At 51.6% G+C, this 205,994-nt stretch overlaps 40 protein-coding genes and 1 pseudogene across 41 annotated transcripts; 23 read left to right on the top strand and 18 right to left on the bottom strand.

The window, feature by feature from the left end:
• Positions 1-11,689: 11,689 nt before the first annotated feature.
• CTHT_0059330 (uncharacterized protein) lies at positions 11,690-14,963 on the top strand (the record flags this gene model as incomplete). Its single annotated transcript, XM_006696189.1, has 4 exons — positions 11,690-12,361; positions 12,425-13,777; positions 13,880-14,095; positions 14,178-14,963. The coding sequence occupies 4 exons, from the start codon at positions 11,690-11,692 to the stop codon at positions 14,961-14,963; spliced, it is 3,027 nt and encodes a 1,008-aa protein (XP_006696252.1).
• Positions 14,964-17,372: 2,409 nt separating this feature from the next.
• Positions 17,373-19,918, top strand: CTHT_0059340 (uncharacterized protein; the record flags this gene model as incomplete). Its single annotated transcript, XM_006696190.1, has 5 exons — positions 17,373-17,972; positions 18,035-18,053; positions 18,837-18,930; positions 19,217-19,469; positions 19,547-19,918. The coding sequence occupies 5 exons, from the start codon at positions 17,373-17,375 to the stop codon at positions 19,916-19,918; spliced, it is 1,338 nt and encodes a 445-aa protein (XP_006696253.1).
• Positions 19,919-20,117: 199 nt separating this feature from the next.
• CTHT_0059350 (V-ATPase C subunit (vacuolar proton pump C subunit)-like protein) lies at positions 20,118-21,478 on the bottom strand (the record flags this gene model as incomplete). Its single annotated transcript, XM_006696191.1, has 4 exons — positions 20,118-20,306; positions 20,379-20,871; positions 20,936-21,122; positions 21,193-21,478. 4 exons carry the CDS (start codon positions 21,476-21,478, stop codon positions 20,118-20,120), a joined length of 1,155 nt encoding a protein of 384 aa, XP_006696254.1.
• Positions 21,479-23,180: 1,702 nt separating this feature from the next.
• Positions 23,181-26,435, top strand: CTHT_0059360 (DNA binding domain with preference for A/T rich regions-like protein; the record flags this gene model as incomplete). The annotated part of the gene is made up of 1 exon (XM_006696192.1): positions 23,181-26,435. One exon carries the CDS (start codon positions 23,181-23,183, stop codon positions 26,433-26,435), a length of 3,255 nt encoding a protein of 1,084 aa, XP_006696255.1.
• Positions 26,436-27,851: 1,416 nt separating this feature from the next.
• On the bottom strand, positions 27,852-29,502 carry CTHT_0059370 (uncharacterized protein; the record flags this gene model as incomplete). The annotated part of the gene is made up of 2 exons (XM_006696193.1): positions 27,852-29,106; positions 29,171-29,502. 2 exons carry the CDS (start codon positions 29,500-29,502, stop codon positions 27,852-27,854), a joined length of 1,587 nt encoding a protein of 528 aa, XP_006696256.1.
• An 8,546-nt stretch (positions 29,503-38,048) lies between these two features.
• Positions 38,049-39,541, top strand: CTHT_0059380 (uncharacterized protein; the record flags this gene model as incomplete). Its single annotated transcript, XM_006696194.1, has 3 exons — positions 38,049-38,841; positions 39,042-39,309; positions 39,514-39,541. 3 exons carry the CDS (start codon positions 38,049-38,051, stop codon positions 39,539-39,541), a joined length of 1,089 nt encoding a protein of 362 aa, XP_006696257.1.
• Positions 39,542-39,744: 203 nt separating this feature from the next.
• CTHT_0059390 (uncharacterized protein) lies at positions 39,745-40,654 on the bottom strand (the record flags this gene model as incomplete). The annotated part of the gene is made up of 2 exons (XM_006696195.1): positions 39,745-40,270; positions 40,365-40,654. The coding sequence occupies 2 exons, from the start codon at positions 40,652-40,654 to the stop codon at positions 39,745-39,747; spliced, it is 816 nt and encodes a 271-aa protein (XP_006696258.1).
• Positions 40,655-41,392: 738 nt separating this feature from the next.
• Positions 41,393-43,943, bottom strand: CTHT_0059400 (putative actin binding protein; the record flags this gene model as incomplete). The annotated part of the gene is made up of 3 exons (XM_006696196.1): positions 41,393-41,517; positions 41,590-43,638; positions 43,748-43,943. 3 exons carry the CDS (start codon positions 43,941-43,943, stop codon positions 41,393-41,395), a joined length of 2,370 nt encoding a protein of 789 aa, XP_006696259.1.
• Positions 43,944-46,082: 2,139 nt separating this feature from the next.
• On the top strand, positions 46,083-54,941 carry CTHT_0059410 (annotated as a pseudogene; the record flags this gene model as incomplete). The annotated part of the gene is made up of 22 exons: positions 46,083-46,772; positions 46,846-46,911; positions 48,227-48,454; positions 48,522-48,532; positions 48,735-49,704; positions 49,784-51,001; positions 51,063-51,165; positions 52,145-52,300; positions 52,421-52,496; positions 52,554-52,662; positions 52,730-52,819; positions 52,878-52,936; positions 52,996-53,022; positions 53,087-53,110; positions 53,167-53,226; positions 53,287-53,448; positions 53,509-53,677; positions 53,755-53,769; positions 53,836-53,863; positions 53,974-54,462; positions 54,525-54,606; positions 54,698-54,941. Coding segments are annotated over 22 exons (5,076 nt in total).
• A 245-nt stretch (positions 54,942-55,186) lies between these two features.
• Positions 55,187-55,763, bottom strand: CTHT_0059420 (uncharacterized protein; the record flags this gene model as incomplete). The annotated part of the gene is made up of 2 exons (XM_006696197.1): positions 55,187-55,459; positions 55,542-55,763. 2 exons carry the CDS (start codon positions 55,761-55,763, stop codon positions 55,187-55,189), a joined length of 495 nt encoding a protein of 164 aa, XP_006696260.1.
• Positions 55,764-57,010: 1,247 nt separating this feature from the next.
• CTHT_0059430 (uncharacterized protein) lies at positions 57,011-60,454 on the bottom strand (the record flags this gene model as incomplete). Its single annotated transcript, XM_006696198.1, has 4 exons — positions 57,011-57,791; positions 58,092-60,103; positions 60,161-60,267; positions 60,322-60,454. 4 exons carry the CDS (start codon positions 60,452-60,454, stop codon positions 57,011-57,013), a joined length of 3,033 nt encoding a protein of 1,010 aa, XP_006696261.1.
• Positions 60,455-62,465: 2,011 nt separating this feature from the next.
• CTHT_0059440 (uncharacterized protein) lies at positions 62,466-65,076 on the bottom strand (the record flags this gene model as incomplete). Its single annotated transcript, XM_006696199.1, has 4 exons — positions 62,466-62,777; positions 62,834-64,447; positions 64,554-64,895; positions 64,978-65,076. 4 exons carry the CDS (start codon positions 65,074-65,076, stop codon positions 62,466-62,468), a joined length of 2,367 nt encoding a protein of 788 aa, XP_006696262.1.
• A 3,351-nt stretch (positions 65,077-68,427) lies between these two features.
• Positions 68,428-70,319, bottom strand: CTHT_0059450 (putative monocarboxylic acid transmembrane transporter protein; the record flags this gene model as incomplete). The annotated part of the gene is made up of 7 exons (XM_006696200.1): positions 68,428-68,465; positions 68,531-68,631; positions 68,730-69,054; positions 69,134-69,633; positions 69,718-69,802; positions 69,900-70,054; positions 70,150-70,319. The coding sequence occupies 7 exons, from the start codon at positions 70,317-70,319 to the stop codon at positions 68,428-68,430; spliced, it is 1,374 nt and encodes a 457-aa protein (XP_006696263.1).
• A 3,298-nt stretch (positions 70,320-73,617) lies between these two features.
• On the top strand, positions 73,618-76,317 carry CTHT_0059460 (uncharacterized protein; the record flags this gene model as incomplete). The annotated part of the gene is made up of 1 exon (XM_006696201.1): positions 73,618-76,317. The coding sequence occupies one exon, from the start codon at positions 73,618-73,620 to the stop codon at positions 76,315-76,317; it is 2,700 nt and encodes an 899-aa protein (XP_006696264.1).
• A 790-nt stretch (positions 76,318-77,107) lies between these two features.
• CTHT_0059470 (ubiquitin-like protein) lies at positions 77,108-78,087 on the bottom strand (the record flags this gene model as incomplete). The annotated part of the gene is made up of 3 exons (XM_006696202.1): positions 77,108-77,170; positions 77,290-77,612; positions 77,865-78,087. 3 exons carry the CDS (start codon positions 78,085-78,087, stop codon positions 77,108-77,110), a joined length of 609 nt encoding a protein of 202 aa, XP_006696265.1.
• Positions 78,088-80,117: 2,030 nt separating this feature from the next.
• Positions 80,118-83,326, top strand: CTHT_0059480 (uncharacterized protein; the record flags this gene model as incomplete). The annotated part of the gene is made up of 7 exons (XM_006696203.1): positions 80,118-80,132; positions 80,204-80,258; positions 80,323-82,365; positions 82,419-82,704; positions 82,769-82,884; positions 82,943-83,243; positions 83,296-83,326. 7 exons carry the CDS (start codon positions 80,118-80,120, stop codon positions 83,324-83,326), a joined length of 2,847 nt encoding a protein of 948 aa, XP_006696266.1.
• A 2,103-nt stretch (positions 83,327-85,429) lies between these two features.
• On the bottom strand, positions 85,430-87,450 carry CTHT_0059490 (peptidyl-prolyl cis-trans isomerase-like protein; the record flags this gene model as incomplete). The annotated part of the gene is made up of 3 exons (XM_006696204.1): positions 85,430-85,570; positions 85,632-87,292; positions 87,360-87,450. 3 exons carry the CDS (start codon positions 87,448-87,450, stop codon positions 85,430-85,432), a joined length of 1,893 nt encoding a protein of 630 aa, XP_006696267.1.
• Positions 87,451-88,627: 1,177 nt separating this feature from the next.
• Positions 88,628-89,972, top strand: CTHT_0059500 (uncharacterized protein; the record flags this gene model as incomplete). Its single annotated transcript, XM_006696205.1, has 4 exons — positions 88,628-88,633; positions 88,710-88,767; positions 88,840-89,742; positions 89,809-89,972. 4 exons carry the CDS (start codon positions 88,628-88,630, stop codon positions 89,970-89,972), a joined length of 1,131 nt encoding a protein of 376 aa, XP_006696268.1.
• Positions 89,973-90,574: 602 nt separating this feature from the next.
• Positions 90,575-91,999, top strand: CTHT_0059510 (putative cytochrome c protein; the record flags this gene model as incomplete). The annotated part of the gene is made up of 4 exons (XM_006696206.1): positions 90,575-90,649; positions 90,868-91,025; positions 91,175-91,237; positions 91,321-91,999. The coding sequence occupies 4 exons, from the start codon at positions 90,575-90,577 to the stop codon at positions 91,997-91,999; spliced, it is 975 nt and encodes a 324-aa protein (XP_006696269.1).
• Positions 92,000-92,504: 505 nt separating this feature from the next.
• CTHT_0059520 (uncharacterized protein) lies at positions 92,505-94,203 on the top strand (the record flags this gene model as incomplete). Its single annotated transcript, XM_006696207.1, has 3 exons — positions 92,505-92,736; positions 92,803-94,000; positions 94,053-94,203. The coding sequence occupies 3 exons, from the start codon at positions 92,505-92,507 to the stop codon at positions 94,201-94,203; spliced, it is 1,581 nt and encodes a 526-aa protein (XP_006696270.1).
• A 585-nt stretch (positions 94,204-94,788) lies between these two features.
• Positions 94,789-95,423, top strand: CTHT_0059530 (uncharacterized protein; the record flags this gene model as incomplete). The annotated part of the gene is made up of 4 exons (XM_006696208.1): positions 94,789-94,985; positions 95,043-95,099; positions 95,158-95,273; positions 95,332-95,423. 4 exons carry the CDS (start codon positions 94,789-94,791, stop codon positions 95,421-95,423), a joined length of 462 nt encoding a protein of 153 aa, XP_006696271.1.
• Positions 95,424-95,915: 492 nt separating this feature from the next.
• On the top strand, positions 95,916-96,844 carry CTHT_0059540 (oxidoreductase-like protein; the record flags this gene model as incomplete). The annotated part of the gene is made up of 3 exons (XM_006696209.1): positions 95,916-95,943; positions 95,992-96,430; positions 96,484-96,844. The coding sequence occupies 3 exons, from the start codon at positions 95,916-95,918 to the stop codon at positions 96,842-96,844; spliced, it is 828 nt and encodes a 275-aa protein (XP_006696272.1).
• An 853-nt stretch (positions 96,845-97,697) lies between these two features.
• CTHT_0059550 (putative ATP-binding cassette (ABC) transporter protein) lies at positions 97,698-103,015 on the top strand (the record flags this gene model as incomplete). The annotated part of the gene is made up of 6 exons (XM_006696210.1): positions 97,698-98,051; positions 98,195-99,069; positions 99,126-100,912; positions 100,960-101,239; positions 101,298-102,101; positions 102,166-103,015. The coding sequence occupies 6 exons, from the start codon at positions 97,698-97,700 to the stop codon at positions 103,013-103,015; spliced, it is 4,950 nt and encodes a 1,649-aa protein (XP_006696273.1).
• Positions 103,016-104,633: 1,618 nt separating this feature from the next.
• Positions 104,634-107,295, bottom strand: CTHT_0059560 (uncharacterized protein; the record flags this gene model as incomplete). Its single annotated transcript, XM_006696211.1, has 2 exons — positions 104,634-105,635; positions 106,195-107,295. 2 exons carry the CDS (start codon positions 107,293-107,295, stop codon positions 104,634-104,636), a joined length of 2,103 nt encoding a protein of 700 aa, XP_006696274.1.
• A 5,052-nt stretch (positions 107,296-112,347) lies between these two features.
• On the top strand, positions 112,348-113,337 carry CTHT_0059570 (uncharacterized protein; the record flags this gene model as incomplete). The annotated part of the gene is made up of 1 exon (XM_006696212.1): positions 112,348-113,337. One exon carries the CDS (start codon positions 112,348-112,350, stop codon positions 113,335-113,337), a length of 990 nt encoding a protein of 329 aa, XP_006696275.1.
• A 2,509-nt stretch (positions 113,338-115,846) lies between these two features.
• On the bottom strand, positions 115,847-117,419 carry CTHT_0059580 (uncharacterized protein; the record flags this gene model as incomplete). The annotated part of the gene is made up of 3 exons (XM_006696213.1): positions 115,847-116,020; positions 116,078-117,293; positions 117,394-117,419. 3 exons carry the CDS (start codon positions 117,417-117,419, stop codon positions 115,847-115,849), a joined length of 1,416 nt encoding a protein of 471 aa, XP_006696276.1.
• A 2,275-nt stretch (positions 117,420-119,694) lies between these two features.
• On the bottom strand, positions 119,695-121,495 carry CTHT_0059590 (uncharacterized protein; the record flags this gene model as incomplete). The annotated part of the gene is made up of 5 exons (XM_006696214.1): positions 119,695-120,150; positions 120,924-121,004; positions 121,067-121,270; positions 121,343-121,356; positions 121,456-121,495. The coding sequence occupies 5 exons, from the start codon at positions 121,493-121,495 to the stop codon at positions 119,695-119,697; spliced, it is 795 nt and encodes a 264-aa protein (XP_006696277.1).
• A 1,401-nt stretch (positions 121,496-122,896) lies between these two features.
• Positions 122,897-125,360, top strand: CTHT_0059600 (uncharacterized protein; the record flags this gene model as incomplete). Its single annotated transcript, XM_006696215.1, has 3 exons — positions 122,897-123,166; positions 123,219-124,860; positions 124,918-125,360. 3 exons carry the CDS (start codon positions 122,897-122,899, stop codon positions 125,358-125,360), a joined length of 2,355 nt encoding a protein of 784 aa, XP_006696278.1.
• Positions 125,361-129,724: 4,364 nt separating this feature from the next.
• CTHT_0059610 (uncharacterized protein) lies at positions 129,725-132,126 on the bottom strand (the record flags this gene model as incomplete). Its single annotated transcript, XM_006696216.1, has 3 exons — positions 129,725-131,066; positions 131,121-131,344; positions 131,407-132,126. 3 exons carry the CDS (start codon positions 132,124-132,126, stop codon positions 129,725-129,727), a joined length of 2,286 nt encoding a protein of 761 aa, XP_006696279.1.
• Positions 132,127-137,723: 5,597 nt separating this feature from the next.
• On the bottom strand, positions 137,724-141,326 carry CTHT_0059620 (ATP-dependent DNA helicase-like protein; the record flags this gene model as incomplete). Its single annotated transcript, XM_006696217.1, has 1 exon — positions 137,724-141,326. One exon carries the CDS (start codon positions 141,324-141,326, stop codon positions 137,724-137,726), a length of 3,603 nt encoding a protein of 1,200 aa, XP_006696280.1.
• A 4,514-nt stretch (positions 141,327-145,840) lies between these two features.
• CTHT_0059630 (putative mRNA export protein) lies at positions 145,841-147,870 on the top strand (the record flags this gene model as incomplete). Its single annotated transcript, XM_006696218.1, has 2 exons — positions 145,841-146,254; positions 146,311-147,870. 2 exons carry the CDS (start codon positions 145,841-145,843, stop codon positions 147,868-147,870), a joined length of 1,974 nt encoding a protein of 657 aa, XP_006696281.1.
• A 4,867-nt stretch (positions 147,871-152,737) lies between these two features.
• Positions 152,738-155,188, top strand: CTHT_0059640 (uncharacterized protein; the record flags this gene model as incomplete). The annotated part of the gene is made up of 1 exon (XM_006696219.1): positions 152,738-155,188. One exon carries the CDS (start codon positions 152,738-152,740, stop codon positions 155,186-155,188), a length of 2,451 nt encoding a protein of 816 aa, XP_006696282.1.
• Positions 155,189-157,135: 1,947 nt separating this feature from the next.
• On the top strand, positions 157,136-159,607 carry CTHT_0059650 (uncharacterized protein; the record flags this gene model as incomplete). The annotated part of the gene is made up of 1 exon (XM_006696220.1): positions 157,136-159,607. The coding sequence occupies one exon, from the start codon at positions 157,136-157,138 to the stop codon at positions 159,605-159,607; it is 2,472 nt and encodes an 823-aa protein (XP_006696283.1).
• A 585-nt stretch (positions 159,608-160,192) lies between these two features.
• Positions 160,193-160,471, top strand: CTHT_0059660 (uncharacterized protein; the record flags this gene model as incomplete). Its single annotated transcript, XM_006696221.1, has 1 exon — positions 160,193-160,471. One exon carries the CDS (start codon positions 160,193-160,195, stop codon positions 160,469-160,471), a length of 279 nt encoding a protein of 92 aa, XP_006696284.1.
• Positions 160,472-161,399: 928 nt separating this feature from the next.
• On the top strand, positions 161,400-163,838 carry CTHT_0059670 (uncharacterized protein; the record flags this gene model as incomplete). Its single annotated transcript, XM_006696222.1, has 2 exons — positions 161,400-163,045; positions 163,184-163,838. The coding sequence occupies 2 exons, from the start codon at positions 161,400-161,402 to the stop codon at positions 163,836-163,838; spliced, it is 2,301 nt and encodes a 766-aa protein (XP_006696285.1).
• A 998-nt stretch (positions 163,839-164,836) lies between these two features.
• On the bottom strand, positions 164,837-165,986 carry CTHT_0059680 (uncharacterized protein; the record flags this gene model as incomplete). Its single annotated transcript, XM_006696223.1, has 3 exons — positions 164,837-165,207; positions 165,283-165,858; positions 165,923-165,986. 3 exons carry the CDS (start codon positions 165,984-165,986, stop codon positions 164,837-164,839), a joined length of 1,011 nt encoding a protein of 336 aa, XP_006696286.1.
• Positions 165,987-168,059: 2,073 nt separating this feature from the next.
• CTHT_0059690 (uncharacterized protein) lies at positions 168,060-170,048 on the top strand (the record flags this gene model as incomplete). The annotated part of the gene is made up of 5 exons (XM_006696224.1): positions 168,060-168,148; positions 168,214-168,239; positions 168,299-168,610; positions 168,668-168,739; positions 168,802-170,048. 5 exons carry the CDS (start codon positions 168,060-168,062, stop codon positions 170,046-170,048), a joined length of 1,746 nt encoding a protein of 581 aa, XP_006696287.1.
• Positions 170,049-172,266: 2,218 nt separating this feature from the next.
• CTHT_0059700 (putative chitin synthase regulatory factor) lies at positions 172,267-174,674 on the bottom strand (the record flags this gene model as incomplete). Its single annotated transcript, XM_006696225.1, has 2 exons — positions 172,267-172,517; positions 172,598-174,674. 2 exons carry the CDS (start codon positions 174,672-174,674, stop codon positions 172,267-172,269), a joined length of 2,328 nt encoding a protein of 775 aa, XP_006696288.1.
• A 6,634-nt stretch (positions 174,675-181,308) lies between these two features.
• CTHT_0059710 (chitin synthase-like protein) lies at positions 181,309-185,046 on the top strand (the record flags this gene model as incomplete). Its single annotated transcript, XM_006696226.1, has 1 exon — positions 181,309-185,046. One exon carries the CDS (start codon positions 181,309-181,311, stop codon positions 185,044-185,046), a length of 3,738 nt encoding a protein of 1,245 aa, XP_006696289.1.
• A 3,747-nt stretch (positions 185,047-188,793) lies between these two features.
• On the top strand, positions 188,794-191,018 carry CTHT_0059720 (putative WD repeat protein; the record flags this gene model as incomplete). The annotated part of the gene is made up of 2 exons (XM_006696227.1): positions 188,794-189,762; positions 189,813-191,018. The coding sequence occupies 2 exons, from the start codon at positions 188,794-188,796 to the stop codon at positions 191,016-191,018; spliced, it is 2,175 nt and encodes a 724-aa protein (XP_006696290.1).
• A 10,400-nt stretch (positions 191,019-201,418) lies between these two features.
• CTHT_0059730 (hydrolase-like protein) lies at positions 201,419-203,198 on the bottom strand (the record flags this gene model as incomplete). Its single annotated transcript, XM_006696228.1, has 2 exons — positions 201,419-202,890; positions 203,012-203,198. The coding sequence occupies 2 exons, from the start codon at positions 203,196-203,198 to the stop codon at positions 201,419-201,421; spliced, it is 1,659 nt and encodes a 552-aa protein (XP_006696291.1).
• Positions 203,199-205,994: the final 2,796 nt, after the last annotated feature.

Below are 205,994 nucleotides of genomic sequence, written 5' to 3' on the forward strand. Positions count from 1 at the left end.
GCCCGGCTCGATGCGCGCGCTTTTTACAAAACCTTTAATTTATACCTAAGACGGCTAAACGAGTTCCGTCAATATCGAGGGATCCTCGACCCACTGACCCTCGAACCCATTCCCATCCAACCAGTTTCTCCTCGTTTTTCCTCACCTGCCGCCAGAGAAGACGTAGATGAGGAGGTAGACCTACCTGAGATTGTTTTTTCACAGGCGTTCCCCAATGGGTGGCTTCTCCTTCTCTCTTCATACTTTGTAAAGAATGTGCCTTTTTCTTTCCTTTAAACCACGCGCAGGTTTCTGCCATTAGGCTTTCCCTGGCGCAGGACTTTATAGGTTGTAAGTAGCTATAGATAGTATAACCATGCCCGCCGACGTTGTGGGCACGGCTCAGTACCCCAGTAGGGTAGAACGTGGCCGAAAAATAGAATCATCATCATCGTCATCATCATCATCCCTACTGTGTAAGAACTTTGGTCCTTCGGATTTTGCAACCTTGCAACTACCTTCGAACCCTTCTCAGGAGGTTGTGAAATTATCAGACTTCTCAAATAACATTACTGCAAGGATAGGTAATATATGAGGAAAAGTATATCAAGCGCTCTTATGGTTAAGTAACATCACACTGAAGTGTTCACTGTTAATTCCAAATATGACTAACTGCATAGTACCTGTGACAATTTCACAACTTCCTGAGATTGGTTCAAAGGTAGTAACCGGGTTGTAGAACCAGAAGGATTAGGATCCTTACACTATATTGTATGTGGCTTATTGCGTTCACCAGTTGTGGGTTAACAACTGTTTCTATTGCTGACTGAGGAAGTTCTCATCGGGGTTCTGAAGATGGGAGATTATGTTATCATATTTGTGCTCGAGGATCGTTGATATGCATTCCCTGCTATTCAGATTATCATCGACCATCCCACGATTATCGTCGAGGGCCGAGATCGATTATCGGTGGTTCTTGGCGTCGATAATAACCCCTGCCGATGATTGGTCCGTCTGCCTGTCCGACTGAGTACTCCCCTATTCGTTCTTCTTCTACTGTTGCGGAGCGGCTGCTAGTCCGCATCTGGGTTGTAACAGTACCAAATGTCTCCAATGTGAAGCTCGGACTGTTGGATTGACTTCTACCAGGTATCATAGTAAGTTGATAGAATGTATTAGGGAAGAATACCATGGAGTCTCTTGCTGGTGCTTACATATATGGAGAGCTAAAACAACTTTGAACTGCTTTGCTTTGCTTTGAAGTAGGGTTTTAGCTAAAGTGTTTATCTTGCCTGTAGCATTATCGGAATATAGCATTATTTTCACGTACACTTTACCTGTCAGTTGAGGCACAATTATTATTGCTTAAATTATTACCTAAGCATAGGTGCTGCCTCGAGGGCTATTTTTTCGTATCTTTTATAATTAAATGTTACAGAACTACTTTTTTAGTCACATTAGAGTATAGCTAGTCGACTGAAACGTATATTCTTATTCTTAGTTGGGGTAGCTCAATTTTGCACGCAAGTTTCTGTTACGGTCAGAAATCAGGATTGGCAGCTGTCTCTCAGTATTTTATGTATGTATATGTATTGTGATGGGGAGCGAATGGAGAGCCACACTGGGCAACAAGGAAATGGCCAGTGTTCAAATCATCGTGTGATTCAACGCGGTGACTAAGCAGAAGAACTATATCATTGTCGCCAAGTGGCAATGGTCACGAAGTTGGTGGGCAAGACTTCAGCACTATGGTAGGCGTACGCAAAGCTTTGAGTATAAATATGTATATAGAAACAGCCCATCCCGGGAACCCTGATGGCGTCTCTTCGGTTAGCGAAAGAAACAATAGTCCACCAGCGACGGGTGGCAGCAGCAAACTAGATACAATAATGGGTAAGAATTTCAGCCCCTGAGGTTCTGCAACCCGGTAACTACCTTCACACCTAAGCTATACACTTGAGGTGATGGTAATGATAATTCTATTTTTTCGGCCACGTGCTACCCTACTGGGGTACTGGGCCGTGCCCACAACGCCGGCCGGCATAGTTATGCTATCTATAGCTACTTACAACTTATAAAGTCCTGCGCAAGGGAAAGTCTAATGGCAGAAACCTACGCGTGGTTTAAAGGAAAGAAAAAGGCATATCCTTCACAAAGTATAAAGAGAGAAGTAGAAGCTACGCATTGGGGAAAGCCTGTGGGAGAACAATCTCAAGTAGGTCTACCTCCTCATCTACGTCTTCTCTGGCGGCATGTGAGGAAAAGCGAGGCGGAACTGGATGGATGATGTTTTGGAGGGAGCTCCATGAGTTGAAGGGACGGTACTATATACTCGCGATCTCCCATCGATGGTCGGCCGGGAGGTTCGAATGCGGAGCAACTGTTATTCATTGGACTTAGTCAAATGAGCTTATCACGTGTAGTGATGATGGCAAAAATGTCACAACCAACAGAATGCATCAAGTGGAAATGAAATAATAGGTTCTGATGATGGGTTGCCGGAGCTAAGAATCAACAACAAAATATCATCTGAACTTTAAGCATTAGTAGTGACAAACTGTCAGAGGTAAGAATCTCCAACGAGAGACTAAAAGTCGTTGGTGGAAGAGACAAAGGATTCTGTATATAAGGTAGATAGATTGCTCGCAGCAAGAAGGGGGGTTGAAAAAAGAATTCTCCAGTCAGCACAATACACATAATTGTGTAAACCAACTGGTGTCCGCACTAATTTTGCATCTTTTTGGAAACTCCTGTCAGTCAGATCCATCAGCCTTGAACCAAGCTCAAACCCATTTCAGGGAGGCTAGTTGGATCGTCCTAAATAACCAAGTATGGGTATAGGTATGGCAATAGCGATGCCCATGATCGTTTGGTTCTGGATTTAAATGCAGAATACAGCAGGGTGGCTACTTACCAATGCAGGACCGCTAGCGGGACTTATATCTGTTTGATAGATCTGTGAAGGGCTAAGGGTTAAGCGAAAAAGTAGTACGCTGCTAGAATGAATTTTTCATGTACGTTGTGAGTATACGGTTATGTCTATAGCTCCTAAGTATTAGGGATTGATGGAAGGTTCAACTTAAAAAGCACTGCTTGTCATTATAATGAAGGAATAGACTCCATAAGTACAGTCTAGCTGCTAGTAACTTGCACTTGCTAAATAAGTAATCAGAGGGCCTTAGATATACTAGTTCACTCGGATTGAGTTTCGCCAGTATGGTGAGATCCTCAACCCGCTGACACTAGAATCAATTCCCATCTATCTAGTTCTCCTTGTTCTTCCTCGCCTTGTTGCCAGAGCAGACGAAGATGAGGAGGTAGATCTACTTGAGTTTGTTTTTCCACAGGCTCTCCCCAATGGGTAACTCTCCTTTTCTCTCACTGGTTTGTAAAGAATGTGTTTTTCCTTTAAACCACGCACAGGTTTTTGCTATTAGGCTTTCCCTTGCGCAAGACTTTATAATTTGTAAGTCGCTATAGATAGTATAACTATGCCCGCCGGCGTTGTGGGCACGGCCCAGTACCGCAGCAGGGCAGCACGTGGCCGAAATATAGAATCATCATCAATATCATCACTCAGATTAAGGTAGATACATTCTTGTCCTATTTGGCGTAGAAACGATGACATTAGATTTTGAAATACTGCCATTGGTTTTACTCATTGTCACGAAGTGCTACGTCCAGTAGTAGTCAATATAGTAGTGGTATGCACTATTTATAGCTCTCTATACTAGCGGCTAACAAACGTAAGGGTGTCATTTCAACTGTGTCTTTAAATCTTCTAGCGGAGGAGAAATCAAGGATTATGTCGTCTTTCGTTTTGTTCTCAGACCTTCAATGTATATCGATTGTTTGATTGACTCAATTTTTCGGCCACGTTCTACCCTACTGGGTACCGCGCCGTGCCCAGACGCAGTTGGGCTTAGTTATACCACCTCAAGTGTTAGGGAGATACTCGACCCGCTGACACTTGAACCAATTCCCATCCACCAGTTCCGCCTCGCTTTTCCTCACCTGCCGCCAGAGAAGACGTAGATGAGGAGGTAGACCCACTCGAGATTGTTCTCCCACAGGCTTTCCCCAATGCGTAGCTTCTCTTTCTCTCTTTTTACTTTTGTAAAAAAATATGCCTTTTTCTTTTCTTTAAACCACGCGTAGGTTTCTGCCATTAGGCTTTCCCTTGCGCAGGACTTTATAAGTTGTAAGTAGCTATAGATAGCATAACTATGCCCGCCGGCGTCGTGGGCACAGCCCAGTACCCCAGCAGGGTAGAACGTGGCCAAAAAATAGAATCGACAAATTAACCCCTCCAAAACAAGCTTAGAAGTGACGATCCAGACAGCCCCTCACGAGATGTGTTCGATATGTGCCAGGTCACTGAACCTGAGAGACAGGAACTCTCACACAGTCAGATTGGTTCCATGATTACCAGTCAAACAGACATTGCGTATATTACTAGAGCTTCTTTATCCCGATGGCCCTACCTGGGATCTATATACATCTCACACATACCCTTGTGGCCATGTAGTCCGCTGCGGACACTCCGGTGTGTGTCCTATTGCTACCTGGGGCAATCCAGATGCAGCCCGGCTCGATGGGTGCGCTTTATACAAAACCTTTAATTTAGTTAGACCTAAGACGGATCAATGAGTTTTGTCAATATGGTAAGATCTCGACCCGCCGACAATAGAACCAATTCCCATCTATGCAGTTCCTCCTTGTTTTTTCCTCACTGGCCTCCAGAGCAGACGAAGATGAGGGTTTAGGCCCATCTGAGATTGTTTCCCACACAGGCTTTCCCCAATGGGTAACTTCTCCCCAATGCGCGGGGTTCTCGAGGCGAGTATCTGGGTTTGATGGGTCACAACCCTATTCCTCTGATCAGTTGGTTGCGGGGAACGAACTCTTTCAGATAGAGCTCTTGTGTGTAGTAACATTAGAGTCATTGACCTGTTTTTACATGCTCAAGATATATATCTCTGCGCAGAGGATGTAGCGGACATGGGCATGCGCCAAGCGGTTGGGTGATCATTGTTATTGATTTAAGCACCCAAGCTCTGCTACATCTTAAGTGATTTGGTAACTTTGCACCTTGTTTCAACATGGGGATATTGACCTATGGCGAAGTGTGAGACAAAGTTACGAGTATTCCTGTCAGCGAGCCTTGTATCAAGTTTGACAAAGTTGGATATGGCTATAGTATCAAAGAAAAGAGGCGCATTGTGACGATTCCATACCCTCTTGTGATCAGTTTGAAGGTGATGGCCGGTTCATAGACCTTAAGGAACTGGCGTCCTCAACAGAATGGAGCATTGGTTAACTGCAGTCATCACTTGTGTCAACGTTTTCCATTGCAGACTAAGGAGTTCTCATCATGGCTTGGGATGAACATTTCTATATGCATCTTTATATCAACAACCGTCAGTCTTCCTGTTCCACTTACCTGTTTGATGTTGGTGATATGTTTCAGGAAGTTATCGCAGTGCATCGCAGTGCATCGCCGGGAGAGAACTGCAATAATTGCGCTTCTCCACCTGATTGGTCCGCCTCTTAACCCCACCAGGACCTTCCCGGCTACGCCGTCTACTGGCAGCTCTTAGCCCTTGGTTCCATCATTCAAGCGATGCCAAAGACACTTATGTATGCATATATGAAGCTGGATTCCTTACAATGTTAAAGAGTCATTCACATACTGATTCAAGCCTAAGGGCTTTTGTCAATGTCAGGCATGCTAGGCTTATCATTACGTTAATATCATTATATTGGCAACTATTATAACCAATATGGTTGAGGTTAGTTAAGATGGATTTTGAAAGTATTATTAGCCACACACCTAATAATATCGGTCTCGATGAGAAGAGGCCTACCTAGTATCACCATAGCCCTGGCTTTGATATCATCATACTAAAGTTTTAATATCAGCTATCTCCAATATTGATACCAAGTAACGTTTCGACTAAAGTATACTCTTGATAATCTCTTTACAAACTATAAAACGTGGATTTTAGTTATTTGCCGATACTATGTTTCATGGCTTTTCGTGGAGTACATACGGAAATAGCACGATTTTCTTTAATGGTTTTCGCCTCAGAGAGATCAAATACTAATATCAAGATTCTAGTAGTACCTAAATATAGTTCTATCACTGAAATTTATCCTAGGATAGACAGTAGCTAATATAATTATTAGTGGCCAGATGGTCCGCGGCGGTCATCTCGGAGAGTGTCCTACTGCCACCTGGGACAATCCAGATGCAGCCCGGTTAGATGCCCTTGTCTTTGCCAAACCTTTACTCTATATTCGAGACGTGTCAACGAGCTCTGCCAATGTGGAGAGTTCCTAGATCCGCTGACACTAGAACCGCTTCCTATAGGACTTGCGCCACTCCCCACCCTCCTGCACCTACAGCAAGAGCAGACAAAGATGACTAGCTAAAATTACACGAGATTGATATACCACAAGATCTTTCTGACTGTTAAATCGTCTTTTCGTTTACCGACTACGTAGAATACTCTCCTAGTTTCTTGAACTACGCGCAGTTTTCTGCCAGTTGGCTTTCCCTTGCGCAAGATAATGAGGTGTAGCTAGAGATGATGATAATTCTATATTTTCGGCCGCGTTCTATCCAGACGGGGTACTGGGCCGTGCCCACGCCGACGGCGGGCATAGCTATACTAATGATAACTACTTACAACTGAACCCTTGTGCGCGAGGGAAAGCCTCCTGGCAGAAACCTGCGCGTAGATTACTAGAAGAGAGGAGAGACATTCTTTGCAATCAACAAAAGAAAAGGAGAATCAACCATTGGGGAGAGCTTGTGGAACAACAATCTCGAGTGGTTCTGTCGCCTCCTCTTCGTCTGCTCTGATTGTAGGCGAGGGAAGACGAGGAAGAAGATTTAGAGGAATAGGGAGTGGCTCTAGTGCCGATGGGTCAAGGATCTCACCATATTAGCGAAGCTCGTTGACACGGCTCAGGTATAAATTAAAGGTTTTGTGAAAAGCTCGAGCATCGAGCCGAGTTGCGTCCGGGTTGCCCCAGGTAGCGATGGGACACACACCAAGATGTCCGCGGCGGACCATCTAGCCGTACATGCACGTCTTAATGGCCTCCGGAGGATGGCCGAAACGTTAGTGATGTTCGGCGAAATCTCCATGGCCAGAAACCTCCTGAATCCAGCGGCCTAGAACTTGTCTAGGAAGTTCTGGGAACCTCTTGGATGACCAGCCATCCCAAAGACAGGAAGCTGGTTTGTTCGCCGCCCACCAGCGTTGCATGTCAAATGAGGACGCTCGAGGAGGTTTGGGTTACGAGGCTGGTTGGAGGCCGAGCCAAGTTCGTATGCCAGGCAGTTTTGGTTCCCAATGTCCCGATCTGGGGTTAGCGCCTTGAGCAAGTTGATGTAACCGAGACCATCCTTTCTATGGCCTTGTGGCAAGTCTAATAGAGATCGGATGGCCAGCGGGGAGACGTTCAGCCCGAGATCGCCACCTGTAGCGCTTGAGACTGCAGATGTGCTCTGGCGGAGAGCCCACTAACCAGTACAGCATCTGAGTCTGAATAGTGCGCCACACCGGAAAGAGAGCGCGAAGGGTCTGGTTCATCCTCTGTACCGCGATTCCTAGGGTCGACTTGATGTGAATAGGGACGAGTCTGCCGCTATCGCTTGCTCGCATGGAACCAGAATAAGGAGATGATTAGGGGACAAGGTAGAACCAAGACCGTGGCAGTGACCGATCCTAAGGATGAAAGGATTATAACCATCGTTGCCCACGGTCGCGAATGCTGGGCAAGAAATTCAACACCATAGTAGACATATCAACGACTTTGAATATAAATAAGCAAATATTTTGACACATTCCCCAGAGCCATGACAAGGACTTCTCAAGTCAGCACAAAAGAGTTATCAACCAACCGCTCCGTAGTAACTTACGTCCACTACCGTGTAAGGACCTCAGGTCCTACAACGTGGCCACTACTTTCGAATTCATTTCGGGTGGTTTTAGGATCGTCGCTTTGTTATCTTAGTTCCCCTTGCCTTATAATATTGGAAGTATTTCGCGCTTGGAAGGCTATATATTGAGACTTTAAGCTTAATACGATCGCTAAAGCGTACCGTATAGTAAAAGTATATTTAGGGATGATAAAACTTCTGGATTACAACTTACCAGAAATCCTTCCCCTTCACTGCAAAAGCACCAATACGTCTTTTAGATGTAAAGATTGAATGACTCAAATTAAATTCATGAGGATTAGTATTATGAAATGATCTTTTTACATACAAATCGTACATTTAGAAAAAAACGCTGATAAAATAGGAATAATCTAACGTTCAACTATGCTCTGACCGCTGTTGGCTACGATTATCGGGGTCCTCCCTTGTATTTTCTTTGATAGCATAAACCCTTAAATTGCTATAACATAACCTTATCCTTTGAAATTTCTTCGAGTATTGATGATTACGATGATGATGATTCTATTTTTCGGCCACGTTCTGCCCTACTGGGGTACTGGGCCGTGCCCACGACGCCAGCGGGCATAGTTATACTATCAATAGCTACTAACAACTTATAAAGTCCTGTTCAAAGGAAAGCCTAATGGCAGAAACCTGCGCGTGGTTTAGAAGAAAAGAAAAAGGCGTATTCTTTACAAAGCATAAGGAGAGAAGTTACCCAGTAAGGAGGGGGAGTAAGGGAAACCATAAGAGTGCATGATATGTAAATAGATTCCAGGTAGGGCCATCTGGTCGAAAGTCTCCAGTCAGCAATACAGACAATCACCCAAACCAACTGCTGACCGCAGCGGTTCCAAATCTGTGTGAGAGCTCCTATCTCTCAGTTCCAGAAGCCTTGAAGCAACCCCGAATGTCACGGTTAACCGGAACGAGGGAGGCCCTGCCAAGAACAACAGGATGGGAGATGCCAAAAGAACAGACCAATCAAGACATTATCGCCAAGACCAAATTATCACGGTATTATACTCCAGTATCACCGCAGACATTCGTGATAGCAAAAGTGATACTGGAGATCCTCATGTGTATAGGATTTAGCTAGCCACTTGTTAGGAGTTAGTCAGCAATAGGAAAGTTGTCAACCAAAAAATAGTGACCCCAGTCCCTCAGGTTATACAACCTGGCTACTACCTTCAAACCCATCTTAGGAGGTTGTGGAGTCGTCGCACCGAACCAACCAGGAAAGCTAGCTGGATCATCACACCTATAATATGTTTAAGGATAGCATAGGGTAAGGATCAATGCTTCTTTGAAGGTAAGAAAGCAAAGATAATCTATTTGTGGATAATCTACAAGTTATTATACAGATTGCTAATAATGTTTGAGAGATCAGCCAGTGCAACGATGCGTTTTGTACTTAGCTGTCTGCACTGAACTTCAACATGTTTTGTTTCTTTCCAGTCTCTCCCTATGATAATTATTATTGGGAACCCAATTAGATCAGCATCTGTAAGCTTCCATGGTAGAGGCCGTGGCCTGTCATCAATAGCGATGTCTAGTGACAGAGTTTCCGGACACGAAGCATGGATGATGCGCTCAAGAACTTCCGCTGTATCCTGGTCGTTTGCATCCCTCCCCGGAATGATAACACAAGAGAACGGTGCAATGGCAACGGGCCAGTTAAGGCCGATTTCATCTGCTAAATGTTCGGCAACAGCACCAACAACACGGGAAATGCCGATCCCGTGACAACCCATCTGCAAGGGCGATGGCTGTTCAGCTGGAGGGATTGTAACCATAGCTCCCAGAGGCAGCGAGTATCTTGTGCCAAGGAAAAAAGTGTGTCCAAGCTCCATAGCCCTTTGTACCTTAAGCAGTCCCGTTGGACACTGGGGACATTTATCTCCCGAATGTACCCGTAGCACATTGAGAGGTTTCGTTGAAGACGGATGGCGATGGTAACAGGACATGGACAGTGTCGGTGGCCGAGATAGTCCTTCTGGCCAAATTGCACCCGCCGAGTCAAGGCTGTCCAGGTTGTGTACTAGAGATTGTGGCAGTCTCGAGTCAAAAATGTTAACCAACTTAGCCGCTGTGCCCGTTCCAGGAGCAGTGGCTGTCAACCAGAACGGAGCAGCATCATCAATCGAGGTGTCAAGATCTGGAATGATCGACTTGATTGCAGACAGGTTGATATCATTCCCAGTATATTCCCGTGTTGCACCGCCGTCCCGTTCCTGCATCCGCTTGGGATACCATACATTGACTAGCGTAGAACGGTCCTTTGTGATGCCTCGCCATACCTGAGGGGAAGATTCGCTGGGAGAGTTCTTGGGTAGAACGGTGTCTGCTATCTCCTCATTGACCACATAGTCGCAGCTGTCGCAGCTAACAACCCGATCCTCGCCGATTGACAGAGGCAGGTGATACTCGTGACTTAGGTCACCTCCCATATCCCCTGAACTCGCTTTTGCAGAAAGTACTGGCAACCTCAAGGCGGAGAATATCCTGGAGTAAACGGCGCGTGCTTCATGATAAGATTCCAGGGCAGAGTCGACGTTGGTGTCGAACGTATACAGGTCTTTCATGATGAACTCCCTGCCACGTAATAAACCGTGCCGTGGACGGAATTCATCTCGGTACTTGCGAGTTATCTGATATAGTCGAAGAGGGAGTTCCTTATAGGATCTTATCGACTTTGCAACCAGTGAAGTGATCTCCTCTTCATGAGTAGGGGCGAGAAGATATGCAACGTCTTTACGGTCAGAGAAGCGAAATAACTATTCATGTGCACAGAATGTCAGTTATTTGAGTCACTTCAATAGCAAAGAACCGTTCCATGCTCGACAAAGATCAAACAAACCTCAGATGCGACATTTTGAAGACGGCCACTTTTCTCCCAAAGAGTTTCAGCTGAGATGGATGACAATGAGACTCTGGATGCAGCTGTTCATAAGGTAGCACAAACTAGTGGTGAGAACTAAGTGTTCATTTGGGTGAATACAGGTCACTTACCCAAGTGATCCTCCATGAATCGGGCGACAAGGGATTCAACTTTGTCCTGAACCCGACGTCCTAAGGGAAGCATGTGGAAGATGCCTGAATGCGACTGACGCAAAAAGCCCGCACGAATCAACTTCGAGTGAGCATCTTCAATGCCAGGCACGGCAATTCCACCACTTGGAAACCAGACTCGGGAAAGACGAGTTACAGACGGCGGCGCCATATTTGCTGCTTCTTTTCGTTTATTCCTTTTCCAACGATAGCTTGAAAAGCCAGTGACGCGGGGAATGAGAGTGCCTCACTGGCGAATCTTATCATCTGTACCAGCAAACAAGAATTGCTTCTGCCACATTTACAACAGGGTTAAGCAGGTACAATTGACCTCAAGCTCAAGCCTCATGACTGGGTATCAACTCACCAACGTAACATTCACTGAGCCAAAGTTTCCTGGTGGGTGGGTCGATGTTGGTGGGGCTTTGCTTCAACATTGGCCCCGTTCAGTCGGGTCGCGTCGCGTTCAGTTGCAACCACATGAGAAGTTTCTCAAAAAGGCAGGTGGGGCCTGACCTGTGCCAAGGATTGCTGAATCTGGATCTTGGAAACTTTTTTTTTCCCATCTTCGAGTTCGCAGCAGCCCGTTAGATGGCGGCAACGTATCCATTGCTTTTACGTCTACCAAGTTCTTACACTCATTTACCCACGGTTTATCCTCATTCCCCAAGCGATTTACTTCAGTACAGCAAGAGAGGAGTCGCAATGGGTTTAAAGCGTGCCGCCAGGCAACAGAGAGACATTGGCAAGCCTGCGTTTGACGAGGAGGCTCTCGTGGAGCTGACTGGCAAGATTGACAAAACCCTTCCAGCCGTCGAGCAAAAGATAGCGGGCAAGCGAAAAAGACAAAATGCTAGCGACGATGGGCGGGGCTCCAAGAGGCGTCAAACCCATCCAACCGAGGCTGAAGAACATAGAGACTCCCATGCTGCTGCAAAGGACAAAGCGAACAGGATTCTCCTTGAAGAGATTATCGCTCTTGGGGGAGACGAAAAAGATTTAGAGCTGGTCGCTGATGTGGACTCTGGCAACGAGGGCGGTGGCGGCCCTTCGCAACCAAAGATATCTTCGGAGCAGTCTCTTGACCAGTCTTTCAAGGACGAACTTGCGAAATTCGCGGCAAGTCTGGGTTTTCATCAATTTCACAACCGAGAGGACCTTAATACAGAGGATGAAGCTTCTCCGGATGAAGATGCAGTCGGTTCTACTACTGATGTGAGTAGCGACAGTGACGAGGGGGGGGGACAAGAAGAAATGGAGAAAGAGGACGTCGACAGCTTCAGTGACAATGAGGAAAAAGTCACTGAGAAAGTGGACAGCGGGGAAGCCAAAATCATTCCTCAAGATACAAAAAAGGGGAAACAGTTCAGAAATTTGGTCAGTAAGAGATTTGAGCAGTTGTTATATCATATGGTTATATGTGTCGCTGACAGCCGGTAGATAATTGACCCACGCCCCGACTGGCATGCTTTTCCCCTGGACGAGTTACCAGCCTCTCGCCCCGATCATCCTGGGAAGTACTCTGCTTCTATTGCAAATCTCAAGTCATATGCAGAGAGTTTGTTAGAAGAAGATACCGCCAATTATCAATCGGCCCAAGCACATAGCTCGACCCGAAAGTTCATGTCAACCATCATGTCCTCCGGTACTCTTTCAGATAAAATCTCGGCATTAACGCTCTCCATCCAGGAGTCACCTCTTCATAACCGGAAAGCCTTCGAAAGTCTGATAACACTGGCCGGGAAAAAGAACCGTGGTCAAGCTATTGCTGCATTAGGCGCTCTTGTCGATCTCTTGGGCAATGGTGCAGTGCTTCCCGATGACCGCCGCCTTCGTCCTTTCGGCGGCCAGCCCGCTCTTTTCGGGGCGTTGCAAGGTTCTGCGTCACAGACCTGGGTGGCAGGCCAGACTCTTCCCGGGAAATTGACCAAAGCCCATTTAGTGATGTGGGCGTATGAAGACTGGCTCAAGGCAGCTTATTTTCGCATTATCCAGCTGCTTGAGGTCTGGTGCTCCGATGAGATTGAGTATTCGAGATCTCGCGCCCTGGATTTCGTCTTTGGGTTACTCAAAAACAAGCCCGAGCAAGAGGCCAATCTGTTGAGGCTTCTTGTTAACAAGCTTGGCGACCGTGAGCGCAAAATTGCCTCACGTGCCTCCTATCTTCTCTTACAACTCTTGAACGTCCACCCGGGCATGAAGGGCATTGTTATCGGCACCGTCGAGCAGGAGGTCCTGCTAAAACCTGGGCAGAGTTTGCGCACAAAGTATACTGCAATCAACACACTCAACCAGACAATATTGAGCACCAGAGAACCATCAATCGCGGACAAGTTGCTTCGCATCTATTTCGATATGTTCCTTGCCCTCCTGAAGAGCGGTGTCCTGGGGAATGTCGGCGCCTTAAATGGAGACAAAAGAGATGGTGGCACTCCACGGAAGAAGTCGAACCCGTCAGGTTCGCTTACGGTTGGGAACGAGCAAGATGTAGCCCAAAAGCTCGTCTCGGCACTGCTAACGGGTGTCAACCGCGCCATTCCGTTTGCAACTACCGAAGACTCGACGCTCGAAAAGCACCTGGACACATTATTCAGAATAACGCACTCTTCCAATTTCAACACCAGCATCCAAGCCTTGATGCTTATTCAACAACTCGCTACATCGAAGCAGCTTGCCGTTGATCGATTCTATCGGACGCTCTATGAATCACTCTTGGACCCTCGGCTCGTCACATCGTCAAAGCATGCGCTTTACCTTAACCTCATCTTCCGGGCCATGAAAAACGACGCTGATGTTCGCCGGGTTAAGGCATTTGTAAAAAGGTTAATTCAGATATTAACCCTGCACCAGCCATCGTTTACATGCGGCGTCCTTTTCTTGATTTCTGAATTGCAGAAAACATTCCCTGACTTGCGCACTCTTCTGGATGATCCTGAAGAGGCTGATGATGATGGCGAAGAAGTCTATAAAGATGTTTGCGAGGACGGCACACTCGATAATGTTGAAACCCAGGGTGTTACTAGCTCTTTCGTCAGCCCTGCCACAGCTTATGATGGTCGGAAACGCGATCCAGAGCACAGCAATGCTCATCGAAGTTGCTTGTGGGAGCTGGTAAGTTGCCCACACCCCCCTCATCAAGGGTTGATCCAAATGACATGAACCACGACTCGGCTGACCTCTATGTCGGTTCTAGACACCTCTTCTTTCCCACTACCATCCTTCTGTAGGCATCTTTGCGAGAAACTTGCTCTCCCCCCAGCAGTCACTGCCGAAACCAGATTTGGCGCATCACACTTTGATGCACTTCCTCGACAAGTTTGTATATCGTAATCCAAAGGCCGAAGAAACCAAGCGTGGCGGTTCCATCATGCAACCAGTTCTCGCATCTGGCGGCACATCACGCATTGTTGTTTCCAGCAAAGCAGCAGCGAAGCAGCAACAAAGTGTCAACTCGGCCTCATTCTGGAACCTCAAGCCGGAGCAGGTGTTAGCCGAAGATGTGTTCTTCCATGAGTACTTCACTCGCATTGGAAAGCCTGGTAAGATGACGAGGAAGCGTGACGAAACCAAGCGAGAGTTTGGTTCTGGGGATGAGACGGGTGATGAAGATGAGATCTGGGATGCGCTGGTCAAATCAAAGCCCGACGTCGAAGGGCCAAACGTTGATGATGACTCAGACGCAGATCTTGGGGATTTCGATTACTCTGATGACGAAGAAGATGGTTCCAGAACTGACGGGAGCATGTCTGACATCGGTATGGACAGTGATGGGTTTGAGGGTATCTTTGACGATGCTGGGGAAAGTGATGAGCAGAGTTCCGGCGAGGACGAAGCCCCGACCAAAGCCAAGAAAGGAACAGCTACATCAGGCCAAAAGGGTAGGCTCAGTAAAAAGGAGCTCAAGACCCTCCCTACTTTTGCGTCAGCCGAAGATTACGCCGATATATTGGCTGCTGAGGATGATGGCTTGGATGATTGAACTTTTTTTTTTCGCTGGTCATCCAACACTTGCAATGTGGGCCGAGAACAGAAGTGTTGGTAGTGCATTATTACAGTTTTGAATGGAAATTGAATATGGCTTTCGCGGTGAACTGCCCGCTCTCGGCTGAGATCGTCTGTTGAAACTATCGACGTGACCCTCATAATCAGGTGTCAAACCACTCTAGAAGATCATCCCTGGAGAAAATTGCTCGAAAGCTATGTGTCCTATCATTCAAGGGTTTCTCTTCAATATCTGGAGATTGATGTCAGTTCGTTTTGGTATCCCGAGAGTGCTAGAGTGAGGGTTAAAGGCAGCCCATACGGATGCTGTGGAGAGAACATTTGCCTTCCGGTCCTCCTTTGAATGCTCGAAAATGGATGTATGCTGGACCGTCCTCTGGCAATGACGGGATCCTGACTTTGCCAAACAGATGTAGACCATATGCTGAATGGGCCACACGAACTTGACACAAGTCCTTTGAGCTGAATCCTGCTAGTTTGGCATCACTCAGGTGTTCGGCTGCAGCAAAGTATCTCGGTTCATGCTCTGTCATATGAGGCTATCAGCTTCCTTGCCTCCGCCAGGGATTATCTTTTATTTCTGATAGCGATCTGGTAATGACAACCAATCAATATTACTAAGGGGTCCTGAGTGGCTTACTGTTAAGCTGATGGCGAAGATGTACAAGAGCCTTCTTGAGATCATGTTCTATCTGTTCAAACACACTGATGGACTCATTCTTCGGATCATGAGGCTCCCCAAGGTGTACAGTCTCTGCAGTTGCCTACTCGATGTCTTGTAAGTTCAATACATATCAATCTTGAGGGAATTGGGGATTTTTGGTGATTCTCCTCTGCCTACCATATTGCTGTCCTTGGTGTGCAGTCTAACGCCTGTTCAAGACTCAGGATTCAACAGGCAGATAGTATAAGCAACCCACAAGATGGGTGTGGATGCAAAGTTCAGAGAACCACAGTTTTCCTTTGCTGTGTGCCATCGATGATAGACTGACATCAACCAGCCCGTGTCGCCACGTGGATACAAGCCATGCCTAAGCCATACAGGGCATACACTCTACTCTCTATTCCACAAGAAATGAAAAACCTGCACATGATGTAATGCTTGAGTGTTTCAGCACAAATGCTCACTCAGTGAAAGACGTCATAGGAGCCGGCAAGGAGTTTAGCTAGTGTCGGAAGAATCTATGCACCGCAAGAACCTTGTCTATTATTTAAGGAGATACAAGGGACTGGTAAGGGGACAGAGACAGTCCCGCATGCACCCTGCAGAGTCAGGTATTTTTACATGAATAATCAGGGTCACAAGTATGGGGCGTCAGCAAGTTTGCCATTTACCAGATTCCCAATGACCTGAGTGCATAGGTAGTCTAAATCCTCGAGCTTGCATGCACTTGGACATCTAGCACATGCGCATAGTTTTATCCACCGTGAAGGGACTATTATTTATGTAGCTGAAAAATACTCTGACTTTTGTGAGTATATACGGCAGCCTACCTTTTCAAGCAGCATGTTCCCACCTTTGCAATAGGCCAGGCCACTAGGGGGAGGGTTCGGGCCGTTAGCCACCTCTAGCCCGATGATATTTAGCACACATTCTAGAATTTCTCCCTGGCGCTAACCGGTGCACCTCGGCATTTTCCTTTGCTACCAGGATGTCCTTTATTTTACTGGTTAGTAATCCACTCCGGGAAAGCATCCGGAGGGCATATAACTTTCAACATTGAAACTTGTTATTGCACAACTTTTGATTCATTGCTAGTAAGCATGCAGACAAGTGCTCTTCATCAACAAGCACTTAATTTTCCTCGTTGTGTATCATCGGGAGTCATCTTCCTTAAATATCAAATCCAGTCAATGCATATCCCTCCCTGACTTTACCACTTACCCCACCATGCTTCTTGCTGGACCGACTCTCAGCACCCGGAGTGGGTCAGAACGGCGTTATCGGCAATCTTGTCCCATCCACGCCCTTCTCCCCGATTGATGAGACTGATCATGTAGCCGGAGCACCCTACCGTTTAAGAACCCGAACTCCTGTTCATCAGTACTTGGTCTTTATAAACCATGTCTCGTCGCTTATCTTCTGTTGTCCTTTGCCGCGCACATTCTCTGTCTCCGGAAGCTTTCACTCGCTCTTCCTCTCTTCCAGCAGGATTCCGGACCGTTGCACATTCTGCAGGTATGACGCAGTATTAGCTTGCCATAATAAGCTGGCTAACTCTTCATTGATATCATAGTCGGGGCGTATAGTGGCCAAGTGGTTGAAAGAGTGTCACTCTTCCGCAGAGCTGTTCGGTTTACAGGGAGGACTATTTCATTCACAACCGCAGCTTTATTCTTCTCACTAGTAGGCTCTCTGCTGGTGACTGCAACAGAAACCGACACAATGGCCGAAAATCTTCACCGCACCTCTGCTGCTGAGAGCCTCGCACTCTTTGTGCCCCAGACCGATGAAGAAAGGACCAAGGAGGAGTACATCAACTCCCATCCACTTACTGCTTCACTCCGTGCCGACCCCAATCTTGTTGAATCCCGCCCGCACATGCAACTTCCACCCGCATGGCGCAAAATCAACCTTACTGCTGGTACTCTCATGGGTCCTGGCAAGGTGACCGTCCCTCCCTTCAGCTGGGCAGCTCGAGATGGGTCCAATTATGTACAAATTAGTCATGTTGGAACTGACTTGTGCGGCCATGTCGGTATTGTCCATGGTGGCTTCCTAGCGACAATGTTGGATGAAGGATTGGCAAGATGTTGTTTTCCCGTCCTGCCTCATCAAGTCGGCGTGACAGCCAAGCTGGAGATCAACTATAAAGCGCCGGCTATGGCTGATCAGTTTTTGGTGCTGCGGGCGAGGACGACAAAAGTGGAAGGCCGGAAAGCTTGGGTTGAAGGGCATATTGAGACACTTCCAGGGGAGGAGGGGAAAGAGCCAACAATTCTGGCAACAGCGAGCGCACTTTATGTCTCGCCCAAGAACGCTGAGGTCAGTGGAAATGATAACTGCATAATGAATATAAATGAATGAACTAACAAACATGTTTTTAGACAATGGCAAAGTTGGTCCGTATGTCAGATGAATGAAAATGGCACTCCAGTCCCAGATGTTCGACTTGTTATCCCTTTTCCATGCTTTGGCCATTGTTTCCTCCGTCTGTGGTATTGGGCAAATCTTGCCATACAACTAATGAGTGCTTGTCTAAGACTACGCTGTTGACATTGCGAACAAGTTATAGACGGCATGGCGTTGTGTGGCTCTGGTAGGGATAGAGGATGCTGGAGTATTATCAATGACGGCATTTACGGCACTGAACTCTACAGCTAAGGCAATTACAGAGTAACATGACTTATTGTACATAGCGGACCTAAAACTGATGGCCCAAATAGTTATCGTTGGCTATGTTATTACTATTACATTTCACACTCTCTTTTCCCAAGTTGAGTACCCGCAAGCACGAACCTTTGCTTAATGGGACTATCCAACCAATCGACCCTTGTTTATGCTGTTCTACATCATAGTGTCCAAGCAATTGAACTTGTAGTAAATTGATCAGGTGCCTTGCTGGTAATTTATCATTAACGTGACCGTACCTTACACTCTTTGATCTTTATTTGGGCTCTGTACTTACTCCGCAGCATGCATGAACGGGAAATCCCATGTGGGATCTCGGTTGGACTTGAGACCGAGGGAGAGGCCTATTGGTGGGGCACGTACCAGGGGTTAAAATGACGCCATCCATGAAACAGTCTGCGCAAGATGGGGGGTTCCTGAGTCCATTGCCTTGGAACCATATCCGCGGCGCATCGGAGATGAGACAGCATTTTTGTTCCCTTGTTGCGGGAGCTGCAGGCACTGGGTTTGTGATTTGCGACCGTAATCGGACACTGCCCCACCCTCTGTTCACTGGCGGCTACTTTAACGAAGAGTTGCTTCTCAATCCCAGGTTGGTAGGTTGCAAGCACTTGGTTTCTAAAGTCCTTCAACGGCCGGAGTCTTGTTCTCTGCAGCTTCTTACTGCCTTACTGATTAGTTGGACGAGAAGAATATTCAAAACCAAAAAGAATAGAAGTGACAAGAAACACTATGGCAACGTAAGGAACCCTTTTTGCCAAGTTTTCCAAGCGCATCGTCACGGGGCATCGCCGGCCGAGTAATGCCCCACCGTCATCTGCTGTATAGCTGGCTTTTCTAGAGGTTAAAAGACAACAAGCTAATTTTGGGCCATACAGCAATATCACATGGCATCCTTCGCTCAGCCGCCGTGAGCGCTTTCAGCTACGCGGTCAGCGAGGCTTCACGGTCTGGTTCACGGGACTGTCGGCTTCGGGCAAGTCGACTGTAGCAACTGCCCTCGAACAGCACCTCCTCCATCTCGGGCTGGCAGCATACCGCCTCGATGGCGATAATATCCGATTTGGGTTGAACAAGGACTTGGGGTTCTCCGAGAAAGACCGTAATGAGAATATCCGCCGCATTGCTGAGGTGAGAACCTTCCGTGGACCCAACTCTTGTTCTCGATGAAAGGCCATCTGCTGACTTAATTATTCTCTTTCATGTAGGTTGCGAAGCTCTTTGCTGACTCAGCTACCATTGCCATCACCTCTTTCATCTCCCCCTACCGTGCCGACCGCCAGATGGCACGAGAGTTACATGCTTCCTCGCAGGCTGGCGATGATCCTCTCCCTTTCATCGAAGTCTTTGTTGATGTCCCTTTGGAGGAGGCCGAGAAACGTGACCCTAAAGGGCTGTATAAGAAGGCTCGCGCTGGAGAGATCAAAGAGTTTACCGGGATATCGGCGCCATATGAGGCCCCTGAGAACCCCGAAATCACCATCCGAACTCATGAATTAAGTGTCGAAGAATGTGTTCAAAAAATCGTGGACTACCTCAAGGAACAGGGACTGATCACACAGACCGAAGAAACCAGGTGACAAGTGGACGTTAATAGCAATAACACAATTCCAGACAATTTTCTGCCATTTTCTTATCAGACATAATACTGGGGGAAAATCGCAACCTGTCGTTGGCATCAACTCATACCTGGCCATTCAAATGAGACCAGAGGATGCTAGGTTCGCCGACTTGCGAAGACAAAGACCATTATGTAGTAGCACAGCCTTCAGGATGTTATTAAGGGAAGATCATCTCGTAATACACGTACGCGGTGTACTCTGTTCCTTCACTTCCAAAACCCGCGGCCGCTATTTCTGATGCGAGGGACATGTCGTCCTTGGTGATTCGACCGCGTTTATCCCTCCCAAAGGCATTCCCTCCAAGGTACGAGTATGCCGCATCCAAGGCTGCCTTGACTTTCTTAACCTGTTTCGCTGTCGTCTATGCCTTGGTCAGCGAGCAGACAGGATACAGAGCGAAACGCTGAATCTTTCTTACCTTGACAAGCGCACATACGAATTCCAGGGGCAGTCCATATCTTAGGACAGTCTCAACAAATATGCGTAATGTTACAACATGCGCCCAGATCATGACAGTCTCGCTCCAGCCTGTCTGGGCCAGTCTGACCGCCTCGTTCCACACCTTCTGTTCCTCCTTGGTGACACGATCGAGCTCACGTTTCTCCTCTTCTTTACCCCCTTCGACATACTTGTACTGTCGTGGTGTCCACTTCTGTTCTCTACACTTTTGTAGAAACTCAGCACTGGTTTTTTTAAAAGTAGTTACGGCGTACAGCGTGAAATCGTCGTCTTGGGCAACTTGGATGGCCGATCGCGGAACCACCATTGGGGCGATTGTTTCATAGCTGCGAATGAAGTCTTTGCGGGCATTTGTTGGAACAACAATGAGATGCGTTTCCAGGTACTCAGAATCCTGGACAAGCAGGCTGGGATCAACGATAGGAGTAAGGGATTTAGTCGACAGATTACCCCTATAACGGCACCGTTAGTCCCCCATGTAGAGGAGTGAAAATGGAGATAACGAATCAGGCTCACGTTTGTTTCCGCTGCAAAGCTGTGAGCGTCGTCTTAATGCTGTTGTATTGGTTGAATTTGGCTTTGACGTCGTTCTCAATATTGTGCAGCTCCTTTTGAAGATTATCGATCAACTCCCCAAGTGGACGATCGACTCGGTATCGGACTTTGTTCCATTGGAAGTTGCGCAGGTAGTGGTCTATGGGTTCTGGAAACAACTATGTCAGTCAGGCGGACACGGGTTCCGACAAGGGAAACTCCTCCATCAGAGAGCATACTGTCATTGACCGTTTTCTGGTCCGCAAGTTGTTTCTCGTTGCCATGTAAGACGCTCCTGAGCGAGTCTGAAACTTTTGCAGCGGCGGCTTCACATGCGGCATTGAGTTTGGCGAGGTCATCGGCATGCTGGACGAGAGAGTCCAGTGTGCCGATTTTGAATGCGGGTATGGAAAACGGCAATATCTCGCCGTTATCCCGGCCGATTGTGGCGGCAAGTGCCGTTAATGGTTCATCGTCGAAGATTCTGAGGGGTAGAGAGACGAAGACGTATTGGCTAGCTTGCATTGTTGGCTATTTGAGCATGCCTAGAGACATCAACAATGCTGTAAGTGGCCAAAAGAGAGGGGATAGTGGAGGGGCTGTACGACGGTAACTGCTGGCTACGTCGGTCGCCGCTTGGGCAGAGAGCATTCGCTCGATATGTCACAGTTTGTATTGTTGGCGAGATGCAAGATCCCAGAGAAGAAGGGGTGAAGAGACTCACAAGGACCAGGCACGAAGGTAAGGGGGTATGTGGTGGATGGAAGCAAGTCTTGTGGTGTTGGTCTGGCTGGGGTGTTGGAGGAGTTGGAAGTGGGGAGCGTGCGTAACGGGAATGTTTGGGGGACGGGTACCTACTGACCGCCGCGGAAACCTCTTTGCTTTGTGCACACAGTTTGGCTGCCAGAGTACTTCCCTGACAATCGGAAATCATGATAGCTCATGCAGTTCGTATAGATAAGCCCTATCAAAGAACCATATTCCAAGTGTGATACCAAATTTGGATCCATTGCTCATTAAGGCCAGGCTCGAGGAACAAGGTGAACCGTATCCGTACCTTGAAAGGGCAGTGGAAACACAAAATGGTTTTCTGCAGTTCCCATGTTCCGTAGGTACCTTACCTACACTGGGTACAAGCGATGGTGGTACGAAAACTAGGTAGGTGATTTGTAAACAGCTAGATCGTTACTTACCTCCTGTAATCCATACACATGGCATGAAAATGGAATGTGCAGGGCCGCAGCTGTACGCACCCTTCGGCCATGTTTACACAGCAGCAGAGGCTCGAAGCTCCGACCCAGTCTTTGCGCTTCTTCAAGTTTTCCGGGCTTCCTCTAGAACCCAAACATTGGCGACTCGTGTTGCTTGGCTAGACAATCGTCGACCAACCAGCGCAGTACCATAATCGTCCTTTGAGAAAGTACTACTGCAATCTGAATGCGTCCGGGATGGCATCGCTCTCGCTCTTCTGCTAATCAACAGCGCAGCTTGAACTTGACGAAGCCATTCACTGTGCTCCTGATCCCTCTACACAGATGTGCCACCGCCTTCTCAGTCTCGTAACGCATCCAGTTTCGTCTCGCTCTGCTATCCGTGGCACGAAGCAACCTCCTCCCGTTCGCCAGCAGCCGGCTGCACATAACTCGACCTCGACGTCGCCCGCACGGGTTTCGCGCTTTTCTTTTCGCACTGGTAGTTCCTGAGCGTATTCCGGCTGGCCAGCTCCTGTCGTGCTGCTTCGTAGGGTAGGCCGAATTCGAGCAAAGTCACGCCCCCTACGAATACCCACGCAACCCGCGTCGCGTGGTATCGCGAACGTTACGGCGTGCTCGACCTGGCTGCCTGTCTTTTTCTTCACCATTGCTGTTAAATTTTCCGCTTATCGGCTGAACCGACTCAATCGGCTCCTGTACTTTCTTTTATGATCTTCCTCGATCATGCGTGTTGCTCCCTGATCAAATCCGGCCGCGCCGCTGTCTAGCTTAGCCCATAAGCTGGTTCACTGTTGGGCAAAGTACCCGACTATTCATTAGACGCCATCGTTCTCACGAGCACAAGTCAAGCGATCCTGCTTCCGTGTCGCATCATACATGGCGCCGCCTTTGGGTACGTCCAAGCGCGCTCTCTGGCGATTTCGAAAAATCAGTTGCTAATTGTTATTTTTCATTCCGCTCGTCCAGTCGCCACATCCGAACCAGAAATCGGTTCGTTTTCACGACTTGCTCCAATGCCCGGCTCTTCTTCCACCGACCCGGTCTCAGCCCCGGCTCCGGCGTCGTCTCGAGCGGCTAGCACAGGCACATCAACGACGGCATCTGCACCTGTATCTTCCGGCTTTTCTATCCTTGCCACAACCAATGCAAGCTTTCAAGGGGTTTCAGCAGGTGTCCACCGGGACGGCCGGATCCGCGATCCTGTGCCCAGTAAGCTTAAAGGAAAGACTGATGGGTCAAAGGGTAACTTCAGCGTTATTCACATGGATGTTGGGAGGGGAGATAACGTGGACCGCGATGCTGAAGCAAAACGGACGAGCGAGAGCACAGAATTGGCTGCCAAACGAGCCTTTGAGAACGGCTATGTCTCGCTTCGGAGAAGCCGATTTGTCCATGTTCCCGACGAGCCGACGAAGCCTGTGGCGGCCACTCCCCTACCTGCTACTGCACCGGTGTCAACTCGACGCTTCCCTCTGACACCTGCTGAGACCAAAGCCGAACAGGCTCGTCTTCTTACGTTACTACGAAGTTTGCATCCTGTGTTAGTTGTGGACCAGATCTGCAAAGCGCTGGCATTTTTCGGTGGGATCCCCGGTGCTCCTCCCCCTGCCGACGGCAGCTTTCCAGAAAGCGCGGAAGCAAATGGCTCTGGGAAGTTTTTTGTTGGATGGATTGCGGAGATCTTCCCTAAACTCGGAGGAAATAATCCCCAACAAACCTCTGACCCTACACGGCAGCTGAACGCTACACAACCGGTCAAGCGCAAGCGCGGGCGACCTAAAGGCAGCAAGGGCACCAAGGCCCGGAAAGACAAGGGCATTAAAAAGGGGCCTATGAAAAAGTCGTCGAATAATGTGGCGGCAAATGTCGCCCAAGAAGGAAGCCAGGCCCAGTCTTCGACGACACAAGATGGAGGCTGGATGAACGGGAATAATCAGAATGCAGACGGTTCCGATCAGGTTGATGCAAATGTCCTGCTTCTGGCCCAAGCTACGGGCCAGCAAGAACAAGGGGAGCCCTCTCATTCTACTTCGACTGCCGGAACAGCTGGTCAAGCTCCCATGCCCTCCTCTGGGTCCGGGCTGCCAGCACTCGCTCCCCCTGCTGGTGGAACAGCTGAAGAAACCCCGACACCAAGGAAGAGAGGCCGTCCCAAGGGCTCCAAAAACCGGCCCAAGGACCCGAATGCTCTAGTGGTTGGGGGAAAAGGACCACAAGCAACTGCGCAGTCTTCCCAATCCTCCCATGTTCCTTCTTCGCAGCTCTCACAGACGGCCGAAGTCACGTTGTCAAGCGGAGGAACAGGAACCTTTACAGCAGTGAACTCGGTGAAACAGTCACCTCTCAGCAGAATTCCGTTGACTTCAGCACCCTCTCTGTCTGATCAGCCAGTTCAACCATGCCACACACCCTCTATCCGCCGGCAGACGGGATTGGCCGAGCAGCCGAGCTCGAGCATCATGTCGACCAGTCCGACCCAAGTTCCTGTTTCCACTCAAACACAGGCGATAACTATGGCGACGCTAGCGGCTCCGCAAAATCAACCCAGTATCGCCGGAACTGCAGGCCAGAAGCGCAAGAGAAAAGGCGAAAGAGGCGGAACGGGTGCGCAATTGAACGGCCAAGGAGTTGATCCAGCGCCTGTTGCAGATGCCAATAGCGTCACATTAATTACAGCTTCACCTAATACAACTCTACAACTGGCGTTGTCTACCCAACCTGCTCCTAAACGTCAACGCAGGACTAAAGACGCTAGACTGTTGGCAAGCAGCGGGAATGAAGGTGTTGCAGACTCGACTTTCAATGAGACCACTGCTGCTGCAACAGGATCGTTGTCCCCTATTCCTGCACCAAGTACTACCCTTGGGACCGATTCAACTTCGGATTCAACAGCATCCACCAAACCTGAGTCGACGATTGTTTCTACTTCCACTATTGGCCAGACGATTCAGTCTCTTGCCTCACCACAACAAGACCAGTTTGAAGTTCAGTCTCCCACGATGGAAGGCTACCAAATTCAACTTCAAGCACAGCTTGGGCCACAAAGTGAAATAGACCAGCAACCGCTACCTTTGCTGTCTCGCTCCGATTCAACTGCACTTTCTTCTCACCGTCTTCAATCACAGCAGGATTATGCACAGCGATCCGGTCAGGAATCTCAGCAACAGGTACAAAGACAACATCAAGGTCATCAACAGCACCGCCACCAGCAGCAACAACAACAACAGCAGCAGCAGCAGCAGCAGCAACAGCAACAACAACATGTTCCTACTAGGCTCGGTCGTTCGCCCAGAACTCAACCGCAGCAAATTCCACCTCAGAATCACCCTCAAACGCATCCCCAGCAGGCTGGGCAAGCGAGGTCACAGAATCAGTATAGCCAGTATCGTGTTTCCCAGTATCAACAGCAAAATTACATGTCGCTGAAAGCAGAGCAGCCGCATTCTCAGCCACAAACGCAACAGCAGCAGCAGCAGCAGCAGCAGCAACACCATCACCAACAACAGCAACAACACATGGCAGGCATACAACAGCATTCTAGGACTAGCCAACCTTCCCAAGTTTCCGCTGCCCAGTTTTCCACGAGTGTATCTCAGTCACAACAATATGCTTCTACCCAACAGGCATACGGGTCCGGTCAGCAATACTCAACCGGGCAGCAGCAAGTTGCGCAGCAACAGCGGTATCAGCACCAGTTGGCTACAGCATCGACTCCGTCATCATGCGCAACACACCAACAGTCTCCACCCTTTGGTGCATCCGCAACCAACTTCAGCGGAGCAGACGACAGTTATCGAAACTCTGCCGTTACCTCTTCTCTTGATTCCTCATTTGGGCAACGGAGCCAATCTCTGTCTTCAACTGCGGCTACCTCGTTTCGGAGCAGCAGCGCTCATCATGGCCTGACCACGCACAACTTAGCAGCTCAACACTCACCACAGTTCAGTGCGGGAGCTGCTGCCCTACAGCAACGGTCTGGCAGCACAAGCCAGCCAACAACACAAAGCATGCAGAGTTTAGCGGCCAGTGTACAGCCATTCACTGGAGGAACCGGGACTGACTGGGGTCTGTTTGACCCGAGTCCTTTAGATACATCAGCTGCACAGCAGGCCACAATTGGTCTTGCTAGCGCGGCTTACAATCTTAACACTGCTGGAGTGCGAGCATCGTCTAACTCTGGATCTGCGTTTGCCACCACTAGTTTAGCTAATTTTGATACCTCGAGTTTGGGCACAAGTGATCGTTACTATGGTATCGGAAGGAGATAGTACAGCCCGTTGAGCGGAATGCAAAAGGAAGCAGGCATGATATGATAGCTCCGAGATGTTTCATAGATTTCTGGCATGTCAGCCGTATTTTTAAAAAAGGGTAAAGAGGTTTGGAAATGGTATATTTGACTGTCCATGGAATTAGTGGTTGGATGGCAATGTGTTAAGATCATTTGATCAACGGATGGATATTCTCCCTCCTAATGTTTTGTTCGTTCGTTATCCACTCTCGACTGTTGATAAATGGAAGTGACTGCATCCAGGGGCTTATCATACGGTAACCTTTTTTCTACCCTGCATGACTATCTATATGGGAGTGAATGTAAGTATGGGTGCAGATTCTGGGTGCAGATTCTGATTTCAGGTTCTAAGTCATTTGCTTTGTATATTTTAAGCGGGGTGAGATGTGTCGATTTGATTGGTAACTGTCTCAAGTTCAGTTTGTTTCCAATAAAATTACACCCTAACTAAGAATAGAGACTCGTCTTCCGGCTCTGGAATAGAGTTAGAAATTTGCCAAGTCATTCGTTAGCTGGAGGGGGAAAGTAGGAGGCCAGAGTCTTGACAAAAAAAGGGAGAGGGGGTTTGGTTCACACAACTTGACACTAAGAGCTGATTTAAGCATAGTCTTACCAACCCACCCCTAGATAAACAGTGAACACATGGCATCTTTGTTGTGAGACTCACTTCATTCCTTACCTATATATGTGATCAGCAATTGAAAGGGTATGGTAATGATCACTCCATGAGAAAGATAATCATAGTTGAATAACAGGCAACACAAGGACCGAGATGACGGGCGCTATAATCCAGTTTGATACAAGACTATGCATATAACGCAGTTTAGCTACCTATTGCACAGAATACATCTGCTGCTGTCTCCAATAACAGCGCTATACCCATCCAAGCCTGACACTATGTTGAGAAGCGGGATAGAAAGGAAAGCGACGAAAGAGAGAGGAAGTGAAGAGCTATGAATACAAAAAAAGGAAAAAAGACCGGTAACTTTCATGGTTACCGAAGGGGATAAAGTAGATACATTGAAAGAAAAGCCCATGACAGATGAAGATCTGCAGATATATACCCTTACGCCAGATTTGCCATGCTAACCCCTTCCCTGGGGTCACCCAGACACATTGCAGAGGAAGTTCCAGAACGCCTATACATGCTCTTGTTTCCGTGGAAAGTTAAAAGAACTGTAAGATAAGAGAACACATAATGAAAGAAAAAAAACGGCGGTAATGTGGTAGCGTGCCAGCTAGGAGACAAAAATGGAAAGGATTGTCGGTATGTCGGAGAACCAGGATATGGGTATCCTCATGTTTCATACCCCGCCTCTGCTCCCCTTTGTTTCAAACCTTCATAACGAGAAAAGAAATGAAGCTGATAGGGCACAAAGAGAGACTACCAACTGCGTCACTCCAAAGGATCTTCTTCGATGGCGTCGAGGTTGGGACGAACCGAGTCCGACGCGGCGTTGCCATACAACCACTCGTCTTCGTCGTCGCAGGCATCTTCACGAATCAACTCGGTAAATATCTGAGCGTTGCGCCGAATATCGGAGGGTCTTTCAACGATCCTGCGTTCCAGAATCAGGGCTTCGGCAGTCTTGGCCCATATGTCTTGAAGATTGGGAAGATCGGGGAGCAATAGCCTCGCCTCATCAGGGCTTAACGGCGGCATAGGCATACCAGCGGCCAGACTGGTACAGTAGACCAGACTTTCTGGAGCCTTTCCGTTACTGGATCTCCGGGATCCCGGTGCTGAATCACTTGCGCCCGTGCTGATACCGCTACAGCTGCTGTTTTTTCCCAGCACAAGCGAGGATTTCTTGCGTTTCAGTCCCCCAAGCACGCCACGGCGCTTCTTGGTCTCCTGTTCAGTGGTGTCTTGAGTGAGAGAAGCGTACCAATTGTCCACAGCTGCGCGGCGGGCGTTATATCCTTTGATTTCCCATATCCTTTCGACTTGACGCAAGCCACCCAGACAGAGGATTGCCACATGGACCTCGTCAGGAGGCTTTTCCCTAAGATAACCTCTCAACGAGCGCTCAACAAGACCAACATACGTGGGGGGTCGTAGCCGTCGACAGAACGAGGAGATGACGAGAGGGAATGTTTCATGGACAAGCAGGAGCGTGCGGTCGTCGTACATACTCATGATCTGGGCTTCGATGGGATTGAGGGTGTGTGGAGTATTGCGCAATCCGTGTCCGTCGTGTTCAATGAGATACTGGAGATGAAGTCGACGGTAAGTTTCGAAAAAGTGAAAGAGGGTAAAGAGTCTTGGTATAAGGCGGCGTCGCATTCGCTCGCGCTGTGGCGCAAATTCTCTTCTCTTTTCCTCCGTGTTTCTGAAGAACAACTCCTTGGAAACCCATTCGCATATGAGATAGGATAATTTAGCAGCGACATGAAGGCGATGCCAGATGCCGCAAAGATAGTGGAAGTTGAGAGGAACACCGGGAGGGGGAGGGTAAAGGCGCTTCGCGTAAGCAGGAACGTGGTGGTCAAGATGGTATCGGGTGATTGGGGCCTCGTTCAAAGAGACCAGGGCGTGGAGAGACCGTGATGCCCCGCGCAGGTTTAGAATATCGGATAATGGGAGCGATGCAATGATTTCGATTTGAAGCTCGTTTGGGAGGGAGGCAAAGAGTTGGTCAAACGGTATGCTGGACAAGCTGAGCGTTAGCTTCAATAGCAAGATGAAGGCCCCAGTGGAAACAGCCAACCAACAGAAAAGCGAGAAAGTTAGGGACCTGCCTTTGTTTACTCGTGGCTGGTGTCGGGTCGGGTTTAACAGGGTTGACAACAAGCGCGTGTCTTTGGTGCAACTTGTGCCTGAGGAAGCCAAAGTGCTTCTTTTCAGAACGTTTCTGGTCCTGGGACCTTGGAGCAGGCTCATCCGTAGTGGACAAGCCGGAACCCCGAATGGGAAGAATGAATTTGGATTGTGGAAGCCCTGCGACGGGCGGCGGGGGCGCAGAATTAGCATTTGCTTGCGCTTGCTGGTTGATCTTCTCTAAGTATCGGTCAGAACCGAATTCGGTCATATGTAGGGGCTCCATGGCGCTGGATTGTGTAGGCCGGGACGCCCGGCCAGAAAAGGGCTTAAGAAGATCTGGGAGCTACGGTGGAGGAGAATGGACAAGGCAGCAGCCGTGTGACAAGTTTTTCCCGCTCTACCGCCAAAAAGAACTCGTGCTGAACGATGTGACCGAAATATCAGCAGCACAAGGCAATCGCGATCTGATCATGGTGGGAGCATCCGTGCTCGGTAAATTGGCAGCGGAGACGACGAAAGGGCTCGTTGAGAAGGTGAGAGCGCGGCAGCAAGTCGAAGAGTACTTCGCGGGCCTGTGTAGTGAAGACGTGGCGTCCTCCAAGCAAGGATTCCGGCAAGAATACCGGGCCAGGAGGAAGCGCAAAGAGAGGGATGGAGAGGGAAGATGACGAGAGAACGGGCGACCTATGCCGTCAGGCTCTCTATCAGCTGTTTGCAAGCACCTGCTGGAAGACAGCGCCCAAGCCCAAGCCCAAGCCCAAGCCGAAAGCAAAGTCGCTGGGCGGCAAAGGGTATCGAGCGAGCGAACGACAAGGGGACGGTGTACGGTAACGGTGTTGGGTGTTGCGCAGCGGGAAAGACGGCACGCCGAGCAGGTTTGGCTGTGGGGACTCGTCCGATCAGCAACAGTTGAGGAACAAGAGGCTGCCGAGAGCTGCAGATGGGACGTGCTCAAAACAACAGCGAAGAGGTATCGACGGATGGATAGGTGGAACGACGATGTGCTGCAGACTCAGGGCCGAGAAGGCTGCCCAAGGCTTGAAAGGTGACGCGCGATGCGGACGGCACCGTCAAGGCTGGAGCAGCGGAGCACGGATTGCCCGGGAGAAAAAAAGAGGACGGCAGCCGGATCGAGCTTTGGGGATCGGGGACAACAGAGCAGGAGGAGAAGAACCGGAGCAAGAGAATGGCTGGGCGAGACGGGAGCGGGATGGAAAAGGAGCCGTCTTGTTGGTTGGTACTGGGCAGGTGGTAGGTAAGGTAGCTCGGTAGGTAAGTAGGCTGGCAGTCTGGCAGGTTGGCAGACTGGAGGGAGTGGGGTGCCAGAGCCACCACGGCAAGGAGCCAGGAAACAGGAAGCCGAGCAAGTGTTGCAGGTTACGCGGACAAAGCGTAAGTTGTGAGGTGCGAGGTGGGAGCGAAACGGACGCAGAGGACGGGATGGAGGTACGGATGCAGTTGTAGGGTCGCAGGTAGGTTGCACGCTTGTAGGTGACCTCGCCCGAAATGGAGATGCAACCGCCAAGAGCTAAGGGCCAAGGACCGAATAGAATGGAAAGTGAACTGCGGAGACCCAATTGCTGTTCGGGATAAAAGATGGAGAAGACCCCAGAGTTACGCCGGGTGATGTCGCGGGCGATGCTTCTGCAGGCTGCGGGTTGCAAACCTTTGAAGCGTGCGCCTGCTAGCCAAGTAGATAGAGGAATCCGTATGTATGCACGGCAAACCCCACGCTACTTTCTCCGGGCTGGTGCTTGAGCGGTGGTCGTAAGAGTCAATGGATATGGATACGGATGCGGATGCTGATATGGATGTAGGAGTAGGACAGCGTGTAGTGAAGGGCGCGTGCTGGACGAGGGCTGAGCAAAAGCGTAACGTATAGTCGTAGCGGTTGGACTGACGTTGCCAATGTGCTGAGCACGCTGAGCCGGACGATCGTTTCTGGATACACCGTAGGCGCTGTATGGATAGGTAAAGTTTGAATGATAGAGAGCGGGACAGTCGCTCATAGGGTGTCAGATGCCCGGTCGTCTGGCGGATACCGTGGTCGTGGTTGTGGCTCAGGGTTCGCAAGACCCATGATGGGCCACCCGGCGTTTTGGCCGGCGTAATAGTGGAGAGCCGCTGGACCTGGGCCTGCGCCCGCAGCTAGGAGCGCTGGGCCCTGGCCAGCAGATCCACAGTGTTGCGAGCTTGGTACTCTGCCACACATATAACTTCCGCCTATTGACCTTGTACCCTACTAACTCCGGCCGTCTGCGTGCGGCGTACAGCATTCAGGATCAGGAGCCCTGCCGATTGCTTGCGTTTCATTAGGGTGCTCCCCAATCGGGCCTGTTCAGCCCCTGCTTTCCGGCCCCAAAAAGCACCGAATGTTCAATGTACGTAACGGCGCCCCACTTCTGATAGCGATCTCCTCCCACACGCTCCTATCCCGCCCGCTTCCCCGCCTTTTCTGCGTCTAGGGTTCCGCAGAGGCCTAAAAAGCCCCTAACACGTCCCATGCGCGCCACCGTACCGCAACCTGCCCGCTCTCCCTGTCCGGGCTACAGCGTCGCCCGCAGCGTCGCAATTTAGCCGTGGCCAATCAGCGTCGCCCAAAAACGACCGAGCCTGGGGAAAGAGCATCCCAACATGCACGCCCATCCAACCTCAAACGGGAGCAGAGATCCGTTCCTCACTTGTGCGCTCTTCCAGCTTTCCCAAGTTCCCGCCATTTGAGCATCTGCTCTCCCCGGCTCCTGTGGGCAGCGGCCAGCTGAGCCACCGGGACACTGAGGCGCACTGAGGCGCTGACACCGAGAGGCTGCGAGGAAGCACTAAGTTGTCTATGTAACTGCCGAACTTACACTTTCCACGTGGGCATCAAGAAGCAGGAGCAAGCAGTTTTCCGGTACCCGTCATTAGCAGTCCGTCATCCTTCCCATTTCTCACCTCCCTAATTACCAGCGTTTAAACCTGATCCTGCGCGAGACACACGGCATCACATATTACACGGCATTACCTTGGGTACACGTCTCGAGTAGAGTAAAGAGGGCGCACCAGAAGAACAAAGCGCAAGTATTGTAGTTTTCACACTACGACAAACTGTAATAACTGTGAGAAAGCTTTCATTAAGGCCTAAAGCGGCAGTAGTAATGAGCGAGGCATACTATAGCTTCGAATATGAATATAGAATCACCTATCCCTTAAAAGCTATGACGAAGAGTCCTTAGTAATGCAAATAGTTGTCAACTGACAGGGAGTGACTTCGATAAGCTACATACACTGCTGTATGAGCATTTCTATCCCTCAGGTTCTGCAACCTAGCTATTATGTAACGATTCCACAACCTCCTGAGATGGATTCGAAGGTAGTGACCAGGTTGTAGAACCTGAGGGACTGGGGTCCTCTCACAGTAGTGTAGGTAATTTACTACGGTCAACAGTTGTTGGTTGACAACTGTTTCTATTGCTGACTGAGGAGTCCTCATCATGGCTCGGGGGGATGGGCGATTCTGTATACATATTCATATTCGAAGTCGTTCGAAGTCGTTGGGGTGTGTGCCACAGTGTTAAAGTCCTTGGCAAGCATCTTCGTCACCGTCGTTGCTGGTGACACCGATGATAACCCATTTTTTTCAACTGGTCACTGCCCTAGACTCATTCTTACCTGTCTGTTGGCCATTTCCTTAATGCCAAGTGGGCTCTTTATCGGCTTCCTGCCGCACCGATGAGGGACAGCTGCTGACTCACGCTTATAACCGTAACACATCACCTTGTAACTTATCTCAGGAAATCGTAGAATCATTACAATAATCGATTTTTCGAGCTCAAGTGTTTTTATAAGCAAGCTCATAGCATAAAACTCAAAGAAAGCGCAATTCAAAGTAGCTCTAGTTTTTAGAAGGTGAGTCTAATTTCTAGAATCGATTTCATCAAGTTAGTAGCTAAAATACCAAAAAGAACTTAGCTTCCCTGTTATGAACAAGGGCTCGATCTGGAAGAGTGGGCCCCGCGCAGCCAGCCAATTAGAGCAAAGGGTGTCGTGACCAATCTAACCCAGGAAGCGTTCCTCAATGCCATTGAGGAGGGGAGAGCAAAGGAAGCCACAAAGGTATATAATATGCAGATAGATTCCAGGTAGGGTCATCTGGCTGAAGAAGTTTTCCGGTCAGCAATACAAACAGTTGTCTACTCAACTGGTGACCACAGCTATCATTCCAACTGTGTGAGAACCCCTGTCGCTCAGGTTCAGCGGCCTGGTACCTCCTGAACCCATCTCAGGAGGCCTCTCTGGATCATCGCATTCCGAAACGTTCGTCAATAAAACCATGTTGCTAGTATTATTTTCGAGTTGTAAATGAATTTATAGCGGATAAATATATATTCAATTTTTCAATACCCTGTTGGTCATACAAAACCTTCGCTGAGGTCATTCTGAAAATCCCCTTTAACGCGCTATGTAATGTATGGATTACTTACCTAACCTGCTCGACGAAGCATCGAATACGTAGCGTAAAGAGTTGGTTAATTAGGTGGATAGTGTACTTAAGCTGGATGTTGTTGGATAAGGCGAACAACTCCATCGATGATCTTGCCTGTTTTTGTCGGTCGCCCCTGGCCAGCACAAGACGGAATAGCCGAGGTGCTTCTAAGTCTTGCCAGGAACGTTTGGTGCAATATCCAGATCGCCGTTTCGGTTGGTCCGTTGGCTTTGTTTCGGACCTTCAAATTCCCATCTGCTTTATTACCGGGCTATATGTACAGCATATACTGTCTTAAAGTCCGCATAACAGTGTGGTTTGTATCCTCATGGAATGTAATGCATACATACTTTCCTAGGTAGGTATGTAAGAAGAGCTGGGAACACTGCCTACTACCTCATTTCTCTTCGGTCATTCGTCTCTCTTTCACCCCGAGAACTGCGCCGAACGTCGTGGTGATCATTTACCTTACTGCAGTTCGCAGCCTATATGCGAGCCCTGAGCCATGGCCGAGGATGACCTTGCTCCGTACACAGTACTTGCAGTAGCCATCTATACATTCAACTACTTATCCAGGTGTTTAAGACAGGCCTCCCTCTCATCTGCGGCGATCTTCTCGCTCCTGCTCCCCCCTACGCAGTCATTCTTGTTGCAGGGCGGAACGTCTTTCACCGGCTATTGATGATCTTTAGGGGTTATGCTTCGGTACACCATCAAAACCCAGAAGAAAGTGGCGATAACCTAGCTCGACTCGACTGTCCCATGTTGTGCGTATTCGAGAGGACCCGTGGTTGGTGCTCTCCATCCTGTGCCAGTCAAGAAGGGCTCTGAAACAACCATGCGCAGCCAGCCTGGTTTAAACCTGACACCAGTGTTCCTACACTGCGCTAACGGTTATAGCTCCCCTGCTTTGTTCTCTAGAGAGGCCCACCTACATAGCATGGACTTCTATTTCGATAGTTTTTGTCTGCCTTTTACAGGCAGCCAATTCCACTCTCATCAACAAACGGAATCTGCGGATGATGTAAGGGATGATCAGAATGTCATACTCTGAACCGAGCATCTCAATAATAAGTCTATTATCTAGAGTAGATTGGAAGGCATCAACAACGAAACGGATATCCAAGGATGACATCCCCATAGTTGGTTTGGTCGACAAAAAACGCGGCGACTATATCAGCAGCTACCTCAAGTATCTGGGAAGCGTGACAGTATGCTGATCTTTGTGCGTACGCGCCGTCTGGTCTCCAGTTCCTTTGTAAGGCGAAATGCCATTGTCTGCTCATCCTGTACAGCGACCTGTGGACTATGTTCTTCTACCGATGTTCCTGAGGTTTGACTGCATGTGCACTCCTCTCTTTCATGGCATGCTTTGATGAATCATGAAGATCTTCGACTTCACCGTTCAGGATAAAGCGCCACTTGAGCTGGATCAACCCGCCACAACGGGTTTACCTGCCGAACAGGGGCATTAGAAGCGAGGGAACAATCCATAGTCTCGGGACGGCTGTTTTGCCTTGAGTGTGGACTTTGGAGAATGGCAATCAGCATTTGCAGTGCACCCGGCAATAACTTCAACCTGCTACCAGTGTGCCAGTTTGTCAGCACTCCTGCATAGGACTAGTATCAACTGCTTGTAAATTGGCATTGTATTTATAGGCATTTGGATAGTCATAATATCATCTCCATTCCAACACGGGATATGCACAGAATGAAGAGCACAAGTGCCTCACCAGTACTTGGATGTATGAAACCACAGGTCCTTGTCATTCTGTTTGTGCGTGTCGGGTGCATGCTCTGCGGATCGTAAAGCATTGATAACATCATGAGATGTGTATATGATTAAGATATTGGCCTGTATATCAGGATTCTGAGAGACGCCTTCGGCGGATTGTCTGCTGGATAACGGAGTTGTGCATGCAAAATAACAGGGGGCGCTTTCCATATATGGGTCCGGGGGATACAGACGCTTCGCAACAGCGGCGCATAGAGGCCAGGGACATAACGAAAAAAAAAAAACCTCACAGGAAAACACTCCGAAACGGGTTGTTGTACCTCTTGCTTGTTTGCTTGTTTGATATGCCAGAAGCCCAGCAAGTGAACTCGGGCATTTACTCGGCAAAGGTTGTGTTTATCGAGAGCTGCAATAAAACAAGGACAACAAAGGCATGACATGAATCCGAGCTCTGCGACGGTCGGGGAGATTGACGCACCAAGTAATCTGAATTAACGGCATTCTCAGAAGTCAAGATAGGCAAGTAAGTGGATAGATAAGTACTTGCAAGTTAACCGGGCCTGGACGCCCGCGGCGGCGGCGGCGATGGTGGACGCGCTGTCTTGTCGAGATGTTGGAGAGCAAAGGGCCAAGAGGGTGGCTCGCAGCGGGGTCGAATGGGATGCCAAGCAGCTGGTGTGCTATTTTTGGCAACATTCATGTGCGTTAGACCTTTACTGCCGATCGTTTCTCCGCACCCCACCAAAGGCTTTCGCCTCGTCCTCATCTACATGGACTCTCATATATTCGGCTCAGAGACACCTGCTCTCGAATCTTGGAAGCAGTTGAGGGCATAATTAGATGGTTGGAAGAAAGGCGGTGTTGGAAAGCCGCGGAGCAACACCAGTTCGACTGGTTCGGTCCTCCCTTGGTGGCAGGTTATAGATAGACTATGGTGCGAACGTTGTGAGAACACTGCTTTTTTGTATTTTTATGCGGACTAGGCAGATATTGCAGACATGGATCTACACAGTATCCAGCAATGGATCGGAAAGCATAAGATGTCGTTTTACCACCTACTGCTTGTTTATGGCTGCCCATGGCTAACCGACCTTGCGCGTAAGGCTGGCTCAGCTGCCGACCACAGTGCTGCAGCTCTCTATTTGTACGGACCCGTACTTGTAGTCAGTGAGGCCAGACAAGTCCGTTGGCTGGTTTTTATGCCGTCCTTAAGTGCCTAAGTAATGAGTAAACCATAGCCATCCCGCTATAGATGTATGCACGGCGAACAACGGAAGTGCCCCTCACAATGCTTGCTTGGCTTTGCAAGCTGCTTCCTAGTGTGTGGGGAAGCTGTCCAATGACCAGCGAGCGGGCTGTTCTTGGTTCGTCTGTCCAAGACCTAGGCCCGGTAGCTACCGTAGGTACCTACCTGCTTAGGTTCCATATTCATGTCGAATCCACGCATCTACCACATTTACCACACACGCACACCTTCGGGTAGTGTGCAGTCCATTCTGCGCTCTCTCGTGGACTTTGTTTTGCTCCTGCTTCTCCTCTTTTGATCCTGCCCAGCCCCCCATTTCGTGCACAATAGTCAGGCAGCGGCTTTGTCAAGTTCCGACCATAACAGGACCCTCATCTAGGTTACAAGTCTTACGGGCATTTCTCTCGTCCTTCTTCCTTCCTGTAATTTACTTGTCTGCTTCTCTACCAATCTAGCCGCCTAAGGTAGTTTGCTTAACCTACCATACCGGGTGGCCTTGTTCCCCTGACGGCTTCTCAATACCCGCATTCTGCTATCTGCTGTTCTGTCTGATACATCCAGGATACAGCCTGGAATCATTGCCGTTTCGGTAGGTAATTTTTTCCCCGGTATCCCTCTTCAATCACCACTTGATCAGTCATCACCATCACCATCACCACCGTCGGCAAGCGCAAGGGTCGTCCATCTCTCACTCACCAACCACTTCTCCTGTGTTCTTTCATCATTGCTCTGCTTCTCTACAGGATACCGCGGGAGCCATCCGTTTGGGGGCGAATGTGGATTGTGAAAAGGAATCCCGGGCGTGGCCTGCAGATTCAATTAGCCTTGGTCTATGTGATCTCGGCCATCGTTCGCTTGGCTGCTGCCATGTCCCATCCACTGTTACATGCCGGCCTACCTGCAAACCTACCTTCTCAAGTTACTTGTCTGCCATTTATCTACTGCCCATGAGCTGACCATTTCAGACGCATCCGTATTTCCCGGCGGTTTACTGCCATTGGCAACCCAGCTGAAGTGTGCGAAGTGTAAAGGTCGGAACACGTCGAGGGGATCCGGCTTGTCGCCAGTGATCACTGCTGCGAGTGAAACTCTAAAGCTCGGCATTTTGCCAACCCAAGCCCCTAGCAGCACATCTGCCCGCGCTGCAGCCCCCGGTGTCATCCGGCGTCCGTTTCTCCCATCAGCCTCGGCGCTTTCTTCGGACCCGTCGCATCTTCTCAGCTTTTAGCCCGTGCCTTGGTGATCCAGCCTTGCTCCAGCGTGGCCGGTACGGCCGAGCCAAGTCCGCTGCCGCAATCCACACCCCCCACAAAACCATCGCAACTATCGCGCCGCTCTTCTCAATTCTCATCGTCAGCCCCGTGCGTCGTTGATCTGCCCACAATGACGTCTTCCGACCAGCCAGGTCCTCTGTCGGAACCCCCTGAACCCTTAGACGTGGTCGAGACACCCACGTCACCTTCTTCAGGCCTTGCCCTATCCCGATTCGAGTTTGAGACGGGCAAGGCAAATGACGGGACCAAGGTCCTCATGGTAGAATGGGATTCGTCCGCATGGGACAAAGGGCAGCAGCGATACGCTGACAGAGACGGGAAACAAGGCGACGAGTGGGATGTTTCCTGGGAGGGAAAGGAGAAGACGAAGGTGCTCATGGTCCGCGACGCAGATGTTGAAACCGAGAGCAGCACCCGCCGTGTGTACTTTCTCCTCCCCCCCGGCGCATCCATTCCGACGCTTGTCACCATCAGGCGTCAAGACAAAGGTAGTTGCAGAAGCAATGACAACGACGACGTGGTTCTGCGTACCAAGCCGATGCCCGCCATCTTTCCAGCCGAGCTGACAGGTTATCAAGCTGCCGGTCGACGCGGCGTGCTTCATACAATTTGGGCTAAAAAGCGTCTTGTTGATCTAAAGGCCGAGATTGAGGCCGAGGCGAGAGTGAATGGAGAAAGTGTTGGGCTCGAGATGGCCCTGCAAGAGCAACGGTGGATCATTGACAACTTTGGTTTGGACCCGGACCCCGACACCGGCCTTCCTCAGCCAACAAGACTGTATATCCCACAAACTTCGGTGACCGTGTCAAGTCCTAGGAGCCCGGTAGGCGGCCGGCTGGGCGAGAAGCTCAAAGGTCTCAAGCTTGCCACTAGCCCCACAGAGCTCGCTGCTGCAAGTCAAGGTAAGTTACATCAAGCTTTGTCCCATAGAGAAGGGACTTGCCGTGCACTTCTTTGGGTATACATACCTAAACCATCTTGTGGGCAGCCGGAGGAGTGACAGGAGTATTATTCTAAGTACTCGATGCCATATGAAGGCGAGCTTCGATGGTGGCGTGACTCTACCAGGCGGTGGACACTTCTGCTGACGTTTGTGTAACAGAAGCAAAGAAGGCTCAGATGCAACGCTCACAGGCCTCAATCACTTCGGTGCTCCCCCCCTCCTTGAGCAATCGGGAGCCGGGTTCTGAGGGCATTGCTTCCATTGATGCTCTTGTGGGTGGTGGCGGTCCAACGCCAACAGCGGCAAACGATCAAAACAGCGATGATACTGCAGCTGAGGATGACTTGTTCGCCCTCCCCATGAGCCCCCGAAGCCCAGAAATGAAGCGGAGCCCATTCAGCATTCTTCACCACGACAAAGCAGAACAGTAAGTTCGCCCTCGTGGGATGATGGTTCGAAAAGCCAATCGTGTCTATACTTGTTTCTGTCCTCTGAGAGGACAGACAGATGTTGCATGATAGAGAGGGTTCGGATGATAGTCTTGTCCATGGGATCAGTTCCTAGTGACGAGCGCCTGGGAATGGGGACTTAGCCTCAAGGGATGACAAACTCGAGAGACCATCTATCACAGATACGATGCCCTCAATGAGCCTACATGAAATCCAGTCAACATCTAAACATGGCGTCCACTTCAGTGTCTCTTCTTGCCATTCGGACCAACATATACATATGAACATGTTTCATGGATGGATTGCCGAACTATCTGGTAGTGCACTCCACATTTGTTTTCGATGCGGAAGCGCGTAGCTCTTTACCAATGGCCTTTGTGTATATATGATGGGGCTGGCCGTGCTGTCAGTGATCACCTCCAGCCACCGACTCGCCCTTCGTCCCATCTTTCTTTCCTCTCCTGCCTAAGGTAGTACAATTTTTTTGCTTCCCTATACCGCTTAACCCAGTCCATCACCTCCTTCTCGGTCGCAACGCCGCTTTCATCCCCGTTACCGCTGCCGCTGCCGGGCTCCCCTTCCAGAAAGCTCTCCTCCAGCGCCTTGCACACGGCTTCCTGTTCCAGCACGCTCTGTGCTAGCCGCTGGTACAGGCTTGCGGGAGCGAAAGGGGCCAGGGCGTGGTCCATCGCGGACTGCTTGGCGCGCCATTGCCTCTCGAGTGCATGCGTCGCGAGGAGCTGTGCTTGCGTAGTCGATCGCTGCTGGGTTACACGCGCCTCGAGCTCGAGCAGCTGCGAAGCGAGCGCGACGTTCTCCGCAAGAGCCGTCTGCAAGGCCGAATGGGAGGCTTGGAGGGACGGATGGATGGTAGAGGGAGAGTGGGTAAGGGCTGAAAGGAGCGACGGGTTGGAGAGGATGGCAGCCAGGTCTTGCTTACTGCAGTTGAATCTCTTGTGTTAGTCAAACGCTGCCTAGACGTTCACACCACGAGAAAATGTCAGCTAGTGACCAGGGAGGTTTTCTGTATTACGATTTGTCCTGCAGGAACTTGGGCAGCCACTGTTCCCCGGGATCCTCGAGCTCGTCGGGGGAATGACCGATGTGCTGCTGCTGCTGCTGCTGCTGCTGCTGGGAGGCGACACTAGCGACAGCAGTAGCGATACCGTTGCCGGAATCGGTGGAGTTGAGTGACTCCGCGATCACGTCCGGCGGCGGCGGGGGTGGCCGTGGCAGCAGTGGTCCGGCCGGCGTGCTTATCCAGCTGGCTTCATGGCTTCCCGGAGGTTTTGGTGGCGGCGCGGGCGGGGCATGTGCATCCATGATCTCGTAAATGTCCTAAGGAGGTGCTTTCTTGTCTGAGGTCACGGGCATAACGACACAAGCCAAGGAATGTGACAGATAACCGGATGAAATAAAAAGGCATGTATTGGTTGGCAATACGAGTTCTAGTCCCCGCGCTCGGGTTGGAGCCCTAGCTACCTGCCTCGACTTATAGATCGGGGTGTCTCATCAATCGTAGCGGAAAACTTTTAGTCGCTCTGACCACAGCACCTTTAACTCGAACGGAGCGGTCACTGGCACACCACACACATGTCATGTCCACTTTCAAAATACACTGTGCTCAATTTGCCAGTCTGTACCTCTTAGCTTATTTCGAGTGCGCCTTAATTCCAAGCCGCACGTGGCTACTGCTATCGCAATGTTACACATCATTCCTATCAAGTCAAGAATACTGTGGAATTGTTCTGGCACATCGAAGCCAGAGAAAGAAATGGGATAAACATACAGGACGCAGGTGCATACTACCGATCTAGGTAGGTAACCACGGCAAATACAACCGTGAATGGCTTCAGCAAGAACCTCGTGCTTCCTTCCTGCGCCTCTATACATAAAGTGTGTCTGAAGAGTTGTCCAACTGTTTTTCTGACGGCTGTTATTTTCATTTACGATTCAATGAATAGTGCGCATATTGCCACTGTACCCTCGCACTATCTTTGCAGTCTGAACCCATGAGCCATCCTATGCAGCGCATTGACCACACTTCCCCGGCTTTCCTAACTACGAGTCGAGCTGGACGTAGTTGGCAGGGAACAAGCCGGATGCGCCGTTATAGTGACCGAACCACCAGTCTTCATCAGGAAACTCCAGGTTGGTGATCTTGGCCCCTTCCGGGAAGCTCAGTTCTACAGACATAGTCAGTCATGTCCAATGCCCAAAAACAGAAAGTTATATAGCGTTGTCTTGGGTATCCTTACCATTGTCTTCGGCGGCCTCGTAATCAAACAGGGCCGTTGCCGTTGGTCCGGTAGAAGCGGCAGGGACAGCAGGGGCGGGAGGAGGCTGCGTCGCTGCAGGAGGAGCAGGCGATGGTGGTGCGGCGGTAGAGGCTTCGGCAGCCCCCGTCTCGTCATCATTCACCAATTCTACGTAGTTGCTCGGGAACAGGCCAGTCTCGCCCTTGGAGTTGGTACCCATCCACCAGTCATCATCGACCATTTCGATATTAGTCACGTATTCGCCTTCCCTGAGATCGATCTCGTTGTCCTCCGCCTTATCATAATCATACTGAATCAGAGCCTTCCTGCCGCTCCGACCTGCAGTGTCAGCGCCGCTGCTTGCAGAACGACTCAGCGCTTCACTGGCAACTGTGGCAGCCACCGCTGCCGTGGTTCTCGGGTTCTGGATCTCCTGGTCCACGGGCAGCTCCTCCTCCTTGGGCACCTCTTCAGGAGCTGGGATAGGACGAGGGGGTAGCCGCTCGGCCGGGGGCTCAATCTCCGGAACGGCACTACGAGGGACAGGCATTGCGACCCTGACTGGTGACGGCTCACGCTCTTCATAGTTCCTGGAGGGTACGGCGGGGGGTTCTTCCTCCTTCTTCTCCTCTTCCTGGTTTGCGGCTGTGGGTCTGGAAGGCAGACCGGGCAATGCAACACCGCCCACAGGCCTGCTGCCCATTGGCGGCGGCGGAGGGATCGGCTCATCTTCACTACGAGTAGCAACGCTCGAGGGAGAGCGCGGCGTTGTCCCGAGGGGAGCAGCATCCTTGAACTTTTCGCGCAGAGCAGAAACGCTCCCTCCAGTCAGCACGGGCTGCTGTGGCTCGGGCTCAGGCTCGGACCGCTCCGTCCCGCCTGTCTTTTGTTTCTCCACACCGCCTCGACCGAAGTTGGTAGTTTGGACAGGGGCCCAAGTCCTGCCCGTGTACCCGCTCTTCCACTCGGTGCCGCTCTTTTGTGCCGTGATGGTGGTCGCTGCAGGGGGAGGAGAGACCGCGCTGGGCGTAGCGCCTCCTTGCTTGGCCTTTCTTTCTGCCCACAATTGAGCCGGCGTCTTGCCGCCTTGATCAGCAAACGTCCTGCTAGCGCTGCCTACAGTTGGTGGCGGAGGGACCGAAGGAGCTCCAAAGCCCATTCCAATAGGAGTTGGAGCCTTTGTTCCCGTAAAGGGGGTGCTGCCGAACTTTTTGGCAACCTTCGGCTTAGGAAGCTCGGTCAGACGTTCGGCTTGGGTGAAGGCAGCGCTACGTTCGGCGACAGATTTTAGAGGGGCAGGCTCGTCTTCTTTTTGCTGTGCCCGGGCACGAATAGCTGCGATGTCGACCTTGCCAACAGGCTCATAGGAACCCTTTACAGGAGTCGGCCGGTCTTCCTGCTTCGCCTGTGCTCTCAAGGCAGCAATATCAACCTTCCCGACGGGCTGGTAGCCGCCTTTGATGATATCGCTAGGCCTATCATCTCTCGATGGTTCGCTGGACCTCGAGTCGTCCTTGTTCTTCCTTAATTCCGCAATGTCCACTTTGGTTGGCTTGTAGGCCGGCTCCACCTTCTCGAGCTCGGTTCTCGTAACGGGTGGTGCGTCACCCCAGCCGTCATCGTCGTCATCGCGCCTACGGGAACGAACAGCGAGGTTGAAAGAGCTTGTCGTCACTGAGGTTGTTGGGGTGAAGACGGGCTTCTTAGCAACGGGGGGAGGAACAGCGGCAGGGGCGGGGGAATGCGCGGGAGCCGAAGATGCGACCGAGTATTTGGCGCCGGAAGCATCGGCGACCTTCTGAATGATGTCCTCGGGGAGAAGGTCGGTCTCTGAGCGGGCTGTGATCTGCACGTGGTAGCCATGGAGGAGTTTGGTGACGGCAGCAGCATGACTGGTGAAGTAGCCCTTGGTGCGCTCGGGAACACCACCGCCACACCAGGCGATCAAAACATGCTTGGGAAGACCAGTATTGGGGTCCTTGACTTTGACAAAGGCAAACTGGATGCGGCCTTCGTTGAATTCCTCGACGAGTTCACTGAGCTCACCGTCTATGCAGACGAGTCGGCCTGGTTAGCTGATGGTCGAACGAGTGGACGGGTCACCAGGAAAGCAAAAGCAAAGGTGTGTTATTGTCCTGTGCGCTGTCTGGACACTCACCTCCGGTGCTCTCAACCTTGAGTATGCTCTCCTTTGCAACAGTATTCTGAAAAGCGCTCACCAGGGGTGCTTGGACCGTGAACAGCGCCCAGCGGGCAGCAGTCGGCGATGTCGACGAGACGGCGGGGCCATTAATGACGGCCTGATAGCTGCTCCGGATGGAGGGGCCGTTTATCGAACAATTCAGTGACGCCATGGCTGCGGCGAGTCCCGGATTTCCTGCGGGATGGCGGACGGCAGAAAACTGGAGGAGAGAAAAGCAATTGAGAGGGAGAAAGCAGGCTCCAGAGGGCCTGACGTGTGTTCTTGCGAGAGGCGTTCAGTGTTTGAGTGCGCTTCCGGATGGCCTGGGCCTGGGCGGTGACCTCCTGTGGCTCAGTGAACCGAGTTTGGATATGGGGCTCCAGATCCACCACCCAACAGCCAGCAGCCAGTAGTCGCGGGCCATGGAAGCTCCCAGCGGCAAACCGGTGGGAAGCCTTTGCGTCAACCTGGAAAGGGGCTGTGCTGGGGTCCACGCGGCAAGCCGCAAAGCGGGATTCACATTGGCTTGGCAGACCGCCCTGGCGTCTGCTGGGCCCTTCTCTCCTTTCAGCTGGATTTACTGCCGGTTGGGACCTGGCCCGATGCTACGGAGCGCGAAATAATAACTATTGCAACCACGCCCTTCCTGTATGTAATTTCGCGTAAGCGTCACTATTGTAAGTTTCAGCACTGTAAAGTTCTTAATACGCCGCCAGATGTCCCCACGATGGCCTCCTCAGGTACAAGGATACCGTGCAAGCGAGGGAGAAGCGCATGAGGGGACACCGCCCCAGAGCCTCCCAGACACAAACAGGTCTTGGCATCTGTACTCGTGAACTCGCGGCTGGCGCACAACTTTCACCTATTCTTCCTCGTCAAACCCTCACAATCTTAGAGCATCACTGAAATAAAGCCCCCAATAATGTCAGCTGCCGAGTATTATCAAAATCATCCATTGCAAGGTCAGAGCGGGAGCGCTCCGCCGCTGGACACTCCCGCGCCCGCTACTCCTCAAGCATACACATACAATGCTCCGCCGCCTCAGCAACCCTACTATCCACAGCATCCTCAGCCTGTAAGCAATAACAGCTCCCCATTGATGCTGGCAACCTCATGGCCCATTGAATCCGTGAATAAGAACAAATACACTGACAATTGGTCCTTACGCCATGTGGCTTGCACAGTCATATGGTGGCCCTCCCCCGCAAAACTATGGTTACTATCCGCCTCAACCACAAATGCAGTATCAGCAACATCCTCCTCATACTCAGAAGAAGAACAGCGATGGCTGCCTCAAAGGTTGTCTGGCAGCACTTTGCTGTTGTTTCCTGTGCGAACAGGGATGCGAATGCTGCGCCGAATGCTGTGAGTGCTTAGTCGACATGTAAAAGCGGGAGACGAAATGAAAACATCCTGCCATCATCTAAAGGCATACCTATCCCCATATGGTTTGATGTGTAGAATACCAACGGGTGCTTCAAAGACAGCGGAGGAATAATGGATAAGGTATGACTTTCGTCCTGTCATTATCTATCCCTTACACATGACTGTCTGCCGATTTTTGACCTGTTGCTAATACAAAGATCCTTGCCTGTTTTCACGGCGAGCAGCAATGATAAAGAATGAATGAGCAACCTTGATATGAAAGGCATCAATATCGAATTCCATTGACTCTGAAGACCAGGATATCTGCTAAGCATAAGATATCATTCTTTACTCACATGATTTTTATGTTTGAGGAATGGTTCAAGCAGCACAGCATGCTTTTTAAAATGGAGAAGGCAAAGCGGGAACGAAGAGAATCGAGCGCATCCAGTATTGATAGACATATATACCGAGTCTAATCCAAAGCTATGGTCATGCAGTTTGCAAAGATACAGGTATCTTACCTTGAAAATACTCAAATACTGTTCAATCTGTATCTGTGCATGCCTCTGTTTGACGGTATCGGCGGACCTGATGACGCAACATGCACTTAACCAATCAGAGAATGATCTGCCGATAACGTTAGTTGCGGGATATCCATCACCGGTTGGGGTTCATCATTTGATGGAGGGGCTGTTATTTCAGTGGCGAGGGGTTCGGATGCTATTCTCGAGCAACGACAGTTCAAAAAAATTACCCCAACAGCCTTGCAGCTCCCCAACTTTCTGGTCGCCTCTAACAGTCACTACACACCAGCAACGCACAACTTTCCAGCTGAACGACTCCAACCCAACCTACTCACGCTTATACAGGGCAATCACGCAGATCTTGAGACTTCCTGGCTCATTCACTCGCGTATCCATTCGCCTGCCAATTGCATCACATTATGTCCACTGTCAAAGAGATCACCAGCGTCGAGGAGTGGGAGGCGCACGTCTCCTCCCTGCCGCCTTCAGCGCTTCTGGTTGTTTCGTTCCATGCCCCGTGGGCAGCCCCCTGTGCGCAAATGGCGACTGTGCTGTCGACTCTCGCTAGCGAGTACCCAGTAACCGAGCCCTTGTCCACTTCGTGGGTTTCTATCAACGCGGAGGAGTTGTCTGATATTAGTGAGGCCTACAACGTCACGGCCGTCCCATTTCTTGTTCTTATTCGGAATGGCCAGGTGTTGGAGACCGTGAGCGGGAGCAGTGCGGTGAAGGTGCGGAATGCAATCGAGACTCATGCCAGCAAGACCAGAACGCCAACCCAAAGCAGCAGTGCAGACACTGCTGCCAACGCGACAGCTGAAGTGTCAACAGAAGAGGACCCGGAGAAGAAGAAGCAGGAGCTGTTCAAGCGCCTTGCGGATTTGGTGAAGGCAGCACCGGTCATGCTTTTCATGAAGGGTACACCCAGTGAACCCAAATGCGGCTTTTCGCGCCAGATCGTGAATATCCTACGAGAGCACTCTGTCAAGTACGGGTTTTTCAACATCTTAGCTGATGAAGAAGTGCGCCAAGGGCTAAAGGAGTTTGCCGACTGGCCAACTTATCCGCAGCTTTGGATCAATGGTGAGCTGGTTGGTGGCCTTGACATTGTAAGTTCCTCTCCGGACCTCCACATGAGTGTTACAAGGTCTGAGGGGCAGGTTGCTGACAAATGCCCAACAGGTCAAAGAGGAGTTGGCCAATAACCCCGACTTCTTGGCACCCTACAGCGTGAAGTCGAACAGTGAGGTCTCTGCAACATCAAGTACATGACGGTAACTTCACATGTCTCGGTTCCCTCGGTCACGGCACATCCCATCTGGAAACTGGCCGTCTGAGTAAAAGAAGGTCATCTGGTCGTTGACATAGCTTTGCGCACCGTTGACAAGCTGCTGTCGTGATATTCAGCAAGTCCTGCAAAGCTTACGTCTTCCTTCTCTCCTTGCATGAAGTTTATGCTTCTAGTCCATTCCTTCGATAGGCCACTTTACACGAGAATGCTCATTGGAGCGTTCTGCAAGAACGCCACCAGGGTTCATGAAGCATAAGTTTCAGTTGCTGCATGTCACGCAGGACAGCTGTGAAAGGTGCATGTACATAATCGCCGAATGACTCACTGGCTCTTTGTTTGACTACGTGAATAGATCCCAGGTCAATAATCTAACAACATGGTGAATGTTTCTCTGCCTTCCATATCCTACTCCAGTCTTTGCAGGTTTGTAAAGCAGACTTGGCTAGGTAATGTGAATGCGAGCTGATATATTGGTTACTACTATATTATTTTAAGCCAGGAACAATTTGACAGGAGGGCTCTAGCTATGTATATTACTCAGGACATGAACCAAGCAACATCATGCAACCCATAGGTGGATACCTATGTACTATAAGAAGAATTAGTCTCATTACTGAGCCTTTTTCCTCTGGGCTATGGTTAATGGTTCCCAAATCAGTTGTATGGTAAATTTACATTCTACATATCTTACAGGAAGATAGTTACAATGTCCCGCATGTTCCGGGCCGTCGCTTGTGGGACACCCCACCCTTGCCCCACGAATGCCTTGCTGGCCCCACCACCGGCGACCCTGCTGCTACGACAACTGGAAGGTTCAGCCAGTCGCATTGCATCACGACATCCGTCCTCTTTGCGCAAAACAACCTGGAAGGGGGTACTTGGTGCAGAGATCGTTCTCGTCCCCAGTCTCAAACTTCAACCTTATTTTCTCTCCTTCTATTCTCCTGCTGCAATATCTGACATGTCCTGTGTGATTCTAGGTCTAAAAACACCGTTGCGGACTGTTCAACACCATTCAGATCCAGCTCCACAACTAAAGAACGATCATACCTACGGATTACTTATTAGTCTCTGGTTCTGGTGATTTATGTCCTCGGATCTCAGAGCACTGCATTGGACTACGCTTGGTCGTGCTCTAGCGTGAGCATGGAGTAGCGGCACGGTAGGAAGAGCCCTTAATATCGCCTTTCAATTCATGATCAGGAGTCCTATTGGTTTCCAAACGGATCTCTGTACGAATCTGCGTACCGATTATTGTTTTGACCCTTCAAGACCTTCATCCTCCACAGTTCTTATCTGGTTTCGTTTGTGCTCTGCTTCAAGCCGGTCCTTGTAATCTTCAATTATCGGTCCTTAACCATCGCCCTCAACCATGCCGTCGACACCCCCCTCGGTCACGACGTCAGCTTCTTCCGCTACTCGGTCACCGGAACCCCGGTTTCGGGTGGTCCGCAAGAGAAACAGGGTGCCCCTGAGTTGTCATCCTTGCCGGACAAGAAAGTGAGAATTTCCATGCATGTCCCCCTTGCGCTGCGAGATGTGCAGTTGACTAACGCTGTGATGTCAGATTGTAAGTTGGTATGCCCTTTGATTTGAGATGGGTAGACCCCTCAGGGGTTGAGATATCAGTCCGGGTCTTTGATCTTCTCCTACTATCTGTTTTACTCAAGCTCACACACGGTAATAGGAAGTGCGACAGGTCTCACCCATGTAGCAACTGTGTTAAGCGCGAGGGCCCGGATACGGCATCATGCTCTTATGCCACACCTGTAACTCGCAGAAAAAACTTGGGCCAGGGGGAGCCTAGTCCAGATGAAATGCAATCCCGCATCGACAGGTTGGAGGGCTTGGTGCTCTCCCTCATGCATGGAGGAGCAAACATTGATCTTGCAGCTAGCAGTCATATCTTGTCTGTCGCTGGTGGCAGCAGACTTGACGCAGTGTCTGGAACAGACACCAACCCCTTCACAAAGAGGGTTGAGTCCTTGGATAACAACATACAGGAGGATGAAGAAAGCGATATTGACGACTCGCTCGCTCACTCCCTTGGTTGTCTGAAGGTAGATCCAATTCGCTCCAAGCACGTCTACCTTGGGGAGGAGCACTGGCACACCATATTACTTGACATTGCTGAAGTCAAAAACTACTTTGCCAATCACAAGAGGGATTTAGAGAGAAGTTATGAGAGAATCAAGCTCAGCAAGCCCCCCACGGCAAAACAGCCACCCACGTTGTTGATGGGTGCCATCCCTGCGACTGAAGATGAGCTTCGCGCAGAACTGCCACCAAAATCCACAGTGTTAGCCTTGTGCTCGAGGTATTTCAGCTCGATGGACAGCTCCATCAACATAGTCCATGCACCTACCTTCTACCGTCAACTTCAAGGTCACTGGAATGACCCCTCGAAGACCCCAATCATGTGGATGGCTCTTCTCTATGCAATCTTATGCTTGGCGATGCTGAGTTACATCAAGGTTGGGGATGAGCCTCCTGAGTGGAAGGGTCGTGCGCTCGAGCTGGCCGATGAATACAGGCTGCGAACAGTGCAATGTTTGATTGCCGGAGACTACACAAAACCGACAGCTTACACAGTTGAATCCATGCTGCTTTATACCTTTTGCGAGTATTTCTCGCGCTGGGATGCTGACCTTGGCCTTTGGCATATCATAGCCATGACCGTCAGGACAGCTCTTCGAATGGGCTATCACCGAGATGGCAAGTGGTTTCCCACTCTGTCTCCTTTTGAGGCTGTACGTCTTAATCAATCTCCCAACACACATTCCATGATCTGTTTAGAATCCAATACTCACTCGTTTTCGTTGGCAACAGGAGATGAGGCGGAGGACCTGGGCCCTTGTCAGGATGATTGATGTCTGTTTCTCGCACAGAATATCGCTTCCTAACATGCTCTCTGACAATGACTATGACACGGAGTTGCCACATAACCTCTATGACGAGGATTTTGGTCCGGACACAAAAGCCTTGCCTCCATCTAGACCCCTTTCTGATCCCACACGGATCAGCTTCATGATTTATAAAGTCAAGCTCTGCCTTCAGCTTGGCACGATCTTGCAGATTACCAGCCGTGTCAAAAACCAAGTCCACTACGACGAGATTTTGCGTCTGGATGCTAGATTGAGAGAGACCCGCGCGGAGATCCCTCCTCACTTGAAGCTTCAGCCACTCGATGGATCCAAAGATCCGCTTCCACTGATAATGGCGCGCTTCAACATCGACATACTGTACCTCAAGATTATGTGTCTACTCCACCGAAAGTACGTTCCCCGAGCAAGAAACAATCCAAAGTATGCACACTCGCGACGCAGTGCCATCCAGGCTTCGCTGGATACCTTGCGCCATCTTGCCACCATCTACAGGGAATCTCAACCAGGAGGGGTTTTGAGTTCGGCCCGATGGTATTTTGCAACGGTAGCCACAAAGGACTTTCTCCTCCCAGCTATGTTAATTGCATTAGATCTACACTTTGACAATGTCGCTCAGAAGACCGACGGGAAGAGGGGCTCAAGTCACGTGCATTTCTGGACACGAGAACAGCGTGAAGAGATGATAAAGCACCTTGAGCTCACTAAAGACATTGAAAAGGGGCTAGCGGACACCTCCATGGAGGCTCTAAAGGCAGCTAACACTCTAGAGATCATGCTGGATAAAATCAAGAACGCAGAAAAAGAAACCAACACTGGGCCTCTTCCAGAGAGCGATGTGAAGATAGAACAACAGCCAGGACACATGACAGTCACGGCACTCAGCATGCCTATAGATGAGGTGGTGCATACTCAGACGTCCGGTTTTGATTCCCTGCAAAATTCTCTTGGCATCACTTATGGGGGGCCTGATCCAGGGTTCAGCATAACAAACGCAGGGTTGCATGCTAGCACAAGCTTCAACTACGACTCTAACACGGGCGGTCTTCCTTTGCCTGATTATTCAACGACCGCGCTAGGAGTTGACACAACTCGCTCGCCACTGACTGCCGTCTTGGACAACATGGCAGGCGGTGCCATGGATTTTTCGGGTAACCTCGACTGGGTATGAGACCAACACTATCTCTCTGGATCTTTCAGCCATGACTAACATTTTTTCGACGTAGGACTCCTTTGAGAACTACACCCAAACAGCACACTGGGGCACAGAGTCCCTGCAATTCTTCTCTGGAAATCCCGACCAAGCTCTCCAGGAGACGGTTCCCAGTAGTACTATGTTCTCTTGTAGTTTGGACCTGATGGGACCAAGCTGAAGCATTTTAAAGCTCTTTGTCGTCATTTTAGCAGGCAAATTAGAGGATTCAACAGGCAGGGAAAGGGGGGGTAATGAGGAGGCTCAACTACTGGATAAGGAAGTCTCAAATGGCTGTCTGGTTTATTGCGGAATGTCTTTCGAGGTCTATCTGGGTTTACACCTCCTACAACATTTCAATTTTGTCGGGTTTGTGGAACAAAGAATAACATATATGGCGATTTTCATTCATTTGTTTTGCTATGCTGACTTTCTGCCTACCTCTAGCCTCACATAACGCGTCATTCCTTGGTTCAACTATCACAACCATCTCCTCCTAGCTGAAGCATCTCAGTCAGCCATTCGGTCCTTTTGAATGAGAATATCACCTCGTTCCGCTTTCTGGGGCCCTGGGCCGGCACTTTCAAACCCCAGATTGTGGGGAACAAGGTCGGGCTCCGTGGTGCAGCATTGAGCGGCTTGCCTGTTTTGGTGCATCTCCGTCCGCGCCTCTGGAAATGGGTGCAACCTCACTGACACCAAGAGTGTATTCCACGTGGAAGAACGGCCGACAGCTTTCTAGGACGGCCCGATTGAAGTGCGGACTTTTTTTTTTTCGGATTTTCATCTTTTTGCAACTGGCATTTCCTCAACTGTCCAAGGCTCTCTCTTCTGCCCCTTGGTAACCATGGGCCCTCCTCACTCTGTAAGCATGAGACGCAAACCTCCAAAGGACAGCAATTATAAATAATGGAAATGGCCTACACATTCCCTAGCAATTATCTAGTAATGATCTCTGGCGTCAGCAGTTATCATTGTCGTTGATCAAGCTGTCCTCGAGGGGTATTTGGGAAGAACAAATCAACAGCTGTTAGTCAGCCTCTCCCAACAGTATGGGCTCATTAAGCCGATCACTACTTCTTTTTCTAGGTATACTTCCACACAAGGCCAACATAGGTGCGCTGTCGGCAGCCGAGTGGCGGAAGCAGTCCATTTATCAAGTTGTAACGGATAGGTTTGCTCGGACCGATCTCTCGACAACAGCTCCCTGCGACCCGGACCAACAGGCGTACTGCGGAGGAACGTGGCAAGGGCTTAGATCAAAGCTGGACTGTATGTGTTGCCCGATTCCCCGCAAGTGTCCACTCGTACATGGAGCTTTCGAACTATAGAATAGTGATATACCTACAGCTCTCGGCAAAGAGCAAGGCTGTGACTGACACCTCGGAGAAGATATCCAGGGGATGGGGTTCACAGCTGTTTGGATTTCTCCCATTGTCAAGCAGGTTGACGGTACCTCTTCTGATGGGTAGGAGGTTTGCTCTCGTCCATGCCCGACAATTGCTGACCAATTGTGCTATATTAGATCTGGCTACCATGGCTATTGGGCTGAAGATATTTGGACATTGAACCCAGCATTTGGGACAGAAGATGACTTGCGTGAACTAGCCGCAGAGCTTCATGCCCGTGGCATGGTATGCGTAGTTTCAGTGACTTGAACATCATCAGATGAGTCAAATGCTGACAAGTCTTCTTTCTTAGTACCTCATGGTTGACGTTGTCACAAACCATATGGGCTACATGGGGTGCAGATCTTGTGTCGACTATTCGCGCTTAAAGCCCTTTTCGTCGGTACATAGCATATTATGCTTTTGAGGCCATTTCTTCGAGAGACTGACCAAGATCACAGTCATCGTACTATCATGCGCCATGTGCCATTGATTACAATAACCAAACATCTGTTGAGGTGTAAGCATTTGACTTTACTCTCGAGCTTTCGACCTGGCCGTTTCGCTGATGTGCCACAGGTGTTGGCAAGGAAGCCACGTCGTCAGGTATGGCAAAGCCTTTCGATTGTCGAGATGACTGAGAGGGCCGAGTCTGACTTATGGTTTGTAGCTTGCCAGATCTTCGTACGGAAGAGTAAGTGATTCTCGATCTCTGGCGCTCTGCAGCCCTGCTAACTTCACAAATTATAGCGAAGGAGTGCGCCGTATCTGGAATGATTGGATTAAAATCATTGTCTCCAACTATTCCATGTAAGAAACGTGATTTTTTCACAGCACTCGCGCCAGCGCTTAACCTTGGTCCTCCTCAAGTGACGGTTTACGGATCGATAGTGCGAAGCATGTCGAAAAGTCTTTTTGGCCGGAGTTCTCGTCTGCGGCTGGAGTATTTCTGCTTGGCGAAGTATACCACGGTGACCCTGCATATGTTGCGCCTTATCAGCAATATCTCGATGGTGTTTTGGACTATCCAAGGTGAGCTCTTCCGAAGCCGAGAGGCTCCTGGGTTCTCTTCACATTGGTTCTAGCATTCAGGCACAGCTACTACTGGATTTTACGAGCTTTCCAGTCCTCAAATGGACGTATCAGCGAGCTTGTTTCTGGGTTGAACACCCTACGTAGTAAGGCAACCGACCTCAGCTTGTACGGATCATTTTTAGAGAACCATGACGTTGCCCGCTTCCCATCCTTCACCAGTGACATGGTATGTCCGATTCCAACTGCTTTAAGCTTGCTGTCTTCTAGATCTTCCTTTGACCACTAACCGGCATGTTTTCGCAGGCGAGGGTAAAGAATGTAAGGAGCCCCAACCTAACGTACGCTTCTGACACCAAGACTCGCAAGTTAACACTTGTTTTCTAGGCAATTGCCTTCACTATGCTCAAGGATGGTTGGTGACTAGTATTTATGTCCAAGTATTCATTTTGTATGGTCCACTTACCGGAGTGATAGGAATCCCAATCATATACCAGGGACAAGAGCACCATTATGCTGGGGCAGATACCCCCAGAAACCGCGAAGCGCTCTGGTCTTCCAGTTATTCAACCTCATCTGAGCTTTACCAGTGGATTGCAAAACTGAACCAGATCAGGACTTGGGCCATTGCACAGAGTTCTGATTTCTTGACATACAACAGCCACCCGATTTACTATGACAGTCACACCATTGCTATGCGCAAGGGATCATCCGGATCTCAGATCATCGGAATCTTTACAAACCTTGGATCATCACCATCATCGGTCAATGTTACTCTGAGATCGTCAGCTGCTGGCTTTTCAGCCGGGCAGACGTTGGTGGATGTAATGGTTTGTACCGCCCATACAGCTGACTCTACCGGAAACCTTGCCGTAACGATTTGGAACGGCCTTCCCAAAGTCTTGTATCCCCTGAATCGTCTTATTGGAAGCGGCATTTGCCCTTCTTTGATCGATCTTAGACCAACTGCCACAGACATAACGTCGACAGCCATCGAAACATCCACACCAACCAGTGAGCGCTCACCGGACGGTATTACTTTTGGTTGATTGAATTTGCTAACACGGTCCTGAAAGGCACCTCCGGCTGTTCTCTGATATCGGTCTATATCACATTCAATGTCTCGGTAACAACTGACTGGGGGGAGACAGTCAAGATGTCAGTAATGAGAGATGCTCCCCCATTTTGTTCAGTTACGGAAAGGGTGCTCCCTTGGGTAACAGCTAACTGACGTGATTACAATCCTTAGCACTGGCAATGTTCCTGCTCTCGGTAACTGGAATACGGCCGACGCAGTGGCTCTTAGCGCAGAAGGGTATACGTCAAGTTACCCCATTTGGTCGGGTACTGTCAGCTTGACACCTGGAACTGTGATTGAGTACAAATTTATCAGAGTGGGCAGCTTAGGGACTATAAGCTGGGAACGTGACCCGAACCATATCTACACTGTGCCCTGTGCAACGGCAACTGTCAGCAGCTCGTGGCAAGGTTGACTCGTGGAGTTCCTGCGTGCCACAACATAGTCTAGCCTGCGAGAGCACCGAAGAGGGGTTAATGGAATTTTATGATACTATTTATTTTTTTCTCTTTGCCTTTAACCATTCATGTTCGATATTATTTATGAAAGTTCTACAGCGAGTGTACTAAGGGTGTTCAGAGCACTATTTGACTTAGTGTCTCAGTTGATTCTCGAGGACTCATGGTACAGTATCCCAAATGCTTGTTGCTTGTGTGATCTTTAGAAGCCGAATGCCTGCTTTGCTCGGATCCAGTATGCCATACGCCCTTGATCAGAGCCATTAACGCCGACACAGGACATGTAAGCATTCCAGCCGGCGTCAGTGCCGGTTTTAAGTACGTCGCGGACACTATGGTCACAATGCTTCACCAAGAACCACCCAGCGGATCCAAAGTTATAGTCATCCAGCGTGACCATGGCTAAAATTTGGCTGAGACTCTTCCCTGATATCTCATCATCCCCAAAGAGATCGGATGCATACTCGGTGACGAACTGCGGCACTTGTTAGTGAGGTTACTTACATTATACCAGATAGATATGATAATTTGGAGAAATAGAAACAGATTTAGCATACTTTTGGCATCATCATATTCGCTGTCCCCTGGCCCTCGACACCAGGAAACACGTTATGCTTGTATCTAAAATCGACGCTCTCGAAACCCATCAAGGCAAGCAAGGCAGCCTTCTCCTCGTTACTGAAAGGGATGAGAGCTTTGGCGACAAATGGAGCAGCTTGTTCGGCTGTGCGGCACTCGTTAGGAAACTCTGCGCCCTCACATGAGGTGGATTTTGGCATGATGGCTTCAATAACCGTCACAATGTTGATATTTTCAGAGGCTTGAGAATCCCCAAGAACATATGTAGTATTAGATGCTTGCCGGGTCAACAGGGGCGATGCAACGGTGCAGGTGCCAAATAAGAAGGAAGAAATGACTTGGGTCTGCATCGTGTACAAGGTGCACGACCGATCCTGTAATGTTGGTCTTTAACCGCAGCAATATTGTGTCAAGCGCAAGAGGTATTGATGTTCTTGGGAGCGCAAATAAAATACATAAATGCCGCAAAGCAAGAAATACAAACTTCATCAGGGGCCAGAGGTGGCCTGTTACCCAAGATGGGGAAGAACAAAGCACGCATTGTCAACGTAACAAGGAGTATGTTCATCCTTTTGCTGTCGGCCCCTGACTCGCCTCTTGCAACAAAGCAACCCGGAATCCCTGCATGGGATGACGGAAGAACGTATCCGCTTTTACATCCACCACCACATTAAACTTATGCACCTAGGTACGAAGTAAGGCCACAGGATTGAAAGCGGTCTTGCAGAGGTCACGGTACTCCGTTTTATTGTGGTAAGATGAACGTTTATCTAACATCCTGCAGCAATCCTTGGGCATGCGAAGCATTTGCCAGGCCCGGTTGACTGACCAGCTGTTTCTCACTCTCAGACACGGGGCCTGTTGTGCAGGTCAATGTGGCTAGTCACTTCTTCCACGATCTGCGGTCAGCAAGGTAGAAAAAGCGACAGCCAAATCATGAGCCTGCAACAATAAACAGCGCCTACTTTGAAAGTCCTCTACTCGGACTCTAACTCAGCCTTTCAACTTGATTGGATGCTTCAGGTTTCACATTACTGCCCCAAAGTCCTTTTCGGGATTCTAGAAAGGATGCGAAGAGTGTACAAGGGCTTACACCACAACTCTAGAGTGTTCAGGAGTCAGAGACAACGTTTACATAACGATCTTGCAAACTTCTAAAGCATTAGGCGCAAGTGTGCACACAGTGGCTAGTTATTCAATGCTAGAAAAAGGGGAGAATTATGAGCATATAACAAGGCATTGATGTAACTACACTCTGCGAACATCTAAACCATGCAGCCGAGAAGGATTATAGTTCGAGTCCGTAAAGATAACAGTACGCGTGTCATTGAACAGCAAACCAGTATACGTCATTGAAGACCACATCCAGTCTGCGCTGAGACTTAATGCAGGACTGACATGCGCAAGACATTTTCGAAGAGAGCCCGGTAATGCAGTAGGTTGCTTATTACCCAATATGAGTGAAAAGCCTTGCATCATACTCCCCATAATAAGCTGATCCGGACCGACGGTCAACAGGCCAGGTCTCGGGCGCACTACTGCCCCTGGGCCCATCTCTGGGGACAACTGGCTGACCGCCGTAGAGGAGGCGCGATTCGTGACTGGGATGAGGGCCCGCATCGCCACGGTATACTCTCCGCTCTTCATACGCATACCTGGGATCTGGTTCGCGTCGCACTGGGCGCCGGATATAGTATTCACCATTCTCGTCTATTACGTGGACGATTTCATATGCCTCAATTGGAGCCCATGATCTGGTCCGTGACTCATCTGGATAGCGGCGATATTCAGCATCTGGTGGGAATGCATCATAGCCACGATCGTTCGGTCGTCGTGCGTGATACCTGAAGTAGTCCTCCTCGGCATGCCGTGAGCCGGGATAAGCGGGCCGAGAGCGCCCCGCACCATTCGGGTTACTCTCGAAAGGTTCCATGACAGAGTGTGGTACGTGTCCGAGAGGTCTTCCTGGTGAGCTGGGCTCCCTGTGAGAAGGCGAATCATGCCGCCGGTCTCTAATGGGAGACTTCGTATGACTACCGTGGTCTACATGTGGAGGGGGTGAATGTGCTGTCAAACCAGAAACGGATTCACGGCCTCCGATGGTGGAACTGCCCTCTGCAAACCGGCCAGTATTCGACTCGCGGCCATAAGATTGAGAGTGCGAAGGGTATCTTTGCACAAGGCGTGACTCCAACGCATCAAGCAAATTAGGGGTTTCTTCTTTGATCCTGGAGGAAGCTGTATAGCGATGCACAGGACTAGGGTTTTGGTTGAGCTGGGATGACTGAGTCACCAATCGGGATGTTTCCTGATTGTACACAGCAGCTCGTGACCCTGGGGATCTGTGCCTCTCAACAGCTGAATGTGCCGATGGAGTCCCAGAATGCTCAGTGTACCGTTTCCCGCGTATGTCGAAATCCTTCCGTGATGACTCCCTATCATTTATGTTGGCTCCCGCACAATGCGCATGGCTAGATGAAATGCTTCTCCCTTTCCCGCTTCCTGTCCGATCCCTCCCAGTCACTGACAGTGCTTCGGATCTAAGGAGGAATGGTAGCGCGGCTGCTATTAATTCTTTTTCATACTCATTCAGGTCAAGGTATGAAAGGTCTTTGATGTCCCCTAGGAATACCATGTCTTCCACCCAGTCGAGCCGAGGCGGGCTATGATGAGCGGGCTGCTGCTCCATTGGTGCCACATGCTTGATTTGGAAATGGTTTGCCAGCTGTGGGAGAGAAAAGGACTTTCGATCTCGTTCCACAGTCAATTGGTTGTCCAAGTGTAGATGACAAGCCTTGCAAATGAGTCCATTGACATTGCGGACCGGGCGCATATCCTTATGGTTGGACAGGCCATCGATAAACAACGAAAGCGGAGGGTTTTCATGAAACCTAGATCGAAACCTTTTGGCTGTGTGATGGATTGTGACGTAAACCTTCACGTTACCAGGAAGATTGCTGATCGCTCCGAGCAAACGCCAAAGTTCGCGTGAGTTTCGGGCAATATCATCCAGCCTTAGCTGATACAGGTCGGGGAAGGCTGGGGGTTGAGCAGGCACATGCGAAGAATTTGCGTTGCTAGAATATGATCCATAAGGTCGTTCGTAGTGCCCAGGTTGAGAGGGTGCATAACCGTGCGCCGGCTCGGGGTTAGGCACAGGCAGCTGTGAAGGAATGGGGACTTGACGGGGCGGCGGATAGGGAGCAGGTGGAACTGGATAAGATGAGGTAGTCTCGTACGTGGGTGGCGGCACAACTGGAGGAACTACAGGCACTGGATGGTACTGTTGCGAAGGAGGAAGAGGTTGTGGTGGTGGTGGTTGGCAATAATCTCCATACACTGGGGGATTGTATCCGTATCCTGTTGGTGGTGGATAAATTGGAAGCTGAGAAGGCGCGGCGGGGGCTGGTGGGTAGGGGTAACTTGCCGGCGCGGGCGTGTGGGCTGCAAGTTGATATCCCCCGGAGCCGTGTTTGTATACCGGAGGGAAAGACGGAGCGGACTGCCTGGCAGGCCTAGGCTCTGCCCTAAACGGAGGATGTTTCGGCCACTCGGCTCTCCAGTATACAACAGCATTTCCGCGGCTAAGTGCCGTTGTGTGCTTCGCTGCATAATGCTGAATGACTCCTTCGAATCCGTAAGCCCTGCAGTTCCCTTCGCAGTCATTGCAGTAGAAGATCTCCTTGCGAAAACGGTCGGTAAGGGGCCTTATTTTGGTGTCAAAGATCCATTTCATGTTTTCCAGGGTCAGCTTCTGCGTGAAGGGCCCGTCAGGCGGATCGACAGGGAGCTTCTTGTTTGCTGCCCTGGCAGCAGCATGCTCCTTCTCGACTTCAGTGTAGAACCGCTTGCGGACATAGAGCAGGACTTCTACGGCAAACCGCGAGCAGTTGTCTTTCGTCACCTTTTCTTTCGCCAAGAGCTCCCGTATGATTTTGTCGGTGTAGCCAGATATCTTGGCACGAAGAGGGGCTTGGACTTCTTCCCATTCCTTGTCAATACGGTCTCGGGCCTCTTTGGAAAGGGCCATGGTTAACTCCAGGCCTTGGAGATGCTGTTGTCCCGGGGTATTTGCTGCATTACCCTCGCCGTCCCCGACATCTCGAAGCTTCTCTGCATTCGGGCGCGCCGAAGTGGAAGATGATGTCTCAGTCAGGGAAGGTTTGCGGATGGCGGAAGCAGCAGGGAGCTTTTTCGCGTAGTCTGGATATAGAAGCGAGCGCATCTTAACAACCCCTCCAGAAGACTCCCATTTCTCCCACTTCGCGGACTCCTGCCGCAGGTCGCTGCCGCGATCTGGCAAGCCCTTTAGCCACTCGCCCATGGTCCCTTGACCCATGTCCTTGACTTGGAGGAATTCTTCAATCAAGGCTTGGTAGTCGGACGAAAGATACAGCTTCCTAAGCTTTGTATCGGAAGGCAAGGAAGCCTGCTTTAGGGTAGTGCTCGAAAACACATGCTGATCTTTTGTAACAAGCACAAAAGGGAGAGCCGGCAGGATAGCGACTGGGGTTAGCGAAGATACCAACAAGTCTTGCTCCTGTAAAACCGTTAGACAGGACGGACAGATAGAGCAGTTAGGTGGCCGGTTGCCTACCTCCAAGGTGTTTTCCAGCAGACAGGAACCGCAGAAGCGAGCACCAAATGCCCAAATAGCCGCCACACCATCTCGTCCAGGCCCCGGAGATCGGCTCCCAGGGGCCCCTGTTGCGGACGACCGTTCATCAAGCTTGCCACAATGTTGACATCTGTGCGAACATGCAAGCCGCCACATCTCCAGCTCAGTCTTGGAGCGAAGAGGGGTCGGCATTTGCGGCCAGAAAAGACGTCTTGAAGCCTGCCAGATAGCGTTGGGCTTCAGGACGCGCTCGGGTTTGACAGAGGCAGGCATGTCTCTGTTGACAGATGAAGCAGGATCAAGATAGAGATTGAACAGTTTGTTGACAGTCAACAACCTGCCCAAGGTCTTGGGGGGACAAAAAGTAAAAACACGATGCCAGATTTCAGGGCAGACAAGGGACTTGTCTGAGCACAACGAAGTCCCTGGAAGCAACCTGGCCCGCTTGAGAGCCCCCTGGCTATTGTCGATGCTGATGTCAAGCGACCGGCGTCGCTTAAAAGAAGTTGGGCGTTCTGACTGAACTGTTCTTCCATCGCCATGCCCATGGCGGGACAAAGCTGTGGCCGTGTCATGAAGACCGACACTCATCTTACAAGTGTCGGCGTCCTTGTTGAGTCTTGAAGTCATAAGGGCTGATGTCTCCTTTAAATCAAACGAACCAATGTTGCGGTCCGAGGGCTCATTTGAGGAGCTAGAAACAGGGCCAACTTGGCCTTTATGCTCACCATTTGGCGGTGCTGCACTTGTAGACATTAGGGAAATGGAAAGAGAAGAGACGAGTCCGGAAGGGAATTCAACTGGATAGTGCAATGGGGCTGCCACATCAGAAGATGGTCAGATTGATGGTGATATAAGAGGGGAAACAGGCATATGGCAAGCGGGTTAACACTTGTCAGAGGCGATGAAGAGAAACGCAGGGCAACGACCATCAGATAGATCGTTGTCCACGGCGGAGAGCTAACAGCGCGATGCGCAGTGCTGAGGCGTATTCGACGTGAGACGTCTTTTTGAATCAGTGGGAGCTGGCCGCGAGTTAGAGATGCATCTGGTGTTCAACCTTCAATCCGGAGCTACCAAGGGCAAGTTCTGGAATCTGGGTGCAGCAGTTGTCCACCAAGCACTGGCGATTTAAGCTGCAAAGCCCTCGAGCCCGAGTAATATGCGGTCCGCAAGTTCACGTACTCGAAACTGTGTAAGAGTGGGAGAAAGAGCCCCGCGACTAGGGAGACTGATAGGGAGCTCTCGGCCACCCTTTTGCGGGAGTGATTCGGAATACCTTAATTGGGCTAATGGTGGATGTTTGATGTGAGAGAGACGAGGTGCACACAGACTCTGTGTGCGTGGTGCACGGTGACGGCCTTGACGTGAGGGTGTTGTTGCAAGAATGCTTTTGGTGGATGTACAAAAAATGGTGGGATTGAAGTCGCGACGGAGATCTTTAGAGCGGTTGTGCTGCTCGGACTATTCGGGCTTGGAAAAGACCACTGTTCCAAAAAAAGGAATAGTCCGATCTACCTAGTAGGGTGACTCTCACGTGCAATTAGGGCCCCGCGAGGCTGAACGGCAGATCCGTACCCACAATAGCCCCGCTGGGCCTTCTCAGCAGCGAGTCCCATTAACCGTAAGGCACCAACGATGACACCCTTTGCCCTCCGTCAAGGACTCCCTAGGGTGTTTCTCACAAGGCACGATCAGTGAGCAACAGATAAGCGCTCAACGTATTTTGCTCTGTAAACCGTGGAATGATGCTGTTTTGTTTTAGAACCAGATTATTTTGTATATTCAAGGATATGTACTACATTATCCGTACACGGGGACAACTCTGCTGCATGGGGGACACCTCGACTGTCCACCTCTGCGTACGGTCTTACATCCATATAGACAGTTCACTCTTCCAATGATCGAACAGACAGTCTGCCAGTACATTCCTGGAGTGTTTGATCGGGAGACGAAGATTTGAGAAGACTCAGGCCGTCTGAACTCATCCAGGGATTTCTCAATCCTGCTTAGTCCTCATCTTATGTCGGAACCTTTCAGACTTCACTTTGCTGGCCTCAAAAACAAAGAGTGCTTGCTTCGTCCAAGAATAAAGTCTTCGTATGGATAAAGGAACCATCCGCCCGCAACACCAGTCAACATACAACATACACTGCCGCCCAGTCCGCCCAGTCCAACGCCCCCGCTCGTTACCCATCTCTTAAGTTCAACGCAATATACAGAACGACTATCGTGGCAGCAATGGGCTGGCATCTCGATCAGAAGTCATGCAGGCCATCGCCTTCTAGACAACCTCGCCAATGATCTTGGCAGCCTCCCGATACGTCTGGAGCAGCTTCTCGCATTTCTCGCGCTCCTTCTTGACGGCATCATCCTCATAGAGGAGCTCCTCGAAGAGCGACTCCTTGTACAGCTCGCTGACAAGACGATTTTGAACAGTCTCCTTGCAGTAGTTAACAAGAAGATGCATGATAGCCTTGGGAACTTGATCAGCGATCATCTCCCGCACAATGTTGAAGTATGAGGTGATCAAGGCCCGGATCAGCTCGGTCTCCATCGCTTCCCTTTCAGTCATGGCAAGCTCGTCACTATTGGCCTAATGTAACTGTCAGCTTCCAGAAGGAGCTAAGTGCACGGAACAAGACTTCTTACCGGATCATTGGCTTTTGCGCCCTGCGTGTAATCCAGGTTGTCATCTGCCCGCATGGACCGGATAGGGGACCGCAGCGTCCCTTTCTCTTCTGGCCGTCTGAAGCTTTGGCTGAATGTCGGCTCAACCGACTGGCTGACGTGGCGCCCAATATTGGCATTGGGCAGAGGGGCTGGAGTCGTCGCGGCACCATCCTTTCCGAAAAAGTAATTGAGGAAGGAGTCCTTGGCATTGCCCAAGGACTGCCCGTTGAACCGAGAGGGCGACTGAGAGCGGGCGCCGTTGAGCGCAGCCGAGATGCCGCCAGGAGTGCCGACATCACGAACAGCCGGTGAGAGGCTCCGCGATGCCTTTCCAGGGGCTTTTCGGATCACAACAGTATCTGGCCTGTCTACCGAGGCATTGTCATCTTCCTCATTCGCTGGGGTCTCAGTTCCGTTGGCACCAAGCTCCTTCATCCTCCTGCGCTCACGCCTCTCGCGTTCTTCCTGAATCAACCGCTTCCTCTCCCTTTCTTGTCTCTGGCTGACAATCTGGCTCATGGCTGCGGCAGCACCCACGAAATTGGGATGGTTGGTGTTAATGTAGGCTCTTTGAATAGCAATCAGAGACTCGACGTAAGCAGATGCAGGCCCTAGCCGCTCACGGAGAAGGTCTGAGACGACTTCAATAAGCTTCGCCTGCAGCCGAGGGAACCGAGACAGCTCAGTAGATCCACAGGTATGGCAGATCTTGATTAGCTCCTCATAGACAAGCTCGACACAGCGTTGGCTTGGGGGCTCGAGAAGCTTGATCTGGGGCTTGACAAGCAGGTCAAAGGCCATCTCGGGCACAAAGAGGCTCGGCCTCGGGCCAGTAGAGTTGCGGATCGCAGTGCGGATATCGGCAGCCGACAGATTTTGAGTAGGATCGATGGATTCCAAAGAGCTGCCAAAAACAGAGTTGAATATATAGTAGATTCGGGCACCACCGCAAAGCTCCTTGGTTGAGATCTCAGTCGAAGTACCGTCGATCGAGGAGATGAAGGATGTCGCGAAACGGGTCATGAGCTGGAGGATCAGAGAACCGCGATGCTCCTTGCCGCTGAAGTGCATATCACCATAGCTGGCAAGTTCCTGCTGGGTCTGGCCCATGAGAGTATTCAGACGAGCCTTAATATCCGGTAGGCGGTCTCGGATATGAGCCATCAAGGTCTGGTTAAGGGTTTTGGCCAGGAATTGGGTACCGCAGCGGTTTGCAATGTTCCTGTACGCAGGGTGGTGTCTGAAAAACTCAGCCTCGGCCTTAAGGGCCTCAGACATGGGCTTGTTGCCCTGAATATCCTGCTGTGACCGGTTCACGACACCAATCCAGCCTAGCTTCAGGGGGTAGACCCTCCCAGTCAGGATATCGAGTGCGTTGGTGCCGTGGTCCATCAAGTCGACCTTGGTCAGTACACCAATTGTCCTCCGTCCCAGGGGGTCGACGTGCCTGGCAAGTTTGAGGGCTTCCGAGTTGACAATGTCGACATTTGCCGGGGACACAGCAAGAATGATGCTGTTTGGCTTGGCGATATACTCAGAAATAAGGTTTCGCGTCTGCTTTTCAATGTCGGTTGGTTGGTCGCCGATAGGAACCTAAAGCAACGATGGTCAGATCGTGGCCGGACAGGGCTGAGCGTGGGGAAATGTGGGTTCTTGCCTTTGTAAGACCGGGGAGGTCAACCAGGGTCAGGTTCAAGACGTGGGGCGAAAAAATCTTGAGGTTGATGGGTTGGCGGTTTATGCCCTTATTGGTGCCTGCCACTCTTGCGGTCTCATTCTCGATCTCGCGCTTGACGTCTTCAAAATTTGTGAAGCGCCGGTTTGGGATGTGATGGAACTCGGCCCATTCATTCCGAGCAGCCTGGCCAGGGACGCCATAGCTGGGCGTCGGGTCATCTTCAGCGTCGTCCTTCGGGACATTGATGAGCTGCAAGATAAGGGGTCTGCGAGTGACGATGCCGGCGCCACGGGGCAGGAAGTCTCGCCCAACGATGTTCTCCAACACCGAGGACTTGCCGGCGGACTGGGAACCGACAACAACCTGCAGGGCGTATACAACATTAGCATCGACTGGAGGAAGGATGTCTTTGTAAGGAGCGCAAGTTGGCGGGAGCCGGGCATACAATCTGCGGGAGATCTAATGAGTCATTTCCGATAGTGTTAAAGACAAGATCCTGCAGCTTGTTAACAGTCCTCAGCAGGTCGTCGCCGAGGGCAGCCATGGCGGCAGTCGTGCAGCCGGGACTGGCGGCTGGGGTTCTAAACGATGTTTGATAGCAAAGTGGAGGGACCCGAGCAAAGGCACGCAGGCAAACGGTAGCGTTTGCGGCTCTTGAAGGCTCAAAAATGCTGCTAGCAGAAACGCACGAGAAGATGCAGCGCCGTCGAAGATCGCAGCGATGCCGCTACGAGCCTGAGGTCGCGGGGACACAATTTGGAGAAAGGAAGAAAGCTGGAGGCTGGCGGGGTGATGGGTCTTTAGTGCTGGCGGTTGGGTAGACGTCGTCAGGCCCGAACAAAATCTACACAGTAGAGATTTAAAACTGGGGCGATCCGGGACTTGGCCGCCATGGGTATGGGTACCCGCGAAAAAACAGTGGAAGAATGCAACGGGGCGCAACCATCACTTGGCCAAAGCTTATGCGAGCCCGGCTAGCGGGGCCCAGCTGGTTCCACTATGGGTCAGTGAGGTGCCTAGGGCATCAATCTCGATGGCTTCCAAGTTCCCTGCGACCAGCTCGCTGATTCGGCGATCGCTTCCTTGATAATCGGCGATTCAAGCCGATTGGCTCCAGATCAGCTCACGAAACGCAGGCAGTATTGCGATCTCTCCCGGAAGTTTATACGCGTTGCTCCTCAGTTCGTTGAGGTTTCCAACTGTTCCCTTCTCCTTCATTTGTAAGGTTATTGACGTTTTGTGCTCTCTTTGGCTCTGCAGTTGCTTGGGTTGCTGTTATTTGACGTTGGTATGCTCAAGCCCTTCCAAGTCGCAGCAGTTTCCCAGCCCAACTGCATCTTTTGACCTCCTTGCCCTCCATCGGCCAACCCGATGTCGACAAGTAACCTTGACAGCTGACTTTCTGATACAACAGTTAGTAGCTGTTGTCTCAGAGACCCGCCTTGTTTGGCTAGGTGCACATCGTCTCAACAGCCCCGCAGCTACTTTACTTAGTGACCCGGGCAGTTTTTTACAAAGAGATGAGTACCTTTGGCAGTCCAGGTGGGCAGTTGCCCTTGACGAAGCCGACTCCGTATGTGATTCGTCAGGAAGTATTGGATGTAAAGTGAGGATTAACCATACTTTTCCTCTTTCTATCTGCAGACCGCAGAGAGGAAGCTTTCCCCTCGACCACGACGGCAAGTATGCCTGAACCAGGTTGCTCTGATCACTATTTACTCATATGACACGGCAGGAGAGTGCAAAAGCTCCATGATGGAGTACCTGAGCTGCCTCAAGAAAGTGAAGGGGGTCAACGAGGAAGAATGTCGTCAACTCGCCAAGAACTACCTAGCTTGCCGCATGGACCGGTTTGTTCTACCCAATGTTTTCTTTTGCTCAACGGACAAGCTGATATGTGAATTGTAGGAATCTAATGGCAAAAGATGACTTCAAGAACTTGGGGTTCAAGGACGACAGCACGAAAGCTTCTGAGAGCAATGAGAAAGGAGTCAAAGGGGAGCTTCTTTGGTAACCCGTCTATACGATGATACAACCAATGGCCAAAACGGCTACCATTAATGACCTCACAATTCTCAGAAAGGCAGCAGGAGGTAGGAACTCCACCGAGAGTGTTTTTGCATGGCCATGGCAAGAAACAAGTGTGGTCTGCTCACTCACTGTATGTGGGGTTGCTCTGCTGACAGCCACATGCTTGGGTCGTCTCTTAAAGTAACTCCCCAAGTTCTGTTACCACACTACCTCGGCTTCGGTTTCTGCCGGAGCTTATGCCAAACTATTTATGTCTGCACATATAATGTCTGAGGGAGCAATCCATCTGTGTATATCGATGATAGAAATTTCATTACCTGTCTCAAGTTATAGGTTTTGTTGTAATACATTTAGTTTTCAGCTGTCTTTTCAAGCCTGATGAAGGCCTCATCATGCTTTACCTCCCGTAGCCAGATGCTATGGGCAGCCTCCAAGGCGCACCACAAAGCTCCTTTCATCTCTTACAACATTGTCGGGAAGCAGGTTTGAGCTTCAATACCTTTGTCTAATATAGTCTTTGTGTTGCATGCTGACTTGAGGTCAAGTTGATGGAACATGCCACCAGTGGCGAGCAGTTCGATCAATGCAGACAGATTTATGATGCTTTACGCCGACCTCAACAGAACCGAAGGGAACATCTCCCACTCAGTCTACAGCAGAAGAGGCACACTTTTCTCTCTGAAGATGTGTGCATGAATCTGCTTCGTGAAGTGGGTGGAATAAATTGTGGCGTTGATTCAGGCCCTGGCGTCCGAAGATATCTGGCCATTGGCATGGACAAGTCTGCGCGTTCACCATGCATACTAGCATCGCCAACAACTGACGAGTGCCAACTGAAGAGCACACTGAAGCAATATCCTTTTGATTACGAGACCGGGCCAAACGAGCTTGCGATTGAACGCATCGCACATTACTTGCAGCTGAGTCAGAAGGAAAGCACAGTCAACTCATTGCGCCGCCTTGTGAAGAGCCTGGCCTCACTATTCTATGACAAGAGAGCAACCTTTCTGTCAACCTCCATTGTTGAGCGCCTCGGCGAAGTGAAGGTTGTCAACGCACACTTCAGCCTTGATAAGGACAATGATTCTTTCCTAATCCATGATGGGCAAGAATCTCACTGAACCAGCGCGAAATCCTTCACGTCCAAAAAGCGACTGAAGTGTGTTGATGGTTGTGAAACAGAACCTCGGCATGGTTCCATATACTTTAACAGAGGTTTTTTAACATAAACATCATAGATACAATTGCGGCCTTTGCCGCTTGTCTTTGGAACGGACTGAGTAGCCAACAATTTAACGGCACCTGGATCTATTTAAGATTTGCAAATGTGAGTCCCGTTTCAAATAACGTCAGCTTAATGGTGCGAGCAGTGACGAGTTGCCAATTGGTGCTGGAGTGCTATGGATGGTAACAGATGTTGCTAGAGCAACTACGTGGAGAAAGGGATCATTGCAGGGACTGAATCACCGGTCTACCACTCATGATGTTGGGGAATTTATAGACCAGGTTGGAGGACCAGCTGGAACTGACTTGACTGTTGACTCGTGTGACCTATTTGACATGCATAACTCTTACTTTGTATTTATATTCACAATCCCTCTGAGTTTTCAGTTCATAGTTTAACCTAACTCATTGCAAAATTTAAAAAAAATGAAACAATGAGGACAGGACAATCATGTGCTGTTTGTGATTTAACACATCCTCTAATTGAACGACATGTAACTAAGTTCTCATGGCAATATCTGCTATACTTTCTTCACAGCAATAATACAGTGGAGATGCGAGCCAAACCATTGCCATCTGTTTTTGGGCTGTTGAACCTCAGTCCCACAATTAGCTTGTGCATCTTCGCACTTTTGTCTATCTAGACCCAGTAGATCCAGTTGTTGGATTTTCCGGCATCTTAAAACCCATACTAGAGTCATCAATCAGAAACTGTACCTAACCACGGGCAGAGCATCACTTACAGAACAAGAACGAGACCACAAACATTGTTCCTGTGAAGGCTTGAACATTAAGGTATGCATAAATGCCCGATGTCCGGAGGCTTAGGCCGATAACTTCAGCACTGCAAATCAGAAGTTAGCAGGCGCCGTATTAATGAACCAAAGCCAGAAAATTAGAACTCTAGTCACATACAAGGTTGAAGGCAAAACCAATACCAACCAGTATAGAGATAACGCTGCAGGGAATATTAGCGCCAGCCATTTCTCGAGGATAATCTCGGGGGGATGCATTTGAGTGACAGTACCAGCTGGCAACAATTGTAAGCCAACAACCTCGACTCCAACTGGCGCAACACAGGGCCAGATGTTGCCAGCAAACATGCCAAACAAGGCATAGACGATCAAGCCACCAAAGTATTTACCAGCAAAGATCCAAAGGAAGTAAGCGGCAAGGCCTGCAATCAGATTTCCAAGTGCGCCGACATTGATTCTCCCGAGCCGATCACTAGCGAGACCAATCAACGGCCTTCCAAGGCCCTGGGACACTGTTGTCATACACAAGTCGTTAGTTGCCATCCGGATTTCTCTGTGGGGTGTCAAGGATGATGATTGATAGGTTCTCACAGTTGAATATAGCAGCAGCGAGTGATCCTTGACTCGCTGTAAATCCTACAGATTGAGAATAATCCGTGAGAGAAAAGACGACAATTACGTAGGCAATGAGAGAGAAGAAGCCCCAGCCCAGGTATAACCAGTAGTCGAGGTTCTTGAGTAAGCCCTTATGGAAGGGCACAACAATCGCTCCGACAGCCTTATTCCTGTCTTTGACAAGGATGCTGCACACACCATTCACTACAAATGAGACGATAGCCAAGATGCGAAATGCCCAGGCCAGGCCAAGGTTGGAAATCATGGAGTTTGTGGCCAGTGAATAAGTGAGCCCGCCAAAGCCAGAACCACAAGTGGCGACGGCGTTGGCAAAGGAGCGTTTTTTAACGAACCACTGCGGAACAACACCACCTGTGGAGATGAAGCAAAACCCAAGGCCTATTCCAAAACAGAGGCCTTGGCTGAGGAGGAGGTGCCAAACATGGGTAGAAAAGGAAGCACAGATGAAAGAGACCCTAGGGAACGTATATGGCCAGTTAGCTATATGTTCACAGAAGCTAAGATGTGTAAGGAAAGTAGTGGCCGGCCAAATAACTTACGCCTCAAGGACAACGCCACACCGGAGGGTTAGGGAGGTCCCAAACTTGCCAATAGACCAGGTGACAATGGGAGATACCAGCATGGCTGTAGATCAAAGCTATGATGTCAGTCACATTAACGTTCATATCCCTACAAGCACTCATGACCCGAGACGTTGGAAGGTAAACATTGGGGACCATACATGTTGAGATAGAGAGACCGCCCACAAAGGCGAAAGCAAGCGGTGAAGCGCCGGTAATCGTCCCTGACCGTAGATAGTAGGCAAGGAAAACTGCATAAGATGAGTTCAGTCCCCAGGTATGGGCATTAATGAGGAGAACCGCTATGGTCACAACCCTGTTTGGACTGTTAGTTCTCGGTATGGAGCAAAGGAATGTGATATATTTCAAGTTGATTGACATGAGAAAGGCGTAGGTTCAAGGAGAACTGACCAGCCATAACCGCCCTCTTTGAACTCTGTCGTTTCAGGAGACCCAGTCTCTACTTGTGTCTCATCTGATCCAGAGCTCTTCTCTCTCGGGGGCACAACAGCTTCAGCTTGGGCTACTTCCTGCGAGCACACGGGTGCCTCAGGAGCCTGGGTCACGACGCTGGTGGTCATGTTCTGAGCTGTGGTTGAATATAGAGAGGAAGAAGAGTCAATTGAGACAGCCAGGAGTGAATACACTTTGGGGTTGACCCCTATCGAGCCACCATTTGTCGGTTTTCCTTTTCCGATCCTTTTTTACCCCGATACCCTCTGATGGGAGGGGGTGAAGGCTACAAAAAAGGGGAAAGTTAAATAAAAAGGCGGGCGGGGAGACTGGCAGAGGGCTTCTGGGACTGGATCTGGGACGCAAGCTCCTCATTCGCCCTAGTTAGCTAGTATATCTTCGCACATAGGGACGTATCTCGTAGCTGTGTAAGTGCAGCATGTATGTGTTCCAGCGCCATGCTAGTTTTTTTTCTGTTCCCGTGGGCTTCAGGCTTGTTGTTACCCTGTTCCTCTCCACACCCGCCGGGGGCCGGAGCCGGGCCCAGCTGGGTTTAGCGGAGCCGCTTTTGCAGCAGCCATTCCCAAGAGGAGCCACTCCCAGCGTTCCTCCAATCCTCGGCCCGTGTTCTCGAAACGTGCGTGCCCAGTCCCGACTGGCTGGTCCAAGATGCGACGGAAGAGAAGTCGGGGATGTTGTAGCGGTAAGCAACACAGCAACCCAAGAGAAAACAGGAGCCAAGGTTGTTCAACGTTACTTGCGGAACTGTTTCCCGTCTCTACTTGTAAGTGGCTACGTGTGTGCAGTAGACAGCAGTTTGATGGCGCATGTGAACAAGTGGGCGCGCAAAGCAAAACCGGGATTCCGGTACTGTCGGCTCTCGGGACCTCTGCATCGCTGACAAGCAAGCCCAGGCGACAACAGATCCAATAGGCTTCAAAGGCGGCACAAAGCTAGGCGGAACGGAAAACACCACGAATCGTCATTCGCTCAACGGAAGCCAAAGCCTTCTTGACGAGCAGCGAAACGTTGCTTACCTACAGAATTGTAGAGTGGGGGGATAGGAATTTTACAAATAAAAGCTTGAAGTCCTCGACCTGAATGGCCATTACTGAATTAATATTTGCATTAATATTTGCGCCTGCAAATCGGGATGAGGGCGTCATGCGTGGCGTTGTATTAGGCATCATTTAATTTGTATGTTACCCAGCGGTAGGAGCCAAACATGGTCTTGGTTGGCTCCTTCTCAGTGCTCCACAGAAGGCTGCCACACAGTACATAGAATCCCATACATTATCCCACTGAACATATGTCACTTGGGACCTATTGAGCTTATCATCACAAAGCAAACAACACAACTCACTCTACTAAACCTAAAATTAACCAGGCAATATAAAATTCTTTAGAGTTAAGAAATACAATTTTTCAATTGCATCGAGTTAGTATTGATTTTATATCAAGAAATTTTACTAGAATGCAGGTGCTAGCACAATGTCCCAAGCTTAGACCGTGACTTAGATATGTGGGAAAAACGCAAAATCACTCTACCGTTGACCATACAGGAAGAAAGAAGCGCATTATATTTCCAAGTTCATTGAGACATTATCTTTGATTTGGCCGATCTTTAATTTTTTTTAGTTGGAACTATTGCTATTGAGTTTTCGTCGTTGCTGACTTCTGTTTCCTAAATGTATGGGATTCTATGTGACTTGCTCCGTTCAGTAATGATTGCTCCCCCTCCGTGGAACACAGAGAAGAAGACAGCCAAGACCACGTTCGGCCCCTGGACACGTGCCTCATTGGCACTGCAAGCGGGGTACATGTTCACCAAGATGTTGTAGGTGAGCACCCATCGCCTAATCTGTGGCCTGGACTGTATATTGCAAGCCCAGTTTCGTAGCGAAGTGGTAGACGCCAACCGCACAGTCGCAGACCTGTCTGGCCAGACCCTTTGTGTCTGCTTGAAGCAGCCTTCAGATGTATTTGGCATTCGGAGCGTGTTGAGTGGTCAACTGCTGGAGAGGATGGAGCATGTGGAAAACCCGGTGCATTCACCGCTTCGTAGAGTCCACCAGAGAGATGGGATATAAATCGGTCTGCGTATTCCAGGTGAGTACTTGTACCGTCCCATGCGGTGCTCAGCTGGCTCTGGGACTGGCATCCATGAAAGTAAAAGATTGAGAAGACGGGCAAATTTATTGAATGGAGAAAGTGCTCACACCATACGGATTCGCTAACCTGACTCAGGGTCTGGCATGATAAACTGAGAGCGTTTGGAAGGGTAGGCTAGGTATCAGATACGGCACGACTGACGACGACAGGCCTGATTGCCGATGGACAGGACTTCGAGCAAAGAAATGGGAACTCTGCAGTTTCAAGCAGAAACAGCTCAAAGAAACAGCTGGAACGCAGGATCCACTCCCAGCCCCATGCAATTGAGAATCATCAACTCCACAAGATATTCGGATCTGTCTCAACTGGTACTGTGTCGCCCTACCTTCCTGTTAGTGGGAAATTGAGAACTGTGCTGCCCCGACTACTGAAAGCGCCATGGTGGCCACAAGGAGACAAGAGGATTGCAAATAAAAGTCAGGGGACGTCTCACAATGCAAATCACACAGGGCTGCTAACTTTTAGAACCCACGCTGCTGTTAGTCTTTTTATAGGCTGCAGACATCAAGCCAGACTAGATCACTGTGGCATGCCCGACGCTAGCAGGCTTCTGGGGAGCTGGGGTAGCTGCGTGACCTGCTAACAGCTGCGGGCGCTTCCGCCTTCCTTGTTGACCCCTGCCTGGCGGCCCTAGCACAGGGCACAGCACCATCTGTTTGGTCACTGTGGGAACGACCGTGAGTGTTTGCACTGTTTGCCTTGGACGGTCCTGGACCCAATGGCAGGCTGGCAGCCGGCCAATAAACTATGGGGTTATGGTCGACCTTCGTCAGATGAGCTCGCAGGTGCAGACCGGACCCAAACATCTCGACCTCCTTGACTCACCTCGTCCCTTCTGTCCTTCCTCTTGTGCCGTGGCCCAGGGTTGCTGATTGTTTCTGTTGTGTCCCCCAATCCCACAAGGGCAACGTCTCCGTACTGCTGACACCGGAACAGGTTAACAATCGCTTCCCTGGCCTTCGCCGCCTTCCTTCCATGAAGGAGGTGGGTGCATAAATTCCCGACGACGTTATCTTGCGCCGGGACTTGCACCCCGGCCTTTTGGCTTCCTGGCTGTCTGAGGCTTTCGCTTGATGACTTGAGCCTGAGCCTGAGCCTGAGACTGCCAGTGCCTGCCTGGCCGTCCTTGTATCCACCGCCGGACCTCTCTTTGTTTCCCGTCTCATCGCCCTCGAGCCCGATTGCCGTCGCCGACCGAGACTGGGACCGAGACGAGCGACTCGTTCGACCACGACTGACGCATCAGCAGCCGCCATGTTCGCCCGAGGGAAGTCGAAGGAGCGCTCTTCGACCAGGAAGGTCACGCCACCAGGGCCAACATACATGACCAGCGAACAATTCGGTATGTCCTCGCTCGCAGAGGACAGGCATGGCTTTCGCTGCTATGTACAGGCTGCTAACGGTTCGTCTGCAGCGGCATACCTTGCGGACCTGCGCAATAACCGTGTGAACCGCCCGGCCGGTGCTCGCCCCTTGCCAAATCCCCCCAAGCACGATTCCACTGGCGTGTCTGGGAGCGCCAGGGCATCTGTTGATGCTCCTACTAACTCGGAGATTGTCCCTTCGCCGCAGAGCCACCATCAGCGCAGCCAGTTGGATGTCAACAGCCAGTCGCCATCAATCATCCGCCATGCCGTCTCACCTAGCATGTCGTCAAGGTACCCGACTCTGTCTGGTGGCCGGGACTACTATCCAGACAAGCCCGTTCAGCCCCTGAAGCCTTCCGAGGTGGTGCCTAGTGCGACTTACATCGAGCGTGGTCAGCGATGGATGGAGAAGGAAGAGGCTCACTCCCTGCGTCGCGCCATGGAGGATATGGATTTGAGGGATCGCCTGCGCAAACAAAAGGTGTCTGATGACGAGCTCAGCGAGGAGGAGCGTATCTATCAGGCCGCTCTCAACGAGGCCGCTGAGCTCGTGTGGCAGCATCAAAATCCAGGAAAGGTTCCCCCGCCCGGTGCTCCGTACCGTTACAGGCCACATCTGCGGAAGAATAGTTATGCACATGCCCGCACGGCCAGTACCGGCTTGTATGGAAAAGATGTTGCTCCCACTGGCCTGGCTCGGAATTCCCACCACACCCGCTCTATGTCCGGTAGTTCCACAGAAGGCGACTCTCCAAGGCTCGCGACCAGCCGGACTTCGTTTTCATCTAGTCGCCAAGGGCAAGGGAGCGAGACGCCTCGGCAGACTTTTGGAAGCGGCCATGAGACCAATAAGCCGTATGGAGATGTCGCATCTGGCACACCTTCCGCCTGTGTTCCCGGAGCGCGTGCTAGGGGCAGGCAAAGGAGAAACATCAGCGGGGAGGTTGGCAAGCCTTTTTCGCCAGATCAGATCTGGGAAGAGCCGGATGCCGAGACGTCAAGCCAAGCTCAACATCCGATACGGGATGAGGAGACGCCGCTTCGGCCGAAGCCAAGTGATCCTCTCAACAGGGCCCCCGTTCTCCCCAGCGGATCGACGAGCAACACCGCATCTCGATCGTCAGTCCAAAAGCTGATCTCGAAGTACGAGATTCACCGGAACCCTCCAAGCCAGTCCCGGAATCCCGAGTACACCATCAATGCTCATCTTCCTACTGCTACTTCCCGCGATGATGTTCCTCGCAAGCATGGCATGGAGATTCGCAGCGAGGATATAAGACAAGCTACGAGCAAGAAGCTGAAGGACCGCAGCCCAAAGCTGCCCACGCCTTCTGCCGTCAGCGATAGTCCTGGTCGACCTATCGTAAGCTTCGATAAGAATTGGAAGCCCCCAGAGGAGGCTACTGACGAAAGGTCAGAAGAGTCAAGATCCGGCCGCAGAATCGGCCCTGCGACGGTCCTCGTCCCGGGCAGACTTGATCAACAGCAAACACAGCGGCAAGCGCAACAAGCGATCCCTGCTATCTCTGTTGCGAGTGATTCTGCGGCCTCGTCAAAGCCTGCGTTGCGGTCACCGTCGCGGCAGCGCACCGCCCACCCCCCTCGCCCGCCTTCTCTTCAGGTAGATGCGCCTACTCCCTCTTCCATCCCCACCATCGCTGTCTCAGACTCTTCCTCCTCTTCTCCAACTCCCCCCTCCATCGTCATCGAGCCAGATGGAGGGGCGAGGGATGGCCCTAGCAACCCCGTCATTGTAACCCCTGACGACAACAACATCAACAACTCATGTAATGGTTCCTCTCGACCGCTTCCTACTCCCCAACCCGGAGCCCCGCGTGTTCGACATCAGCCTCGCCCACGCGACCCCTGGCCCTTAGACAATCATTCCTTCTCCACGCGTTCTGCTGCGCGCTGTCATGAATGCAACGGGCCTATTCAAGGTCGTTTCATCTCTCTTGCTGGCAGCACAGAGCGGTTTCACCCAGAGTGCTTTACGTGTTACGCCTGTGGCACTTCTCTCGAGGCTCTCGAAATTTCACCTGAACCAGAAGAGCACCGCGCGGCCCGTTTGGACCGCATTCGTCGCCGGCGAGCTGGAGAGATCCTTCCCGAAGAGCCCGGCAAGACCATGGCCGAAGACGGCGACGAGCGCCTGCGTTTCTACTGTCACCTTGACTGGCACGAGCTCTTCGCCCCGCGCTGCAAACATTGCAAAACTCCCATCATGGGCGAGCACGTGGTGGCATTGGGCGCCCACTGGCACATCGGCCACTTCTTCTGCGCCGAGTGTGGTGAGCCGTTCGGCAAGGGCCAGACGCATATCGAAAAGGACGGCTATGCGTGGTGTGTCAGCTGCCAGACGAAGCGCACCGAGCGGCGTGCGCCGAAGTGTCGTAAGTGCAGGAAGGCTGTCATTGGTCAGTACATTAAAGCGCTTGGCGGCGAGTGGCATGATGAATGCTTCCGTTGCGGGAGTTGCGGCGGCGGATTCGACGATGGGCAGATCTTCCCTCTTGAGGGGAGAGCACCGCCGGGGGAAACGTTTGTCCTGTGTACCAGGTGCATGGAGATGGAGTTGAAGGCATGATACAGAATGATCTCTTTTTTCTTGGTTTGGGTCCTGATAGATGGCAAGGTGGGTTGATGGTAAAAAAAGGGAGGGGGAATAAAGGGATTTCCTTGGGAAAGTAGTTCATCAGGCGAGGATGGACTATTGACATCATCGATCTTTTCGTTCACTGGTGTTGGTTGTATCAGACTGGACTTATTGCTGCATGTGTCATGTTCTTTGTCACTCTTTTCTGTTGAAATTAGTCATGGGCCTTACCATACCTAGGTAGGCAGAATACATATGTAGTTATGTCCTCTCCTTCAACAAGCAGAATGTCAAGCATGGCGAATGTAATGGTTAATATGGGCCTATTTTTCACAGAGGATAAAACAAATCATCAGATGACTGTCAATGGAACCGCAGTTTGAAATCAAGGTTGTGCTCTGTCAAATATCTCACTCCAGTACGCCGACCTTGCGTCCAACTGAGAGGGTTTGTACGCCAGAGGCTGTTGCACCCCACGACAGCATCAATCGTGATCGAGATCTTCCATTGAGAACTAGCATCCATTACCACTTCTCCATCCATCGGTCCATGGCCCCATCTGGTATCATCGTCTTTCACAATCATTGCCAATGATTATGTCCACAACCTCGCAATGTGGATAGTAATCTTGGTCACAATTCCACGATATTCACAACCGCGGGATAGCCTACGTAATGTTGGCCCCAGGTGTAGAATCAAATGTCCTTTATTTATGCGCGCAGCACTTCTGGAACTCTGTCGTGTATCGTGTCTCGACTTCTCCCGAATGCTCAACTAGTGTTCAGCAGAAGCCACCGACTTGCTCCTGGTGTACTTCAAGAGTATCTCCGTCTTGCATTTCGAGCTGGTTACAGAGGCCAGGGGAGTCAGTATTGGCAAGTTTTTTGGACCAAATATCACTGTTTGGGAACCAGAAAACGGGACAAAAAGGAACAGAGTTGTTCAAAAGAACAAAGGACGTACAGTATCCGGAGTGTCCTGGGGCTGAACGCGCTGACCCTCGAACAAGAAACGCACCGACGAGAGCGACTTGCCCTGGCGCTCACAGAAAGCAGTCATCAATTTCTCCAGCTTGGTGCTTCGCTTGATCTTAAAGAAGACCTCGTTGTTGTTGTCGGTCACCTTGATGTTCAGGTGTTCTGAGGTCGGGGGAGCCGGAGGCTCAGCACCACCTGGCTGGCTGGGACTGCCGTTGGGCTCAGCAGAGTCGGCCATCTTGTTTGCTGGATTGGTTGAGGTGTTGTCGATGTAGTTGCCGTAGGCTGCTGTGCGCGAGTCTGCTTGGGCTGGGAGGAGCAGGTTAGTGAGTCAACCAATAGCCCATAACGATGTGGTTGAGGTGAAGTTTTGAGAACTCGGTTGGTTGCCAAAAGTGCCAAAAAGACACAAATTCAGAAGGTAAGTGAATTGGGAGGTATAAGAACCGGAGCTGGTGTGTGAAAAGGCTATGGAAAGGCAGCTTGAGGGAGAGCTGGATGGAAAAGGCAGATGGGAGGAGCTTTTGGCGAGGAAGCAATGCACGGGGCCGACTTGCTTACTAGGTCCTTCAGAGGTAGGCAAGAAAGCAGTGCTGGGTGCTAAGATGCTCGCAGGCGGCTGATGCTTTGTTACTTCGTTTTCAGGCTGACCACGTGTTGCCTGAGAATTGTTAATTGCGCGATCGAGAGGAGGATTGTGGTGGCTTTGAGTCCCTTGGTTGGAGATGTTCGCGGAGGGCTGGTGGTCACTTGTTTGACTGGCGCCGTCTGCTTCGTTCGTCATGGCGGGGTTAGGAAGTGGGTCGTCGCTAAATGCAGCCTAACAAGTGTACCGAGCTTACGGGTTTTGCAGGGTACATCGAATGGTTGGAAGATTACCCGGAGTGCTGTGATGACAGAGGAACGAAGAAAAGGTTTAAGAATCTAAATTCTCAGGTTATCAAAGAGTTGGTTATACGCCTTGATTTGCAGGCTTTGATCAAAGAATGCCAAATGCGCTTTCCAATTCTTTGGTATCTTTCACTGGGCTCAGGAACATCAAGGCCAGAGGTGGAGAGTTTGCCTGTTTTTATGGTATTGATGCTTTTTGTTAAGGAAGTACAACTAGTCTTGTATCTGGAAGCCGTCATAGAGCGCATGAGCTTCTTTTTGAGGGAAGGGGGAGACTTTGGATTACAACCAGCACTCCCAAACAGGATCATGCCTTCAATCATTAAATGTCAAAAGAATCAAGGGGCAATTCTTCCTCTGAGATATTGCAGCGGCACTGTACTCCACTAAAACCAAACCAGTATGCACTTTCATGTCAGATATGTGATTTTTTTCTAGCTGAAAGGACGCAGGTCTCAACGACAACCTGTTGACATGGGAGAGCTTAGGTTTGGTGATGAGCTGGAACTCGAGTTCAGGTTGTCTGGTCTGTGCCGGTTAAGACTCAAGAGATCCACATTGGTTCAAACTTTTTTTTAAGAACCTGACATCATAGCTTTTCACTTAAACCAAACACTCAATATCAGGAAAATAGCTATCTACCCAGGTTGGGCCCGATTGCTTTTTCACTTGACAAAACGATTTCCATTCTCTTTGGTATCGATCCAGCCCATACTGGCCGAGATGGTTGGTTGTTTAGAGACATGCTGCCACCAGTTGGAGCCTTACTCGAGTCTGACAAACGCCAGGGACTTGAGCAGGATTTAAGGAGTGATCCTCCATGTCATCCCCGTGCAGTTCGTCTTAATCCTTCGCCTGTTATTTATGACCTACAACTTGCACTGACACTTGGAGTTTTGACAATTAGTGTGCCATCCAGAGTAAGGAGACTGTCTCTGCTTCAACTATGCCCCATGCTATCCACACCATCACCCTAACGCATTGACATTGGCAGACTGCTTAACAAAAAACAGCTACAATGAAGCAAAATGTACCAGATTTATCGACGCGCTTTATGAGTGCTGTCATGCATTTTACAAGAGAAATGGCGATCAAGCCAAAACTGTCAGCTGTCCTAAACCAGAGTTGCTTCGGCTAAAGATGGAGCAAAGGAGAAAAGGCATCCGGTGACGCCACCAGAGTAAAGCATGGGTCAAAAATATGCGAACTGAACTGTACCACTTTGTCCAATATGCACACCTGAACAGATATTCAGGTAACTTGGAGGAATCATGGAATTGATCTAGGCTATCATTGAGCGCGCGTGAGGCCTAAGGGCCTGAACAAGCACCGACAAGCTTGTCCCGAGACTCTAATATGAATGCCATGGACATTGAAGAAAGGAGAAAAGAGAAGTCCAAAATTTGCACCTCGCGTCAAGCACTTTTCAACCCCCAAATTGTCTGGCAAGTGGGGCATTGGATCCACTCGCTGTTCCCTATCTCTGGTGGTCCGTGCTCAAGGTCCATGACAGGCCAGGGCCCAGGCGCAGGCTGAAGGCTGCTGGGGCTCGCCGCTGACAAAGATGATTTTTCCGACAGCTGCATCCATCGACGCGACGACCGCGCTCCGCTGACCAGGCAGAGGGACCACCATATGTCTGGTGGTTGCGAACTCCCCAAATATTCCTCCGTCCACGAAAACAGCCAGTCAGACTTGCGTGGGTTTTGCAGTCTAGACTGCCGACATTTTCAATTCGACCACAGACAATGCAATAGCAGTCCTTTTGGTCGTCATAAAGTACTACGCCTTTTGTCGTGCCTGCAGTTGGGGTGCCAACCTCACAATCCCAACTTCTCAATACGCTCAGGGCTGCCCGGCCAACCTAACGTTTAGTCCTTTCATCATCACATTCGCTCTTCCGAATCCCTAGTGCAAAGCGTAATGTCTCCAGCATTTGTGAGTCTTCTACGCCGCGCTTCCTTGCGCATGCCAAGGTCGTTTCCTTGCTCTTTCTGACGCCAATTCAGAACATCCCAGATTCCATTGAGAGCTCTCGCGGCAGCTCTCAGAGCCCCCATCATGGTCAGTTCCCTTTCTGTGTGCCTCAATACTTCATGCAAATGGAAGTCGCTCACATGTCGGTTAGGGCTCAATCCTGAGGAAATGGCCGATATTGAAGCTACTTCCCAGGACAATGCTGTCCGCGTCGGTGAAGAAATTGATTACTTCGCCGCCCAACTTGATCGCTATGATGCCGACCAGACCGGTTCTCCCCCAGAGCGGCGCTCCCGTGCATTCCAATTAGTCGATTCATACTACACCTTCACTCGAAAGAGGCTCGACCGACTTCGTGAACGCCAGGCGCGCCAGCGATCCGCGCAGAGGGGGAGTTGGCAGAGGGCAGGGTCTATCGAAATGGATCTTGACGATGCCGATGAGGAGAACGATGACATCTTGGACGAGGAATTGCAGCAACTAGAAGACGAGGTGCAGATCTGGGATTTGTTGAGGCGCATTCTCCCTCTTCGCTATCACGATGCTACCCAGAATCAGAAAAAGGAACATGATGGTTCGACTAAAAGTCGCAGGCAATGGTGGAACGAGTTTATGGTTTCCGACTCGGTAGCTCGTGAGAGAAAGGTCGTCCTTGAATGGCTTCAAAACAGCGCCAGTTATGGCCCACCCATTGATGAAGTCGTGAGCGACCTCCAACATAATGCGGAGAGAGGAGACATTCTCGCCCATGGTTGGCTCCATACACGCCACAAGATCAAGCTCCAGAAGAGCGTAAACGCCTATCAAGGTGTTCTAGACCCTCGTGACGCCGCAGCAGCTCAGTCTCATCTGAGCTCCAATTCCCTGATTACTCAGCTCGATCCGGATGCTGTCACTCGTCAGGCTCGCAAGCTGGAACCCCAGGATGAATCCTTTGAGCGTGCTATCTGGCTGGGTTGCTTCGAGATGCTGCGCCGAGGTTGCTCGATGTCTGAGATCAGGGAGTGGTTGGCGGTTAGGACTGAGCTCTGGAGGGCTTTTTCGATTGCTCCCCTGCCCCTCTCAAATCCCGATGATGAAGAGCAACCAGACTTCGATCCAGTTTCTCTGATCTTGTGGAGGAGAATGTGTTACGCCATTGCTACCGATGGTGGAACGAGCGACTACGACAGAGCAGTCTATGGTTTGCTCGCGGGAGACATCCCCAGCGTTGAAAAGGTGTGCAAGACTTGGGACGACGTTCTATTCGCTCACTACAACGCCCTTCTCCGGACCCAGTTCGACTTGTTCTTAATCAAGCACGGCGGAGACGCTGCAGCAAAAGCAGCCCAGCAATTCCCTTCTTTCAACGCTGTTGCATATCATGGTGATCCCGCAACGGCGACCAAGCGTTTGATCGATAGCTTAGAGACGGGAATGAAAACTTCCGCTGAGGCCTTTCGTCCAGCAAAAGCACTCCAGGCAGCCATTGTCGCCGATGATCTGGATAAGTTCCTGTTTCATCAAGGCCTTTTGCTGTCGATTCGCGCCAACAAGAAAGAAAAGTCAAAACTGATCCCCGAATACCCATTCCCGCACGAAAGTTTCAGCGACAAGAAGTATTATGACTTAGGAGACCACCAAGGCTTGCGGATACTTGCTCATGTCCTCATTATCATCCTGACTCTCGACCGCCTCTCGGGTGTTGCTAAGGACAAAGGCCCTTTGCAAGCACGCCATCAGGCAGCCGAGAACTCCATTGCCGCATACATTAGCTATTTGCGGCTGGTTCGTTTGGAAGAAATGATCCCACTGTATTGCTCGAAGCTGCACGGCCCACGGGTGTATTCGACGCTCAGCAGGAATCTCATCCACATTGTTGATATTGATGCACGGCTGCACCAGCTTACGATCATGAGGAACCTGGGGATTGACGTTTCAGAGTTTGTGAAGAGTCAACCTCTCATTTATCTGGATGATGTCCAGGACGAGCTCGTCTCTTGCGACGCTAAAGACCAGTTCAAGATCTTGGAGGACGGCCCAGCGACTCTGAAGTATGGGCGGCTCGTCAAGCCTGACTTCTTTGGGGACGACGCCGACTACGTCGACCCCGAAGATGACGCCCTCATCCGCTCCATGGAATGGCTCTTGCTGGTTCCCGGCTTGTTTGTGGAGACCTGCGCCTATGCTGTCCGTATCTACAAATATTTCCTGAGTATGTTGGCTGCCTCTATTGGCTTCTTATCTAGGTTACTAACTGTTTGGCAGAGCGTACTCGGTTACGGGCTGCTCGCGCGTTTAGTCGGCGTGTCCGCGGCCACGAGATCATCCGCACTAAGTTCCCCAACCTCCTGAAGGATGTTGATGAGAACGATCCGGCAGCGTGGTTCGAGGAATTTGCTGCTGCTCAGCTCCCGAGCGACCTCTTGGAGTCATGCCCCGCAAGCCAAGAGAAACTGATCACAATTACTCGTCATCTGTGGGAGTTGGAGAGTTTAGTCCGTGCTTTGGACTCGATTGAGACGCTCACTTCGTTGGCGGCGCTCACCAGAGAGTACGCCAATCCCTTACGCCATATAAGTTATTTTGTGTCATATCTAACCTTTCTTGCTCAACAGGGAAAGCGTCCCAATGACTCGCGAGATGTGGCAGGAAGTCAGCCAAACGGTCCGCATCGCTAAAGCTTGCATGCGTCCAGTTCTCAAGGAGTGGCTGCTTACAACTTACGATGGAAGTAAGTCATTTCATTCAACTCTTCCAGGTTTGCCCTGGCGGAGCTGACAGCGCTACAGGATCCGTGGAGCAAGACTTCCTCGACATCCGCCAGGCCTACATCCCGGAAACGATCCTTGCCTACATTAGCTGCTTGCACTTTGCGGGCACCTCGCTCTCGCGCGACAATCTCCTGGAGTGCATGGACCTTGCTGCGATAATTGCCGAGAAGGATTCAGACGTGGCCAAGGAGTTCATGCGGTGCGGCAGGATGAAGGAGCTTGTTGAAGCTTTCGCCTCGGCCAGCAAGGCTCTGGCGATTTGGTCTGGCGAGAAGAAGGGATCGCAGACCAACTCGAAGAAGCTCAGAGAGCTGGGATGGTGAGTCATCCAAATGTTTGACTTTGTATCAGCTCTTACTAACAGTCGGCAGGTCACGGGAGTTGTGGTCGATCAAGTCCTAAGATTATTGCCGCAGGAGTACATGCGTGGGCTGAACCAGGCGTTTACCTGCTTGACTATATCCATGAAATACTCGGTTTGTTTCAGATAATCGTTGCTTGGTACCGGTACCTAGATGTATGGATTTTGAGTGTGGGCTAAGCGGCATGCACGTTTTTATCGGTCATCGGGATACGGGTGGATGTTCGCAGAGAAGTTATCGTTTCTTCCCCATCAACAACTCTTCCTCGATACTAAGCTTTGTGGCTCACGTATCACATGGCCCACATTTTCCAGTCTGCCGCTGGTTGCAGTCTTTTTTTTTATAGAAATCTTGGCGTTCTGGTGTGGCAGATAGCGTGAGGAACAGCCCGGAAAATACTCGAGTTCATTGGGGTAGGTGCAATTAGTTAGGACTCTGAAATACATAACCTGCTTGCTTCCTTGCTTCGCGAGGTGTGAGGCTTGGTTTGATCGAGGACTGCAATGTTGTAGAGTTAGAGATTTGGATAAGCTCTACAGGTCTTGTGGTTGTCCCTGAGAGAATGTCGGCCTCAACCTTTATGTGTTTGCCTGTCTTCTGGCACACCGACGATCCCCTTTTTCTTTTCACGTACGAAATATTCACAATGACATAATCAATAAAACTCGTATGTTCGTCTTCTTGGTCTTCCAAGGGCAGGAGAGACCTTGGATTGTTCTATTTATGGTAGATTTGTCCGTTTAATCTGCCACCCCGTCATGTGAGTATAGGTACCTAGGTATATCAACTCATTACACCATCCCAGGAACTTTCTTGACATCACCGAGCGTGAACTCATCATGTTTCCTGTCTGGACAGCTCACCTCAATAGTCTTGATTTGATATCACAAACCTGATCCCTCAAGAGAATCATGCCTGGCCACGATATCGATGAAAGCAACCAATCCGTCGCTAAAAGGAAAAGGTACAACCTATACCTCACCTCTTCGACCTCTATGCCAACACCATCCTACATGGACACAAACCTATACTGGCCACCGACCCAACAAAGCTGGAGGAAAAAGCTCAGAAAGTCATGGCCCGCAATGCATACGACTATGGTGTGGGAGTGGCCGGTGGGTAGGTCACCGTGAAAGCCAACCGCTAAGCATTCAGCAGTGGAAGCTCGTTCCAAGAATGCTATGGTCTACGAGTGGGACATGTTTGTGATGTTGTTTGGCGCGCGATATGGGATGTGCTACGGACACCCATTAATCCAGTCCCACGTGTACTGGAACCAGATCCGCTAAGTCTAACGACACTTCTACAGATACACCCATCCTCATGGCTTTCATAAGGAGTCCAACATGCGTACCATCCCGACGGCGAGAATGGCGTCGCAGCAGCCTGTGCACCTCTCGGCGTGCCCCACATCTACAGCACAGCGGCATGGCGACCACGTGGCCCCGATAACGGATCTTTCCCCTTCGCCATCAACGGCGAAGGGTGTGCGTTTGGCTTCATCGGACCACGTCTTCTGCGCAAAGGTAGCTGCTGCAATGGGAGGAACGACGTTGTGGATATGTCCGTGGCGAGCAAGATGTGGATGCAGGAAGTCTTTTCGGGGGATGCGCACTCGTGGGAGGAGTTTACTGAGCTGAGACGGGCGTGGGGTCCAAGCCGATCATGTTGAAGGGGTTATTGAGTGAGGAGGATGCGAGGCCGGCGGTTGGGTATAGGATGGATGAGATTAATGTGAGCGATCATGGGGGCAGACAGCTTGATGGGGCAGTGGCGAGTTTGGATGTGGTGCTGGAGATTGTTGAAACTGCGGGGATGATATTACAATATAATTTAACTTGGGGGTGAGAACAGGAGCTGATGTGGTGAAGGCTCTTGCTCTGAAGACAAAAGCTGTTCCTAGTGGGCAGACAAGTGATTTACGGTCTTGGAATTGTAGGTCAAAGAGGAGCAAGGCATGTTTTAGCTGGCCTGTTGGCTGATGTGGATCGGTCGATGGGAATGATGGGCGTTAAGACAGTTGGTGAGTTGAACAAAAGCATGTTGAGATGGATCATCTATGAGAATGGGAGGACTAGCAGTGATGAGAGAGCTGGACCGGATAATGGCAGCAAGCTGTTCAGTTTGGACATTCTCCTATGCCCTACCCGAGGATATCGATATTGATAATTTTGATATCCTCTACTGGTTTCTCCTTGTACGTCTTGACATTCTCGATTCTGTGTATCACATCAAACCCTTGGACGGCACGCCCGAAAATGGTGTGCTTACCGTCCAGCCATGGCTTGTCGAACGTTAGCAGCAGTGGTCAGTAGAGTTATTGAAGTATGAAATAAAACACGTACCGTCTTTTCCGTTGTGATAAAGAACTGGCTCCCGTTCGTGTTGGGCCCGGCATTGGCCATACTCACAGTGTATGGCTTGTCGTGTTTCAAACTACTGATCTCGTCCTCGAACTCCTTACCCCATATACTCTCGCCGCCAGTACCATCACCCAAGGGATCTCCGCCCTGAATCATGAACTTACGGATAACACGGTGGAATATCGTGTTATTGTAGTACCCACGCCTGGAGTGTGTGACAAAGTTCTCGACAGCCTTTGGTGCCGCTTCGGGATACAGACGGATGTGAATGTCGCCGTATGTAGTGTGCATGATGGCCATAGTACCCAGCTCCTTTTTCTTTTCCTCGACCTTCTTTTGGTTGAGCACAATGGGCTTCTCGTTCTGCACATCTCGTGATGACTTGTTGATTTCTTCGTCATTGGTGAACATGTAGAAACGGACTTTTCCGATGCCGGTCGCCACCAATAATGGGTCTCGTGTCTCGGACTCCTGGAGAAGAGGGTTGTTGGAGGCTGCCATGGCAACGGTGGTGACACCCTTTTTCTGAGGCTGCCCCTGGTAGAGAGCTAGGCTTAGTGGCCGGAAGTTTTCTTCTTTGCCGTATACCTTAACGATCTTATTTGTGTAGGTGTTGAGAACCTTGATTCCGAGGTAGGAGCCAAAGAGAAGGAAGTGGCCCGACTCATCAAAGACGATGTTGAACTTGTCGCGCATAGATGGTGACTCAATCTCGCGCTCCTGGGCAAGTCGGCGACCGAATTCCACAGGGTCTAGCTTTTGTAGTGCTGTTCCCGCTTGCTGCATTTCCTCGATGGTGCGAAGGGATTCATCGTATGTCCGGAGGAGCTTGGCCGAGGCGAACTCGAAGAGGCGGATCTTCCGGTCAGGGAAGGACATGGTTACGAACCGGCTACCATCTGGGGACAAAGTGAGAGACGTAGGCACCGACTTAGCTTTCTTGAATTCGAATAAGTTCGTAGAGCTCTTGTATTTGAAGACATTGTCGGGCTTCTCGTAAGAGCCAGACGGACGCCAATACTCGATCATGCCTCCATCATCTACTGATATGACGCAGTCATAATGGTCGTTGAAGGCCATCAGTGATACGGGACTCCGATGTAGCCCGGTAACGGTATGTAGAAGGGCTAAGCTTTCCCCTCTGCCGTCATAGATTCGGATGCTGGGCTTGGCTTCGCTGTCAGAGACGGCCAATAGGGGCAACGAAGTACCCTTTTTATGAACCCAGCAGATGCATCTTGGGACAAAGTCGAGTTGGAGAACTGATAGGAGGTCGAACGTGACGACATCGAACAGCTTGACCGTCTTGTCGACGCCGGCCGTGGCAAAGCTGCGGCCATCTACGCTGCACGACACGGACCGGATTTCTCCCTGGTGTGCCTTGAATTCTTTTACGAACTCGATGCCTTCGGCGACCTTCTTCCAGAACTTGACCACCCCATCTACTGAAGTTGTAATCAGGAAATCAGTGATAGGGGTCATGGTGACAAAGGCGAGCTGCTCCTTGTGCATGAGCGATCGGGAGTAGCGAGTGGACTTGGGAAGAGCTGAGATATAGAGCTTCTCATATGGCAGGATGCGGCGCTTCTTCTTGGGAGCTTCCGAGGGCATCTGCGGCCCCATGTTATCGTCTGAGGAGCTGTCTGCACCACTGTGTTAGTGAGCTGGCATCTAGCCGTCAGGTGGGTATCTGACGGTTGATTTACACACCTGAAGCATCGTTCTCGGTGAACTCGGCATGGCTGCGCTTGTTGGACTTGACGTCCTCGTCACTTTTATTGTTACCAGATGACTCTGCCATGTTGTATGGTCTTTGTCTTGTGAATTGACTTGAAATGTTTGATGCAGCGCAGACTACCTGGCTCGCTGGATGTCGCGAGGTTTGTCGCGTAGGTTGACCGCGAAGTTTACCTTCGCATGGCTGCAAAACGACCCTGTCAAGGTCTTGGCAGCTGCTGTCAAATCGGGACTGCTCCTTGGCGGCATGTGGGGCGCCATGTGGTGTGGGTCTTTTCAGAAATGCCATTGCCAAGACTTGGGGAAAGACACAGCTTGTGGTCTCCCATCTTCAGCCTTCCTGGCATCCAATCTAACGGGGTTCATTTAGGACACCCTTCTGTCCGATGGATGATCAGCTATGGAGAGAGCTGGGAGGGATTGTAATTGGGAGGCTGGTTCTTTATTGTTGTCCAGAGAGACGGAAGAATGAAGCATTGTTTCATCTGGACCTCCAACACCTCGAAGCGTGGTTGGTGTTAAGGCCGATGCGTCTTCGTTCAATACCCCCATCATTGCCACCCAACCGCTGTGATGACTGACGATTCGTTAACTGCTGTAGACACTGCTCGCAAATCCTCGACGTGAGCTTTGTTTTCTCTGATCGTCCCTTCAAATCCCACACCCGGCCCTTGTTTGTCGCGAAAGCATCGCCCTCACCTTCAGTGGTCCGAACTCGGATGTGCGGGGCCAGGGCGCCAAAAAACTTGCCCCAGACGAGTTCTGCAACCACTGAGTCGGATTGCTTTTACCTGATTGCGATTGGACAGAGTCACTGCGAAAAAGGAGTTCGCCCCCTTTCATGCAGGCCGATGGCCTGTTTGCCGGGGTGTCGCATGTGTTGCGGCCTCGCGGGATGCAAAAAGGGGACGTCTTTTTACTGCTCAGAGCCTAGCAAGGCCAAGGCTCAAGGGCAAAAACGACCCCACATTGAGTCATTCGCCCAGATCAAGTGGTCGAATGAGTGCGGATTGCCCCTCGAAACAAAAAATCTACAAACTAAAAGAGCTGCTGCAACCGCCATCGGCGCAAAAGTTCGAGTTCCATTGCATCTCGTTTTGCTCACATCTCTGGATACCCAATCCAGCTTCTGTATTTTCCAAGAGGCTGTGTAATTCTACTGTCTTGTCATTTCCATCTGCGGCTTCGCATTCTTTTGCTTTTGACACTTTGTTCTACACCCCACTCGCATCATAATCGTCATGTCTGTATGTTGGACCCGACCCGCTTGGACTGTGCGCGCCGCAAGATCCAGGAACATCTTGAACTCACCATGGCAACCAGACTTTCTACATCGAGAACAAGAACGTCGGCAACAAGGCCGAGAGTGAAGACTGGAGGAGTATGTGCCCCCTTTTATTGTGACGGCAGGACGCAGTTGCACGGGGCAGTCACTAATATCAGACTACTACAGTTCGTGGTTACAACCCCCTTACACCACCCAACCTTCTCCAGCACGAGATTCCTCAGACCGTCGAGTCCAAACGAACCGTGCTTCAGGGCCGTGAGGAGGCCGTCTCCATCATCCATGGCACCGATGAGAAGCAAAGGTTGCTAGTCGTCGTCGGCCCTTGCTCGATCCACGACCCTAAGGCCGCCCTTGAATACTGTGACCTGTTGCTGAAGGAGAAGGAGAAGCACAAGGACGAGCTGCTAATCGTGATGCGCTCCTACCTTGAGAAGCCGCGCACCACGATCGGCTGGAAGGGTCTGATCAACGACCCAGATATCGACAACAGCTTCAATATCAATAAGGGTCTGCGCATTAGCCGGCAGCTGTTCGTCGACCTTACCTCCAAGGGCATGCCCATTGCCAGCGAGATGCTGGACACCATCAGCCCCCAGTTCCTGGCCGACCTGCTCAGCGTTGGCGCTGTCGGCGCCAGGACAACGGAGAGTCAGCTGCACCGCGAGCTGGCTAGCGGTCTCAGTTTTCCAGTTGGCTTCAAGAACGGCACCGACGGCACTCTCACTGTGGCCGTTGATGCTATTGGAGCCGTTAAACATCCCCATCACTTCCTGTCCGTGACCAAGCCCGGTGTAGTGGCCATCCTGGGCACCATTGGCAACGAGGACTGCTTCGTCATCCTGCGTGGTGGCTCGCGTGGCACGAACTACGATGCTCAGAGCATCGCCGAGGCCAAGGCCGCTCTGGCTAAGGCTGGGCTTAAGCAACGCCTGATGGTTGACTGCAGTCACGGTAATTCACTCAAGAACCACAAGAACCAACCCAAGGTTGCCGCCTGTTTGGCTGAACAGATCGCCAACGGCGAAGAGGGCATCATGGGTGTCATGATCGAGAGCAATATCAACGAGGGTAAGTTGGGCCCCAATGCCGTGCATGCAGCCGGGTCATAGATGTGCCATGCTAACTTGTCGACAGGCAACCAGAAGGTTCCTCCAGAGGGCCCTTGCGCGCTCAAGTACGGCGTGAGCATCACAGATGCCTGCATTGGGTGGGACGATACCGTCAAAGTACTGGATATGCTTGCGGATGCCGTCAAGAAACGGAGAGAGGTCCTGGCTCAGAAGGCGGCCAGTGCTTGAGGGATGTCAGTTGTGCATGGTCGAGGATGTTCGGTTTTCTACCTGTAGTTGTATATAAGGAAGGGCAGCCAAAATAGAAGGGTAAAACTGGGCGTTGCGGACGTCGATCTGGCTGAAAAGATCGAGGAATAAAATAACTGGATTTGGGATCTCGACTCTCATCAGTCGTGCCATAGATCGATCAGATGTTGTTTCTGTGCATGTTGTCGGCGTGTGTTGCAATCAAGGAGAAGGCAAAATCTGAACGCTTGAGTAATCAGTGAAGTGAACGCTGAAAATCATGCTGTCCTCGAAACTTCCTTGATAAGGACCAGAAGCTTGGGCTCTTCTACAGTGCTTGGCTGGGTTTCATCGGCTGTGCGGAAAATCAAAGGGCCGTGGTGGCCGTTGTTCCGCTGGCAGAGCTTTGATTGGCCAGCCAATGAGAGTGCCAGAGTTCCTAAGAATCCCGAATTTGTCGAGCGTCCACCGTCGAGAAACCTGACCTGGCTACCCTCACCAGCTCGAGCCTCCTACCTTCCGCAAACACCGACGGTGGCAGCGAATTGCCAAGTCAATCCGATCCCTGACGTCCTCTACAGCTCCGCTAGGTGTGTTCGACCATGCTGGCGAGGTCCTGCCTGCGCTCCGCGCGCGCGTTCGCCGGCGCGAGAAATGGCGCGGTGCAAATTGCTAAGGTACGTCCGCTGCTGTGGTGCGGGTGTTGCTGTGCCCGAGGTTCTGCAGAGGCTGCGAGCTGCCGTCCATCTCCTGACCCTGACGGCTCCCCAATCGACGACGACTACCTTCCTAGCCGCCCGCTGCCATTGCGCCCGACCCTTGGCCTCTCTCGTCGACATGTGTTTGAATATCCTCTTCTGTGCTGCTCAGCAGAGCTAATGCCCCTCCCTCACAGCGTCACGCGTCCTCCTCGAGCTCTGGGTCGACTGCCGAATCGCCGCTCCGCCTCAACATCGCTGCCGCCGCCGCTACCGCTGTCGCTGCCGGCTCTATTGCCTGGTACTACCATCTCTATGGCCCTACCGCCGATGCCATGACTCCGGCCGAGGAAGGGTGAGTCTCCCGTCGCCGATTGTCCTGCCCCGCGCGTGGGGCGTTGTCGCCGGTCCCGCGTTGAGGCATATTATTTTCCCGCCCGCTACGCCCGCCGCCCGGGAGCCCGGATGGTGAGGAGTGAACGGCAAAGCTTACTTTCGACGCAGCCTACACCCTACCAAGTATCCCTGGGTTCATAACCAGTGGTTCAAGACCTTTGACCACCAAGCGTAAGCTCGACCCCCACCCATGTTTGAGCCCCTCGGCTCTTCTAGTTTGGCACATGCGGCTCACAGACTTCCTTCCTCTACAGACTCCGGAGAGGTTTCCAGGTATACCGCGAGGTCTGCGCCTCGTGCCACTCGCTCAGCCGTGTGCCCTACCGTGCCCTGGTCGGCACCATCCTGACCGTCGACGAGGCCAAGGCTCTGGCTGAGGAGAACGAATACGACACAGAGCCCAACGAGCAAGGCGAGATCGAGAAGCGCCCCGGCAAGCTCTCCGACTACCTTCCTTCTCCCTACAAGAACGAGGAGGCTGCCCGCTTTGCCAACAATGGTGCCCTTCCTCCGGATCTTAGCCTGATTGTCAAGGGCCGCCACGGCGGCTGCGACTACATATTCAGCCTTCTCACCGGCTATCCCGATGAGCCCCCGGCTGGCGCCCAAGTCGGTGCTGGTCTGAACTTCAACCCATACTTCCCCGGTACTGGCATTGCCATGGCTCGTGTTCTGTATGACGGCCTTGTCGAGTATGAGGATGGCACCCCGGCTACTACCTCTCAAATGGCCAAGGACGTTACCGAGTTCCTCAACTGGGCTGCCGAGCCAGAGATGGACGACCGCAAGCGTATGGGTATGAAGGTTCTGGTTGCCACGAGCATTCTGTTCGCCCTGAGCGTCTGGGTCAAGCGGTACAAGTGGGCCTGGCTGAAGACCAGGAAGGTCGTCTACGACCCGCCCAAGAACGTCGATAAGAAAATCCGCTTTTAAATAGGTCAGGATTTAATAAGCGGCTGTTCTCTCGGAGGAGCTCAAAGGTCTCACGTTAGAGCATAAATACTAGAGTTTTTCACTGTGTACCATATAACTGCCGGGCGCCCCCCCCCCATGTTTCTCTGTCTATGTGGACGTAGAAGCAAAACTCCAGGGGACAATAGGGAAAGGTTCTCTGGCTTTTAAAAAGGTCTTGATGGGTGGGGAAGAGCAGGGTGGGTTGAAACGAGGGGTGGTTGGAATGTAAATCAAGTGTTTGGACGAAATACAGCTAGATGGAGAGTCTTGTGTGTGACTAGAGCTCATCTTGTGCCTTGCTTGTTTTGCTAGCTCTTGAGAAGTTCATGTTTTCTGTAAGTGCCCTCCCGTCCCGACAGCCTATGAATGACCCCGGTATTTTCATCCCATCCTCGGTGACTGCATGTTTTTCTCATTTTGCCGCCTGCAACCCGATATTTCCAACAATACCACTATTACAACTACTACAACACACCATGCCAAAATGACCGACTCACCGACCTTGCACATAGACGACCTCCTTTACAGCTTCAACGTCCAGAATGACAACCTTCGCCAGTTCCTGTGCGACTTGCTTGCATCCGGCAAGGTACCGCTACGCGTTGTAGATGAGCTCAAGGGGTTCAGCTTGATGCGAGGGGTTGAAGGATGGGAGATGATATTTGAGGCTACTGAAGAGCTTAGGCAGAGGGACGGGAAAAGCTCGGAGGGAGATGGTATGATTGCAGATAGAAACTTGCTGTCTTTCATTGAGGATGTTCTAATGGGGAATGGGGATATAGATGAGGCTGGTCGGGAACACAAGGAGGGGGAGAAAAGGAAGTTGGAAAATTGGAGGCAGCGGAGGTTTGGGAGAGAGGTATCGCATTTCTTTGGTGATGACGTGGAAGAGAATGGAAGGGGTCGGGCTAGGCGTTGTAAGGAGGGACACCGGGAGAGGTCTCAACTTCGTGGGAGCGGATGTGTTTCATTCGAAACGCTTCCTTACGGCGAGGAGGCCACGGACATGTCCACGGAGGTAAAGACCGAGCAGGCTGAAGCTCCAGCATACGACAGGTTATCCGATAATGGCCTTGGGAGCGACCCGGCTTTGGACCTCGAGCAGACCCAAGACATTTCAACTGACGACCAAGGTTCTGCACACCTGCTCTCTCCTCACTCGACGTCAAGAACCGGCAAAGAATCCAGTTCAATATCCAGATCTCTTCGAGCAACGAAATCTCCTTTCTTCGTGCCATTAACCCCATCTCCGAACAACACGCATTCCAGACAGCTTTTATCTTCATCCTCGTCACCACACCACAAACGCAAACGCCCTCCCCGCGGCACAGTCTCCTCCCTTCCCATCCCCCCTCTCTCCTCCCCACGCTTTGGCCTTATCCAAGAAGACCTCGCCGACGACCCCTTCGCCCTGCTCATCGCTGTCACTTTCCTAATCCGCACCACCGCCCGTCAAGCACTCCCTGTCTTCCGACAGCTCATGGCGCGGTGGCCTACGCCTGAGGCTCTAGCCTCTGCGGATGAGGACCAGATCGTCATGTTGATCAAGCCGTTGGGTCTGAGCCAGATTAGGTGTGCCGCGATAAAGAGATATGCTAGGCGTTGGGTTGAGATGGGGCCTCCAAGCAGGGAGAGGAGGTATGGCGTTGTGGGGTATCCGGAAATGGGGGATGGGGTAGGGTTTGTGAAGATGGGGGAGGATTATGGGCCTGAAGATGATGAGGAGGCTGCTGCTGCTGCTAAAGAGGGGGATGTGGTTACAGATGCGAAAAGACGGGGCGTGGGGTATGCGTGGGAGATTGGGTATCTTACGCAAGGAGCGTATGCGATCGACTCGTGGAGGATATTTTGTAGGGATGTGTTGTTGGGCAGGTCGAAGCATTGGACTGGGTGGGGTAGTGAGAGGGAGGGGTTTCAGCCGGAGTGGATGAGGGTATTGCCAAAGGATAAGGAGTTGAGGGCTTGCTTGAGGTGGATGTGGTAAGTAGCTGGCCTATAATTCCGAGAAAAGGATGAGCTGACATGAGTTTAGGATGAAGGAGGGTTGGGAGTGGGATCCTGTGACAGGGGAGAAACAGCCTTTAAGGGAGGAGTTGAGGAGGGCCGTGGATGAGGGGAGGGTAAGGTATGATGACCTCGGGAATCTCGTCATTGTGGATGAAGGGGCTCAGAGTAGCGAGTAGTTCTTGGGTCTGCCCTAGGATACATTGTGAAGTTTTCAATTGAGTTCGACTTTTATATGAACTCAGCCGACAGAGCGACTGCAGGACATAATAGCAATCAAATAGAAAACCAACCTGTTGGCCGTGAGAGAGTTAACTATTCCTCGCCCATCCTTCATTGATTGTGACAACCTCTAACCTTGGATATATGGACAAACGAAGCCGTCATATTCTCTCAATGTGTCTATGGAACATGTTTTTTAAAATAAGGTGACTTGGAGGGCGTTCTGCTTCAGTGAAGGCCACGGACTGAAGCAGAGCGAAACTGAAGACAGGCACCAAGGCAGTCAACGGTAAGCAATTCCATAGAGGTGAAAGGAAGGAGCGATCTTTCATATTGGTTTCTGAGTTCATGCTATTTCATCCAATCATTCATGGCTTTGAACACTACAGTGAGATCTCGCACCTGAGTTTTGACCAATTTCTCCAAATATTTCTACCCCAGTGAGCACAGTGGTTCACACACACTTCCTCCAACCTTCTCGCACTCCCCCATTTACCAGAACCAACTCTCTATTTGCAAGAATATCATCCACCCGAGGCAAAATGGTCTCTCTCGCGTGCATCGTCCAGGCAATTACGGTCATATTAACTGTTTTCACTTCCCCTACAGGGGGCCAAATCACGAACGGCGGCTTTGCCAGCTTCTGTGCCTTTACGGGTGCTATTCTGGTCGACGGCCACTTGCTTGGGATGTACTGTGAGAATAATGACATCGCCATCTTTGGGTACAACTACACTTGGTATGAGCAATCGCTTGCTGATATCGGTCAGAAGCAAGTGTTGACTTAGAATCTCAGGATCGATCTTGACTACTGCATCGGTAATTATATCGGCATGCTCCGTCCCCAGGAGTTGTAGGTTTTTCAGTCCTTATCCGACCTTTTCTCACGAAACTGACTATATTCTCTGCAGTGGCCACTACTCTGCCAGTTGCCGTGGCTGCATAATCAACTTCGACTCGACTCTCTGGTTGGACTGCATCTGCCCTGACCTGCGCCATCTTCCTGTTCACTCGACCATCGATCTGAGTGAGTTATCTCTGGTATTACTTCTGGCCTAATAAATGGCGCTAACGGCATGAGGTAGATACGACCCTCTTCGACTACGATGGTGCCCTTGGTTGCTTCAGGGTTCTGGGTAACAAGACCAGGGAAGGTCCTCCTCTTCCTAATAACTGAATGCTTAATCAAGGTGGTGTAATATGGTCAGGAATGTCCTCGACGATGAGATCCACGTCGGGGGATGAGAAGATAAGAGGTGAACTTGCTTAAAGTTTAAGCTTGATTTGTTTCAGCACGAGCATAATTCTGTAATGATCAACAAGTCTGGGACAGATTCATGGACATGGAGATCCAATTTTAATCTTAGACCACTTATACAGCGGCTGTGTGCCTTGATTTCTCGGTTAGGTGACTTCGCTGCAATCTCAGGTACTTCCAGCTTCAACCCCACTGATCTAGGGCAACTGTGGGGGTTCTGATGTCATCAACTGGCAAGTGTTGAGTGCTGATTCAACACCGAGAAGCTGTTATGTCATAACCTATTGATGGACTCTAAACTCACAAGGCAACTTCGTGAAGTGCTATTTTGATACATGCTCTTGTGCCACTTCTATGTGAACACAACAATACCACTGACCACAGCTCGATTCCTTGCTCAAGTAATCAACAATGACAGACAAAGGCCAATTTGAGCGAGGTGAGTAGGGCACTGACTTGGATTATTGGACATTAGTAACAGGAGCAGGTCACGAGATCCCGATCTCCAAGCAGGACTTCCCTGGGTTGGAGACCAAGATGCCATACCCCAGGCCTCTTTTTGACGAGATTCCGACCGATGATGGCAAGAGCCAAAAGTACAAGGCAGCTGGGAAGTTGAAGGGCAAGCATGCCATTATCACTGGTGGTGACTCGGGGATCGGACGGGCAACAGCCATTATTTTTGCGATGGAGGGGGCCGATTCCCTTATAACATACCTTCCAGAAGAAGAGGATGATGCGCAGGAGACGAAGAAGCGAGTTGAAGCGTATGGTCAGGCATGCTTCCTTCTGGCTATTGACCTCCGAGATTCGAGGAACTGCAGAAGGGTGGTTGATGAAGCAGTCAGAGCCTGGAAAGGAATCGATATTCTGTTCAACAATGCCGCCTACCAGATGGAGATTGAGGACATCAGTCAGCTTTCTGAGTGAGAACCCAACTTTCCCTTGTGAGTAAGCATGTGTGCTAACATTCGCTCAGGGAACAGTGGCTAAACACATTCAACACAAACATTCACCCTTACTTCTACCTCGCCAAGTACGCGCTTCCACACATGAAGCGGGGAGGTACGATCATCAACAATGCCAGCATCAATGCTTATGTTGGGCGCCCCGACTTGCTCGACTATACGGCAACCAAGGGAGCCATCGTGTCGTTCACACGCGGGCTAAGCAATCAGCAAATTGGGAAAGGAATCCGTGTTAACGCGGTGGCTCCTGGCCCAGTATGGACGCCGTTTATTCCGGCCACAATGACCGAGGAGAAGCAGAAGCAGTTTATAAGCCCGATGGGGAGGCCTGCTCGTAAGGACCTCCGCATCTTGCAGGATCTCGTGGATTGAGTGCTGACAAGGTGTGTAGAACCCAGTGAGATAGCAACATGCGTGGTCTTTTTGGCCTCGTCTGATAGTTCCTTCATTAGTGGCCAGGTAATCCACTGCAATGGTGGCAGTGTCGTGGGTGGCTAAGGGGGATTATCGTCTCCATGGACCCTATCACGTCGTTGAAGGCTTCGGAAGATGACTTCACTGTCAATGAAGGAGGGATAGCTGAAGCAATAAGTTTGAGAGTTGGAAGCCACTGTCCGGTAACTCAACTGCAGGACAATGCTTGACTGCACCCACGACGTTGAAACGCCAACTTTAGGACGTGCTACGTCCAAACTTATATTGAAACTAAACAATCTGTACGAAGGGCGATGTGGAAAAATTTCAAAGAGCACTTTTTTGAGAGGAAACCAAAACTTCCGAGTCCAGCTTCAAATTCCATCAACGGCAAGCAGAAGGCAGGAGAGACCAACTTTAATAGCCGGGATGACCAGCTTAATCCACTGTGATAAATCACGACACCGTGTATCCAGATGTGCACTGTGCAGAAACACGGCCTCCCCTTGGCCTTGCCTGCCTTGTTGACAACTGTGTCTCCTTCCTCTCAATATTGACTCAATCACACCAGTTTATCTCCTTCAATTCTCCTTCAGTTACGAGCTATAATAGCCACTATGCTACCAACGGACTCAGTTACCTATTACCGCGGCATCGATGGTAACACCTCTCCGTACACCTACCCAGCGTTATCACCACTTAACAACCATCCAGGGGCCTAAGATTGCTCCCCTTCAATCCACAACGCCAAGCCGATACTCCACGTGGAGCAGCGCCAACGGCTCGACATCCGATTCGACAATCGCCCGCTATGCTGCCCATGCTTGGCCCTAAGCTCAACTATGATATCATCGGTGCCCTGGCCATCAGCACAGTTGCGTTCCTTTCTGGTCCAGCCGTGAAGTATGCATGGCAGTCCCACAGGAGAAGGCTAGAAGGGTATACAGAAGTCGATGAAGACGGGAATTTATACAAAGATGACGATGGCATCGCGACCGAGGACTCGATTCGTGCTTATTCGGACACACGACCACGCGTCGCGGTGTTGTTGGGCGTGATCCTTGGTCTGGGCACGTCAGTTGCGGCCAACGTTGTCAGGCTGGTTGAGAATGGCAGCTCTAACGTAGTCCCGGGAGTGACTGACTGGGCGGAGACTTTGTGTTGGGTAAGATCCTTTTAAGTTCAGTTGTCTCTTTATGCTCTGTTTTTATGACGGTGTAGTGAAATGACTCCATCCATGCGGTTTAAAAAGCTCTATAACTCAACAGTGGACTGTGCTATGGTTGTGAAACCACTAACTCATGATAGGTCTTTCTCTGCCTACAATATGCCTGCCTGCCCAAAAAACATCACCATAACACCAAGTTCCGCATCACACTAGTTGGATCGGTATCAGCAATATTGACGGCTGCCTGCGTGGCCCTTCGCCACGGTTATGAAGCTCTTGAGCGACTTACCGACCCAGCAGCAGCTCCAAGGTCCCGCGTTCTCGCACTTCTCTATCTTGGTCAATTCCTTTTGGCTATCGCTACCTTGACAGCCTTCTCTTCCTTTCAACTTCGTCCAGATGTCTATCATAACATGGGTTTGGTTGACCAGCAATACACCCTCTCGCTGCTCTCACGGCTGTCGTTTACCTGGAACCGGGGTATTTTTGGAATTGCCGAGGAGCGTGACATGACCATAGATGACATCCCGAACTTGGACTATAGTACTCGTTCAGAGAATGTGAAATCACGGTTTCTTGAGAACCGGACTGAAGAGCCCCTCTGGCGTCAGCTCATCAGGATGTATGCAGCTGAGATCGTCCTTCAATGGGTTTTGACCTTAGTCATTTCTTTCCTTTCCCTTCTCCCACAGCTTCTTCTCTATGGTTTCCTTGCTGACCTTGAGCGAGGTCATAAGGGCACATCCAGTGACCCGTCTCTCTTCATCATGGTCTTCGGTCTTCTTTTCTGCCAGGTTTTGCAAGTCGGTTTCAACAACTGGCTGAAATGGGTCACGGCCAGCCGTCTTGAAATTCCTCTGGAATCACTCTTGCAAAGTATGGTCTTCTCTAAGGCCTTGAATCAGTATGAGACTGCTACTCCTGGTCTTAACCATTCAAATGACAAGTATCAGCAAGAAACCAAGAAAGAATCGGACTCCAAGCAGTCAATCATCAATCACATGAGGCTGGACAGGTATGTATGTTGGTACTGATGAATAAACTTAATATTTTGTTGGCTAACATACTTAGTGAACGAGTTACCATGTTCTGTTCATACAACACCAACTTGCCCCTGGCCGTCTTCAAGTTCATATTCGCCGGAGGTTTTGCTGTGCATCTCATGGGCTGGCTACCCATGTTATGCGGTTTCAGTGCTGCTGTAATCATGGTTCCCATCAGCACCAGTGTATCAAGGAAACTAGCGCAGTTGAACCGTGAATTGATGACCTCCCGTGACGGCAAAGCTCATCTCCTAACCGAGGCCCTGCAGGGCATGCGGCAGATCAGGTACGCTGCTCTGGAACATACTTGGGAGAAAAAGATCATGGAGTCACGTTCTGAAGAGCTTCGGCAATTCTGGAAATCGGCTCTCTGGCAGTGTCTAACGACCCTTCTCATGAATCTCGGTCCAGTCTTCCTTGCCAGCGCAGCCTTTGGTATGTATGTCTGGCAAAATGGTACGCACATACGACCGTCGGTCATTTTCACTTCTCTTGGTCTGTTTGACCAACTAGAAGAAGCCGTTTCGTTATTACCTACCCTCCAGGTATCCATGTTAGAGGCATGGACGAGCATAGAGCGGCTGGAGAAATACTTTCGCCAACCGGACAAGGACGTCATCATCGAGCCAGCAAACGTGATCGAGCTCGAAAACGCGACCGTCTCGTGGCCGACGATAAAGGACGATAACGCACGAACGCCGTCGCGAGGCCATCATCCGGAAGCTCGTTCAGTCCTGAGAAATGCCACGCTCCGCTTCCCTCTCGGGGGACTGAGCGTCATCACTGGCAAGACTGGGTCCGGCAAGAGCCTGCTGCTGGCTGCCCTCTTGGGCGAAGTCAACTTGCTCGACGGGATTATCCGCATGCCGGTCCCACAGCAGCAGACTGACGATGCCAGCCGCGACGCCTGGATTGTCCCTGGCCGGACCGCCTTCGTCTCGCAAATACCCTGGATCGAGTCTGGTTCGGTCCGCGACAACATTCTCTTCGGCCTGCGCTTCGTCGAGGGCCGCTACCGCAAGGTCCTGGCTGCCTGCGACCTCGAAAAGGATCTGGCTGTCCTCGCCCACGGCGACGATGCCCAGGTCGGCCCGAAAGGTGTTACTCTTTCGGGCGGCCAGCGCTGGCGGATTGCCCTGGCCCGCGCCCTCTACTCTGAGGCCAGTATCCTCGTGCTGGATGACGTTCTCAGCGCCGTGGATGCCCATGTAGGCCAGCTGATTGTCGACCGGGCGCTGACGGGCGAGTTGGCGAGGGGCAGGACCATCATTTTGGCGACTCATCACGCGGAGCTGGTCCTGCCTCACGCGAGGTACGTGGTCAGGTTGAAGGGTGGGGAAGTTGAGGCGGCTGAAGAGCTGTCTCCCCTCTCTGACGTCTCGGAGGTGGCTGGTACTGCGGGCCCGGCTTGTTTGGACCAGGACGGCCCGTCGGCTGCCCAGGCTGGGTATGCGCTCTCGGGGCCCACTGACGGTCTGTCGTCCCGCCTGGACCAGCAGTTCCTTGTACAAAACCAAGCGCGCCCAGAGGAGGAGAAGAGGGAGACTGGCCGGGTCAAGTGGAAGGTGTACATGGCCTATTATGGGGCCAGTGGTGGTATCTTGCCTTGGCTGCTGGCGGTGTTTTTGGTCGTTTTTAGCCACGGCATGACGGTAGCCCGAAACTGGAGTCTCAAGGAGCTTTCGCGGCACTCGACGGAGAATATCCCATTTGCGTTGTTTACTACGCAAACGACTGCGTCTTTAGGGTTCTGGTATCCGAAGCAGGTTGTCACTGACACCGATGATGATGATGGTATCAATGGGGTCGTTTTCTGTAAGTCTTGATAACATCTGACTGGTTGGTTAAATGCTAACCTCCAGGGCTGCTCGTATACATCGGAATCGAGCTCGGTAGCTCCGTGGTAGAGCTTCTAAGGGTGGTAGCCTTCTATTACATCGGGTTCGGTGCATCGAAAGCGCTCTTCCAACGCATGACCCATGCCATTCTTCGTGCTCCGTTGCACTGGATCGACACCGTCCCAGCTGGCCGTGTCATCAACCGCTTCACATCGGATATTTTCACGCTGGACAAGCAGCTGGCGCCGTATCTTTCCAATGCCATCAAGGCGTCGTTGTTTCTACTAGTTATTATTGCTGCCAGGTGAGTGAGCTTCCTCCATGCTTCGCAGTAGACGTTGAGTCGTCTGATGGGTCGTTAGTGTTACCGTCTCCGTCTACATAATCATCTTCGGGTCGATTCTTCTCCTTCTCTACATCCGCCTCGCGCACGAGTTCATACTCGTTGCCCGCCAAGTCAAACGAATTAACTCGGTCTCCCACTCTCCCATCTACGACCAGTTCAGCTCTGTCCTCTCCGGCCTGTCTACGATTCGCGCGTTCGGGCGTACCAACGACTACATGAGCCGCATGTACCAACTTATCGACAACGGTGCCAAGGCCACCTGGGCACTGGAGCTCTCCAACCGCTGGATGACCTTCCGTATGGGTGTGGTCGGAGCCTTGTTCGTCTCTATCGTCGCGACTGCCGTCTCCCTCAGGGAAGTCAATGCTGCCATGGCCGGCTTCAGCTTGGCATTCGCCTTGCGCTACACCAACGCTCTGACGTCGCTCCTTCAGGCGATGACCGCCGTCGAGCTGGGGTTCAATGCGTGTGAGCGGGTGCTGGAGTATGCTGAGATCGAGGCGGAGCCCGAAGGCGGGGAGGATCCTCCAGCTGCTTGGCCTGCTGAAGGGAGGATTGAGGTAAAAGAATTGACGGTGAGGTATGCGAAGAATTTGCCGCCCGTTTTGAATGGGCTGAATTTCACTGTCGGAGCGGGGGAGAGAGTTGGTATTGTTGGGAGGACGGGAGCTGGAAAGTCGACTTTGGCAGCGGTCTTGTTTAGGCTGCTTGAGAATGTTGAGGGGACTATCCTGATTGATGGGATTGATGTCTCGAAGCTGAAGCTTTCGCAGCTTCGCAGCCGGCTGGCCATCATTCCTCAGGATCCGTTCCTCTTTTCGTAAGTGCTCCTGAGTGGCTTGACTTCGTAACTCCGCTAAGGATTCTAACGGACTTGATTCCAGGGGAACTTTACGCTCGAATCTCGACATAGAAGACGTTCTCGAGGACCGTGAGCTTTTCGAAGCTTTGAAGCGCGTTCACCTCATCGAGGAACAGTTTCTGATGCCCTCTATACCCATGCTCATAGTCACTCCTTCCGCAAGCAGTTCCCGTTCAGCAAGCACATTGTCTACCCTTGGCTCCCGACATCCTTCTTCGTCCTCAATACGAAGCTCAAATCCTGGTCCCAACGAACTCAGATCAGAACCACGCCCAAATCCAATCCCACCTGTCCTACCCCGCAGCAACGTCCCTCTCCCCGTCGCCGATCCATCTAACCCGTTCTCAAACCTCTCCCTGCCTATCAACGCTGGCGGCCTGAACCTTTCCCAAGGCCAGCGCCAGCTAGTATGTCTTGCGCGTGCTATGCTTCGCCGGCCAAAGATTATTGTGCTCGACGAAGCGACCAGCGCTGTGGACCGTGCCACGGATACCATCATACAAGAGTCGCTGCGTGAGACGTTTGCTGCCACGGGATGTACTGTGCTGGTTATTGCGCATCGGCTGTCGACAGTGGCGGATTTCGATAGGGTGATGGTTTTGGATGGGGGGCGCGTTAAAGAGATAGGGGCGCCGAGGGAGTTGTTGATCCGGGGAATGAGGAAAGATAAGGAGAATGGGAGCAGAAGGCAGAATAGAGATAGTAAGAAGAATGAGGGTGGGTTAGAAGACGGTGTTGCAGGGGCGTTTTGGGAGTTGGTGAAGAAGAGTGCTGAGAAAGAGAAGTTAATAGAGATGATTTTGGGGGAGGAGAAGGATGGGATTATGAGGAGGTTTTTGAGTGACAATAAGGGGAAGCAACGTGAGGAGTGATACCCTGAGTTCTTGAGAACTATCTGGGAGTCTTCTTTGGCATTGCTGATGGGATGATTACCGATCTGGGTTTGAAACTTCATTGCTTTTTGGTGCGTAAGGTATCGGGATGGGCTGTCACTGTGGATAACAATGGGGGATTACAGTGTGGATATGGCTCCATGGATTTAGCAATGGAAAGTCAGGTAAGTTAGGTTTGTGAGCAGAACTCAGTTTGTAATAATACTAAGTATTGGATTTTCGTGATGCTATCTCACATATATTGATGGTGAGTCTGACATGAAAAGAGAAGTCATGAAGAGAAAACCTTGCACTGCAATAGACAAAGAGTACTGCATTCGTTAAAACAAACCGGATCAGAGGAGCTGCTGTAAAAAAATGTTGGTCCTTAAGCTTACTGGTTTTCTCAAACTTCCTTCTCTTTACCAGCAAATGGCTTCAACACAATAGGTATTAACCGGACTGATGGAACATCTGACAATGAAGTGGAGCCACTTTGTGAAGGAAGGAAGCTTCTCTCTGCGTTTAGATGGAACACTGCAAAGTGAAAATAAAATGCAAAGCAGATGTTACAGAAAAGGCTCTGTGGCAAAGTCTATGATCTATTGTCATATACGGCTTTTATCAGCTCTTAACAGCCGTTTATGTTTATGTAAAACCGTACCTCACAGCTCAGGACACAAGTAAGCATGTTGTAAACCTCAGCTTAAAAGATCACAATATCTCCCATATGACAACATCTAAGCTTCATGACTTAACTGCAAAACAATTAGCTATCCCGGTTTCTTTTTGCCTGTGTATGTATATTCTTCAAACCGAAGAACAAGACCAAGAAAAGCTTACAAACCTCCCAGTAAACAGGCGAAGCAATGGCAAAGCATGCAACACTCTGCTCATGTGTGTCCCAAAACATCACAAAGAAATTATTGAACAATTACGAAGCAACTCATTAAGCCAGGTACCAGACAAGCAATGAAGAAACCAGTAACCCAAGTCAAGCTCAAGCTTAAGCAAGCAAAGAGACAAGCAAAGTCAAACAAACCTGCAGCAACTACAACATAACGCAACGCTAAAACTAGCAGCAAAGCCAAAACTCCCCCTTCCCAAAAAAACGCAATTCTATGCTAATGAGGCGGTAAATTCTAGGGGTATCATGTACAGCAACAGAGACAAGCCTGCGAACCGACCCTTGAACGCCAGTCCATGCCAAGCCCCATTCCCGAAGCCCAAAGCGCAAAGCGCAAGCGTCAGCAGTCCCAGGCTAAGTAGGTAAATATAAGGTAAGGGACACCTTTTTTTTCCTAGATCAAGGCTCCAGGATCTCCTCCGCGCACAACATTAGGCGTTATGCAGGGCTTATCCTCCTCAGCCTTAAAAGTTCCCCAGATGAAACAATTAGTTTCCCTCCATCATCGGCCCTACCATCCATCCAATGATGATCAGGGAGAAAAAAGAAAAGAAAAAGAGAAGATAAGGGAAATTGTACAGGATATTACAGACAAACAAGCGCCATCCTCTCAGTTCTCATAAGTCATAACAGTCATCATATCTTCCCCATCGTATCATTCTCTTCAGCAAACAACCCCAGCAAATCTCAAACCCCCTCAGAAAGAGCCGCTTAGTGGCGCTCGATCTCGTCGTTGTCGTAGCCGGCGCGGCCATAACCGGGGCGGCCGGTGTCGAAAAGAGTCCTCCAACCACCGGTCCAAGAAGCCGCACCATAGCCAGAGCCGGTAGCCGAAGCAGAGTCAGAACCACCACGACGAAGTTCCTCCAGAGCGCTAGCGGCATACTCGCGCACGCCAGGCTGGTGCTGGTAGCGGGCAGTAGTAGACTCGTAGGTGCTGGCAGAGGACGCGCCAGCAGGGGCAGAAACGGAAAGCGAAGCAGAAGGGCCAGCGGAGGAAACTGAAGTGCCGAAGCCAGAAGAGGGCCCGCCACCAGAGCCCGAATTGAAGCCAGAGCCAGCAGCAGAAGCGGTGGTAGAGTGGTTGTGACTGCCGTGGGTGTAGCGGTCGTGAAGAGAGCCGGCAGAGACGACAGACGTGCGGGACTCGTAATGGTCGTTGAGGGAGGCACCAGAGGGGACGGCAGGCGAGCGAGACTCGTAGGCCGGAGCGGCCGGGGCCAAATGGTCGGCAGCGCGCTGGTCGTGGGCAGGCGCGGAACCAGGGGCTGAGCAGAGGTCGTGGCGGGACGCAGAGGCCAAAGGGGAAGCGAAACCGGAAGCACCCCCGCGGGCAGGTGCAGGCTCCTGGCGAGCAATCGGGGCTGGAAAGTAACGGTAACGGCGGGCCCGTTCCTGGTCGAGTTGGCGGCTGAGGTCATCACGGACGCGGACGAACCAGGCGATAGTCTTGTGAGCCTGCTCACGGAGGTTGAGGTGGGCGCGACGAACCGAGAAGACGTCCCAGAGCAGATCAAGGCCGAAGAGGCCACCCTCAGCGGAGCTTCCAGGCAGACGGCAGTTGTAATTGTAGTCTTGACGATAAACGTCAAGAAGGCGAGAAGAGTGCCAGGCGTCCATAAGTTGACGGTGGAGGACTTGGGCCTCCTCGTCATTGGCAGTAGCAGCCTCCTCGTGGCGGTCGGTGCAGGGGGCACGGGCGTAGCAAGCATACTAGGGAACCCAGGTTGTTAGCAGAGTTTTGATGATTGTGCAGCTCAAGAATCATCTGAAGATGTTGGAAAGAGAAGATGATTGTAGAAAGAGGGGGAGAAGCTGCGGTTGTCAGGGAATTTGTGAGAGGTAAGGTAACAAAGGCTAACGAGAAAAAGATAGTTTTGAATTTGGCGTGCACGACTTCAAATAAACCAAAGAAGCAGAAAGGTATTTGACAGGATGTTTGTGCACAAAATTGGACATGACGACAGGAGCTTGACAAGGCGTGTTCTTGACGATCTTGGTAGATATGTAAAAGATGAGAAGTTGGACGACATGAGAAGAAAGTGATAACAGGAAGACAAGACAATTTTGAGGGCGGAGGGAACAGCAAGAACACAAATATCTCATAGAAGAAAATGGTTGAAAGAAGTTTCATGATGTTGATGAAGAAATGGTGTTGAGGGAGTCAGGATGATGTTGATGGTGAAGCTTAAGACGATAATAGCGATTTCGACGAAAATTTTGTGATGATGCTGGTGCTGAAGAAAGAGTAAGAAAAAGAAAGTTAACTCACTTGATCATGGCCAAAGGCTTGATGAGTAGGGCCGGCATTGTAGGTCTCATGAGAACGCTGATGGTAGTCGTCGCGGGTGATCCAAGAACGAGCGGGCTGATCCCAATGAGTGGGAATACTAGTGCCGATGTAAGAGATAGCGTTGTCAGGTCGGCGACCAAACATGTCTTGGTAAAGATCTTCAACCATCTGGACACGGAAATTGTACAGTTGATTGTAGGTGTTATTGCCAGCATTAGCAGAAGTTGTCATCCGATTTTCGTGCTCAGTAAATTTGTCGGTGCGGGTCCAGGTGCGCATGCCCCGCGTGCTTAACTTGACTTCAAAATTGTCGCTGCGGCGATAAACGTTGTTATCGCCCCTGCACTGGGCAACCTGGTGCTGGCGGGTACTGTCGTCGAAGTTCCCAGGGATGGTATACACGGGTACCTCGGGAGCGCGACGGGAGAGGGCCGAATGCTCTTGGGGCTGGGTCCAGTTGTCGTTGCCGGTGGGCTCGGTGATGTTAGGTCGCTGGCGGCGGGTGTAGCGCTTGGTCTCGGCGGGTTCAGAGGACTCCGAGTCCTCGCTGGGCTCAGTCGCTGCAACACTCTGGTTGCGGGAAGTCTTCCGGCGCTGAGAGAGCCTGGAACCAGAGTTGCCTTCACAAAATCTCTTCTGCCGGGACGCCTTTTGAGGAGTCCAGTCTAGCAAATCAGGGTCGATGAAGTGCAGCCGGTCTGATTGCCACTTTCCCTCCCTTGCACATTTCTCACAAATGTGCAGTTGGCAACCAGCCGCCTGACACACGTAAAGCGTGCCGGGAGAACGAGCATTGCAAATATCGCACTTCGGAACGCGGCCATACTTTGGACACCAAGTCCTATGAGTGCGTCTAACATCTTTGGAGAAGTCGGCCAGCTCTGGATGGATTGACTGGCTACGCTGAGAAGATGGGTCTGTTGACTTGGACGGAGCGGACGTAGAGGCGCAGCTTGCCTGGCCGATGCAAGCAGAATCGACAACGGTCATCTGGCGCTGACGGTTCTGAGAGTCGTTGTCTCGAATGATCTCTTTTCCTTCTCCCTTATCTGGGCTCGAGGCAGTGTTGTTTGGATCCATTGCTGATGGATTACCAGAGTTTGTTGCTGGTGGCAGGTTAGCACAAATGACGGATGGTAAGTCGGTGATGAAAAGGCTACATCGAGGGTCGCGGAGGAGAGAGGGCTAAAGATATGGAGAATCTTTTGAAGATCGCAGGGAAATGTTGCTCTGGATGAGTAGGCGAGGTGAAAAATGTGTTGAAAGAAGTGCGAACTCGGGCGACTGGACTCGGAGGAGTGGCAATTGGGAGAAAGAAGCCTGAGATCAGGCGAATGGGAATGGAAGAGGGCGGCTGCGAAGAGAAAAGTGAGAGTTCGAGAAATCGAGAGCGGGCGGGGAAGGAAACAGGAGCGACATCGGGCAATTGGGAATGGCAGAGGATTTGAGAGAAAATTTTTGGGGATAAGGTGGCTGCTGGGGAAGATCGCGAGGTGCTTCTTTAGAACAAGATGATTGTGCAAATGAAGATCGAAAACTCACCTGTCAAGATCGCTAAAGTCGGAGGGCAGTGGTAGAAAGCCCGAAGAATACTTCGATGGCCGAGGGACCTTAGTGAACGACTCGCGCGCGATCAAGAGAGATGGTCTCAGAAAGCGTTGACACAGGCGGTAGGAGAAGGAAATAAAGTCGAGGGTGAAGGCCGAAGAAGGAGAATGCAGCTTGGCGAGGGTCGAAACAGTAGAAGTGGTAGTGAAGTTGAGTGGTGATGAAGGCAGGCGACGTTGAATGAGCAAAGGTAGTCGAGAACTTTGGGTAGATGAGAATGTCGCAGCAGGCCAGTTCTAAGCAATGTCCACTGCGATTGTTGTATGGTGGGAGAGTGCAAGAGTTGGGGGAAGGGGGTCGTCGTCGTTAGGTGGAAGGGAATTTATACTCCGGGAAGGGGGCTGTCGTCCGGATCAGCAACACTGGGGCTAGACGGAGGGCAGCTGCACAATAGCAAGTAAATGGAAAGCTGGAATAGATCAGGCGACAATAGCAATGAAGATGGGATCGCAAGGCACGCCGGTGCGGGTGATTGCGTGCGGCTTCCCTACTTTCTACCTTTTTTTCAGGCCAAGTTGAGACCGCAGAGCAGCTGCCACTCCAAGATCCGACGGCAGCGTTGTTCTCGATAAGGTCCCAATGCCAGGGCGAGAGGTGAAGCCAATACGTCATCATTGTCACATTGTCCTCTTCCACGCTATTTCGCTGTCGAAACTTTCTTTCAGAACTTGATCAGGGTGAGACGAGGAGGCAACCAGTCGACTTTCTGACAGCAGCTATGCGAACGATGAAATCCAATGTTCAATGTGAGAGGCGAAACTGACACGTAATCGCCGTCCAGATATTTTTCTTCAACGTTATCTTGCCGTCGAAACTTTCTTTCGAATCTCTGTCGAGTTGGCCCCTTCCCACCCTCCCCGAGAGGCAACCACTCGATGATTCGACGGCAGTTAGGGCAAACGATGCGGTCCAATTCTCAAAACGTGAGGTAGAATTGACACGTCATCACCGTCCCGAGCCATTATTCAACGCAATCTGGTGGTCGGAAGTTCTTTCAGAACTTTTTCGAGGTCATACCCCGATGATCTGACATGTTTTCTCGTGTCAAGGAGTTGAAAGAAACTGGAAGGTCCATTGCCAGATCCGCCTGGTTGTCCTAAGTCGCTTATCGTTGAAAGCCATTGATGTTTGCCTTCAATGAAGTCATTTTGATAGTGGATTCTGACGTTTCAATCTGTGTTGGAGAGTATATCACGAGTGCTGCCATTGATACTGAGTTCCCCTCCCCAATGGACACGACTCTCTTGCGTCTGGAGGACGTTGGACAATCGACTCCATATTGTAGATGATGTTTTTAAAGTCCTTTGAAGTTGAACAAGACATTCTTATTGCTATTGATGGTAACTGGGCTCAGAGTCATCGGAGTGTTTCGAGCCTCAGCTGTCCAAGCAACACGAACATGTCACGCATGACATTTGTTGGACAAGCATCTGTGTTAACAGTTATGTGTTTGCCAACAATTGACCAGAGCATTTTGTACCATGATGGTAGTCAGTAAACATCCCTCACAATAATGACATACAAAAGTAAACAAGAGGCCAAAGTACAGACATCACCTTTCAGGGGTTCAGGGGCTCAGGGGCTCATCCGTGTTTGCTTACTTCACGTCCTTCACAGCATATCCATTGAGTTTTGTACAAGGGACAACTTCGTGAACCAAAATGCACAAGAACATTGTTCACATGGTTTAGATAGATCCGATTGAAAGAATTATTCCTCGAACGAACAATGCATCAAGAACAAAGAGTGAAAAGCTGTTCCATCGCAGATATAGCTTTTGGCTACCTGTTGGGAATGGAGCACTCGGCAAAAGTAACCATGCAGACAGCCACATCGAGAGCCGCATCGAGAGCCACATCATGGGTGGCTAACAGGCTGGGCAGACGTCAGATATGGATCGTTATAACACCAATCCAGCAACAGGTTGTAGAGCCACGGACTGCATAACTACCTACGGTTTAGTGGAAAGATAGCCCAAGAAATGTCCATTTCAGGAGTTTAGTCAAGTCAAAGTTGGTGCATTTAAGAAGATACATACACTACACTACATCCACAAAGTCATGATCATCGTTTTTGACCCGATTTTATCTAAAGACATCAGGGACGTCAGGTACATCAGGTGAGCATGAGTTCACAAAACCCTATCCTCGGCAGCACCCAGCGCGGTCTGCTGTGATCAGCAAGCCCGAGATCGTCATGCTACCCCACTTTGGGCGCATTGTATTTCCCACACTGGCTTAGTGAGGTTTCGCCGCCGACTCGATGATTCGCCAATTGCCCGGATTTAGCTTAATGAGCCCCACTCCGTGAGGGCGTCCGCGTCGCGTTTGCTTTATGTCTTTTCGCGTCCGCGACGCGTCAGGTTCTTTCTGGGTCTCTCGTCTGCCCTCGCCTTCGTGAGCCCTTTGGGTCTCTACACTTTCCTCAGGTCGGCTGGGCTTGGGGCTTCTGCCCTACTCATGCCTTTTTCAATGCTCTGCTGTGCATACCCGCCATCCCCGCATGCAAGCCATGCAAGCTGCAGTTCTAGCAAGCTTGTGATAACTGGTTTGAGCTTCTTTGTCCAGGGTACAATAGAGGGCAATTTTGGTGTTAGTGTCACCACGGCGCGGAAGCCACCTGGACTCGATTTGGGCAGCTGATTCGTTGGCAAACCGTAGCAAGCGAGGGCAGCAAAAATTACCTTTATCTACAACAGGAGAGAAAAAGAGAGACAAGACTCTCTTCCCTGCACCCGGCCAACACTCTCCATCCTTTCCATTGTCAGTGTAACACAGACCTCGTCGGTGATGACCCGGCTCAACGGTCTTCCACGAACAGCCGTTTCCCGCCCTGCCATGCAATGGAAATGGAACCCCATGACGTCGGGCAGCCGGCATATTACGTTCATCATCACTACTCTAGCCCTTTGATATGCATCTTTTTCAGCCTGCTTAGATGGATGACGCAAACAGTCGACCGCTCCATGCCGCTAGGCTGCCCATGATGATGTTAGCACCCCGTCCAGAGCAGCGTTCGCTGCTCGGCCGGACGAACTGGAGAATTCGGTCATAGCCAGCTTGATGGCCTTGGTGATAGGCAGGTACTGATAAGGTATACACATACACATGCCAAAGCGACTTTCTGCTACCCATGGGATACTGCCATCTACGGAAAGGTCACATCCGAATCTAGCGGTCCGTCCCCTCCCGAAAGCCAGGCCCAGTGTAAGAGGGAGGAGACGGAGACATCGAGCGATGATGTGCGCCCGCTTCCAGGACCATCCTTGCAAAGTCATGGTGGTTGGGTCGTTCCTAAGGGCATCTGCAACCAGACGCAGGGCAGAATCGCTAGACGGGCAGTATGCAACATAGAGTTCTGCCGATGGTGTAATGTGCATGTGCCTGGCTCCTACACGACTGAAGACCTTCTTATGCCTAACTACCTACTCGAAGCTGGCAGAGAACAGAATTGGCGTTGTGAGACAGAATGAGCGATAGTGCTGGACAACGCTGCATGTTGCTCGGCCTGAGTCCTGAATGTGCTGTGTGAGAGGGTGGTCGCAAGCCAAGCAAGGTCACGAGCAGCAGGTCATGGCAGACCGATAAACCGACCGCAGTCGACGGGTGCCTGTCATCGGAAATGGGAATAGGAATGGCAATGGATAGAGGAAGGAAATTCGCCACGGCAGAGTCAGAGTTAGTTGGGATTTCAATGCTTTGCCCCGCAAACAAACCAAACCCCATCGAGCAATTCTGTTTCCATCCGCCTGCAGCACGACGACACACACGACGTAATTCACAATCTCACACGCGACACCCGAGCGGAGAGGGAAGAATCCCTCGCTCTCTTTTAAAAAAAAAAGGGCTCCATTTTGGTCACCTTTTGTTAAGTGCTTGCATAAGTGGGTCTGTTGGAGGGCATCAGATGGCAATGGCGAGAGGGGTCCCTTGCAGGCAAAGCTGCCCTCTCATTGGCCAGCCTGCCTTTTGGGGCCCGATGCGAAGCCCTGTCACAGTCCGTCATGTGGTCCGTTTTCTGAGGCTGGGAAACCCCTGCCAGTGGTCTTATTAGGCGCATTATGTCCTGCTTTAGCGGTCCCCCTCCCAACCCCAAACCCCCAAAGTTCCCCCCCCGTTTTTCTTTGCTTCTTCAGTCGCACACCCCTTGCGCGTGTACACACCGACCTTTTCGCGGTTTTCTCTCCAGTGAAATCTGCAACCACTTTCAATCTGCGATCTCAAGCGTACTCGTCGTCTCAATCGGCGTCGTCTCTTACTAATCTCTAACGCTCTGCGACCGCGCGCCTTGTTCGATTGCCGCACTGGGATTTTGAGCCGTTCGTTCGTCGCACGACCAACAGCTGTTCGCATCGCCGCTGCGCATTTCAGACCCGTCGCAAACCTTCCATTTCCGGGACTTAGAATCGCCATTTATTCGCGCAGTGCGTTCTCACTCTAGAAATCCTTACCTCTCGTTGTCTTGCGTTCAACTCCTTTCCAACCTCGTCGCATAGCGCCTCCCCCGAATCGCGCAATCGCGACAATGTTACTACCCTCCGCGCTCCCATCCGACTCCTCCCAACAACCCTGGACTCAACCTCAGCCTCAAACTCAAGCTCCTTCTCCTGCTCCTCCTCCGCTCATGACGCGCATACAGACAGCCCTGTTTAACTCCCCTCCTCCTAGCCCTCCTCGGCTTTCGACCGAGAACGCCTTCGGCAGCGTCTTTAACTCGTGTCGCACCCTCCAAGCGCTCATCGCAGCCGGTAACCAGCCCTCTCCGCCCCTCGAGCCGAGCGTTGAACCGATTACCCCGCCTGATTTGTCCTTCTCAGAACTGCCGACCCCGCCTTTGGCGCCCGCGGCGTCCCCTCCACTGAAGCTGCGCTTGCGCGCTAGGAGGACGGAGAATAATAAGGATACAACTGGAGCAACGAATGGTGAACATGGCCCACAGAGAATGAAGATCCATAAGAGGTCGGCCGCGGGAGGTACGGCGAGGGGACATGGACTCAAGCGGAGGAGACCAGCAGTCGAAGAAGATACCCTTGCGAGGGAAAGCGCGGGAGAGGAATCAATGAGTGATATTGAGGGAGGACAGCTTCTTGGTTCTGCGACAAGCAGCTTCAGCGCACAGCCACATCTACCACGAGAGCAGAAACTCCCTCCATTACCAAGGACCCCGCGCCGCTCGCGCATCGCGCCTGAAGTCCTTCCCCTCGGACTGGAGCGCTCCGATTTCCACACCCTCGCATCAGAGCAAGGACCACAAGTAAACAATGAGCCGAAGGGAACAGACATCGTCACCGAGTCCGACGGGTCGACCTGGAGTATCGAAGAGGATCGCGTACTCGTCGAGTTAGTACTGGAGAAGCTAAAACTCTCCAAGGAAGATTGGCAAGATTGCGCGCGCAGTCTGGGCAAAGACCGCAGCAGTCTCGGAAGGAGATGGAAAAGTCTTATGATCAACGGAGATATAGGGCTGAAGAAGAACGGGAGTAGGAGGGCGAGGTTGTATGGGACTTGGCGGTGATTTGTTTCCTCTTTTCTGATTGTTTGGTTTGGTCCGGTTTGCTTCTTATGATTCTGGAGGAATGGCTGTATTTGCCTTGTAATATCGCCATTTGGAGGAGTACTGGCTACTGCTGGATTGGTTTTATTGGCTTCTTGCTACGATATTTGCTTCTGGAGGGCCGGCGCGGGAGAGGTCGCATCTTCTTGGGATATGGTGATTGGGGGTTGAGTAATGGGATTGAAGATGGGTAGGCGTTTCGTCATCATGATATTTGATGGGCTTTATGTGGTGATGAGAGATGTGATTCCCGCTACAGGCGGCTTCATGTACGGCTGGGAATGACTTGATACTGCTCACAAGTCGCGAAACACACTGTAGAATCTCGACGCTGCGCAAAGCAGCCAGCCTGCTTCAATATTAGTTTTTCAATTTTTTTTTGCTGTCTGCCCTTCACCATCCTCACCTTGGTCTGGGTGTATCGACATCCCGCACGACCTGTACGGATTTTTTTTTTCCTTCCCTGAAGCGTTTTGTTACCGTCCCCCACCATCCACCTCCGCTTTGACACTCTGACGCCAGCAGCGGCTTGCCTGCCGCCATGATCGCGTATCGCGGGTGCTATTCCCACTTATCGCAGATCGGTAACCGAACGAACCGTTCCCTTTGATTTAAAGCCACAGGGATGTATGCACGAAATACCTGGAGCACACTCAGCCAAGAAAGGGACCAGCCAACAACAGAGCAAAGTTGATTCGGGGCGAGCCGAATGAGCTCCGAGCACCGAGATCTCTAAGTTCTACGACCACCAACGAAACACAAACTTAAGCATCAACGTTCGTATGATTATCGTCGCCTATTAAGCAGGGAGCCGTTAAGCTTACACTCGGAGAAAATCAAACCCTAACAAGCATGCCACCTTCGTCGAGTCTCATCGCTGCGGGACACGGGCGCAGACCCCAGGGAGATGAAACATCGCGCTTTGACACAAACTAACCTGCCAGCCGCGAACACGGTTGACGCTCGACAGTGGCGGCTGCACAGAACGGTTAAGCTGTTGCAGTGAGATAAGCGAGACAGCTCACTGCCTACCATTTCTTACCCACGGCAGATGGAATGATTGGGTTCAGGGTAGGAAGAAGAAAGGTAACGGTGCAGTAAAGTAGGAAGCTGACTAAGGTGTTGTTACTGACAATATCGACTGTGCCGCCTTCAACTTGTGCTAGGCACTGATCTTGATCGTGGGCTTTTAGCGCATGGGATTTTAGGACTCGAAACTAAAAATAAGTTTCTTCATGCTACTCCTTGCGCGTCGCTCTACCTGCTTGAAGAAGACCCTGCAGTAGCACCCCGTACATACCGTCCTTGTAGGTGCAAATCTTGAAGCTGGAGCGAGATGCAGGACCCTGTCTTAGCACAATGCTCCGGGCTTCTTGTTTACCCCTCCACGGTCCAAGCTCAAGGACATGGAGTGAGATAAAATATAACTGAAGATGATAGTAGTAATCGAAGACCAAAGTGAAAGGCCCTTCCAAACCCCATTTAGAGCACAGTCGCTGATCAGCTAGAAGCCATTTGTTTCATAGAAGGTTGAGCTGAGCTCATCATCCCTTGAATTCAGGGACTTGCCCCTCGCAGGATGTGTTCCTGCTCTGGACTCGAACTGCAGAGCCGAAGCGCATGCAGGAACGCGCTATTGTATGCAAGTATTTGGGTTTAGGCTTTCCATTACGCAACGGCGAAAGTTGCGACTAATATTTGAACTTTGAACTGTTAAAGCTTTCCGAGGGCACGGATGTTTTCATGTTTCAGTGGGCAGGAGAGAGATAGATGCCGCAATTTTGCTGCACCCAGCCTCAGGATGCGATTTTTTTTTTACAGCAGATACGCTTTCTTCCTTATCTGAGAAAGATGCTGGGAACGTGTTGTTCAGTGCTCGGTTGGCATAACTTCATTAACCACGAAGTGTTGTCCAGCTATGGAGGGCCAGCTACGATCCCGCAAGCCTCGAAACCAGACGGCTTGTCAACTTATTCAAAATTATTTCAGCTGGCGTTACACTTTGCTTGTGGGGAGACCTGTTGGCAAGCCTTTTTTTGCACTTCTTCCTTGCTGCCAACGATTGTGATGGAGAGCTCAACTTCGCCAAAACCGATAAGACTAATGCAAGAGCGGGAGAGAAACTCCTCTGCGTGAAATTTAGGCGTATGACTTTTACATGGAATTCGAACTGAAGCAGCTTGGCCGTTATAGCCAGCGGAATGGTTGCAGAATGCAGACGTTAAGCTTCTCTTCAGCGGTTTGACACGGCTGAGATGCGTCTTCAGTTCTTTGTCAGGAGTCGATGGGGTCAGGGCGTTGGGTCGACAGCCATCAACTCCACAGATCACATCCTCCAAATCATCAATCAAGATACTAAAACTGTTACAGTTTAGCTGACTTGAACCTGCTCAGCCGTTGAAAGCAGAGTGAAAACACACAAAAACATCACACTTCCTTAGATAAAAACAAGACCCCCGTCCATATTGCATTACCAACCATCCAACACAGTCATGTTGATGTACATGCCCTTGTTAGGTCTGGCGGTGATCCCGCCTCCGATCTTGACATTCTTGTAAACCGCCAGCTCTGGGTCGTGCAACTCCATTTTGAAGCGGCCTACCCAGGCAGCCAGGAGACACGTGAACTCTTCCTTCGCAAAATTCTGACCAATACAGCCCCGCGGCCCATGCAAGAAAGTCAAGAAGGCTAGTTTGCTTACAGCAACCCCAAACGGTTTGATATTCTCAGTTTCCCTGTCGCCACCATCCTCAATGGGAGAGCGCGCCGGAACAGTCTTGAGCCACCAGCGAGGATTGAAGTGCAACGCGTCCTTGCTCCAAAGCCTCTCACTCTTATTAATCGCCCAGGGCACAAGAAAGACTTCTGACCCAGCCGGGATGTGCACATCTCCAATCCTTGTGTCGCGGATCGCCACGCGCGCGGTCAGTGGCAGGGGAGGAAAACACCACAGTACTTCGAGGCAGACGGTGGTTAGATAGGGTAGGCGGTCGATGTTGTGCTTTGTGATACCTTGCCCCCAGGCCGGCGAGGGGAGGTTTTCTCGGACTTCCTGTCGCAATGTTTCTTGGATATCGGGGTAAACTGCTAAGAGGTAGATTACCCAGGTCATTGCCGCAGCCGTCGTCTCGTGGCCCGCGATGAGGAAGGTCATCAGCTGATCGACGAGGGCCTCCGTGTCATGGTAAAAATGCATCTGACTGGAGAGTGACAGACAGTATATCCAACCCCCGTCAGCTTTCCTTGCGTCACCAGCTGAAGCTTCCTTGATCAGCTGCCGACACACATTGCGAACGGACTTGACACCAGCCTTGATATCCCTATTCGCCTTCAGTGGCACCAAAGACACCACCCACGGAGGGAAGATCATCCCCAGGATAAACAACGTCCAGCTGTGAGAACTCGGCGCAAAGATCTTGCTGTACGCCTGGATGAGTTCCCCTTCCGGGCTCTTCAGAGCCTGAAAATCGTGCCCTAGCCCCGCAACACCGATAATATCCAGCGTCGCGCGAGATGCCCAACCTGAGACCTCGACCGTTCCACTGACAGGATTGCCCTTCCCTGACGCTTTCGGTCCCCAGTCGTCTTTGTGCCGTGTGCTGATGTGTTTAATTAACTCTGCCACGCACTCGCACGCCTTGGCCCAAAAGATGGGGTACAGATCGTCGCGGATGTGGCGAGATTTGAAAACAGGCGTCAACGCCTTGCGCTGGATGCGATGTACGTCGCCTTCGGCAAAGTAAAGGCCGAAACCGAGAATTCGACCAAGGTTGGTCCTGAAGTGTTTAGGCTTCTCCCAGTCGTAAGCGCGGTTCACAAGAACATCCGCCAAGGTCTCTGGGGTCGTTAGGAAAAAGCGTCCTCGATTGAAGGGGCCAAGGTATCGGATGGTTCCATTATTAGGAATGGCCCGCAACCTGGGAGGAAGTCAGCATCAGCCTTTTTCGCTGAGAGATGAAAGTGGAGGTATGGAGGGCAGAGGAATACCAATCGATATGCGGCTCTCCAGTCACTGACTTGGTTAGTCTGCTTGTTTGCCCCATAAACATTGAATTGCCTCCAGGGCCGGGTAGGCACCGCAAAGGGGAAAAATACAGAGGATGCAAGATTACATCATAAACCACTTCGCATAGCAGTTTTACTGCTCAGAGAGGTAGGAACAGACCCAAAAAGTTAAACCTTTCTGTCCCTGGAATGAGACCCAGGGAGAGGGCACAACTCGTCGCCAGCAAGATGACGGTCGTCTTGCCCCTGCGACAAGGCATGGTCACTGATATCGATTTTGGCTGAAGGAAAGAAATGGGAGTAACAGTCTGCGTAAAGATCGACTGCCCGTGGAAGTATATGATCTGCAGTAAGTGCACTGAGTAAAGCATTGCAAATGTGATGTGAAGCAAATCAGCACTGACTGGCTAGATATTTAACCACCACATCTCACCCATCCTTTCATCCTCCTAGCGTTGGGAAGAGCCCAGAGCGTCGAGAGCTCTACCGATGCTACTGCTGCTCGGTTCTGCCATGCACCGTCATCTTCCACGACATCCTCCTTCTTCTTCGACCTCTTTCCGCTGCATCGGCAGGCAAGGAGGCTGTACATCGACCCTCCAGTACCATAATGCACTTGAATGACTTGACGCGATCTGACGTAATCCGGATCATGCTCCCCGCAAGGATTTGCAGTTTTGGTGTCGCGAACCTATTCGCTTTTTATCACCTGCATCGAGCTCAGAGCTTCTCAAACAGCACTAAGCGATGTTTCCTCTAATTGATCGGTTGGCACCGAGCGATCGAAGCTGCGATTTTCTCCCCCCCCCCCCTCTCCCCCCAAATGCTCTCTCAACGATTTCCAATCGGGGTTTGAGCGAGCGGCGAGCGATCCCGGCTTCGGTCATGTTGTGTGTAAACAGAGTACGAGCAGCGGTCTGAGCGGGCGGGATAAACTCGGCAGACGGACGGACGGGCAGATGGAGCCAGCCGAATCAATTGTTTCATGCGAAACCCGGATCACAGTAATTTTTTTCTAGCCGATCGCCGAGCGGTCCGAACCGATCGGGATGTGGTTGCGATGGCTTCGGAAGACTGCTGTTGGCAGCAAGTTGGCGATCCAATCATGGAGGAGAAATGGGTGGGACGGCGCCTTATTGTTGACATGGAGATGGTGCCGGAACTGATAGAGTTTAGCAAGCTAAAAGGAGAGAAGAGCACGTTCTTATTTTAGGATTAAAGTTTATTGAAGTTCTCCAGAGTTACATTTGTTCACAAAAGAGGAATGGGTCGGTTTTGAAACTAAGTTCTTCAGGAAGCGGAGAATCATCCCAGATAATTTCAACTCGTCAACTCGATATTGGATGAAGACAGGTATATCCTTAAGCCTACATAGACAGTTTAATATGACAAGAAGGTAAAAGCACCCTGTTACATCTTAGGTTAGAAAGAACATTCGTAAAGTTGACTCTCGACAAGCGTTCTCTCCGAAGAACAGTCCAATTCTTTAGCCAAGAGCCCCTTCCTCACCCTCGCCGGCGCCATCCAAACCGCACCTGCTAGCAAAACCCCTAACCCCACCGCCAAACCTTCTTTTGGCGAGAAGAAAGCAACAGTCATATCCCAATGTCCCCCTGAGAGACTCTCAGAACGCATCACCATCCATACCGGCTACCGTCCCGGTCTCCTAGGCCGCACGCTCTCCATGCATTTGGCCTTCTACCACTCTCTAACAGGCTGGGGTCGTTTGTTCGAAGCGAAGCTGGCAATTGGAATTGGAGACCTTTTGACGAGGTTGGATCAACCTGTGAATGAGGTGTGGTTGGCAGTCCTCTCCCCTAACGCTTCCTCTCCGAGTCCAGGGAATGGTGCTGGTGTTGGCCAAGACAATGTTGAAGGAGAGATCGTGGGCGTGATCTACATCGACGGCGAAATTGAACGCCAACCCGACGTGGCTCGCGTAAGATGCTTCATCGTCGATGAGTCTGTTCGCGGACGGGGTGTCGGGAGAACATTACTTCGGAAGGCGATGGAGTTTGTGCGAGAAAAAGGGTTTCGCGAGTGTAGGTTGTCGACGATGAGGGAGTTGACAGCCGCGAGAAGGTTGTATGAACGGGAAGGCTTTAGGCCGGAGGGAAAGGAAGTGTGGTTCGAAGAATTTGGGACGGGGGTTTGGGAGATGAGATATGTTTGGCGACGGGAGGATTGTTCGGAGGAGAAGGGACAGGGGAGCTCGTTGTAGAGTACTGTTGAGGGCCTGGCGTTCTGTTTTTGACATGAAGATGAGATGAGTGTATGCCCAATCCTGTGATAACCTTCAAATGTTTCTCATCATTAAGACCGCAGTAAAGCCTTAACAGCCCCCAATCCCCAACTCACAAGCTTCCAACTCATCCACATCAGCCCCAAACTGATCACTATCAACCCAATCATCACCCAGCGTCTCATCTCAAACGCCTCTTCTGCTTCCATTCTCAGCAACTTTCGCTGATGGCTATGATAGTAATCATCATCCAAACCGCCCCTAGTTACCCTTCTCTTCCTTGCGGGCGCCTCATCTTTGAGTCTCTGCCCAGGTGAAACCCCTGAAGAATTTCGGTCGGTAGTAGTAGATCGAGACGGCTGGTAGAAGATGGCGCGATGCAACCAGCTCGGTACACGAGGAGGGTTCTGCTCGCCATGATAGTGCGCGCGACGAGCGGTGTTGCGCAGGTCAACTAGGGCGAGGGAGATGAGGAAGCTGATGAAATAGAGGGGAGTTGTGATGAAGGTTATCGGGTTTTCGATGAACTGGCTTGATGTTAGCTTGCCTGGATTCTTTTCAAGAACCACTGTTCTTTGCTGAGGGGATGGGACAACCGACAGTGACCTGAGTCGGACAGATTATGGGGAGCTATACCTTATAAATTCGTGATGTGAAGCTCTCTTGGGTATCGCTCCGGTTGGGAGCCACGGTTACTGGTGGTGACATGACTCGTGAATGAAGCACGTCCAGTACGTTTGCAGTAACTTTAGCGATTATTGCACTCCGTCGCCGTCAACTGACAGGCATAGGGATTGGGCGGCTAGCTACAGCCTGGCAGCCTGAAGAGAGATGGCAGATGATGTGGTCGTCAGCAGGGATGTGACACAGCCCCTCACTCAAGGCTCATTGGAGTGGGCGGCCAATAAACGGCTGCGAGCTCTGGGAGCAACATCACCTGCTCAACCGTGTTGGATTCTTCCGACGGCGATTTTATACTCAAAATTTGACGTCTTCGAGAAAATTTTTGATCCTGGAATTTTATGCTTTCTCGATGAGTCGTGGAAAGAACACTACTAGTGTGAGACCAGACCCTCCCTCGTCGTGGCCTCGGTGGAGCCCCGCCGTCATGCCGATGCTTCCGATTGTGATGACTCCCGCAAACACTCGCCACAACAGCATCACAAACCTCAGCAGTTGGAAACGGATTACTTGGAAGATGGATGAACTTTTTGATTGAGATATTTACCATTCTCTACACAGCCATTGGGCCCGTATCTTCCCTTCAAGGAAGAGCAATGCACTCAATCTCAACATCCACACCCTTGGGCAGCTGCTTAACAGCGACGCAGCTGCGCGCCGGCTTGTGGGTGAACCACTTGGCGTACTCTTCGTTCATGCTCTGAAACCCTATTTAGCAAAACGTTCATGAACCAATTGGGTCTTGAAACAGGGGGCACTCACAGCAAAGTCACCCATATCCGCGAGGAAGACGTTGACCTTGACGACCTTCTCGAGGGACGAGCCGGCCTCCTCAAGTACAGCCTTCAGATTGTTGATACACTGACGAGTCTTTTCCTGGATGGTGCCCTCAATCAGGTTGCCCTCAGGGTCGCAGGGGATCTGACCCGAGCAGTAGATGGCAGTAGGAGTCTTGATGGCCTGGGACTAGAAGGGCGTGAGTATCACAACTGGGCTAGCCTTACATCATTGGGTTGAGGAGAGCTTAGGAAGACGTACGTAAGGGCCAGCCGCTGTGAGGTGTTAGCCATAGATCATATATCAAAACATGAAAACATAAGAGCAGCCAGCGCCAGCAGGCACCGGGCAGCTCAAGTTAGGATGGTACATACGGGGAGCAGCGTTCTTTGTATAAACCGGAGTAGCAGACATATTGGAGCTGAATCGAACGTTCCGACTGAGACTCAAGGCAAAGGCTTTTGTTGGAGCGGAGCGGATAAAGACAGGAAGAGCTCGCCTGGTCGTGGTGACAGCCAGCACAGGAAACATGGAGAAGTCTCAGCAATCCCGAGCTGGAGAAGGGGAACGCAGGTCTCCGGTTCTCCACGGGCGTGATTTTGCAATGCAGGTTCCGCTGCTAACCTCCTGTTGGCCTTGCTCCGTTCTTCGGATTGCGGAAAGGAGGGGCCCTTCGATGGAGGGGTCCAACAGAGGCGGGTCGGGACTTCGACCCCGCGACCCACGCCCCTATAAAGGAGCTGAAGCTTGGCTGGGGCGGGCTGCTGGCCAGTTGCAGGACCTTAGGTAGCTCTACCTAGTGCGGTCACGCTATACAGTTGATATTCGTGATAGTCCGCCCATTGTTGCTTGTGATATTTCTTCTGTTCTCTACCTATTGACATCCTGAAAATCATGTGCCCTGGATCTTCCTCAAAGCATCAAGTTCCATATCCTGCGTTGACATTTTGTGCCTTCCGTTACTGGATGAGGGAGAAGTACCAAATATATAGTAACTCTCTGGAGCAGCACCAAACGCTCAGCAGTAGAACATAGATGAAATTATAACTTCTAATTTTGTAGATTTGTGGTAATTCAGAAAAATCTCTGTATCTTTAGTCTTTATCAGGATGGTTTTGGGGACCAGATCAAATCCAACGATGAAATGCACATGAAAAATTGGATCTAAACTGGGACGGGGGCTTTCATGAAGCTCGAGCTGGAACAGGGGTCAAAGCCGCCCCACCAGCCCCATGGCGCCACACCAGAGCGCCAAACGTGGCCCGAGCTCAACTCCTGGATCTAGGTTGCGACAGGTGGCCAGAAAAAAAGCAGTGGAGCCAAGACCGAGCCATAAGCTTCTTCACACGTTGGCTGTCAGCCTTGTCGCAGCCAGATGCAGTGTTAAAGGGGGTTCATGTCCCCATCCCAAACTTTCGTCGTCAGCCGCTGACGCGACATCACCACCATTCTATACCCAATTTTCACTCTATTGTTTGTTTGAACATTACCGTCTTCTACTTCTCGACTGTCGTTAATCATCTCTTTCTCTGTGTCTTTCCTTTCTTTCCTTTGTGATTTCGAGGAGTTACTACGTCATCTGCTGAGCATCTGGCTGAGGTGAGTGAGCTTGACTCCGTGTCCATCTTCTCTCCTGCTTTGTGTGACCTTCCATCCCTGGGGATTTTCAAGTGCTTGATTGAGTAGATACAGTCCGATAGTTTGAACCATATCTCCTCCATGTTTGACTGCTCGTCTCCACCAATTGATGATATTCTCGTATCCCCATCCTAACCCGACCTAGCTAACACCCTCCCCTCCAGATCCAAACCTGCCATGGCTGGCTCTCCAGCGCCTCAAGGCGCTTTGCGCCAACGGATTGTGGCTTCCACTCCCAAAAAGACAAAAGAGTCAAAAGATGGTGCTGCCTCGGACGCCGAGCTGGACAAACTCGTGAAAGAAGCTGCAGCAGCTAAGGCTCCTGCTGGCTCGGAGCGCGACTACAAGATTGCCTTCGCTATCATCACTGCCCTGGCCTTCCTCACCCGCTTCTGGGGCATCAGCCATCCCGATCAGGTCGTCTTCGACGAGGTCCACTTCGGCAAGGTTGCTATCCTGCGCTATTACACACTCTGCGAGCCATGCTGACCCTCCCCAGTTCGCCTCATACTACCTCCAGAGGACATACTTCTTTGATGTGCACCCCCCGCTCGGCAAGCTGCTGTTCGCCTTTATGGGCTGGCTGGTTGGATATGATGGTCACTTCCACTTTGATAACATCGGCGATCCTTATGTCATCAATAAGGTGCCCTATGTCGCCTTCCGCGCCCTGCCTGCGATTCTCGGTTCCCTGACAGTCTCGGTCGTCTTCTTGATCATGTGGGAGTCTGGGTACAGCCTGCCGGCTTGTATTCTGGCCTCTGGCCTGGTTCTGCTGGACAATGCCCACATCGGTCAGACCCGGCTGATCCTACTTGACGCTACCCTCGTCTTCGCCATGGCGTGCAGCTTGCTCTGCTACATCAAGTTCTACAAGCTGCGCCACGAGCCCTTCTCGAGGAAGTGGTGGAAGTGGCTGATCCTGACTGGCTTCGCCCTCTCCTGCGACATCTCCACCAAGTATGTTGGTCTGTTCGCCTTCATCACCATCGGCTCGGCGGTTTGCATTGATCTCTGGGACCTCCTGAACATCAACCGCCCCAAGGGTGCTCTCACTCTTCCCCAGTTCGGCAAGCACTTTGCTGCTCGCGCGTTCGGCCTGATCTTCATGCCATTCATGTTCTACCTCTTCTGGTTCCAGGTTCACTTCTCCATCCTGACCCGCTCCGGTCCCGGCGATGACTTCATGACCCCTGAGTTCCAGGAGACCCTCAGCGACAACATCATGCTTGCCAACGCTGTCACTATCGACTACTGGGACACCATCACCATCAAGCACAAGGAAACTAAGGCCTACCTGCACAGCCATCCCGACCGCTATCCTCTTCGTTATGATGACGGCCGTGTCTCTAGCCAGGGCCAGCAGGTCACCGGCTACCCCTTCAACGACACCAACAACTGGTGGCAGATTCTCCCTGCTGGTCCCTTTGAGGAGCCCAAGCTCGGCCGCCACGTCAAGCATCGCGATCTCGTCCGTCTGCGCCACGTCGGCACTGATACCTACCTTCTGTCTCACGACGTCGCGTCGCCCTACTACCCCACCAACCAGGAGTTCACCACCGTCTCCTTCAACGAGGCCTACGGCGACCGCGCGGCCGACACTCTCTTCGAGGTCCGCATCGAGCACGGCAAGCCCGGTCAGGAATTCAAGAGCATTTCCAGCCACTTTAAGCTGATCCACAACCCCAGCAAAGTCGCCATGTGGACACATCCGACGCCCCTTCCCGACTGGGGCCACCGCCAGCAAGAGATCAATGGCAACAAGCAGATCGCTCCAAGCTCGAATGTCTGGTTGGTCGAAGACATTGTGTCACTTCCCGCAGACCACAAGCGTCGTGAGAAGCCCGAGCGCAAGGTCAAGACGCTGCCTTTCCTGAGGAAGTGGTTCGAGTTGCAGCGGTCTATGTTTTGGCATAATAACCAGCTGACGGCGAGCCATCCGTATGCTTCGTTGCCGTACCAGTGGCCTTTCTTGCTTAGAGGTGTGAGCTTCTGGACGAATAGTGAGACGAGGCAGCAGATCTACTTCCTAGGCAACCCGGTAGGTTGGTGGATTGCCAGCAGTGTGCTGGCCATTTATGTGGGGATCGTGCTGGCCGATCAATTCTCGCTAAGGAGAGGCATTGACGCTTTGGATCATCGTAAGTTCACCACTCTTTTTGTATCCCTAAGATAAGCAGTTGCTGACCTTGCTGCAGGCACCCGCTCTCGCCTCTACAACTCCACCGGCTTCTTCTTCCTTGCATGGGCGACTCACTACTTCCCCTTCTTCGTCATGGGCCGTCAGCTCTTCTTGCACCACTACCTGCCCGCCCATCTCGCCTCAACCCTCGTCACCGGCGCCTTGGTCGAGTTCATCTTCAGCCCCGAGGCTCCCGAGCACGAGATTGCTGCTCAGCAGGCCAAGTCCTCTTCCTCTGGCAAGAGGGGTGGCGTGGCCATGAAGAGACACATCACTGCGCGCGAGCGGTTTGCGGGCCAAAGCTTGATGGGCTCGTGGATTGCCACGGCGGTGATCCTCGCCTTAGTGGCCTGGAGCTGGTGGTTCTTCCTGCCGCTGACGTACGGGTATCCGGGCATGTCGGTGCAGCAGGTGCTGAGGAGGAAATGGTTGGGGTATGACTTGCATTTTGCGAAGTAAGGAGCCTCTAAAACAGTAGGGGGTGAAAAGAAGGGGATCGAATGGAAAGAGGTAATTGAGAGTTAGAGGGGGATGTTGAGGTAGGGCGGTGAAATGTTTTGTCATTGATGCGAATGGATCGAGATTAGCAAGATCACAGAGTGTAATTTGTACTGTACGATCTCGAATATAGCACTCAATTCTCTGCCAGATGTTTCCCTTCCGGTGTATCCATGTCTCCTCACTGGGCAAGAGCCGCAGCCAGGCTTCATGGGGATGGATATAGAGAATTACACTTCACATAAGTGGTAGCAGGCATATCAACATCGAGATAACTCGTTTACTCTAGCCAGCTATCTCTAGGAAGCTACCCTACACTAGGTAATGTAGGAAAGGTAGTTCTGAACCTATCCTTCCACCTCACCAGGAAAGCCCACGTGAAACCGAACCTCCTGGACGGATGAAACCCAGGCCGTAACGCCCTTCCGCGTCCATGAAGAACAAACGCCTAAAACTAGTCCGCTGCTAGGCCTAAGCTTATCCTTCCCCTGGCCCGGGGATATCATCCTCCCCTCCACCCAGAACGCAAAAGCCACTTTAGCACAGTCCTCGCAATCTTCTGTATACGGGCTTCTCTTCCAGAGAAGGCCTCTCGAAGTACCGCGGCGCCGTTAGCACCTGGAATGCTCTGTGTTTGGGGACGGAGGGTCAGGGCGCCGGACGACAATATGTTCGGCCGTATCCCATCGGTGCTCACCCACATAGGCGCAGCAGACCCAGTGTTGCATGATGTGGGGCCGTTGAGCCATTGTTGCGGGCGAGTTAACGCGTTCTAGGCCTGGAAAGATAGCGAGCACTACGTAGGACAGGGAACACTCGGTAAAAAGAAAGTAAGCCTTGTTGAGCAAAACTATCTATAGGACAGTGGATAGATGAGCAAATATATAGGGTGTGGATAGTTTGCTCATTAGGCCTTTCTTTCTCACCAGTGTCCCCTCCCTTACGCAGTGCTCTTTCTCCTTTAACTCCTTCAGCACATCATAATGTCATGTTGGCTGTTGGATTTCGCGAGCACTGCTATCAATAAGACTGTTTGGATCATGCGTGTATAATGGCGGGTGCTCAAGTTCAATGCCTTCATTGTGTGCCTAAGTGTGGAATCACCGTAGTTGCTCACCGGGATGAGCAATCAGTGCCGGGTCTCTGTCACTGCAGATGTCGCAGACGGTAATGCCAAACTGTTTCCATATCCAACATTCGAAATCTTGAACAGTCTCTGCAATTGAGGTGTGACTTTCTCCTTGGCTGGAAAGGTCCAGATGCGGCATGTCGAGCAACCTCTGGCTGAGGGGAGTCCCACTGTGATCGTTCATGGTTACCTGGTGAGGTTTGATTTCCAGTTGTAGGCACCATTTAACGGTTGTGTGGAGCCTACACAACTGGCCCCGGCCCTGGAAACCCTAAAGCACTAGGCCGCGATGCTGCGAAGGCAAGAAAACAGCAGCACTCTGATGAGTTGATTTATGATATAATTCAAGAAGCTAGACCCAGTCCACCGAATGCTGCTTATGTGACTGCTTATCACATGACTGTGAACGGTCATCATGGGGCTCCCATGAACCAGAGGTTTGCTCGACATGCGACAGTAACCTCCTATGCAACGATGGGTCAGATTGCTACAGCAGAAGGGGTGTCAGCGGGCGATTGTCTTTCAGACGCGTTTACACTTGCAGTAAACAGGACTGCAGAAGCATGAGAGAAACAGCAGAAATCTTCATTCAGCTGTCGGTAGTTGGCACACGAATGAAGCTCTCCTGGAGCATAAATGATGAGGTATTCCTTCAAAGGGGGGATGTTTCACAGCCTCACGGTGTCGGTTTTGATCGGCTGAGTTGTTGACCCAGTTCCTGGGTAGAGCATAATACTCTTGGAAATCGTCTTTGCATATCTCGAACAGGGTCCCTCGCCCCTCCTATCCATCTTTTGGTACTCTGGTATAATTCGATTGAGGAACATGGCGATGGCACTGAGGACATTCTTTGGTCGATTTCTAGTGTTTCCACCCACTTCCAAGTTACTGTGCATAGAACTGGTTGGCTTGTCAACCTTAAGATGCTTGTACTCTTCCTGGGTTAACGCATTTCGGCCTGATATCGAACTCGTCGTGGGGTTCGCCAAACTCCCAGATGTCCCGCTCTTTGGCGAGGCTTTCATAGCGGTAGTACCAGCAAACCCAACGTCTCTAAGTGATTTCTCCGTTTGGGTAGAAGTGAAGGTACACTTGTTTGTCTTAAAGAAACCACTGGGAGCATTACAGTGATGGTTAATATGCTCGTCCTATTGCGAGGATAATGGAGATGTCTATGGCAATGGCGACGGTTTCGAGAGACAATCCTGCAGCATAATGGGTGCACAGTATGATCTTAGTCTTGATGATAAGTGCCTTGCGAAGAGGAGAAAGCAGCAAGACAAGCAGTCTAACGGGAAATTCATCTCTTATCAGGTCGCGTCAGATGAGGACCGCGCTCAACACAATCACAAGAGTGAGGATTGCCACCCCTGTGACCAAGAATTAGCCCTACTATATAGTCGGTTGACGCCTACCCCAGGCTCTGTGCAGCGCTCAACAAGAAACGACAGGCTTTGAGCCAACGAGGAACCTCAACAAAGCATCCTTATCCACATGCCCAGGGACCCGTGCTCTTGAACCGGTCTTTGGAGTGGGAAGGGGCACTTTGAATAAGAAGTTGTAGACTCACCCCACCAGGATTAGGAGGGTGGCATGTCGGTCATAATCGGGTCCAAACTGGTGGCTTCGATGTGACACAGGTGACGAATTACATTGAAACAGAGAGATTTGTTCACAGAAATAAAAGAAAATGGGACTGTATCGAGCTCAGAACCACTGGTTAATTAAAGCAATCTATCTGAGAGGCATGCACGCAGTCCTGCACCATGGCATATCTTGACAGAAGTATGCTGTCAAGGACAACAAAGCAATGCATCTCCATCATCAGAGACGCAACCACCTATTGCCAGCCATGGTACAGGTCGCTCCGAGCCATACCCCTGGCCTTTGGCCCTTGGAGGACTCAGATTCAGTCGATTGCCCTCATCTTCTATTAACCTAAATCACGCCAGTCAGCAACTTGCTCACCGGAAACGCCTTCCCACATATGTCAGGAAGGACGATGACGACGGGATAAACAATATCTCAATAAAACATAGCTCAAAACCAAAGCCCCATCAGAAACCCAGAGTATAAGCACGACCAACCCCACCGCCAGCCGCCGCCTCCTCTCCCGGACACCCAAGCCCATCCCGCAAGCACATGACGGTGCAAGCGTTTATCCATTTTCTCGGGAATAGATGTAGACCTAGGGCCGAAGAGAGAGCAGACACGACTGTTGCGGCCTAAAGGGGCGCGCATACAACCCTCAGCAACCCCCCAGCGAGGAGGGAGCCAGAAGATGATGCGGAGGCCCGGGGCCAGTTCAGACGGCTCTTCCTATTTTAATCGAAGTGTAGGGTTGCAACAAGGCGTTGCGTACATCATCATGTGGCGGCTTTCATGTGTGGTTGTGGTAGAGTGAGAGATTGAACGTACCGTTGGGCAAGAGTCCGACGTAGTCTAGCAAAAGCTTAGCTCTGCACAGCAGAATATCGGCACAAAATGCTCAGCAGAAAATAGCTTGCTTGAAAGAAAGAAACAAGCACAACTTCAGTCACGGAACCGTTGGCGAACAACATCCAGCAACTCATCTGTTCGGCGGCACCAGGCCTGCTGCGGCCGGGCTGGATGTATCGGAGAGAGTAAGGAATTTTTTTCGAAGTCGGGCTTTGACAAGTTGTAGGGCAGCGAATTGAGCCGACTCCGCTCCAAGCCCCACAAGGGACCGCGCACGGACCAAATCACTTGGGATGGATCTCCGAAAGGTTCGGTGAAGAGTCAAACAGCGACGCTCCGTTCGGCGGGTCATTATTACAGCAGCTCGGACAAGCGACATGGGATACGCGTGGGACAAGATACGTGCTCATCAAATGATGAACTTGTCATCGTAATTGTGAGGGACTTTAGCTGGTATACTATCCGTAAGTTCAATTACTCTACCTGCCCTCTGCCATTCAGACCAAGACTCAAGCACCGTCGTTCATGATCAGTTTCATTTTTCATACACGATATGTGAACCTCAGGAGAATATGATGGGAAAGAAGAGAAACACTTAAAACACCAGAAATACAAGACGGTCCATTCTGAACCAGGTCCCAGCAGAACGCGCCATTCCAGATCGCCAATTCCAGAATCATTATGTCTCGTAAATGTCATGATTTAGTCCCACCGTAGTCACTATGATGACTGTTTCACCTGTCAAGCTAAGGCCCGCTTAATTCCGGAGGTAGTTGTTAAAGTCATGGACGGACCATTCCATGCCAAGGGCGTTCAGGACGTCCTGGGACGATGGCTGAGAGAAGCCAGCCGAGATGCTAGGGACATCAGCCGTCGCGAAGAGAGGCTCAGGGAACAGGGGCTTTGAAACTCGAGCTCCGCCGTTAGGGAAGAGAATGAAATCGCCGCCATTTATTGCATTGCCCATTACAATGTCATTGCACTCGTCAAATCCCTCGTCAACCTCCGCTAGGGAGCTCGGAGTAAACAGCATGGCACTCCCTTGCCCAACAGGCGAAAGCTCTGGAACCGGTTGAGGATGGCAGAGATCAGCCCCAGTGAAGGGAACGAGCTGCGGGATCGGCTCCTTGTAGAGATTAACGAGAGGAGGAGGCGTAGGCAATTGGACCGGGGCGCTGTATATGTCCTCGAAGAGGGTAAAGTCGGTTGGAATGTCTTGGTAGGCCGAGTTGAAGTCTACACCCGCATCGGTAGACGGAGTAGGATTGTCCAACGGGGTAGGGCTGTCAAACGGCGTGGAGTGGTCAATTGGCGACAGATCAAGCGTAAGCTCTTGTGGGATCATGGTGAAATCGGCATCATTGGGCACGTAAGTAGGGAAATCCAAATTGCTCCCATAGATGCGACTCCAATCATCAGGGCTAGCCACGCTGGGAGTGGGCTCGCTTGGAGGAGTGGGAATGTTCTGGAGCTGGGGAGTAGGTTGAGTAGAACTGTTCTGAGGGGAGCTATTGGTCTTGTTATTGCCGGCAACGCTGGCATTGGACTTTTTGCCGTTGGTCTTGGTACGGATGTAGGTCCAACCGTGAGCTTTCTCCATGTGCTGCTTGCAATTGGACTCACGCTTCGACTTGTACGGGCACGGCTTGAAGTAGCATTCGAACATCGGCGGATTGTCCGCGTGTTTGTCGTTGATGTGACGATCCATCTCCTTCTCGGTCGGCCAGCCGTACTCATGGTATTTGCATGTGGTGACAGGGCACTTCCACGGACGAGAGTGGGTCTTTTCATGCTTAGTCAAGTCGCAGGGGCGCTTGAACTCTTTACCGCAGCCAGGCACACGGCACTTCTTGGGAGCGAGCTCCTCCGGGCTGGCGTTCTTCTTGCGCCGAGCCATCGATCGCATGATTTCCTCCTCGTCAGCCAGCTCTTGGCTGGCAGAGCGCTTGAACCCAATCGATGGGTTAGGCTCCTCCTCCAGCTTCTCAATAGTCTCACCGGTGGCCAGCGAGATCATCTTGCCGTTCTTCTTGACACGGACAAGCTCAGCAGGGCGACCGTTGATGTGAATGCCGCCGTGGAGCTTAATCTCGTCGGTGCTGGTCATTGCGTTAGCACGAACATGATCGAGAACACAAGAAGAAGTCACATACGCATCAAGATCCGTGTCGCCTTCGTCACCCTTCTCCTTGGCCTCAGCAAGCTGTTGTGCGTAACGGTGGATTTGGGCAATCAGGTCCAGGAAGTAGCCACTGCTGTATGGCACATCGCCTGGCCGGATCTGCTCCTGATCACTGAGGTATTCAACCGTCGCCTGGATGCATCGGATAGTAGCCTGGCAGAAATCGAGATAGAGCCCAGCAGTTTTGGCCCTCTCCTGAACCACAAAGCATGATAAGCATTGGCACTCACGTAGATCTCAGGGGGTAATTCACTTACCGGAGCCACAAGAAGCAAGGTCTTCTCAACGTCACGCAGGCAAACAATCTGTTTCTCACGAATCTTCTTCGGGCATTCAAGGACCAAGGGATGGAAGTCCTTGAAGAAAGACTTGGCGAGAAGAGGCTTCAGAGTATGCTCATAGATGCGGTTGGTTGCGCGAGCACTGAGGCCAGGGAGAGAGGCACCAGCGGCAGTGCGGGTCGCAGACCGAGTGACTGCAGAGGTTTTGACCGACTTCTTGAACTCAGCTTCCTTTTCAGGGGTCGAGGGAACAGAAGTGCCCAGGCCACTGTCCGAGTCGTGATGACGAGAAGAGCGAGGGGAGCGAGGGCGGATGATACGGCGCTCGGGCTGCTCCTTGCCCATATAGGCGTCAAGAGTATGATGCAAAAGCACGCGGGGGAGAGGAAGGCTGTCGTCACGCAGACTCTTGAGGGCCGAAGGGGACGAGTCGTCTTTGGTGGTAAGACCGGACAGGACTTTGTCAATGTCCTCAATGGTCAAAGCAACGCGACGGCGATGGGCGTCGATGACATCGTCAAGATTCGTGTGCGAGCGACTAGGAAGTGGAGGAGGGCGGAAGACACGTTCAGGAGAGTCAGAGGGGGTAGTAGGAGAGTGGAAGGTCGCGCCCTTCTTGAGGACCGCATTGGTCTTGAGGGTCAACCCCCTCGAATCCGCACGAGTCACCGGTGTCCTACGCGGATTGGACGACATGGTTGCTAGTAGAAAGGAAGACGTGGGGTAGCCCCGGGGCTTTGTGAGTCGAGATTAGGAGAGAACACTGTGTAAAGTCCTCAAGTCAGTCGGTAGATCAATAGGTCAATGACTTCATTGTAGGGCTGAGTGCCGCTGAGCGGGTGAGTCATATTGGCATGCGACACCGACTGCAGGAAGCTTTCTGCACCGGCTCCTGGGCATCGGAAAGGTGCGAAAGACCGAGATTCTCAGAGAAGGTGGAAGAAGCGGAAAGAGTCCAGTGGATAGAGGGTCAAGAGTGGCATAGGGCAGGGCGATTCCTTGTAAAGGCCATTGGAAATTTTCTTACCAAGCCCAGCACACTATTCAAAGTGAACGCCAAAGGCCCGGGACGTTTTGGTGTCCGGTTCTGGCGAAAGGGTACGGGTGTGTCGAGGACGCGACGGTTTCTGTTGGGTGGATTTGAGGACGAACGCCGGCGTGGGTATGAGCGCGATATGTTATGAATGAGATGAGGACCAAGTCGAAACAAAGAGAATGCCTGACAAAAGAGGCCGAAACAGGAACAAATTTCAAGAACTTGTTCCCGTGCTGAGCTCAGCAGTGCCCGGGGTGTTTACCTCTGGCCTCGATGCAAGAAGTGCTGGGAAGAGAGGAAGAACTCCAAGACCAGCAGACGCGAGAAGAACAGAAGGAGCTCTGCCGCGGTGGGCTTGGGCGGGATGATGAGAAATGCGGCCGGGTGGGCTGTTGAACGTTGCTGCCTGCTGGGCGACAGGGGTGCTGCCGCGGTACCCTGTCGTTTTGTGGGTCCAAGGCGGGCGCAGCTCGGCCAAAAACGTTATGATTGGCTGCTTGTTGATCCTCCAGTTTTGGCCCCTGCGCCAGCTCCAATCAGCCCCAGGACCCCAACTCTTGACAGGTGCCGTTTGTCGTTGGAGTCGCTGGGACGAACTGCGCGTTAAGAAGTGACGTCGGATGCATAGCTGCAGGCCTGCGGCTTTTCGCCCAATTTCAGTCTCGAGTTAACAAAGAAAGGAACCGTGTTCCCCTTGTCAGGTACCCCCTCCATAGGATCGAGCTGCCCGATTTCTTCCTCACCATGTTGCAACCGCAATGGCCGCTTGATTTCCTGCGAAAGAGCTGCGCATCAGGTCCTTGATGAAAGTAAACTGCAATCGTTAGGATGGCACGCCAATCATCCATCATTATTCTGCGGAGTTCTGCAGTTTCTTTGCCGGAAACCAACGTGACTATGGAGGTGCTCAGAGGAGGCTTGGCTGTGTGGGCAATCAACGACCACCGCGAGTCCAAAAACTGCATCGTTCCGAGACCCCACCGCAACCACAGGGAAAGTTCGGCTGGATCTCGGCGGGCTCTTGTGGCTCAGCAGCTCAAACATTCTCCTAGATGTGCGTAAGGTTACTCATCTTTCTAGTGTGCATGAAGAAGTGCTGTTATAAAAACTGATAATTATGATAAGGGGCGTTGTTTGTGTAGACAAAGGAGATTTGCAGGTTTGACGTTGATAGACACCTTCCAAGCTTGATAACCGGGTAATCATGCCCTCAGTACCCAGACACCCGGCTCCCTGCCTGTTACTGTGCTTGAAATTGTTGTGTATTCCGGGGCCTAGCTATCAAGTTCCAGTGTTTAGCGATCCACCTCCGCCCCACCAAGGCAAAAAAAAAGGTCACACAACGTCATTTGCGGTACCATGCACAATCATATAAACTTCAACATCACGACAACCACCCAAGAAAGCACTCCAAAATGCTTGGTTACCTGGCGGTAGGGTTAGTGGTTAGGGCTCTGGTTAGCGGTTAGGGTTAGGTTCGGAGTATGCATATCAGGTGTCGGAAGCAGGTGTAAGTTACGTGTAATGATGTGTATTTGCCAAGTCGCGAGGGAACCACAACTGTTGGAAATGGACAGCAACACCGTTTTCCGACCTGGGAGAGGGGAGCACAGCCACCACCACGGATCTACACGCTACGATCAAAGCACACCAGTTCGGATCGAGATGTTCGAACGGCAAATACAGAACGCCAACGGACAAATACAGGCATGAAAATCGGAATAAGGTAGAGCAAACAAAGCAGTTGTGTCGGCCGGTATCATCGAAAACCGGCCACTTTCATTCGGCTCCAGCGCCGCGTCGGTTCTATCTCTAAACTTGCAAGTACGTATCGGGCCCGGGTTACTGGTAGCTGGAGAAACGGTCATGGAACAGTCAAACGCCGCGTTGCGGCCCGGAACGTATTTCCAGGTCAGCAACCTGACAGCGTGGTGAAATAGCAACTCAGACTCATGCGAATCTATTGCGGTTCCCAACATTCCAAAGAGGCGGGATTCAGGGAGAAAACAATGAGAAAACGGACTCAGACTAGTACCACGTACGACATGTATGAACAGTTGTCCCTGACTCTCCCCGGTCAGCTACATCTCAACCAACCAACCCTGGCCGAGTCTGTTTCCGACTGGTGACTCTCCCCATGACAGCGGCGCGGCTGACCGTTGCGTTGATGATCGTTGCATGCACCTTGCAGCAGAACAGACTCAAGCATTCCGCTTCCTCCCGCTTCGTAGGGCTAGTCACCGATCTACGTATGACAGTCCTTCAGGGCTTCGTAACTTACATCCCCTCTTGGAAAGAGCTTCATCAAATCCTTAACCAAGGAAATGATCGGGCAGAGGCCACGTCGTACGGAACGGCATAGGCTTACCAGCATGCGTTAAATCCGGGTTATGGGTCCGTAGTTTTCAGCCCTATGAGCAGATGAGCGAATGGGATGGCAGAGAACTCGGGAGCCTCAGAGTCGCTGTGAATGCAAGTTGATTGCGTTACGTGGCCGCAGATATTGAGCGCCCAAACCCCGCAGAAATTAGTGGTGAACCCCTCATTCCCCTGCACTCTTCCTTACGTGTCCTCTCAGGCACCTGAGTTTTCTTCAGGCTTCTTTTTTTGACCCTTGAGACGAAGGCTTGTCTTAGCAGGGACAGATTCTAGGCGCATAAACAGAAGGGTGACGTGACTCGATCCCAAACAAGGACAGAATGGCCAGATTGTACCGCCTGGAAAGCTCCAGACGGTTGCAGAAAAGTGATCAGGAACAGGATATGGCAGCTCTCTTCCTCCCAATTCAGTAACTGACATACGCGTCTTTTGTCTTTATGAGCTGTATCTTGGGTGGCAACCACGCATGCTAATGCCAATAAACACCAGACTATGGACTATCAAAGGGTAGTATTGGAAGATGATTATCATTTGACGATCGATTTTACCTACCAGCGACCTGTCTTATTAGTGACGATCAACACAACCAAGAACTAGCCCTCCCAAATCATCTTCCTCCACGCCAGAAGGACATGGATTTCCCTGCCCTGGGTCCAACCCGGGTCCAGGAACACAAGACACCGTTTGATCGTGGCACTGCTCAGCAGGAAGGAGGATGGCAAGCAGCCATGCCATCCACTTCCTACTTCCGGCTGAGGGTCTTCTTGATTATAACTTGCTCGCCATGGCCCAACTGTTTTGGATAAAGCAATTAAAGAAGGCTTTCAACTAACGTGAACATTGATGTAGGACTGGGGCACAATCGGCTAAACGGTTCATTGGTCTCAATCAGCCAGTTGTATGGGACTCCTTTGTCCGGGCGGCATAAGCTAAAGAAACCTCCTAGAGAGTTGCAAGAAAAGAGTTTGTAGTGCAATAAGAATGGTTTCTCTCTATCACCAGACCCAACGAGAACCCGGCCTGCTGGACGAGGGCTCGGGGTGGTGGCAATTGAGGACCAGAACTAGTACTAGTCCTGCCATCGTAGTAACCCACAGTTATCGCATTTGTCAATTTGAAGTTACCTACCTAGGCAGTCAAGAACAGGGACCAAGGGGAACTTTTTTTGAATGTTCAGCTTCAGCAACGATGCTGGTGATCGACCGAGGGAAGTTACCACGCATCTCACGTCCAAAGTAAACATGCAACATGAAAATTCTTAAAAAGAGATCTGCAACACACGAAGTATTCCGGACTCCCTTCTGTTAAGCACTTAAACTTTGGAATCATGATAGGTCCCAATATCTCGTCGATGGCCGGCAAGCCAGAGAAGGGACCTTTGACATAATCCAAAAGACTGATATCGGAGTTTTTGCCAAAAGTCCAACTAATAATTGAGTTCAAAATTACCGCCAAAGCAACTCTCTCATCGCGATGAGTCAGCCCCCCAAACCCAGCTTCCCCCGTTGGTATCAAACTAATGGACAAGGGCTTCCTAGAGGACTGGGATCGAAAATCGCCGATCAAGGGGCGTTCTAATAATGCTCTATATCGCGATTTAGATCGTCGACCGGACGGTCCGCATAGCAATCCACAACTAGTGGCAGTGATAGTCCGACTTACCTTGCCAGCAATTGCAATAACACCAAGCTCTGCTAGTCAGTTTAATAGCAGCCTCGTTCCTACATCTGACGGTATGCACAGAAAACCATCCATGAGCAATAGTGGTAACCAACTAGTTCGACGCTTGGTTTCACGAAACACACCTCTCTGCGCAAATGCGTCCGAGTCAGCCAACAGCTGCATTGCGATCTTGTAATTGCATCCGGAAAGGGACTCGACCAAAATGCTTATAGAGCAATGACGCGGTCTGGCTTAGCTGCTGCATTTAGAAGCCCGGAGTCACTCGAGCACGCCAGTCATGACAAGGCCCAGCAGTGAGGTACAGAAGGAAGACACACTCAATACTCTTCAGAAAGAAAGGAGTAAGCGCAAGACAGCAGTCATCACATGGAAGAAATGTGGGAGACTGACCTAAAGTGGGATGGATGTGTGAATAGGGAGAGAGCGGTACGATACAGATCGTCGTGAGAGCCATGGTCGAAAAGATAAAGGTGAGAAATTAAGACAGAAACAGGGTGCTGAGGGCGGGTCCCTCAACAGTCGGACTAGGAGCAACAGCGATACGACTGTCGCAAATACACCCTTGACTCTCAAGTGCCGTCTGGTCAAGTGAGCTCATGTATCGGAGTCACAGCCAGCTTCAGAAATAATGGAAACTGCATGATTCGGGAGTGGAAGTTAGAGAAATTGCAGGCTGTTGAGGGACAGGTTTATCAGGCTGGGAATCGTCAGATTACTGTTATTGAGATTGAGATAAAGATTGAACTTCCCACCAACTGGGCTTGAGATGGACTTTATGTAGATTGAGGTTCCTTTTGATTCAAGTCTGTGATTTGGCTGTAGATGGCTATGGACATCATAATAGGTCTTGTCGCTGCAGAGAAGCAAGATATTGGAACAGTGAACGCGCTTTGTGACTGAACAGTTCAATTGATGTCTTTCACAACAAAACAAAAAACCAAACCATTGTTTATGGGTTGTCTCAGGAATAAACAGAGAATTGATCTAAAATGCCCAGTTGGAGCCAATCTTGAGAGTGATGCCCAGGTAATTTGGGTCACATACTGAACCTCCTTCTAAAGCCCACGTGTCCAATGCAATAGCCAGAAAGTCATTAATCAGGTAGGAAGTATTGCCTAGACTAAGTAATTAGGTAGGTCCTGCCTCTATGTTCAACTCCTTCGCGCCGTCGTCCCACCATAATCCTGCTCAACACTCACTCGTCATCCTCACTATCCGTCAATATCTGCTTCCTTCTCTTCCCCAAGGGCTTCCTCGGCGACGGGCGCGGCTCTTCATCCTCATTCTCCTCATCCCCACCATTCCTGGTCGTAGTTCTTGTCCTCGCAACGCGGGATGTCGCCTTTTCCTTCCATTCCCCCTTATCCTCCTTCTGCTTCTGTTTCTCCTTCTTAGCCGACTCCACAATCTGATCCAAATCAGGCATCTCATCATCCGAGCCCGAATCCTGCGTCGGGTCAAACTTGGTCGGCTCCCAGAACGGCTTCTCTTCAACCTCATCCTTCTCCTGCTTACCCAACCTCAAACTCAACCCCGACGACGCGGGCAAAGACGATGAGAACCCATCCTCATCACCAGACGACCTCACGCGCAGCGCAGACGATGGCACATCATCGTCGACAATAAAGTCTGCCAAGTCCCCGCCGCTGTCAGAACCATCCGTCTCCGCCATGTCGCTCGTACGCGTGCAGTCATCACCGATGTCCTCGAGGTGGTCGCCCACACGCTTGATACGGCCACGGATACTGCTTGGGGTTCTGCCGCCTTTCCCATTATGACCACGCCCATGGGCTGGTGTGGTCGTGGCTGAGGCGGCGGCTTCTTCGTCATCGTCGTCAACTACCTTGGCGCAATCATCCAGCCAGTTGTGGTCAATACGGCGTTTCTTGGTGACCTTGCCGGCGGGACTACTCGCACCACTGCTGGGCACGCGGCCTCGCTTTGTCTGTCTCGGACGAGTAGGGCTCTTCTTCGATGACTCGTCATGGTCGTCAACATCTTGGCCGCCATCGGTATCATCGGCGTACGGGGTCATAGGAAGTTTCTGCCAGTCCTTTGGGTCGAAGTCAGGGCAAGGGTCTTCATAGGCCCAGCTCTTCTCGCGGCGTTCTTTGAGCTTCTGGAAGAGCTGGACGCAGCGCTTTGTTAGATCGCTGTGCTTGATCTTGGAGGTGCGAGTGAGTGCCACGAGAGCCATAGGAGAGGCGGTAAGCGTCGAGGCATCAATCTCCTCGGTCTTGCCATTCTGGCCACGTGGAAGCGTCTTGTAGCGTCGGTTGAGCTGATTTATCTTGTCTTTATCCAGGAAAACTCTGTCCAACCTGGGGATATCGGCGAGCTCTTCGAGTTCGGACGGCTCTTTGGGGGCATTGCCAGCTTGATTCTTGCCACTATGCTGGCCAAACTCGGAGGCCTTGATAAAGCCGGTGATCACACCGTCGGGCATGTGGAATTTCTTTTTAAGCGGCTTCTTTTTTCCCCTAAGAGGGGTCTTCTTCGGCTCGGGAAGCGACTTGTCTTGGGTGTTTTCGATCGGGATGTCAATATGGCGCTTGTCGACTTCCGGTTTGATGTCGCGCGGGATAATTCGCGCAGATAGTTCATGACGGAAAGTAAAGCTAGCACCATCGCAAATGAGCTGCTGCATCTTTTGGTAATTGTCCTTGGCCTCCGCAAACTTCTCTTCCTCCTTGCCCTTCATGAGCAGCAATACGATGTTGCCCGCCCTCTTTCTGCCGGTACGACCCATGCGTTGGAGCATGCGGATCGGTGAAGACGAGGCATCATAGCAGATAATCAAGTCGACCTGACCGATATCAAGGCCCTCTTCGCCAATGGATGTGGCAACAAGCACATTGAACTGTCCCGACTTGAACTTCTCGATCGTTTCGATCTGTTGCTTCTGCTTCATACCCTCGCTTCTCTTGGAATCAGCCTGCCCAACAAACACGGTGGCACTGACCATGGGCTGCGTGTTCAGTAAACGAACAATCTCCTCGGCACTATCGCGATACTCGGCGAAGACAATGGCCCTAGTGTTAGACCCTTCTCCCGCATCAGCAAAATGGTTGACAAGGACCTGACAGAGATATGTCAGCTTCGGGTGACCATGGAAGTCCTTGAGCTTCATCCACTTCTCGATCATGGTCATCATCTTCTGGAAACTCTCATCATTGAGGAGTTGCCGCTTGAGTTTTGAACCTCTCTCTCCCTTGGCCTCCTCTGTAGAACGGAATTCGGCCATAGCATAGTAGAAGGGCTTAATTCCGTGGAAATTGAGCAGCTTGATGGAATGAGCGACGCTTTGGAGAATGCCAAAGACGCTCATTATCATGAATTTGAGGCCCTGGTTGGCATGTCTCCCTGGTCCAGCCAACCACTCATTCCTGGACTTGAGTAAGCCATAAGTTGTCAGGCTCATGGGGTCTCTGCCGTAGTAGATGTTTTGCGAACTCAACTTGTCCACCAGGGGCTTGAGCGCTTTGGAGAACAGACTCTTCACCTCTTCCATCTCGTCGGAAGGGTCGAAGGTAACCGTCTCAATGTTGCGTGAGTGAACATACTGACGGATGTCTATCGACTCCTCGGTCCTGATCTCCACATGCGAGATACAAAGGTTGTCAATGACTTCCTGAACCCCTTCAACGGTCGAACCAGGAGTAGCCGTCAACGCAAGAACTCGAAAGCTCTTGTTGAAACGCCGCATGAACTCGATGACCTTGACGTAGGCATAGTCGCCAGTCGCACGATGGGCTTCGTCGATGACCAGGAGAACGATGCTCTTTGGATCGGCCGATCCAATGGAGAGATCGTTCATCAGAGTTTGGGGAGTCATGAAAAAGAGTCGCTTAGTCTCCCACTCCTCTCTCCGAAGGCTCGGGCTCGTCTCACCCGTAAGCAGCGTGGTCTGTGACCTCGGAATGCCAGCAACATTAAGGCAAGCCTCGACCTGCTGAGAGACCAGGGGCTTGGTCGGGGCCGCAAAGACGATCTTGGCATCTTTCGTCCAGCGAAAGAAGTTCAACATAACTGTGGCTGCGATGAAGGTTTTGCCGAGGCCTGTCGGAAGAGCGACTAGAGTGTTGTGGAAGAGGGCATTTTTGACGATGCTGAACTGGTAATCGCGAATAGGGCCGAGGTTCAGGGGATATACCCACTTCCCAAGCTCGCTTTCGTTCAGCTTATGGTGCGTAGGCGGTTCAAGAGGCAGGTCGGCCAGATACGGGCGATTGTTAAGTGTCTGTGATGCTGTGATTCGACCTGGATCCTCCCGCAAGGTGCCTCCAAAAAGTGTTGTTTGTCGGTAAGTTTGGGTGTGTGATGGATGCCGTTGAAGCGTGCGGGGAGCGGCAGGCTGACGGGGTCGTTCAGGTGAGGTGGTAGGAGATTTGGAAGTAGGGTTGCTCTGATAACTTCGATTCGAGGTGTTACTGAGCGTACGAGCGGGACCTCTGCTAAACTGACTGATGCCTCCTTGTTTCGTTTGCGCAGTTTGGTTGAACTGACTAAACTGGCTGGGCTGTCCGGCTTGCCCAGACTGAGCGGGCTGGGTAAATTGACTGAACTGACCTGGTTTCCTGGGCTGGACAGGCTGACTGAACTGACTGACCGGTCGGGGAGGACTCGTCCTTCTAGAGAACTGGCTTGGAGGAGGTTGGACTGCTAGAGGGTTGCTGGAGTTACCCCTCGTTTCATTCCCAGTTAGTGCGGCCTCGGCTGCGGCATCAACAGCCTGAGTAAGGGCCACGAGGAGCTCCTCGTCTGAAAAGTCATCATACTCATCGAAGTCCTTGCCCATGGCTGATGACCGTTGGAATACTAAGTGCTAAACTAAACAGAAAAGGGGCCAATGATGATGGCAGACAGCAGGGTGCTAGGCAATGCGAGCCATCAGACTGTCGTAGTATTTGGGTGTCCAGGTCTGGATAAACAGCCTGTCGCTGAGTACCGCTTTCCACCAAAACTGGTCGAACTTGACGACGCTACGTTTATGTGTCGTTTCTGAGTACACTCAATCGAGGAGAGGCTATACTTGCTAATATTGTCGGAGAGTGTCGCTGAAGCAGAGTGTACTCTCGCTTATGTTGAGTATACCAGATCACCTAATCAAATGAGATTGCGCCGAGCCTCTAGACCTTTTTTCTAGGTGTTTGGTTAAAAAACAGTGCTTTTTGCTGAAGTTGTGAAAACTCTTGTCGAGTTGGAATCGTGGGAATTTAGGTGATATTAGTGACGTTGCGGGTTGTGTTACTTCTCGCCAAGGTTGGAAAATTTTCGCTGACCTTATGGCATTTCCCAGAGTTTAATCGGATGGGCAATGCTATTATTTGTCGAAGGTGTGGTTGGTTTTTTGTCGAATCAGCACTGGTATCGAAGACAAAGAGGCTCCGATTGAAGTTGTGAGCTATGGGACTTTTCGTCAAATTTAGAGTATCGTTCGTGAACGCTTGATCGGAGAGCCAAACTTTATTGCTGAAGTGACAATTCTTCCCCTGTCAGAGTGCCACAGGACACTGAAAGCGAAGGCATTCACGCTGTCGTTGTGAATCCTGGAAATTGTCGTCAATTTACAGTGCTGTTCCCTGGGAGTTTGGCCCAAATAACACTTTTGCTGGAGTATCTCGGGAAAGTTTGATCCAAAATATCGTGCTTGACACTGAAATCACAAGCCCTAATTGCTGAAGTTGCGATTTGTCTCGCCAGAGTCGACCTTTGTTTCCACTGAAGTGTGGCTTTTGGCTGAAGTTTTTCGAAGGGGTTTGATCTGGTATGCCGTGGTTTTCACTGAAGTTGTAAGCTCCAAACCCTAACGTCACGAATCTTTTCCTGCAGAAGTCAACCTTTGTTTTCGTTGTTGCGCGATCTGGTATATCGTGTTTTTCGCTCCAGTGGTAAGCCCCAATCCTTGAAGTGGTGCTTCTTTCTCGCTGAAGTTAATCTCTGCTTTCGGTGATGTGGGGTTTTTGGTGAAGTCGTTCAAGAGGTTTCAATCCAATCAGTTGTGATGTTTGCTAAATTCGCAATCCCCCTTTTCTCTGAAGTTGGCTATTGATATCGCTAATCTAGGAGTTTCTGCTGCAGTCTCTCAGGAGGTTTTGATCTGATCTGTAGTGTTCCTCGCTAAGGCCGCAATCCCCTCTCACTGCAGCCACGACACCCTCTTGCTGATGTTGGTATATCTCGATGAAATGTTAAAGGGAGTGTTATTCTGATCAGTATTGATGTTCACCGATGTCACAATGGAACCAGCAGGCGCTGACTGATGGTGAGGTGATGATGATGAGAAGGTTAAGGATGAGTCCGATCTTGGAGCACTGAATAGGCTCAGGATCTGTCCCCCAAGGGAATGTCTGCCTGCTAGTGTTAGTCTTGGCCCTTGGATGTTTGATGCTTCTCCCCCTCACATACTTGGCTGGATGGCTGAAGTCAAAGACCTTCAAGATGACAATACCTTCACTGCCTGGCTTTTGTAGAACCCCCGTCACCTTCTCCCTCTCCTGCGACTCGTTGAAGTTAACTTTCAATGTGGGTATTTTCGCCGAATCTTTTCAAGAAGTAGTGATCTGATCAGCAAGGTGTTTGTGCAGTCACAGCTCTTTCTTGTGGAGATCCGTGCACTTCGCTGAATTCGACCTATTGTCACTGATGGGTGGTTATCGTCGAACTTTTTCAAGAGGGGCTGATCAAATCAGCAGCGCTTTTTGTTGTGGGTACAATTCCTTTTTCAAAAACTTCTTAGACAAAGAGTTGATGTGACCAGACTTCCTTTTCTGAGGCTGTGATCAGTAACCTGTTGGAGTCTGCAAAGGCTGTTGAAGTTGAGGGCCGCTTTGGTCGATATTCAAGTGCCATAAAAAGTTTGACGAAATGACAATCCGATCAGGAGTGGTTCTTTCCAAAATTGAGGAGCCACAATTGGTTCTTCTCGGAGTTGGTGAAGCTCGGTGAAGGTAAGGACGACGTTTGTGGATGTTTGGTTTATTGCAGAACTCTTTAGGAAGACGATGGCTCAATCTGTAGTGAAGCTTGCCAAAGTTGAGCCCTGCTTTTGTGAATGTGTGGATTTTTGCTGAAGTTGGCAATGAGGATTTGCCAATATCCAGTAGTGTTTTTGCTGATGATGAGATTCCTTTCACGGATGCGGGGCTCTGCGTGAACTCAGAGCGTTATCTTATTCTCTGACTCTTGTGAAGACCTTGGTGAACTTGACGAATGCCAAATATTTTGGTTTTTACGGAAGAGATAGCGCCCTTCGCCCGGAGTTGGTGACCTTGATAGAAGACAGAAGTTGAATGTTAATAGTTTCATTGAGTTCGGGTAGTCTTTGTCTGAAGTCCCAACCGGTTTTCACAAGGTTGATGAGTTCTGATGAACATATATTTAGTTCCGATGGTGTCCTGGGATAGTCAATCTCTGAGGTTGACGGATGCTATTGCTGATGTGTCTTGATCCAAAAATAGCCCTCTCCACTGGAGTTGAGACAGCCAACAGCTCTCTTCAGTGGCCCAGTCGCACGGTTGGAAACCTTGGTCGCAGACCAAACTGGTCAATGTCCGTCCTGCTCTGTGTTCGTCAACACAAAGCCTTCAACAAGGCAATAGATAGCAAGCTCTGTTCAGCCTTCAGTATTCTTGTCTCCATAACTCAAGGTCAGACAGCCAGGATCTCAAGTCTCACACATATACTCTGGTTTTCTCTGATCCTTAGGTAGGGCCTGAAGAATCAAGCTCACCCGTCTGAGCTTCGGTATTAGTCTTGGAGAAGTGCCTTGCTTCTTGCTGAATTGGAAACCTAGCAACTGAGAGCTGGGCTCCTCATCTAAAGTCAAGAGTGCACTCGCTGAGGTTTCTTCGTTTTCCCCGGGTAAGAAGCTCTGCCGGATCACAACCACAAGGATAATAGATCACGATCGATTCCAGAACTTTCCATCCACTATGGATTCTTGTTCAGAGCATCGACTGGAAATTCCTAGTCCAGGTGCTCTACTGGCAGGAAAGTTCAGCGTTGGCAGCCCGCGCCCAGGTAACACATATGAAGGCGCAGATATCAACGTCTGACACGGAGCACTTCAAGTTTCGTCGCTGCCAATCACAAGATCCTGAGGCCCTCTAAGAAGATCCAATCGTAGGTTGAGTTGTTTTTTCAGGCTGTCGACCTTGGTCTCGGGGAGTTTCGAAGTATGGCAAGTTCGAGACGTTTTGTAGCCGCAACAAGTCAGGGTTGCTTCCCCATATGCGGTAATCTGATTCTTGAACCATTAGGACACCATAGTCTAGCAGCGTTTGACATTGCAGATACTCACAAGCCACAGCTCGGATCAAACAATCAGTGCTGAGTTGAGAAATTACAGGAGCCCTGGATGTGCCAGTCCATCAAGTCCTTGGGCGTTGTGTCGATGCTTGACATTCAGGCGAAACAATGACTGCCCCTCTGTTGAGGTGGTCCAGCTCACGTGGGCCCTGTGAGAATGAGACGCGACGCGGTCTTGCATTGGCTAGCCACTGCCTGCTGTCACCGACGTGTTGAATCACCACAGCACGTGAGAGTGACGCAGAACTTCACAGCCCTGTGTCCCACCTTTGCCGCTGCAGCACTGCTTATTGGTGCGTTCACACGTCCCAAAAGATTGAAGTGGGTCCGCAGCCGCTGCGGAGTGGGGTCTAGCGGATAAAGTGGACGCGAAGCTTTGCCAAGCGCACGGGCTTTTGATCCGCCAACTGCTTCAGATCTGGACCTGCTCTTTGTGAGCAAGTCATTCACCACACACGAAGCAAGACACACAGTCCGTGGCACAACCCGGCCCATTGACTAGCATTCCGCCGGACCAATCTCGATACGTCCATCAGCGGTTCATTCATTTGGACATCGCTTTTCTAGATTCAACACGCAAGCCCATTCCTGGTCGGTTGGTCACTGTATGTCCCCCTTCTAATGTCAACTAGTCCCCGGCTTGCTCGTCTCGTTCACAACCAGCAGCTGCGTGCAAACCACTGGTCTGGTTTTCTCGGCACATCATGCTAACCAATATCAAGAAATAGCTCTCGGCATTAGGCGTCTTGCATCATATCGACGGCATCAGCCGTCCTCTGGCACATCACGATCGATTGATCATTAGCTCGTGATAGCCTGTGACACTTTGCTCGCCTGTAACTAATTTCATCCTTCGGTTGAACTGGCGTACCACTCTCAGAATTCTCTTACACATTTCTCATAAACAAAAACCGCCCTGCTTGCTACTGAGCAGGTCCAGACGCGACTTCTTGCGCAAGCTCATACTACCATTTTTTTCCTACTCGAGAATACAACACGACTATGGCGCCCCCAACTGGACCTCGTCGTGGTGGCTCTGCGCAAAAAACAGCCCTGCGTCCTACTCGTGGAGGAGGCATCTCTAAGCATCGGCCCGCTCCGAAGACTGACATCGATGGCGATATTGCTATGGGCGGACCACCTGCTGACACAAGCAAACGAGGTTCCGGTTCGTCCGGCCGCGGGGCTCGTGCAGGTCGCGGTGGCAGGGCGACGTCAAGAATGGCTCAGAACATTCGGAACTATGCCACCGAGCTTGCAGTTGGCAGCAATGGCGCCAAGACGCAACCCAACAAGACTGTCATAAAAATCCTCGGTCTGAAGAACAGCAAAGCTGCAAGTAATCCAGATGGTGGTTTGCGCTCACTGCTCGACTTCCTGGAGCGCAAATCTAAGGAAAAGATTACACTTGGAAGGGTACAGTGACACGTTAGAAAATATGTGTTATCAATATCCATACTAACTTTTCGCAGGGCATCATCGACGGCGACTATGTCTGGCTGAAAGTCAACAAAGACGACGCGCAGCATCTCCTAAGGCTCAACGGCTTCACCTACGCTGGTGCTACCTTGACCATTGAGGAGACAAACGAGCCAATGCCAGCACTGTCATCACAAAGCAAACTGTCCCAGGCAGCTCAGGAGACAAAGCAGAAACTCACCTCTTGTCTGGCTAGGAGGTACAATGCTGAGCAGAAGCTCCTGGATTTGTCGGCCTTGGGAACAGACGAGACTCTGAGTAGCCTGGGCTCCTTTAACAATCAGTCCCTTGCTGAGAAATCCTTCAAAGCCCTGATGCATCTTGTTAGCAACGAGTATAAGGACCCCGAGCAGAAGAACGAGGCAATCCAGGCCGTATCACTCGCTCGTAATGATATCCTCGATGTCGGCCAGGTCTACTCGTTGGCAGTAACTCTGCCTCGTCTTCGTCGTCTCGACCTTAGCGGAAATAATTTAGAGAACCTCTCTAAGATCTCCAAGTGGCAACAGGAGTTCCGATTCCTCGAGGAGCTTCATCTCACTGGAAACCCGGTCACAACTCTCCCGAACTATGCCACAGAAATTAAGAAGTGGTTCCCATCTCTCCAGATTCTGGATGGACAGCAAATCCGAACCCCCCAAGAGGCGGCTGAGTCGCTCAAGTCCTCGTTCCCAACACCCCTTCCGCAGCTGCCGTCAAACGTCAGGGATGGTGAAAACAATGTGGCCAGCACTTTCCTCCAGGCGTTCTTCCAGCTCTGGGATCATGACAGACTGACCCTGATCCCTCAGTTCTACGACTCGGAGACCACTTTCTCTGTTGTCTTTGCTACGGACTCACCCCAAGATCCTGCATCATCTTCATGTTCTAAATTCTCGAGAAACCTCAACATCCTTAGCCCGCGGCATCCTTCTACCCTGCAGCGTCTCTTCGTTGGTAGTAATCTTATCGCCGATCTCTGGAAGGTGCTCCCTGCCACTCGGCATCCCAGCCTCGATCAAACCAGCCAGTGGCTCATCGACTGCCACACCTTCCCACACCTCGCCGACCCGACTGGCATGGCTCCCTACGCCATGGGTCTGATGATTAACGTCAACGGCCAGTGCGAAGAGGCAGACATTTCGCAGAACCTCTACGGCACGCGCACCTTCTCGCGCTGCTTCATTCTCGGCCCTAGCAAGCCTGGTGCTCCGCACCCTTACCGTGTCCTGAGCGATCAGCTCACGCTGCACACTTGGAAGCCGCAGCCTGCACCGCAAGTCGGTACGGTCCCCCCTCCGGCCGTGGCGGCGCCTATGCCGGGAGCTGTGCCCATCCCTACTGCAACACCCGCTGTTGCTCCCGTGCCGCCAGTCATGGGCGACGAACCGGATGATGCCACCAAGGCGCAGCTTATTGCTGAGGTGTCCCGGCGCACTGGCATGAATGTGGAGTACTCGCAGATGTGCTTGACGGGCGCCGCGAACTGGAACCTGGAACTTGCGCTGCAGTCCTTTGAACAGCAGAAGGCTAATGTTCCGCCTGAGGCGTTCATTAGCCAACCTCAGGTGTGAAGCTGAAAGGATCTTGACACTACAACATCATCACAGCATGAAAAGGCAATAGCAGATAAGCGGGATGCTTTCAGGAACTTTCAGCGCATTCGATTTCACGAAGCTAGCAAGTGTCATGGACGCATCAGTGGAATGATGGATTGGTTGCTATTGTTCATATTTGTGAGGAAGTGGGGGAACTCTAAACCAAACCAACATACAGAAATAAAAACCAAACAAATAAAATGCGGAAAACCAAAACCAAATGTATACAGCGAAACCAAACCAAAAACTAAGTGGCGGAAAATGGATGGGCGGATGGACGGATGGGTGGGTGGGAGAGTGGTTCTGTGAAGCAGGCATGGCTCTTGTTGAATGTGATCAGAGACGAGGAATAACCTTTTTCAGGGGACCGGCATGGCAAGGAGGATGAGTTTGCTTTTAGACTGATACCAAGAGCGTTTTCTTCCCTTCTATCATCAGCATACATCGGGAAGGCAAAATGGGAGTCGTGTGCGTGTGGCTTTTGCTTTGGGAGCGGATTGAGATTCTTATATTGTGTTTTTATGGGAGGACCTTTTCATACAAAAGGACTTTGATTCACTTGGGGGAAAGGGTAGGACCTTTAGGAGCAGTGGTGAGCTGGCTTAGCATTATGACAGTGTACTTTAGAGCGAAACTTTCTACTTGGAGAGTATATGGATTGGGGGGAACAAGCTGGGATGGATTTGACGGGTTTGTTTGGGTTTATCAGCAGTTTGGGTCCCTTGGTCTTCTGGTGAGATGTGCTTGTGCTCATGGCTGGTGATGGTTAAGGAGTTTACGGGTTGCCATGTTAATACTACTGCCCTTTGACCAAAAAAAAATCACGGACATGAGACTCTAGGAAGATCACATCCCGGCGCTGATGTGTTTTGGGCTGTTTTTGTGATGGCTACGGACGTTCAGAGCATTGGATGTATTTTTTTTTTTTTTTTTTTACCTGGGCGTCCCAGGACCCGGACCTTATTCTGTCCCAAACTGCAAGCTAGAACGTAGAAGGATGGTTCCAATATATTGGATTTCAATTCAAGCTATTGACTCTTCAATCAATTATGACCCTTGAAAATTATTGCAATTTGCAAGGCCGAAGTCTCTCTGACGTCGACAAAGTGAATACGAAAACCTTCGTGATGATCGACAAAGCTGCAGATACCCATATGCCTTCGAGCCGAGTGCGACTGGACCTTTGCTAATCGATCTCAGCGCATTGTGCACATGTAAAACGATTTTTACTGCGCAATCCTGACTTTCATACCTAAATTACCCTCTACGTCGTCATTCCTTATCTGGGAAGTCGAACGCTTAAAGAGGCAGCCATACTCAAGCTGAAGAGTTCGCGTGTAAGCCTCAGGCCTCTCACCCCCCACCGTATCGATTGGCCAAGCGGCACTTGAACTGCATCACGGACGGGTTGGGTAATCGGGATCTGATCTTATGCCCATGTTTTTACGAAATCTTGCATTTTGCATTTCCGCTGAACGGGCATTGGCCAATTTGGGATGGGCTGAGCTTTGAAAGATGTTTGGCCAGCAGACGAGTCTTATTTTAACGTCTGCAAGAGTGAACTCTCATTGGCGCCGGGAGGTGACCTATCGAGAGGGCTCATAAGCTCGGAGCACCAATGACGAGAGAAAAGCTTACCTTGAGCTTGATGAGGAAGTTGGATAGGATATTGCTCAGTCATAGTGTGATAGACAAAGATACGTCGGATGGGAGAGTTCCTCCGTATCGACAATGGTATTGTCATCCTCGTGATATGTCTGTTGTTAGTGGCTTAGTGCTACTGATTTAATAGAATGATGACCTCTATCCCTCTCATGCGCCGCATCCCCCGCAGCGCCGTTCTGGGGCACAGCACCGCAGGCACGCTGCTGCAGCTATTCTTTTCCCGTACCGGATCGGCACGCGCAGCGGCTAAAAGGCTGCTTGCAGCTTGTCACAGTCAACAACTGTGCCGCCAGCTGACCGCAGCGAACGCCAAGGTAAACTTTCTCATCTTCTAACTCCAGCGATTTCAGTAATGACATGTTCAGGCAAAAGTGTCGCGAGAGAGGGGTTTGGGGGTTTCTGTCACCAGGGTCATAGAGCATCCTCGTAGCTGAATACTATTGTTGTTTTGCTGTGGATCTTGATTGCGCAGACGAGAGAAGTTTAAGCTGGGTAAGGGGATAGTGATAGGGTCGCCGTTCTTTGGCGGCGGCGTTGGCATAGCTTGCTTTGAACGCTCACCATAGAACTCATAGAAGCTAACTCATTGGTGCCACCAGGCCTTGTTAAACGGCCGAAATTACTCAATGGTTCGCGAGCGTCTGCCCCTTTTCTTGCTTGGCCTATGGAGGTCAAGTTTGCGGGCCTGCTTGGCCCACGTAGGCTGCTGGGAGTAGATGTTTATGCGCGTCTCTGTTATCGTCGTCAACCTGAGGACAGGAAGATCGAGACGGCCGCCTCACCAGAGTTCAACTCTGGAGGAAGCTATAGCCGGGCTTCGATAAATTCCATGGAAAGTGGAGGAATGTTTTGATTCTAGGGGGTTGGATGCTGGGTTGATGTGGGTTTAATGAACGTGTAGGGCATCCACACAGACGTTGACATCAAGCAAAGGATAGCATGAAATTCGACTGCGGAAGCTTCCAAGCTTTCGCAAACAGATGGCCGAAGCACAGGCTGTGAAATCCATCAATCCACAAAAAGCAGCTCTCTGGCTAGCGGTGGTGAAGGCTGATAGTGAGCCAGTTTCCAGTTTCTCAGCCTGTATCCAATCCAATGCCTTCGCCGTTGCAATTGGCGCGGGGCCCTTACTAGCCATGTGGGTGGGGCAGCGGTGGGGAGACCTGGTCTTGGCGCTCCAGGCATTGTAGACAGGAGTTAGGACAGGGGATCTTCTGTCCCCTTTGGGTTAGTGCGCGGTATGCTCTCGGCAGCCTAGTGTTTCAAGAAAATGCAGCGCAAGGGTTCGATTCGACCCGACTCCATGTTCCCTCGTCGCTGTTGTCTCCCTCACTTTTTGAGGGCAGAAGGTCGCATCGACGAGGTGAAAGGAACCGGCGCTTCTTTCTTCTGTGGCTTGGATGTGTGGTAGCGAAATCCCGAAATGCACTTTTGGTATGTGGTTGGCTGATGTCCAGTGATTTTTCGCTGATTTGATTTTCTGTGTCAGTGTGTCCTTTTGCTCTAACTTGCTCTTTGTGTAGGTATTGCAGGGCCGCGCTGGCCACAGGTTAGTGTTCCAGGTTGTGCTGTCCAAAAGCGGCATTGACAGCTTGATGCTGTTGGCGGAATCGAGGCCCGACTCGCAATTTGCGAAGATCCTGTTATATCATCTAGACCGGGAACCCAAACTCGGCGATGGCAGCAGTGCCTCTTTCACAGGAAGCACCGAACATCCCTTAAAGTGGTTACACCTGCAAGTACAGCGGACGGATATCTGCTCTCAACCCGGCAGTTCGAGAGCAGCATGTCGTTGTCGTATTCGGAGGAACTGGGTTCCAGCAAGCTGCTGCTCAGCAATTTTCTGGCGTTGCGCCCAAGCCCCCTTTTTGAAGGAGATATCAGTCCAATATCTGCGAGCAAGGTTGCTGCGATGTCACTCGGAGTCGGGGATACCTCGCCGGACGGTTGCCAAACGATGCGAGCAGGAGGTTGCTCGCATGAAGTTTTGAACATGCGGCAGGGAGGACCCTGGTCATGGCCGTTGACGTTGCGTTGACGTTCCTGATTCGACTAGGGCCTGTGGTGTTCCCAGCCCAAAGCTGTCCAGGGCTCCAGTGCTCGGCGAGGGCGCCCTCCATCCTGGGCACCCGCTACAAGCCCTGGCCCGTACCCCTTGTCTGACCCTCTGCCCATTCCTGTTTGGTTCATCGACCCTCGTCCTCTTGGATCACGGACCCCTGTCGTCGGTTGCCCGATGACTTGTTCGCTCTGCGCCGCCTGCGCTTTGCTCGCTCGTGCCCTTCCCCTCTTTCTGGTGGTGTCAGCTCGGGCAGCTGCTGCTTGAACTTTTCGTCAAAGGAAACGCGGGAGAGAAGGGAACGACAGTGCTGTTCCAAACTTTCTAGCCTTCCAACGTTCCATTTCGCCCTCCACGCTTTGTTCTTTACCCTACCATCATTTTCACTTAGCCTTTCGCTTTCTTACCTTTTCGCTCTCCTCCTTTCTGTACTACTCTACTATCCTCACATTTTCTCACCCGCGCCATAGGCACCGGCATTCGATCCTTTTCTCTTCTGTTTTTGACCACGACACACCGCTGGCATAGTCTATTCTCCGCGCCGTGTGGACTGATACCCGTGTTCAGGGGCTTGCAGGAGGGTAGACGGTTACATGCCATCCATCAAACACTTCTACAACAGAGAAACCCCCATTCACGTCACCCGCGGGCATCCTGCGACGCCGAACACTTCAGAACAGCGGATTTTTGTGTTTTGATCACCACCACCAACAGCTGCCTCTGCAGCTTGTTTTGCCTGTTTGCTTTGCGGAAACACAACCCGGCGTTTGTTCCGTCGATCTCCCTTCTCTGATCCAAACACAGGGGCCGGTCCTCGAGCTTCCAGATCGACGTTGTGCATTTGCTCCCGCTTTCCCTTCGCTCAGCACTCGTGCGTACTGCTAATTCGAAGCTTTCCCCCTTCTCAATCCCTTTTCTCAGCAATTGGATCGCCTGGCGCTCTGTTTGGACGACCCGATTGTCAATCCTCAGTCTGGACTGAACTCACGAGCGACCAATCCGTGTGCTTCGACATGTCTTTTTGAACGCGACCCTTCGTTGAGGCTTTCTGCTTGGCTGTAGGAGATTGGCCGCCCAGGTTTTGTATTCTGGATCAGCTGGCGGCCGAGTTAATCAACAATGCCACTTCCCAAGCCGAAGGTTGCGTTGAATAACGCGTGTTCGGTCATTTTCAACAACACACTATACGTCTATACTCCTGACGCTTTTCAGTCGCTGCGTTTGGAGCCAGGGGCGGAATGGAAGACGTTGCCGCATGGTGAGAAAGTGACGGGTGGTGTTTGCGTGGGTGCTCACACGGGTGTCTCAGAAACATCGTCATTCTGGGTTGTTGGTGGTATAGGAACCTCGGAGGATTATCATGGACTGCAAAAGTTCACGTATTCTACGGGTACATGGGAGACTATTAAGCTGCCGGAGGATGGGAAGGTGACACATCAACGGCAAGGGCATGCCGCTGTCTACTTAAACGCGACCGACTCGATCCTGGTTTATGGCGGCTCTCAAGATTTGACCACAAACCCGTCTTCGCAAACATACACCATTCGCGCGTCGGCACCGTATACGGCACTTGCTCACGATGGTGCTATTGCTCCTCCGTCGAGCAAGCCGATCCTGCTTCCGTGGTCTACTTACGAGGCTGTTCTGGTAGGCGGCAGCACCTGGAATACCCAAGTGATGCTATTTAATGGTGAGACCGGAGTCTGGCAGGATTCAGGGGCTACGCTCCTGGCACCGCTGCCCAAGGACACGTCCGCAATTCAGGGTGCGCTCCTGACGGGCGACGATGGATCAAAAAACCTCATCACCTTCGACGCGAGCGTTTCTCCTAACCTGGTTCAGCGGCATATCCTGTACACCGCTCCCGGGCAACCGGTCATTAACTCGGTGCCGGTACGGAGGAGGTCATCAAGGAGGATGGCCAGAAGGGCAGAGCCTCTAACACTGCAGAATTGGCCCGCGTATAACTCGACACTAGCTCCGACGACTACGAGGAGTAATTATGCGCTTGCCCAGGGTCCGGATGGGATGATTGTGATTGCTGGAGGTAACGAGGATGATGTGCTTTGCATGTTCGACGCGAAGCAGAACAGCTGGCAGGATGCGAATCAGAAGTTGGGACAGTTCCGCCTTCTGTCCTCTGACACAACAAGCTCGACAGTGTCGACGACGAAGACCACTGCTGCCACAGTATCCACTCTTGCGACCTCGGTGTCGAGCACAGCATCGCCTACAGGCTTGGTTACAGCCACCACAGCGGCGGAGACAGCGACCTCAACTCCTGATGTGCGGGTGCAAACTCTCTCAGGTGACGGCAAGGGCCCTTCAGTCAACACGGTTTTGGGTGCTGTTCTTGGTGGATTCTTTGGTCTCGCGGCAATTCTTGCCGCTATTTACTTCGTTCTGCGGAGGAAGAAGCTGCGGGAGAGCTATATTCGTAGGACGAGCGGGGAGGCATCAAACGAGAAGGATGGCGTGGGATTCTCAAAGGACACATATACCGCTGGGACAGTGTATCGCGGGGGTCACCAGTACAACGACTCGCAGAACTCGTTTTCGTCGATGGCAATTCTCATGGGCCACGCTGAGCCCTCAAAGCCGCGTCTACCCCCTCTCCGCTTGGGCCGCAAGGGGAGCAGTAGCAGCCGTCGCAAGTCCTCGACCAGCACGTTCAAGGACTTTAAGGCTGCAATCAGCAAGCCCATCCTGCATGAGGTACAGTCCATGTCCTCGACTCAGTTCCCGCCGAGACCACCCCGCGACGATACCTCTGGCTCCTCGACCCCTGCTAGCAACGGCCCTGAGCCTCGCCCCCGCAACCTGACTGGTGTTGTCGCCGATGACGCGACTCGTCGCAGCTCCGGCTGGAACCGCTACTGGTCCGGTGGCTCAGCATTAAACATCCTCGGCTTCGGCAGCGGCAACAAGGACGCCAACCTCACCCCAAACCCCAACGGTCCGGCTGGTCTGACCCCCAGCAACATTTCCCGCCCGACCACCTTCCACTCCGAGTCCGGCTCGTCGCACTACTCCGACCCACACCGCATGACCCGCGACAGCGCGACCGTGCCCCCACTGCAGGTCTTCACCAACCGCGACCATCCGCGCATGTCCTTCAGCCGCGTGCGTACCCAGAGCCCGACGATCGAGGTGCCTGAATCGCCATTGCACGAGGGGATGAGTGTTAAGATCGAAGGCGGCCCATCCAACACCACAACTAATGGCAGTACCACTAGCGGCCTCGCAGTCCTAGGTCTCGAAGAACCCCGTCCAGTGAGCGCGATGACCTACGGTTCAGCTTCCCAATACTCCAGCGGCATCCCCGAGTCGGTCGCTGAGGCGTGGGACCCGACTGCGACCAGCTCGAGTGCCTCCAACAGCAGAGATAGTAACAAGCCATGGGGCGACGGTAGGCCATATATGGGATTTGGTGGGTATCCGACGCCGCTGGCGCCTGCGTCTGCGGCGAGGGCGCAGCAGACACTGCAGCAAGGAGGGACCCAACCAAAGAGGAATATGCAGGAGCCGGTGAGGGATGATATGAGTTGGTTGAATTTGAATGCTAGCTGAAGCTAGTTTTGGGGTCTGTCGATCTGGTTGTTTTCGCTTCTTGGTTTGAGTTTTGGCGGCCCGGGATCGGTCATACATCAAGAAATGCTGGTTTTATTCGGCATCTTGCTGTCATCATCACTACCACCATCTTTGTTTACATCTTCGCTCTTATTTTTGGATACATTTCTGTTGCCGATACCAGCGTTCCTTTTCGTTTCTTTTGCTATTTGGTAGTTGAAGGTATCGTATCGCTGGAGTAATAGTGTTACCAGCTAGCCTTGGGCTCGTTGGTCCGGGTATAGGGGTAGTAGATGTAAGAGGGGGTAGGGCAGGTGTACTAGTACCACCTTTGTGTTTAAAGACGTACATAGGTATATACGGGCAGGGCTCTTGTATATTATTGTTGTTTTTCATATGCTTGGGTGGCTGTTGTGATTGCAACGTGGGATTGTATGCATGTTGGTATCTCTATATCGATCCAAAGTCTCTGAGCAAAGTTTCCTGGTCTGTGACTCAGCAAACAGCCTGCGTCCTGGACTCCCGATCTCGGTGCATCTTGGTAAGTCAAAGAAGCCCTGGAAATTCTTGTTATGACGCCGTAGTCGACTCTGGAGAGTCTTGGCTCTTGTCCGCCTTGGCAAAGTTGTCAAGTGACTTCAACCTACTGTCTCCTGTCTAGCAACCGCGGGTACGGACCAGAAATGAGCCAAATTGAAATCCATTCATACACTCATCTCTTCGAAAACATAGCATTGTTAAGTGGGTAAGCCTTATAAAAATCACAGCATACAGCACCGGGGATTCCCGGTCGTCACTGGCCAGAAGTCCTAGCCCGGCCCTCAGTGGTTCGTCTATGGGAGAACAGACGGGACCCCAAATCTTCCACCGGGTATGGTCAAGTGTAAAAGGAGAAAGCGAAAACTTGCATTAATGTGCCTCCGTCGCCTGGGACGGAGTTCTTTAACAAGAATCGCTGCTGCTCCAATAACCATTACCTGTTCTCAACGATCAACACGTTTGTTGGTTCCCGTTAGTACCTGAATCTTCCGTGCAGACCTTTTCCTACCTGCAGCAGGGCAATGCAACCTTGGTGGAATTTTTCTGCCATAATTGATTCCACACGTTCTGTTTGCGTTTTCCGCTGACTGGGGGGGGTCTCGCCTGTGAACTTGGCTGACTCACGAGAACGTGGCGGTGCCGCGGGGCCGGGAGCCCAGGGACTTGCTCAGCAAGGTTCTGTCCTAACAAGAGTTGCAGTTCCATGCAGACCGGCAGCGACAGCAGCAGCAGCGCGCGTGGTGTGGACGTGGGTAGCCCGCACACAGCGAGGGAGGGCCTGGATTTTCGCTCTCGCTTCCTGCAGCAGCGGAATGCTTGGATGCCCCACCAAATCCACGGATGTTGGGATGGGATTGGACAGTTTTTTATCGAATGGAGGGTCGCCCGCTTTCCATCCACCCCAGGGTCCAGTCGCGGCCCTCTCTGGTGATCGAGGGAGATCAAGAGGGACGGCAGCTCCCTCGTAACAGTTTATCGTCAGTCCCAACAGCGAGTCAAACCAAGAGAGCGCTCTCCTGACGCCGTCATCAAAGGGCCAACGATCCTGCCATTGCCACATCACTCCCTAAACCGCAGGGGCGCTTTTTCAAGTGCCCTTTAGCCCGCGGAAGTGGGCTTCGCGGATCGACTGGAATCGAGAAAGAGGGGAGACCGTCGCCATCGCAAATCGTAACAACACTTATCGTCGGACGGCTCGTGTTCGATCGGGACAACCCACTGTCAAGCTCACGAAACAGGACGGTCTCTGGTCAATTGGTGCTAGAGACTGTAGCACAAGATCTTGCTTCAGTACATAAAAGAAACGGACAAGAAGTGAGATAAAGATCGAGACAGACCCCGAGTGCTAGCAATCAACAGTCGCACATACATCACCACTCCTCCGTTCAACCGGCTGTCTGTCCAACGATGGACCCATCGACCTCGTGGGCCGTCGGCGACCGTCATGGCGCCACGGTTACGGACGACGCCCTCCAACAATTCCTGAACAACATGAACATGGACGCAGCTATGGGCAACCTGGCCGACGGCATGAACTACGATTTCCAGGACTTCCCGACGACCGTCGCAACAGCCCCGATGCTTTCGGCCCATGCGCCTGAACCCCTAGACTTGACGATGAGCGGTACGGATGCCGCTCAGGCAGCGGCGGCCGCGGCCGCAATGCTCGTGTCACCTGCGATGGGCCCCGTGCAGTCCATAGCGACCACGGCCCCTCCATTCGGGTCCATCCCGGCGTCGATGATGCCTCCGCCTACCCCGAGCGGTGCTGTTGTGGATAGCATTGATGCGCAGATCCAGTTCCTGCAGCAGGAGAAGCTGAGGCACCAGCAAAGGCAGTTGGAACAGCAGCAGCAAGCCGCTGCTCTCTTTGCCCGGCAACAGGCCGACATCATCCCTCCAACACCGCAGAGCTTCGAGATGCAACCTGGGGCTTCGCAGTTCCTAGGGCAGTCAAACGCAACCGAGCAGCATCATCATCATCATCAACAACAACGCCAGTCCGTGAGCTTCCAGAGTTTGACTGATCAGTCGGATGTTCGTCGACCCCTTGACAATGTTCACCATTATCATCACCGGGGAAGTGAGCATCTTACTGACCGTCTCCAGGTCTCGTTTACGCCATTGGTCTCTCCAGCCGTCACGCCGCTCGATGCCAATTTCTCCATCGAGTCACAGTTCAATGTGACGGGGACGATGTGCTTCAGCCCCTTAACGTCTCCAGCTCTGCACGCGCAGAACGATTGCCTGAATGTCTTCGACCAGAGGCAGACGATGAACGACTCGCCGATCGAGATGGACCTCGACTCGACTGTGGCTGCAGCGCAAAACCAGCCGCCAGGCGACTTAGCTAAGAAGATGCGCAAGAACGCAGCCAAAGCCCGGGCTAAGTCTGGCGCTGCCGGCATCAAGCAGTCTCCCATCTCGAAGCACGTGCGGAGGAAGACTGCCACCACCCCGAGTCTGAGTGCTCAGGCTTTGAGCGAGATAGCCGAGGGCGTGGAGAATAGCAACATTCAAGACAACCAGCAGCTACTGCTACCCACACCTATGATGCCGACAGCGAGTTCATCCTCGTCTACGGCTTCGGTAGGTGGCATTACGGACTCAGAGAACGGGTCGACCTCCCCCGAGGCCATGCCTGATTCTGTTACGTCGGAGATGCCACCACCGCCATTGCCCAGGTCAAGGTCAGCTAAGCCATCTCCTTTCCTTGCTCCGCAAGGTGGTGCTGGGGGTGTGTTGGGGAGCTTGCAGCCTAGGCAAGGTGTGGCCTCGCCTGCTACTCCGGCGTCGTTAATGAAGTTGAATTCGCCGGGGACTCGGAGCTCAGGGGTCAAGGCAGGTAGTCATGGCGCTGTGGATAACGACCACATCGAGGCTTTCTCGCTGCCAGAGTCAGCAAGCTTCGGCCACTCGACCATCGTCCCAGCCCCGAGCACCAGCCAACCCGTGGAGTCAACATCCACGCAACCGACACCCAAACAGCCGCCCAAAGATAGCGGTCCGTTCTCGAAAACCCCAGCTCTTGTCCCTCTCCCGTCGCCTTCTCTCCGGATCCCCCCAACAGCCGTCTCCTCCGCCGCTCCAAGCCCACAAATCCCCGCCATGAACTCCGGCCTCGACTCCCGCAAAACCACGCCTCAGATCGTGCCCCGCAACAGCAAGAAACGCCCCAGCGTCAGCTCCATCCCCGCCGGTGCAACAATATCCCCCGCGCTACGCCCAAAAATCTCGCCTAACATCAAGCCCCTGATTCCTGGTGGCGGGCAGGATGTTATCGACGAGGAGGAGGCATCACGAATATTGGCTTCGAAATCGAATTATCAGAGGATATTGGAGGGGAATCACTTACCGGGGGTTTCATATCCGAGTGAACTCAGCGCGAATCTCACGCAAAAGAGGACGTCGCATAAGCTGGCTGAGCAGGGGAGAAGGAATAGGATAAATTCTGCGTTGCAGGAGATTGCATCGTTGTTACCGAAGAAGACTTTTCTTCAGCAACAGCTGAAGGAGTCTTCTGAAGGGGAGGGAGGAGGGAATAATAGTAGTGAAGGTGGGCAGGGGCAAGGGCAGCAAAGGAAGAATAGTGGCGGGGTACCGATTAGTAAGGCGAGTACGGTTGAGATGGCGATTGAGTATATTAAGCAGCTGCAGAGGGAGGTGGCGGAGGCGACAAAACGGGCCGAGGAGGCGGAAAGGAGGTTGAGGGAACGGGAGGAGAGAGAGAGGGCTGGCTGCAAGGAGAGTAAAGAAAGTGGGAAAGGGGAAACGAATAATAAGGATGGGGACGTCAAGACGGATGAGGATAGCAAAGAGCAGTCTCAGAAGGAAGACCGAGGGAAGGATTTGGATGCGACTATGACGGAAAGTTGTTAGATGAGGGCTGGCTGGAAAGAGCGGGAGCTTTGGGCTTCGGGTGCGCAGCAAAAGGTACGCAAAAGGTCGTTTTCAGGGTCTATTTTGGATGCACAACAGCGGATAACACCCCGGGTGAGTAATGGTTCAGTCGATCGCCTTCATTGCCTTAATTAAGGTTATCTCTTGCGACTTTTATGACTTGGATAACATTACAACAGGTTTGGATAAACTACGTACAGTTTGGATGGGATAGTACATAGAACAGGGGATTTGATGGTAAAGATCGAATTGGACAAGTGCATAATGACAAATCAACAGCAGAGAGCTGCTCGTTTAAAGGTTATGTTTATAACACTCTTGATATGAATCCGTAACATCCGTGAGGGTTTCCAAGGTGACGCGTCCTCGCAGGGTGGCGAGGATGTAGGAGCAGCTCCCCTTGCTCCGTTTAAGCGGGGACTGTCTGCCTGTCAGGCCATTCACCCCTTGCTCTACTCCTTGCTCCTGATAACTATATATCACCCACTCACCCTCAGCCAGAACTGAGCTCAACAACAACCGGTCAGACCGGTCATACACTTATCAATAACTAAAGCAAAAGTCATGTCAACCCGGCCCGGAAACTCAGGCCAAGAGCCCGACCTCTACGACATTACTGCTGCCGCGAGAGCTGCCGAAGCGGAAATTATTGATGTTCATCATGGCCAGGAAGTGGGCAAAATTCCTACAACGAGCACAAAGACACAAGAGCGCAGTGGGAAGATGAATGGACAAGAACGACAGAGCAGTAGAAGAATGGCCAGCGGTGAGCCGGATTTGGAGGATATCACTGCTGCGGCGAGGGAAGCGGAGAGGGAGATTTTGGAGGGGAGGGGGAAGTAAAGGGTTTGGTATTTCCTACGCAACAAACGCTGAACCCTATAATCATATGATTTTTCATATAGGGGGGGGTTCATGAGGAAGTAAATGAAATAGCTGAGGTTAGGAGGGGTTCCGAAAGCCAAAGAAAGTCGTTAAAACATTAGGAGTTGGGAGAAGTGTTTTCCTCGAGTCACTGTCGTAGAAGGGGTACAAGCTGTGCTCTTATGAGATTCATTGTCAGACAGATAAGTTAAACGCGAGGTTTGATACCTAGGAAGCTGAAGATTTCATATGAAAGCATCCAAGACTTCACTTTAGTCCTTCGTCGAACTTTTCAATGTCGCCAGGGAGCCCCGTGAGACCATGCCCAAGCATGTGATGTGGCGCCACATACGCACCAGCCACAGCATGGCTTTACGGTTGCCATCAACAACAGGCTCCGCTTTCGTCATGACTCTCCCCCAGGCTTGGTTTGTTTTGTCGATTCGCGCTTGGCCCGGATCAGCAGCACAACACGTTTGCAATTTCCCCCCCCCCCCTTCTCTTTTCCCCGCATCGCGTCTCATCACCTTAGGATTCAAGCCGTATCCCGTGGCTTGCCAGGCATTGAGTGTAATAGTTGGCAGCACAAGGGAGCATTAACGGGTAAACGTGCGTCGGGCTGCAGATTACAGGTTACCACTGCATCAGCGCTGCTGCAGGCGGCAGGCAGCTGGGCGAGCAAGTTTAAAGCTACGAGCAATCAGCAAGGTTTACAGGTGTCAAGCGAGAAGCGACGTGCGTACCACACAGACCGCGACCGTTGTCGCGCGACGTGATCAGCACATCCCGACAGCGCTCCACCGGCAGGATAACATAACTTCCTGATCGACAACAGCACGCGCTGTTCTCAACTTCAGCTTTCTCTCCAACTTTACAAAAGCCCCTGGACAACAAACAAACCCCAAAAATGTCTGATTCAGAAAGTGTCGACTACCTGCAGTCGGATTTTGATCCATGGACGCTGACCGTCCCGCGCCTGCGCTCCATCCTGGTCACCCACAACGTTCCATACCCTGCAACAGCAAAGAAACCGCAGCTCATTGAGCTCTTCAACAAGCATGTTGTGCCTCAGTCGCAGGCGATCCTAGCTCGCCGTCTACGCGCCAAGCGCTCTAGCATGGGCATCATCGACGCCGACTCGCAGGACACCGGCACCAGCACCGATTTCGACCACGACCGCGACCTGCGCCCGCCGCCGTCCGTCTCGTCGAGGAGATCGCGCTCTCCTAGGAAGAGCGCCCGCGTCAAGCGCGAGCCCGAGGATTCAGACCGCGACCATCACCTGCCGCCTGCCACGCCTTCGTTCCGCGAAAGCCCGCGGAAGAGGTCGTCGCGCTCGGCTAGCATCCAGCCCGCGTCCACGTACGATAGCGACGTGTCCGTGCCGGATACGGAACCCGCTCGTTCTGTCCGTGGTCATCGTTTGACGACCCCGGTTCCGAAACTGGAGCCGCCGGAGGAGGAAGATGATAGCTTCTTCAAGCGGACGCCTGAGACTGAGGGTATCTTTACCGATGATAATCCTTTCCAGAGCGGCGCCAACACGCCTGCTTCAGCCTTCAAAACCCCGGCTAGCACTCGTCGCAAGACAACCATGGGCGTGTTTGAGTCGGCGAGGAAGACGCCGTCCACGGTTACGATGTCCTCGCGGCGTCGGACCGAGGACCCGATCTATACGGGGCAGGAGATCGAGGAGCCGCCGTCGACGATTAGCAGCGTCAACACGAGCCGTACTATCGAAGTTCCGTTTAGCAGCCGGGCGTATCGTTCCAAGACGCCCGAGACTGTCCAGTATGAAGAGACCGAGCCAGATGAGGAGTTCACTCCAGAAGAGCAGCTCGCCCTGATGGAGGAGGAGCGCGCCAACCCCGAGCTGGCCGCTGCTCGGAGACCGCCAGAGCCGCCCAAGCGTCGTTCAAGTCTCTGGACCCCGATCTGGGTTCTCTTCACCACTCTCCTGGTAGCCTACGCCGCCTGGTACAGACAAGAGAAGATCGCCGTCGGGTACTGCGGTCTCGGCCGGGAGCCGACCGAGGTCCTGCCTTCCAGCCTTCCTATCCCCGAGTGGGCGTCCGAGGTGGCCGCTAAGCTCGACATCCAGACCATCGAGGTTCCCGACTGGCTGCGCGCAGCTTTTAAGCCGCAGTGTGAGCCTTGCCCGCCGCATGCTTACTGCTACGAGGACTTCACTGCTCGGTGCGAGTCGGACTACCTTCTGAAGCCGCACCCCCTGGCTCTGGGTGGTCTCATCCCCCTGCCCCCGACGTGCGAACCCGACAGTGATAAGCTGCGGCGCGTACAGGCCGTGGCGGACAAGGCCGTCGAGGAGTTGCGTGAGCGGAGGGCCAAGTTTGAGTGCGGCGAGTCACTCGAGCCGAATGGCCCGCCTGTGGATAGTCCTGCTATAGAGGAGGAGGAGCTGAAGGCTATTTTGAGCAAGAAGAGGAGCAAGCGCATGGCCGCAGAGGAGTTTGATGAGCTCTGGGTTGCGGCCATCGGTGAGATTAAGGCCCGCGAGGAGGTCGAAGTACAGCAGGTTGAGACGCCGACTGAGTAAGTACCCTTTCTGCTTCTCTCACATTACCCTTAATCCATCATACAACGCACGCCGCTGCATTCCATTTCTTATCAAATACACATCATTTCTGACTTCGCGCGGGGGACTAACCAGACCCAACCGCGAACCACTAGATTCAGAGCCGGACCCGGAACCGGAGGATATCCCCATTCCTTTCCGACCCCCAAGTTATCGTCCCACTCTCTCGCTCGCCTTCCGTACGCCTGTGCGATCCGCCGCTCGGTCAAGCTCGGAGTGGCAAGACATCGACTCAGCATTGGAGGTGTGATTTTTGCCGTCTTCATGGTCCTGTATGCCCGCCGTCGCTACCTGCGTAATCGTGCCTGGGCCGCGCAGATTCCCACCCTTGTGGACGAGGTTTTGGGACGCCTGGAGGCGCAGAAGGAGTTGGCTTTTGAGGCGGGCGGGGATGAAGTCGATGCGTTCCTTTTCCTTCCCAACTTGCGCGATGACATGTTGCGGAGTATACACAACATCAAGGAGCGCGAAGCATTGTGGCAGCGTGTCAAGGTCGTGGTCGAGCAGAACAGTAATGTGCGGACGGGTCAGCGGGAGGGCCGCAACGGTGAAGTGGGTAGGGCGTGGGAGTGGATTGGTCCGACGATGAGTCGGACTGGGGATGGAAGTACGGCTAGAAGGAGAAATACCATGGGTATGAGGGTCTCGTGGGGGGAAGATGTGAAGGGGAGCGGGGATGAGACACCTAAGGCTGGGGATAGGACTTTTAGGAAGTGGGAGGAGGGAGGGACCGGGAGGGTGATTTATTAGTTGGTAATTGTTGATGTTGAGGAGTCGACTCTTGGGTCTTTGATAGAGGGATGGGTTGATGGAATGGATCTGGTTTCGGATCGATCGGATGATTGGAGATGAGTTCCTGTATGGAGGGCTTGGACTTGAGGATGAATAGGTATGGAGTTTCTTTCGTACGCTCTCTTGGTCTCTTTCCCTCCTTCCCTTCTTCCCTTTCTCCCTTTATCTCTGTATGTACCTGACTTGTCTACTTTATCCCTCCGGTTCGGATGCCACACTCCTTGGCTTGTTTTCTTTTCTTTTTTTTTCCTTTTTCCCTCTGTTCAGGATTCTGTGTATGTATTTACATAAGCTACTACACTGTGCTATTTCTATCCAATCGAGGAAGATCACTAGGTTTATTATTGAGGGTTGTTTCACTAGGACATATAGTGACAGCTGCTTCCCGGACGGTGATGATTTATGCTTGGAGATATCGCCTTATCTTTCCATCTCATCTTTGTCCCCCCTCAACCACCCAGTCCACTAACTTCCTCCATTCCGACTTAAAATACAAGGTATCCAACTCTTTATCCCAACCAGCTCCTCAGCTTGACAATGATCAAGTGGTTTGGTGAGCGCAGCAATACACTGCTTCGGTATTCATCCTTCCTCCGGAAGTTGATGTGGATTCAACTAAATATCTGTGGTCCTTATCTGCCCAGGGATTGCTTTGCGTATGGGAAGTTTAGGTTTTTTTTTTTTTCGTTTTTGGCATATTTGCTTAACCAAAGAACCATGTGAGCATGAATGGAGAGATAGAAAAGAAAACCACACTCTAATTAAAAGCAAAAAACGTTTGAAGAAAATTTCCATGTCCAAGCAGGCTGTTCACATCAGCACCGACTAACACCCATAAACCATATCCAATTGCTAGCACAGGAGAACCACAGCAACACGCATCCAATCTTATTTTTTTTTACCTTTTTTTTTAGCTTTTTTCTACCCTTCTATCGCCTACCACTTCCCTACACAATCTACCTGGTATTATGAATATCCAAAACCAACACATCCTGTGCGCCAACCTGCACCAGCTCGTCCATGACCGTAGCAATCCTCTTCTTCTCCACCATTGCGCTGACCGCCACCCAGCCCTCCTCGTCAAGCGAGGTGACTGTTGGCGCGCGCTTACCGGGCGTGATCTTGACCGCGGCGGCCAGCTTCTCGCGTGGCACGTTGTACTGGCAGAGGACAAACTTCTGGGCGGTGATGACGCCGTTGATACGCGAGGCGATCAGGTCGACCAGGGCTGGGTTCGAGGGCGCTTTGGATTTGATCAAGATGGCGGAGGTCTCGATGACCGTGTCGATTGCCTTGAGGCCGGCAGCTTTCATTGTCTCGCCGGATTCTATAAGGGGGAGGGGGGTGAGTTGAGCAAGGGGTTCATAGGGGGTTCATTCACGGGGAAGGGGAAGAGACTTACCAACAAGGTCAACAATACCATCGGCGACACCCAGGGCACAGGCAGCCTCAACGCTACCGCTCAGTTCAATAATCTTGGTGCGCAGCTTGCGATTTTGCAGCTCAACCGGGTCGGTAATCCCCTCCTGCTCAGCCTCTAAGCGCGCAAAGTACTCATGGGTCAAGTGCACAAAGCTGGTGCCAATATTCTTCCCAATCAGGTCGCGGCCTTCCTTGTACTCGCCCTTCGCGGGGACCTGGACCTGCAGCTTGCAGGCTCCGAACCCAAGGTCGAGCACTGTCTCGCAGCCGTGGGGTTTACCCGTCGAGGGGCTCTCGCTGTTGCTAAAGTCGTTGCTCATGCGCCGTGCACGCGCCAGCGCCCGCACGCCCGCATCGTGTTCCTGCACCTGGTCGTAGCCCGTTATGCCCAGGTCGACGCGGCCCTCGCCTACGAAGGTCGGGATGTCGGCGGCGGGCAGAAAGACCAGCGCGATGGGCAGGTTCTTCACCAGTGCGATGTCCAGCCGGTTTTCGCGCTTGAACTGGATGTCGGCGCCCTCGAGAAGGTTCAGGCTGGCCTGAAGGAGGCGGCCCTCTTTCCGTGGGGGTCAGTCATGGAGGTTTCGAAAGACATGTGGGGGAGCGAACGCGGCACACACTCTTGGGGACTGCGAAAAGCAGTCGACCTTCTAGGCTTTCCGGGGTAATTAGCTTTTGGGTCATGTCGAACTTTTTTTTTTTTTTTCGGCGGGGAGGGGGGGGGTTGGTTGTGATAAGCGACAGAAGGGCAATGGCAGAAAAGATGGGTATAGGTTCAGGGATTTCAGAGGAGGGCTACTAACTGATTGACCAGATCCATGGCAACTAGGAGGGATATGGATGATCTGGACCGGGGACTAGGACGGAACTCTCGGGGAGACTGTCAGTATACAGCCTCAAGCGGCAGTATGGAGGGGGTACAGACTCGGAGAGGAGAGGAATGAGGGCCGAGTTTGGGGCGTCTGAATGGTCGGGATGACGTTCGTGTTGGCGTCGATAGGTCGTACAACAGTGGCAGCAAGCGTCGTCTGGCCGTAGTCGCCTGTCACGGGCAGAAGAACAAGAGCGCAGAGCAAAGGTGGTTTACAACTCGACACTTTGAACTTGAACTAGAGGGGCGAGCCGGGACGATGGGCAAGGCGCAGCGGGTGTGTGGACTTTTTTATGGGTCCTGACCGGCCTGTTCACAATCTGAGAGGTCGAGTCACGGCTGTCTGGACCGTTGTGATGGAATTTTGTTCGGGGATAGACCTGCTGCTGGGTCCCGTAAGGGTTCTTTTGACTTTTCGACGGAGAGGGTCCAAGTTCAAGTCCTGCATCGGAGCCCGGCGATCGACTCATCGCTGCCTCTCACTCGCCCGCTCACCGGCGCTGGAGAGGGGCATGGTGGGGCTCGCTGCGCATCCACGTTTTCTTGGCATGAGCTTGACTATGGCGAGGGTGGTACCTCAATCTCGATGTTTGCAGATGTGTCCATGGCGTTTCCGATGTTGTTGCCAGTTTGGCCTGAGGTGTCAGAGGACATCTGGAGTTTCTTGAATATCAATGAGCGACGCTGCGAGAAATGTCAGCCAAGCTCCTCTGAAATTTTGGCTTAGCGACCATTTCTTACGTAACAATACATACAGGTCAGGGCTTGGGTTGGATTTTAGAAGGGGTTCCTCACACGGTTGGCTATATCTGCTTTCTCGACTAGTTTGCAGTAAGAGGCAGGAAATGAAGGCTCCAACAAGTTTATGACACGTATACTTTTGACATTGAGCTGTCAATATTCTCTCTTGAGCACCAAAGGGAGTCGTATTGTCCTCACTTATACGGATACTGGCCGTTACACCTCTCCTGTTACTGTAACGTAACGGCCATCGACCCGACGTTGAGCCCCTATTTCGGCGGGCCATCTCCAAATTTCTTGGCACCAAGCTTGGGATTCAGTGATAAGATGGTCTCTTGTGCAGTCAGCGTCCAACTTTCGCTCATTGTCCAGCATCGTGGTCCATGGAACCCTCTGTCCAGTCGGACACTCGCTTCTGTTGCCTGATACTGTTTTTTTTTCTAAACTTTCTAGAGTTTTGCAATTTTGATTTCTTATACTGGTTTGACTTTGTAGTTTCGCTCGTTCTCCCTTTGCTGTGCTCCCTCGCCTTCCCTCGTTCGCTCGCTCGTTTCGCAATTGGTCGCCTGTCGGCGCAGCCCCGATCTCCAATCGATCGACAAGCACTGAGGCCACGGGGACCTGAACTGCACCGCAGCCAGCCACATATAACCGATTCTCGTCCGTGTACGACTGTTGCCTATCCCTACGGCGCCGTTCTCGTCCGAGTCGGTGCTGCGTCGTATTTATCCAGGTCTTCGATGGCGTATTTGGTGGTAAGAACACCGTTGTTATCTGTAGTTCCATGCCCCTCCGTTCATTATCTTCTCGTGTTTCGGCCACGACGCACATGGAAGTCGTCGACAGCGATGCTGATCTGACCCTTACGCAGACGCTGACCTGAGTGCTAAACGCACATCTAGCCTCTCGATCCCTCTCCAGCTGCTTGAATATTTTGTAGCCGCATCGTCTGCGCCGTCAGCGAGTGCCGTCATTCTTCCTACCAGCACCCGGGCTGTCGCAAGTCGAAGCAGCTTCCAAAATTTAGGAAGTTTTACTCGGCAACCATCGCCCCGCTTTCAAGTCTAGCCGCTCTTCCCGTCCGGTCTGCGTACGAGCAGGCCGTTGAACACCACACGGTCTAGACGGCCCAAGATAACACCAAGATGTCAACCTGGGCGGGACAGCCGCACGTGAAGGGGAGCACCGAGACCATGCGCATGGTGCTGCTGACATGCGTCTCGATCGGTATTACGTCCGTGATGCGTCCGGCTTTTAGTTTGAGTTTGCGTGCAGTTGGGGCTGACTTTGTGGCTGTAGCTTTACGTGGGGTGTTGAGATGACATGTAAGATTAAGATGCCCCTCTTAATCTCTGCTCCTGGGGCAGATATGCTGACTTCTCAGACTGTACGCCATATCTCCTCTCACTCGGCTTGACCAAGGGCCAGACATCGCTGGTATGGCTTGCTGGTCCCCTTTCGGGGTTGATCGTTCAACCGATCATAGGTGTAATAGCGGACGAGTCGACCTCGAAATGGGGCCGTCGCCGGCCTATCATTGTCATTGGCTCTGCCATTGTCGCCATGAGCCTTGTCACTCTTGGCTTTACGAAGGAGATTGTGGGTCATTTCGTCACAGACCCGGACATAGCGCGGTCATTGACCATTATGTTGGCCGTCCTGGCCCTCTATACTGTAGACTTCTCTATCAATGCAGGTGAGCATTCCAGCGATGTTTCTTGTGCTCGTCAAGGTGTCGCTAACGAAGCTGTAGTGATGTCCTGCGCGCGAAGTTTGGTTGTGGATACACTACCCATCCACAAGCAGCAGACTGGTGCTGCGTGGCGTAAGCGATCCCTTGCTTTCTACCCCTTGACTTTCCCTTCCCCTTGTAACTAACCGCGCTAGTGAGCCGTATGAACTCCCTCGGCCACATCATCGGCTACGCTATGGGCGCGATCGATCTCGTCCGGCTCTTCGGCCCGCGCCTTGGTGACAGCCAGTTCAAACAACTCACTGTCATCGCCGCTCTGGGAATGCTCAGCACAGCAGGCGTCACCTGCTGGGCAGTAACCGAGCGGGTGCTCCTCTCCGTGCGGCCCGATCCGCGCCGCTCAACAGGGCGTTTCAAGATCGTGCGCCAGATTTGGTCGACCCTGCTAACCCTCCCCCCTCGCATCCGCGGCATCTGCAATGCCGTCTTCTGGTCCTGGATCGGCTGGTTCCCGTTCATCGTTTATAGCAGCACCTGGGTCGGCGAAATGTACTTCCGGCATGACGTGCCCCCCGAGGCACGAAATTCTCATGATGCTCTCGGTGAGATGGGCCGTATTGGAAGCATGGCGTTAACCGTCTACTCGACCATGTCCTTCCTCAGCGCGTGGATCTTGCCGGCGTTGATTCGCTCTCCGGAGGATGAAATGCCCCCAGCCTACACCCCGCGCCCGCCTACGAGTCTGGCGCCGTACATCGAGGCATTCAACAAAGTCAAGCCGGACCTTCTGACCGCCTGGATCGCTAGTTGCGTTCTTTTCGCAGGCGCAATGTTTCTCACCCCGTTTGCTACCTCCTTCCGCTTGGCGACAGCCATCGTCGCGTTGTGCGGTATCCCCTGGAGTATCTCCCAGTGGGCACCCGTCACCTTCCTCGGCGTCGAGGTCAACAAGATGAGCAGCTCATCACCTTTCACACGCCCGCCGTCCTCGCCCCCCTATTATCACCGCCGGCGGGACTCTAACGACGGAACGACGGCCAGCAGCGAGAATAGTATCGAACTGCTGACACTGGAGCATGGTCCCGCCACAACGGCGAATAGCAGCGCTGCTAGCAGCGGCCTGCTTGAAGCCGGTGCCTTGAGTCATGGCGGCTCATCATCATCTACTGGCGAGCTCTCGGGCATCTACTTTGGCATTCTCAACATATATGTTACGATTCCGCAGTTTTTGAGCACCCTCATGAGCGGAATTATATTTGCTGTGCTCGAACCGGGGAAGAGTCCCGAGTTGGCCGGCCATGGACATGGTGCTGTGATGGATGATACGACGCATGGCCCGGACCCGAGTAAAGGGCCGAACGCAATTGCCGTGTGTTTGTTGCTTGGAGCGATCAGCTCGCTTGTGGCTGCTTGGACGACGAGGAAATTGAGGTGGTTATGACCCCGATTGTAAGGACGAACTTTCTTTTTTTTTGGGGGGGGGGGGGGAGGAGGCTCAGGAGTTGGGATTAAGTGCAGATGAGAGAGGAGAGACACCCGAATGGAAGCGGGCTTATTATCTGCAACAGACGGGTTGGTACCTGGATCTTTCTACATAATGTCTTTTCATGGCTTGATAACTATTGGACTGCTGGGCTATCTTTGATTGGCTGTTTGCCTTGCCTGTCTATACATGGTTTAGATTTGGCTCTATTTTCTGCATAGATGGATGGGATGAGGACAGGGATAAAAAAAGAGAGATTGTTTACTAGCACGGCAATGGATTATATCACTGTGGAACTTCTGCTATAGTTGAAATCGCCATAATGTTTGTCCAGAATGCCGGCAGCTCATCAAAAAAAAAAAAAAAGCACGGTTAGAGTGTCACTCCGAGTCATGATTAGCTTTCTTCGTGTTTCCTTATCGGCTCTGACCGACAGAAAGATTCCCTGGAGATTTGGAACACTGAAACACACAAATATAAAGATAATATTCCTCGTATCGTCCTACCCGTGTAGATGACTCTGTAGAACTGTGTTGTTAACTAGCAGGACAGGTATGTTGCTTTTCACACGTGCAGCATCCACTCATCAAGACGACAAATTAAGATGTTTTGTTCATGATGCACTTATCTCCTCTGGAGATTTTCCCGGATAGGAGAAAAGAAAAAAAGAAATAAACGATTAAATATCCACCTATCAAAGGAAAAGAAGGGGGAAAAAAAGACAACAAACTCCTCTACACACACACTCTCAGCCCTTCTCAAGGGATGGGCACAGCAGCCGCCCAGTTCTCATGTTGAATCCCGAGCCCATCGTTGGGATCCTACCTTTATCAGATTGGAAGACATACCGTGCCGCTTGATCATTCGGTTAAGTAGAAGGAGCTGGTTGTTAGGAGCGATATGGCTGGAAGAGGTATACATAGTTTGGAAGAAAGGTTAGGGTTAAGAGGGAGAGTGTAAGTAAGGGTGGGTCAGTGTGCTAGAGGGAGAGAGGATTGCAGCCTCGGTTCATGGGCAAACTCAGTCCCGTCAGGAATTTAGGTTGGGGAGACAATTCGATAGTTATTCTGGCAAAGTCGTCTTGGTGATGGTCTTCTATCAAGAGGTTTCACACCTTAACATGGACTGAGAAAGACGAAAGTCAGCAGCCATAGAGGATCCTAGCCAACTCATGGTAGTTAGGTAAACCACAACATCTTGAGAGCACTTTACACAGTGGGCTAATAACTGAACCATACCCAACATTACCCCAATGCAGGTGTGTATTTATTAACCTAGGTGCCCGAGTAAAGCAACATAGGCCAGTGAGCCCGCAAGGTTAAGCAGGTAGGCGCCCTCCTCTCTCCCCTATTCACGAATTCAGCAACAATCACCACAACTGTCCTGACAGAGGACATAACCAAGAGACGATATGCTTTACGTTCGAGAAACAGTTCTCAATTCCCCCTTATGCCACGCATACAATTGTTCAACTAATGATTGACCAATCCATCCGAAACTCCGTCTTGTTTATATTAAATTACGCGCCCTAGGTTTCGTATAAGGCAGGTGTGTGCTATGTAGTTGCAGTAGTAAGTACGTAGTAGTCAGGCCAAGGTTGAAGTTGGAAAGTGCTGGGTTAGGTCAAAGGTTAGGGTAGAGGGAGAGAGGTGGGTTCAGGGGTTTGGTGTGAAAAGGGGAGAGAAAGTTCCCACAGCCATCTTTCTCTTCTTCCATCGAGAAATAAACCAACCAACCAGCCGTTCAATCCTTCCCTGATATCGTTCCGTCGTCTTCATTCTTCCTGGCCTGGTTCTTCTTCCTTGCTCCTCCTCCGATCCAGGCATCATGATGGATGACTGATGATCGACCGAACAGACCTAATGCATATCTCCTTCTTCCTTCCTTTCTTGGAAACCCTTTCGAATGCCTGCTATTGTTTCGATGATCAAGCAGCCGATAGGACAGATTAAGTAGGCAATGCGAGAGAAAATACCCTTTTGAAAACAAACCAAGCCAACCAGCCGAAACCGAACAAGAGCACTAATAACAGAAAACGAGCAAGGAAAAAAGCGAGAGGGTAAAAAAAAAAGAAAAAAAGAACAACGATGAGATATAAATGCTCCAGTCCCCAAATGTATGTATCTTCCGGTGCAATGCTATTCACACCCGTAGTGCAGTATCGAATGCCCTTTTCTCACATGACAATGCACTCCTTATCGTCCTTATCGACACCGCCATGCTGCTTCTTCTTGCTGATCTTTGCCGGGCCATCAGGCAGGTTACCGCCGCTAGCGGCCGCCCGGATGGCTGCAATGCGCTGCTTGGCGCGCTCGTCGCCAGCGTCAGCCGCTTTGACATACCACACGTTAGCCTCGAGGATGTCGCGCCGGCAGCCGATGCCCATCTCGGTGAAGTAACCCACAGCATACTGCGCTTTTACATAACCTAGTGTGTGATCAAACACCAGTTAGTATCTCTTGTATCCGAGTCTAGGCAAAGAGAGGAAAAAAAAAAAAAGAACATACCGAGCTCGGCAGCCCGCCTAGCCCACTCATACGCCTCCTCTTCATCGCGCTCCAGGACGGGCTCGGCGCCCACCATATACCAGGCGCAGAGGCCCATCATGGCGGCTGGATGTCCGCGCTCGGCGGCGCCCGTGTAGAAATGCACACTCAGCGCCGGATCGCGCGGGCAATTGAGCTTGCCGTGCTCGTAGGCGTCGCCCATGCGGTAATTGGCCTCGGGGTGGCCCAGTTGGGCGGCCTGAGTGAAAAGCTCGGCGGCATAGCTCTCATCCTGGAAGATATCGTCGCCGTACCCATGCTCGTACAGGCAGCCGAGATGGTAAGGCGCCGCGTTGTATATGCTGTCGGCCGCTTCCGCAGCAAGCTTGAGCCACTTGATGCCCTCGCGGTAGCGCTTCTCGCCGAGGTCGCCAGACAAGCAGGCGACGCCCAGGCGGGTCATGGCCCCCGGGTGGCGCTTGGAGGCGGCAGAACGCAAGAACTGAACGGCCTTGGCAGGGTCTTTGCGGCAGCCCCAGCCGAACTCGTAGCACAGCGCGGTACGGTAGGCGGACTCTGCGTGGCCGTGTTTGGCAGCGAGGACGAACAGGGGGAAGGCCGAGTTGTAGTCCTCCTTGCCCTTGCTGAACAGGCCCGATGCGTAGCCATCGGCAAGGTAGTACTGCGCGAACGGGTACCCGTTGTTGCTCAACTTCTGTAGGATGGCGCGCGCTTCACGCACCAGGTCGTACGGAGATGATGACGTGGCGCCGTTGCTGCCGCCGTCTGGCTTGGGACTCTTTGTCCGCTGCTGTTTATGTGGCTCCGCGGGATCGAAGCCCATTTCTTGCGCCGTGGCGATGAGGAAGACTGCGAACGAGTAGAGCGTAGCAAAATCGTTCGTCTTCTTCACATTCTGCCGGTACATCTCGAGCGTCTTCTCCGTGCTGAGCAGGGACGCGTTGCTGCCCACGACCGAGCGCAGCTGCGAGTTATCCATCGAGATGGGCGCCGGCGCCTGCTGCGGGTAGGGCATGCTGAGCAGCTCTACGTACGACGAGGGCCGCACATCGGGTGATCTCCTCGTCGAAGACGGCGACCGGTACTGCGAGTTACCATACAAATTTGGGGAGCGGCCGCGAACACCATACTCGGACGTTACCGAGTAGGCCGACTGCGGGCGCGGTAGTGAGCTTCTCCTCATGTATTTCGCGTTGGGGGTCAGATGGCGGTTGACGGCTGCCCCGGTTTCTAGATTCGAACTGGACTGGGCGCGAGGATCCTGGTCGGTCAGGCTCGGGGGTCGCGGGAGGAAGGCTTGATGGTGGTACTGCAGCGGCTGCACAGGTTCGGGAGGCGGGGCATTCTCGTCAATGGGTACGCTTTCGATGGATGCGTCGGCCGACTTGTTGTCCTGGTTATCTGCGCAGTCGAGGACACCGGACATGGAGCTGTCACTCGTCGTCGCCGAGGACTCGGCCGAAGTCGGCTGCTGAGACGTACTCTCCGTGGAATCCGACTCTCGGCTGTTCCTCTTGACCGGCCCGTTGGGTTGGGGGGCTCTGACGCCATTTGACGCCGGGGTAACCGCTGTGGTCGGCGAGAGCGAGTTCTCAGCACCTGGCACATAATTCTGCGCAGCAGCAGGTATTTGCGAAGGTTGTTGTGGCTGGCTATACTGTTGCCATGGTTGTTGTTGGGGGTTATACGGTTGGTAAGCTTGACATTGCCTCTGTTCAGCCCCGTACTGCTGGGGAGTATGAGGAGGGGGCGTGGGAGCTTCGGGTGACTTAGGGAGGGGTCGTTCGTAAACAGGCGCTGGAATGGGGCCTGCGTGAGGGATATGAGTCTCGATAGTGCCGGCCGAGGGCCTGGCCCAGTCTTCTGGCTGGAAATTGACCTTGACGGGCGACATGGGCGGCTGACGGATACGGGGAGATGAATCAGGAACGCCGGAACCGGGCTTCAAGTTCTCCCCCCAGTCATAGCGCTCTATGGGTGAGAGGCCATGGTGAGGGAGAGGTTTCCTGTGGACGGGACTTGTGGGAGAGGCTGGAGAAGTGGGAGAAGAGGGCGGCGCAGAGCCAACGGCCGCCATGGCAGGCGGTCGAAGCGAGGGATCGCCGGTGGTAGTGGAGCTGAATGCGGGAGAGGGGAGAGAGGGGACGATGTGCGGCCGGATATAGAGATCGGAGTCGATTGATGAGGAACGCGGGTTCTAAAATATGCTTCTTTTGGTGTTGCTGGCTGTGGGGGGGGGGACTCTCTGAGATCGGATCTAGGTAGGGCGCGGGGGCCAGGGGAAAGAAAGGAGCTGTCCGTCGCAGACGTCGGTCGGTTGGGGGACAGAGAAGAGAAGAGAAGACGGGGAACCTGGCGAAATTGGAGATGGAGCTCGGGTTGAAGAATCGAGGAGTCGGTTTGGATTCGGAACTCTGGCCGAGTGCAGGAGTCCAGTGCAGGTGACGACGAAGTGTCAGTCGAGGTGCCAGGTGCCAAACAGGTGCTGGATGAGCAGTGAGGGACTCAGGGACCGAGCGAGTGATGTAGGTACGTGCTTCCCCTTAGGGGTCCTGGTCTCTCCTGGCCTTGGGGATGGGGATCCGCAGAGCGTGGGTAGGGCGCAATTCCGCACGAAACCTAAACCTGGAAGTCGTGTGGAATGTTTCGCGCAGCAGATCAGGTTTTCGCGGCTTATCGAAGTCCAGGGTCCAGGTTGTTCCTAACTTCTAACTCACGAACAGCCCAGGATCCTGTACTTCTGAAAAACAACTGGCCTTTCTGGCTGCTTGCAAAAATAAATCTATATTCCAGACTCGCTCGCAAGCACACCGAAATCGAGTTCACCGAAACCCAATCACGATCGTACGGATCGTTAACAAGCGAATGCACTTTCTGCGGTCAGCACCCAAATTCTGAGCTCCGCGGCTTGCTGCCGGATCGGACAAGCTGCAATGTAATTCTATCAAGTTCCCGAGGCAATGGATACTGAGGTTGGGATCTAGGCTACGGATACCTAGCCCAGGTTCCAAGTTTCCGAAATCCTAACGAGCGGCAGCGGCAGCGGCAGGGGCGGTTGGAGACTGTAGGACGGCAGCGAGAGATGTCGGCGACCGTGACCGTGACCGTAACAACCTCGGCCGTGGGACGGATGGTGACAGCGTCAGCGACAGCGGACCACGTGGTCGTTGGGGGGGGGGGGAGGGGAAAAAGAGAAAGGGAGAAAAGAATAAAAAAGGGGAGGAAATGAGACCAGCGAGCGTCGAGGTTGGGACAAAGGCTGAGTTGCAGAGAGAATAAAAGGGCAACAGACGGCAACGAGTGCAGCAGCACCACCTGTTGAGGTGATGGATGGAGTTGCAGGAAAGGGCAGGGTTGGGGTCTTGGGGTCTTGGAATGAGGTGTGTGCGTGAGAGTCCGGGAACCAGGTGTGAAAGATGGGAGATGCTGGGCATCAGCACAACCAGCACCAGCGGAGCACGCTGCCTTGCCCTGCGGTGCTGTTGCAGCCACTGCAAGCTAAAGCATGGGTGGCTCTGGCTGGCCTTGAAGGCTCTGTTGCAGCGCTCTCATTGGGTCCAACCCAGGTGCCCTGTGCTTGTTCGCGAGCCTGGCTACGGAGAGCGAAACTGGCCGCGCCACGATTGCAGAATGCTCGGAGCCTTGTTTGTGGTGATGTCGCTGACATTTCCCAGTGTTCAAGTAGTTCGGTCCCCAATTCGGTCCACTCCAGGTCTATTCAGGCATTGCTCGCTCGAACACAGTGCTCGCGTCGACTTACATTACGCATCGCCTGAAAGACGATGCTGACGGTGAGTGATTTCAATCCCCTCATCATCCTGACTTGAGCTGGATTGTAGCAGATGGCTCCCTTTTGATTGTCTAGAATGACAGTAACAGATCGAGAAATAGAAAGCTCGATAAAAAAAAAAACAGGTTTGGAGATCCCATCTGCCTTTCCCTAGAGGGGAAGCTGTGCGTCTCTATTACTTGCTGCAGTGATCTCCTAATGCGCGCTAGCGTAGGAACGCTACGGAGAACGCCACAGAGCTAAGTCACGGAGACAAAAATTTCAACCCTTTTCATCCCTCCCTGTCGTTGCGGAAAGGCTTGTCTTGTGTCATTGCGCCATTCAGCCCTGGTTTGCTTTCACTTTTCAGTGCTGTGTCACCGACGAGCTTTGAGAAGAGACAATAAACACCCTATTCTCGAAGGAGCGGGAAAAATGGTGAATCTTTTGCCCCCTTGTCTTAGCTGCACGACCCTCTCTGCCATTAAAGTGTAGAATGCTACTGGAGAACTGGAGAGCTACTTCGCCTAACCCCGCGTTCAATGCACGCGCGAGCGGTGCCGCCGATGATACCATTCCATGGCTTCCTGTGGAAGCTCATCAGATGAGGGAAACCTCTCAATCGCGGAGGGTGCTTTTGCCAACCTGTCCTTGCTGTTCATCTTGCTTCTCTCTATGCCGTTATGTCTCATATACCTCTACCTAAGCTGTCAATGCATTATGAGCATCACTATAACTGACGTAGTCCAAGCCCCTGTGATCAAGACACATCCATGGTTATCCTCATTGCAGCCACTGGAAGCTTGTTTCTCCTACAATACTACACAACGGAGTACTGACCCCGTATTCCGGAATCCGGAAATACGGCCCTTACACAGCATATCTGATCGAGTTGGAGGTTGCATGCGAGCACAGATCAGGCACAGAATATCATCAAGATCATGATTTTGGTCCCGGTTTCCGCAAAAACCTTGGCCGGTTCCCTCCGTATCCCATGCCCCTCCACAATAGCCAATGATTTCGCCACGCACATCCTTATTTGGTCAAGAACATTTCTCTCTTTTTTTTCCTTGCTGCTCACTGGCGACGAGATCTCGCTTAACTTCGATCCGCGCTGCGGTTAGGCAGGCCTGCGCTAGTCTACGGAGGGCCATATTTTAACATCTCCCATTCACAACAACTCTCACTCAAGCTATGTATGTATGGATACAGAAGCTCTTCACTGCACACATAGCCGTGCATAAACACGTCATTCGTAACACCAGGCAGCTGAACGGCCCCGCCTAAGACGGTCCAGGCTGAATACTTGGGACATAGTCCTCGGTGCAATGCTTCGGCGGATGAGACTTTTCGTTTCCGATCGGGGACCGGGGTGGACGTGGAAGACAGCAGGTAAGATGGGTCCCGTTGTGGTCATAGATCGAGCGAGCTACATCAGATGGCTCGTCATTGCATACCGCCCGTTGCGTCCGAACTTTCACTGGACCACGTTGGTGAGGCTGGGGCGTCTCAGAGCCTGTTGTTGGGAAGGGCCAAACCTGCGTAGGGCTGACTTTGGCTGGAAGCAAGTGGGATGAGTGTTCCGACTGTTCCGCTCGGCGGTGTCTTGCCTGCTATGCGTGCTTGCTGCTAATGCTCCTGTCAGCTCAGCAGGGATCTCGGGCTGGGCTGTTGTGTTAAGTTGCCGCCATTGCTGCTGCTTGGAGCCTTATTCTCTGGCTGCATTACTCTTCGTACATTGGGCATGCGTTGCTTCCGCCGTTGCCATATTCGCGTGCCGAGGGGATCTTTGCTCAGTTAGTTGTGCAACCGGACATGCGTCTTTATCGACTCACTGGTCTTCCATATACGATATGTAAGCCGGGCTGTGCCCCGGTGCAACGCCGTGGTTCTGGACTTGTGTTACTACCCATTGGGGTCCAAAGCTGTGGTCGCACCGCTTGACGGCTTTGTTTGAGCTGTGTCTGAGGGAGTATCTCATCATTCCACCATCGTGGCTGATGCTCAAAAACGGCCAGTTGAATATCATAGCGTTGTTATTGTTGCTGACCACTGGTCAACTTCCTGACAGCCACCGCAGCAACTCGGGCAATTGAAAGGATCTACAAAAACCGATTGATATATATATATATATACATGTTTTACCTTAGACCTGGGGTTGTAACACCAACTGTGAGTTTCTGAATCCCGGGAGAGACAAGTCCATGGGTTTGCGTGTGTTGGCAGCAACGTGTGCGGCGTAGTGTAGGAATGTAAGGTATTGCCCAAACGGCGAAGTCGAAACTGGCAATTTTGCTGTTGAGTTGACAACTTCAAACTCTTCTGAGGGCTGTGCCTCGAAGATGCTCTTTGAAAGAGTTAACACGCCGCAGACTTTTGGATGAAAGACATTCCATTCTCCCTCATCAATCACTTGTGTGTCGGTTGGCAGTGCTCGGGAAATGGTGGAAGCTGATACATCCAGGTTTTAGTTTTTAGGACAGCGGGTTCTATCTGGGCAACCGTCGTCCTCCTTCCCTACACAAATCTCCCCGAAGTCGTGGCAGATACTTGCCGCTGACAGCTTCGAACACCTTACTGTACGACAGACGGCATGTCAGATCCAAGAGTCTGTTTCATGAAAGAATACGGTTGAAGGAAATCGTACTGGCCCGATGGGTGTTGGTGTGGAAGCTGACATGGCCAAACAGGGACGGGAGAAAAACGAATGATCCCGCGGTCCTGTGACATCAGGGAATCTCATCCAAACCTTATATTCGTCAGACATAGCGCACTGGACCAACCCAGGAAGGTTTTCAAACCAATATAGACGCAAGACCATAGCATAGCTTTCACGTGGAGGTCTTGCAGCGCCTTAACGATCTGGCATCAGTAGCCAAATCCCGAAAAAAGACTCTGCCCGGCAAGAGAGACTTGATGTCACCCAGCGTCTGGTGACTTGCGGGGCCAAGGCCGGGGAACGGGACGATCTCGAAAAAATCCTGCAGGGTTCAGGCTCGATGGGGTTGGAAAGGGTGGGGCCGCAACGCCAGAATTGCGGACCCAGGGAAGAAAGGGTGTGGAGGCAACTCTTGGCACGCCAAAAAAGTCTTGTGCAATCAAACTTGCCGGCACCAATACGAGCGACATCTCAACGAGCAGCATGGGTAGGAGAGTTGGGAGAGAAAAGAACTGGCGCGGTTGAAGCATTCCATGTGGATCTTGAACCCAGAGTTCTGGTTCAGACTTTTGGACAACATGTTGTTCTCCGGAAGGGTCCCTTGGCAGACGAGGTGCCTCTAGATCAACGCTGCCTAACAAGAGAAAGAGCACATACACAACCCTAACCCTAAAATTTTGCGAATTGTGGGTGGAGGGCACCAGCTGGGAAAAGGAAAGGAAGATTGTTGTGGTGTGCAGGGGGTAGATGGTGTGTTGTGCCTGATGTTCGCTCAGCTGAGAGGGCGCAGGCCCAGAGCCCAGAAGAACATCGGGCTCGACTTTCGTGGTCGCCCGTCCTGGTTGATTTCCACTTTTTGTTCCCCGAGCGCGTCGTTCGACGTAGCATCTTTGAAGTGAGTGGTAGTAGTGTTAACTTGTCCGCTAGAGGCGCCTTTCTTGTCCCTCGTTTGGTTCGGTCATAGTATTTTTCCAGCCAGATACTTGACATTCTCTGTCCACTCAGAATTCTAGATTTTCCTTGGCTGTTCGTTGACGCGCTGCAATTTGCAGAGAAGCACGCGAGGGAAACTGATCGGCCCTCCACATCGGTTTTCTCTCGCTCACCTCCCACTCAGTCATTGTTTGCTTGCCCCTGAAACCTTTTTGCACCTCTGCCAATACCGATCTCGTCCACCTTCTTCTTTCCCTCGACTCGGCTTTTCCTTCGGAAATAAAAAGTCTTCACTCGACGCTCCCAACAACCGCAACAGCCGCATCCGTCGCCCTGATCCTTTCAATTCCCGCCTTGGCCAAGGACGAGGAAACATCGTCCGGACCTGACCCTGTGCCGTGAGCCGTCGCAGTCTGGGACCCCGAGCCCCGATCTCAATGCAACGCGCACGGCAGTAAGGTCCCTGCCCGACCACACATACCGCAGCACACCGTGCCGTGACGGCCCATTCTTGACCTTCGACGAGAGCCTCTTACGATTGGGAGTATCTAACGGCTACGAGCTGGAAACTGCCCGTCAGCTGGAGGAGGCTGGTCAGCGTCGACAAACCGGCAAATCACAGCACACGATTCACGCCGCGGGCCCGTCTCCTGAGGAACGAACGAAACACCCCGCCCACTTGCAGCCAGTTACTGCAAAGCGCAGCAACAACACACCTCACGCTGCCCACTTGCACACTTACAAGCAATTCAGGTCGACCAGCCGCCAGCAAAGCTGCTCTGCCTTCTGCGTGACTGCGCTCAGGCACCTGGCGACCGTCTCCTACTGCTATATCCACACAGCTTTGTCGGATCTAACCTTGCCGTGCTTCCCAAACAAATAAGACTAGCCCTGGACACAGTAAGTTACTTGCCTGTTACTGGTGTTTCCCTGTGGACGCCTTGCATCGTTGCATTGGCGCGCATTGCGGTAATGCGGCAATGCGCCTGTTTTTTTCTTGTCCTTGAATCCCTGTGACTCGGAATATTTCCTTCTACCCCTGCTACACTGCACGACTTACTACCGCAACGACTACATTCCATCATCATATCATTTTTTTCCCTCTCCCTGTTTTCTTCCCTTTGCTTTATTTCCCACTCCACTGCCACCCACAACGTCGGCCGAACTGTCCTTTCCCCTCTCACAGTCTCGTCAAACCGCCCAGTGGGCCGTGTTCCCGACGCGACGGCCCGTGGGACGTCCGTGGCAAAGGGTGAAGTCCCCTGATCCGATCTGATTGCGACGCTCGCGCCTCTCGTCTCCGCTGATTGTGCGCAACGAGTTGCTAACGCTCTGGCTGCGATCAGGACGATGTCTCTCCCCGAACGACCGGGCGCAACGCCCACGTACGAGGAACGGCATAGCTACCGAACCCAATCGCGGAGATCGCGGCCTGCAGACGTCGAGGCTGGAGGATACGCTCCCCTCGACGGGCAATCTCACCATCAACGTGGGCCCTCAGCATCCTCCTTCGCCGACACAATTCCGTCTCCTAATTCAGAAATAGAACAAACACCTTTGTCGCCGACGTCGCCGCAGACTCCGAGGGGCCCGAGCTCGCCGTCCTTCCAGCGCAAACGAAGCCTCATCCGCCCCGAACGGAACAGGATAACGAAAGACCATCCGAACTACCACTACCGTAAACATGCCCAAAACATGGCCACGATGCCATCAACAACGGGGAACGACCCGATAATTGAGGACATCGAAGGCACGACCGACCTATCCGGGGCCGGGTCGAGGAACGACGATGCCCTCTCCGATCAGTCCCCGCCCAGGAGACACCGCAGTGATGACGTCGAGAAGGGTAGAACCCGAAGGAGGACAAACAGCGGGAAGATCACCAAGGAGAAGCGCAAACAGCAAGAGCAATTACGCCCGCCGAGTCTATGGAACATCTACTGCGCAATTGTGACCTTCTGGTGCCCTGGCTTCGTGCTTAAGTGCTTCGGAATGCCCACAAAGGCACAGCAGAGAGCATGGAGGGAAAAGATGGGCCTGATCAGCCTTATCCTCATGATCATGGCGTTCGTCGGTTTTCTCACCTTCGGCTTTACACAGGTTGTTTGCGGTCGTCCCCCGCTACGGCTACGTGTGAACGAAGTGACTGCTGGTTACATGATCTTCCACGGATCGGCCTATAATCTAGCTGGTTCGGGTCACCCTCCTGCTATGGGGATTCCCCGCCGCCTCGACGGCAGTGCCGCAAACGTGCTCTACGACCTTCCGGAAAAACATGGTGGCAAGGACGGCAGCTTTCTGTTCCAAAACGTCAACGGCAAGTGCAAGGGCTTGATTAAGGCCGCCCCTGGCTCCGACGTGCCGACCGACAGAGACGGTAACCTCGCCTGGTACTTCCCGTGTACGACCTTCAACCAAGATGGTTCCTCGAAGCCGAACAAGACGATCCCCTACTATCTTGGCTACGCGTGTCATACCACCGCAAAAGCGAGAGACGCCTTCTACTTGAACCTCACGAATGCTGCCGACGTTTATTTCACCTGGGATGATGTCAAGAACAGCTCGCGGAACCTGATTGTCTATTCTGGTAACGTGCTGGATCTCGACCTTCTGTATTGGTTCAATGACACGCAGGTCACATATCCCGACCGTTTCAAGGAGCTGAGGAACAGAAACTCGTCTCTCAACAAAGCTGTTCGCGGTCGCGACGTCACGCGCGCTTTCCAGTCGCCCGGTGATAAGCAGATGGCGCAGTGCTTCGAGGAGATCATCAAGGTTGGCTATGTTGATACTGATACTGTCGGATGCATCGCTTCCAAGGTGGTCCTCTACATCTCGCTCGTTTTGATTCTGTCCGTTGTCCTTTCGCGTTTCGTGCTCGCTCTCATATTCCAGTGGTTTATTGCTCCGACATATGCGGCTGCCAAGACTTCGCAGTCGTCCGACCCTCGCAAGCGCGCCCGGCAGATCGAAGACTGGTCTGAAGACATTTATCGGGCACCGCCCCGGATGCCTGGTGATATCGGCAGCAGCGTCAATGGGTCGGATCGCCATAGTAAGCGCAGCAGCTTCCTGCCGACGACCTCTCGCTTCTCAGCCGTCTACGGCAATGACCGCGCAAGCCGCAAGTCCGGCGTGCCCACGACCATGACGACCCAGAACGCGGCCAGCCAGTATCTGAGCCCCGGTCCCTACCGCCATGGCAACGACAGCCGGACGAGCTTCCTCCGTTCCGACCCATATGCTAGTACCGTCAGCGCTTCGGACGGTCCAGGCCCTGCCGGCTTCATCCACGAGGCTGTCGTTCCTCAGCCGCCGGCCGACTACATGCCGTTCGGTTTCCCTCTCGCCCATGCCATCTGCCTGGTCACAGCCTACTCGGAAGGTGAACTTGGTCTCCGCACAACCTTGGATTCGATTGCCATGACGGACTACCCCAACAGCCACAAGGTGATCCTCGTTATTTGCGACGGTATCATCAAGGGCAAGGGTGAGTCCATGTCGACTCCTGATATTGTTTTGGGCATGCTCAAGGACCAGCTCCTGCCGCCGGAGGAGGTTCAGGCCTACTCGTACGTGGCTGTTGCCAGCGGTGCCAAGCGTCACAACATGGCCAAGGTCTACGCGGGCTTTTACGACTATGGCCCGAACTCGCCGATCCCCGTCGAGAAGCAACAGCGTGTGCCTATGATGGTCGTGGTCAAGTGTGGGACTCCCGAGGAAGAGCACGCTGCCAAACCTGGCAACCGTGGCAAGCGTGACAGTCAAATCATTCTGATGTCGTTCCTCCAGAAGGTTATGTTCGACGAGCGCATGACGGAACTCGAGTACGAGATGTTCAATGGCCTTTGGAGAATCACGGGCATCTCCCCTGATTTCTACGAGATGGTTCTCATGGTGGACGCCGACACCAAGGTGTTCCCTGACAGCTTGACGCACATGATCTCGGCCATGGTCAAGGATCCCGAGATCATGGGCCTGTGCGGTGAGACCAAGATCGCCAACAAACGCGCCAGCTGGGTCTCGGCCATCCAGGTCTTCGAGTACTTCATCTCCCATCACCTGGCCAAGTCCTTCGAGTCCGTCTTCGGTGGTGTCACCTGCCTGCCCGGTTGCTTCTGCATGTACCGCATCAAGGCCCCCAAGGGCGCTCAGAACTACTGGGTGCCCATTCTGGCCAACCCAGACGTCGTCGAGCACTACTCGGAGAACGTGGTGGACACGCTGCACAAGAAGAATCTTCTGCTGCTTGGTGAGGATCGTTACCTTTCGACGCTCATGCTTCGCACTTTCCCCAAGCGCAAGCAGATCTTCGTGCCGCAAGCCGTGTGCAAGACGACTGTGCCTGATGAGTTCAGGGTGCTGCTGTCGCAGCGTCGTCGTTGGATTAACTCGACTATTCACAACCTTATGGAACTCATCCTCGTCAAGGATCTTTGTGGTACTTTCTGCTTCTCCATGCAGTTTATTGTGTTTGTTGAGCTTATTGGTACCCTGGTTCTGCCCGCTGCCATCGCGTTCACGTTCTACGTCGGTAAGTACATGCTTTTTGTCCGGTCCTTGATTCTACCCAGGTTGCTAATAACTGAAGTCATCATCTCAATCGTAAACTCCCCGCCGCAAATTATCCCTCTCATCCTGCTCGCTCTGATCCTCGGTCTGCCGGCTGTTCTTATCGTAGTCACCGCACATAGCTGGTCATATGTGGTCTGGATGCTCATCTACCTGCTCTCACTGCCCATCTGGAACTTTGTGCTGCCGACGTACGCCTTCTGGAAGTTTGATGACTTTTCGTGGGGTGAAACGCGCAAGACTGCCGGAGATACCAAGGGCGGCGGCCACGGTGACGCCGAGGGCGAGTTCGACTCGTCCAAGATCACGATGAAGCGCTGGGCCGAGTTTGAGCGCGACCGTCGGCTGCTGGCTCAACAACAACAGCAGGCCGCGCAGATGCGGCATAATAGCTATAGCCATGCTAGCCATTGGGGATCGATGGAGAATGTGATTGGCGGCCCTGGCGGCGGTAGCCAGGCGCATCTGATGGGTGGTCATGGCCCGTACGACGGCGGGTATTACTCGGATGCTTAAACGAGTTTTTGTGATGGAAATCAATTGTGTGGAGTGATGGGAGGTAATGAAGTGAAGTGGTAATGGGCGTTGTTCAGAAGTCCTTTTTTTTTCTCGTCTCCTCTTGATCAGTTGGAAAGGGAAGGATGAGAGAAGACAAGCGAGGCCAAGAAACAGACAAAATGGGAATGACAAACTAATTGTCACATCAAAGTCTGAGTTTTGAGCAGCATGGCAGAGAGAGGGAAAGAGCTCGATATATGGCTACATAGACCGTCATGGCTAAGTGGCAGGGCTGGTCGGATGGGATATGAGTGTGGGATGGCAATGGTTGAAGGGGTTCTGTTTGTTCTTCACATCGGGGCGGTCTTCATTTTCTCTTTTTACGCCTTAATGTTTGCCCCGACTTTGAGGGTCTTAAACTGCATTGCGTTGCATTTCGCCTAGGAACAAACCTGGTCGATATTTTTCTTTCTTCCTCTTCAACGATTCTTTTCAAAAATCAACCTTTCCCCTTTTCGTCTCCAAAGTTATGATATCACCTTCGCACAGCACTTATTAGAGGAATGTAGGAGCACCCGGGCGGCGCATATTTTGTTTTTGTTCTTTTTTTTTATTCAACCTTCCTGTCCTTGGGCTATGGTTTTAAAAATCGCTGCTGCTCTTTATCCGCTCTGCCTTGCTTCTCAAGACTCTCTCCTCTTTCGAAGTGGTAGTTGTAAATACATCTTTTGTGTATGGACACATGTACGCACGCACTCCAAAAAGGACTAAGTATCCATAGTAGTGAGAGTAATGGTTAGTGAATTGACAAAGAAGCCTCACGTCTCTGGCTGTGGCTGATGTAAAACGGTATGTTGCCCTCTTGTGCCCTTAAAAGGCGCTCGATCAAGTACAGCCAGTAGATCCCATCCCCCTCCGACTCAAGATTAGGATGAGTGGTATGTATCACAACCTCCTCACCCTTTGGGCTGGGCGGTTACACAAGCTTTAGGCGAGCGAGCTGGTTCACCGAGCGCCACCATCACGATTCGCCAGGGACAAAGCTCAATTCTGAAACCTCTCTATGTGCTCAAGTGAGATTGGGCAAAGCCACTGTCGCAGCCACGTCTGCAGCTGTCGGAGTTCTAGATCCTATGTATTTAGCAGACAAGCCCCTCTCCGCATGTGTTTTCTATTCTGCATGCCACGGTTGTAGAGTACAACAGAAGTCAGCAGGAGCGCCGGAAAGACAGTGATCGCCAGACAGATGCTTTGTGTCAGGGCGAGAGAGGTCGCATGTAACCTGAACTAACTTGCCCTACCCGGATTGCCTGAACCACTCAGACAGACTCACTCTTACACAAGAGCCGATATCTGTGTATGTATGACAGGTGCCTATGCAGGTGGATAAATGGGGAAGCATCAAAGGCTCGGGAGGGGTGATATATATTGTAAGGTGGAAAGCTGTACGGATTATGTAGGGGCGGGAAGAAGGATGGTGGGAGGGGAAGGGTGCCCGGATTTTTTAGGAGATCATGCGGATGGGATGGAAAAACGAAGTTTGGGTCGGCAGTGCAGGTGATTTGCTCAGGGAAGACTGTAGAGAGGCTATAATTGTGGTGCAGATCTGTTTGCTTCGAAGACATCAAGACGTATTGTGTACCTCGTCCTTGAAGACGGGTTGCTGTGGCCCAGAGAACAGTCTTAGAATTGACTGAAGAACCCTTTAGACTGGACACATTACATCGGGACGTACGAGTTGCATCGGGGGTGAGGGGGTAAGCAGCAATGTCACTCGCTGACATCATGTGTCATTCTCTCTCGGCTCTCAAGCGTGCAGATCATCGAGTCAAGAGCCCACTATGTACGAAACGACACATCTCGGGCTGTCCAAACGCAGTCATCGAGCTACAGAAACCTGGAAACGATACGGATAAAGATAAACCAACTACGAGAACCACGCCACCTATATCAGTGCGTTATCTGTTTCGCACCTAAGGAAGGAGACTTATCTCTCCTGCTATGTTTCCAAGGGGAAGGGATGTGCTTCCCTTCAACCCGAACGAACGGGCCGGGCGAACGCTGCAAAGGCCCGAAAAGTCTCATGCGTGGTGCTTGACAAGTCGACCTGACCCTAACCCCTCTCTCCTCCCCGCATTACTGCTGCAATGGGATGCAGGCAGATTCGAGGAGCAGTTAGCGTTGGCTTTTACGTGTGTTCTTGGCCTTGGCTTTGGGCTCGGCTGCATTCTCGCTACGGAGACAGGCCACTGAGAAAGGAATAAAACCGATCATTTGTGATTATACGTTATGGACGGACGAGCTGAATACCATATCCGAGTTTTAGAAAAAAAAGGCTATCAGACAATGCTTCTCCTGAAGCTGATGACCTGAGCTCGATGGATCTCAGTGCCTTTGCACACTGTGCATCCTAGAGACAGGAGTGCACAGGGCAACATCTTCCTTGCAACCCACCACCTTGTTAAACCCCCTGACCGGATGAGGGACAGAACCCCAAGAAGCTAAGGCCAAGAAAAACCCACAAGGGGAATCAAAGTGGACCCTTCCCTACCGCCTGGGCCGCACACAACCGGCGCCTTTGTCCACCCAGGGAAAGGACGGCCTAAGAAGAGGCCAGCGCGCATCCCCCACACCAAACCTTTCGCTAACGCTGGACGGCCTGCCTGGGGCAAGGCGCGCACTGTGGAGCCCCATCTGAGCAGAGGGTCCCAAAAGAAGGAGGCAAGGAAGAGAGGGCAGGCGGCAAGGAAAAACAGCAGTTCGGCTGCGACGCTACGATGCGCTCCTACTGTACACCTGATTTGACGTACAGATGAATGCCCAAACGAACAAGGGCCCAGCCGTGCAAGACAGCAAGCAAGCAAGCAAGCAAGCAGCAGAAGCCTTGTAATTCCTGAGCGCTGATAGGGATTACAGATACGGCAGCATTAGTGTTGGCGATATTGATCACCGGGCTGAGTACTTCGATCAATCACGAGTTTCGTGTTACTCACCAAGCCACGACGAGGACAGAAAGAACCAAGTAAAGGAGGATTCAGAACCCCTCCTCCCACGTGTATTGGACCCCCCTCCGTCAATCATCAAGCTCCAAACCCGCGGGTCCCCAAGTGAGCTTGGGCCCTGGGCTATTGCGGAGAACAGAACGAAGTGGCTGGCTCATCCAGTTATCCGTCATCCGTCATCCGTCATCCGTCATCCCCCACATCCTCCCATCTCTCATCTTTAACTCACGAGTAGTGTGAGCAACGAACGAGGTGCAGGGTGGCGTCGAGGTCACTTTATCTAATCTAAGGAGCTCGGGGTTGGCCAAAGGGTCTTGAGGGACACGAGACCTTGGGGTCCATCTTGCCCCCTCTTGCTCACTGACAACACAGCTTCGGCTGGATCCTTCTCCGAGCTTCACTTTTCGCCTCACCACACACTTCACCTCCACGACACTCAGCGAAAGGACACGACGCCACCTTAACTCTGCCAACTTCACTCCAAGCTGGGCCCGCTTGGGCAGCTACCTATCTGGACAACTAGATTTGCAAGGTTTTTTTTTTTTTTGAAACGACCATCGGTTTTGATTAGCACTCTACAAGGGCTTGAAGCAGGGAAGTTTTGTGGCGTCAGCAAATGCATGTGTGAAGAGCGCGATCTAGGAACAAGCAGGATCACAATCATTACGATTTAGCACATTGGGGGCGGGTCCGGATTTGGCCCCCATTTACGGGAATCAACGTGTCCGATTGCCTTTGGGAGAGCTACACCTGGTTAACCGCCATGTCGTCCTTCTCCAATTACCCGATGACTGCCAACTACTACGGTCAAGAGTCGGCCGGCACAAGTTCATCAGCAATATATCTCCCACCGGATACCCAGAGTGGTGAGGAATATGATGGAAATGAGGCGAATATCTACTCATCGGAGTCATATATGGACATGGGGGACTCTAATGCGTACGGAAATAATCATTACGGGTACTCTGGCGATGATGAAATCGATGCGCAAAGCGGCGCAGAACAAGATGACTACCTAAACACCGACCAGTCCCGCGTGGATGAGAATTCGGTACAACAACCGTCGCGTGATCCACCAGAAGGCGAGGATGTCGATGCAGACGATGACGATGGAGACCCGGGCGGCGTGGCCTTGGACGACATAGGCCTTCCATTGGTTAGCCATGTTGGCCCAGGAGAGTATACCAGTGGGGAGGAGGATGACTACGACGAGCAGGACGATCTGGCTGGAATGAACGACACGGACAGCACCTTCTACATCAACCCGAACATTATGAGCTTCGCCCTGCTGCCTGACAACCTCGATGCCCCCGTTCCAATGCCCCCTAATGATGTTGGCAACGTCCCTTCCGCAGTACCCAACCCTCCTGCTTTCACAGGAGCGTTGTATACAGCGCCGTTCCATCTACCCCCCGCAATGCCGCCGCAGATGTCACCATTGACGGTTGGGTCGCTCAACTTGGGTCTGTGGGAGTTCCTGTACAATTGGTCGCTGGCAAACGCGAACTACAAGGCGCGGTCTTCGCTTAGCCCGCGGCTGGACAAGGTGCAGGAGCTGGCCAAGAATGAGGGGACGCCTCAGCGGGTCGATTACGCTGATCTCCAAGGAGACAAATGTGACTTCCAGGGTATCAATTGGGTCGAGCTGGGGATTGATAGGACTTGGGCTCGGGAGAGGAGGTTGAACACGTACAAGAACTATGTTAACGTGCCGGGGTCAGATCGGTGGAATGTGAGTAACCCATACTCCTTATGGTGTCCGTTTTGATGCTGACTGTTTAGCCCGGTCTCCCTGATCTCCTTCTCCCGCGAGCCGACAGCTTTTTCCGCTTCCGGAGGATGTACATCCGGCAGAATGTGCACCTAGCACACTTTCAGCTGCGCAACCTCCTAGCTGCGACCTCTCGAGCACGCGTATTCTACCCAATCCTGGGTGCTGTCCAGCAATTCAACCCCCTCTCCAACACCACACGCAATATTATGCGCCTGAACGAAGCCCCTCCGGCACAAATCTCTGCCATGGATGCTGCCTATGGCGTCCTCGTAGCTGGTGGCTTCAACGGCGAGTACGTCCTGCGCCATCTTGACACTGATGAGCCCGAGTCGACTGCTTGCCACGAGGGTATCATTACCACCAGCGTTAGCGGTATAACGAACCACATCGCGATCCAACTCGGTCGGTCTTCCTCGCCCAGCAACCCCCGTGCTGCCTTCGCCTCCAACGATACGTGCTTCCGCATTCTGGACCTCGCCACTGAGACATGGCTCCAGACCGAGAAATTCGACTACGCCATTAATTGCACGGCCCTCTCCCCCGATCGTCGTCTGCGTGTGCTTGTCGGCGACGAACGTGACGTCCTCATCACCGCTGACGAGCCCCGCTCGGATGGCACACCCAATATCCTCTACAAACTCCCTGCTCACCGCGATTTCGGCTTCGCCTGCGACTGGGCCGACGACGGCTGGACGATTGCGACCGGTTTCCAGGATAAGACTGTCCAGATTTGGGATGCCCGCCGGCTGGTCGACTCGCGGGGCAGTCCTCAACCAGTATGTGTCCTGCGCTCTGAAATGGTCGGCGTCCGCTCGCTCAAGTTCAGCCCCGTCGGCTCGGGTCCAAGGGTCCTTGTTGCCGCAGAGGAAGCCGACTTCATCAACATCATTGATGCGCGCTCGTGGCGGTCCAAGCAGATATTTGATGTGTTCGGGGAGCTGGCAGGCACTGTCTGGGTTGATGGTGGACAAGGGTTGTATGTGCTGTGTGCGGATCGGCACAGGGGCGGGATCATATATTTGGAAAGGTGCTACGGGAGTGTTAGGGGGCTGGAGCAGAATGGTGTGCCCGAGGACGGGATGGTGTGGGAGACGGAGGAGAGTGCTGAAGGGGATTGGAGAAGGAATATCTTTACCGAGGAGAAGAGAAGCAGGCATAGAGCATGGAGGGGGAGGAGGAGGCCTGTGGGGCATGTGGATATGGGGTTCTTTTAAGTAGGCAAGGGTGTTGGGGTGAAAGAGAGGGCAGTATGAGATATATAATGCATGAGGGCATCAAGCTACAAAGCAATGAACTGGCGTTTTGGGTTGATATGGGGTTGGCTACCTCACTGGAGGCTGGGCTGTGTTTTTATTGCATAAGTAAATTGATTGCTACAGCGACCGTGGTACTGGGAAAGTCCTTGAGCTATAAGTTAGATAGGATCGCTGGCCTGTTAGCCATTAAGTCTGCCCAGGCTTAAATATCAAGTAATCCAAGCCATTGGGGAGTTGGGAATTGAATAAAAAAGGATGGATGTGCTATGCCCGGTTAATAAGTTCAGTTTGTGTGGATTATGAAGCACGGAGAAAGCACATTAGTCATTCAGGTGAGTACATCATTGTTCACAAAAAATCTCGAGAAAAGGCTGACATCTTCTACTATAAAAATTGATTTAAAAAGAGTTTGGATTTTTTTAAAAAAATATTCATCATGATGTAAAAAAGAAAAAAAAGCAAGGTTGCAGACATTATTGTTGGCGCCAACAACAGCTAGTTGACTCGCGCCTGCTGGCATTGAAGTTGAGTTACCAGCACAAAGCACTCAGTTGCATAAAAGTTCATTGCAAGCATTGCTCGAAGAATCAACAATCCTTTGACTGCACAACCCCTGTATTGCACCATACAGCTACCCCATATGTCACAAAATCTACCCACCGCGGGATTCTCAAGGCACAAAATGGGCAGCACCGTCATCAGCCTCAAACCTGTCGAGGACGAAGTCAACAAGTCTACACCCCTGGACAGAGCCATTTCAATGTCCTTCGAGCTTCCCTTGACTTCCCATTCGGCCCAAACATCCATGGCTTCAAGCTCGTCAATGACGTTGAGTTCTAGGGAGGGGAAAGGATAAACACTTGGGAGAACATCTGGCATATAGTTTTCGGAATAATGTCCTGTATCGCCAGAACAAGAGTGGTAGAAGAGCTTTCTGCTATGCTTGGAGATCCTTCGCGTGGAACGTAGTTCCAGTCAAAAGTCGCCTCAGCCGAAGGAGGTCGACTCGTTTTAGCGGGAGGGGAAGGTAAGTGAGGCACAAATCCTGGGTGCCGGGTTGTTCTGGTGCAGAAGCACTGCAAGCTGATACTACTACTGATAGGAAACACTCGCCAAGCTTGGCCCTTTAAAGTTGACGATCGAGGCGAAATTGGGTACAGCAGGTAGGTTCTCGATCTTGGTGTCTCACAGCCCTACACTTCTGCAAGTTTACCGATGTATTATTAACCCCTCTTAGCCTGCAACCACGGAGACCCTAACCCCATTACTCTCTTGAAAAAACTTCGACTCCTCCATGGCTCGCTTCATCAGCAGCGAACAGGTCATATGGCTGTCGTATCCCATCTGGCAGCTTTGCGAGACTCGAAAGTGAAGCGAACTTCTCTCCTTCTTCTTCTTACACGCCGACTCCTCCCAAGACCATGCCGTCGTGGACGCCCACCAGTGGGTAACCTGTGAATAACCCATCTAGCGTGAGAAACCACTACACAAGCGGATCAGGGAGCTTGAAAGGACGAAGTTGACTGGGGATCAGGCAAGAGAGTTGCAGACGGGAAAAATGTGCCAGGGACTGCAGCTAATGAATACAGTGAGATGGGGTTTTTGGAAGAGGTGAAGAAGTAGTTGAACGAACCGCCAATCCGTCCCATAGCCTGAAAAAAAAAAAAAAACTTCAAGTTGGAAGACATCTCTTACTTATCATAGGGTCATGTGACTACCTAATTTTCACGCCACCAGACCGTGTAATGATTTACACGTCTCCGGCAACTAGGGCAAGGCTGACCAAAGCAGGACCAGATAGACTTGACCTGGTCGATTGGGGTGCAAGACATCCAGAAAAGCCTAACCTTTGTGAGAAATGGAGAGGTTGGGAACGCAACCAGATCACGATCGGACATTCCCCTCTCGGCGGGATCGATATGTCATGTTGCTGGGGATGTCAAGTTATCCTAGCAATATGCGGCGTAGAAGTTGCATTTCTCAGCTGCAGTATTTTTCATACGAGTTTCTGGATCAGTTTCTCCATATTTGACACTTACCACCAGAGAACGAGACGAGGTGCTCGTAATCTTTGGTGTGGAAGGTTTGTGTTAGGGGTCCCCAACTTCTTTATAGTGTGTATAGTTGTCACTCTTACTGACTCAATTTTGAATTGTAGGCCTGAAAAATCCTTAGATTCTTAGTCCGGTATTACTTTCCGATGGAGGAAACGGATCTCCAGCCACTTTCGATATGTTAAAATCATGGATTGACAACTGCACAAGCAACCACGAACGTTGCTCCTTGATATCAGGGCGCGACCCGCCGCTGCCAACCAGGGTACTGGACCTCGGTTTCAGTGATTCGGACCCAATCCGTCTGGTTGAATCAGCGGGAATGAGAGAACAGTACATCTGCCTTTCTTACCGCTGGGGTAAGGGGGAATTCATGAAAACTACAAGTGCAACCATTGATCACTATAAGCGTGGCATAGCGTTTGAGGAGCTTCCACGAACCTTCCAAGACACAGTCAAGAATCACGCGTATGCTCGGCATACGCTATCTCTGGATAGACGCTCTCTGCATCATCCAAAATGAACCTGACCTTGCTGATTGGAAGCGAGAATCGGTTAGGATGGCCGAAGGTTTTCAAAACTCATATATAACCATTTCCGCAACCTGGAACAATTCTCCCTTTGATGGTCTGTTTAAACCGCTTACGCCAGGACAATACGGGCCGGTAAATGTTTGCGTGGTTAGACATCCAGTTGACGGTCCCGGTGCAACAGAGTTTGTCGCCATTGGTCGTGGATATCCTTTGCTTTCACGAGCATGGACATATCAAGAGCGACTACTACCACCTCGGGTTCTTCATTTCAACTTGCACGAGGCAACATGGGAGTGTCTGGAATCACACGCCTGTCAATGCCCTCAATTTGACATGCCAAACTTCACCAAAGCTTCGGTAAATACAGTATTTGATGAAGATCTGATAAAATCGGACTTCTATAACGTTGTCTTGCGACAACGCGGGGCGGAAACAATTTGCCAGGATGACACACCTTTGGACTGCTTATGGAGACGGATAGTTTCTGGATACTCGCCCCGAAACCTCACCGTCAAGTCAGACAAGCTAGCTGCTGTCTCGGGGATAGCTGACGTTATATAGCGGGCAACTGGCTGGAAATACCTAGCTGGCTTGTGGAGGAAGTCGCTCCCACAAGACCTATGCTGGGCTGCGTATAGTTATTCGGACTGGAAAGTTGTAGGAGATTCTCCGAGACAACCTCAAACCCGACGCTCACCCACTTGGTCCTGGGCATCCACTGATCAGTTTATACTGTGGCATCCACCGTTATCCAGACGAGATCCTGACTTCATCAACCGCTTCCAGATCCATCAACATGTCGAGATCCTAGATGCTGGCTGCACATTATCTACTCCATCAGCAACAGGCCCAGTGGAGGACGGTTATCTCGACCTGCGATGTCACATTATCCAAGTCAACTAAGCAGCGCTAAAGACGAAAGTCTATCGTCGACCGGATAAACTAGCAACGCGGCGAGATCAAGTTCACGTGGATCAAGGTCAAGAATCGCTGAAAATGAGAGATGGGCCATTTTACCTTGTGCCAGTGATGAGCTATGATGGCTACTTGGATATGGGGCTTATTCTCGCGCCTACGAAAAGCCGTCCGAACTGCATGGCCCGTGTTGCGTTGTACACAAGATTTGCTAAACGGTGCGTGCCACGGACAGGGTGGAGAGAACGTCTTGGTATGACGCCGTTGTGGGAGTTGGCACTCGCCAGCGAGAAAAAGACGATCAGAATTGTATGACGATGGGAATGGTGGCAGTGGAACGGACATTGCTAGAAGGAAATAACACTGGGAGGGCAATCCTCCAATAGGTCAGCAAACTGAACTGGCACTGATACTCACATGAAGTGTCACGGTGAGCACCCTGCAAGTCATGTGTGTTTCTTGATCTCTTTTGGCTGGATACCTAGCTATGGCAGTGATGCTCTATTGAAGGCGGCTGTCTTGGTGTACATAGGATGCGTTGTAGTTATGGACAAATTCTTGCTCCTTCTCATTTTGTTGAGACTACCCCTGATTCTCCCCTGTGTCCCTCCGTTGCCTCGGTAACCACGTCATGTATCCACTTATTAGGCGCCTGCATATACTAACAAAAGTTAGGGATCTTTTACATGAATAATCAGGGTCAGAGTTAGGTATAGGGGTGCTAACAAACTCGCCACCTACCAGTTTCCCGTTATCCTGAAAGAGCATCATCCAAAAGCCTTGAGTCTGCATACGCTTGGACAGTTGTTACGTGCGGACAGCTCTATCCACCATAAAGGAACCGATATTCATGTAAAAAAGATCCCCGGCTTTTGCAAGTATCTACGGGTAGATATCCATCTATTCTATTGTTCTGCCAAGGTAACGCGCTGACATAACCCAAATGAGTTTGATGATGGTATCCATGTGTCACTTTACAATTTCGGTCATTGTATAATAAGAGGCCTCGTCTTATGGTATTGCGGATATGTCTGATTGTCAAACTGATCAGAAAAAAAGAGAGAGAGAGGGAGGGAGGGAGGGAGGGAGGGAGTTGAGTTGAAAAGTCTTCAAAAAGAGGGATAGAAAGACACTGCGCGATTCATTATTGAGTTGGCAGAATGGACCAAGGATCCCTCGCTTCAACCATTTCGGCTAGCTTTCTCGCTGCGGGCGTTATTAAGGGCATTTGCAAAGCTGCGGCAAGGCATAATGAGTAGGCAGAATAGCTGCTAGTTGTTCTGGGGCCTGCGTCACTTGGTAGGCGGTGCCATCCCCTTGCGTTGTGCATTAGGCTGTGTAATGTCACTTCCATACTGCCACGTCCCTCATACTCCAAAGTTCACAAAAAAAGGACCTCTTGTGACCAAGACTTTGACAACAATATTTGAAGCCCCTTCTACCTATCCTGCTATTACTTTCAGATCACTGGTTAATGGCATTTGTCATTTAAGTTCGCACTTTGCAGCCCAGCCAACATGTGTCCCTGGAAGATCTCACTCTCGAGCAGAAAAAACCATGATAAGACACAAGAGGTTTAAGGATTACCGAATCCTTAAGATCTCATTAACTGGCTCGCTAAGCATCCGGAAAAGATCACACGCTTTGCGAGGCATGAAATGATTGGAAAAGCAACAGCGTTTTCAAGGTTTATTGGGGACGTAGAGGTCATTTGTCTGGGTCTCATCAAGTCCACTGATTCAGGCAATAACATCCGTTGCTGGGGCTGCCGACTGTCCATCGAGTTCATGCGGGGTTATTCTTTTTCGGAGATGCCTGCTGTTTTCCACATTCGTTGTATGATGGCAGGAATCTTTCGCCTCAACTGGTGCTGGGCGACACTGACTTGCTGTTTACATTGACGGTATCTGGGATTCATGGTAGGTAGGCCAAGTATCTTCCCGTATCCTATGTCATTCAACCTCTTCTGCGAGATGTGACAAACTAGTAACCTATGTACTGTCTTGGTAGGTTTACCAAAATCCATAAGGCATCCCTCCTTTGCCTCCTACCTTCACAGAGAATGGTACTGGCTCTATCATCGCTTTCGAAATGATCCATGACAGGCTTGACAACTATACGGCATCCCATGAACGTTGTACGTCAACATCCAAAGGCATCACTGGTGATGTTTCATTTTCCACTAGAGTTCTTAGGTAGTCTAGACAGGATTCGACTCCTCGAATGCGAGGGCATGAAAGGCCAGTACATCGCGCTTTCATACTGCTGGGGCAGATACTATGTGATTACACGCCCCAAGGACTGACTGTTAAGTCTGACAGATTAGCCGCTATCTCAGGAGTGGCTGATGCTTTTCAGAGAGTGACACAAAGGCACTACCTGGCCGGTTTATGGAAGGAAACTCTCTCTTCGAGAATCTTTGCTGGTTCACTGCCGTAGATTCTCGCCAAAGTCAAGATCCAAGGACCACCCGACGCTCACCCACATGGTCATGGGCAGGTATTGACTCCCAGATCGAATGGGACAGCGCACTGGTGATGCCAGAATTACGGAAGCGTCACCTCATCACCGAACACGCCAGGGTGTTGGATGCTGGATGTACCTTGGCCACACACTCAGCAACCGGGCCGGCTTTGGATGGCTACATCGACTTGGAATGTTGCCTCGCTCCAGTGTCGTTCAAGCAGTTGAAGAAGTATATAGCCCGGGTAGAGGCGGATCTGGACTGGCTTACTCGTGGCTGAAAGAGGAAGACGGTCCGTTCTACCTTGTCCCTTTGGTGACCTTTGGCTCTTTCTGCATCTTAGGGCTTATCCTCGCCCCTGACAAATATCGCCTAGATTGTATCAATCGGCTCGGGTTGTACAACAGGTCTAATGTTGTGGGTAAGAAGACTCTGAAAATGGCCCTCGGCTGGCAGATGCCATGGGATATGGCGTTAAGTGGGGCAAAATCGAAGGTCAAAATTGTATAAGTCACAGTTATTCTTCTGGGACATCTCGAATCTTTTTGCCACACTTTCTTTGTTGGCTTTTCTTGTTTGTTACGTTGGGACTCAATTGTGTAATATATTTTTTTTAATTTCTGAACTTTTCGCACGTCCCGAAAAATTCATATTTACATTAACTGAATGTGATAAAACTTACGCGCATATCGGGGTAACGTGCCCTTGGTGGGCGTCTGTGGTAAGATCATGCTCATTGCTTTTCCATAAGACGGTCAACCTCCTGGCGTCTGGTGCGCGAAGAAGTTGCAGGAAATACCGCAAGTTCGTCCAGCGATGATTCGGCTCAGCACCTACTTGTCTCGTGTTTGATCCTCCTATTCTTGAACCCAAACTCCTCAGTCACCAAAGCTGTTAACGCTTACTATATTCATCTACGTAGCGACCAGATTTTCGGCATTTGTCAACAGAATTCAAGTCAGTCCCCCGGCATGACAGATATGGACTCCGACTCTGGTGCATCCGGCTCAACAACCTCAAACGCGGAGTTGGCTGATTCGATGCTTGCGCTCAACCAAGAGTGAAGTCTAATTCAGCCGAACGTTTAGGATGGGGAAGGGGTCATGGGCGACGATAGGCCTGCTCTGTGCAGAAAATGGGAGGATTGGAAGCGTGGCACCATCATCAAGTTTTGCATTCCTGACGAGCCATCAAGACCAATGGTTTTTTTTTGACCATATCGTATCAGCCGTTCATGAAGGGACTTCAACTTCTGTACACCATTCCAAAGGCACAACAGTATCCGAAATTTGCGAGTCCAACCCCATATGTAGAGGCTGCATCTATTTAACAGCACTTGGGAAATACTGGGATTGGGACAACGACATTGTTATCCTTCCACGTGACATTTACGGACAAGAATATCCGTGTTTGGCTGTGCTGTTCACGCTTTTTAACCGAAGTTTCGTGGTATCTGGTGCTAAAGGTAACATCGCGACTGATTCACCCATCAATAAGTTTCATTGTTCTGATTCTTTTGGATCATAGGTGTCTCAAATCCATGGGGTTTACCCCCTATGTCCCCATTTGACGGAGGGACTGAATCTCACCTAAGTATGAATAGGGTAAATGGTTGGCTCGAGAACTGCTTATCCTCTCACAAGCGTTGTGCGGTTGCATTAGTATCTTCGGACAATAATCCCCCACTACCAACCAGAGTGCTTGATCTGGGATTCAGGGAATCTGATCCTATACGACTTGTTGAAACCAGGGGAGAGAAGGGACATTATACATGTCTTTCATACTGCTGGGGCAACTCGGCGTTTATAAAGACGACAAAAGCAACCATTGGCCGCTACCAGGAAAACATCGGCTTTGATGAGCTTCCACCTACCTTTCAAGATTCTGTTAAGATCACTCGTGGACTGGGTATCCGTTATCTTTGGATAGATGCGCTTTACATCGTTCAGGATGACGCTAAGGATTGGAAACGTGAAGCCGTTCGCATGGCTCATGTTTATCAGAATTCGTGTCTGACCATTTCCGCCACTTGGGCCGACTCACCTAAGCGTGGCCTGTTTAGCTCACGGACGATCTTGGAAGAAGAGCCTTTCATCAGTCGCGTATTCGAGCATGCGGAAGCAGATGGAACAGAGATGATACAGGATGAGGATTCTCCTGTTCTCGCTCGAGGCTGGACGTTCCAGGAACGTTTATTATCACCAAGGATTCTTCATTTTCGCAAGTGGGAGATAGGATGGGAGTGCACAGAATCCATCGCTTGCGAATGCCATTTCTCGACTTATGCTAAGAACACGGAGCTCTTTGAGCATGCGAGCCGCTTCGAAAGGCTCAAGCTAGCCTTCTCCCGATACATTGCGGGCGAAGAGGCAGCAGGAATAGTCCCAGAGAAATTATGGAAGATGTTAGTCGGGAGTTACTCATCTCGGAACCTCTCTATCAAGTCCGATAGGCTAGTTGCGATCTCCGGAGTGGCAGAATTAATCCAGAGACGGACAGGATGGCAATACTTGGCTGGGTTATGGAAGGAAACACTCCTCCAAGATTTAGGTTGGGCAGCCAGTGTGTCCAGCAAGATAGCCAAGTTGAAAGGTTTTGGTAGCCCACACTGGCAGGCTGCTGAACAGTTTGAACGCCGTTTCCCGACCTGGTCTTGGGCATCGATCGATGAGAGCGTTTCTTGGCCAGGGGAACAGTGGCTTACCTTGAGGGTGAAAGACACAGACTGGATGCATCACGCACAAGTTATAGATGCTGGCTGTACATTGGCCACGTCGTCGCCAACAGGTCCGGTCCTTGATGGCTTCATCGACATGGAGTGTCCCCTCGCGCCTATCAGATACACAGAGCTACGGATCCTAACTACACTAAACCGTTACAACTCATCGGTTGTAACCTTGGATCAAGGAATCTCGGCATCGCCATACCGAAAGGACGGACCATTCTATCTAGCACCTTTATGCACCATCGATAGCTGGCAGCAAGTGGCCCTAATATTGATGGCTGCCAAATGTTCACCAAACTGCATGGTCCGTATTGGGAGCTGCTGGTGGGGGTACAACGAGGAAGCTTCAGCAAGCTGTCTGGAGCGAATGATCATTAATTGGAAGTGGAAATTGGCATTTATGAAGAAGAGACAACGGATTAGAATCGTATAGCGAGCGAAGTGAGATGGTTGTCATCAGGAATCCCATCCGAAAGGACGTCACGACTCATGGCTATCGGGTAATGGTTCTGATGATGATCACCCCTGTCCTTGATGCTGGTTATGTATATCGGTGAACTCCCACTTCAATTTTACGAAATAACAGCTCTATTTGAATGGTTAAAGTACCTAGTAAGCAGGAGATACGTAGACACTCGTCCTAGTCCCTTGGACTTTGGACCATTGTTTCTCATCTTACATTCCGGTGATACAGCATAAAGCACGTGAAGTATGTATTGAATAATGTGGGATGACGTCTGTTCCGGTTTATCAAGGTCACACAACGTCGGGGAGAAAAATCGAGCCTTGGCTTTGTTTGGCAGGGATTCCCCATGGAAGAAAAGGGGGAACACTACAGGAGGAGGCTCAAAGTGCCGAGAATCTTAAGATGACTGCAAACTTCACTCATTTACTATTTCACAGGTTAGGGGTCCAATTATTTGAGGAATCTCGGTGTATTGACAACTAGAAACAGCAACGGAAAACTCTAAAAGTAGAAAGAAACATTAAACGAGAGACGCAATGTAGGACAAGAGCAAAGGAACCCATCGACCCAAGATCGTCGCATGCTAGACATAGACTCTTCCACACCGCAACATCTTGCACTCCACCTCCGGACTCTCTTCCCCTTGAAGATGAAATGAGATGACCATGAGCCGCCCAAACACCCAGAACCCATATTTGACTGTGTGTATGAGATATGATGAAATGTTTGTCCCAACTGCAGCGCAGCGATGCCTTCTTGATGATTTGTCATTCCCAGTCTATATTTATCCCCATGTCATAAAGTGTGTGCAAGATTCCCAGAAAAGGGCGAAAACGTTTGACCGATGGATGGTGAGATAGAGGCAGGAGGGGGGATTAAATATTATATGTACAATATAGCCCGACCGAACGGTTTTGAGAAGAGCTGTAGCTGACAGATTGGGGACCAAACATTGACTTTGCGTTTATATATCGAGAGCCAAATATATATTCATATCCAAAGTTGCATAGGATAGGTAACACAAAGAAGTGCCCTTGCATCCCTTATCCCGAGAACCGGGGGACAAGCGAAGTCAAGCTTGGTGATGAGAAAGCATCCCTTGACAGGAAACTCAACTCGCCCATCCTCCACGAAGGAAGAAAAAGGATTAGGAAAAAAAACCCCGACAACCCTTTACCAATTCCTCTCACCACATACTCTTTTATGCACCGAAGACATCACCGCAGCCCCAGTGCTGCTCGCAGTTGCAAGCACCGGGAGCCTTCCACGGGTCATCGCGGAAGGAGAAGAAGACAGCCTTGCTGCCGACCTCCTCCTCGATGCTGTGGATGGCCGTCCTCTGCTCCTCAGGGCCGGCGCAAGCGACACCGATGCAGTTGCCGGCCTTAGGCCAGCCGGTCTCCATGATGTAGCCGGTCTTGCCGCAGATCTTCTCGACGATAGCCAGCTGGCCGGCAACGAACTTGCCGGCGTCCTTGGGCAGGGTTCCGGCGTTGAAGTAGGCGTGGGCGTTGCAGGCGACGACATCAATGGCCTGGCAGATGGGCTGGACGTCGTTGTTGAGCCAGGCGGAGACGACGTCGGTGGTGGTGAAGGGGCCGGTGTAGCCGACCGAGGAGAGCTCGCTGCGCACGTGCTGAATCAGGCCGGCCAGCTGGTCGACAGAGCAGAAGCCGTTGAAGAGAGCCTCGTTACCGACGACGCAGAGGTCAACGAGATCCCACTGCTTCCACTCCTTGAGGGCAGAGATCTGAGCAGCGACAGTCGGGTTGCCGTTGTCGCAGCCAGGAGCGCCGATGAAGATACCGACGATCATGCGCAGACCGTTGGCACGGGCAGCAGCGCCGACGTTGGGCAGAGTATCGCAGTCAGTCGAGTAGACGCGCAGGGTCTTGAAGCCGGCGCCAGCGATAGCAGCGACATCGGAAGAGACCTCGGCAGCCGTCTTGCAGGTGCCGTCCTCACGGAAGGGCGTGTAGGTCATGGCCCAGTGCTTGCCACCGCCCAGCTTCTTGGGGCCGCCAGAGCTGATGGGGGTAGAAGTCTTGGCAGGAGGAGGAGGGGCCTGGCTGGTGACGGGCTCGGGCTTGGGGACCTCGATGGCCTGCGGAGCCGGCTCAGGGGCAGAGGTCGGCTCAGAAGGAGCTGGGACGCCCTCAGAAGTGAAGGGGCAGACATAGACGTAGTTGGTCTCAGTGATAGTGGTGGTGACGGCCGGGGCGGTGTAGGTGCCGGGCTCGTAGGTGGTCAGGGTCGGGACGGCGACAGTGGCCGAGGGCTCGGTGACGGTGACCGTGATGGGGGCAATGGTGTAGGTGCCAGGGGTCGGGCACACATAGGTCGTCTCGGTGACGAAGCTGGTGACGACACCGTTCGGGGCGGTCGAGGTCGTGGCGACGGGGCATACGATCTCGGTGGCGGTCTCGACGATAGTGGTCACACCGCCCAGGGTGTGAGTGCCCGAAGGCACCTGGGTCGTGCTGGCGCCGCAGGTGGTCACGGTCTCGGTCAGGACGATGGTCGTCGCCGGGAAAGTGTACACACCCGTGGTCTCGCAGGTCGTGACGATTGGAGTCGGCACGGTCGCGGGCTCACTCGGCGGGGGAGCCGGGGCCGCAGTGGTCTCGGGAACGGGCGAGGGCGAGGGCTTGGGCGTCTCGGCCGGCGGCAGGACTGTTGCGTAAGTCAGCATCTCTCTGTCCTCACCTCTCACTTCTCACGTCTCTCATTCTCCCCTCCTTCCCCCCCTTCCCCCCTGCTGAGTCTCGTCCTCTTTTGGATCGGTCACACATACTGGTCGCCTCGCCGTAGATGGTGCTGTAGATGGTCGTGCAGGTCGGCACGCAGACGTCGGCGGTAGCCAGACCCGTGGAGAGGTCTTTCTTCGCAAGATGGCGGTGAACGTTGCGGTGGCCGTGGCGGCTGGCGCTCGCGCTGCCGGCGAGGGCAGCAGCCGCGGCAAGAACAGCGGCCTTCTTCATGGTGACGGCGACTCCGTGGCTACGACGGCGAATGGACAGACAGCAACGGCGACGGCTCGGGAGATCGAGATCGGGATCGAGGGGCTAAAGGGGGAGCGCGTTCTTTTTATTTTCTCTAAAATAAACACACCGAGAAAAATAAAAAGAAAACTCCGGCCTGAGAGTCTTCTTTGCCTTGTTTCGCAACAAACGAGTGCCCGCTGAAGGAGTGAAGCGGTGGTGCGGAAATAAGGTAGAAACAGATGACAGATGCAGAAATGACGCTGCAGCGCCGATATATCAGGACTGCAGGACTGCAGGACTGGCAGAGAAAAGGGGACAAGGGGGACTGGGGGGGACTGGGGACAAGGGGGTTGCTGACGAGAATCGAGAGGACCGTCGTTCGGACGACGGGGGTGGGCGACAAGGGTCATGGGCCTTGATGGGCCTCAACAGGGAGAAGGGGGGGGGGTTCCAACTGGCGAACTGCGGTCCAGAAAACAAGAGCGCCAGGGCACCAGGGACGCCCTGAGTCTTGGCTCGGCTTGGCCAGCGCTGGCGTTGTTGTCCTCCACGGCGTCGTTTTTGGTGCTGCTTTGTGGAGGTTAGCAAAGCCGCATTACCATCTTAGACGTGCTTCTTTTCCTCTATTTTTGTCTCATTTTTTTTATTTTTTTAATTTCTCTTATTTTCTCCTGGAATTTCTCCGCGTTTTTTCTTTTTATTTTCCCTTTTATCTCAGAAGTGTCTCTGCCATTGACAGACCTCAACTGCTAAGTGCTCACTCAGATCGCACCGTTGCAGCGACCATTCCCTGCGCGATGATGGCGCCCTCTCAACCGTCGGCGCCAAGCAGCCGTTCCCGGCAACGTCCTGGACTCGCCCCTGTCCAGGGCGGATGCAGAACCAATCCAGGTCCTGTCCTTCCCCTGGCGGGCAGGTGACGGCGGTGTGAGCGCGGTGTGGATGATTGGGGTAATCAGCCCTTCTGGTTCCTGGCGGTCCCCGTAGGCCCTAGTTGCGGCCCCTGGAAGCCAAGAAAGAAGACTGCCAAAAAGGACCAGCCAAGTCGCCAGGAGGGTGGACCATCGCATCTCTCCTTTCACTGGTGGAGAGCTAATTAACCCCGTCGTCATTGCCAGCAGGGTGGCCCTGTCGAGCCCAGGCGGGCATGGTCCGAGGGAGGAGATGGTGTCTGGATGGGCGGATGAAAACGAAGAGATGAACAATGCTGGGGCTCGTGGGAAATGCTGAGAGTCAAATGAGATGAACAGTGCCACGCAGTGCAGCATCGGCTTGAATTGTGTCTGCATGGACGCAGGAACCGGTCTGGGCGCGTGCACAAGAGCGGCAGGCCGTCTTTGCCTGCTAACCTGGTGCCTGTACCTTGCATGATGGTGGGTGACATTGGGCTCTGCATCTGGTTGGGTTAGGTTGGTGGATGCTTTTGTGTTGTATTGTGTGTGTTGGGTGATAAGCTTTCTGTCCTTTTTTTCCCTCTCTGTCAGCACACACACACACACACACACACTCACTCACACTCACACACACACTAGTGTACTGTGTAATGTATTTACCATCGCACTCGATCATGGCATTTCGGTGCACTAATTGCAATCCAATCACAATCAAGTCCATCATCGATGCTGACGCCCCTGATGAACCGCCGGCAGCTTGTGATCTGTGAGTCGGTGGTGATCGTGATGCAACATTTTTTTCCTCTGTTAATTGGTCGTGCTGCTTTTTCTGGTTTTGGATTCTTGGCCCGCCCCGCCCAATGCCCAGAACGCCCAGACCAGCTGCTGGCCACTCAGTGTGCTCAGTGCCACTGCGCAATGAGCTAAGCGACATTACCACTAGGCACTCTCAGCGCCCAGAGCCATCCAGAGCCCGGGCTGTGGCCCAGCCAAAAAAGCCCCCAATTGCAAGCAAAAGGGCCTGGAAAAGGGCCAAGCCCTGCTGTCCCTGTCAACCTTGTCCGGCCGTGGAGCACACCAAAAAAAAAGATGCAAATCCCAGCTGCAAGCCACGGATTGGCGTCGTTTCAGGAGAACTGGGCATTCAACGTTGCGCTCCTTCATTTGCCGGCTTGTTCCGGAGAAACATGTGGATTTTTCTTGGATATTCTGGATGCAGAGCCGAAGATCGCCATCACCAGAATAACTCCAGTGCCATCACTTCCACGTCGTCGCCGACAAAAAGTCGGACTTGAAAGTGACTGGACCTTCAATGCTGTCAGTATCTGCACAAGTTGCATAGTGTCACCCCTCCCCAAGAACCGGCTTGATGGTGATATCTGGCACTTTTAAGTCGATTTGACTCTTGTCTTTGTGTGCAATTTGCTGGTCATTTGACGGGGTGGCATGTCACCTGTCTGACGGATCCCATGTGATGAGAGAACTTCCTTTCGAGAAAGCTGTCCACTCTCAGCCCCCTCGTCTCGTCGTATTTTACCGCGCCAATACGGCTTTGCGATTTGGCTGAGTGTAATGAACGGTTCGTAGCACCGGATTGGAGGCCGTCAGCACGGCCTCTGTGGACTTGTCGTCATCCAAGTGGAGTCCTGGATCCGCGGAACTGTAGATCCTCAAAGTCAAGAGCGGATTTTGGGGAGATTGTTCTCCTCTTGGTAAAATACGGGGGATTAGTCACGAACTTGCAAACTCGGAATGCTCCGTGAAGGCAGCAGTGAAGGTGTTCAGGCAGTGTAGATCGAAATGACAGAGGGTACAGGGGGCCCGGGTGGTTGACAATGTGTCAAACATCTGCAATTAACAAGGTGAATTGTTTGTGATGGTCAAAGGCTGTGTGTATGGG

This window comes from Thermochaetoides thermophila (assembly GCF_000221225.1).
Source record: "Thermochaetoides thermophila DSM 1495 unplaced genomic scaffold scf7180000011821, whole genome shotgun sequence".
NCBI classification, from domain to species: domain Eukaryota; kingdom Fungi; phylum Ascomycota; class Sordariomycetes; order Sordariales; family Chaetomiaceae; genus Thermochaetoides; species Thermochaetoides thermophila.